The 288,358-nt window shown below is 34.3% G+C and overlaps 20 protein-coding genes and 1 long non-coding RNA gene across 72 annotated transcripts; 14 read left to right on the top strand and 7 right to left on the bottom strand.

The window, feature by feature from the left end:
* Positions 1 to 241: 241 nt before the first annotated feature.
* Positions 242 to 2,794, bottom strand: LOC129895956 (uncharacterized). The gene is made up of 3 exons (XR_008767890.1): positions 2,243 to 2,794; positions 1,337 to 1,378; positions 242 to 500 (listed from the first exon to the last, which is right to left on the bottom strand). It is a non-coding gene; the product is annotated as an uncharacterized LOC129895956 (long non-coding RNA).
* Positions 2,795 to 9,392: 6,598 nt separating this feature from the next.
* On the top strand, positions 9,393 to 16,711 carry LOC129894062 (nuclear pore complex protein NUP96). 3 transcript variants are annotated; one of them, XM_055969571.1, is made up of 6 exons: positions 9,393 to 9,512; positions 9,646 to 12,227; positions 12,535 to 12,658; positions 13,652 to 13,800; positions 14,364 to 14,461; positions 15,783 to 16,079. In XM_055969571.1, exons 2-6 carry the CDS (start codon positions 9,693 to 9,695, stop codon positions 15,796 to 15,798), a joined length of 2,922 nt encoding a protein of 973 aa, XP_055825546.1. In that variant the 5' UTR covers positions 9,393 to 9,512; positions 9,646 to 9,692; the 3' UTR covers positions 15,799 to 16,079. The 3 variants fall into 3 exon arrangements, with proteins under 3 accessions (XP_055825546.1, XP_055825544.1, XP_055825543.1); XM_055969569.1 differs by lacking the exon at positions 15,783 to 16,079 and adding an exon at positions 16,322 to 16,711 and having other exon boundaries at positions 9,402 to 9,512; positions 13,652 to 13,797; XM_055969568.1 differs by lacking the exon at positions 15,783 to 16,079 and adding an exon at positions 16,322 to 16,711 and having other exon boundaries at positions 9,403 to 9,512.
* A 1,365-nt stretch (positions 16,712 to 18,076) lies between these two features.
* Positions 18,077 to 25,759, top strand: LOC129896287 (uncharacterized). 2 transcript variants are annotated; one of them, XM_055972145.1, is made up of 10 exons: positions 18,077 to 18,343; positions 21,405 to 21,489; positions 21,923 to 21,997; positions 22,088 to 22,124; positions 23,998 to 24,081; positions 24,195 to 24,255; positions 24,572 to 24,705; positions 25,095 to 25,160; positions 25,338 to 25,488; positions 25,576 to 25,759. In XM_055972145.1, exons 1-9 carry the CDS (start codon positions 18,265 to 18,267, stop codon positions 25,431 to 25,433), a joined length of 717 nt encoding a protein of 238 aa, XP_055828120.1. In that variant the 5' UTR covers positions 18,077 to 18,264; the 3' UTR covers positions 25,434 to 25,488; positions 25,576 to 25,759. The 2 variants fall into 2 exon arrangements, with proteins under 2 accessions (XP_055828120.1, XP_055828121.1); XM_055972146.1 differs by having other exon boundaries at positions 18,079 to 18,343; positions 24,599 to 24,705.
* Positions 25,760 to 26,336: 577 nt separating this feature from the next.
* Positions 26,337 to 28,563, bottom strand: LOC129895112 (deSI-like protein At4g17486). Its single transcript, XM_055970763.1, has 3 exons — positions 27,980 to 28,563; positions 27,602 to 27,889; positions 26,337 to 26,747 (listed from the first exon to the last, which is right to left on the bottom strand). Exons 1-3 carry the CDS (start codon positions 28,110 to 28,112, stop codon positions 26,497 to 26,499), a joined length of 672 nt encoding a protein of 223 aa, XP_055826738.1. The 5' UTR covers positions 28,113 to 28,563; the 3' UTR covers positions 26,337 to 26,496.
* Positions 28,564 to 49,087: 20,524 nt separating this feature from the next.
* Positions 49,088 to 55,803, top strand: LOC129895151 (uncharacterized). The gene is made up of 4 exons (XM_055970813.1): positions 49,088 to 49,506; positions 51,313 to 51,362; positions 51,454 to 51,506; positions 55,218 to 55,803. The coding sequence occupies exons 1-4, from the start codon at positions 49,253 to 49,255 to the stop codon at positions 55,575 to 55,577; spliced, it is 717 nt and encodes a 238-aa protein (XP_055826788.1). The 5' UTR covers positions 49,088 to 49,252; the 3' UTR covers positions 55,578 to 55,803.
* A 128-nt stretch (positions 55,804 to 55,931) lies between these two features.
* LOC129895152 (uncharacterized protein At2g39795, mitochondrial) lies at positions 55,932 to 59,503 on the top strand. Its single transcript, XM_055970814.1, has 3 exons — positions 55,932 to 56,460; positions 58,202 to 58,530; positions 58,701 to 59,503. Exons 1-3 carry the CDS (start codon positions 56,254 to 56,256, stop codon positions 58,861 to 58,863), a joined length of 699 nt encoding a protein of 232 aa, XP_055826789.1. The 5' UTR covers positions 55,932 to 56,253; the 3' UTR covers positions 58,864 to 59,503.
* Positions 59,504 to 64,043: 4,540 nt separating this feature from the next.
* Positions 64,044 to 65,230, bottom strand: LOC129895510 (zinc finger protein 1). Its single transcript, XM_055971232.1, has one exon. It carries the CDS (start codon positions 64,923 to 64,925, stop codon positions 64,209 to 64,211), a length of 717 nt encoding a protein of 238 aa, XP_055827207.1. The 5' UTR covers positions 64,926 to 65,230; the 3' UTR covers positions 64,044 to 64,208.
* Positions 65,231 to 72,047: 6,817 nt separating this feature from the next.
* On the top strand, positions 72,048 to 76,346 carry LOC129893968 (60S ribosomal protein L7-1). The gene is made up of 6 exons (XM_055969431.1): positions 72,048 to 72,175; positions 72,836 to 73,030; positions 73,810 to 73,910; positions 73,997 to 74,134; positions 75,690 to 75,792; positions 75,916 to 76,346. Exons 2-6 carry the CDS (start codon positions 72,848 to 72,850, stop codon positions 76,129 to 76,131), a joined length of 741 nt encoding a protein of 246 aa, XP_055825406.1. The 5' UTR covers positions 72,048 to 72,175; positions 72,836 to 72,847; the 3' UTR covers positions 76,132 to 76,346.
* Positions 76,347 to 76,449: 103 nt separating this feature from the next.
* On the top strand, positions 76,450 to 78,773 carry LOC129893969 (uncharacterized). The gene is made up of 2 exons (XM_055969432.1): positions 76,450 to 77,022; positions 77,883 to 78,773. Exon 1 carries the CDS (start codon positions 76,644 to 76,646, stop codon positions 76,986 to 76,988), a length of 345 nt encoding a protein of 114 aa, XP_055825407.1. The 5' UTR covers positions 76,450 to 76,643; the 3' UTR covers positions 76,989 to 77,022; positions 77,883 to 78,773.
* LOC129893967 (aquaporin NIP6-1) lies at positions 78,338 to 80,911 on the bottom strand. Of its 2 annotated transcripts, XM_055969430.1 has the most exons (6): positions 80,593 to 80,911; positions 80,246 to 80,484; positions 79,859 to 80,083; positions 79,566 to 79,760; positions 79,117 to 79,178; positions 78,338 to 78,567 (listed from the first exon to the last, which is right to left on the bottom strand). In XM_055969430.1, the coding sequence occupies exons 2-6, from the start codon at positions 80,477 to 80,479 to the stop codon at positions 78,363 to 78,365; spliced, it is 921 nt and encodes a 306-aa protein (XP_055825405.1). In that variant the 5' UTR covers positions 80,480 to 80,484; positions 80,593 to 80,911; the 3' UTR covers positions 78,338 to 78,362. The 2 variants fall into 2 exon arrangements, with proteins under 2 accessions (XP_055825405.1, XP_055825404.1); XM_055969429.1 differs by having other exon boundaries at positions 80,246 to 80,905.
* An 8,115-nt stretch (positions 80,912 to 89,026) lies between these two features.
* On the top strand, positions 89,027 to 95,252 carry LOC129894264 (factor of DNA methylation 1). Of its 2 annotated transcripts, XM_055969872.1 has the most exons (8): positions 89,047 to 89,196; positions 90,725 to 90,770; positions 91,304 to 92,201; positions 92,530 to 92,711; positions 92,911 to 93,000; positions 93,193 to 93,480; positions 93,638 to 93,856; positions 94,822 to 95,252. In XM_055969872.1, exons 3-8 carry the CDS (start codon positions 91,304 to 91,306, stop codon positions 95,050 to 95,052), a joined length of 1,908 nt encoding a protein of 635 aa, XP_055825847.1. In that variant the 5' UTR covers positions 89,047 to 89,196; positions 90,725 to 90,770; the 3' UTR covers positions 95,053 to 95,252. The 2 variants fall into 2 exon arrangements, with proteins under 2 accessions (XP_055825846.1, XP_055825847.1); XM_055969871.1 differs by lacking the exon at positions 90,725 to 90,770 and having other exon boundaries at positions 89,027 to 89,196.
* A 1,975-nt stretch (positions 95,253 to 97,227) lies between these two features.
* Positions 97,228 to 98,724, bottom strand: LOC129896534 (probable CCR4-associated factor 1 homolog 7). The gene is made up of 2 exons (XM_055972460.1): positions 98,423 to 98,724; positions 97,228 to 98,338 (listed from the first exon to the last, which is right to left on the bottom strand). The coding sequence occupies exon 2, from the start codon at positions 98,206 to 98,208 to the stop codon at positions 97,384 to 97,386; it is 825 nt and encodes a 274-aa protein (XP_055828435.1). The 5' UTR covers positions 98,209 to 98,338; positions 98,423 to 98,724; the 3' UTR covers positions 97,228 to 97,383.
* Positions 98,725 to 100,927: 2,203 nt separating this feature from the next.
* LOC129895847 (stromal cell-derived factor 2-like protein) lies at positions 100,928 to 105,384 on the bottom strand. The gene is made up of 6 exons (XM_055971620.1): positions 104,961 to 105,384; positions 104,662 to 104,802; positions 104,433 to 104,567; positions 101,683 to 101,732; positions 101,445 to 101,574; positions 100,928 to 101,339 (listed from the first exon to the last, which is right to left on the bottom strand). The coding sequence occupies exons 1-6, from the start codon at positions 105,057 to 105,059 to the stop codon at positions 101,256 to 101,258; spliced, it is 639 nt and encodes a 212-aa protein (XP_055827595.1). The 5' UTR covers positions 105,060 to 105,384; the 3' UTR covers positions 100,928 to 101,255.
* A 2,852-nt stretch (positions 105,385 to 108,236) lies between these two features.
* Positions 108,237 to 130,564, top strand: LOC129893992 (sister chromatid cohesion protein PDS5 homolog D-like). Of its 3 annotated transcripts, none has more exons than XM_055969467.1 (18): positions 108,238 to 108,549; positions 110,343 to 110,546; positions 110,743 to 110,924; positions 112,780 to 112,906; positions 112,979 to 113,146; positions 114,989 to 115,774; positions 116,162 to 116,254; positions 116,434 to 116,526; positions 116,703 to 116,795; positions 116,971 to 117,063; positions 117,450 to 117,532; positions 121,600 to 121,651; positions 121,893 to 121,979; positions 122,093 to 122,133; positions 123,410 to 123,461; positions 128,724 to 128,810; positions 129,401 to 129,435; positions 129,519 to 130,564. In XM_055969467.1, the coding sequence occupies exons 1-18, from the start codon at positions 108,421 to 108,423 to the stop codon at positions 130,231 to 130,233; spliced, it is 3,120 nt and encodes a 1,039-aa protein (XP_055825442.1). In that variant the 5' UTR covers positions 108,238 to 108,420; the 3' UTR covers positions 130,234 to 130,564. The 3 variants fall into 3 exon arrangements, with proteins under 3 accessions (XP_055825444.1, XP_055825442.1, XP_055825443.1); XM_055969468.1 differs by having other exon boundaries at positions 116,971 to 117,060; XM_055969469.1 differs by lacking the exon at positions 116,971 to 117,063 and having other exon boundaries at positions 108,237 to 108,549.
* Positions 130,565 to 132,323: 1,759 nt separating this feature from the next.
* Positions 132,324 to 168,118, top strand: LOC129894249 (uncharacterized). 14 transcript variants are annotated; one of them, XM_055969844.1, is made up of 16 exons: positions 132,326 to 132,476; positions 132,556 to 132,684; positions 132,787 to 132,834; positions 132,977 to 133,098; positions 133,550 to 133,683; positions 137,235 to 137,527; positions 137,601 to 139,400; positions 149,780 to 150,247; positions 155,537 to 155,619; positions 157,243 to 158,021; positions 161,965 to 162,324; positions 162,939 to 163,131; positions 165,523 to 165,649; positions 166,772 to 166,897; positions 167,183 to 167,217; positions 167,299 to 168,118. In XM_055969844.1, the coding sequence occupies exons 14-16, from the start codon at positions 166,775 to 166,777 to the stop codon at positions 167,915 to 167,917; spliced, it is 777 nt and encodes a 258-aa protein (XP_055825819.1). In that variant the 5' UTR covers positions 132,326 to 132,476; positions 132,556 to 132,684; positions 132,787 to 132,834; positions 132,977 to 133,098; positions 133,550 to 133,683; positions 137,235 to 137,527; positions 137,601 to 139,400; positions 149,780 to 150,247; positions 155,537 to 155,619; positions 157,243 to 158,021; positions 161,965 to 162,324; positions 162,939 to 163,131; positions 165,523 to 165,649; positions 166,772 to 166,774; the 3' UTR covers positions 167,918 to 168,118. The 14 variants fall into 14 exon arrangements, 12 of the variants coding, with proteins under 12 accessions (XP_055825819.1, XP_055825823.1, XP_055825822.1 ...); XM_055969848.1 differs by lacking the exon at positions 149,780 to 150,247 and having other exon boundaries at positions 137,601 to 137,966; positions 139,238 to 139,400; XM_055969847.1 differs by lacking the exon at positions 149,780 to 150,247 and having other exon boundaries at positions 132,544 to 132,684.
* Positions 168,119 to 176,294: 8,176 nt separating this feature from the next.
* On the top strand, positions 176,295 to 188,964 carry LOC129893746 (sister chromatid cohesion protein PDS5 homolog C-like). Of its 19 annotated transcripts, XM_055969105.1 has the most exons (18): positions 176,395 to 176,551; positions 176,635 to 176,658; positions 176,748 to 176,869; positions 177,055 to 177,098; positions 177,990 to 178,135; positions 178,232 to 178,342; positions 178,420 to 178,501; positions 179,485 to 180,464; positions 180,913 to 181,299; positions 182,270 to 182,429; positions 184,178 to 184,381; positions 184,571 to 184,752; positions 185,509 to 185,647; positions 185,721 to 185,888; positions 186,779 to 187,408; positions 187,798 to 187,899; positions 188,334 to 188,368; positions 188,453 to 188,964. In XM_055969105.1, exons 10-18 carry the CDS (start codon positions 182,307 to 182,309, stop codon positions 188,832 to 188,834), a joined length of 1,965 nt encoding a protein of 654 aa, XP_055825080.1. In that variant the 5' UTR covers positions 176,395 to 176,551; positions 176,635 to 176,658; positions 176,748 to 176,869; positions 177,055 to 177,098; positions 177,990 to 178,135; positions 178,232 to 178,342; positions 178,420 to 178,501; positions 179,485 to 180,464; positions 180,913 to 181,299; positions 182,270 to 182,306; the 3' UTR covers positions 188,835 to 188,964. The 19 variants fall into 19 exon arrangements, with proteins under 19 accessions (XP_055825089.1, XP_055825091.1, XP_055825080.1 ...); XM_055969112.1 differs by having other exon boundaries at positions 176,748 to 178,135; positions 180,913 to 181,105; positions 181,173 to 181,299; XM_055969107.1 differs by having other exon boundaries at positions 176,748 to 178,135; positions 180,913 to 181,033; positions 181,139 to 181,299.
* Positions 188,965 to 192,866: 3,902 nt separating this feature from the next.
* LOC129893749 (uncharacterized) lies at positions 192,867 to 201,086 on the top strand. 8 transcript variants are annotated; one of them, XR_008767580.1, is made up of 6 exons: positions 192,867 to 193,110; positions 193,322 to 193,495; positions 194,766 to 194,813; positions 194,929 to 195,157; positions 196,242 to 197,835; positions 198,719 to 199,064. XR_008767580.1 is itself a non-coding variant. In XM_055969129.1 (5 exons), exons 2-5 carry the CDS (start codon positions 194,811 to 194,813, stop codon positions 196,450 to 196,452), a joined length of 345 nt encoding a protein of 114 aa, XP_055825104.1. In that variant the 5' UTR covers positions 193,117 to 193,495; positions 194,766 to 194,810; the 3' UTR covers positions 196,453 to 196,676. The 8 variants fall into 8 exon arrangements, 1 of the variants encoding a protein (XP_055825104.1); XR_008767583.1 differs by lacking the exons at positions 192,867 to 193,110; positions 198,719 to 199,064 and adding exons at positions 199,277 to 199,327; positions 199,832 to 201,086 and having other exon boundaries at positions 193,125 to 193,495; XR_008767579.1 differs by lacking the exon at positions 192,867 to 193,110 and having other exon boundaries at positions 193,128 to 193,495; positions 194,929 to 195,022; positions 195,117 to 195,157.
* A 535-nt stretch (positions 201,087 to 201,621) lies between these two features.
* Positions 201,622 to 210,242, top strand: LOC129893748 (sister chromatid cohesion protein PDS5 homolog D-like). Of its 6 annotated transcripts, XM_055969124.1 has the most exons (10): positions 201,622 to 202,015; positions 202,367 to 202,530; positions 202,879 to 203,065; positions 203,140 to 203,307; positions 204,493 to 204,671; positions 206,335 to 206,538; positions 206,663 to 206,844; positions 208,604 to 208,742; positions 208,813 to 208,980; positions 209,668 to 210,242. In XM_055969124.1, the coding sequence occupies exons 5-10, from the start codon at positions 204,549 to 204,551 to the stop codon at positions 210,022 to 210,024; spliced, it is 1,173 nt and encodes a 390-aa protein (XP_055825099.1). In that variant the 5' UTR covers positions 201,622 to 202,015; positions 202,367 to 202,530; positions 202,879 to 203,065; positions 203,140 to 203,307; positions 204,493 to 204,548; the 3' UTR covers positions 210,025 to 210,242. The 6 variants fall into 6 exon arrangements, with proteins under 6 accessions (XP_055825099.1, XP_055825097.1, XP_055825098.1 ...); XM_055969122.1 differs by having other exon boundaries at positions 202,879 to 203,335; XM_055969123.1 differs by having other exon boundaries at positions 202,367 to 202,484; positions 202,879 to 203,307.
* A 6,827-nt stretch (positions 210,243 to 217,069) lies between these two features.
* Positions 217,070 to 225,919, top strand: LOC129895564 (sister chromatid cohesion protein PDS5 homolog D-like). Of its 2 annotated transcripts, XM_055971289.1 has the most exons (25): positions 217,073 to 217,544; positions 218,122 to 218,325; positions 218,494 to 218,672; positions 219,411 to 219,537; positions 219,614 to 219,781; positions 220,009 to 220,482; positions 220,604 to 220,693; positions 221,033 to 221,118; positions 221,576 to 221,627; positions 222,185 to 222,268; positions 222,360 to 222,403; positions 222,579 to 222,644; positions 222,738 to 222,954; positions 223,058 to 223,101; positions 223,240 to 223,308; positions 223,399 to 223,615; positions 223,712 to 223,755; positions 223,945 to 224,013; positions 224,104 to 224,320; positions 224,429 to 224,472; positions 224,659 to 224,727; positions 224,823 to 224,933; positions 225,029 to 225,139; positions 225,235 to 225,345; positions 225,441 to 225,919. In XM_055971289.1, exons 1-25 carry the CDS (start codon positions 217,437 to 217,439, stop codon positions 225,667 to 225,669), a joined length of 3,234 nt encoding a protein of 1,077 aa, XP_055827264.1. In that variant the 5' UTR covers positions 217,073 to 217,436; the 3' UTR covers positions 225,670 to 225,919. The 2 variants fall into 2 exon arrangements, with proteins under 2 accessions (XP_055827265.1, XP_055827264.1); XM_055971290.1 differs by lacking the exon at positions 224,823 to 224,933 and having other exon boundaries at positions 217,070 to 217,544.
* Positions 225,920 to 235,659: 9,740 nt separating this feature from the next.
* On the top strand, positions 235,660 to 238,668 carry LOC129896469 (cinnamoyl-CoA reductase 1). Its single transcript, XM_055972383.1, has 5 exons — positions 235,660 to 235,882; positions 235,972 to 236,126; positions 236,929 to 237,114; positions 237,236 to 237,588; positions 238,256 to 238,668. The coding sequence occupies exons 1-5, from the start codon at positions 235,762 to 235,764 to the stop codon at positions 238,437 to 238,439; spliced, it is 999 nt and encodes a 332-aa protein (XP_055828358.1). The 5' UTR covers positions 235,660 to 235,761; the 3' UTR covers positions 238,440 to 238,668.
* A 2,756-nt stretch (positions 238,669 to 241,424) lies between these two features.
* On the bottom strand, positions 241,425 to 255,950 carry LOC129895405 (metal transporter Nramp6-like). The gene is made up of 14 exons (XM_055971119.1): positions 255,822 to 255,950; positions 255,507 to 255,644; positions 253,955 to 254,033; positions 253,829 to 253,869; positions 253,655 to 253,733; positions 253,463 to 253,567; positions 247,197 to 247,306; positions 245,998 to 246,179; positions 245,845 to 245,914; positions 245,118 to 245,291; positions 244,886 to 244,990; positions 244,281 to 244,412; positions 242,655 to 242,750; positions 241,425 to 241,978 (listed from the first exon to the last, which is right to left on the bottom strand). The coding sequence occupies exons 2-14, from the start codon at positions 255,618 to 255,620 to the stop codon at positions 241,664 to 241,666; spliced, it is 1,602 nt and encodes a 533-aa protein (XP_055827094.1). The 5' UTR covers positions 255,621 to 255,644; positions 255,822 to 255,950; the 3' UTR covers positions 241,425 to 241,663.
* Positions 255,951 to 288,358: the final 32,408 nt, after the last annotated feature.

A 288,358-nucleotide genomic window follows, 5' to 3' on the forward strand; every position in this document is an offset into this window, starting at 1 on the left:
GCTCTGATACCACTTTTTGTCACGACCTAGCCCCGTAGGCCGTGACTAGTGTCCGAATTGGACACTCGTATACACACATATTATCTATTATCAATCGACAATTAAACACGATATAGAATTTATATGGGTAGCACGTTATCTCAAACGGTCACTTATATATATACCAAAATCAGCTATTTCTTGGGGAGTCTTAATTGTCAAAAATAAGATAACATAATATGTAAGCCGGCAAGGCTTCCATTCTGAATGTAAACGTCCAAAAACATAAGTCATACTAGTACACCGGACAACATCTATATACAACCCACTCATATGTCTACAGACCTCTAAGAGAATTAACAATAGCATATGACGGGACAGGGCCCCGTCGTACCCCTAAATACACAAATATATACATTATAAGGATTAGTACCCAAAGTTTGGGCTCCGAGACAATGGAGCACTTCAAACTCGTTGAGTAGAATCCTAAGTTGGCGGCTCTCCAAAATGAGTATTTGTACCTGCAGGCATGAAATGCAGCCCCCCGAACAAAAGGGGGTTAGTACGAACTATGTACTGAGTATATAAAGCATAAAATACCGTAAAGGAGATCACATCTGAAATAAAGATTCAGGAGTTAAGTATCATAATCAATAAATCACTGTACCTGTGTCTTATAAAATGAAGACATGCATATCATCATATATCGTACCTAGCCCGTTATGGGACTCGGTGTCACAATTATATCAATATATCGTCATATGTATATATATACCATACCCGGCCCTCTAGCAAGGGACTCGGTGAATAGAGTAGTGTACACTGATACCGTACCCGGCCCATTATGGGACTCGGTGCCATAATCATATCGTCATATCATCATAATATCATATTATCATATCACGTACCCGGCCCTCTAGTAAGGGACTCGGTGAATAATGTAGTGGAATCCATACATGATAACATACCCGGCCTATCGTAGGACTCGGTGAATAATACCATAACAATATGCACGAATAAGGTATCATTAGCAACCTTGCGAAATTTGATCATTATCGGAGACTTAATAGAATAAGCAAAATAGTCCATCATTTGAAAACCAAGACAATAGTCATTATGAATCACATCAATTATGGATTATACTAAAATATGAATTATACCACAACATGAGTTATACCAACTAGGATGGCTGGAATCATACACATGAGTCAAGACATAACAATATAAATTTTGAAAATCAAGAACGGTAGCCATCCGAGTATATCTACGAATACGAGTTTCTTTGGAATTTAAGCATACGTCATTCGTTCGTTTCATATGGATCATGCCAAAAGAAGAAGATGTTAACTTTACATACCTTTAGCGTTTATACGTATATGTTGTCCAATATTGTCTCAACCTATATTAAAACGTTAAGCACTATGATTAAGCTATGGACAAGAATAAAACGTAGTCTATCGTTAGTAGGTTATTTCTAAAAAAAATTGGACAGCACCTCCCCTATACCACTCACTTTTCCCACTTTCAAACCAGCCATATAATCATCAACCAACATCAACAATCCAAAATATTGACACAAAATAAGATTTATTATTCATGTTACCAAAGCAGTAAATTCGGAAAGTCAAGTACCTCACGTTGTATCTAAAATTTGAAAATGAAAACGGCAAAACTGGACTTTATAACCTTCATGAAACATTTAGATCTATGTCTTAAGTTTCCAATGCAAAAGAAATCAACTCAAAATTCATTTTATACAAAGAGATATCATCAAAATACGAACAGCTATACATGAAGGAATTTTCAATCCAGAATCTGGACAGAATTTGTCTTAAGATTCATGCTCAGTTTTCGACATCATAACAGCAGATATAGACTAAGACATAAACATAAGAGTTGTAGGTACGTGTATTAGCTTTCCAAAACATGTTTAATATCTAAAATCGAAGGTCTACACAATTAGATATTCCAAAATTACTACCAGCTACTCAATTCCAAAAACGGGTTTGAACATTCACAATCTTCATACACCTTTTTCCTCCAAATTCAAGAACAACAACTCATCAACAACATCAAAACAATATCAAACATTATTATACATCATCACTAAGATAATTCCATCTATTTAATCTACCTAAATCAACCCTTTAACCCATAACTCTCAACAAATCACCAAACTAGTTTATAACACTATTTTCTCCGTTCTAATCCGTTAAAACTCTAACTAAACTTATTAACAATGAAAAGGAGACTTTAATATTACCTTAAATTTGCAGCACCACATAAAATCTTCTCCTTATTGGCTGATTTCTAGCTCAAATTGAAGCCAACGCGACGTACAACAATTTTCTCTTCAAGAGCTTTGAGATTCGGGGCTTTAATTGTGGTGGATGTTGGTGTTTCTCTCTAGCTTTCCCTTATCTTACTCTCTCTGGAAATTTCCAGATATTTCTTGGTCTAAACTATGAAGGAAGACATAGAATTTTGATTAATTTCGTGGGTATTGGGCCTGACCCGAATTAAAATTGGGTTGGGCCGAATTCACTATTTAGTTTGGCCTGTCAGACTTAAAACGTCTATATCTTATTACTCCGATATCACATTTCGTCCCACGACCTATGGTTGGAAAGATATTTCAATTATCTACAACTTTCATGTTGAGAGTTTTCCCAAATTCTCAAATTATAAAGAGGTTATGGCCTCCCGAAGTCAGCTTACCCGAAACGTAACTTTAAGAAAAACATATTTGATGGCTTCTATTTTGATTTGGCTTAAGGGTCCTTCTTGAGATGTATTTTACTACACATAAATTATTCATATAACTTGGCATCTACAACAAATCATGTCCTTTTAAAATTCAAAATTAAAAGTCCTTGAATTTATAATCGTTAGCGTACGAATAATCCAAAATGCAAAAATACGGAATGTAACAATCTATTTCCTGCTGCTTTGCATAGATCCACTGAGGGTCAAGAGCAGCTTCATAATTAGAAGAAGGATTTGAGATAGTTGAGAATGTCTTGATGTAGGAGCTGTAAGAAGGAAACAAGTGTTTGTATCTAACAAAGTCAGATACTGGAAATAGACAAGAGTGACTTTTGGATTGAGTAACAAAATCCTGAAGCCAGATAGGAGGTTTGGTTGATCTGGAGGACTTTCTGGTAGGAACTGCTGTAGGAGATGGAAGTGGAGAATGGTCTTCAGGAGTAAGTGGTAGCTGAGAGTCTTGAGGAGTAACAACAGGTGACAAGCTAGTAGGGGGATGATCATTATCAGGTTGTACTAGAGTTAAGATAGGAAATATGGGATTGGATGAGGTTTGAAAGTCTTTGAAAGGAAACATGTCTTCTTTAAACACAACATGCCTGGTTACAAACAATGACTTAGTATGCAGATCAAATAGGAGGTACCCCTTTTGAGACAAAGAGTATCCCATAAGCACAACAGGTATGGCTCTAGGAGAGAACTTATCTGTGATGGCTGGACAAGTAGCATAAAATAGGCAACCAAAAGTTTTGATATGAGAGAGGGATGGAGGATGTTGATACAGTAGCTCAAAGGGAGACTTATAAGACAAAAGTTTAGATGGAAGTCTATTAAGGATATAGACAGCTGTGGTAACACATTCTCCCCAAAACTGCAAGGGTATTGATACTTGGAACCTCAAGGCTCTTGCCATGTTTAAGATAGTTCTGTGCTTCCTTTCTACCACCCTATTTTGCTGAGGAGTGTATACACATGTGGTTTGATTACATATTCCCAGAGTTAACAGCATGGACTGAAAGGCTGTGCTCATGAATTCAGTCCCATTATCAGTTCTAAGCACTTTGACACAAGTTGAGAACAAATTATGAACTTAAGCAAAAAAATGTCTCATCACAACTATAGTATCAGATTTAGCTGTGAGAAGAAATAACCAAGTGAATCTAGAGTAGTCATCTACTATAGTAACAAAGTATTTCATTCCATTATGAGTAGGTACTCTATATGGACCCTAGACATCACAATGCACCAACTCAAAGAGTGCCTTTGAAGTGTGATTGCTTACAGGAAAAGGAACTTTTATTTGTTTTGCTAATAGACACACTGTACAAGTTGAGTTGTCAGAGATATCTAATCCTGCAAGACTAAAGGACCCTCTTATTACATCAATAGGAGCATGTCCTAACCTGCTATGCCACAGTGTACTGGAATCAGAACTACTACCATATACAACACTAGTAGAAAAAGCTTGAGTAGTAGAAGTACTGCATATCCTTTGAGTAGGATCAGTATGGTTGAAGCCTTCCTTGAGAATATAGAGTCCTTCATCTTCTCTACCAATCCCCTTGACCTGTCCACTGTAGAGATCCTGAAAGACACAAAAATCAGAAAAGAAGACTGCCATACATTGAAGCTCCTTAGTTAGTTGAGACACAGATAAAATGTTGCATTTGAAATTAGGAACAAAGAGGACATTGTCAATAACTTGATCTCCAAAGACTTTTGTGCTGCCAACATGAGACACTAATGCAATATTTCCTGTTGGTAGTAGTACCTGCCTTTTTTCAAGCTGAGATGTCATATGGTTAGTGGCTCATGTGTCAACTATCCACTTTTTATTCACATATTTGGACACTAGTGTTGATAAAACTCTACCTGCTGTGGCTGCTTTGGCTGAATGCTCTCTACCAGTGTCACTGCCTTTGGTTAGTAACTGTATTATCTGCTGATATTGATCTTTTGTGAAGAAAGCTGCAGGTGACTTGTATGCTGCACTAGGTTCTTCATTGTGTGATAAGCTTGCACTTTGAGCAACTATAACTTGGTTAGCAAAGGAACTAGAGCTAGGTGTAGAACTACCAGTTTTCTTCTTGGATCTCCAGCCAATTGAATATCCTTTGACCTTGAAACATTGCTCCTTAGTGTGACCTTTGTAACCACACACCTCACAGGTGATAACAGACTTTTGTGGTTTCTGAGGATTGAACTAAGCTTCATAGTGACTTCTAATTAGATTACCACCACCTCCACCAGGTTAATGACCAGAATTTCCATTACCAACACTATGACTACTCCCTTTTTGGCTAAATAATGCAGTACTTTCCATTAGTTTAGGAAGGCATGATTCATAGTTAGTGTGTGCTATGTTCTTTTGACTTTCATGATCCATGACAAGGAAAAAGGCTTTGTTCAGATTTGGAGTTGGAGACTGCATCAAAATCTGTCCTCTAACTATAGAGTAGGTCTCATTTAGTCCCATTAGGAACTCTAGTAACCTTTGATACTCATAATGATCTTGAAACTTCTTAGACTCAGGATATGAACAACCTGGACAAGGCATAATTGAATCATATTCATTCCACAAGCCTTTGAGTTTTGTATAATAATCTGAAACTGACATGGTTCCCTGAATTAGACCATGAATTTCTTTATGGAGTTGATACACATGAGCTCCATTTATCTTGTCGAATCTTTCTTTTAGATCACACCAGACCTTGTGTGCATCTCCTCCATACACCACAGTCCCCAGCAATCCTGGTCGAACTGCATTCATAATCCAAGAGAGGATTACAACATTACACTTCTCCCAAGCATCAGAAAACTCAGGTCCAAACTTAGACTTAGGATATCTACCATTAATGAATCCAAGTTTACTCTTGCCTATTAATCCAATTCTCATTGATCTACTCCAGATCGCGTAGTTCTCTAAACCAACTAGTTGAAGAGAAATTAATGAGCTACCTGGAGTATCATTTTGATGCAAGAAGAGAGGATGATTGTGGTCAATATTTGGTATTACCAGCTCAAATGCTGCTGTGTTTAAGTTGAAGTTCTCAGCACCTAGTGTTCCAGTTGCAGCTTCACTTAGAATCACCATTGAACTTGCTTCGAAACTGAACCAACTAGTTGAAGAGAAATTAATGAGCTACCTGGAGTATCATTTTGATGCAAGAAGAGAGGATGATTGTGGTCAATATTTGGTATTACCATCTCAGATGCTGCTGTGTTTGAGTTGAAGTTCTCAGCATCTAGTGTTCCAGTTGCAGCTTCACTTAGATTCACCATTGAACTTGCTTCGAAACTGAGAATGCTGAAACTTGACTGCGACTCAAACACCTTTCAGAGATGAGCACCTGCACTTCTCGTCTTCTCAGCACTTAACTGCTTGTTCCAGTTCTAGGATCTTACCAAACGCTCTGATACCATGATAACTTCATTGATGGAGTCTTGTTAGACGACTCTATGAATCAAGACGAGTTAGTCGAGAAGAAAGATGGAAAAAGAAGATGAGAAGCTGCAGTGCAGTAGATGAAGAAGTAGAGGAGAAGTTGCAGAGAAGAGGAGAAAAGGAGAGAAGATTACATTGCTCTCTAAGTCACATTGTACATACACACACTCATCATTCATGTGGTGTGAGTGAGTTGTATTTATAGAGTTTGAGTAGTTAGCTACAAGTCACTATCAACCTACAACTAACATCTAACAAACTTCAATTAACTCTAACAAATTATTAACCATGGTAGCTTGCCTATGGTTAACAATTCTTCTATTTTGGTCCTGCAGTTCCTAAAAGAACTTCAAAGGTAATAGATAAAATTGAAGAATATGTTCAAAACAAATCCGCACATAATACTACTTGATTGATAAAGATGAAAATGTTGCAATAAGAAAATCAGTCTTTCAGGGTCTAACGTGGAACATAAATATGTTAAGAAGACTAACTTCATTCAGATTGGAATTGAACCAAAATTGATAAACCCTTAAATAAATAAAGTGCAAGAACAAACGAAAAAGGGGAGAAAAACATACAAAAGTGATGAATGCAACAAAAATATATATGCCGTTGTTAGTCATCCTTTCTGCTATTCTATAACAAAACAATGGTAAAGTAATATAAGCAATCGTGATGTTTATCAGATTGAAATATAGAATGGTGAAAAAATAATTGAGTATTTTTCCCCTTTGCCTCTACTAGGTATTAGTTGTCAGTTTTTCTTTCATATTTTTAAAAGCTGTGTTAAAGCTTTCTATTGTCATTTTCATATTCGTATTGTCTTAATCAAGCAGAAAAACAACAAAAATGTAAGCAATGAATACTGGAAAAAATATTTTTTTTAAATGGAGATACTTACCAACAATAGTTATTATAATACTATACATTATGGATACAAGACCTTCTTACAACAATATCAGCAATTTCCTTTGCAGAATAAAGTCCCAAAAAAACATTACTACGACGTAAGCATAGACTAAGTGAGATGCATATATTGGTTCTTACCTTCACCAGCATCCAATCACTGCTCATGAATTTACTTCAACGGTGATTCACGCCAAAAGCAAACTGCACTTAAAAAATAACACTAAAACATCATATAGAGGTCCTCTAAGCAAGTCTCTTCAAGCAAAAGGTTGAAATCTAAGAGACGGAAATAAAAAAAACATAATATATACGTATAAGTTATAACCAATAAATACAAACAATACATTAAAAAATCTTAATTGGTTCCCTTTAATCCTTCATGGAAAATAATCAAAAAGGATCAAACCTACACTCAAATTTCTCACGGTACGTACATGGAATAAATTTTGTTGATGAAATTGTGGTGCTTTTCAGATATATCTGATTTGTGTTAAAGCTTTGTATGTACTGCTAATGAGATACTTACATGGGACAGAAGTAAAGTGTGTTCCTACGGGGAATGCATCATGCCTGAATGATCCCTAGCATATATATTTGAAAAAGAAAAGAGTGCCAATGTAAAAGTAGTGATGCGTCTTTCTTTTTAAGCATTTACCGGGCGAATAAATAGGAAGACGGTAGAAATCGTGGTAAAGAAGAATGCTTATTGAAAAGGAAAAGGTGGAAGAGAAGGAGCCCAAGTTGGGGAAGGCGAAAAGAGGCGTCTTTTTCTTCAATTGCGGGAGTGATCAGTTATTTTTTTTCCCCTGTCATTTAATTTAAAAATTAGGAGAAAAAGGCAAGAAAATGAATAAAACAGACAAATAGAAATACTGATTTCTAATGCATGGCACGTAGACGAGTCTAGGATTCTCTTTTATCTCTATATATAAGATGCTTTTGTCTAAGTCCAATTTTTTCTCGCCAAATCTTAATCAAATTGACAGATATGTTACTACCACATTAACAATATTGACCTCCTATGTTCCTTCCAAGTTCCATCAAATTTGATTGCCGTACGACTTCAAAAACATTCTATGTTAAATTGTTAATCACCTTTTTCTGTTTTAACGATCTTTTGGTGAACTTATTTACCCTTATTTATGCTCACATTAACAATTATTTTTTTACTAAAACGAGAAACAACCATCTCATATGCTCCAATCCACCTTTTATTATTAAAGAAAAAAATATATTTGAAGCTACAGAACTTGAAGAATGATATTTCATAGTTGTATTTGGACATGAATTTTATGAGAAATTTTTTTATAAAATTTTGTAATTAAAATTATTATTTCACTCAAAATACCCCCAGCACATGTTTTCCAACTCCAAATTATCAAGTTGAAGTTGAAATAATTAATGATATATATAATTCTTGAATAAAATGTAGCATTATTTTATTTTGTGTTTGATAAATATTTTTTATTTTAGAATAGACAATAATATTTTATACCACGTTCAATGTGGGATAGGATTAACAAAACCAGGATTAGCTAATTCCCGGATAAAATAACCAAATGACAAATATATCCTTCTCTAAGAACATTTCGTAAAAATGTCAATGTTAAAACCGAAGAAAAGGTTTGACCAAATTTATTTTTTCAAACAAAACACATTTTTTAATATTATATACAATATATCCTCATAGTTAATTTAATGAACTAAACAAAACAACAGTACTAATTAAAAAGTCCAAGAATTATTAATCCTAGTAATATAAATAGTGCATTGTATAATCAAATATAATATTATTCACCTTTTGATGAATCTCTTGAAAATGGTATGGTGATCAATATTTATCATGTCTTTCATGAGTCATGACTAATTATTATTATTTTGATATTTAAGAGTTATGAAATTCGAATTCATGAATTTTGTTTTTTTGTTTGTGTTAATATGTTTTATTTTATTTTTTCTGAATTTGATTAATGAATTTCAATTAGCCTGAAATTTGATAAATTCATCAAAATGCGCTATTAATCAAACTTACAAAATATTATTCGCTATAACTAACGTCATTTATTTTATCGGGGTAATGAAACCAAATTCATGAATTTCAATATTTTTATATGTTATAGTATATGATTCTTTTCTTGAATTCGGTTGACGAATTCTGATTTACTTTCAAATTTGATGGTCCATTGCAAACAGCATGGGGACTAAAAAGCTTAAGTTCCCGTTTTACCCTTTGACGGTCACATCACGTGCCCGCACGTGTTACTGACCAGGGTGTTCAGTAGAAGGGTAGGGGCGGGAAATTGAGAAAGCAAAGCTAAAACCCTCCATCTCGTCCACAGTCTCAGCGACATTCATGAAGACGAACTCTGCGAAGTGGTGAAACTAAGAAGCCATAATTGTTGTATCAAAGGTAAGTTCGTCGTTTTCTGTGGTAGATTTTGATTCGAACTTGTTAGGGTTTTGAGAGCTGCTCATAAGTGTTAGTGTTGCGTTAGCCATGTAAGTTTAATATGTGCATTTTTTAATTTGAATTTGATTATCAGGCATTTGTAACGAAACTTGTAGTGGTTTTGGAAGAAGTAACATACTAATGGAGGTTGATTTAGGGGCTCCTGAACAACTTATTGTTTCTCAATCTCAATGTAAAAGAAGAAAAATTTCTGCTTTAGATCCGATTTTGGGCGAGAATGAAGCTGCTTTACCTACCTTGCGATCTCCTGATTATTTTACTGACCCATGCTTGAGTGAATTGGCTATTCGGGAGCTTATGAGCTCAGGGTATTGCAGCAAAGTTGAAAATTTTACTGTTGGGAGGTTTGGTTATGGGTTTGTCAAATTTTCTGGGGAAACAGATGTTAGGGGGTTGGATTTGGATCGAATTGTCAAGTTTAGCAGACATGAGGTGATTGTATATGAAGATGAAAATGACAAGCCTCCAGTTGGCATGGGGCTTAACAAACCTGCTGAAGTAACTTTGCTACTGGAAATACGATCCGCAAAACACTATGACGTGGATTCTTCTGGAGAAATGGTGGAGAGATTAAGACTCAGAACAGAGAGACAAGGAGCGCGTTTTATCTCATTTGATCCATCAAATGGAGAATGGAAATTCTTCGTTCAACACTTCAGCAGATTTGGTTTGAATGAGGAAGAAGACGAAGATATGATAACTGATGATGTGTCTCCGGAAGTTCAAGATCCAGTGGATATCAATGGAGAAGACGTTTCCGACATTGATGAAGAAACCTTCTTAGCCAATACAACTGATCTTTCACATTCTCTTCCCGCTCATCTTGGGTTAGATCCTGTAAAGATGAAAGAAATGAGAATGCTGATGTTTCCAGCAGAAGAAGAGGATATAGATGATTATCACGATGTTCCTTTTGATAGAAAACCACAATTCAGTAAGGAATCTTCAAAATCCCCTTTGCAGCATAAATACCAGAGAGTTAGTCCACCTTTAACTCGCAAGACTCCATTGGCTTTGATTGAATACAAACATGGTAGTTTTGGCTCGGACTCAGCTGGGTCCATTTTGATGACCCAACAAAATAAGGGTGTGCTTCTAAAGACAACAAAGACTGAAGGTTTCAAGCTGGTTGTTAGGCAGCAAACACCTATAAGTGGATCCTACTCTTGTAATGTTGTTGATGCAGGATTGTTCATGGGTAGATCATTTGGAGTTGGCTGGGGGCCTAATGGTGTTCTTATTCATTCTGGCGCTCCAGTTGGTAGTAAAGACAATCAAAGTTTGTCTTCAATAATCAATTTGGAGAAGGTTGCATTTGACCAAGTAGCTAGAGATGAAAATAAAAAGTTTAGGGAGGAACTTGTTGATTTGTGTTTTGATTCAGCCCTCCATCTTCACAAGGAAATTAGTCATGAAACCAAAGAGTTCGGGGAGGGACCCTTTGCGTTAAAGCTTCAAAGACTTGTGTGTGATCGTCAAATGCTTTCAGATGTATGTCGGAGTTATATTGGTGTCATTGAGAGGCAATTGGAGGTTCCTGACTTATCGCCAGCATCCCGTATTTTTCTGATGCACCAAGCAATGATTTGGGAATTAATAAAAGTGCTTTTCTCGTCTAGACAATTGAGTGGGAAATTAAAGTCTCTTGAAGATGAGGATGAGGAAGATATGATACCTGATGCGAGAGAAACTGCTTCAGATGTTGATCCAGAGGCACTTCCATTGATAAGGAGAGCAGAATTCAGCTTTTGGTTGCAAGAGAGTGTTTGTCACAGGGTACAGGAAGAAGTAAGTTCTTTGAATGATTCAAGTGATCTACAACATATGTTTTTACTTCTAACTGGTCGGCAGTTGGATGCTGCTGTGGAACTGGCGGCTTCTAGGGGAGATGTGCGACTTGCAATGCTTCTTAGCCAAGCTGGTGGTTCGATGGTTGATCGTTCTGATGTTGCTAGGCAGCTTGATATTTGGAGAGTAAATGGGTTGGACTTCAATTTCGTTGAGACAGAGAGGATTAGGGTTCTTGAGTTGGTTGCTGGCAACATTCATAGAGCATTACATGATGTAGACATTGACTGGAAAAGGTTTCTGGGGTTGTTGATGTGGTATCAGCTTCCACCGGAAACTGAATTGCCTGTTGTGTTCCGCACATATCAGCGGCTTCTTAATGAAGGAAAAGCTCCATCTCCAGTTCCAGTTTATATTGATGAAGGACCTATAGAACTGTCAATGAATTGGCATGCAGTGAAACATTTTGACCTCAGTTACTATCTTATGCTTCTTCATGCTAATCAAGAAATTGATTTCAGTGCTCTAAAGACGATGTTCTGTGCCTTTGCTTCAACAAACGATCCCCTTGACTACCACATGATCTGGCATCAGCGAGCTGTTTTAGAAGCCATTGGTGCTTTCAGTTCTAATGATCTTCATGTGCTAGACATTAGTTTCATTTCTCAGCTTCTATGTCTTGGTCAATGTCATTGGGCTGTCTATGTGGTGCTTCACATGCCTCACCGTGAAGATTGTCCTTATTTGCAAGCTGCTCTTATAAGGGAAATACTCTTCCAGTACTGTGAAACTTGGAGTTCTCAGGACTTGCAGCGGCAATTTATTGAGGATCTAGGTATTCCATCAGCATGGTTGAACGAGGCTTTGGTGAGTTGGTGGCCTTATTTGATTTCAGTTTTTACATTGATCCATGCTTCTCGCTTTCCACTTTCTGGCAAATCAAAGCCAATCTGTGTTACTGAGATATTTTTGCTTGCTGTTTCTGACAAGATGGTTTTCCATTATGCTGAAAATGTAGAGGGAAGTTTCCAGTGTATATTTTCTTGGAATTGCTTTAGTTGAATGCTAGTACTTTTACTTCAAATTAGTCATTTGCATGCACTTGATTGTCACTGGTGTGGGATCATTTCTATGCTTGCATCTTATTTTTCATCTTTGGCTTACTCTATTGCAGGCAACGTATTTTAATTATTACTTTGAATTCCCCAAAGCCCTAGAACACTTTTTGGAGTGCGGAAAGTGGCAGAAAGCGCACACTATTTTTATGACTTCAGTTGCTCATTCTCTTTTTCTATCAGGTATAGGTTGCTAATCTTTAGATTCATCTTTATATCTTTTTGATCGTTTAGATTCATCTTTATATCTTGCTATTTCATTAATCAGAATATGTACCTAAAGACTTATATGCTTAATATTTGTTATAGTGATGCCTATAACCTCTGTCCTTTTATTCCCAAAAGTTGTATAAATTTAGGATTTGCATTGTGGTGTAAGTTCAGTTCCATTGGGATGCTTTTCTACCTACTTTTGCTCTTCTCTTATCTTCTTCCATCATCAATCTTTTTCTTACGTGAACCTTGTTAAATATTTTGGAATAGGATTAATTAAACACCATAAAAGTTGTCTTTCTATGGCAGTCTGAGTCGCCTTCAAGTCTAAATGTCTCACTACACAATTTGTTTTCTTCTCATATACTGTGATATGCATCACCTATTTGATTTGCAGGCTTGTTACAGATTTATCTTTTATCCCACTGAATATGTTACCACTTTCTTACTTATCAAAGAGAGAGTGTGTGTGTGTGTGTGAGAGAGAGAGAGAGCATGACCATTTTCTTCTACTCAAAATGCGTATTTAAGAAAATCATGGTATATACAATGAAATTATCTATGAGCGAGATAAACCACACACTTCAAGGTAATAACTGCTAATTAGAGAGAGAGAGAGAGAGAGAGAGAGATAATTTTCTCTGATACTTGAAGTGCATATTTAAGATAATCATGGTGTATACAATGAAGTTATCCGAGAGAGAGAGAATGTACTTTGCTCATCTACTCAAAGTGCATATTTAAGAAAATCGTGGTATATATGATGAAGTTATTATGAGAGGGATAAACTACACACTTCACTGTAAAACTGCTAATCAGGTTTGGTAACTTCACGGACAAAATATGATATGTTGATGAAGAACTGTTGACTACATTCCGTTGCTCTTGAAGTTATCTCAATTTCCAACCTTGAATTTTGATAAAAATTGATGTGCTAAATCATTCTAACATTGTTATACACAGAGGAACACTCAGAAATATGGAGGCTAACAGCTTCCATGGAGGATCACAAGTCAGAAATTGAAGATTGGGATCTGGGAGCTGGAATATATATATCTTTTTATTTGTTGAGAAGTTCTTTGCAGGAGGACAATGACGCTATGAATCAAGTAGTATGAAATTTCTCTATAATCTACTTATTTGTGTTCAAATCCTTCTTCTCAAATTTCCTGGAGCTGTTAAACTCATTAGATCAAAATGTGCTAATGTGATGGTTGCATGAATGACATTCTTGCATCCATATTTGCATGCTGAAAGTTTGACCTCCCCCAGTAACCATTACAATTTGGAGGTCACATGCATCTTGGAACAAAATGTTTTTTTTTTCTGGTGGATGTGGAAAGCCCATGTATTTAATGATCGGTAAACTGGACTGGGAATGAGATTTTAGCTGTACAGCTTGATCAATGATCAACTTGTAAATGCACTGGAAGACAGCTTGAGAAAAGGAAGTTCATCCTACTTGGAGCACAGTTCATGAGCTGGATCTAACCTCTATGGTTGCTCAATTGATACTGGTCAATCTTACAGGGAATTGATTACTTGTCTTTTTTCTGCATAGTAATAGGAAGTAGAACGAACACCTGTTCAAGATTATTGGCTGAAGCTTATGGACATATCTCCTAGTTATTCTAATATCTTTTAGGAGATTGAAAAAGCACATTTTTATTGGCAGGACACTCTAGAAAACAAAGACAATGCTTGTGCAGACTTCATCCGTTGGTTAAACAACTCTTTGGCTGTTTGGACTAGCAGATTGCCTGTCAAAGCGAGGTACTGACATAAATTTGTAATACTGAAACATGTGGCTGGAAAAGTTAACTGCTTCCTGCTAGCCCCCCCCCCCCCCCCCCCTCTTCCCACCGTCTCATTGAACCCTTATTTCTCATGTCTTAAATTTGAGAGGTTTGTTACGAAGGATAGTAAAGATGATCACAGATAAGTACTAAATATGGGTTTAATTTTTCTTTTACTTACCAAAAAAAAAAAGAGGACTAATATTCACATGATATTGTTTTTTATGATGAATAAATCCAGAATGTGAGGTAAGAAGTCATTTGTTCTTTATTTTCTTAAAATATTATAGGGATGAGATGAAGTAGCTTCCTGTGTCTGTGACCTACATTTAAATATTTGATGTTTCTACTTCACATATAGTGAACTAAAATGGGACTGGGAATACTATGGACTGGAAATGTTCTTTGTTTTCAGTGTCATTTTATATATTTAATTACACCTTTTATATCTATGCAAAATATACCAGTGTCATCTATACCTTGGAGCTTGAATCTCTCTTTACCCCTCCTAGCTATAAAGAGTAAAGTCCAGACACTTCGATTTGATCAAAACAAGTCTCTCAAATGCCTCTAACCTTGCCAGTTCCACAATCACCTTGACGTGGATAACTTATCATATCCACATCAGACAAAACTCCTGACACATCATCGTCTTCAACTAAAACCAAACGATTCCTTCTCCTTCTTCACTTCCCCTGTACATCTCCCCCTATATTAACATCAGCCAGAAATAAACTAATCATCACAGTTCACAACCAACAAATACCAAAATCTTAAACTAAAACCAACCAAACAAGTTTCCACATCCTAGACCCCCTTGTCCTCCAACTGTTTTCTCCCATTGCTTTTCCTTCAATGTGTCCTTGAATATTTTGCAAAATTTTCCTAATATTTTTCTGTTACTGGAAACACAGAAAAAGTTGCCGCTGGTTGCCAGTTCAGATTTTACTTTCTTAACAAGCTATAATCAGAAAAGTAAAACCAAACAAACCCTTGTGAAAATTCCTTCACTTTTGTTTACCCAGAAATTCTTGCATTTCTGACTTTTTTCCATCTTCATCTAAAAGCTTTGACTCATCTGGGTCTTTGGCTTGCTATCCATCATGCCTTCAAGCCCCAAAGCCTTCACCTTTACAGAAACCTGCTATCCTCTCTTCCTTTCCCTGCACTGCATCATAAACACTTCAAATTTCAAAATCAAACCAAGAATCAAACCTATCTTAGTTGTTCAATGATTCAATCTCCAGCATCAACAACAACCCGACACATAACAGTCACCATCTGGATTTTGAGTGAAGGAAAGAATGGAATTGAAGGACGATAGAGGAGTTGGGCAAAGGAACTGAAGACTTACAATTAGAGAGTTGTACATTCACTTTGTCCCACTCAGCCAAATTAATACCACATAAGCTCCTCAACTTTCAAGAGGACTTATTTTGATCAAGTTGAAGTATTTGGATGAATAATGGGGCTGGGAATAGAGATCAATGCAAGTAAAGGTGTCTATTTTTCTATTCAGCTTTTTTGTAAATTCAAAATAATAGTTTAGTGCATGAATGTTATAAAGGGAGAATTGTTGCATTTAGTAACTAATATTTGCACTGTTTTGTTCTCTAAGTTTCTACTGCCCTTAGAGTGTGTTACATCCCTTGGTCACCTAAAATCTTCTCAGTATGATTAAATCAGTAGAATTTTATGTCAACTGGTTTGTATTGAGGTAAAACATTCCATAAAACATGAAAACTTGACATGATCCTTGAATGCCTTAAGTCCATTTATTGTATTCTTGAGCTCCTAAAGTAACAAGTTTGAGCTAATGGGTGTTTATGGTCTCTAGGGTAGTTTATTCGAAGATGGCTGAGGAGATATGCAATTTGTTGCTTTCTGATAGCGGTGGAAGTTCATCAAATGAGGTTCAGCTAAGCTGCTACGATACCATATTCAAGGCACCCATACCTGAAGATACTCGTGCATACCATTTGCAGGATGCTGTGTCTCTTTTTACATCTTACCTTTCCGAGGTGCTGTCATAGTTCCCTTTTGTCAAGCCCCATATCTCTATTTTAACAACAAAATTTTGTATGTTTATACATCATAACATTCGTGTAATAATAACTCATTTATGTTATAATCCTTCTCCCCGAGGACTTCCTGTTACTTTTAGTAATTTGTGTATTCATTCACAAGTAAATCCTGTACTTGTAAAAGTTTGGGTTTTGTTGGACAAGTTTGCATTGCAGTTTAATGAACCTTCTACAATGTCTCGGAGATCTGATTTGGATTGATTGTACTTGCATGTTATTGCAGTACACAATGAATTGACCTTCTGCAATGTAGTGAAGTCCTGATTTGGAATGATTATAACGTATAATTACATGCTTTTGGACGTTGGTACTTCAGCCCGAAAATTTTGGTTATTTGGCTTAACAAAAGGGGTACGATTGACCACATTTATGTGTTCCCCAAGTTCTCAATAAATCATATAAATTTTTTGCTAATTTGATCTTTCCTTTGGTCAGGTGCGAGATTGTGAGACTGGGATGGTTTGAAACACCATGCATAATGTTAGGGCATGAAATGTTGCCTCATTAGCGCTTTGGGTGTTATATGGAAAGTAAAAAAGAGTTTCTCTTGAGCAAGAGAATTATAATGGGAGATTTGCTTATATACTAGATTTACATTGTCAATTTGATGAATGACCTCTTATTTGTTAGTTTCTTTGGTGCACTATGAGCTTTTTATTTGTATAATAACTAAGTATTTCATTTCCAAAAATTTGTTTGCAATATTAATGAAATCATTTACTTGATTGTCTTAATACATGTTTCAATCTATGTCTCACAGTTGAAAGAAGAAAAAGTTTGATCTTATTTAATGCTCCTCTGTCTTATTTTATGTGATTATATATGATTGAACACATTGAAGAAATGAAAGAAGATTTATAATAAATTATATTTATAGAAAATATCACAAGTACTTTTTTTTAAATCTTGAACAAGGTGATAATGAGAGTCTTAATAGAATTATAGCAATAAAGTTGATACAACTTATTGATATATAAATATTAAAGTTAAATATTTTTGGAGAAATTACACGAATAAGCAAATATATACTAGTTAATTAGTTAATATAACTATAGTTTAGCTAATTTACAATTCATCGCTAACATTTAGCGTTAATTACGGTTCGAGTTTGTATAATTTGCACGTTTGTATAATTCGAAATTTGTATAATATAATTTGTGTAACTTTTGTATAATGTAATTTTGTATAATATAATTTGTATAGCTGTTTAAAGTTCAGATATTTGTGTTTGAATAAATTCATTATTTCGAGTTTTTACAAAAATAGTTCAATCAAACAAATGTACCAATGAATCATACAAACTTATGAATTATACAAATAAAATAGCTTAAAGTATAGCTATAATCCGTAAATATGTTAAATATAGTTAACGAACCTAATTAAATTTATTATAGTGATTATTTAGGAAATTTCTGTAATAATTTTTAATAACAATTATAAAAATAAAAATGTGTACAGAGCAGATGTACTCATTTTTACCTATAAAGATATGTAACAGCAGATGAGGACCTGTTTCAGCTGAAACTTACAATGGTCGATCCCAATCGCCAGCGAAGCTTCCTCTTTTTCTACTGACACACGTACGCCTTCGAATATATATATACAGATTAACCCTTTGCAGTTCCGAGTCCTCTCTCGACCCTTGGACCGTTCACTCCGAGGATCATCATAGATTTTTCTGACGCTCCTACTCAAGATGCCTCGTACCTCTTCCAAGAAGGGTTTAACTGGTTCTGCAGCCTCCACCAATCCTGCCGCAGATTTGTTTCGTTCTGGTAATTCTTCGTCGTCTTCAATTTTAATTTAATCATTGATTCCAATGCATCTTTTCCGGACAATTGGAATTCCCACGTTTGCCTTTCTCTCTAATGCCTTTGTGATTGTTAAGAGTTTTGTAGATCATGTGCAACCCCCCTCTTTCCCTTTAGATCATGTAGACCCCTTTGGAAATTGGAATTTGGATTGGAGATAACTGATAATTAATGATTCAATTTGCATTAGTGGCTTCCGAATTTTGGGACTTTAGGGGGAGTTGAGTCAAGTGGTCATGATAAGAGGGCTTTACTATAATAACTTGTCCATTTATCAGAATCTTCTAAACGACATGTTGGACTTGATTGAGCACTTGATGTGTGTCGTTTGATTATTTTTTTCAAATGTTGTTGATTAGAGATGAGGATTATTGAATTGTTGGTAGTAAGGTGACCCCTAAGAAATTTGGAAATTGGAAATTGGAATTTGGAGTGGAGATAAGTGATCATTAATGATTCAATTCGCATAGGAGGCTTCCGAATTTTGGTAATTTATGGGGAGTTGAGTCAAGTGTTCATGATAAGAGGGTTTTACTGTAATAACTTGTCCATTTATCAGAATCTTGTAAAACGACTTGTTGGACTTGATTGAGTACTTGATGTGTGTTGTTTGATTATTTTTCCGGTTGTTGTTTGATTAGAGATGAGGATTATTAAATTGTTGGTAGTAAGGTGACCCTTAGGAATTTGGAAATTGGAAATTGGAAATTGGAATTTGGAGTGGAGATGACTCTGATCATTAATGATTCAATTCGCATTAGTGGCTTCCGAATTTTGGGAGAGTTGAGTCAAGTGTTCATGATAAGAGGGTTTTACTGTAATAACCTGCCCGTTTATCAGAATCTTGTAAACGACGTGTTGGACTTGATGTGTGTTGTTTGATTATTTTTTTCGAATGTTGTTGATTAGAGATGAGGATTATTGAATTGTTGGTAGTAAGGTGACCCCTAAGAAATTTGGAAATTGGAAATTAGAATTTGGAGTGGAGATAAGTGATCATTAATGAGTCAATTCGCATTGGAGGCTTCCGAATTTTGGGAATTTATGGGGAGTTGAGTCAAGTGTTCATGATAATAGGGTTTTCCTATAATAACTTGTCCATTTATCAGAATCTTGTAGACGACATGGTGGGCTTGATTGAGCACTTGATGTGTGTTGTTTGATTACTTTTTTTGAATGTTGTTTGATTAGAGATGAGAATTATTGAATTGTCGGTAGTAAGGTGACCCCTAGGAATTTGGAAATTGGAAATTAGAATTTGGAGTGGAGATAAGTGATCATTAATGATTCAATTCGCATTAGTGGCTTCTGAATTTGGGAATTTATGGGGGGTTGAGTGAAATGTTCATGATAAGAGGGTTTTACTATAATAACTTGTCCATTTATCAGAATCTTGTAAACGACATGTTGGACTTGATTGAGCACTTGATGTGTGTTGTTTGGTTATTTTTTCGAATGTTGTTTGATTAGAGATGAGAATTATTGAATTGTTGGTAGTAAGGTGACCCCTAAGAATTTGGAAATTGGAAATTAGAATTTGGAGTGGAGATAACTCATCATTAATGATTCAATTCGCATTAGGGGCTTCCGAATTTTGGGAATTTATGGGGAGTTGAGTCAAGTGTTCATGATAAGAGGGTTTTACTGTAATAACTTCGTCCATTTATGAGAATCTTGCAATCGACATGTTGGACTTGATTGAGCTCTTGATGTGTGTTGTTTGATTAGAGATGAGGATTTTTGAATTGCTGGTAGTAAGGTGACCCCTAAGAATTTGGAAATTGGAGTGGAGATACGTGATCATTAATGATTCAATTCACATTAGTGGCTTCCGAATTTTGGGAATTTATGGGGAGTTGAGTCAATCGTTCATGATAAGAGGATTTTACCGTAATAACTTGTCCATTTATCAGAATCTTGTAAACGACATGTTGTACTTGATTGAGCATTTGATGTGTGATGTTCTATTATTTTTTTCGAATGTTGTTTGATTAGAGATGAGGATTATTGAATTGCTGGTAGTAAGGTGACCGTGTAAGTGCTAGTTGCAACCATCTGGTGTGGTGAGCATGCTGCAGAAGTCTGGTTATTGTAACAACCTTGATGCAGCTATGAACCACACAGGCAGAGTAGTGTCACTACCAAGTTTTTCTTTGCATCATAAGGATCCTCATTAACCGAATAAAAAAAAGAGTAGATGAAGAAAATTTCACCAGCTTACCTTTTAACCCCTCTTCCTCCTGAGCTCAAACTAAAAGGGAACACATAATCATTAAGTTCAGCCCAAGATAACATCCGTACTCCATTAATCCGGCTGGTGTAGGCTTTGATGCTAATGTAGTTGGTATTTTTTCGTTTTAGTTTGCTTTTGTTTTTGATTTTTGTGAACGTTTGGATATGATTAATTTGAGTTCCAAATTATAGAGATATTCTCGGTTGAGGGGAAGGCACTTCACAGTTCAAAGTAGAGTGAAGTGTCAGAGTTTTTGTGACATGTCTTAATGGGAATCAAACAAATATAGTCTTGGTATTAATATTTTGACATGCTTATGGCTGGCTCAGTTCAAGTGGCAAAGGTTGAGGGACTTGTGCTTATGTCACGAGCTCAAGCCATGCAAACTAAGTCTGGTTTTTAGTGGAGATGGATAGAGGAGTGGGCTCATTACCCACTAGTCTCGGAAGCTGCGGTTGATCCTAAAGGTTGGACCCCGACAGATTTTTCAGTGATCTAAAAGAAAAAAAAAATGTATAGATGTTGTTTTTATTGTCTTACATCTAGAAGGTTTAGGATTTATTTTTCTGTTGTGCTTAGATCTTCAAGAAAATGAATTGGATGGCCCATTTGATTTGGTGTTTGTCTTGTATCGGCTGAAGCATTTTCATAGTGCTTCAGAACTATTCTACTGAACCTGTCAGACCACTCAGACATCAATCTTCTTTTTTTCATTTATGTTCTATGATTAAAATATAAGGTATGCACTGTAGCTGCATTACACTATCTCACTATGTTTTCAATTTGCTTCAGCTTCAAGTAAAGCAGCAAGTAAGGAACTGGAACGTATCGATCAATTATTTTATACATATGCCACTGCTTCGTCTGGTATGATTGAGTAAGTATGCGTTACCATTTTTATTTCCCAGCAGTGTAGTTCATATCCTATTATTCCGAGCATTACAGGTTATCTTTTGTTGTTTTCATTTGTAGTAATCCGTAGGAAATCTAAGATTTTTAAGCAAGAAAGTTATGCTTGGAAAAAGAAAGAAGAAAAATATGGATATTTTCAGGGGCAAATGTACATTATAAGTTATGGGTTCAGTCGAACCTACTAGCTTTGGCTCAAACCCTGTATATGAGTTAAGAAACTTAATATGGTCAAATATAATTTTTATTTGAACCCAGTAACTCAATGACTTCTGAACCCAATCCTGGATCCCCTCTGAATTTGTCATCCAACTTTTTCCACCTTTAATGCAGTTTCACGAGTTTGTTTAAGTTCCTCAGTTTTGCAATCGATTAATGTGCTTTATCTTTTTCATTGTTAGCCCTGAAGGAATTGAGTTTCTTTGTTCTGATTTGGAAGTCGAACATACTGACGTCAGGATATTGATGCTTGCATGGTAAGATTACTTAAATACTTGATTACTTGTTAGTTTGTATGAAGTATCATGGATCTTCAGAGGTTTAATAACAATAACTTTGAATTTTAGGAAAATGCAGTCTGAAAAACAAGGATACTTTTCCCTGGTATGTATTTGCTTTGGCTATTACTAGTATTACTTTAGCATTTCAGAATGTACTACACTGTTTTTGCTGTTTCTATCATCTTCATCAATCTTTCACGGGCAGCTTTTGTTCCTTCCTTTCACGTATTTCTATTTTGTTTATAGTTGGAAATGGCAAATGTGACTTATCTGTTATGGCTGTTAATTCAATTACAGTAGTTGTCAAATAAGGCTGGTTACCCCACAAGTGGGACTACATTGGGTATGTTGTTGTTGTCAAATAAGGCAGGCATAGCATATGGGTCTGCTTGTTATCTTAAGAAGTTTGTACCAAAGGGTAGGTCCAGTGAGAAGGGTGCTGAAAAGTTGATTCAAGTCTCAAGTTTATTTAATGCTTAACCACTCTTAACCCACGTGCTGATAAGCAGAGTAAAAACATAGGAAATAGGCAATGGTTAGGCAGGATTACAGTCATACAGTTTTTCCCAGGCCGAGCTGTTTCCGAGGAAACTTAGTGAGTTAAATGGAGGAATTGATGTGCGTCTTTTCATATTTTCTCTTAGGATGATTTAGAATTATGCTTTTGCCACCTGTGACATGGATATGCCTATTTGAGCATGTTCAGACTTTTATAGGGAGAGATACTCTTTTGTCTAGTATGGCATGTAATACAATGCAAATGAAAATTTACATGCGCCTAGAGAATCTTCTGTTAAGAACTCATCCCGGAGTTTATGTTTTGGAAGTTTATGATCAGTGAGGTTTAGAAGCTAACATTCATCAAGTAATAGTGTTTTCTGCAACACTTATTAAGTTGAAAATATTGAAATAATAGTTGCCCCCAAGGTCTGGTGGTTAATTAAGTGGGTGGAGAACGATGAGGTCTCAAGTTCAAATCGTATTGGAGGTAGAAATCAAGTACTAGGTCATTTCTTCCCATCTTCTAGTTGGTATATGTCCTTGTGGGAGGTAGCAGGTACCGGTGGAACATCAAAAAGAATTCATTAAATACATTTCTTATGTACCCATAGGTATTAGGTACTCTATTAGATTTGAATCAGATCTTAAGGCGAGTCACATATTGAGCATTTTACCGTTTTTGAACTTTTGGAATGAACTTTTGTATGGTACAGGGCGGACGATCTTACAGCGGACTCCCCCTTGTGAATACTAAAAGAAAACGCCTACTCTGTAAGATTAAGTGAATACCTAAAGAAATCAAGTTTGCTTGTCCCACCCAACTTGATTTAATCCATTATGCATCGCATTTGTAATGCGATGTTCATCTGTTTGATTCCGATAGCCATCTTTTCTTGAGGTGCTCGCAAGTTGGACCAGAAACCAACCTCGTAAAAAAACTGCTTACTGTAGGAAAATCAAGTCGAGATATTAGTTGATCTGTTACACTATTGAAAGTCATGCACTGGTTTGATGTTGTAATGAAGCATCATTCATGGTATGTTAATTGGATCTCTACATTTTACTCCATTTATAAGTATACTTGAATTGTTGTTAGTCCAATTAGTTGTAGTTAGCACACAGATTTACAGAAGGGTCACTTTTGTGCCAAAGTGAGGTTAGGCTATGACATTTTGTACTTCCATTGAGCTAGCATTAGAAGCCCATCACTTATTAAAATGCAAGAAGATACATATGTATCAGCTTTTCATAGGAATGCAACTATTCTGGCTTTTTGGTCATTGTAAAATGCTTGATTTGACATGATAAACAAACATTTCCCCGCTCGTCCTTCTGGAAATCTGAAATAATGATTTGAACCATTAAATTGTTTTTATGTTATGCAGTTGCCTTCTACTTTTCAGCTTGTTATCTATTTTTGCTTATATTTGCTTGTATGCTTCTTGAGGTTAACTCACCATTGCTTTGACTACTAGAATGAGTGGCGGAAGGGCCTCAAAGCATTAAGAGCTGACACAGTACAGAAATTGAAGAAAGCACTTCCAGAACTTGAGAAGGAGGTACTTATCATATTTTAACTTCTGCTCATGCTAAGTGAATTTTTGGGTACCCTTCTGCTGTGGGAAGGATTGTTCTATTCCTACTAAGATCCACTTTTTCCTTTCTTTAAAAGGTTAGAAGGCCATCAAATTTTGTGGATTTTTACTCCTATGCATTTCAGTACTGCTTGACAGGTATGATGCTACCACTGTCACATGTTATGTGACATTAAGTCGAGTTAATTCACAGAGGGGAAGATACATTGATCAGCTTTAGACTGAAAAAGAGAACAAAAATGAAACAGAATAGAATAGCTTCATAATATTCCAAAATATATAATTAAATATAAGGCTTTGGAGCTGAGAAGAACAGCATGTCCTCTTATGCCGGGTTTAGTTTTTTTCCATGTAGCAACTATTTCTTAAATTGTTTTCCCATTTATTGCATGTTCTGGAGGCTGGCTATGAAATTGCATCTTTGAACTGTGTCTTCTTTTCTTCTGATTGCCAGTTTTCTTTTTTCTTCACTCTTTCCTAGAGGAGAAGCAGAAGAGCATAGACATTGAGAGCATTTGTCTCCTGCTGGATCTCGTTTTAGGGTCTCAATTTCGACCCCAAGTTGATGGTCTTATTCAGTATTTGAGGGTGAGTTACACTATTCTCCTCTTGCTATTTTATAGTCCGATTTTTATTTCACTTAAAATGTCCATTTGATCAGCAGGGCACAAGAACAATATAATTGTTAGTTTTTACTTGGGTGAATCTGATAATGCCCTTTAGAATGTTGTTTTTGGAGCTCTTTTTATGGTGAAAGCTATTAGTTTGACTGAAAACTCACAGCTGCAATCTATAGCTCCTTTTATTGTGGATGCTCAATGACCTCCCTGTAAAAGGGGACTGTCCTTGAAAAATCATGCTGCTTTTAGTCATTTTATCATATATTATAACCCAAAGAAGTTGAATGAAGAGCCAGAGTAAATCCTTCTAAATTATAGTAATAAGGACTACACTCACGTGCTTGATTACTGATGCAGACGCAGATTGATTACAAGGTTATAAACATGGATCAGTGGATGGGATTTTTTAGGTTTGTTAACGAGGTAAATCTTCAGTTCACTTTGTTAATTTTTTTGATTACCTATTCGTGTCGTCATCTTATATGAGCAATCTGGTTATTATCTGACAATTGCTTCCATCGGAAGCCTTGTGGTGAGTTTGATGTCTGAATGTTTAAGATCTAAGTCTTATCTCCTGTCTTGATGTTTTTGAGTTAACAGATAAGTTTTCCAGACTTGAACAATTATGACTCGACCCTTGCTTGGCCACTGATCCTGGATAATTTTGTCGAGTCAATGAGAGCGAAGCAAGGCTAACAACACTGCTGTTCGGCATGTTACTGTGTGCACCAAATAATTCATTAATCCGAAAGTATGTTTTCTGTTTCCATATAGTGAATGAATCTTGAAATATGTTCAAGACGGGTTTGCTGATAATATAAGTATTATTCCTGTGCAGGAGTCGGTCAAGTCGCACATCAAGCCTGTGCATACCATTGTTCTGAAAAATGCTATTATCTTTTCCCTCTCCCCCACCCTTCAGCTTGTATGCTAAGATATAGAATGATAAGTGGATCTATTCTTTCAGATAACTATGTGTTTAACATGAATAGTATATAGATCTAAGTTACTGTTATTTGGTATCTTCCTTTCAGTATAAAAGTGTGGAATTTGGTTTTAACTTACGAATTTAATCTACTATATTCGTTGGTAGGTTTAGTTAGATAGTGTTATGACTTTTAAGTACCAATTATGATAAGAAGTCGGTAAGATTGTGGGTCCAATTTCAGGTAAAACATTAGACTTTAAGACTAAAAATAGGCGCGCAAGAATAAAAGATTGGTAGACAAACTGGGGATGGATTTGGTAACACTAAGAAAAAGGAGGCCTGATAATATTGCCGAAAGCTGCAGAAAGGTATATATAATTATTCTGTTCAAGGAAAAGTACAGTAGATTCCTAGTCACCTTCATCGAGTTCTCTCAATCGTGTGCCGCTAGCCCTAGGAACTTCTCAGTTATAAGAAGAAGAAAAAAAAGGTCTTATCAAGTGGATTGTTGAACTATTATTATTGTGAATCGTGATGCACTTATTCTCTAAGACCTGATGACTTATAAACCAAACAATTTCATCAGGATTTTGTTATTTAAGTTGATGAGATGTTGCAGCATTTTATATTGTGTTTACTTCAGTCTAAAATTGGCAGCTATCATAATAAAATACGCAAAGAAGTTTATACCCAATTCATTGAAATCATTCATGCACAGAGTCTTTTCAGGGCTTCCTGAACAGCTTTAGTGTTTATAAAGTAAGGTGCGAAAGAATCAATTGTAAAACAGAACAAAGCATGCAGAGAGGCCTTTCTTCTTCATGAAGAAATCTATATTGAATTGACTATCAATGGTGAAGATGAAGGCACCGGGCTTTTGCCTCGACTTCTGTTGCTTGAGGTTGTGACAAGCGGAGGAGAACATGACGAAGATGGAGATGATGAATCCGACGATGGAGTCAGCCTATTAGAGCGGCTTCTAAGTTTCTTCTTCTCCCCTTCACCTGTCTTGTCTTCGATACGATGGTGGCCAACTTTGGTCGAGTTCAAGCTAGCTGGAATTATGCAATTGCAAAACAAACCTACAACACGGATTAAGACGTGATTAGTTCTGAAATTAACCACATCTTCTCATACAAGTATGGTTGCCAAATTTGAAAGAATCAGAATAATATTGAGTCACTCAAAGCCATATCAATGAAAGTTCTTGGATAAGTTTTTCTAAAGGCACATGCTTTAACCATAACCATCTTTTCAATTGAGAATAGGACGTTTACTACACTCTACTACTACCAGGGTCCAAGGCGCAGATCCTATAAACTCATAGTCGTACTAATTTCCTAACAACAATCAATATACCTGGTATAACCCAACAACTGTGTACAAAAACCTTATCCTATCTTTAAAAAGACATCTTTAAAAAGACAGATTGTTTTCGATAGACACTCGACTCAAGTAAACGCATTACAAAATAATTTGGAAAAAGAAAACAAAGGGAATGAAATCAAGATAAATTACTTAAGAAAGCACGGCAGAACACACTAAAATATTGTTTCCTAGAAACCTTGACTCAAATAAAAGCATTACTAAACAGTTAGAAAAAAAACGGTAATAAAGAGATAAAATACTAAAGAAAGAAGGACAGAACATACTAAAAGAGGAACAGTAACTGCAACAAAATAATAGGAGATACAGAAATGGGATGAAACAATTTCCTATTAAGCTATTTTTCAGAGTGAAAAAACTGATTAATTAACAAAGATAATTGAGCTGCAAAAGAGAACAAGAACCAATGCTGTAAAACTCAGGAAGAAGCTCGAAAACAAGAATCCAACATAAATATAGCCAACTATGGATTCTCTGAACATGAACAGGGCAAAACGGATTCAAATGATGATTCATATAGCTGATTCGTGTAATTAATTAAGAGACTTACCGATTCGAGCAAGTCGATTTACCCAACTGGGGATAGGATTGCCGGAAACTTTAAGACAAGCATCATTGCAGAAATGGTTACAATTCTTCGTTATAAGGTTATACGCATTTCCTCGATACTTTTCAGCAAACTCTTCCATTACTCTTCTCACTTCTCCATGACTCATCTCAGTCCATCCAATCAAAATCGCCTTCCTAAACGTAAATCCCTCGCACTGTTTCGGTTCCCCTTCGAAAATCCCCGTTGTTGGATACTCGTGAGCTCCAAATGCATACTCTACTCCATGAACTAAAACAAAATTTTACCCCAAATTAATTCATCAACCAAAAATATACATAGATCTACGAAAATTCAGGAACAATTCAATTAATTACTAACCTTGAACACCAGAATGGTAAACCCCAAGACCAAGCCAATAAGCATAACCATTAATGGAAGTAAGATCGTACACATTTAGATACACAGGCACCGACCCACGCCCACAACTAACTGAATTCTTTCTGCACAGCATCTTTGAACAAAACCCACCCAAAAAAAATAAAAAAATCCTCCTTCTAACAACACCCTTTTACTCTATAACCATAGCTAAAGAAAAACACTAAACACCCACATTATAGAACAGAAAAATGAATCTTTAATAACAAAATTCAGGTAGAATTATGGGCTTTTTGTTTCTTGGGAGAAGGTGGGGGTTAATAGCGGCGGCGTTATAGTGCAGCGCCGTCTATTTTTGGCGGAGAGTGGGTTGTTTTTATACTACATCAAATGTTCAGAACCGAGGAAAAAAAGAGGCTTTTTATAAATTTGAGAGGGAATTTGGGAAAAACCTTTAAGAAGAAAGGTTGGAAACTTAGGAATCTGAGCTTTAGGTGATCCAGTTTTATTTTTTTCTTATTTAAAATTTGAAAAAATCGATTTTTCTGGGAGAAAGTAACGTACACTCATTATGATATCCACTGCGAAGTCCTGGAGTGTGTTCCTTATAATAATATATTTCCAATGGAGTTTTTGGTGGCACCTCTATTATAATCCGAATAATTATGATTCGTATTTTGTGTAGGAATTATTCGAAGTAAGCATTTTATTTATTAAGAATTTTTTATATCAGGGGTTTTAACGGAATCAGAATTATCACTAAGAGGATTTAAATATTAAAAAAAAATATATATATATATATATATTAATTGAAGGGGTTCGACTTCTATTATATAAACATAAAAAAATATTTTAATTATATATAAATAATATAATTTTTAATCAAAAATAATTCGAGCGAACCTGATTATAAGATTGCATCCCCGCTTGCAGCATTCATTATGGTCTGCAACATATCCTTTTGATGGGGCTTTGGTTACTGTTATGGAATGATTATGGACGCTTTGTCTTCAATTATTCTGGTTTAAAGAAACCTTATTTGCCCTAATAATTAATAAAAATGTAATAAATACTTTGTGCCTTTTGTAATTAGTTTATAATATTATTTTTTGAAAAAAGTAGTCTTTTAAGCATTTATTTGTATTAATAAACTCTTGGAGTGACCTTTTAAAATAACTTTTATAGTATTATGTCATCTGAATAATATGTACTAACGATATAAATATCTACAATATGCTATAGTAAATTACAATACTATTGAATCTAGAAATGACTAAAATGATTTTTTTATATTTAAGGATAGATTTAAAATAATTTCTTGAATAAATTCTCGAACAAATTTTGATCCTTTAAGAACCGATCAAAATCACTTTTTAAAACTTGAAATTCATCTTAAAAAGAAAAAAGAAAATCTGAGAATGAAGAAATACAGCGGAAAGCAAAGTAAAGATTTTCTTAAAGTTTGTTTACATTTTTATTGTAATTTAAGTCAACTGACTTTCTTAATCACTACTCTTAATATATTATTATTTATTTTTCGAAGAGGTCAAGTGAATAGTTGCAAAATTGAATTCATTCTTTAATAAAACAAATAGATAAAAATAATTATTATTATGGTTATCTTGAAATTATTGGATTGACCTATTTGATGATATATTATGGTTTGATGTCTCAAAATGGGGTAACAAAGCAATGTGAAAAATTTACTTTATTAAGAGGAGCAATGATTAATCTGTGCAATTATCTATTGTTACTGCTTCAATCTCCCGTGATCCCCATGTATATAGGTTAATGCAATCTACATGTGGATTGATTTTTAATAATATTAATAAAAAATCATAAAAATATGTATTTTTATTTTCGTATCATAATATCTATAAGTACTATTCGTACACGATTCCAATTTCTAAATAACTTATGTCCCCCTATTTATAAGTTTGATTGCTAAAGAAAAATATTAAGGATTAATCCATTTGAAAAGAAAAAATTAAAGATCAATCAATTTAAAAAGTAAATCATGCAATTTTATGTAGGGTCATTGTCATATCATGAGCCTACACCCTGAAACCGACATTCGATATGTTAATTTGTTCGACCTATGCCCTCTCTACATAGGTAGACAAAAAAACATCTACTACTCTGATCTTATTGCTAAAGTTGTAGCCAGGATAACTGGTTGGCAAGCCAAAATTCTGAGTTATGGAGGAAGAGTTACATTGATTCAACATATCGTTCAAGCCCTCTCTATTCATTTGCTTTCAGCTAGTTCCCCACCTGCAACTACCATCAAACAAATTCAGAGCATCACCGCAAATTTCTTTTAGGGATGGAAAAATGACAAGAGAAAATACCATTGGTCCTCTTGGAAGAATCTAAGTTATCCTCATGATGAAGGAGGTATTGGTGTGAGACAAATCTCAGATATGGCTAAGTCTTTCCAATACAATTAGTGGTGGATCTTCAGAACTAAAAACACCTTATATGGTGAATTCCTCAAAATCAAGTATTGTCAAAGATCTAATCCTATCACCAAAAAATGGTATATTGGACAATCACTGATCTGGAAGCACCTAATGAAGAACAAACACAAAATTGAACCTCATATCCAATGACAAATCTAGTCTGGTTCATGCATGTTTTGGTGGGATAATTGGTTGGGTGTTGGTCCCTTAGCAAATTTCAGATCTGTAAGTAGTAGAGTGGACAATACTAAAATATCTTCTATCCTGATCAATGGCCAATGAAATGTATACTTGATCATTCATGAAGTTCCTCCTCATCTTGTCCCTACCATTCTGGAACTCACATCAACTATCATCCTCACAAGCTTGATCAACCTTCTTAGAAGCCTAATAGCAATGGGGAATTCAGTTGTTCCTTTGCATGGGAGCTCATTAGGGAAAAAAGAAACAAGACTCAGATCAATACTCAAACTTGGCATAGCCTGATTCCTTTTAAATGTTCTTTTCTACTATGAAGAGCTCTTAGAGGCAAGCTACCAACAAATGAAAAGCTCATCAATTTTGGACAGTCTCCAATGCAATGTCACTGCTGCTACAAACTTGGTCAAGACGCTATTGATCATATGTTTGTTAATGGACACTTTGCCAGACACAACTGGAGTATGTTTGCTGACCTTTTAAGTATTAACAAAGTATACACATCTCTAAGATACTTGGTAATGAGGTGGTGGTCTACTAAATACAAAAATGATGTGCAGAAATTTATTCTTCAGTCCATACCCATCTTCATATGTTGGAACTTGTGGAAGAATAGGTGTGCTTCCAAATATGGTGGAAAACAACCAAACCTTTGCAAGAGTGAAATTCTCTAAATTAAGTGGTCAATATGTTAGAAGGAACTGGTCCTTCTGATTGACAAATGCTCCCATGAGATCAAAGTTACTATAGTGTATTGGAGGAAATCATTTGAAGACATGGTGAAACTTAACACTGATGGTAGTGCACTTGATAATTCAGGAAGAATTGGAGAGGGAGGACTTCTCAGAAACTGTCAAGGTGATCTCATCTTTGCATATTCAGCCCCTTTTGGGGAAGGCACCAACAACCAATCAGAGATAATGGCTGCAATCTTTGGCTTGTCTCGGGTCTTCAACTAGGATATACCAATGTAATCCTAAAGGTTGACTCTGAGATGCTCATCAGATGGATCAAACAGCAAGCCAAGGTCCCTTGGTCTGTTAAGGAACACATGTACAAGTTGCAGAGCATCACTCACCATTTCTAGAACTTCAAGTGCAATCACACCTATAGAGAAACTAACTCTACAGCTGATACACTGTCCAAACACAGTCACAAATGGTCCAATCCAAAAATTTACTTCACCAAGCAAGAGATTCCCAAAGAAACAAGAGCCAATCTTGAATTAGACAAAGTTGGAATGCCTAATTTCAGACGAAGATAACTCAAGAGGATCAAGCAACCACTATGAGCTCTCCTTTGCTACTTTCCTATTTTGGTGCTTCACACTGGCTGTCCCTACTTGATAGTTATAGCCTTTTGAAGAATCTTAGCTATGATTATATTGTAAAGGGAAGAGACTCCTTTTTTAACGCTTTCCTAGATACTTTATATTGAGAGGATTCCTCTCATAAGTGCATAGTTAACTAGGGACCATTGTATTGTATTGGGAGATGAGTTGACAAACCATAGTAGGTTAGTCGACTCACGTACCACCATAGGATTGGAGGTAAGGTCTATGCCCCCCTCCTTGTACCTTTGTTGTTTATATTATGTTAAGGCTTGGGGGTGTTCAGCTCAACCCCTGACCGCCACGAGGTGTGAGATCCTTAGGTAAGGTTCGTTTATTTGAAGAAAAAATAATTCTAAAGATAAAGAAATTACAAAAATATAAGTTTCGTATGAATATTCAATTTATTGAATCATAATTATAAGTCTTCGGAGTAAATACTTTTCATAAATCAATTCAACTAATTGTCTAAGTGATATAATAGTTAGGTTAGGTCAAATTGAAATTACTTTTGAGATTTAGAGTTGAATCGTTGTATAAACTTGTTATTAGTTTATGGGTATGTATATATATATACACACTCTATAGAAGTGTGAAGAAGCACACAACTGACGATCAACATGTATGCTTCAGCTGTGTGTTTTCCTCACCTAACTACTATATAGAAATGTGAAGAAGCAAACAACTGGTGGTCAACATGTCTGCTTCAGCTGTGTGCTTCCTGTTGACACCCAATTTTGACCATCCACAACGCAAATTAGCTATCGAGTTTTTTTGAATTCGAACATTTTGAAATAATTAGCTTTTATAAAAATAAAAATAAAAATAATAATAATATATGTATATATATATATTTTTTCATATTATTCTTAACTATTTTTATCTTTATATAAATTTTAGTATAACATACATATTTCTATATAACTATATCTTTGATTACTATTTATGTTATTATTCGAAAATTATCTCAAAAGATTTTTTTTTTACTACTAAATAAATTTTAGTTAGGTTAGTTTAATTATGGTTTGTATTTTTGAAAATTTTAGTTTTTTCTAAATAAATAAATAAATAAATAAAAAATATCCTTTCTTTTCTTTTTCCATTATCAAACAACTATCCATCTCTCTAAACTCACTTCTTCACTATCTCTCTCTCTCTCAAAAAACTCACTTGTTGACTATCTCTCTCTCTATCTCAAAAAACTCACTTCTTCACTATCTCTCTCTCTCTACACTCTCTTCATCTTCTCAAAAAAAAAAAGAAGAGAAAACAAGACAAGTTACCCTCCTCACCATGCTCTCCCATTATCTCTCAATCTCTCTCCTCTTACATACCACCGAATACTTCTCTTTCACTCGTCTCCGGTGAGAGCTCCGACGAAACACGCAGGAAAAGCCACCAAGCCGCCGCTAGACTAACAAGACGAGAGGTTTAAGACGGATCTTTACAAATCCGTCTTGGTATGGTTTCGTTTAACTTTATTTTTCTATATATGTTGTGTGCTTTTAGATCTAAAAGTTCATTCTTTTTTTTATGATTATTGTGTATATGTTGGGTTGATTACATCTTGTGTTTGGTGTTCTTGATAAGTTTTCTTGCTTGGAAGATTTAGATCTTTCTCATGTTAGACTCTTTTTACTGATTTTGTTTTCATAACAAATGTTGGGCTGATTAATTACTCTAACCATTATTGTTATTTTCTTGCTTATAAGATTCATATTGTTCACATGTTACTACATCACTTTAATTCTTTATTTTTTGCTCCAAATGATTTGCTAAACTCGAGATTCGAAGATTTTTTGTTCATTCATAATTGATTAAGATTGCAAAGCATATTTATGTTATTTTTGTTGTTGTTGTTGTTGTTTATGTTTATGTTCATGTTCATGTTCATGTTCATGTTCATGTTCATGTTCATGTTCATGTTCATTTTCATGTTCATGTTTATGTTTATGTTCATGTTCATATTTATGTTCTTACACTTTAATTATGTTCATGTTTATATTCTTGTATTTAATTAAGGTTTCATGTTCTTACATTTTAATTATGTTCATGTTTATATTCTTGTATTTAATTAAGGTTTCATGTTCTTACATTTTAATTATGTTCATGTTTATATTCTTGTATTTAATTAAGGTTTCGTGTTCATATTCATGTTCTTACATTTTAATTATGTTCATATTTATATTCTTGTATTTAATTAAGTTTTTTTTTTTACGGTGAGATTGTTATTATTTGTTATTGTCTAAATGCATATCTTTTAATTTGGGTATCTATTTGATTAGCTAATTGATAACCGATATTTTATTTTCTTGATTTAGATTTGAGAAATGTTTAATATTTTGCTAATCAGGCATAATTTGTTGATTGAAATATTTGACTGTTAGGAAATAATTATAGTATTTTTTTTACAAAATTTGCTAGCATGTAGTAATTATTTTGGCATTTATCACAATTAATTTTGTCTCCCTTTATTAAATTTGAAATAAAGTTATTACCCTACTACTTTAAATAAAGTTATTTCACCACTACTTTAAATAAAGTTATTTCACCACTACTTTAAATAAAATTATTACCCTACTACTTTAAATAAAGTTATTACCCCACTACTTTAAATAAAGCTATTACCCTACTACTTTAAATAAAGTTGTTACCCTACTACTTTAAATAAAGTTATTACCCTACTACTTTAAATAAAGTTGTTACCCTACTACTTTAAATAAAGTTATTACCCTACTACTTTAAATAAAGTTATTTCACCACTACTTTAAATAAAGTCATTACTCTATTACTTTAAATAAAGTCATTACCCTACTACTTTAAATAAAGTTATTTTACTACTACTTTAAATAAAGTTAGTACCCACTTCTTTAAAATAAGTTTTAAATAGTTTTTTTTATTATTTGGAGGGATGATTACATGCCTACTACTTATGTAACAGACTTTATTTTGGCCAATGAAAAATCTCTCCGTCGGGTTTCGAGGCCTCTCCATTTTAAAGACGGAAATTTTAATTTAAGTTTACATTATATATTATATATTACAAGTTGAAATGGCCGATGAAGAAATTACCGTTGCTTTCCAAGGCCTCCCATGTTCATAAGACGGTTTTTTATTTTTGTATTATTATTATTATTATTATTGTTATTATTTTTATTTTTATTATTACTATTTATATTATTTATTATTAACATGTTTACTAAGTATTTCTACAGGCGCTGGAGCAAAATTGACTGATATGCAATTTTATGTATATCTGATATACAAGAAAACTGTTGGTTGTATGCACTAATATACAGTGCATATACAGTTGTGATATACATCAGAATTGGCCCCAAAGCCCAAAACGCAGGTGGCCCAACAGCTTAGTCCAGACGTACAGAAACTAAGTGTCGGGCCATATTTTTATATGTTCATTACTTATTTTTATTTATTATTTTATTGATTCGGTTTGTAACAATTAATTAATTCATGTCGTTCATGATTTTCTTAGCTATTAATTTTAATTTGTTTTAACCTAATTAGATTCCCCTAAAGATAAACCAATTCATGTTAATTTATTCTTAAAATAATTTTCTATATTTACTTAGTCATTGATAAACTTTTACTTCTTTATATATATATATATATATATATATATATATATATATATATATATATATATATATACATGTATATTATAATCAAATATTTAAGTTTTATCAATTTTGTTATTTTTTTTTTTTTTATATAAAAATAATTTCAAAGTCTTCGTTTTCTTTTAAATTAATATTTCCCAAAGTTAGTCAAATAAATTTCAAATCGTTGGATAACCGCATGTTAGCGGCTATTTTAAGTGCTAAAACCTTCTTAAAATAGTAATATGAACCTCGTACCCTTTTTCTCTAAATTTTTAAGACTTAAATCTGTTAGAGTCTTTTAAATTAAGTTTTCTTAATTTCTTTAAAGAATTAAGTGGCGACTCTTTTTTTACTAAAATTGATTTTTTCTTATAAAGATGAAATTAATTTTAAACCGTCTTTTTTCGATATAACAGAAATGGCGACTCCGCTGGGGACTAATTAGGTTCTAACCATTAGATTTGATTGCTTATTTGACTAACTATTTGGGTTTGTAATAATTAGTAATTCTTGTTTTCCTTAATTGTGCAATTATGTGTTTAATTTATATATTAAATTGTTATTTGCATTTCATAGCATTTTTCCTATTTAATGTATAGTATATTAAAGAACGATTTTGCGGTACCGCAGTCGGGCTTTTTATACTTAACCCTTTTCGGAACGATCGACAATTTATTGATACGTCATGCGTCCAATGGTTGTCGTAAGTTCCAGCCTGAGTTGTCCGCTTGGGTTACCAGTTTTGCAAAAGCCACTCTTAGTCAACCTAGCGTAGAGCAAAGCCAAATCCCTAATTTAGTGCATTGGCCTAAGATGACCCAATACCCAAGGCGTATTGGGACCATTAGAAAGACCACCTTGAGTTCAAAACGGCCCTCGGCCTAAATGGACAATCATACCTATATGTTTAAATTTGAAGGTTTTATACGCGGTTTGGCAAACCATTGTCCCTCGGGGTTGGGAGTTGTTTGTTTTTTTTTTGTTTTTTTTTTAATTTTTTTTTGTAGCTTAGTCTAGTCAAAGAAGGACCTTCAGTGAATGACACTTCATCCAAAAGGCGTTGGCGTTCGGAGATGTCAACAAATCAAGAAAGAAGAATTTTCCACGAAGGCTTAGTTAGGATTGTACCCCTGCGTGGGACTGATTATTTATATCCCTTTTTTTCCATTTATGTATCCCCATTCAAATTATTCATAATATTTGTATAAATATAAGTTTTGGGGCAATGGAATGTTTCAAATGACGTAATACATCTTACAAATCGTTAGGCCTACCTTTGGCACAAAAAGGTCACATATCTGTTTAGGATGCGCAATAATTGTTTGTGTGCTATATGCTATAACTGTTTTGTGAATATGTTGCTTTATTTGGAGACATGCTAGTCCACTCTTTTAGATTTTCTTTAGAGCCTCATAAGCATAAATATCATAAATATCGAGTCACTATCGATAGTGCGTCCAAATATTCAATGAGTCTTTAATTTCCTAACAAAATTCGAACTTTGCACTCAAATCATAAACTTTGCTTTCTCATATCCACAAAAAAAAAATCAAGTGGTCGAACTACGTAGGACCTGAATTCTCCTTTGTGAGATACGTAGACAGTCTTTCAAGGCTCGGTCCCTGTTTCTGAAGTTTTCAGTTTTCCTCATTCTTTCAAAGAAATTGAGAACTTTTTCTGCATCTAAGAAAAACAAGGGTACAAAAGTTGAAACGCAAAAAAAAATCTGTGATTCACAAGTCAACTTTTCTCACACATTTATCATAAAATTAATTTTTGTCCGTTTACTCTTTCTTCACCCATAGATTAATTTGTCTTAAAACAAAGCAACATTTATGTGTTTAGAATTATGTGATATTTTGCATTAATTATTACAAGCACAGACTAATACTTTGGCTTTTGAGTTATTTTTCTTTTTCAGGGAAAGACTAATTTATGTCGGAAAACAAACTTGCTTACTTCTCAAAGATCGAGGGTTCAACAAAGTTGTTTCTTTCTTTGTAGGGGCTGTTATCAAAGGACATCATGCGATAAATGAAAGGATCTCAATTTGGAGGTCAATTCCCTCTCCCTAACTAAGAAGTTTTCTTTGTACACAGAAGAGACGACATTATTTCAAGAGAGGGGATCACGGGACAAAGAGTTCATGGGAAATACCGATGACATTAAATTTCACAAGACACCAATACACAGCCTGAAAGATAAATCGGGGGAGTCTTTGACTATGAAATCTTACTCCTATATCTTGTTACTTATTTTTTTATAGAATGGCCCCGCTTTCACACTTTTCTCATATCTTTGCAGGAAAACTATCCCCGACAATAGTCGGGGATGGTTATAACAATGTATGATTCTTTGAATAGTTGGAAGAATTCAAATCATAAGAGACAATCCTCAAGAAAAACACAACAACAATAACCAGAGCTCAAGAAATTGGATTTATTGGAGAAGTATCAATTTGAGGAAGAAAGATATAGGGTGATAAACATCCAACGTCTATATTAGATGAAGAATTAAAGAGATACATATTCCAAGAGTCTCCTAAAAATGATGTAAAAATTCAAGATAAACAAGAAATAGATACTGAGTATGACAGCATAAAATACTGAAAGCAGAGAGCTAAATATTTGGACAAATTATTGGAAACAAGTGTTCAACAGGATGCAAATACTAATTGAGAAATTATAGGAAAGCATAGAAAACATTGAAAGACAATCCTCTCCAGTAGAAGAATTATCCCAGATTCTGAAAAGAACAGATAATTTCGTACAATTTATCCTCCAAAATGCACCCGTTATTACCCGTCACCAGGACAATGAGTTATGTTATCTACAATTGTTTGTCAAGTCTGCATGAAGAGGACATCATCAATAAATAAATGTAAAGATTTTACTAGTACTGATGTAAAGGAATCTCGAGACTTCAAATGAGAGGTTTTGGAAAGGGGAATATCGGCAAAGAAGGGATTATTTGGGTCAAAGAATTCTCTAATATATGTTGAACCTGTGTTCAGTAAGGCAGGAGAGACAATTGGTGTAAATTACATAGGAATGGAGATAACTGATCAGATAAGGAAAAGAGAAAAAAAAAATGGCAAAATTGCAAGAAGAGATAGTTGTACAGAAAGCCAAGGAGACTGAACTTAACAGAGAAAGCTATGCGAGAAAAACAAATGCTTGCAACCATGTCTCATTAGATTAGATCCTTTTGTCAGGAGTGGTCAATATGATCGAGATTTTTTCTACCATAAAATTGGATAAGGAACATCGTCAGCTTGTGAATGTAATATTGTCTTCAGAAGATTTGGTTCTTCAACTAATAAATGACATCATTGACCTTTCCAAAGTCGATTCAGGAGTAATGAAGTTGGAAGCCACAATATTCCGACCAAGGGAGGTTATAAAGCACGCTGCAGCATTTCCACAGAAAATATTAACATTGGAAGACCACACCAAGTTTGTCTAAAGCTCTAAATTATTTTATATATCATATCTGCAAGAACTACGCACACCTGATTCTCATCTCGATGAGATACGTAGGCAGCCCTTCTTGGGTTCGGTATTTCTTTTTTCAAAAAAAAAATGATTAAAAAAATAGAAAATAAATAAAATAATAAATTGTGTACATATGTTAAGTGTCATATCTTCTTGATTGGAACGAATACAGTTAGGAGCATGCGAAATATTTGGTATGATGAAAATGATTGGCTTTGTGGTAAACCATAGCTTCTATTGGTATCTTTCATTCGTACTTTTGTGATGCTTGAAAATTCTCTTGCGGGCATTCAAGGTAAGAATATAACCAACCTCATGGCTTCATGTGCATTGTGTGGTGAGCTTTAGATTAAAATTCAATTGCATCGCACTATTGATCTAGAACTTGGCCTGATATGTTTGTTGAGGCGAAATCCTGAGTTATATTTGGTTTGAGAAAGGATTGTAGGCCTTTTTTGACCCGATTGTGCCTTTCAGAGCCTACCAAATAACATTAATCCCTAGTTTTCCCACTTTGAGCCTAAAACATTTTCTTTGGACAACCACATCTTAGCCCTTTCCCTTCTGAGTGCTTACATGCACTATCCCTCTCTTGGCCCAACCTCCTTGAGCGCACCAAAGACGCACAAATTATAGAAGAAGATCCAACTTTGAAATTGCCAAAGGCAAAAGACGTAAAGTCTCCAAAGTCAAGAAAGCAAAGACGACTTTCTCATAAAAAAAAAAAAAACCTCCTACAAGGTCGATGTAAGACAAAAAGGAAACTACTCCAACAAAAAAGGAGAAATCTCAAAAAGGAACGAAAAGAGAAAAGCTCTAACAACTAAGGACTCAAAGAAGTCAAGACAAAAGAAAGAGGTGAAAAGAGGAAAAACTCTATCAAATAAAGACTTGAAGAAGTTGAGACAAAAGAAAGAGGATTAGACGTCAAAGGCGTATCAATCATCAAAAGCACAAATTCAGTGTGATGCTCAAGGAGAGATTAAGTCACTTTTATCCCAAATTAATATCTCACCCGTTCCCTAAGCCTACATTACAAACCAATAAACAAGCCCTATATGATCTCATTCCAAATATTCTCACATTAGTGGAGACTTACATGCAGGCCAAGCATATGGTATCACAGTTGCATGCGTTGAACTTTCTTGAGAGTGTGAGTGCACTTTGTAAAATGTTCTCAAATCAACTACTTCATATATGTGCGAAATAGAACTTTCTTTGTTGTGAGGGCACTTGAAACATGACGATTGGTATAATTCTAAACCTTTGTTGGAAGCAGGATGAAAAAAATCTTGTCGACACTTAAGTATGTTTAAGGTACTACTTGAAGCTATAGGAATTACCTTGAAGTCAATCTCAGTTATAAGAAAGGAAATGAGAAATATTTCTATGCATTCCTAACTGTTGATACCAATTGTAGTCAAATTTTGACTATCTCTTTGCATTCACTTAAAAAAAAAAAAAAAAAAAACTCTTGCATTTGTCCTTTGAAAGTGGATAGTTTGCTCTAAATAATGTAACATTAGAGTAATCTCATTGATGTGAGATGCCTATTTTACTTCATTGGATCGTCCATATCAAACAGGTGGAATATCTCGTGTTTTTAAGCTGGAAATATTGTAAGTAATACAGTTTTTCATGTCATTATGCTCATATTACACATGTGTCTACTGATTATCTTGTCTCAGATTTTGCAGCATTAATCATCCAGAGAATTGGAACTACATTTGACCTGATTCCTGCACCAACAGGATATGTAGGCGCCACAATGGCTCGGTCATGTTCCCCGTAAGATTTTCATTTCTCCCTTTTAATGAAAACTGGGACAGAATTTTTGAGATCTTCTCAAAAATTCAGAAGAAGATACTATCTCCAGCAAGTCAAGATTGGAGATCATGTTAATATATGCAACTGGGACAGAATTTTTGAGAAGATCTCAAAAATTCCATCAAGAATTGTTAGAAGTTCGAAGTCAACTTCAAATAATCTCCAACATTGCTAGAATGAAGCGAACTCAAATTCAAGTTGCGAGCCACCGAGGCCTCGTATAACTTCTATCAAAGACATGAGTTCCAACGAATACGAGTTGTTCAAAAAAATAATAATAATAATAATAATAATAATAAAAAATTGTCAAATTATCCAAGAAGATGACAATGCATTTCATTTCCATTGCATAATCATTTGCCAAGAGAGTAATTTTCATTTTCATTGCATTTTCATTGCCAAGAGGGCCATTGCATTTTCATTTGCCAAGAGGGCCATTCATATTTTATTTTATTCATATTATATTATCGGAGGTGGTAATATCATTTGCCAAGAAGGCCATTCATATTTTATTGCATTCATATTATATTACCGGAGGTGGTAATATCATTGCCAAGAGGGCCATTGCATTCATCATTGCCAAGAGGGCCATTGCATTTTCATTGCCAAGAGGGCCATTGCATTTTCATTTGCCAAGAGGGCCATTCATATTTTATTTTATTCATATTATATTATCGGAGATGGTAATATCATTTGCCAAGAAGGCCATTCATATTTTATTGCATTCATATTATATTACCGGAGGTGGTAATATCATTGCCAAGAGGGCCATTGCATTTTCATTGCCAAGAGGGCCATTGCATTTTCATTTGCCAAGAGGGCCATTCATATTTTATTTTATTCATATTATATTACCGGAGGTGGTACTATCATTGCCAAGAGGGCCATTGCATTCATCATTGCCAAGAGGGCCATTGCATTTTCATTGCCAAGAGGGCCATTGCATTTTCATTGCCAAGAGGGTCATTCATATTTTATTTCATTCATATTATATTATCGGAGGTGGTAATATCATTTGCCAAGAAGGCCATTCATATTTTATTTTATTCATATTATATTACCGGAGGTGGTAATATCATTGCCAAGAGGGCCATTGCATTCATATTATATTATCGGAGGTGGTAATATCATTGCCGAGAGGGCCATTGCATTCATCATTGCCAAGAGGGCCATTGCATTTTCATTGCCAAGAGGGCCATTGCATTTTCATTGCCAAGAGGGTCATTGCATTTTCATTTGCCAAAAGGGCCATTCATATTTTATTTTATTCATATTATATTATCGGAGGTGGTAATATCATTTGCCAAGAAGGCCATTCATATTTTATTTTATTCATATTATATTACCGGAGGTGGTAATATCATTGCCAAGAGGGCCATTGCATTCATATTATATTACCGGAGGTGGTAATATCATTGCCAAGAGGGCCATTGCATTCATCATTGCCAAGAGGGCCATTGCATTTTCATTTGCCAAAAGGGCCATTCATATTTTATTTTATTCATATTATATTATCGGAGGTGGTAATATCATTTGCCAAGAAGGTCATTCATATTTTATTTTATTCATATTATATTACCGGAGGTGGTAATATCATTGCCAAGAGGGCCATTGCATTCATATTATATTACCGGAGGTGGTAATATCATTGCCAAGAGGGCCATTGCATTCATCATTGCCAAGAGGGCCATTGCATTTTCATTTGCCAAGAGGGCCATTCATATTTTATTTTATTCATATTATATTATCGGAGGTGGTAATATCATTTGCCAAGAAGGCCATTCATATTTTATTGCATTCATATTATATTACCGGAGGTGGTAATATCATTGCCAAGAGGGCCATTGCATTCATTATTGCCAAGAGGGACATTGCATTTTCATCTGCCAAGAGGGCCATTCATATTTTATTTTATTCATATTATATTACCGGAGGTGGTAATATCATTGCTAAGAGGGCCATTGCATTCATCATTGCCATGAGGGCCATTGCATAATCATTGCCAAGAGGGTCATTGCATTCATATTATATTACCGGAGGTGGTAATATCATTGCCAAGAGGGCCATTGCATTCATCATTGCCAAGAGGGCAATTGCATTCATCATTCCCAAGAGAGTCATTGCATATTCATTGTCAAAAGGGTCATTGCATTTTCATTTGCCAAGAGGGTCATTGCATATTCATTGCCAAGAAGGTCATTGCATATATCCTACCAATGGATTTTCATTCGTCCTACCAATGGACATTCAACATATCCTACCAATGGATCTTCATTTGTCCTACCGCTGGACAGATAGTTATTTTTTCAAGCATCCTATCAATGGATCACCATCCTACCGTTAGTGCAGCATTATCCTACCAACGAATCAATGAGGATTTTTCCAACATGCAAAAAGGATGAAAGAAAGTGCGAATGACATCAAAGAGGATGCAGCACAACGTGGAATCCTTTTAGCAGCGAACTGGGACACAATCCAAAGAATAATGTCAAACTCATAGGACACGAGCTAAGGAAATGACTTCCACCACAATAAACTACATTTCTATTGGAAGGCGTGTGGTTATTTCGGGTTCATTCATAATTCAAAACTCGTACCAACCCCTTTTCAGAAAGATGAAAATGAAGTCGGCCAAAATTGGATTTGTCAATTTTCTTTGTCCAGGATCTCTTTTATCGATCATATCCAAAGAAAGGGACAGCTGTTGACACCCAATTTTGACCATCCACAACGCAAATTAGCTATCGAGTTTTTTTGAATTCGAACATTTTGAAATAATTAGCTTTTATAAAAATAAAAATAAAAATAATAATAATATATGTATATATATATATTTTTTCATATTATTCTTAACTATTTTTATCTTTATATAAATTTTAGTATAACATACATATTTCTATATAACTATATCTTTGATTACTATTTATGTTATTATTCGAAAATTATCTCAAAAGATTTTTTTTTTACTACTAAATAAATTTTAGTTAGGTTAGTTTAATTATGGTTTGTATTTTTGAAAATTTTAGTTTTTTCTAAATAAATAAATAAATAAATAAAAAATATCCTTTCTTTTCTTTTTCCATTATCAAACAACTATCCATCTCTCTAAACTCACTTCTTCACTATCTCTCTCTCTCTCAAAAAACTCACTTGTTGACTATCTCTCTCTCTATCTCAAAAAACTCACTTCTTCACTATCTCTCTCTCTCTACACTCTCTTCATCTTCTCAAAAAAAAAAGAAGAGAAAACAAGACAAGTTACCCTCCTCACCATGCTCTCCCATTATCTCTCAATCTCTCTCCTCTTACATACCACCGAATACTTCTCTTTCACTCGTCTCCGGTGAGAGCTCCGACGAAACACGCAGGAAAAGCCACCAAGCCGCCGCTAGACTAACAAGACGAGAGGTTTAAGACGGATCTTTACAAATCCGTCTTGGTATGGTTTCGTTTAACTTTATTTTTCTATATATGTTGTGTGCTTTTAGATCTAAAAGTTCATTCTTTTTTTTATGATTATTGTGTATATGTTGGGTTGATTACATCTTGTGTTTGGTGTTCTTGATAAGTTTTCTTGCTTGGAAGATTTAGATCTTTCTCATGTTAGACTCTTTTTACTGATTTTGTTTTCATAACAAATGTTGGGCTGATTAATTACTCTAACCATTATTGTTATTTTCTTGCTTATAAGATTCATATTGTTCACATGTTACTACATCACTTTAATTCTTTATTTTTTGCTCCAAATGATTTGCTAAACTCGAGATTCGAAGATTTTTTGTTCATTCATAATTGATTAAGATTGCAAAGCATATTTATGTTATTTTTGTTGTTGTTGTTGTTGTTTATGTTTATGTTCATGTTCATGTTCATGTTCATGTTCATGTTCATGTTCATGTTCATGTTCATGTTCATTTTCATGTTCATGTTTATGTTTATGTTCATGTTCATATTTATGTTCTTACACTTTAATTATGTTCATGTTTATATTCTTGTATTTAATTAAGGTTTCATGTTCTTACATTTTAATTATGTTCATGTTTATATTCTTGTATTTAATTAAGGTTTCATGTTCTTACATTTTAATTATGTTCATGTTTATATTCTTGTATTTAATTAAGGTTTCGTGTTCATATTCATGTTCTTACATTTTAATTATGTTCATATTTATATTCTTGTATTTAATTAAGTTTTTTTTTTTACGGTGAGATTGTTATTATTTGTTATTGTCTAAATGCATATCTTTTAATTTGGGTATCTATTTGATTAGCTAATTGATAACCGATATTTTATTTTCTTGATTTAGATTTGAGAAATGTTTAATATTTTGCTAATCAGGCATAATTTGTTGATTGAAATATTTGACTGTTAGGAAATAATTATAGTATTTTTTTTACAAAATTTGCTAGCATGTAGTAATTATTTTGGCATTTATCACAATTAATTTTGTCTCCCTTTATTAAATTTGAAATAAAGTTATTACCCTACTACTTTAAATAAAGTTATTTCACCACTACTTTAAATAAAGTTATTTCACCACTACTTTAAATAAAATTATTACCCTACTACTTTAAATAAAGTTATTACCCCACTACTTTAAATAAAGCTATTACCCTACTACTTTAAATAAAGTTGTTACCCTACTACTTTAAATAAAGTTATTACCCTACTACTTTAAATAAAGTTGTTACCCTACTACTTTAAATAAAGTTATTACCCTACTACTTTAAATAAAGTTATTTCACCACTACTTTAAATAAAGTCATTACTCTATTACTTTAAATAAAGTCATTACCCTACTACTTTAAATAAAGTTATTTTACTACTACTTTAAATAAAGTTAGTACCCACTTCTTTAAAATAAGTTTTAAATAGTTTTTTTTATTATTTGGAGGGATGATTACATGCCTACTACTTATGTAACAGACTTTATTTTGGCCAATGAAAAATCTCTCCGTCGGGTTTCGAGGCCTCTCCATTTTAAAGACGGAAATTTTAATTTAAGTTTACATTATATATTATATATTACAAGTTGAAATGGCCGATGAAGAAATTACCGTTGCTTTCCAAGGCCTCCCATGTTCATAAGACGGTTTTTTATTTTTGTATTATTATTATTATTATTATTGTTATTATTTTTATTTTTATTATTACTATTTATATTATTTATTATTAACATGTTTACTAAGTATTTCTACAGGCGCTGGAGCAAAATTGACTGATATGCAATTTTATGTATATCTGATATACAAGAAAACTGTTGGTTGTATGCACTAATATACAGTGCATATACAGTTGTGATATACATCAGAATTGGCCCCAAAGCCCAAAACGCAGGTGGCCCAACAGCTTAGTCCAGACGTACAGAAACTAAGTGTCGGGCCATATTTTTATATGTTCATTACTTATTTTTATTTATTATTTTATTGATTCGGTTTGTAACAATTAATTAATTCATGTCGTTCATGATTTTCTTAGCTATTAATTTTAATTTGTTTTAACCTAATTAGATTCCCCTAAAGATAAACCAATTCATGTTAATTTATTCTTAAAATAATTTTCTATATTTACTTAGTCATTGATAAACTTTTACTTCTTTATATATATATATATATATATATATATATATATATATATATATATATATATATACATGTATATTATAATCAAATATTTAAGTTTTATCAATTTTGTTATTTTTTTTTTTTTATATAAAAATAATTTCAAAGTCTTCGTTTTCTTTTAAATTAATATTTCCCAAAGTTAGTCAAATAAATTTCAAATCGTTGGATAACCGCATGTTAGCGGCTATTTTAAGTGCTAAAACCTTCTTAAAATAGTAATATGAACCTCGTACCCTTTTTCTCTAAATTTTTAAGACTTAAATCTGTTAGAGTCTTTTAAATTAAGTTTTCTTAATTTCTTTAAAGAATTAAGTGGCGACTCTTTTTTTACTAAAATTGATTTTTTCTTATAAAGATGAAATTAATTTTAAACCGTCTTTTTTCGATATAACACTTCCCTCACATACGAGCAGCTTGGCTTGATGGTTGAAGCTTGACCTTACATGTCAAAGGTTCCTGGTTTGAACCCATGTAACAACATAAATTAATTCTGCTGTTCATTTTGCTTCTATGTGTTTTCATTAATTAAGTTTTCCAAAGTTTATGGCGTTTTTTTCTATATTTTTCTATATTTAATTATTCCCCCCCTCCATTTATATTTAGTGTTTTTTTTCGATTTATTTAAATGTGAGGAGCTTGGGATCAGTCATCCCAAGTTAAATATTTTATTTTGTGTTTTAATGATAAATTATTTGATCATTTTCACTACTTATAATTAGTAATTTTGTTTTAATTTATTTGTCTTGCTTTCATTTTTAGTATGTTATATATTTAAATTACGAAAAAATTATACTATAAATTACAATAATTAACAAGTTAAAATATTTTTTTACTCTATATTATAAGCTTCAATGTGAGGAGCTTGGGGTCAACTTACTTGCTTAGTCACCCTAAGCTGCTCACATATTTAAATGTTTTATTTTGATTTTAACATTACACTATCTGATCATTTTCACTATTTATATTTAGTAATTTTGCTTTAATTTATTTGTCTTACTTTCATTTTTGGTATGTTATATATTTAAATAACGAAAAAATTATACTATAAATTATAATAATTAACAAGTTAATATTTTTAAAACATATTAAATTTTTGATTAACTCTCAAAATTTTATATGTGCAGCATAAATTGGGACAAATGAGGTAACATATATTATTTTTAAATTACATAAAAAAATACTGTAAATCACAATAATTAACAACTTAAATTATATAAAAATGAGAAGATAGCCATAAATTAAGACAAATAGAGTAACATATATTGAGTTGCTTAGGATCAATCAGAAAATTGTCCAATTTGTCCTTCTACATCAATTTCCTCTATTGCAAATTTTATCGTAAGGAGGAAATGAAGGATTTTTTTTTAGAGGTAAAGTGACTTGTGTTAAAATAATATGATGTGGACATTTTCATTTTATTAAAAATAAGGGACCTCATAAGGTCTTTATACAGCATTGATCGAATTTAACTGATGAGGTCTCTAAAATTATTACCTTTTTTAGTCAAGTCGGTGAACAAAATTTCAAATGAGTGGCCTCCTGTGATTTTTCTTGATAATTTTTTAAAATATCGATTGACTTTATGAGGTTGCTATTTTTCTCAAAATTATTTTTCGATATTACGAAATCGCTATTATTGTTTGGCGTTTTATTTTATTTAATTACCTCATGAGGTGTTTTTTTCCCTAAAAAAATTAAAAAAAAAATATTGAGGCAAATAAGCAAGCCCATGAGATCTCTTTTTAGCTATCTAAACTCTTTTAATCCGTTGATTTTATATCTCATCCTATTTTATCTTATATCTATTTATCGTAATTATGTCTTGAACTTTTACGGTGATTTCGTCTGTAAAATTTATTCTCTGAAAATAATTTCAAATCTTTGAGAACTTCCACTTAATCAGAAAAAGACAAATTTCAATTTTTTTAGAATACAAGTATAAAGATGAATATAAGGCTTACATGAATACACTATTTTAAAAAACAATCTAAAATATGAATGTACCACTCAAAAAAATGTATAGATTAACTGAGAATTGATCCAAGTTTTCTAGTTTAGAGCCCGTTTGAATGTGTTTTAAGTTGGTCAAACCAACTTATAAGTCCCTTTTTAGCTTTTGGAGGTGTTTGTCTAATGCTAACTTTAAATCATAAAGTTCTTAAAGTCAGTCAAAAATGAAAAGTTAGGATTGAATTTCTAATTATTTTTTTCTAAGTGCTTAAAGCCATTTTGTTTGACCATAGAAATTACTTTTATATCCCTTATATTTTAACTAAATTTCCAAACTACCCTTTTTATTTTTTTAACCCTAAAATTCAAACACTTATTTTCCAAACACTCAACTACTTATTTATAAAAATAACTTTCAACACTTCAAAGTTCTAAAAGCACTTCATACATAAAAATTACTTTTTTTAAGTCCATCCAAACGGGCTCTTAATATCAATATAATAAAAAGTATATTCTAAAATATTAATTAAAATTCATATTATTTGACTTTTAAGATCAAACTACAACAACTTTAAAAAAAAAAGAGAATGGAGAGTAATATTAGAATGACGTCATCAGCGGAACTGGAAAACGGACCCAGCGAACCGAATAACAGGAACCTGGTCCGGTTGAGTTTCCGGTTCAAGTTCCAAAAGAACTTTCGTGGCCCCTCACGCCGGCTGCTTCTGGCTTCTCTTTTGGTCGGTGAAATGTTGGCGAAGGGTCACTGTGATGTTTAGCGGTCGAAGAATTTTGATCCGTCTTTCGAAGCGATCTACGCTTCTCCAGAGAAGAACAATATCCGGTAACAACAAGTCAATCACCATCTCCAACAACAACGGCAAGGTCAGTTGTAATAGTACTAAGGAAGTTGATAACTCTGTTGCTGTAAGTCGCCAGGATGCCTATAAGCAATTGGAGAACCTTGACTTTATGACTGCTGCCAAGATGCTTTTTACGTACCCGCCGAAGAAGAAGAAATTCGGGTATTTTGCCCTTTCAATGGTTCTGTAGTGGCTTTTTAGAAGGGTTTCTCATTGGCATTTTATCAAACAGTTTGCTTCCTTGTCTTTTCAGTTTACCCGAATGAATATTTATTTCACGTTATATCCCTGTTTTGTCCATTGACATGCTTTGAATTAAGTAAATAGTTGCATTGTTACATTGAGGCACGCTGACATAAGATGGATCATTTCACAATTGACAACTGTGATGGTGTTGAAACTGGACATTAATATATGAGAATCAACTTGAAAAGGAGAATTGTTGTCACAACTTTAACTAATGGCGCCAAGTTATGCTTCCATTCATGCTGTGGCTTAACCTTTTCAGGGAGAAAATGATAGTTAACTGTACCTAATAAAATGTAAGCCAAGATATATTAAGTTGTAAAGTAAAATGTGTGATTGGAGGGGTGCAGTAATATGATGAAAATGAAGATGATGGTAAATTCTTTCAGACATGGGGGACAAGTCAAAATATTTTAAAACTTGAGGGAAATGAATGTATATATTTTCTTTGTACTGGTTCCTGGTTAATTTTTGTCTCTTTTCTTTCTTAATTGAATTCTGTAGTCGCATTCTTCTGTCAGTGACATTGACTCTGTTAATCTTTTTGTTAAGTGCAGAATGTGCAGGTAAGATGTCTTCATCAGAATGTGGAGCAATTAAACAGAGCCAATATATTATATGGGAGGCAACCTGTTTCGTGCTTTCTCTATCCTCAAAACAAACGAATTCTTGTCAATAGACTGAAAAATGGAGTTTTTCTTGACAAATCTAGCTTTCATCTGTCAAAGCAACCTCGTGCCAACGTCTCTGTAAGAGTTAGCTTTCATCAGTATTCATGGTGGCCTTCAGCTGAAAGGCTAATTCTTACAGAGACGTTGGCACGAGGCTGCTTTGACAGATGAAAGCTAGACTTGTCAATAAAGACTCCATTTTTCAGTCTTTCAACAAGAATTTGTTTGGTTTGTGGATAGAGAAAGCATGAAACAAGTTGCCTCTGATATGATATATTGGCTCTGTTTAATTCCTCCACATTCTGATGAAGAAACCTTCCCTGCACATTTTGCAACTTAACAAAAAGATTGACAAAGACAATATCACTAACAGAAGGATTTAAAGAATTCAATCAAGAAAGAATAGAGACAAAAATTAACCAATAAAAAGAAAAAATATACATCCACATATGACTGAGTATGCTGTGGTGGTCTTTGCTGGAGGGGCATTAATCCATTTTATCTCTATTTAGTCTTCACATAGAATTAAGGCAGCTACACATACATTTCTTCTTTAAAAAGTTTAACTACTGGTGCAGTGTCTTCCCTTGTTGCATGTTTTTGATAAAAATCAGTTTGAACCTGCTTATCTACTGTGAATTTGTGACCAAATTTCAACATGCGTATGCCCATTGCCCTAGAGAAACAAGATGGAGGGGATCCATTCCCTTGACAGCTTGTAATCCACATCGCATTTCATTAAATGCTAAAATAATTTATTTATTTTTGTTTTCATTATTGCTGGTTTGCCGATGATGACATATGTTTTGAGGTATAATGTCACCAAAAAATTTGAATGTCAAGTTTGTTTTCTTTGTTCTCTTACAAAAACACGATCACAGCATAACTCATTTCACTTATTTTTTGATGTCCTCAAAGTTGACACGCCTCCTCTCTTCAACCTTTAAGTTGCATCATCATGAATATTGTGAATTTTTCACCTTCTTTGGGGTGGTACTCCCCTCCTTATTTCAGTTGATTGACATCTTTTCTACTCTTCTTCCATGATCAGGCTTGATTTTCATCTGGTACAGTTCTTCTTTGCTTGCTTGCCTTCACTGGGTACCTCTACTTTCTTTTTTATCACATGTTATTTCATCTTTGAAGTACCGTCCCTCTGGCGCTTCTGTCTAAAACAATATTTCTTGTACAGCTGTTTATTTGGTGGCTCAGTATGCTCGCTATGAAATTAGAAGAATGGAGGCGGTAATGGAAACTTCTCCTCCTTTGATTTTTTTTTTGGCGGTCATCTTAAAATGTTTGTGGCTATTAACCAGTTATAGATTTTCATTTATTGATGCCATTTTTCTTTCACAGAATATCTTTCGTATGATCAAAATTATAATTTATGTTCCACATCCTTACATATTCATAGGGTACTTAAATATTCTTTCTTTAGATAATCATATTCATGGCATACTTGTGCTTGAGTGCAAAAAGAGGCTGCAGGGTTCTGCCTCTGAGTATTTGCCAAGAAGGAGTTAGTTTTAGATGAAATGCATCAAGTTACTTTTCAACATGTAGAAAAAGACACTTAATGCTTTTGCATTTAATATTCAGTCAACCATATAGTTATGTTCATCAAGCGATACAAGAAGCTTATATTGAAGCTTTTCATCCTCCAGGCCATTTGTTCTCAAATTTCTTTTTGTCTATAAATTCTTTCAGAGAAGTTATGGGTTGATCTCACCAACATTCTTTTCTTCTGGTTGAACTACATTAGTTCATTCTTGGTTTAAATCTCCAGTATCTCTTTCTTAGTAGGTTCTCAAACGCGATATGGTGTTCCTTTCCAAGAACAAAATCAATTTCATTATTTCCAAAAATAAACAAGAGATCTTGTTTCCAGTTGGAAAACAACACCAAAACCAATGACAACAACAACTACACCTCAATCCCAAGCTAGTTGGATTGACGATATGAATCCTCTCTATCTTTCCTCCATTTAGACCCCTCATCCCAATATTCAATATATTAGGTTCTCTACTCCTAGAACTCTCTACTTTTCTATTGACATAAGAATCCCTGACAAGATTAAAAAGATTCCTAGAAAATATTGGACTTATGTGAGTGTAGTAGCAAAACTAAGCTTAATCTCATCTAGCTGGTATATCCTAAATGAATCTTTTTTTCAAGAGATTGTAGGTCTTTTGAGACAAATTTTAGGCTTACCTCGTCTCCTTTTCACACCTTCAACTATCATAGTTTTATACCTATGGATTTGATGTATCTATATATTTATGTAAGACATGACTAAACCATGTCAAGCATCTCTCATTTTATCATCTATATGTGTCACTTGGACCTTTTGTAGCATGATCATTTCTAATCTTGTCTTATCTTATGACCACTCATCTATGATCATTTCCAATCTTATCTTATGACCGAGTATGTTAACATACTCATTTATGTGACCCTCATTTTGAGGATGCGTTGAGCCATAGAGGCCCAACATTCACTCAATATAAACACCGGCGCTCTTACAACCATTCTATATAGGTTGCCTATCACTTTGGTAGGTACTCAGACGAATTGTAGCAAGTATTTGAAATAATGCTACCAATGGAAAAACAACACCAATAAGAGAAAGAGAAGACAATCCAAATGGTGGTCTTGAATCACAAAAGAGTGGACTCTATCTTGGCCATAGTGTTTAAAGTGACCTCTAAGCACTCCTATGCTATTCAGATTTGCACTCATGATCCATCACTTCTTTCTTACCCAAAATTGTCTCGCTTTTGAACAATCTTCTAATTTTAAAATATGTTTAGTATAATAAATAAGATGTTTAATTGGGTTTTAACACTTTATTCCACTAAAATAAAGATTCAAAAATTGTTTTAGGGATCTAGTGATTTTTCCCCAAAAATTATAATACCAAAACAATTTGTCCCGAAGCCAAACCAAAAACCAAAAGTATCAGAAAGATAAGTGGAATATTGTGGAGGGGAACATAGGATTTTAGAAAGCTATCCAGGATTGTTTTTTTGATAAGGTAATGTAAATATATGTGTTTTGATAAGCTATCCAGGATTGTTAAGGAAAGGAAATCTAGAGGTTCTACCAACTTACAGTAAAAAATAGACAAAAAGAGAGAAGATAGGATGGTATGCAGGGGGTCTGACCCAAGGGTGTTCCCCGTAAAGTCATACTACATTGGATAATTTTAAGTGGGTAGAGTGAAGTTTTGGAAGACAATATGGAATATGATGGTGCCAAAGAAGGTTGCTTTCCTCACATGGTGTGCAGCATTGAAACATAATCTTAACATCTAATAATTTAAGGAGAGAAAGATTCTGATAAGTTGATTGTGTGTGCGAAGTGTGTGTGGAAACAAAGACTATTTTGTTGAACTGCAGAATTACTACCAGTCATGAGATTTCCGTTTCTAGGTAGCTGATGGGATGCTGCTAAGAACTGTAGCTGAAACATTTGCTAGTGGGAATTGCAGAGAGTCGGAAGGAAAGGAAAACAGCTCTGAAAGCAACATCATTGTGCCAATTATGACTCTTTGAAATAGAGGAATAGAAGAATGTTCTGTAACATTTGTAGCCAAAGGTGTTGTGTCTTCCCATCTGCCTAACCTTGGTAGACAGAATTACCCCATACTTTTGTTGGTGGGAGGTGGCAAGTTATAAGTGAAAAAGCTGATGTGCCCGAAAGCTTGCCCTGTCACCTCTGTTTTTTTAAGAAGAGAATGTTCTACAACATAGAGCATGACATAGGATAGGAGTATGAATAGATCACTTTTGGATCACGTATGCTTTTCGTGCAAGGAAAAATTACTGTTATGTAAATGGGTAAGAATGTTAGAGGAATAAGAATACCAGTTTACAGTAGTATTGGAAAAAAAGGGCAGTCCGGTGCACTTAAGCTCCCGCTATGCGCAGGGTCCGGGGAAGGGCCCGACCACAAGGGTCTATTGTACGCAGCCTTACCTTGCATTTCTGCCAGAGGTTGTTTTCAAGGCTTGAACCCGTGACCTCCTGATCACATGGCAGCAACTTTACCAGTTATTCCAAGGAGTAGTATTGGAAATGTTTTTGAAATCATTTCGGCTATTGGAAATGTTTTTGAAATCATTTCGGCACTTATCTAGTGAAGTCTTTGATTCAAAAATAGTGTAGAGTAGTAGTGCTTGTTAGCAGTAATCATGCAACTTTCTTGCAAATTGTATGGGTGAGTCGTGTTTTTTGTCATCAATTCTATGAGTGGAACTAAAAGAGAAAGGACATGCTTTTGGAAGGATAAAAAACAAAGCTGTTGATGGGAGTGGAGTAAGCAAGTGAAAAGCATATTTTCTCGTTGATACCTAGGACTTAGGAATGCGGAAACTCAAAAAAAGAAGTGAACATTGTTCCTTTGCAAGCTAAATTGGTTTTAACTTTTGGGAAAGAGGAAAGATGCAAGTAAATCTCTAAAAACATACACAATCAGCTAATTGTCTGAGTGATATCACAGTTAGGTTAGTGGAAACTGAAATTACTTTGAGATGTGGAATGGAATTGTTCCATAAGACTTGCTTTTAGTGTAGGAGTACAAACTTTTGGATTTTATAGTTTGATATAGTAGTTCAATAAAATGTCTAAAAGAGATAACTAAACCAAAAGCCAGTCTCTTGCAATTTTTTTTGTCTTGTTTCTCTTTACAAAATCTCACTATTATGCTGGTACTTCATATATTTTCTTTTGTTCAGTTAAATCTGGTCTCTTACGCTATGTCTAGGGACTGCTAATTATATTGTTTATTCATTAGTCATCTTTTCCCTTTAGTTACGTGATCAAAGCAAGTACAGAGAATTCTCCTACAACATCCCAATGTGTCTGACTTTACATATCAGAGATTGTCATTCTTTACACTTAGTTGCTTTTTGCTAGTACTAGTCTTCATTGATTATCTTCAAAAAATTCCAATCAGGAAGCTGAATTGAAAAAGAAAGCTGACGAAGATGCAAAAGCAAAAGAGCTGGAATTGATGGCTGAGGAGGAAAAACAACAAGGGACTGATCCACAACTTTCCGAGGTGAAAGCAAGACTAGATAAGTTGGAGGAGACCTTGAAAGAAATTGTGGTCGAGTCCAAGAAACAATCAGGTGATGTTGCAGACAGACCAATCGACAATGCTGTCAAGAAAGAACCTGCAACAACCAAGTCAGGGACTCCTAACTCTCAGGAAAAGACAACTCCCTCTAATGAAAGGAAAACTCAAGCAAAAGCAGCTTTGCCTGATCAAAAGCAGCTAAAATGTGATGATTCCTCTCCTGACGTGAAGAAATGATATCATTAGCATATATAATCTTGCGCAGTCAACCCTTTTGAAGAGTCCGAAGTGCATAGTTTTGCAGAATAGGGAAAAGCCACTGCTTTGAAGAGCTGATGCTTCATTATTATTATTTTCCAAATCCAGGTGTATTAGAAGATAATTGGGAGATGTAATATTTATATGGATTGATTGCTGCCATGTTGTTGCAGGGTTTCTAAGCGGAAAAGCTAATTTTGGACAATTGCATTCTGTTGTTGATAAATTGTTAGCCAAATCAAAAGGCTCCTGAGCAATTTCGCCAGCCAAAAACGAGCACCACCTTGTTAAGGCTGAGACATTGTTTATATGTATTTTAGATAATTCCTCAAAAAGTCAGTACTCGTTGCAATCTTTTTTAACAAATTTCCAAAATGTCCGACCTTATGGTGACCTCAAGAGCATGTATTTGTTTTTGTTTTTTTGGTTTCCCATTTAGTGTTGGGTAAAAGCGTAAAGGCTCTTCCTAATACCTCTTACTAAGACTAAATGAGTACTTTTCTATAAAATGAACACCACCCATTGGGCCATGAAACATTTCCAGGTACAGCCCAATAGAGCAACTAAGATAATAAGAAAAAATGGTTGTAGACCAAAAAGATTGTTAAACCCTCCTTAAGCCTTTCGCTTCCCTCTGTGAATTTGGTATTCATCCATGGCATTGGCAATGGCTCGTCGATTAGTTAGACCTTTAGGAGGAATAGTCAAAAGGGTTTTGCTTCAGCAGCAACCCCAGCCAGTCATCTTCAATTTTACTAGAAATTACATATCGGAGATGCGTAGGGAAGCATTTGAAGAGAACATTCTCAGACTCCTCCGCTACGAGATTCGCTACGAGCTCGAACGTTCTCCTCCCTCTCAGGTACGCAATTTCTCATTCCTTGTTAATTATTGTTTCTTCGTCATTTGCTTGTATTAAAGAGGGATTCGAATTATTTCGAGAAAACACTATTATTTCTGGGCAGGGAAGTGTTAAATCTTTTCTGATGATGCAAATTAAAGTATTAAACTCTACTGTGCAAAATATGGTGAGTAAATTAGGCTCAACTACATCTATGACTCAATGCCTAGCAAGTTGAATCACTCTATGAATGCTGAGAATACATTAGGCTCAGGGAGAAAAGCTAGTAAATAAAAGAGGAGCTTATATGCTGATTCTACGTTCCTCATAAAGGGGTGGTTGCAAAGTTAGCTAGTCTACATTGATGGTCTTGCGTATTAGTTCCTTTCGTTTATTTCAGGTAGTCCCATTTCCCAATGTTTGAGTAGCCAATTCAATTTTACAATAACTAATTTATGACGGTGGCCTAGATTATTAGTTCCTTTTATTTACCTACTTCAGGTACTCCCGTTTGCCAATGTTTGAGTATCCAATTCAATATTACAGTAGCTAATTTACGATGGTGGCCTATCTTATTAGTTCCTTTTATTTACTTCATGTAGTCCCGTTTTGCCAATGTTTGAGCAGGCAATTGAATCTTATCAATTTTGTTAGTGTTTGCTGATTACAATTAGGTGTTCTATATTATAGCCTCTTAACCATGAAAAGAGATGAACCTTGTCAAACCCCATGTTCTTTTTGCTTCTGGGAGTGGTCAGGAAGATGTAGGAATTAGGCTGAAGTTTGATGATCTTTACCATTTTCTGAAGGTGTGACTGGTATTTGGGATGGCCTGATAGATTTTCATTCTTTCCTATGAGTAGGATTGTGCTTTTTGTTGTGCAGCTTGTTGTGAGAAAACTAGTAGGAGGTGGGTGACTTCAACAGAAGAGTGAACTGTATTAATGATCTTTGTCACCAACTATATCTCAACCCAATTTCCTCTTGTCTCAATCAAAAGCAGTTGTCGTCCACATCATTGATATGATGAGCCGATTCTCTGAACCAAAATGAGAATGTTCATTTACTCTTGAAATTAAGACAAGGACAAGAAAATTTTAGATTTCACTTTTTTTTGTTGCTAAAAGTGATAAATGAAGAGTCTTGAACTTTAGCTTTGCATCGGATATGTTCAATAGTAAAGTAATGTCATCATATGATCTGAAGCATTTGAGACATACACGTGTATCAATCAACACAATTGCCCAACAGATTATGTGTAACACTATCCGTGCATTAAAAGATCAGGTCTGAGTGTTGCTCATGCAGCTACCCCACCCTGTTATGTAATGTAATCTACATCCATGTTGCTCAGACTCTTCAATAATGTCAAGAGGTGCATGTTTGATCCTCCAAAAGTAGTGCAATTTTGGAGGATCCGACATGGGTGCGGAGACACTTTTGGAAAGTCCAAGCATCATAGGTCTACATATGTTACAGAATATGCTTTGAGGTAGTTAACTTTGAAAATGCTAAAACAGTGGCTGATACATGTAATCTGGACTGACTTTAACAAGTACTTATCTTGTATCTGCCTCATCCATAAGCTTTGATGTTTGGACGCAACTCATGGTATACCTATTCCAAGTTATTTATGCTGCAAAAGGGAACTCTTGAACTATGTTATTTATTATTTTACAAGCCGTTGCTTATGTTTTCGTACATTGAATAGTGTGAATCAGCAATGTCTCTACTGCTAATCTTTGCAATTACTGAATTGCAGCCTATCACAAAATTTGATTCATTTATCATCGATGAAAGGCCTGGAGAACAATGGATTAAATTAAACAAGAAATTTGGAGAGAATGAAGAAATTAAAGTTGAAGTTACTATGTTTGATGCATCTATTCCTGTTCAAAAAGGTAATGATGTATCTGCAGCAGATGACGTGCAACTTCACATAACTATGATTGTCAATGTTCTCAAAGGAGAAGGCAATGATGTGCTCGAGTTTGTCTGTTCTGCGTGGCCAAACAGCGTTGAGATTCGTAAAGTTTACATGCGTGGGCTGAATGGCATAGTGGATCAGCTTTATGTAGGCCCTCCATTTAAGTATGTATCTCTGATTTAATTCCCTAATTTCCATCTTGCTAGCTTAACTTTCTTATGTAGCGTTTCTCTGCTTAGATTGCTTCTGTGGTCGTTAAGAATTTCAGGATTGGAAATGTGTGAAACTGAACATTCCAAAATTTCCTCAACTCTTGTATTACCATGATTTGCAGGGAATTGGATGATGAACTGCAGAATTCTCTTTATGATTTCCTAGAGACAAGGGGAATAAGCGATGGACTTTGTGTATTCTTACATCAATACATGAAGAACAAAGATAAACTTGAATTTGTTCGCTGGATGGAAAAGGCCAAATCGTTCATAGACAGGAAATAGAGATAGTGCATGCATTTCTCCTGCGAGTATTGTTTTGCTGACTTGCTTGCAGACCATGCTCTGGATGTCATTACTTGTGAAAAGTTATACCTGCAGGTTTAGAATGTGAAAGAAACACTTTTTAGCTCAATTGGAAGTCTGGCCATACTAATTTATTTGTCTTGTCAAGGTTTCCTACTACATCAGAGACAAATCAGCCTTACTGAGAAGACAGACAATAACATTTACTAATTAGTTGATGTATTGCATGAAGTTCAAAAATCAGCATGCATTCTTCAATCACAAAGTTTGTGCTGCATCTTAGCAAAGTGTACACATGGTTTTGCTATGAAGTCAATGCATTTGGCGTAATAGGCTTCTCCTTTTCCTCGGCCTCTCTGCCACACTCTTGTTCCTGAACTTTTTAGATAGCTATGTGTTGATCTTATACACAGATTTTGCTGATGCATAGAGAACTTCCAGTAATGTCATAATTTTTAGGATCAAAACGTTATACTATGTATTTATGATCTACTTCAGTAGCAATTTAGCCAGTTCAATTTTGAGCAGGCTTCTGCTTTCGACTTGAGGAGTTTTCATTGTAACCATGTCCTAGTATGGGCATTGTTCCTTACTGATCCAAAATCAACTATTCCAGGTAGAGGTAAATTATATTTGTCTACAGCATCTTATTTTCTTTGTGTCCTTTTTTTTTAGAACCATTTTGCTGCTATGCCAAATTTCTTGGTGTAGACTGTTTCACATTTTATGCCACAGTTACTGAACATAATCAAATATTTTGTGATGTAGCATGAGTGCTTCCTTCCAGCTGTCTTCTGACTTTACTGTCTATTAGCAACTTAGTATAATCAAAGATACTTTTATCTTTTATTGGTGGTAGATGTCAGCATTAACTGAAGATGCATCAAGATATACTATCTTAATTTTTGCTGATATTTTATCTGGAGCCCGTTTGGATGGGTTTAAAAAAGTAATTTTTATGTATGAAGTGTTTTTAGAACTTTGAAGTGCTGAAAGTTATTTTTATAAATAAGCAGTTGGGTGTTTGGATAAAAGTGCTTAAATGAAGAAAATGATGTGAATTTTAGGGTTAAAAGAATAAAAAGGCTAGTTTGGAAATTTAGTTAAAATATAAGGGATATAAAAGTAATTTCTATGGTCAAAGAAAATGACTTTAAACACTTAGAAAAAAAAAGTTAGAAATCCTAACTTTTCATTTTTTGACTGACTTTAAGAACTTTATGGTTTAAAGTTAGCATTAGGCAAACACGTCAAAAAGTTAAAAAGAAACTTTAAGTTGATTTTGATCAACTTAAAACTCATCCAAACGTGCTCCTAGTCAGATAGACTGTCTTTTCCTTGATTGAGAAGATTAGGTATGTTACAGTACACTTGTCTGCATCTGACCTTGGATGCTTGTTTAATAAGTGGACTCTTGCTCTCATGTTTGTATGCCTATTTGTAAGATAATGTAGTTGGTATTAGTAACTATTTCTGTGTTTGTCAACTCTCTCTCTTTTAGTTTTCTTATTGAAAACAAACACTATTGTGCTCTATTTCTACATGTGAGCCCCTTTTTCATTTGTAAGCTAGTTAAAGTAATTCCTGGAGAATTTAAGAAATGTACTTATAGCTAGGGTGTCAAATGGGTGGGATGGATTGGATTTGAGCAAGTTAAAAATGAGTTGTGCTAAAATTAGCCCAAAAGTTAGTTGGTCTGAAATGGATAGAAATGGGTTGGGTCATGACAAACCCAACATGACCCAACTTTTTTGAATTATCCACCTCCCCCCCCCCCTCCATTGAGGTTCGAGCTTTCAGGTCTGACTTTAAAGACGAGACTTGACCCTAACTAGTGGCCCTGACTCAAAATCTTGACCCAGGACCTAAGCCCCAACCTTCAACCTCGAGTCAGGACACAAGACTAGACCCTTGACCTCAACTTAGGACTCGGGACAGGAGATGATGTGCCCGAGAATCGACCCAAACTCAAGATCTTGACTCGGAACTCGAGTTCGATCCTAACTTGATCTTGACAAGGGACACGATCCAAGACCTGACTCAAGCCTTGAGATCCAAAGATTCGACCTTGACCCAAAATTCGAGATCCAACTCTTAGCCTCGACTTGGCCTTGATACCGAAGAATTGAGACCCGAGCCCAACCTTGGCCCATAACTCAGGTCCCGACCCATAGAAAATATCAAAGTAAATTTCAAGTAGTAACAATAAATCTTAAAATTAGGTTTGAATTAGGCTAAATGCACTTTAAAATGAGTTATGTTGTGCTAAAATCAGCTCAATATAAAATTATCTTGTGTCCAACCCAAAAGATTTTGGGCGGGTTGGATGGGCCATCAATTTTTGGGATATATACAGAAGATGCCTTATTTTGTTTGAAGGCTTGGTTGTGATTGTACTACTTGGGATAGTTCTCACTGTTTAGCCGCGTCCCACTGACTATGACTAGGTCCTACTCACTGATTCAACAGCTGATAAGACTTTTGTTGGTGATCTAATCTATATCCAGCAATGGTTAAGATGGAATTTTGTCGTCTACATCAATACTTTTCCTGTTAGTATGTTGATTCCTACACATCAATTTCTTACCACTACCTACACCTTTATTTGCTGTATTTCATGGTTTAAAATGGTCAAACCCTCGAAAAGGCGGAAACTTGTATTGCATTATGACGAACTGTGAGTCTTGAAAATGACGGAATATCTTTTGGTTGTGCTATATTAGTGGTTGAATTGAGTTGTCCAACGTTGTTGCTTTCCTAGTCTAAATGTTATTATCTTCATGTGTGGGAGTTGCTTTTTATCTTAGACAATTCAATTAGTAAGCATTATCTTATGGGTCATATATACTACATTGTCTGGTTTGTGTTGGATACAACCAACTTATTGATTATTTAAGCCTACAGATAAACTAGCAGTTTCTCCATATGGAAAGGGAAAGTGCGTTTCTCCTATTTCATCAATAGTTTTTTAACCTACCACTAACAGGAAGTAGAGTTGCAGTTTGGTTGTTACTACTTCATGTCCCTTTTTTGATTATTTAGTACTACCACCTCTTTATCTTACCTCTTAGCTTACGTTAATTGAGGAAAGATCCAATGCAATTTCCTTCACTGTTTTCCCTAATAGAGGACAATGTAGGTCCATCTTTGCCATAGAGTGAAAAGTCATTGGTCCAAATCCAAATCAGATTACAGGAGTCCCTTAATTTTCATAGGCTCCGGTTGGGACATGGAGAGTCGGGTTGATCATTTGACAACTGGAATGTCAAAAAATGGCTCTTTGCTCATGCTTAGAGGTGGAAAATAGGTCATCTGATTTGAATTTAAGCGGGTTAAAATTGATTGAATCAACAAATCCATCATTCTTCAGTTCCGTTCAAAAGTTTATTTGGTTGAACGGATTATATAAAATGAGCTAAACAATAGGTTATAATTCCATCTACTTAAACTCTTACCAAATTGAATTTATTTGTTATTATACTAATGTTTTTGATCACTAAATAAGGCAAATGAGAAAAAAAAATTAACAAGATCTTTCACGGATTAATTTAGACGGCACATTTAGCTCAAATTAAATCAACTCAACTTTTTGTACATTGAATTTGGGCAAATCAAAATGGATTGCACTACTTAAAAAATAAAATTTAACCCGACCAAATTTGAAGGAATTGAACGGATCATATTATTATGGACTAAATTTGTCGCCTCTACTCAAGTTTTAGATAAAAGAGGTCGTTTGGTACAAGGGATAAATATAAATAGTCTTGGAATAAAAAATTAATTGAGAGATAAAATTTTGGTGTCTTGTTTGATTGACAAGTTTGGAATAACTTATCTCATCATTTATATCATATTGATGAAATAAGTTATCTTATATACATGATGGAATAAGTTATCTCACTTTATTCCATAATAACTAATTTCAAGATAATTAATTCTAGGATAACTTGTTTCCATCAAACTATCTTTTTGAGTTTAATGAAAGGTGGTTGAGAAGCATCCAAGTGCCAAGCTGTACATATTGCTTTCATTAGCTGAGGAAAAATGAAAGGGAGAAAGTAACCATCAATCAAGCAGCGAAAACACATACATTTTGTCCCTACATTGTCCATTTTTAAGTTTCCCAACTATTTGTCGTTTTTTGTGCCATAAAAACACCAGAGAAACATATTTTCTTGACTTACTGTGCAATATCAGTAATGCCACCAACCCTACACAGACAGACAATTTAGGATGATTTCCTCTTGCACGCGCCAAATGATGGGTAAGTCTTTATATTTCTAATTATGAATGAACGATAAATTATCGTTTCACCACCCTCCTTCTTAGTACCAAATAATGTCTCTCTTCTCCAGCATTATTGATCATCCTCAACTCTCTTTGCATACACATCATGCCTTGTAGTACTAGTAATTAAGTAAGTGGAAGTCAATTGTTCTTGTTTGTTGCTTAGAGTTGGATTACTTTGAGAAAATGACGTAATTAAGTTTAAAATCCATCATAAAAGCCAAATTTTGGTCCCACCATATTATAGTGTGACCCTGTTTAAAAGATATCTTAGGTAAGAAATCAATGCAATCAAGATTTTACAGCATTAAAATATATGAAAGATAATGATGTGATTGAATAGCTTAAAATTGTTTTTTCAGATCACTTTAATTAAAAAGATCTCCTAATGAGGATGGACAAAGGTCATTTACACAACTTAATACTTTCCACATACCTCCTACCAACCTAATGAGAATGACCCCTCAGTAGATAGTCTATTCCATCAACTGCTCACTGCATCTCAGCCGTTGAATCTGTAAGATTATATGGAGCAGTAGTTGTTAATAATTCATCAAACTGTACGAATTTTTGTCGGCATGTGCATTTGTCACGCATTAAACATCAATTCATCCAAGGCCAAACAGCGAGATATGTTTTGTATATCGTACTGTTATTCATTTGTCAACATCAAAATCTCATCCAAGGGCAAACAGCTAGAATTTATTCTCTCTTTTTTTTCTTCATTTGTGGACTTTTTGAAGTGAAAACATACATTTCCAGCTTGTAAAATTTGAACTCAATTATTAAATGACTAGTTATATATTTGAATTGTCCGTCATTGAAGGCAAGATTTGAGCATGATCCTTACTAAAATGTCGGAAATCATATCATAAGAATTAAATTATGTAGTCGTCTGCATAGTCGTACTGCAGAAGGCATAAGAACATTTACAATAGTGGACCTAATAAGTACGAAATTCTGAAAAGAAATATAAATCTGAACGAAATAACTGCAAGAAAAAGGAAAAAAAAAAACTTAGTTCTACTAATAATAATTTAGAGTCTGAGAGACAAGTCAAGCTTCTTCATTTCGTCTGGATTATTAGTAGTCTTTGGATGAGGACCACCACCACTATCCCATCTGTATGGTGAAATACCATCAACTTGCACAACAGGAAATTTTTGAATAATGTTATCAAATCTAGCAGCACCACCACCACCTCCGGATGATGTTGTACCTGCCACGTGGCAATTATTGGTAAAATTACTCTGCCGGCCAATGGCCGGCTGCTGGTCAATGGGCCTTCTCATTGACCATCGAGGATGTCCGTACAAGGCCGGTGCGCTGAAACTAGTATTGCTAGTGGGCTTATGGATCATTGAGTGGACTTGAATCCCGAGAGACCTATTGAATGAACCATGCAGTGGTAAAGAAGCCATGCTCGAATACTTATCGTAACCAAAAGCTCCTGCAGCACTAATTTTTTGCCCTCTTTTTGCTATTGTTCTCTCCCGTTTATGTGCGTTTTGATGCCCGCCTAACGCCTGCGAACTGTAAAATTTCCTCTGGCAATAATTGCAAGAAAAAACCCGAGGCTCGGATTCATTATTATTCTCCTTATTGTTATTATTATTACCTGCGGATCGCGATGCATCGGATGAACTCGTCTGGATATTGGATTTAGGCCCGTGATCGAGGGTTAGATCCAGAATTAGATCGTCGTTTTCTTGTTCATCTGATGTTTGGTTATTATTGGAGGCTTGAACTTCCATTTTCTCAGAGTGGTACTTATTTGGGCAATTGAGACAAGTACATATGGATCAAGGAAAAGTGGGACTAGGAATTGCACTTTCAGTCACTTTGATGATGAATGATGAAAGAGTATTACTGTGGTTTAATAGAAATAAAAAAAGAAGTAGTAGTAAATGGTTATTGATTGAGAATTTAATGCTGTGGTACTATGTAAGGAAGGAGGCATTACAGTTACAATAAGCTTAGTTTAGTTTAAAAAATACTCAAAAAGGGGATTTTATAGTATACTCTCCAATAATAATACAGATGGGTAGAGAAAAAGAAATGCATGTGTTATCAAAGAGTTTTAATAGAAACTGATGAAGAAAACAGAGTCTATCACAACTCACAACACAACCATATATACCCCATTTAATGTTTCTTTAATTTTTTCCTTTGTCTATTCCCACGTTTTCTTCGCTTTTGGCCACCATATATATACACAGTATATTCTTGTCTTCTTTTGTTTTGACTATTTTGGGAAGAGTTTAACTAATATTCATTGACGGTATAAAGATTTTTTTTACATGATTAAATAACTAAATGGGCAATTCTCAGTAGTTTTTAAGAATTTAAAATTTTTTAATATTTAAATTATAGGTAAGAAAATAATGATAAAAGAAAATTAGAACTCTACATTTATTTTTTATCAAATATACAAAGGATTTCATATCTTCTTCGTTTTATTCTATTTTTTTAACATGATTGAAACAATCCACAACACACCATTAAAAAAATCACCAGTTCTATTCTATTATGGCATACGTCAACTTTTTCTCATCAAAATATAGAGATAGAAAAATTTTGTGGTTATTCTATAATTGTTGATTTTAAGAGTAAAAAAAAACTCTTTAAAATAATTACTCCACCACAAAAAAATTAAGAGCGAAAAAACTCTTTTTTTTTAACTTTCACAAAGTTATACTGATGTAATTACTTTGCCTCACCAATTTGTCGCCTCTCAAATTTCAAACTTATTTCTCATACTATAATTGACCAATTAAGTAAATGTACTGAAATTTCTGTATAATGAGTAATTATTTTTCAATTACAAAACTGAAAAATGATTATTTGTATCATGTAATTACAGAATTTTAGCTTTTTTATGGGGATTGATTATTTTTTTCAGAGCCAACCATTGTTAAAGGATATGTTTTAATGAATGAACATATATTACGGATATTTTTCATATCAGTTATACATATTCCTAATTCAAAGATTCAAACTGATGATCTCATGCATGTATAGTTTCTTTAATTTAAATTTGAACTTTCAAAATCAGCTTTTATTACAAGCATGAGGTAGCAGTTAATTTACTCTCCGTTCATTTTTTTTATTATTTTGAACTCTCACGCTTAAGAAATAATAATTGATATGAATATTAATATCAGAATACTCATATTAACTGATATTTAATCTCAGGTCTTAAAATGATTTGGGGAATAAGTAATTAATGCTGAGAGTAAGAAATAGAAAAAAAAAACATGTTTTTCTCTTGATATATATGTTAAAAATGGAATGCTGTTTTAGTGTAGTAGATAAATTAAAAATGAACGGAGGACTTATAATTTATTGGGGCTAAAAACAGTAAAAACTATTTAAGTACAGCTAGAAACCGGATAGTGCTGTTACTGCCATATGTTAATTTAAGCATATAATATAATATGATTTCGACTACAAGCTGAAAATGTTCTCATTATTGTAATTAGCACATTATTAATTATTTTCATTTCTGGTCGTTATTAAAGTATTTTACTTTCATTCATGGGTTTGCTTTCACTTCAATTTTTCACCAAAGGAAGGATACAGCTTTTTGTACAGTCTTCCATAGCTATAATGAGAAGAAAAAGAACATAAGTAACCATAAGTTGATTTCCTCTGGCAAAAGAAAAGATAAAAAAGGTTGAACCTTAAATACAACGCCTTGATTGGTCTAAACAATGATGATCAGGTTATGTATGTTTTGAATTAAAATATGAGGACATGAATTCATTGACTTTTTGATACTAAACTATATACTATATAAAACTATCACAAATATTTATTTAAAGAAGGGTGTCAATAAAGATGATTATTAAGGATATTATTTTACAGATGTAGTAATAGTAGTGCCGCCCAATATGTTTTTGTATACCTACCAACTCCACCCTTATTTGCTCTACCAACTATATACCCTTATGCTTCATCTTTTTAACCGTTTTCAATTATCAAGAGATATTTATAATTAAATTGGAATAGTGTTTATTAATTTTTTAATAGACGTGATTTTTGTCAAATTTTAGAATGGAGGAAGAAAACATATGATATATCTTTTTTGGGGAAAAAAAAACTGGCACATAACATAAGCAATTATCAATAATGAGAAAAAAAGTGGGACAACCTTTTTGTCAATAAAACAAGGAAGCAACGCATGGAGTTTGGCCACTTTATTTGGCCGAAAGAGACCTACATACATTAATAGAAAACTGCTTTCATCAATGAAAACAGATAATTGTTCATCAAACTCCATCATTATTATTATTATTATTATTATTATTATTCTAACACAGCATAGTCCCAGATATTATAGAAACACACCAACACAAGTGTTTGATTTGTTCATTTGTAATTATGAATACCATATATGCACCATTATTATTGTTTGTTTGAAACTGATCATTAAAAGTACTACTAGCTAGCTTAGCCTAGCTAGTGACATTCATGTATTAATTACATGCATACAAATATATCTCAATTCACCAGCATGAATTGTGGTGCAGTGATTAAATGTTTCACTCTTTATCAGAAGTCTTGAATTCGATTCCTGAATATAGCGAGAAAATCATATTGGGAGTAACATCACCGAATGAGCCCTGCAATGTGCGATGCAAATTTAGTCAAAATTTCAATGACTCTGGTCTCTAGATGTGAAATCCAATTAAAAAAATATCTCAATTTGGAAAACATTAATTAATGCACAACATAAGGAATATCATGCACAACTTGCTGTCACAACTCTAATAATGGAAAGTTATAATTAAGTTCACGAATTCCTTGCACATGACCTATATATGCTTCCCTATGTACATGTACCTATAATTTCCAAAATGTTACTAGAACTCTATATTGGATTGATCTAAGAAACAAAGTAAATTGATTCACGTTAATATTTCTAGCTCCTATAAATATAGAGAAAAAAAAGAGAGAGAAAGATAGAAGTAGCTACAGGCTACAAAAGGATAAATACGTCCCACACTTTTTAAATTTTTAGGAATAAGTAGTAATACTAATACATCATAATAATAATAACTACATAATACTCTCGCATTATTTGATGGTTGCTACTTCTCGATCCCATTTTTGCAATTGGCTGTTGTTTTAGCTTCTTTTTCTTTCACGTTCATAAAAAAAAAAACAAATATACACACGTAGTTAACTAATTAAGTTATACTTTTTACTATATGTTTTTTTGAGAATTGAACAATATTAACAAGAACTACATCTTTAATGTAAAGAGTATACCTGGAAACAATATATTGCCAATTGTAATCTTGACTTCCTAAAGTGACAATTATTTAGAACATTTTTTTGTGAGCTAAAGTGGCAGTTAATTTAGGACAAAGGGAGTACTATTTTAAGAAGGATTTTAGATATAAGTGATAAATGTCAAAAACACACTTAAACTATTCTCTTTTTTTGAATTTTATACCTAAACTATTGGGAGTGTGAGTTTCATACCTAAACTATCACTTATTAGTTTGAGAAACACACCCCTCTCTTTTATTCCACCCTCATCAAGGAGATAGTTTAGGTGTGTTTTTGACATTTATCTCTATTTTATTTTAATTATTTGAAATGTGCAATCTTGATCTCTAATTTGCTCGTGAATATTTCACAATTTTCTAGAATTATTAAACTATTTTGGCAATTTAATTATTCATATGTTATGTTAAAGTTGCAATGTTATTCCTATTTTAGGGCAATAAACTTATAAATAGTCCAAGTATAGCATTTTTTTAGAGTACATATCTTAATTTTGAATGTTAGATTAATATGAGTCTATATATATTACAAGGATAAAATCAAATTTACAATAATTGAAAACCCAAAAGCGTTGTTATCCCTAGACTGGATATAATGTTTTTACATTGTTCGTTTAAAATTTGATATCATACTAATTACCATTTTTGTTAAATTGTCAATTAATCTTTGTTATAAAAATTGAGTTTAAATTTTTTTATATGAATTTGTAATTTGGTATTATTAGGTGTTGCTCCACTACTAAGATGACATCAAATGGGGTCATGAGGCTTAGGATTAATGAATCTAGTTCTTGTCAATATCTAATCATCTTTTTATAAGCCTCATTGTAAAATAATTATTGTATTCTAGCATATATTAAATTATAAATTATTTACAATCCCACCCTCGACCCCAACCTTTTGTTTTCTCGTGTCATAGTACACGCAACTATATTAGTCAAATAATTATCCATCTGGCTTGCTCAGGTGGTAATTGAGCACCTTCACCCTCCATCGATAAGTTGGGTTTAAGTCACGCTGAATAATAAGTGAAAACATTGTTGATTTTTTTAATTGAGTAGGATGGGAAAAAAGAGATTATCTGACTTTCACAAGATCAATATTACAATATACATATTATATGCGCACAAGCTTATTAGAATCCAAACTGAATCAATTTAATTACAATATTATACAAACCAAAACTGCAAAAAGAATAATTAAAATTAAAAATAAAGACATGAAAGTAGCTTATACATACTTAGCAAAAAAAAGGCAATAGTTTATACCAAATCTGTTTTTATGGTGTTTCGATTGTTGTACTATTTTATTGTTGTTTTATATATTTTTCGTTGTCATTTTCCCTTTACATACTTATTTTGATTTATTGTACTTAAGCTAAGGGTCTTCTGAAAGCAGTTTCCTTATCTTTACGAGATAATAATAAGATTTGCGTACACTTTATTCTTCTCAAACTCTATTTGTGGGATTTCACGGATACGTTGTTATATTAATAGTTTATACCAAATCTCTAGATAATTTGAATAAAAATCTCAAACAGTACTACTTGTATATTAGACTACTAGTATATGTTGCTTGGTGTGGAAATTGTCTTGATGCATGACAAATGGCCGACAAATAGATAGGAAGCAGATGGAGACATAGGCCCCCTAATATATAATGTGCAGAGGAGTTAGTGCATGTCCTAGGCATACATGCTATATTTAACATGAACCATCTATATTTTTTTATAGAGATAATCAAACAATATAGTTGTTTGAAATCAAAAAAGATATGGTTACTTAGATTGAAGAAATAAAAGAAGAAGAAAAAAGTGAAATGGTCTCTTTAGGACTGATCCAAAAGGAGAGCTTACTATAGTAATGGACATGTTAGTTTTTTTGTCTCAATGCTGAAATGAGAGGATTCTTAAAGATTTTGCGTGTGGTGGAGGAGTTTGCTTTGTCTAATCTAAGTAAAAGAATTGGGACCCAAAGTTCTCTCAACTTATGTGTTAGATTTCTTTGTCTCTGTATCTTTGTACAATCCAAATGTTTTGGGAAACTAAAGAGAGAATGAAAGAAAACATAGTGAAAGAGAAAGCACCTTTTTTTTGCCTTTTTCCCCTACGAAATATAATCATGATGAAGAGCGATTAAGTTAAAAGTTCTCGTTACGAGTTTAACAAAAGTTCTGATCAAAATTTCATATATTTGTATTAATAAATCCACTCATATGTATAAGTACTTTATATAGAACCAAGTTAATTATATATTTTTTAAAATTTAGAACTCATAAAATTTTATTTTAACTTATTCACTTTTAACATATTAAGAGAAAGACATTTTTTCTATTTTATCCTTAGAATTAATTACTCATTCCATCATATATTATTTTTTAAGTTCATTAAATACTATACTTTAAGATATGTGCAAATTTCTTGTGAAGTAGTAAAAGTGAACGGGTAGAGAGAATGCACCAATCTATTTATATCCGTTGTCGTCAGTTAATTTTGGCTTTCGGTCCATTCCAAAAGCTGCTTTCAGTAAAAGTAACACATGTCTATATATATATAGGATTATGATCAATCTAGCTTCATTCATGGGATAAATGCTTTTGATAAAAAGTTAAATCGAAACGCTTAATGACTATTAATTTCATTTGTCTATACATATATATATATATATCTGAGTACGTGTAGTGAAGTATTTGACATTTGAAAATGACCCAAATTTTGGTTACCAATGCATATATGACCCGTCTTCTACACACGTGATTTGGATAACTAGTCATTTCTTGTCATCATAGGGAGAATGACTTTTTTCCCCCTCAAAATGGCCTAGTACATATTTGTTTGTTTGACTAATAAGGCATTGTTCTTATCTTTTGGACATTCAGAGTAAGAATCAGGCCAAATGTGCACCATGGTTAAGACATAGAATTAGACTAAATGAAGGAAAGAACTCAGTGGTGTTTATATAATTAGTAACTTTTTATGCTTTGTTAATTAATACTTATATATTGGACATACCCACGTGTCCATGTGCCCTTCTTCATCAATCTTCAGAAACTTTATGGTGTCTAAAGTTTTGTTGTGATTCCATCTATTTTGTCTGCATGCAATCTATCGTTCCTCTGAAACTTTAGTTACAAATTTTAACATTAATGAATTTTGAGACTATAAATATAGTTACAGTCCCTCTATATAAATAAAAATAGGACCATATTTATCTATAGTAATGATATGTTTCAATTTATCAAAACTAGCGATATTTTGCTATCAAAATATATACAAACTAAGGTACTGCCTTAATAACCATTGTGATTATCACATAGATTTAGGGATTCCTATTTAAAAAATATTCTATGTGATTCACCTCAAAATGATTCTCAAAATTGAGGGTGCTTATCATCCTAACAACTCCCTCTTGTCCCTCAAATGATCCTCTATTTTGTGCAAATTTCCTAATTCTTTCCCGTGTCTAGGTGGGTTGGGTTCTCACTAATTTCGAATTTTTGAAAAGCCCAATTTGTATATCATGAGGTCCAATTTCATATGGATCCGGCCCGTCAATTTAATACTAGGTTGATTTCTCAAATCGCCTAATAATGCTCTTCCTCTTTTCCCGGTCCAAAACCCTAAACCTCCCTCAACACGAACCTCGTCTGTGAGCTTGCTCCTCTCCGGCGAACAACTCGTCGGCGTAACTTTGAAGAGGCATTATCCAATTGTAAGTCTTTTTTTCTCTTTATTTCTCGCGCTATCTGTGTATTTCTTCACTTTTCTCTCCAAAACATAAATTAACCTATAATCTCTACTTTCGTACTGGGTTTTGCTGTTAGAATGTGAACATTGGCTATTGTTGCTGTGTTTTTTACTATTTAATTTGCAATCATGTTTGTTTCCTATAAGATAATCTCTTCGAATGTCAGGTGGTGACTCTAGCTTTGAGTGTTCCTAGAAATCAATTCTATGGACATGTCTGATGTCTGTCAATATAAACATGAAATATATACCTTGATGTTGTGAGTTTGCCTTTCGTGGACTGAAATTCATAAAATTCAAGCCGTTTTCCTATCATTCAATTTAGAAGTACGGTTTCAGTGTGGGGAAAATTTAGTAGCTCAGTTAGTCCCTGAACTGAGTGTTCGATTCATTACCTTGTAGTCCCCTTCCCCTAAGCCCATTTTTTTTTATAAAAAAAACTATGGTTTCAGTGTTGTCTTTTTTTTCAATTTTAACAATTTCTTATGATTTCAAGCTATTGAGATCAACTAATTCACGTCAAACTCCTGAATTGAGTTAACCTTAGTGTTTGTGAAGTTTGATAGTCCATATATCTAATACTGCTGACAAAGTTTTGTCTGCCATTGCACATTTCTTCTCTCAGCTATAGCTAACAATGGCAGAGGAGGTGCCACAGCCTCTAAATTATATACCAGAAGTGATTCTAAAGAAGAGGAAGAACAATGAAGAATGGGCAATCAGACGAAAACTCCAGTTAGAGCAGAGAGTCAAGAAACTTAAATCTGATAATTTTGTTATCAAGAAGCCTGAGCAGTTTATTCGAGAGTATAGGGATAAGGTATGTGTGTCTATTAATTGTCTGAATTGTATCTTTTGCTTAAATTGAACTCCAGCTTTTTACCTTTGTCATATATCAACTGTAAGATTATTTACTTGCACACATCTTCTTTTGAATTATTTTTTTATTTGTGACACATTCCATTTATTTCATCAAGCACTTGTTCAACCTTTCCATTTTTACTTTTGGCTTCCGCATTTTATTTTTGTTTTTGAGTTTCTTTATCGGTTGTAGAATCTTTTATCAGGAATATTGTCGTGCAGTGGCAGTGATATCTGTTAAGTTTTGATGTATATATTAGGTGTGATATTTACTCACGTTCACTTATCTTTTTTTTGGTGTCCTTAAACAAAATGATCTCCAGTTTTTCTTATAATCACTTGCAAGTAACCAGCATCTGTTTGTCTTTGCGAGATATGAAAATCATTGTGGTCAAATCTTCTCACTAGCACTCTCTAGGGGTCCGATAGCCATAACACACAATTAATGATGCTCCAAGACAGAGACAAGATGGTATTGTGCAATTGCTAGAAGAAAGATGGTAAAAGAACTTGTGAAGCAGTATGGACAAAAATCTATTAAGGAGAGATTTATTACATGTTAAAATTTAGGGGATCAGGACTGCACAACACTCTGGAATTACTTTTGCCTTATACTCACTTACTAAAATGATTATTTTCTACCTTCTGACGGATCAACTTGCAATAATCTGATTTATGAATTGTGGTGTATTGTTTGTTCAACATTCTTCTCATCTAAGCTGTTGCAAATATATGTAGGAGATGGACCTTGTCCAAATGAAACAAAGGGGAAAGAAAAGATCCAGGCGAGCATTTGTCACGTCTGATTCCGGTCTCCTTTTTGTCATACGCATTGGAGGGTGGGTTCCTGGTTTTATGATTATACTTTACTTTTTGGCTCAGGTAACTTACTCTTGGGGCCTAATAATTGTGATTCACTTCACAGGAAATCTGACATGCATCCAAGAACACGAAAGCTTTTGTACTCTTTGAGGCTGCGGAAAATCTTCAGTGGCGTCTTTGTGAAGGCAAATGCAAGAACATTGGAAATTCTGCAAAAGGTGGAGCCTTATGTCACATATGGGTAGGTTTAAGTAGCCTTTTCTGCTATTTTAGTGCATGGCATTTGATGAACACATTTTACTGGATATCCGCAATGAACTCAACCTCAAATCAGTAAGAATAGACATTATGCTTGCTGGAAAGCAGTTGATCTCTCCTTTTGTCGTACTGGTTTCTTGATTTTGGTTGATTAATTTTCTCTGTCCCCATCGTTCGTGTCTAGTCCTTGATACATATGACAAGGTGCTTTACCTTCTCTCTCTTGGCTATATCAGTCTTGTCAAGTTAAATGTGCTGTTAAGCATCTAGTTTAACTACAGTATGAAGGTGCTTTAGTGGATGTGTTAGAATAACCAATGCTTACAACTGCATGACAGTCTGATGTCCTGCAGCATTAAACAAGTTTGGACAAGTCCTCGCTTAACATTTCTGTATCATTTTTTTAATGTGTAACTATAGTATGCTGTAATCAAATAGCCACACCTTACTACTGAATGGCCATACCATGCTATTTCCACCTTTTGGGTTAGATCTAGTAGTGCATACCCTAGCTATGGGGGGTACTAACATTAAATGGAGTAAAAGTTGTTAGGCTAAGGCACAAATGAAATTTCCTAAACAGGAGAAAATTTGAATGACTCGTAATAGCAGGTCAATTCTAAGTTTCAGTTGTACAAATGATGCATGACTCCGTTTATTTTAAGTTTAAAGCTATCTTAGCATGATACATTTTTCTTCCATTAATTTTTGATGCTTGCATGGCATGTTAGCATTTAGTGTCTTTCCAGCAAATCTCTAGTTAAACACCTCATTGTACAACATGGACGCCTAAGTAAATGTCTAAGAAGTAAGCAGTATCTGCGTGTTAGCATTCGACGAATCAAGCATACAAATAGTCGTGAGTATTATCTCTTAGGAAGGAGACAATTGTTGCCCCCTTTCCTCAGTGTTATATTGATTGGTGCTGACTTTCTTGTCCCAGCAATTTAATATTACATTCGTATTAGAGCTGCCAAAGGGACCTTTTTTAGAATACATGTAGTATCTCATACTTGATTTTTCCTATTAAAGGGAGCAATTTTCTCCTAATGCCAAAATCTGTGTTTGGCATTGTTGTACGTCCAGAAAGAGGAAAATGAGAACCTTAATTAAGGTATTCCCTTGGCATATTTTATCATACAACCATTTCAGTTTCTGCTATCCCTAAATATTCATCCATCTACAGCCCCACCAATTTGAAGACAATTACACTTGAAGAAAATTTTAACATCACATAACACCAGGAGGTTAATAATAAAATTATATTATACCGGGGTCACATAAGTCTGCTTTTACAGCTAATGGGTCACCATCTCTACTTGGAAACCATGTCCCATAGGTAGAACATCAAAATTGCAGTTATATATTCCTTCCTTAAGCAGGATTTTGTAAGTTTTTAACCATGTAGAACACACTATCTTTAGCAGTTCTCCCCATTTCTTTTCTGTCCTTGTCTAAAAAAAAGTCTCTGTTTTCCTGTGCTTTCATAAACTATGGGCTGTGGAATAGGTCTAATGGTTCTGTCCATGCTTTTAAAGATATCCAAATCTCAAGAGCATCAAGGATCTGATTTACAAGAAAGGTGCTGGAAAAATTGACAATCAGAGGGTTCCTTTAACCAGCAACGAAGTTGTTGAACAGGTACCACAAATTTAATTCCTTTGTTTTCCCTTTTCACAAGTTGCTGTAGGCCACATCTTTCTCTTATCATGTTATTATATAGTTTGTGGGAGTTCCTGTGTAGTAAATATTTACTGTTTGCAGGCATTGGGTCAACATGGTATTTTATGCTTAGAAGACGTAGTGACAGAGATTGCCAATGTTGGTCCACATTTCAAAGAGGTCACTAGTTTTCTGTGTCCCTTTGCTCTCACCAAGCCAGAAAAGGCATTGCAGGGAAAGAAAAAACGATTTTTGGATGGGGGCGATTCAGGCAATCGTGAGGATCACATCAATGAGCTGGTCAGCAAGATGAATTAGCATACTCAAGCGGGTCTATTTGTTGGGTGTAATCATTGTTTGTGATAGTCTCATCTAAGTATGTAACACTTAAAAACTATCTCGTATGATTACACAAGAATTGTAGTTTTAGGCAAAACGGTATTCATTTTTGCTGCGTCCATTGATCGGCATCGATAAGCCTTTTCGTGTGTTGTTTCTTATTTGTGCCTTGAAGCCAAATCCATTTAACCTTAGTCCGGCCTTTTTGTGTACACCAATATTTTACTATGCAACTCTTGAAAGCTTCTGCACAAATACTGTCGCTGAGAAAACAAAATAAGAACAAATTGCAAGTAAGCCGATGGTACTCAGGTCCATCTAAGTAAAATAATCCGATCCCAAGTTGATAAACAAGGTTATTAAAGAAACAAAGTTTGAAATTTGCAACATTATAATAGAGGTTTTATTTTGACAGAAGATCTAATGGCGAGACTCTTATAAACCTCCTCTCTTTAGTTTGAGCAATCCCCGAACAATTTCTAATAAAAGGAATGGAGGAAGGTGATGATTGGATAGCCCCTGATAAGATTTACCACATCCTTTTCTGCTTCTTCATTGCTATCATTTCCTCTTTTCTCGCGGAAAGAACTCGCTACCCTTTCATCCGCCGCAGGAGCATCTGGGTCGGATCCATTGTTTCACTCGCTGCCGGCGCCGCTAAGGAGGTCGCCGACGAATTAGGTTTTTTCAAGTCAGCAGGTGCATCTACCAAGGACGCTGTAGCCGATGTTTTTGGTACTCTTATCGCTGGTCTCACTTTTTCTCTCTGCAAATCATCCTTCATACGCCGGAGGCCCGATCAATCCGTTCAAGCTAAAGCACTCCAGATGGTGTAGTCGGTTATTCGGATTAAATGGATCAGACAATTCGGTACTCTACAACGCTCACTTTCATTGTTTAATCTCTATCATCATATATATGTTTTCAATTTTTCAACTGGGAAAAGTTTTTATTTTTTCTTCTTTTTTGAGGAAAACTTAAAAAGAGTTTATTAATCGACTACATTTGAGAGGTGTAATAGGAGTTCTATTGCAAACAGTGTAGACTGTGTAACCATTTACTCATGAAAAAGTAATTCATAAGATTTATGAAGTAGATAAAATAAATTAGTCCCAGAAAAGACTAAATTGTTTTTGATCTTCTCTGTTAGGATTTTCATGAGTACGTTACTCTTGGGATTAGCTACTATCCTTTGAAGAGATTTTCAACTATTTGTTTTGTAGAGTAAGAGGTTGTGGGTTACGGTGCTCTATCTAGAATCGACCATGTTAGAAGTCTTAAGGTAGAGAGGTTGATTGTGCTTCATGTCTCCCTAGAGCATATTGTTCTGAGTGAGGTTAATGTTTGCTATCGCCGCTTCCTGTTTTGCTTTCTTAGTGAAATGCTTACTTCCGTTCACATCAAACATCATTCCGAATAAGTACATTCGATCTAATAAGTGCCTTGTATTAGAATTGAGAAATTCTAAGTGGTGTTGGTGAAAATTTTAATAGTTAAATCAGTAGTGTACAGAGTTAACAGTTTCATGCCAAGGTTGAACTCAATACAGAGAGGTATATTCCAGTTATGCAGTGCTCTGATTGCACAAAGGAAAACTTTTAATATGATTATAAGCTGGATTCCCCTGTGCCAATTTTGCAGTAGTTTATATATGGACAATACTTCTTTCTATTTTGATAGTCTCATGGATGACAATCCTTTTGTATTCTGTATCTGCTTGACTGTTTCAGTGCAATTTAGCTGGCTTCGTCATTATTCAGAGTGGCTGGAATTTTCAAGAAATGGTGTAGGAGACAAAGCAGGAAATAAGAGTCAAGTCCCTCAGTTGCACTTCATACCCCTCCAAGATTTCAGACAAATGAAAAAGAAAAAGAATTTCCACTCGTGTGGCACTATTTTTGTGAAATGAAGCACGTTATACAGAAGTCCCTATTACAGTAAAAACTCACCAATTCTGCACATTACATAAGTTTTGCCAATAGTAGCTCACCATTGTTCGTTCCTTTTGTTCCTCTCTCCATTGCTATACCTTGCTCTAATCTGTTCTTTGAAAAGAGTAATATCTGGCTCAAAATCTGTACATTTGGAGGAGAGTAAAGATTTTGTTTTATTCAACCCACTCTTGCCTTCCAGATATTTTTACGTTCATAGAAATGCACACCATCTACAAAAATAGGCGATTAACATGATTTGATGATGTTACTGATGAATCACGTTCTGAAACTATGTTCCAGTGAAGGCTTTGCATGATTGTTGTCATCTTCATCAGGCAGTTTGACAGCAGAGTAAACGCCTGCCCCAACTAGAGCGCCAAGAATTGGAGCGGTCAGGTAGATCCAGATGGCTTTATAGTTTCCCACTGCTACTGCTGGTCCGAGGGTTCTCACTGGATTCATTGAAGCCCCAGTTGTCTCCCTAAAACAAAAGAAATACAAATTGTGAGAAAGACCGTGAAATAGACTATTTTTTTCACAAACTATTAAGTGAGAAGCTATCATTATTTCGTTATTGTATATATTTTACTTAGTTGTTCATTCATTTTACGTCACATCATTGCTTGGACAGAGTAATTATATGTTGTATTAGGTGTAAAATATATATTTAAATAATTGTTGAAAAGATATTTTAAGAATTATTTTTGTAAAAAGTTAATATTATTAGAAAATGGTGTTAAGTGGAGATATATTTAAAATAAAAGAAGATGAAGTGTAACATAAATGGAAAAAGAGGTAGTAGTATTTTAGTCAAGTAAGCTGTCTACGTCATGCCCTAAAAGTAACTTCTAAAGCTTCCATTTAGCTGGACAAACAGAAACTTTAACTAATACATGGATCTTCATTTCAGGGCAACTTTTTCCATCAGCTTGAAAAGCACTTTACGAAATAAATAGATGAACACTCCAAGATGCAAAAATGAACACCATATGGCTACAGCTTAAACAGAGCAAGAGTTGCAGATAATTACCCGGCTATTAGTATGTTGAGCATGACAGTGGCTCCTACCGCAATTCCCGCAAGCTCTCCCACCTGTTGTTTGCCAAGAAAAACAACTCTAGCTTAGATAACGGTGTAATATCGGATGCCAGTAAATTTCAAAATTGAATAAATAAACAAACCACTCTTCATATTAGAGTTGCCAAAGAGACCTTATTTTGAATACTTTAATTTGTCATCAGGTCATGTTGAGTCGATAGTTTATTAGAATCAACTTTTCTACCTTCTAAAAGTAGGGATAAGGTTTGCATATATATCCTACCTTCCGCAGACCCCATTTATAGAATTGTACCTATTGTAATAAATAAACAAACCACTATATAACAAGGATCTAGATCCAAATTAAATAGGGGTGTGTAATTTTTGTACAGTTGACAAGTAGCCAATTAGGAGCAGAAAAGGAAGAGTGTAAATGCTTACGGCTCTAGTGTCGGTGGCCACGGCAGTGACAACGAACATGAGGTTAAAGCTGATGATGAACTCCAAAGCAAAAGCTTGAACATAACTACCAGAAGGAACAGTGACTCCACCACCCATTATTGGATGCAAAACCACCTTCAATGTGAATGCAGCACAAAATGATGCTATAATTTGTGCTCCAATGTACACAGGAACCTGTCAAAAAATCAAAAAATTAATGCACATGACAAAATAAACTAGTCCGTTAAGTGCAAACAAATAAGTCCCAAGTAGTACAGAGCGTGTATTCATACATGTTTCCAAGGGAAATGCTTGAGAGCAGCAAAAGCAATGGTTATGGCAGGGTTGAGATGGGCTCCAGAGATGTGGCCAGTTGACAGAATCACAATCATTACAGCGAGGCCCGTCGACGCTGCCAGTCCAATTAATGTTTCAGAGCCTTGTGTCTTCTGGTTCACAATGGCTGTTGCTGTCCCTGCAAATATCAGTATCAGAGTACCTATAAACTCTGCTCCCACCTGATACATATATAAAACCAATCTTCATATCAGCTGTACGTTGTATTCGCCTATAAAAGGCATAAGTAATACTATATAATTAACAGGTTCAACTGAACTCAATATCTTAGACAAAATATCAGTTATGTAATTTAAATCCTGAATCAACGTCTCTGTTTGTACCTTTCTAGCTAATGAGACAGGAGGAGGAGGTAACATGCATGAAACAGCAGGCAAGGTTCCTTCTTCCGAAGCCCATGGTTCGACACTGAAGCATTTACAGCTCTTAAGAAGGGATTTTTTGCCATAGCCTCCGTTTTTCCTCTCATGTTTCATCAATCCACCAAAGAGAGGAGCACCAGGAGTTCCCGGAGTTGCTGGTGTTGAAGGGGCTGACACACCTTCTTCAGGGTCCATCGTGGCTATTGATCAAAATGAATTAAATCAGATGGTTCTATTTCTCAATAACTTGTTCCTACGAAATTAAGGTCTAAAAGCCTCTATATATCTATTATTGTAGGAAGAGTTACCAAGTTAGACAGAGAAGTAAGAGTTTGTAATTGGACTCGGGACTGAATTACAAAAATGCTCCCTACAATTATTAATAGCTAGACAAGCTTGAGTTAATTCTATTTTGTCCTTGTGTATACTGGCAGTTAGACTCCAGTGAATACTATTTATAGTTATATTTTGCATCATTAACCATCAAGAATGTTTGACTTGGAGAAAAAGTTTGTGGATGGAATTGAAAGATTGAAAAGGAAAGTGGGATTTTTGGAAGTGGAAAGTGGGGCACGAATCAAAAACCTTTGTATCTGGAATTTAAAGGAACGAAGCATTTGAACTATAGACATGAGTCATGTGTTTCCATTTCATCTTGTTATTGAACGTTATGAGTCGAGCGGTCAAAGGTTTATCAAAAACAATTTTTCTATTCTTATAAAATAGAGTAAGGTATGTCTATACACTACTCTCTTCATACTCCATTTGTAGGAATGCACTAGATATGTTATTTTTGTTGTTAAAATAAAATCTTTGAATACGCGGGTGTACGTTTAGTTATCCATACTGACATCTTTGGTTTCTTGAAAAAAATAATCAGGAGGGAAGGAATCATGGAAGGTGAATATCTTGAAAGTAGGCAAAAATCAATTTATAATCATTTTCCTTTAATAATCTAAATCATTCTTTGGATTATTGTCATGATTGTTAGGGGAAAAGAAAAAGAAAAACCCAGGTCGACCATGCTTTTTCTACTACCTTCCTTTCATTTACTTAGTATAAATGGATGAGGCCATTTCTCCACTAGCCTTCTATTATTTAGAACTAAAATTTAATTTGCATGCATTGATCAAAGTGCTTCATTAAGCTGTAAGATTCTGGAACAAGCCACTTAGCAATATTCCACTTTTAGAGATCTCTACATTTCAATATTTCATGACTTCTCAGGTGCTGAAGTTACCAGTTCTAATAAAGTGTTTCTCTTTTTAATGGGTATTACAATGCACAAATCTAGGTTAGTCAGGAAGAGCAGAGCTAGAATATACTTCCTACAGCTGTCAAAATAGGATGGTTCAATCTAATCCTAAAGAGCTAACAAGTTAAATGGGTTAGGACGAGCTGACCCTTTTAACTAGAGGACCTATAAATAGCAGCCCAATCCAGTCCTAAGCGGGCTATGGGTTGGGACGGATTGGCCCTTCAATCAAAAGATGCACAACATTGGGTTCTTAGAAAGACTATCGAATATTGATGAACACAACAACAATACGTCAAAAAATTACATATCTATGAGTTGCACACACTTTAGTGAAATACTTACAAAACAATAGTCAACACTTATAGGATTCATCAGAACAACATACATTACATGATCATTTTTTTCATAAACTAGACAAGAAAGGAGAAATGAAAACTTAGGCATAAACATAAAAATAAAAGAGGTCAAAGATTTATAATTATAATAACTTCAATTGCCTAGTTGCTGAAGATTTGACAAAATAAAACACTACTTAAAATATAATAAATATTTTTAAAATTGGGTTGGGCCTATGAGGCTGGCGAGCCAAATTAGGTTAGGCTAAAAAGTCTCATTCTTAAATGGGCTAAAAAAAATTAGTCCAACCCCACTTAATTCAAGGGTTGGGTTGGGCTGGCTTCACAGGTCAAGCCCATTTTGACAACTTTAATACTTCCTATGTTTCAAAATAGTTGTCACGTTTCGCTTCTCGAAAATCAATTTGACTAATTTACAAAGTTAAATTTGACTAAATTAATTTAATATTTTTAAATTAAAATTTGGATATTCAAAAACTATACGAAAAGTACTATAAGCTTCAATTTTTCTTATATCAATAAGATGAATCAATATATTTAATCTATACAAATTATTAAATTAAAATTCTGAATTCATAAATTTCAAATTTAAATTTCTACTCTGTTAGTCCGAACTTAAAGTGAATACCTAATCCTGGGTGGGAACCAAAATAATAAAGTGTAATGTTAGTAATTTGAAGAGTCACATTGGCAATGTAAAGGGAACATGGACTCATGATACTGGACAATCCTCATTTCTTGAGTTAATTTTGAGGTGAAATAAGAATCTGTCGCTGTCTCGGTTGTGCTATCGAAAACTCTGATGAAGTTTAGTTGAATATCCATTTTTATAATATAATATTAGAATTAAGCGCATCCAATTCATGATTTATCAATATTGGGCCTCTATTAAACTGCTCACATTCTAGATATTCAGTCATATATGTATAGAGGAAGGGGGAAGAAGAGTCGCACATCGACAATGGGAAGAAAGTTTGGATTTTTTTTTAATTTTTTTTATTTTATAATCGTAGACAATCTTCACCTCTTAAAAAGTAGGCTAGTAAAAAAGAAAGTAGTAGTCAAATTAGGCGATGAGAACTTAAGGTGAGTGGAATGATAAAAGGCATCCACACGCACATGAGGATTCGTGCTAAATTAAATATACTGCTTTTAGTAAAAAAAAGATTAACTGGGAAACGTATACTAAAAAGTGCATAATGGCAAAGGAATCTTTTTTAAAATATTAATAAATGTCAAAGCTTTTCCCAATTAATCAACAACAACGTAGGCCTATTGTGATCTCAAAGTGTAATACGGTTTGTCCTTTTTCTTTTTCTTCTCCTTCACTTCTTTTTTTCCCTTGTGATTTTGGTGGCTCTCAGTACTTCACAATTAAAGTGCAATCAAAAAGGATGTCCAGGCCAGCATTATTCATTTAATTTCCAAACATAATCATTAAGCTTGAGAAGGATCCCATGATCTGTTAAATCAATGATTTTAGTACGCACTTCATCAATGCTTTATGGCCTTTTCATTTGTTTATAATTAGACGGAATAAGTTCTAAGTTGTGTGCTTCATTAGGTAACAACTTAGGTGGTAAAAATGTGGAAGCATTCGTATAGAATTGTGATCTCTGCATCAGTTTGGGTGTAACTCGACTTATTATCTTTCACCAACACGCATATATATATATATATATATATATATATATATATATAACAAATATGCTCTATGTTTCAATTTGATTGACCATTTTTATTTTTTAGTCCGTTTATAAAAAAATGACTCTTTCCCTTTTTAACAATTCTTTAATTTCAATTTTACATATCTTAATATCCAGACCACAAGATTCAAAAATCTTCTTTATTTCTTAAATTTCGTGTCAAGTTAAAATAAGTCAAACAACTTAAAACCGAACTTTGATCATCAAGATGGCTTCCACACATGCATAGGTAAAATAGATTAAATTTTTATAACAACAGTGTCCGAACCTACTTGCTTGTATCTCGCGGCTAATTAACTTCATGGAATACATGATATCTTTCATCACTACATGTTCACCAAGGCTTTGACAAATATATTTCATCAGTACATATACATGTCACTTGACTAATTAATTTTTGGATACTTATATTTTATCTGCACAAGTAACGAATAAGATAACTTTGTTCACCAAGACTTAGGAAAATGACTAAAAATAGGGAGACCGGGGGATTCTTTCAACTATGGGACAGCGGGGTGCACCAACTTGTCTGCACCTTAATTTTTAATATCATGAAATAACTATTATCTTTTACTATACAGAATAACTTTGTTCATCAAAGTTTTGAACAGTGGCGGACTCAGAAATTTTATGAAGGGGGTTCAAAAAAATTAAACACGCTAATCGAAAAAAAATGTGCTTATTCGAATTCGAACTCGCGAGCTGAGACAAGTTAAAACAAAATATTGAACCCCATTTGCCACTGAGCTAGTCATTTGGCTTATGCTCAGGGGGTTCAATGTTAAATATATACACATAAATTAAAAATTTTATCTTATATATACAGTGTAATTTTTTAACGAAGGGGGTTCGGATGAACCCCCTCAACATGCCTTGGGTCCGCCCCTGGTTTTGAACACATGACTAGTTAGAAATAGAAATTTACAGCAACGGTGAAGAGACAGCTGAGAAAAGAAAAGGATAAGTGAAAGACATTGAAAAGAAATTGAAGAAGGGATAAGAACAAATACTTTTGTTTCATATAAATGTATGTTACTCTCTTAATCCTTGGCGTATTGTTTTTCAAAATCAAAGGCAATAATGGCAACAATATAATAGAGCGCCAATAATGCATGCATTTCAATTATTCAATATTGGTGGGATCTCCACGCCTTCCACTTTAATTTGGCTTTCTTATTTTTACGTGAATAGTAAGTCAAACATATATATATATATATATATATATACAAATTCTCTATAATCAAATATTAGAGAAATTCTTTATTAAAAAAATGACAAGATATGTATGGGTAATAGCTAGTTTTTCCAAATATTTCCTCTAAATCAATATTCCAAGGCTTTTTAAAGTACTGATGTTTATTTATACTTGCATCTTTTCAATATTAAATAAATCACATTTATTTTATTTGTACTAAAATAATATTTCAACAAAAAAAAATTAATCGAATCCCCTTTATTACACGGCGGAAGCATATTCCAGATGAAGGGCTTTATAATAAATATAACAGCTTTAATTTGAGTATAACATTAAGTGGAAACAATATATTAAATTAAACGTTAATAATGCAGTGAATCTTTGTTAATGAATAGTATATCTATAGCTTTCCGCAGTCTACAATGTACGTAGTCACATTAAGCAAGTACTGTAATACGGTTTGTCTTTAGTCTTTCTTAATTATTCTCCTTCTTTATTTTATCATTATTTCTTCTCTTTTTTTCCTACAATTTTGGTGGTTCTCATTTCTCATTGCATCCACCATTTAAAGAGTGACAACTCCAATGAAAAAAGAAAACATTGCCATAATTAATTTCCAGACATACTCATTAAACAAAAGAATATATAAAGAACTGACTTGTCATATTAATATTAATAATATATTAGTGGATCAATGTTTTTTTTGAAAAAAAAAAAAGTTTAATCTTAAGGAATATATCATTTCTCTTCCGCCTAGTTTGGTAAAAAAAATTAATATATATATATACCACTATCATATAGCAAATCCCTAAAGATATGCGGAATCGTATAGGGCTAGTACTAGAAACTTGCATTATGGAGGGGATATATACCAACAAAAACAATAATTACACCCAGGTGGAGATCTATATTGATGGTACGGGTGTCACGCCATCCGTGGTTTCGATTGAAAATTTTTATATATATATATATATTTGTGTATATATTTATAAGGAAAATATAAATATTAAAGGTGATTTTCTTAAAAATAATGAGTCTTGTGGTATTAGTGGTTAAAGTTCAATTTTGACATCATACGAATGCAAGTTCGAGTCCTGCTATGAGGTGTATTTTCTTTAAAAAAAATTATCATGCAAGACATCATTAACTAATTTATTGTAAAAAGAATTGTGAATAAGTAGATTACAACCTAGACCTCTTGTAAGTAAAATCTTAACTAAACCAACAAAACAAGTCTAAGTTTTGTATTCAAATTTTTTAATAAATATTAAGTATTATCTTACTCTATATTAGAGTTTTTGCCATTAGTTACTGTTCAAAACAGTGTGGCACCCAAAAATTCTAAATCCTGAATCCGCTTTTAATTACATCTCAATCTCAATTAAATGAGTTAGGTCGACTATATGAATTTCTACTTTCGTTTAAGCTTATTATATTATATATCTTCATCACATTAGGTATTATGAGAATTCATCATATAGTAAATTTTATGTTGACCGGATCAGCTTGCTTATAGCAATCTTTCTTTCTTTATCCGAACTTGACACTAGTATGCAAGCTCGCACAAACAGAGTTGTATGAAATGACATTGAAAAGACTTATTACTGATTGAGGAATAAAACACAAGGTAAAGAACAAATGCTCGCATGCCTGATGAGATATGAATGGTTCTAATAGCTCTATGTTTCATTGTTTTTTTAGAATCACAGGCTAAAGAATTAAGATGTAACAAAGTTTCTTTATTAAGAGAACTGTCATTTCAAATGCACAGGTCCTTCTAATTAATAATTCTTGTCTGGTTATAGAATTTTAGGGGTAGGAAATATAGAGTATAGACCTGCTTTTTTTCACATGGAAAACAGCAAGAATACTTATCATGAGTTCTTGAAACAAGTTGGATTAGAGTGGCAATAATTCTCCTGAATAATTTATTTTTTTCATTCTCAATGAATTTTTTATTAGACTCAAAATTTGAAATTTATTGTTACGTTCTTTAATAATTATTTCAAGTTAATGTACAATAATAACTCAGTAACTCACAATCAAATATTTAATAAAATTTTTAATGCATATATAATTTAAATAAAAGTTGTTATATCTATTCACGTTGAACTTGTACGTTATGTTCTTTGAATTCACAATTGAATATTACTATTTTTCACTTTTTACAACTTAAACAGTTGATAATTCTTTTATTCTTCTCTGGAGTGAACAATAAAATGAGCATCAATTCTAGCTACAAAGTTGACAAAAATTAGCAGCTCGTAGGACTATAGTAGTGTATGCTATTTTACGATACGTACCTAATATCGGTCCAAAACGTTAGGCTCAAGCTTGTCTTGTTACACCTTTATTCATTTCTTCATCTACTCAGAGTTAGAAGTTCTTTTTGTGTGTGTGAGTGTGATAGGGAGGGGTTCATCGGGTGACCATAATTATATTGGAGTCCAACTAAATTCGAATTTGAGCTGAGAAGTCACACATTGAGAATAAAGTACTCCCTGATAAAAATAATTCTGTATCCAGAAAAACTCGAACCCAAAATTTATTAGTAAGAATGAACGAATATTGAATTACCACTCCACCTCGAAAGATTTAGAAGTTATTCTCATCATCATCATGAAAAGAATGAAAAGGACAAACACAAAACTGCAAGGGTAGGCACCAAGTCTCAAACTGGCTAGTTCACTTATAGTGATGCCAATCCCACTAATCAACAATTAGAAGCCCATCATTTTTGTTGGGCTGCCATATTAAAGGCCCAATTTTTCGTCAACTCAACTCCAATGCAATATTTCCAATTTCCTCTAATAATTTTTTAGAGGGAAATAAACTTGAGATTAAATATTTCAAGTCGGATTTCATATAAATTTGAACTTTGATGCTACATTATAGAAGATTATGTTGGGAATTCACTAGTGAACAATAAATTAAATATAACACATATAATGCATCAAAAGTTAGCTAAATTTTTAAAAAAATCAAACACTCCTTCCCCCTTCTTTATTGGATTTGAAATATCAAAATCTAACTTACAAATTTTGAGATATGAACTTTAGACGTCGATAATTCAACTATCAAATTATATTAATCATTGATTCAATTATAAATTAAGACAATAACATGTAGTATTGCTTAATTATAATTTAATAACAGGAATATTAAGTATAAAAGACACATGTCAGTGGATGATCAATCATCCCTTTCGGTACTCAAGTATCCAATATTTCTCAATACGCTTCTTGCTTTATACCACATATGCACTAAAAATTTGAAGACCCAATGAAAATCACGTATAAACCTTCTCCCCTCTTCCAATTTATCTCAGATTAATTAATCAAAGTCATGTGTCATATTTTAATTGGTTATTTTGTGGAATTAATATGAATAAACTCTACGCACTATGTTTTATTCACTCTAGTTAAAATGTGCCAAATAATATATTTTGATATGGGCTAAAGATTCTTGTCAAAAAAAAAAGAAAAAAATACACCTAATAGATCAATTATAAAACTATTTATTCAATTTGGACTCAATCTAAATTATTTATCCTTAATAGACTCATGACTCAAAATAATTACCCTCTTACCCTTTTTTTTTAATTTTGCGTATGACGTCATGTTGATGTCAGCATCATTGCTCCTCTTTGATACCATCAGAATATATTATACTCTAGTGGTATCAAATAGTTTCTTTTTGATACCATCAATATATAATATACTCTGATGGTATCAAGCAGCTTCGCTGAAACACTGTCTCTTCCTTCTTGATACCATCAGAGTATATATATATATATATATACATACTCTCATAGTATCAAACGTGTATTTATATTAGTGCTCCTTTCCTTATTCCTCTTTGATACCATCAGGATATGTTATACTTTGATGGTATCAAGCAATTTATCAAACAGTTTTTTCTTGATACCATCAGAATATAATATACTCTGATGGTATAAAAAAGGAAGAGACAATGTTTTAGCTAAACTACTTGATATCATCAGAATATATTATATACTCTCATGGTATTAAATACGCGAATAATTAAAACTAAGGGGTATGAAAATAATAAAGTATCTAATGATAAATAATTTTTTTTGGGTATAACAATAATTATCCCAAAAAATATAGGTTAAAGATCTAACCGAAATAAAGTCGAGTTAAAGTGCGTGAAAAAAATGAAGCCTTTATTCTTGTCTTGTACACGTGGCATCCATACGCTTACTCCATCCGAAGGAATACTGAGAAGAGACCTCTTCTTTTAACCCTTAGGTTTTTCCTTTTTACTCATAAAATTGGAATCCGATCGAAATTTTTCTAACATCGCCGGCGTCGCCTGCATTTTGTTGTTAGAGCTCAGAAATTTCTGATTCAAGTTCATAATTCCTTTTCGTAGAGGTATCAGAACGCAGAAAATAGCCTAATTTTTCTCCAATTTTGTTGTTATAATGTCGATTATATCTCTTTTTTTTCCCGCTGAAATGTGTTATTTTGTTGTCTACAAGCTATTTTCTGCCTTCGTTGTCCACAGTTATGTGGGTGTAGGGTTAGGGTTTTGCAGTATTAGCAATTGGTTTTATGAAATTTAGGCTTAATCGGAGCTGCATTGATACTCGGCTGTTATGTCTGAATGTTGTTTTTCTTCCATTTTTTTTTGTGTGTGTGTTTGGAACTCTGGATTTCCTTGCATTGTCTTTTAGAATGTGACCACCTCATAGCTCAAACATTTTGTTGTTGTACCCGGATCCCACTTGTGCGATTATACTATGTTGTTGTTGTATGGTATTCAAATGTTAGTAATCTATTTCGTGGTAGAGACTTGAAATCTGTATTTATAGACTGATTTTTCAGCTGTAAGAATGTACAGAGGCCAATGGGCTCCGAGTCGGTAGTTAGTAATGTTCTCCTTACCATATTCTTAAGTATTTAAAATCAAGTGCACGCAATGTTGTCAAAGGCGAGGTTAAGCCCTGAAGCGAGGCTCAAAACGTATTTCGCTTTATTGTAAATCTTTTTTCCAATTTGTTGGTTCATATATTTGTCATTCATACTTATAATTATTTGTTTTGATCTAAACATATATATTTGTGCTTTTTCACTTTGCACCTTTTTTCAGTAATGCCCACGCTTTATTTGTGCTTATAGCCCCAATGGACCATAGAGCTTTTTGCATTTGATAACACCGAGTGCACAAAGAACTTATACCCTCTCCAAAAGGCTTATGGTTGTGTTTAGTTCATGCTGTCTGTTAAGGTTATGCATTAGTTTATCAAGTAACCATGAACCACCCTTGATATTTTGACAAGATTTTACACTTCTGATAAAACTCTTATTTTACTTTATTTTGAGATATATTTCTCCAAATGGAATTTTAATCTACTTGTGTTACTTCCTTTTCATTTTCAAGTTCTAAACTTCTAGTTTAGAGTTGTTTCAAATCCTATTATGCATCATCAAAGTGCTAATTGGACGGCTTTCACTGATAGCGTTGGTAGTTTTGAGTTTCAGCTTCTATAACATGTGTAGAGCTACATAGATCACTAAATAAATTTGTTGATTCATCCTCTAAAATAATTCTGACTACTACTAGGAATTTTAAATCAGAGTAATTGGAAATAGTGTACTTTAATTGTTCCGAGATAGTACATTTAGGAAATTGGTTCTAACCAACATAGATTCACAGAATCTACTTCTTACACTAAATTTTTAGAACTAATCACCACATAAAAATTATTTAGATCTAAATGTTAATGCCCTTGCACACCTAAGGAAACAAGGGTCTTTCAGAAACAACCTCTCTACCTCCATGAGTTGGGTTTATAGTCTACGTACACTCTATCCTTCTCTTGTTGTTTTGCCTCGGTATCTTATTATCTTGTTGTTGCTTATATTTGTTGATATTACCTCTTTTAAACTGTTTTTTCAGCCGAGTGTCTTTTGGAAATCACCTCCCTATCTTCTCTAAGATAGGGGTAAGTTCTGCGTACACTCTACTATGTCATTCAAAATACCCTTTTATATTCAACTAGTAGTATCTATTGTCCATAATTTAATGATGTATTTCGGTGGTGTTGTTTCATTTAAAGTTAGTGTTTTGTCTCTTTCAGTTTACTGGCAACACTTTAATTTTGTACTTTGTTGCGGACAGTTTCAGTATATTAGCTGATTTCTACCTGTGCTGTAGGCTACTTATAACATCTTCAGCTACAATTCAAGTCCTTTAAGCTGCTTGTTCTAAAGCTTCTACATATTAACTGATTAAAGCATGCTATTTGTACCATATTCAGCTATGATTCAAGTCCTCTTAGTTGCTTGTGCCATTGTTTCTGCATATTAACTGCCTTTTACATGCGCTGTAGGCAATTTTTAACATCTTCAGCTATGATTCTATTCCTCTAAGTTGCTTTTTTAAGATTTAGCTTGATTTGCCTTGATATTTGTTTGTATTATCAATTATGTACATTCCTTAGAATTAACTCTTGTTTTTTTAAAAAAAATAATCCAGATGAGCAGCAGCTCAGGCGAAGAATCAGATTTGAGTGACTCTGAGATTTATGAGTTCAAAGAGAAACCTTATGAAGAATTAAGAACTGGAAAACTGAAAGTGAAGGGTCCAAATGGGTCCCTTAGATGTCCCTTCTGTGCAGGGAAGAAAAAGCAAGACTACAAGTACAAAGACCTTCTTCAACATGCTACAGGGGTTGGCAAGGGTTCTGCTAACCGAAGTGCTAAACAGAAGGCAAACCATTTAGCACTTGCAAAGTATCTGGAAACAGACCTAGGGAATGAGGCTGAGCCAACAGTTAAACGTGCTGTGACACCAGAGCGTTCAGAACCTGAAAAAGATGAACTGTTTTTTTGGCCTTGGACTGGAGTTGTCGTTAATGTATCAAAGGAAACAGCAAATGGAAGATCTCTAGATGACAAGGAGTCTTGGCTAAAAAGGTTTTCCATGTATATGCCTTTGGAAGTTAAGCTTTTCTGTGATGACCAAGCAAGAGTCTCCGAAGCTGTTTTGAGATTTAATAGTGATTGGACTGGTTTTAAGGGTGCAATGGAGTTTGAGAAGTCCTTCGAAGCCTCTCACTGCAGCAAACAAGAATGGAAATCCCATAGAAGTTGCCCTGGTCCAAATTTATATGGATGGGTTGCTCGAGAAGATGATTATATAGCAGAAGGGGCTGTAGGAGAATATCTGCGAGAGAAGGGGGAGCTGAAGACTATCTCGGACCTTATTAAAGAAGAAACACAGGGTAGAAAGGAAGTTGTAGCGAATCTAGCCAATGAAATTGACATGAAAAATGAAAATCTGGATGAGCTGCAGACAAAATTCAACTTGAATACACTGTCTCTTCGTCAGATGCTTGAGGAGAAAGACATGCTACACCGTTCTTTTTTTGAAGGTTTTTAGTTGCAAACTTTTCTTTTTTTATTATATGGTCTGCAGATGATGTATGAAATTTATGTTTTTTATTTTATGTCCCTGCCATGTATCTGATAGGTAGAATGCTTAGATGTGACATTATAAAGTTCCTTTTCTGTTTCATTTACTCTAAAATTAGCTTATTTCATTTGTTACGACGAAAGGGATTTGCTAGAGCTTGTCTCTTGAAAATGGTTCTCTTTAATATGTAAGTAACTTTAAGCATCCTTGATTTGACAAAGATCACAAGCTAAAGAGAGGAAAGTGCCACTAGTTTCTTAAGTATAACTAGAGTGTACTTGGTGCAGAATCAAGGAAGATGCAACGCCTTGCACGTGAGCATGTACAGAAGGTCCTGATGGAGCAAGAAATGTTAAGCTTAGAGTTGGAGAGCAAGAAGAAGAAGCTTGATTCTTGGGGCAGAGAACTGAATAAACGTGAAGCCTTGACTGAGCGAGAAAAGCAAAAGCTTGACGAGGAGAAGAAACAGGTATTAAATTCCAGCATGAGTTATAATTATATATAAATACTTCTATTTATCATGATAGAGCAGCAATGGTTTACATTATTTTGGCGTTCAGCTCGCTTGTGGCTATATTATGTGGGTAGAATGTAACTTTGGAGCTTCTGGTCCCCTAAAGCCAACTCTTTCGAACTATAATGTGTTGAATTTTATTTTGTTGATTCAGAATGATGTGAGAAATTCAGCACTTCAAATGGCCTCTGTGGAACAAAGAAAAGCTGATGAAAATGTCTTGAGACTGGTTGAAGAACAAAAGGTATCATTCATAATCATGTTTCTTCCCCTCTGCCTCTCTGACTCTCTTTCATGTGTTTGCGTGTGTGTATTTATTTTTTAAGCAAGGATATTTCTGCATATTGTTCTTGCAAAACCTGCAAGTTGGGGTTTCTGCTATTGTTGTTGGCACCAAGTAAGCAGAGCTTTACTCATGTTGATGTTGAATATCCAGAGGGAAAAGGAGGAAGCCTTGAAAAAGATTCTTGAACTAGAGAGGGACATTGATGCCAAGCAAAAACTGGAAATGGAAATAGCAGAACTTAAAGGAAAACTAGAGGTTATGAAGCACCTTGGAGGCAATGACGATGCAGCTGTACAGAATAAGATTAAAGAGATGAATGAGGAGCTGAAAGATAAAATGGAGGAGATGGATGGTATGGAGTCCCTAAACCAGACTCTCCTGTTGAAGGAGCGCCAAAGTAATGATGAGTTGCAAGATGCACGGCGCACATTGAAAGAGGTATGATATTTGGTATCAATTGTATCAAGATTTTCAATTACTTTTATGTAGTCAAAACCTTGTTGGATCCATACAACCATCTGTTGGTGATGTAGTTTCTTGTTGTAACATTCTATTACTTATCATGCTGAGTTGTTTGCGATAATCCTCTCTTTAGGGATTCCTTGAGGTATTGACCAGTGCACGAGCCCATATTGGGGTAAAAAGAATGGGGGAAATTGATTCAAAGGCCTTCCAGAATGCATTAAAGCAGAAGTTTCCAGCTCAGGAAGCTGAAATCAAGGCCGTAGAACTTCTCTCTCTCTGGCAGGAAAAAATAAAAGACCCTGACTGGCATCCCTTTAAAACAATCATGATTGATGAGTCGAATGTGGAGGTTTGTTCTTTGATTTGGCTATTTCAGTTTCTCTCTTTTTCTGCCAATTTAGTTCCTTCTGTTACGAGTTATATATGGTAAGAAGAGTTTTGAGGTCAAGGACTCAGGAGTCGGGACACTTCTCTTTCTCTTAGCTTCCAAGGTCGTCCATATTTGTTTCTTTTTTATTTGCATCTGGTCAATGTGGAAGAGCTTCAGTAAAGGGCAAAGTGTGCTGCTACTGCTTAAATGTTAGATAGTAAGCAATTTTAACCTTTTGCTATTTACGAGCGAAGTACACCCTGCAAACCCCTCTGCACAAGGGCCACAGTGGATCTCTCCCACATTTTCTGCTGTGACCTGATACCCTAACCTTATGGTTGGAGATGGAGGTTCTGTCACACTTGGTCAACCCTACTTAGTAGAAATGGAAAAGGTTGTTTCTTTCATTTTGGAATTGTCAACTCTATTTCAACTTTTCTTCTCCCCTATTCCATGTTTAAAGACTAGGAATCCCCAAGTAGAATTGTATTATGAAATCTTAGATCTGCTTCTTTTTTCTTTTATAATATTTTGGAAAGAAATCAAGAATAATGTTGGGAATTCTCCTCTCAAGTTTTCGCTCTTCAAAATAGCTAAATTGCCCCTTGCAAATTTACATTTGCAGTCATCAATATGATTTTGTTACAAAAATAACATTTGTGTAATCTAATAGAAATGTTACGAGTACAATTTTGAATAGTTTAGGGTCATCTTCACTGCTCAAAACAAATATAGGGTTAAATTGCTTACACACTTGAAGTTTACTACTTGGTAACTTTTACGAAAAGTATTTTTATACTAGCAGAAAGAAAAAAATCTTGCACTTTTGTCCTCATAATTTACTATCCATGCTGCTTTACAACAATTAAAAAGCAAGAGGGAGAAAAACATATTCATGTCATATTGACAGCTTGGAGTGTGACCATTTTTGGCTGCAAATGCAGAGAGTGATAGATGAGAATGATGAAGAACTGGGAAAGCTAAAGCAGGAATTGGGGGATGAGATTTACGATTCAGTGACCGCAGCTCTGATGGAGATAGAGGAATATAATCCTAGTGGTAGGTACGCGATTCCTGAGCTATGGAATTTCAAGGAAGGAAGGAAGGCCACACTGAAGGAAGTAATCAGTTTCCTTTTCAGGCAATTGAAGACGCAAAAACGAAAGAGGGGATGACGATAGCTGTGTGTTTTTATATATAACTAGTCCAGGCAGTCCCTATATGTTTTTAAAGATGCCTGTAAAACCATGTATGTCAGACTCTGTAGATTATCCTTTTCTCCTTTTCTGGTGCGACTGTTTGCATTCGAAAATATGATTATTAACTCTGATATGCCACTGAGAATTGTACTATATTCAATTGCCTTTTCATCTTATTTGAAACTGTGTTCCCCAACCAGAAATCCTGCCTTTCTCCTTCGAGAGAATACATAATCCAATACCAAGTATCCATAACTAGGACAGCTTTGAATCCAGTGTACAGCAGGGCTTGTTGAGATGAAATTCTGTGCAGCTTTCACCGAAGGAATATTTGAAGTGTGCGGCCTACTTCATGAATGCCAACGGAGAAAAAGAAGAAAGCCAGTTATTTTATTGGGAGAAAGATGTCTTATAACCAAGAGTGTGCAGTTCCAAATCCCAAGTAAGTCTTCAAAGGACAATCCCGCCCTGTTGTACATGAGATGAGAGCATCTGCATGCGGATTCAAGTTTTTTTTTTAATGGATTAGCTTCATCGCCTGTATAAGCCAAGGATGGTGCTCTCTATTTGTAAGACATCACTAATCTTGGTCTCTTGGCTAGTTGGAAGTACAAGAAGATGCATATATGGCTTTTTAGAACTATACTCATTAACTAATTCGGCCAGTACTACATCCAAGTTATAAAATCCGGTGAAAGAAAACAACACATCCATAAGAGGAACGTCTTAATCAGAGTATTCTTTGATAGAACCGGACAACCTTTGACTATGTTGGCAGTATTTTACTGTACATGCTCCTCACAGAGAAGTCATCAATACTCACAACTGCAACGCCTATCAAAACACCACCAAGCTTGGGGGCTACATGAAAAAAGTGATATTCATTGAAAAAATAATAGGAGGGTCTGACCTTCCAGAGTGAACCCTCTGTTAGGCAAATTGTAATTGTTCCAGTCAATAAAATTACTAATTGGACCTTGAGCCCCATGCGTCATCAACTTAACAGAAATTATGCCATGACCAAACAAGCCAACAGTATCTTGCCCTCAAATCATTAAGTCTGTTGTTCAGCATACACCTATGTTTATATGACGCAAACAGAAGCTCCAATCCCTGGGATGGGGGAAGGGACTTATTTCCAAGAAGTTCCTACGCTTATGCAGGCACCATATGAACTATGAAGTGTCCACTTTCAATACTTATCTGTCTATAAAACCAAAAATTGAGCACTGCATATTTGCTTATGAATGGACCGTCATTTGTAGGTTAGCAAACGGAATACGACAATACGTATTCACCATTCTGTTTTGAAGCAGACGCTATTCATAACAAGGTTAACAGAACCATGCATCCCCAAACGTGTCATAAGAAGGTTTTCTAGCCTCCTGATCATCACTCTACTAGTTAATATATAATGTTTACAGTCTAAACAAAGCATGAAAGCCCACATGAAAAATTTTGAGACATTGGCTCTTCGAGTATCGAATCCTTCTTCAAATAGTTACTTCAACTATACCCCAAGAAGTTCTTCAACAGTGGATCAGCTCCAAACATGCTATCAGTAAACCAACTTTCTGGATTTGAGGCAAATATCTTACATCATGAAGGTAATAAGCATTTGCCCTTCCGTTAATCAAAGCAAGTTGGAAGTTGGAACATTCAGAAATAAATTTCAATCATGAGATTTCCAGTTTACAAAGACTTGAATAACAAGCTTGCGCAGAAGTAGATCAAAAACACATGGCAGCAAGTATCCATCTTTTGGATTCACAAGATCAGACCTGTCAGTGACATGCTATAATACTAAACTAGAAAACCATTTTTTTACCACTATGCGTTTTCAAATCAGCAACATATATTAGGTCATAGACAGCACCATCTGTTTACAACTCCAATCAAACTTGTCAAAACAGCACAAAAGTATTTCTTGATGTACAAAAATCCCGTCCCTTGCATATGCTTAACCCCATAGCTCAATGGAAAAGCGGAGGAAAAGAATCAGAACAAACCTGGAAGTTACCAGCTAATGCGGTAAAGCCACATATGAAAGCTTCAGCGTTATACCTTTCTTATCCTGGAGTAAAACAATGAGCAGTAACACAGAAACAATAACATTGACAATAACATTGAAGAAAGGAGAGAAGAAAAGAGTTTTATCAAACCAAAATAAGGTGGATATTATAAATTACCACAATTTTTTCACCAAAAGTATACATTGGAAGTGTGGCATCATACATCACACACAAGTAATAAACATCTATCCTTTTTAATTTTATTTTTTTTCATTTTTTCATTTTTATTTTTTGTTCAATGGATACTCTGCCCATTTTCAACACCTAGACCATACAACACACCGGCATACTTTTCCAGTGAACCGCTAAAAAAGTTTTCTTTCAACTTCCTAAACGTACAAGCAGTCAGCAAGCTATCTGAACCCGCCTGATGACAAATACCAACCCTCTCAACCTCCAACAGCTCCGCAAGCTTGTTCAATCCACCATGAAGACTGTTGCAGAACTTCATCAAATGCTTGATGTCGAAAATGACAGGAAAGTACACATTGATCAAGGTAAAAAAACCTGCTTGTGTATCAGGCAAATCCCGGCAAGTCAACAGCTTCAACAGGTATCCAAAATCATACCCACTATGAAAAGTAACCCAGTAAACACTATCGTTCAGCACAATCCCTGACGACATCAAAAGCTCCGCAAAGTGCTTGGCATCAATACCTTTTTCATTGTTCATCTTGAAATCAATGCCACTTTGGCGCAACAACTCAATTGAATCATTCGCGAAAACATCCTCGTTAGGGTTGAATTCACGGAAATTGAATTGCCAAATACAGTATTTGTCGGTTCCACATTTGGGCAAGTTGCCGTTTTCATCCGAAAATGTCAGCCCTAATTGAATCAACTTCAACATATCCACGTTATCCTTGAGCGTTTGGTAATGGTAATCGTTGCTATTCTTAAAATTCCCGACCGGCCGGATTACCACTCCGGGAAACTCCGTATCCATGGCAACAAACGGAAATTCATCGACGATTTCGCGCATTAACGCGAATTCTTCCTCCAGATTGTCAATCCAAACCTCTCGAATGTGGATCGAATCAGTTTTTAGCAAAATCGACATTTTCGCTTTTGCCGAAAAAAAGTAAGTTCAATCAAATAACAAAATAATCTTCACCAATTCCGACCAAACAAATTTTGATTCGCCGGAATAAAAAAAAGATCTCTTTGAATCCCTCAAATCAAAATCAGATCTGCAAAATAAGGTGAATATGAACTAAATTAGACAACAAAATCACATAAAACAACCATATAACCAACAGATCTTCGAAACTTACCTTTCAATATAAATAAAAATTCAAACTTTCAACCATGAATCGATGATTGAAACAAATCCAACAATTCCGACACATGTATAAATAAATTTATCTGTGGAGAGAGAGCGATCTGAAAGATTAGGGTTTGAACAGAAACAATATGAGGCGGCGAAGAAGGATAAGAAAATGAACTTCTAGGGCAAAATCGAAAAAGCTTTTTTTGTTTTTTTTGTTTTTTGTTTTTTTTTTGTTTTTTTTTAATGCTACACTCTAGAGGGAGAAAAAGAGATGGGCCCCTCCCTTCCTGTCCACCTCTTCACAACTCCAAAACTACAAATATATAGTTGAAAAATGTTTTTCGAACTAATTTTTTGTTTTTTTAAAAAGAATTCTGGAATATTCTGTGGGAATAAAAAAATGAAGGAATTTCGTTTGTTAGTAATTAACAAATGAGAATTTGTTGGGGTGGTGGTTGTGTTAATGGTTCTTTTTTTTTTTAGTAAATATTTTTGGGGGGATTGAAGGGTTTTTATTTTTTTATTTTTTTATTTTTTTTATTTTTTTTTAAGAACTTTTTTCGACTTTTGATTGTTTTGGTTTTTTTTGAGGGATGGAGTCTGGAATGTGGTTTTATGTAGGAGGAAGAGGATAAGGGTGAAATGTGGGAATTTACTAAATATAAACACACATTCTAATAATAATAATTAACCACGTAATGGAGCAAATCGAAAATCGATAAGTTTAGTAAAAAGAATTTCAAAATCTTATTGCATTCTTCACCATATACTATCGTCTATCAAGTGTTATTTAATCAATCTTTTGACAAAAATAATTTACTCCCATAATATTTCTCACGCAATAAAGTAGTATGTTCTTGTTCTTCCTCTTTACAACTCATAATGACCAATGAACTTTATAAATCCAAAATCATTAAAAGGAGAGACTAAAAAGTGTTTGTTTTATTTTAAAATAAATATTTTTATTTTTTAAAAATAATTATTGTTTCATGTAATCGTGAAGGTATTAATAATGGTCTTTCAATTTTATTCTTTTTAAAATAAAGGAGTTTATATAATTAAGAAATTATTAAAGATCTATATCTTTTTCAAATTAAATATTAAGAATAAGTTAGTCAAAATACATTTTACTTTATAAGAATGAGTAAATTTTTTTTAAGGATAGATTTGAACTAAAAACACTATTTATTTTAAAACGAAACGAGTAAAGAAAAGGTTGGTCAGTGGTTATTGAGGAACATGTAACGCACCTCTTCTAGTAGACAACATCATAGACTGCACATGAAGTGTCGACGTGATTAGAATAAATAATTTAGGAGTAAGAAACAGGAATGGAAATTATTAAGAAATATCTCCTAGAATTAGCAATTTTGGAAATTTAATTAGTAGGCAAGACGAATCAGTCAATTGTGATTTGTGACTCATGGACAATAATAGTAAGGCAGAACACGTTATAATCATTTTAAACTTTGACATGTTTTATTCGGGATGAATTATATAATAACAATAATATATTTAGTGTAGTCCAATAAAATTTGAAAAAGATAGATTGTATGCATACATTATCGATCCCTACCTTACGGATACAAATATTGTTTCCGATAAAATCTTAATTGAAGATAAATTATATATATATATATATATATATTTATATGTGTATCTTGGTAGCACAACACCAATGGAATCTTTGGTCCTAGATGGCCCAAAGCTGAGTTCTAATACTAAGTGACGTTTATGAAGTAAGAATCGATATTCTGATAATTCTAATGACTCATGCTTAGCCCGGATGTTTTCTGCAAATTAGAATTTAATGGAAACATTGCCAAGAGCTGTTCTCCAATCAAACAAGTTGACTCAACAGCAGTTTGTGCACTATAAGAACTAATCAAAGCCGTTTGGCCATCAAAATTATTCAATTATTTTCGGAATAATTTTTCACTTTATTTCAAAATCAGTGTTATAAAAAATTTAAATCCAACTGGGAGTGCAAGATTTGGGAGTTGTAACAATCAAACTTTGGACATGTTTTTACTCAGATCTAGAAGACTAGAACACTCAGTACACCCTCAAAATTGACACTTTTGGACCCTTACAGACCAAACCGGACACTTCGGCCATTTGTATTATAAAATTAACTTCCATTAGTTCACCCAAAACTCAAAAAAATCTATTACAAAAATTTTAAACATAGTTCGCCTCGCCCACAAATGGGCAAAGTGTCCATTTTGATCTTTGTTTTTAGGGAGGGTCCCTTTTGGTCTGTAGCGTCCAAAAAAATGTCTGTTTTGGTACCGGACTCCTAGAACATTGATGGACATTGTTTGAGATACAATAATTTCTCCTATTGCATCTTAAAATCCCAGTTATCAAAATTATATTCCATGACAAAAGTAATGCAGACTTTATTCTTAACTTGAAACTATGTATCCTTCCTTACTACTTCCAACACTAGATTAATAACCACAAATATAATACTGATTCAGAAGAGCCATCAAATAGAAGACGAGGCTAACGTTTAACTCTTTCTAATAATTGATCCAGAATCATCCTCGACTGAGAGAAGTAACAAGGAAACCGAGCAGTGAAGAATTATCACCCAATTGTTACCATTTGCAACAGTGAAAATGCTAACAACAGCTGAAAGCACTAGTAAAGGTTTGGTACACTAGTAATTAGTCTGTCTCTACAGATAAAATTCAGCTAACATGCTCTTAGAAAATACTTCTATTAGTTGATGATGACCACGAAGAAAGATGTACTAGGAGCCATCTCCAATATGAGGCGAAAGCAAAAGAAAATTGTATGCAATCCAAAGAACTCAACGGCATCAACAATCTTTACTTGCTTTCAGTAACTGGGAAGTAGACACCCTCCGCTGCCAACCAAACATTATCTGGACGTTTTTCTTTAACACTGCAAACCTGCAACATGCATACATGGAGATTTTAAGGCTATCAAGGTAGCAGAAGATAGGATAACTATTGCATTTGGAACTATCACAATGTCTTGTACAATCTTAAGCTCACCTCTTGCTGACCTCCAGCAATTCGGGTGTATTTCTTGTCATGACTGTGGAGATAACCACCAGTGTCCACATGTTGAAGCCTGATTCTTTGGTCTTGCCTCCAAGTTTTCCCACTGCCCTCAATTTCAAGTCTATCAAGGGGAGAAAGAAGAAACAGATCAAACAAAGAGGTGGTGGTTACTAAACGGCTAAGAAGGCAGCACATGTCAGATTGTGTCCAAAGACAAATCCAGCCTTACCTCCAATAGTCCCCAGTATCAGATTCATTCTCATCACCGAAGCAGCTGACCTGCAACATTGTCCACCAATTAATTCAGCAGGAAAACATCAGAAAAACCAACATTCAATAGCAGTTGAAATCATAACATACCACCAAAACGATGTAATTGAGACATCAAAAACTACAGTTTAATGTGACTACATTGCAAGCATGGAAAGAGCAATCTAAAATCATATGCCAACTCCACTCCCACCCAAAAGAATAAGAGCATATAAACATATTTTCTTTTGCTTATAGCTATCATCCACCGCTTGTGTGAACAAAAATTCCTCATTTCAATTGTCATGTACTCTTGCTACTTTTTTATGCTTTTTATTGGATCCACTTATTTCATCAAAAATAATTCCTCATTTCATTGGAAAATTATAACATGGTGTGTCCTAACATTGTGGCCTCCAATGATATTAATCAGGTGAACCTAAAACTGTTAGCATTCTTCAAACTAACATTGTAATTTTTATTGAACTCAACCATGAGAGGAAATTTTGTTTTACCGTGAACCAGTGGCTGAGCTAGGAATCTGATTAAGGGTGTTCAAACTTAGATAGTAAAAAAACCTCAATGAAAGGAGTCAAGCTACACAATATTTAGTTGTCATTTTTCACATAGTTAGTCCTACATATCCAAATGCTATATTTGAAATGTGTTGTTTCACTGAAAATTTTAATTGAACAAAGAAAGTCGCTTTAAAAAGTTCAGCAAAGAAAATCACCGCACATCAGTAGAACAAAAGGTTGGAAGGTAACAGAAGAGAAAAAAAACCAAGAATCTTTAGTGATATTTGACAGGTGGACACGACAAAATTTTAAACAAAAGTCAAGCGTAGTTTATTTTTAAATAAAACAAGTAAAATTATTTGTATTTCATGCGGTATGAGAAATATGGATAAATTTTAAAATAATATTTTAATAAATTTTGTCAAGCACTTTCAGATATATACATATAAATATTAATAATATATTGTTGAAATCACAAACATAAACATCTTTAATATAATTAAATTTATATTGAACTATACTTTTCATTATCAAATGTTCCTATAAGAAGAAAAATAACTAAAGGAAACTTTCACTTATAAATATATATGTTTGGTAGATTTATGCATAATTATATTTCTAATTGTATAAGTAATTAATGTATTTATATATTTAATCTTCTTACTTTCTCTTTTTCTGACTTCGATTTGTAATCTTGATTACTAAAATTTCAAATTTTCAAAAAGAAAGATATATCTTATATCTCATTCAAATTTCACGTTGAGTTATATGTGGGCAGGAAAGAAATATTTATAAGATTAAATGTTTAGATGGTACTTCTATAGTTTGAAATTTTATAAAATATATGAATAAAATCTTTCTAATTTACTTCTTTAATATTATGTCGAGACAAATATTTAGAAAGAATCAAAAGTAATAAAGTAATTAAGAGCTTGTCAATCAAGCTTTGTTTTGAAATTGAAAAAAAAAACACCTATTTAACTGCTTCTGCGAGGATTCGAACCCAAAACACCTAACCCACTCGAAGCACCCTTGACCACTGATCCATGGAACACAATTGTTCCAAGGGTGTTCATTCTGTAATATATAAACCTAAATTACAGAACTTATAATTTTCCAAACCACCCTTGGTATAGTGTAGCTCTGCCCCTGAGATGCCAATATTTTTTCTTTTTGATAAGCAATTAAGCTGCCAATTGGCTTTCCAACAATAATAAACTACGACTATTTATTACCAAAATTCATATGTAATTTTAGAAAGTTAATAGTTATAATCATATATATATATTATGAACACATTTCCAAAAGAAAACCTATATTCGGTGTTAGACACCAACTGAATGTAATGTATTGACTTGGTTATTCATCAACCAGAAAATGTAACACATCGATTTGGTGATGTTACGAAGACGCCGACAACAACAACAAACCCAGTGTAAATTCCACAAGTAGGGTCTTGGGAGGGTATCATCAACCAGAAAATGTAACACATCGATTTGGTGATGTTACGAAGACGCCGACAACAACAACAAACCCAGTGTAAATTCCACAAGTAGGTTCTTGGGAGGGTAGTGTGTATGCAAACCTTATCCCTACTTTAAAAAGGTGTAGAGGTTGTTTCCTATAGAGGTGATGTTTACTAAGAATGGAAGAAAAATGCATATTTTACAATATTTGTTAGGGACCAACGTAGGGAAACTAATTGTCACCTTTTGTTGTTCAATAGAGAATGATGTACCTAGTGTCATAATTCACAAAGTTGAACCCACACAACTGTTTGCACAAAACAATACATGTACATTATCTCACCAAAGGAACAAAGAAAAGACTGACTCTGATAAATGAAAACATGCAATACTCAAGTCATGGGGAAATATTTCTTTCAGAAACTCGATGTTCACGTAATCATGAACGCGTAATCATAATTATACTGCATTAAAAATGAGAATTCATCTAGAGCAAAGTATGGCAAAAGATGGTAGCAGTCGAGGTCAATTCGATTACTCCTTGGTCAGACAATATCTGCCATAGGATAGTATCTGTCTCACAATTTTCAAGTGAAAATACAATACTATTTCAATCCAAAATTTACGAAAGTTCAAGGATTAACTGAGATGCATAAACATACCATCTACTATCAAGATGGAAAAATAAATAAAAAACATGAGAATCATCATATCACTGAGAAAGAGAAATAAACCAGCCTACGAACCTCCATATTCCCTGATATGGGAGATGCATGCAAATGGCTATGCAACCATCTTCTGGTCTTCATATGTTGCAGCCTGATGATGCTTCCACTCTTAATAGGATCGCCTTGCTTGGACGAGTCGGTGCTCCTAACAGCCTGGTGAGAAATCACAGATCAATCAGCTAATGAATTTAACACATTTAGAAGTGAGTGAAAGAAGGTAACACTTCAAGACAATCATCTAACATACCCAGTAGCTGTTAGCATCATCAACGCCGGGAAATCCAGTGACTGATTGCTGCCCACTGCCAGAACCATATGGCACATCATGGGAATGCAACCGAAACTTTGTCCTCTCATGCATCAACTTAATCGCGGATCCATATGTAATCTACGAAAACATAAACAGATTGGTGTCCTTAGGGTTATAGCAGAACTACTGCGAATTATCATTGGATTCTATTAAACTTTAGATCCCAGAGCACATATTTTAACAAATTTCAATTCCAATTAAGCAGATAACAGTTACAGGGGAGTATATTTCATTACCTGGACGCCTTCGGATGCAGCGGAGACAGGCGTCGATGTGTAATCAGAGTCAAGGGTGAGAAAAAGAAAGAGGGCGAGGCCGAAGAAGGAAATTGCCATGAGAAGTAATAGCACTATGAACCAGGTTCTTTGCCAAAATGGAAGATCAAGGTCCGATTCAGATGAGGATTCTTTCAGCACTATTCGCTTCGAGCCCGATGCTCCGGCTTGATTCAATGTCGACGGCGGTGCTGATTTCCTTCTAGTAAGAGTTTGATGTTGTTGTTGCCCTGAGGGAGCCACGATGAAGCTCTTTGCGGATGCCCGGTGGAGCCCCGACGATATTTCGATTCTGAAGGTGAATTCAAGCGATTTGTACTTTCCTAATCTCCGACGATGTTAATGATCCTTGTGGGCTTTTTTGGCTTGGGCTTGGATGCAGGAGGCATTTAGCTTCCTGATTCCACGTTGTAGGAGCAGCCTCGGCAAATCATTTTTCTCCACGTGGAGTTTTGGTGACTTGGCCGGTTCTGATTGGAAGAGGATGGCTGTTCTCTACGTGTCCATGATGACTAAACCGGTCGATACGGACTTAGTATAGCATTTGGCTCTTTGGTCGACAATAAGTTATTTTAAAATTAATTATTTTTGGATAAATTATTTTATTATATATATGACATAATTTATTTATCATACTAAGGTATAAATGATGAATAAATAATCAGAAAAAAAAATCATAAATATCCTTTATTTATGGAAAAAGGCTCATAAATACCTTTTTTTATTTTTTGATCTAAAAATACCTTCAATCTATTTTTTTGGCTCAAGAATATCCATAACATATTGGAAATGACTCAAAAATACCATCTCTTTATCTTTTAATCTAAAAATACCCTCAACCTTTACTTTTAGTTCAAAAACACCCCTCCTTTCATTTCAACTATAGTTAAAATGAAAAATAAATTATTTATGTTATCAAACTTTTTAGTTACCGAGATTAAAGGAAAAAGAATAAAATTTGGCTAATTAATATATTTATAGACTTAACGATTCATCCTCAACACTAAAGAAAATAATTATATATTGATTCAAATTATAAGTAGAAGATTTTCTAATAAGATATCTATTTACTAATTTTTTTAGTTGAGTAAAAATTATATTGGAGATTACACATTTTAATCGATATTTCATAGAGTTAACGATTTATCCTCAATACTAAAAATAAATATGTAACTATTTATTGATTCAAATTTTAAGTAGAAGTTCTCTAATTGATTTTAATCTTTTAGTCCGGTAAAATTTACTATTTAAAAAAAATTAATTTAGTTCAAATAATAAAATTACAGATTTTTATATGGTAAAAGTTTAAACGACATTAAAATCATAAATGTTAGATATACAAATATAAAGACATAACAAAAGTTGATGATATTTTTAGACTAAGAGGTGGAGGGGGGGGGGGGTATTCTTGAACCAATAACAAACGTTGAAGGTATTTTTAGACCAAAAGATGGAAGAAAGATATTTTTGAATCATTCCCAATAGGTTGGGGGTATTCTTGAGCCAAAAAATAGATTAGGAATATTTTTAGACAAAAAGGTGAAAAAAGGATATTTACGAGCCTTTTCTCATAGATGAGGGGTATTTATGAGCTTTTTCCCTAAATAATTACATGATTACCTAATACCCTAACCAAACACAAGATAAAAATAATCCTATTTTATATTCTGAGATTATTGTATTTTATACCTCACTCACACATGACTCTTTATTGTTAAGGCCCACAAAATAGTTGGCTTCGAGTCACGCAATTTTTTAGGTAAAAAATACAAATTTTACTATTTTAGTAGTTAGTTACTTAAATTCATGTTAGTTTGAAATATTATGAATCTTATCAAATTTTAAATTTTGAATACATATATTTTATGTGTGCAGATACATCCAAATACATGTATCTTAAATACATAAATCAAAATTCAAAACTAGATCTAATTTATGTTGGATATACTATATCTATATGCATGAAGTCTAAACTGAATCGGTCGACCTTCTGTATATAGCCTTTAAGGTTAAGGCCCAGAAAACACATGGCTTCTTACCCAAATTTTACATGTCAAACAAACATTTTACAAAATTAGTATATAATTCAATAATTTTTTACATTTAAAATTGCCAAATTATTGAAAAGTATTGTTTTTTTTTCATTTCTTTCTACTGTACTTTTACATTTACATTTTTCAAAGTTGTATGCACATAGTTTTTGCGTCTTTAATATAGATATATTACTATGTTTTAACACATTATATACATTGTTATGCATTAATTATACCTGTATGCATAAAATAAATATTGCTTATATATTGAGGGATCGTTTGATTGAGAACAAATTATCTTAAAATTAATTATTTTGAGATTAGCTATTTTGGGATAAGATGGGATAATTTATCCCACCATGTATATGGGATAACTTATTCCATCACAATGATATGAATGGTGAAATAAGTTATCCCAAACTTGTCAACCAAACAAGCCAAAATTTTATCTCTGAACTATTTTTTTATCTTAAGACTATTTATGTTTACCCGTTACACTAAACAACCCCTGAAAGTACAAACCTTGGAAGTGAAAAATCAAAATATAATTATACTTAAAGGCAGTCTATAAGCATCAGTGCTGCAAAATCTCTTAAATTAAATTATTCTCTAGATTTTAAAACTTCTTCATACCTAGATTAATTGGTTAATTCAACATGGAACAAAGGAATATGATTTAATTTCCTTAATATGCAAATTGAAAAAAAAATCAATAACAAACAATTAGATTTTCACCTTATAATTTCTTCGACACCTAAATTAATCGGACGTGTTTAAATCGATAAATTTATCAAACTTCTCTATTTATTCAATTTATTTTATTGTAAACTTTCCCACGCCTAATTTTTTCTCCTATCCCAATCTGTTTACAAGAAAAGCAACTCATGTGTACCTGCACGTGAGTATTAAATTTGCAATCTCTATCAGAAAAAGTTTATTATATGTGCGTGTGTACATTAAAAATAATTTTGTAGATTTATACATGCTCCAAACTCTAAGCAGTGGGTTCTGTTTTGGTTAAATCCGCCTAACTAATTTTGTCTCTTAACAAAGAGCAAGGCTTTGTTCCTTTTAGCATTTTTTTTGACCTTTTAATACGTTGATTCGTTGGATTAATTTATTTTAAATTAAAATAACAAAAATAAGCGAAGAACCGAAATCTTAACATACTCAATTTTTCCTTTTTTTGGAAAAAAATATATTTTGACAGATGTCCTCTGCCTCTGCTGCATGCGTTCCCATCTTTTTTCTATCTCTCTTGCTTGTCCTTTGTTCACTAATACTGGCGTCACTTTTTGGGTCTTTTTGCACTTTGTGTGTCCGTTTCCTTCTTTAATTTTTGTTTTGGGTTTGCAGTGCTCTTCTTTGTTCTTCGTTTGCTGTGAAAAATGGGTGCCCTGGCTCGTGCTTCTGTTTCGGAGGAGGACGACGAACGCAACAAAAGACTTCTTGAAGCTGGGAATGAGCTGCTACAACAGCCTCCTCCTTCTAAAGAGGAGCTTCTGGAGAAACTTGATGTGAGAGCCTTTTCTTTTCTCTTTCCATCTGTTTATTAGCTTTAACCTACGAAGCTAAAAGTACATAACGACTAATGGGCCTCAATTTTTGTACTTTTTTCGCCCACTGAGATTAAAGCTTCAATGCAAATGTGCGTTGCTTCGACGCTGTTGTTTGTAACTTGTCTAATGAATTCCTAAACTGGTTTGAAATTTGTTTCAGGTCAGCAATTCTTTAATTAATCCCAGGATGATATGATCCCTAACTGGTTACCCTTCTTTGGAAAATTTAGTAGTTTAGTTTGTTTACTACCTGAATTTTCACCTTATATTAGTAGTGAGGGTTTGATTCCCACATTGTGTATGTAATGTAGATTGATCATGGTTTGCATCAGGTGAGATTCTGATAAGCATCCCTAGTGAAAGATCATCTCCTATAAGAGGTCTATTTCTTTTTAAAGACATTCCAGTAATTAAAAGCTCTGTCTATGTCCTCTTAGCATAGAGGGGTCAAAGTCCAGATAAGGGATGTGGTAGGTTGATCCATTGAATCTCTGAATTGGGCCGAAATAGCGGAATGGATACATAGGTTTCATACACTTGATGCCTTCTAGTTTGGGATTGAGTTGCAGTTGATTGATTTTCTAGGAATTATGTGATTGCTTTGAGAAGACCATGTCCAAGAAGTCCTTATGAGAGAAAAAAGGTGCAAACACCTAAGTTTTGTGATTGCCTCTCAGCTCTAGAACCATTTTTGTGCAACATACCTCTGATTCTTATTTTCCTCCAGCCATAGGTCATCCATTTCTTGACATGTGTGGGTATATATTCTCTTCTTTGAGTTAAAGGGTAAGTGGAGTTTTGCCATGTTTAACAGAATCTCTGAACTATCTTATGGTTTCCCTAAAGTATTTATGAAATCAGTAATATTAAGAAGGCTGAAATCTCTACCACCTAATAATATATGCTTGAATTGTTTGGCGAACCAAGATAGCCAAAACAGCTGTCACCTTGGCTTCTCAAAATAATACAGGAACATCCTTTTACTTCTAATTTTAATCCCACGTTTGTGTAGATTTGGGGCAAGGATGCGTATACGCTACCCTCCCCAAACCCCACTTGTGGGATTACACCGAGTATGTTGTTGTTATTTGTCTGTGTAGATTTGGGGTTGTGGGGGTTAGATGTTCACACTTAGGATGTTACGAGGCTTGCACAGGAGATGGATGTGATACGTTATCCTTCAATGAATATTATGCCATGTTCAATGATTCTTAAGTCTTGAGCTTTGTTGTTTGTTCATTGGGTATTACTTTCTGATGTAGTAAAGGAAAAAAGTTATTATCTAGCCTAGCAGCTGGACCTAGATTGTGATATCTACTGTTATCAACATGTTCCTTGCACATAACTAGGGAAGAAGGATCGCTCAACATGATCCATCTTGAATCATGTTTGTTCTGAAGGAACTTGGCCTAACTTTCCCTTCTTGTTCTTGAACTTAAGTTTTCTCTATCATAGATTATGATTTCCATTTGGCATTGCTTATTCACTTGACATGGTAGTGGAATTATCTATATATGTTCTTTTACTTCTTGATGTGTAAAGGACATAATCAGAGTTCCTGATGGATGAGAGGACATAAAACTGTGGAGAGAGAGAGAGAGAGATGTTTGACCTTGTGACGTAGTTTAGAACTTTATTTATTCTTTATTTTCTATAAGATCTCATGATCTAGACTTCATGTATTATCCAGAGAAGCGTTTCCAATGTATTTGACATGGTTCAATCATTTCTTTTTGGTATGCAATTTTCAGAATTTAGAGCATCTTTTGTCTATGGTAAAGCAAGTTCCCCCTGCATCGGCGCGAGATGCTTTTCGGCCTGCAATGGAAGCACTAGTTGCAGATGGACTTCTACGGCATCCTGACATAGATGTGAAGGTGTCAGTTGCATCTTGCATTAGTGAGATCATGAGAATTACAGCTCCAGATCAACCATATGATGATAGCAAACTTAAGGCAAATACAATTCATATAACCTTCTTTGTGCAAATTGGAAGTCAGATTGGTTTCCAGTCTCGCTTCTAACTAAGCTGTTTTGCTTTGTAATTGATGGTTCATATTCTGTAGTAGTTATGCATCTATGATTTTCTTGGATGCATGAATAGTAATTATACATACTCACAGTTTGTTTTGTTGCTCAATTGGCGGACAGGAATTTTTTGAGCTTGCAGTGTTGGCGTTTGAGAAATTGTCTTGCTTGGATGGTCGCTGTTATTCAAAAGCTGTCTCTATTATTGAAGTTCTCGCAAAGTACCGAACTTGCGTGCTGATGTGGGATCTCGAGTTAGATGCATTGGTTGTTCAGATGTTTCAACATTTTCTGAATAGTATAAGGTACATCTCCAATTATATTTGTTATTCATTCATAACTTTTCTAAAGGAAGAGGGATTGAACCGGGTGTAACTTTGCTGGTATTTTATCTTTTGTTGTTCGTTTGTTTCTGGTAATATAATGTGTATGCCCTCTCCTTGCCACAAGTTAAAGTATTGCTTTTCCCCTTTTCTCATTTTCGTTTATTTATTTGTGCACTGGGACAAGAAAAGAACTAAACTGCAAACTTTCACCCTTAAAGAGCATAAAGTTCATGAATAAGATGAGTGATTGCTTGTGACTATTGCTATCTTGTGGTTCAGTATATTTTAGTTGGCTACTTGGCTTAGTTTTGTCTTGGTCAATTTCTGTCGTAGGATAACTTTTATAGGGGTGCTTAGTGCTTCAGCAGTTGCATGTCCTTGAAAGATTGCCTCAGCTGAGAACAAGCAATTCAGTGAGTCCTTTTTTTTGGAATACAAATTAATTCTATTTGAATTGATTTGGGCTTTGAAGGTGATTAATTGATTATGCCCATTTCAGAAAATAGAGCTAGTAAAATTAGAGTGAAAACGTGGAAAAGTACAGCGGTGATTTACAGTGTTGCTTTTCCTCTTGTCTATTTTTGCAACATGAAGAAAGTTGAGATGTTGGTAGTTGTGGATCAGATTGGTAGACTTAAGCCCCCAGGGATTAGCTCAATAGGTACCGGTTGAGGGACTTTTGTCTTAGGTCACAAGTTATAGCCCTGCCCCAAGCGAACTAAATCCAGTATTTAAGTGGAGAAGGGTAGAGGAGCGGGTCCATCATCCCCGAGTTTCAAAGGTTACGTTAGGCCCAAAGGGTTGGCTCCAGATGGATTTTTCGATCCTATAAGAAAGATTGGTAGACTTGAAAAGTAAAAAGGAAAGGAAGTAAAGGCTGAAAGATCAGGAGGATTGGGAGAAACTATGTCTCGTTGCTGGCACTAATCAATTATTAGGTGCAGTTTCAGAAGCTTCACGCAGTCTTACGATGAAGAGAAGTCTCTTCCAACTGAATTTACCCCGCTCAGCAGAAAACTAAATCACCATACTATTCCATATTTAGTCGATATAACCTCTCTTCATGAAGCATGAGCATTTCTGCCCGGAGAAAATCTCCAGAACTTACCATAAAAGCGTTGTATTATAGGTGGATAGCCTACTAATTCCTGCCCCCTCCATGTAGGAACTATAATCTTTGTTCACTCTACTAGGTGAAGGTCCTGTTACCATTCTTACCCTTCCAATAAAAAATCTCTAATGATCTTCTCCAAATTGTTGAAACACTTACAAGCATGCAAAGTATAGACAATAGATATAAACATGTGGGTGTATTAAGTAGAGTTGATATTAATACGGTTATCTTCCCTCCCTTAATATATAGTCTTTTCGTCCACTCAATTTTTTCTGGGATCTCAACAATCGGCTGCCGAATAAAATACTATTCTAAGCAACTTTTACAACTTCTAAAACTTCAATGTCTGTGGCTATACAAATTTGAAATCTGATAAGTATGATATTTTCTTATCAACTAACTCTTTGACTATTAATTAGATATTTTTCCAATATAACTAATTAATCGTAATTCAATTATACATGTTAAAATTTGTACCAATCAAACACTTTTATAGCAAATGGGTGGAAGGAGTATATGACTGTTTTAGCAGAATACTCACCGTTGTACCTTCATATATTGAATGCCGCATAAATGAAGTTATATGCTAATGTACATAGCATGTCAAAGTCTACCGGGTTCTTTTTTCATTCATAAAGTTCAAAGACTACCAGTTTCTCAGTCTGCCATTTTTTTCTTCTGGGAAATGGCTGACATCTCTTGTCTCTTGCCCATTTTAAGGCCTGAGCACCCTGATCAAGTATTCATGGACATCGAAGAAACAATGAGCATTATAATAAAAGAGAGTGAAGAAATTCCAATGCAGCTTCTGAACATCCTCATAAGTAGTGTTAAGAAGGAAAACCAGGTATTGCTTTTCCTCATCAAATTTATTCATTTATCTTTCTCATTATTTTAATGACGTCTTCTTTTGGTTTAGAATGTTTCACCTCGTTCTTATGTACTGGGAGAAAGAGTTCTTAAAGAAAGTGCTGTCAAACTTCATCCATATCTTCCAAAAGCAGTGAGGTCCCTCGGCATTTCCATTAACAACTATTCGGAAGTTGTTGAATTAATATGGAGTGAGGCAATTAAAAGTAAAAATACGGTGAGTCTATCAGATATTCAAAGTAATTGCTGCAATTATTTGTAAAAAACATGATTGTTTAGTTGTAGAATTCTCAACTTCTCCTTCTCCTTTCTAACTTACAAATAATCCAGTTCCTACCCCTACCAAAGAAATGGAAGCATACAAACATGCAATGTTCATTTTGTGGTAGACCATCTTTGCTATGACTTTCAGGTTCTGTATTCTGTCAATCTTATCTTCTTTTCTTGGTTATGTTTGATTTCTCAACTTAGGTGTTCTGGAGGAGACGAGGAGTAATAGAAAACTGACATATGTTGTGACCCTTTGAAAAGGAATGTTGATAAATGTAGGAAATATGTCTAGGATCAGTGCTTAATCAGCCGATCTTGAGAAACGAAAATCAAATAATCTTAGGAAAAAGTGTGTTGCAAATTTGTTTAGTTGGTCCAACTTGTATCCTGCTGTTAATGCAGAACAACTTCAGGACTTTATTAACTCACTAGTTCTGGCTTAGATATTTTGTATAGCTAGCCAGACATTTTTTGTAATCTCAAATGACATATCTTGTAATTCTTAACCCTCTTGATGCTGTTATTAATACCACTTTATCAAAAAAAAAATTAAAAAATCTTAGGAAAAAGTGGTGGGTAAAGAAAGAAATACGAAATTAAATATAAAAAAAAGAGGAAAGCAAAATGTAGTCATTGGTGTCAACAGTGACAGTTCTGAAGAAAGAAATAATGAGATGTTTGACCATTCAAATAAGATGACTTGGATTCTCCTTGTTTATGCCTTGAAGGCAGTCTATAGCATCAGCTGCGAGTATTTATCACGGATCATGCTACTATACAATGTGTTACAGAGTTTTTATAACTTTGATTGCATGTTTCTTGTTACATTTAAAGCACTGACACTGTGATTAGGTGTTGGAATTCTCCTACATCATCGAACCGTGATAAATACTCGCAGCTGATGCTATAGACTGCCTTCAAGGCATACACAAGGAGAATCCAAGTCATCTTATTTAAATGGTCAAACATCTCATTATTTCTTTCATCGGAACTGTCATGGTTGACACCAATGACTACATTTTTCTTTGCTCTTTTTTTTTTAATAGTTAATTTCGTATTTAGGTGTTGAAATTCTCCTACATCATCTATCCGGTTGCTGCTGAACTCACCCTACTTATCTTCACAGTTGACTTTGTTAGATAGGTCATGTGTATAGTATTAGATTAGTTTCTCACATTGAACAATGTGTAATAATCACTGTGTAGAGTATAGGTATAAATAGGGCTCGGTTTAATACAATAGTAATATTTTCCCATGCATTTATTTCACAACTTTAAAGGAACTTGGACTGCTTGAAATCCATGTCCTTAATATGTAAGTAGACTAGAGAATAGTGTAACAAGAAAGAATATGGTTGTGACATCTAGATCATGAGCTTTGGCATATTACTACTATGTAAGAGTAGCTAAATCACCTTCACCGCCATTTAATATCACCTATAATTTGTGAAGTAACATTTACTGCATCAGAAGATGTTAACAAGAACTTGTCAGGTGATGTTCCTCTTAAGTTCTTCTACTATTATAAACTCAGGAATGTGTACACATGTTGTCTTCCACCAAGATGTCCTCAATTTTGGACTGGCTTGAGAAAGAAAACTTAAGCTCCTTTATGAGATAGTCAGAAGCTCTTCTCGTTTTGCTGATTAATTGTTGATCTAAAGGTGAAAGTAAAGGTAGCTTCATAGATTATAGATGATATTTGTTCTGGATCTATAGTAATGATGTGAATTCTTCCTTTGCTACATACTTGTCAGAATGCTATAAAATTTCTTCTAAAATCTGGGCAGGGAAAAAGCGATCAATTTGCGAATGGATCATCAACATCACCGGTGGAAAATGCTCCCGAAGAGATTGCACCTCATGCTGCACCTGAGAGAGTTGCTCCGTTCTTAGATCAACCACCTAATTTGCTAGGGAAAGATGATCCCAAGCATGATGACGATGATGTCGTTCTGGAGATGGATACAACATTGAAGGAATCAGAAAGTGGAGATGCAATGAAGCAGCAGAAAAGTACCGATTCAAGGACCACTTCGCAACCTGAAAACTTGGGTTTCATAAATGCAGCCAAAATAGAACTAGATCCAGAAGCTACTCAAGCTTCAAAGAAAAGAGGTTGGAAACCCAATTTTCTGAATAAACCAGAGGAAGGATATGATCATGCTTGGTTAACTGGAGAAAGGAGATCAAAAACCCGTATTCTCTTTAAGGGTTGTGGGAAAGATACTAAAAAGAGAAGTAGCTGTTCACCTAAATGTGCAATCTCCAAAGGATTGGATTTTTCATCTCGTGAGGAGAAGACTCCAATAATGACTTCTATAAAGAGATGCCAAAAGGAGAAAAATGACAAAATAGGTCCTAGTGATGGTGCACAAGTTTCATCAATTTCAGCAAGAGATGCACCAGGAGCAATAACCAAGAAGAAAGTCTCACAACCTACATTGGTTGCTTCAGAAGAAATTGCTGTTGTAGAGGCATTAGAGGGAAAACATGAAAAAGACGACAAGAAAAATGTACCTGCCAAATATCGTGATAAAAGACAGAGGTTGTCAGTTGATGAATCAGGAGCTGAGGTAAATTTAACAGTTAAGGTCAATTGGCTGAATTCATTTAGGAAGTTGTGTATTTAAGTAAAGTATATATTCTGCCCCTTAGTTCTGGACTATTTTTTTAATCAAGTAAAAGTATTTTCATTCATAAATATGGCCAAACTGTCCATATACAAGAGATATACCAAACAGTAAAGAATCTACATACTGTGATTCTCTACAGGCTCCATCCAATCCTCTATACAACAAGGAATTTTCTGATTATGACAAAAGAAAATAAGGGAATGGAGACTATTTCTCAACTGAGAGAAACTTGACTACTCTACACCTTCAAAAGCTCTCCTATTTCTCTGTATCTCCACCACCCACAATAGTTCTGGACTTATTGTATACATAAATTGAATTGTGCAGGCATTGGACTTTGTCTTCACAATCACCAAAGAAAGCAATGCGAAAACCTCTAAGGATCAACGTAAAAGGAAGAATTCGCCATCACAAGAAAAGGTAAACATTTATTACAGTATCGTTAATTAGATCTGGCATATTTTATGATATTAGACAACCTTCAAGAAGTGATAACACTAAAATGAATGTTCTTGTTTTGAAATTTATGTTGATTCAAGTGAAGTATTTAATATACCCCTTAGTTTGGACTTATTATGTACATAAATTGATCTATGCAGGCATTAGGTTCTGTCTCAAACACCAAAGAAAGGAACTCCTCCAAAACCTCTAAAGAACAACGTAAAAGGAAGAACTCGCCATCACAAGAAGAGGTAAACATCTGTTATCATTAATTAGAGCTGGCTTATAGTTAATGATATTAGACAACCTTCAGTAAGTGATTACTAAAGTGAACGTACTCATTTTGGAATATTATATGGATTCAAGTAAGGTGTTTGTTCTACACCTTAGTTTTGGACTTATCATGTACATAAATTGAGTTTTGCAGGTATTGGGTTCTATTTCAATCACCAAGAAAAGCAACTTCCCCAAAACCTCTAAGAAACAACGCAAAGGGAAGAACTCCCTATTACAAGAAGAGGTAACCATTTATTATTACTAATAATTAGAGTTGGCTTACAGTTAAGAACATCGGACGTTCTTCAATAAGTGATAGTAAAGTGAATGTTTTTGTTCGTAAGTTTTGTGGATTGAGGTATAGTATTTGTTCTACCCTTAGTTTTGGGCTTATTATGTACAAAAATTGAGTGGTACAGGCATTGGGTTCTGTCTCAATCACCCAGCAAAGCAACTTCTCCAAAACCTCTGAAGAACAACGTAAAAGGAAGAACTCACCAGCACAAGAGGTGGTAAATGTTTATTATCATTGATAGAGTTAACTTAGACTTAATGAGATTAGACAACCTTCATTAAGTGATTACTAAAGCGAATTCCCATAAAATTTGCCAATTAGGTTATGCATGTGATGAAACTAGTTTTGCTTTTGTCTATTTAGCTTAAGAGTAGAGGATATTTTCTTTATATTTTCTTTTTTCTATCCTCGACATCTGTTCTCTACATGTGCTACAGTCCTGATGTCATAAAACTTTATAAAGAAGTTACCAGTTGTAATTGAAGAGCAAAGGCTTTTGACCAATAAAGAATCTGACATGCATACTTTTTTATGCTTCGACCTCGTCTCTGCATGTGTTAGTGTTTGCTATCTAGATTTACATCTCGATCATCTTTTCCTTAGGATTCTGCAGATAAGCTCATCAGAGAGCATGGCAAGGAGCTGGTTGGATGCAGAGTAAGGGTTTGGTGGCCACTTGATGAAGCGTATGTGATTTCACTGAATATATATATATATATATATATATATATATATATATATATTTCTTTTTTTTGCCGAGGGTCTTTCGGAAACAGCCTCTCTATCTCCATGAGGTAGTGGTAAGGTCTGCGTACATCCTACCCTCCCCGACCCCACTTGTGCGAGTTCACTTTTTTTTTTTTTTTTTGAGAACGAATTGTGGACCCGATGTTGATGGGGTATATTATGCAGCCATGTTTCAGCTATTCCTGTTAAAGTTTAAATGTTGACTTGCTCTTTCACTGAGTGAATCAATTTTTTTTCATCTGAATAACTCTGAATGAATTGCTTTGTCATAATTTTTTGAATATGAATAATGCACATGCATCAGCCTCAGTTATGATGTCTATACAGAAGTAGGTAAGCATTTTGTCAATGGTAGGAAGTAGTTACTAGAATATTGTATAAAGAAATACTGAGCTCTGTTTGAATCATGAAGACAATACTGGCTTATATTGGACCCCAGTTAACTGGACGGTGCAAAGAAGAGGGAATAGTCTGGTCAACTATAATCTTGAAGTTTCTTGCTTTAAAAAATAAATACAAGTACTACAATTATAACCTTCAAGTTTCTTGCTCTAAAAGTAAAATACAAGCACTTGTTGTAGTCCAGCCATAATAAGGACTCAAGGGCATTCAAACTCTGGGTTGACGACTTGTCGTAGAGAAGGGGGAGCTGGTACACCTGCATGTTAACAATGTTTGACTAAAAGCTGAGAAAGGTAGATCTGATGAATCGAACTATGCAAGTAGTGGTTTCTGGTTTCCACTTTCAAGCTTTACTCCACTCATTGAATGCTCACATTCTCAAAAAAACAGAGATTTTTGAGGGCCTAATAATATTTGTTATATTTGAGAAAGATAATGTTGCAGCTGATTCTCTATGCCTTAATGGAAAATGGGGGTTCTTTTCTCTTCTCTCCTGAAAAGAAAAGGTTTTTCATATGGGAATATATATCTTGATCAAAGAAAAAAATATGGGAATATATGTTTCAAATCTGATGTTCAACCAATAGAGGGGCCTTTCTTAAGGTAAAATAAGTTAAAGGACATCATTAAGCAGATGTATATTTTTTTTTGACACTGGTAAGGTTGTATTCTTCAGCAGTAAGGGTATGCTGGCTACCTCCAAAAAGGGATAATTACAGGTTTCCTATCAAATCTATAATCTGATCTATATCATCTATACAAAGTTGTTTACACCAAAAAAATAAAGATACTATACAATTCCATTTAACTTTGTGGATGGAATTGGATCTATCTTCAAAACATCTTCCATTTCTTTCTTTCCAGACTGACCACCATACACATGATGGTATTAGATTCCACCATCTCTTTTGCCTCTTACTGCCTCCCCTCCTAATCCAGCAGCTCAACAGATCTGATGTATGTTCTGGCATTGTCCAGTTCATGCTTGTGATGTTGAGAAACAGGTTCCAAATTTGAGCAGTAAACTTACAGTGCAGGAAGAGATGGTTATTTGTTTACCCTCGTCAAGTTGCACAAAAAACACCTAGGGACCAGCTGCCTGCCTTTCTTCTGTAGAACTTCTTGTGTTAAACATGCTCTCTTTATCACTAACCAGGTGAAACACTTTATTTTTGTAGGAATGTCACTCTTCCAAAAGTAATTCCAATTATATTTTGGGCACTCAGCCATCCCCTGTAGTCCTCTTTTGTAGGCATTGTTGACTGAAAGGACTCCATCCTTACTATGTTTCCACAGGATCTTGTCTGTGACTGTTGTGGTTATAATCATTCCAGCTAGTTTTCCTAGTAGCACTGCCACCCTCTCTACCTCCCAGTCATTTAAGTAGTCTTCTAAAAGATATGTCCCATCCCTGTTCTGTCCAACATTCACTCACTTTAGCATCAGGTTCTCACAGATTAGAAACAAATCTGATTAAAGTTCCCTAAGAGAGGTTTGATCTATCCAGCCATCTTCCCAAAATTTAGTTTTGTTTCCATTACCCACCTTGATACACATATTTCCTTCCATTTGTGACCATAGGTTCCTGATTGTCCTCCATAACCCCACCTTGATATACATATTTCCTTCCATTTGTGACCATAGGTTTCTGATTGTCCTCCATACCCCCACCCCATATGGTTCAGAGGTGATTTTTGTACAACAGGGGTTTAGTTCTCCATATTTTGCTACTATAACCTCCTTCCAAAGTGCTGCATTTTCCTCAGTGTATCTCCACAACCATTTCATCAAAAGGCTTTCATTTTGCAGTCTAAAATTTCTGATCCCTAAACCCCCTTTGTCTTTGCTAAGAAGTACATTCTTCCAGTTGACTAAGTTATAACCCTTTCCCTCCTTATTAACTTTCCATAGGAAGTTCCTTCTAAGCTTGTCGAGTTTTTTCACCACCTTTGCTGGGATTGGGAACAAGGACATCACATAGGTTGGCAAAGAGTCTAGAACAGAGTTAAAAATGAGGATAAATCTACCCCCTAGGGATAGGTATTGTGCCTTCCGTCTAGCAAGTTTCTTTTCAGTTTTCTCCAGAATACCATTCCATATCTCCATTGTTTTGTGTTTGCTACCCAGGGGCATGCCCAGATATATGGTAGGCCAATGCTCGACTCTGCATACCAATATACTTGCTAGTTGCTGTATCTGGGGACGACCTCATTTACAGGAAAGAGACTACTTTTTCCCCAGTTTACTTTCAACCCTGAAACTGCTTCAAACAAAACCAATATCACTCTGATGCAGCTAATCTGTTCTGCTGTAGGATCACAAAAGAAGATAGTGTCATCTGCATAGAGCATATGACACACTTCTTTTTGCATATGACACACTTCTTTTTCTTCCCCCACTCTATCTCCAACCTGAAAGCCTCTAATCCATCTGTTTTGTGCTGCTCCTCATCGTACTATCAAAGCCTTCCATTGCCAAAATGAATAAGAAAGGGGAGAGAGGGTCACCCTATCTCATCCCTCTTTCTGATTCAAAAATGCCCACAAGTTCCCCATTCAAAAGGACAGAAAACTTGACTGCTTTTATACACACCTCAATCCACTTCATCCATTTGCTACCAAATCCCATTTGTCTGAGAGTATTCAGAAGGAAAGACCAATTCACATGGTCATAGGCTTTCTGAATATCCAATTTGCACATTAGACCAGGGGCTTCTCCTTTCATTCTTGAGTCAATTCATTCACTAGCAATGAGTGTTGCGTCCATGATTTGCCTGACCTTTACAAAAGCCATTTGATGTTTGTTGATCAATTTAGACACCACCTTTTTTAGCCTTTCAACCAACAATCTAGCAATGATCTTGTAGACTCCCCCCACCTGGCTGATTGGCCTAAAATCCTTCAACTCAGATGCTGCAGGTTTCTTTGGAATTAAAGCAATAAAAGTTGCATTAAAGCTCTTCTCAAAAATCTGATTAGAATGAAAAAAATTGAATAGTATTGATGATGTCTTCCTTCAACAGAGCCCAGAAAGTCTGGAAGAACACCATTGGATGGCCATCACGGCCAGGGGCTTTCTCCATTGCACACAACTTTAAACATTCCCTTATCTGTTCTTCCTAAAAAGGTCTCTGCAGTCATACTTTTTCTTCTTCAGTGATCGTTGTAGCCTCTTGCAGTCTCAACTCAGGTCTCCATTGTTCTGCTTCCTTGTATAGGTTTTTATAGAAATTATCTACTGCCTCTTTGATCACAACTCGATCCTTAGTTACAACTCCATTCACTTCCAATTGGTCCATATAGTTGAATCTTTTATGAGAAGTTGCAATTATGTGAATTTTTTTTGTGTTCTTGTCACATTAAGCAGATGTATATTGATGGTGCTTGGTTTAGTCATTGCATCATTTTAGAGATTTGGTATTATCTTCGCAAAAAGATTTGGTGGTTACATTTCTCAAAAAAAAAATTTAGGTCCATACAAGCAGACTTTTGTGTATTTAGCTGCTTATTATCCTTTTTGTTTTAGAATTTTGGCACATTATTTTTTTTGAATGAAGTCTATTTTTTAGTTCAAATGTTATATCACGTAGCATTCACATTTGTAGGTTCTATGAAGGACATATCGCTTATTATGACCGTTCACGGAAGAAGCACATGGTAAAGATTTAGTATGGCTATATAAACATTATTTTTCTTGTATATTAATTGAGTTCAACTGCTATATGGAATCATACATTCATACTCCCTTAATTGCTGGTTGATGCTCCTCATATGCTAATAGTATGGTATCAGTCTACAGTTTCACAGGTTGTCAGAGTCTAAATTGGAGTTAATTTGTCAAGCAGTTTTCTAAGTCCTGGTAATGTTTTATCACTTACGTTTTTCATGATATTCTAAGGTATATTATAGAGATGGCGAGCAAGAAATGCTAAATCTTGCAAAGGAACGCTGGGAACTAGTTGACAATGACAATGCATCAGATCCTGTGAGTTCCTGCCAGTCTTTTCTTTTCCCTTCTCTTCTCTTCTCTTCTCTTCTCTTCTCGTCTGTTCTATACTTTTCTTTATTTGCATGATTTATTGGATTGATGTATTTCAGATACAAGAGGTTGTTCCTGGTTCAAGTGATTTGTCTGACATGTAAGCTTCATTCACCTAACTTCTCATTCATGGCAAGTAATTTGATGGTTTAGAATGCTTCTTGAGAGTTAAATATTAGCATCAGAATTAGAACTTAGATCATTGTGACATGCTGGAGATACTACAGATGGAATGAACCCACAACCTCAGGGTTGGAGATGGAGGGTGCTTACCCATCCGAGTAGCCCCCTCTTGTCAACCACCTTCATTAAATTTTTCCTAGGTGGTGTTTCTTTTGCGTCCTTTAATTTTTCTTTTGGTGCATCAAATCTAATTCAAAACTATCCAATTTCAATTTTGCTCTCACATAGACATGCATATACCTGCAAGTCTCTCCTTGACCCCCCCCCCCCCAACCCCATTTATTTTTTTTAGCCTTCAGTAAAACTTCTCGATAGATTAGGTGTCCAAACTTTAATACTTTTGCATTCCCTATTTCACTAGTTTGCTTTTCTGTCTGTGTTATTTGGTGTTCGCATCTTCAGATAAGCTACCCTTACACATCTGTCTTCACCTATAGTTGGAAGTTTATATTATATGTATGCATCAGAGAAGTGATACGTGTATCCAATCAGATATTATTCAAAATCTTCTTGCAAAGATGGGAGTTAAAATCTTCCTTTTCGTCTCCTGCCGTAGTTAATCTGCTTACATAATTACTGATAAACAACCTCCCTCATTTTTTTTTTGAAGAAAATAGCAGGCATGTAGCTATACTTCATTTTCCAGATATTTACAGTTACTTTCTAGCATTTATGTTGATAGGCGATTTCTTTATAGTATATTTGGGATGTAAACAAAATATAAAACACTATTTTAGAGTATATGCTAAAATGAAAAGACAACTAAAAGTCAAGCACTGATGTATGTGAACAATAAATCAACAAATAGTGTTATGTTTGTACTGAAGTTTTTTTTTTCGTTTTGAAATATTGATGAACTTCTGAAATAAATCCTAGTAAAAGAATGTCAATGAAATTTTGGTGGGTGTTCAATATGTTTACTGATTGCATTCCATATTAATTGTACAGTGGTGCAGATGATTTAAGTAAATCTTTTTAATGCATCGGCAGGACTACTGGGACACTTTAGTAATGCAAAAACATAGTAATCAGAAGTACTATGTTCTCTGATGACCTTTAGGATAAGACACTGTGTCACATTTCAATGTTTATAAATTTTATGTTATACTTCGAAGCTATTGCTTGATTTCTCAAATATTTTTGTGAAACAATTTTAGTAGTTGATAAGTATTACACGAGTTGTTAATGTGCAGGCGCCTTGGTTGCATTATTGATTCATATCGCCATACAAGGAAAAAGAAGAAGGTGAGAGTACTGTGGAAGCTTTCTGCCTATAAACTACACATCTTAGTGCAGATCGTTTTTTAAGATCACATGGAAAGAATTAGATTGAAACAGGAAACACTATATGTTTATACTGCAAAGTTACTACGTTTCCTCTCAGGAAATTCACATGATAAAGTTTGAAGATATTCCATTGACATTCCCTTGTTTGGTGCTGTTGGTATAATCCCATAGCTGAATTTTTGATGAGTCATTGATGGTGTGGAATGCTCTCTGTGTTAGGAGTTTTTCTGTTTTCTTTTTTGGAGGTCAGCAAGCGCCTGCTAGGCTTTACCCAATTACCACGTGAAACTTTTTTTTGGAGCTTGAGCTATTCCATAGAAAGTCCCTCTAAAAATTTTCCAACTCCCCTGTAAGTTGTAACACTTATTGGGGCGTGAAGCAAAGACATGAAGTATGTGGGAATGCTCGACAATGTAATTGACACTTTCTTCCCTCCTTAAGTTAAATATCTCTTTTGCCAACCTGTGAGTCTCTTTTCTACCCTTTCTATCACCGTATTCCAGGCTGTAGGTCCTTATTAGCGTCTCCTTGAGGTAAACCAAGACAATTAGTAGGAAGAGCCCCAACCTTGCAATGCAGCACCTGTGCTAAGACCTCAATGTTCTCCACCTCACCAACTTGGATGATCTCACATTTTCTAAGGTTGATTTCTAAACTTGACATCACCTGGAACTATATCAACATTTGGCTCAAAAGTACTCCATTTTAACCCTATCAGCATCACAAAACACTAAAGTGTCAGTCAACAAACAGAAGGTGCGACACCCTCACAATACCTAGGCCACCAAACACAGAAAAAAAGCTCTCAAGTAACCTCCTATCACAATTTTATCCATCATCCTGCTCAATGCTTCCATCACTAAATATGAACAACATAGGGGATAACTGGTCTCCCTCTCTCACTCCTCTTGAACTAACGAAGAAACTACACTGATTTCCGTTCCAAGGACGGAAACCTCACAGTTGAAATGCAATATTTGATCCACTTCCTCCATCTTGCACCAAAACCCATCTTCAACATAATGAAATCAAGATATTACCAATTAACATGATCATGTGCTTTATCTAGATCTAATTTGCAAAAAATCCCCGGCTCTCGTTGTTTTCTTCTAGAGTCAACCACATTATTTTCCACTGGCGCTACATCTAAAATTTGCACGTCTTCCACAAAAGCATTATGTGAGGTACATATTGTCTTATCTAAGACTTTCTTTAGTCTATTGGAATTACTAAGTTGCGCGGATTCTTCACTTTCCATGCCGTATCTGTGTCGGATTCTCCAAAAATACACTACTTTTGGAGAATCCGACACGCACACGCCAACATTTTTGAAGAGTCCGAGCAACATAGATTGGATACACCTTAGAAATAATCTTATATATGTTTTCCACTAGACTAATAGGCTTATAGTCCTCGATACTCGCCGCACCCTTTTTTGGGATAATGACAATGAAAGAAGCAATATGGTTTTTTTCAAATTCATTCAACAAGAACAACAACATCAACAAAACAAGTGGGATCTCTGGAGGGTAGAGTGTATGCAAACTTTACCCTACCATTTTGAGAAGGTAGAGAGATTGTTTGTGAGAGATCCTTGGCTGAACAAACAACGGGAAAGAGGCAATAGCAACCTATAACAAGAAGAAGATAGTAAGATATCGAGGTGAAACGTGATCTCTCTAAAAATAAGGGAAAGAAATGAATAATAACTAAACTTTGGGAAAGGGAATGAAATAAACATGACTACTACTAACCTTCTACCCTAATCCTTGACCTTCACACCCAAGGGTCATTTCTTCGGTGAGCTAAAGTTACGTCATATCCTGCCTAATCACCTCATCCAATAATTCTTAGGCTTACCTCTATCCCTCTTCATGCCTACTACGACCAACATATTACACCTCCTAATTGTGGAATCTGCACCTTTTCTCTTTATATATTCTAACCATCTCAGTCTCATTTTTCGCATCTTATCTTCCACGCGAGTCATTCCTATCTTTTCCTAAATATCTTCATTCCTAATCTTATCTCTCATGGTATTTCCACACATCCACCTCAGCATCTTCGTCTCCACCACTCGAATACTTTGGACATGAGAGCTCTTGACTGACCAACACTCTGCCCCATATAACATAGTCGGTTTAACAGCCACTCGGTAGAACTTACCTTTAAGTTTAAGTGACACATTCTTATCACACAAAACACTGGATGCTAGCCTCCAATTCATCCGCCCCGCTCTTATATGATGAGCGACATCCTCATCAATCTCCCCATTACCTTGGATCATTGTCCCCAGGTACTTGAAACAACTTCTCTTAGGGATAACCTATGTGTCAAGCCTCACACCCACTTCCGCAAGCTGGACATTGAAAGGCCTAATTTCATGTTTAATTGGCCTTATTTGCTGAAAATCCTCAGAGACATGGGCTTTGGTGAGAAATGGATCAACTGGATTCATTTTTGTATCTCTAACTGACAAATTCTCAGTTTTAGTCAATGGCAGTCTTGTGGGATATGCACTTAAAGAGGGGTCTCAGGTAGGGGATCCTCTCTCCCCTTTCCTTTTTGTTCTTGCTATGGAAGGTCTGAACAATATGCTTAGAACAATCAATTTTAATAACTAGATAAGAGGTTTTGTGTCATGATCCAAGCTAGACCCAAGACGTGACACGTCGAATAGGATCCCGGGAGATCCTAAACAAGCCTCTTAACATAACATAACATGACTTACGATAACATAAAAATCAACATAAGAGAAATACGGAAGATAAGTCTTAAAATAATCTTATCATAGCAACTCAAATAAGAGAATCTAGGAATAAGATCTGAAATGCGGAAGAAACCATACTAGTCTAACATAGTCTCTAACTACCATAGATTGGTGCATAGGACAAACCCTAGCTTACCCAAACAATCTGAAACAAGTCATGAAAGGAAAGACATCACAAGCAGTTGTGCCCTCGAAGCATGAGGACTCACCAACAATAATGCCGACTGGAGTAAATACTAACCGCAAGCCGGATTGGGAGCGTCATTACCTATATTATAAAACAATATAGGCAAAAGAAGTATGCGATCAGTACTATAGAATGTACTCAGTATGGAGAATATGCAATGCATGACATAAACATGATAATGCAATGAACGTGCTAAATCATAAGAAAGCCTTTAAAACATCATAAAAAGCATAAGACAGGGTCAATGCAAAAATTCGTAAAGAAAGCATAGTAAAACATAACATAGTGAAAGATACCATTAACCGACAATAAACCATGTGAGCTATAACATGGAGTCCAGTGTCATTCCTCTCACACCGAAAAGAGATTGTCTTACTTGCCGAGGTAAGGACCATAAACAAGAGCTATTGTGGATCCACTACTTAAGGCCAATTAAGGCACTCCTACGGGGCATGTAGTTCTAGGACCTGAGTAATCGCCACTAGTCCAACTCGGTGCTAGGTGATACTCTCAACGGAATAGTCATAACCACATCACAATATCATCATAGCATACTTGAAAATCATAAGAATAGCTCCTTTAGCAAATCATGATATCATAACATTTTCATAGAGATACTTATCTAAGCATCAAAATCACGATAAGCTAGAAAAATCATGGAAAACCTTCATGATTAGACTACTTCCCTTTCGAAGTTAATCTTAGTTTCTTAAAATTCATGATAGAATACTTTACATTGAAGCAACCTTTGTCTTCATCAAAATAGTAATTGATTTTTTCCATAAAAACGTCCTTGAAATCATAGTCATAAATTCATGACGTATGTATAATTCTTAACCATAGGTCAAATTTATGAAAAAAGGCATAATACATGGGTTCATGTAACTCATCAAAAACATGTAATTAAGATCCATTCATACATAATAAGATTATCGAAATGGAATAAAATCATAATTAATTGAATCCAATGCAAGATTATCAAATTACCTAGGGTTTATGAAGAAATCATAAGAGGAATTAAAAATACTTTGGGACTCTATGGATGAAAGAGGATCCATGGATGAAATTCCCACGTACCTTGATGAATCAAAACCTTAGAAAGTCTTGCAATAGAGACTTTAGCTTGAAACCTTAGCTTGACTTGAAGAAGAAAACTTGAGAGATTTTTGAGTGGGAGAGTTTGAGAGAGAATGGGGAAATTTGGAGGGTTGGGTACTTACAGGTCGTGGGAAAGTAGTTCAAAATGACATAGCTTTAATATTAAAAAATGGAAAATGTCCAAAATAGCCAGGTCTATGGGTGCCTCTACGGACCATAGAAGCCTATACGGCCCGTAGAAATTACCTTGAGTTTCTGAATCCAAGGTCTACGGGTCCCTTATATGGCCCGTAGAAACTTATATGACCAGTTTCAATCGTCCGTAGACCCAAAGCACTAAATGTCAAATTTCTGAAGTCTTCTTCTACGATCCACTTGTAAGGTTCGTAGAACGTTACACGCCCTCTTGTCTGCGAACTTCCAAAACTCCAAGTCTCTGAATCTTCATCTACGGCCTCTTCTACGGACCATAAGACCTTATACGGTCCGTAGATGGTCCCGTCCAAAGAATCAATGACCAAAATTTTCTTCCAAGTTTTGGCCTCGTTTCCACGACTGCCTCCTACGGTCCGTAAGTCCTTGTATGGACTGTACGAGGGCTCGTACAAACTGACACCAATAGATTTCTGCAACTTTTCTTCAAGTCTTAACTTTCCAACTTCCGTGGGGTTACTTTTTGGTGCTACAGACAACTATGGGGAAATCATGGCGCGATTACAGACCTCCTATATGTTGATAACTCTCTTATTATTTGTGTTTTTAGTTACTTGTTCTTGCATTACATGTATAGTTTTCATTGTTCCCATAGCACTTTTCTTACTAAGGCTTGCCGCTTGTGCTTTAAGCCCCAATAGAGTTGGTGCTTTTCTGTGCTCCTTGTTTTTGACTACTCTGTTAGATACTTTTAATGGATATCATCTTTTTCCTTGCTTCTGCTGAGCATTTTCATTTGATGAAAGTATATCTAACCTTTTTCATGGTATCCTGATTTAAGATTTGCTGAAGAACTTCCTCTGCTGTTATATCCTATTTTTACCTATTTTACGGAGTTGATAATGTTTTGGGTAGAACTTGCATGAGTTAATTCCATTCTCCATGGACTGAAATGTGTTTCACTTTATGAGACCTATTTTCTCTGCATTCTTAATGTCAATTTCTTGAGCAGGGTTTGAATGTTGATAATGATGTGCCGGTGCTAACTCCTGGTACTGAAAGCAAGAAGAATGTTTGCAGCAAAGCAAAGTTATATAATGTAAGTTGGTCATACTTTAATTACAGCCCGGTACACTAACCCTTGACTCTTTCTCTTCTGTAGTCATCTTATTTCATAGGGTTAGTCACTTTGCTATCAAAGTGCTGCTACATTGTACGTTGTCATCTCCTTCTAACTAAACATTAGACTTTGCATCTCTAAGCACTAAGATCCAATCACATTATCTGAAAGAAAATAATGACTTCTGAAAGAATGAAATAGTCCTTCCTTGTAATTTAAACCTTCAAAAGAGAAGTTATAAGCGGAGACGCATATTCACGTGAATTTATTTTTCCTTAACCTTCTTTGACGCTCAAACTGATTCTAATTGTAAGTTCTCCTAGGCATTAATTTATGATGGTCCTTGTTATATCCTCTACTTTTGCCTTTGCTAAATTAGTCCTTTTCACCTTGCACGACAACTATTTTGGTCTCTAAAAGTGTTCAGAGTGTCATTGTGAATGGCAAACTGCAGCAGAAGTTTAGAACAAAGTAACCCAGAAGGCATGCATGGCGAAGTGATAGAAATCTGAAAAACTTAATCTTAGTATTTATTTCACAACACCTGACTATGCTCAAAATTTTGGCAGGGGAAAGCAACTGATGATCCGACGACTCCAACAATGTAAGTTATTTTTATCGCAGTTAGACCCCCTTTGCATAATAATAAATGGAATTCGAGCTGAACGAAGTATTTTTTTTATGAAGGACCGTGCAGCATAATTTAACTCCAAAAGGAGTGCACCAAAATAAAGGGATCAAGGTTGAAGGTTCAGAATCTGGAGTAGAGGGAAATCCAATGAGTTTGACAACACCTATAAAGGTGTCGCCCGAAGATGCTGATATATGCAGTGAGCTGGTGAATGTGCATGGCTATAAAGTAAAAGTGAGTAGTGCTCCTATACTTACTGCCATTTTTGCCAAGTATGGTGACATTACAGTCAACTGTCACTATAAATCACCAGCTGCCAGAGCTTCCCTTCTTGATGTGGTTAGTGATGTTGTCAGGCGGCTGAAAACCAGTGATGTTAGTGTTTCTTCCATTAAAGCTATGAAATCTCTAGTCTCTGATGCCGCAGATGCCAAGCTTGATGTAACTTGGTTGCAGCAGTATCTGGATGAGATTTCCGAAGAGGAAGATATGGAGAAAAAGTCTTCCTTTTTAATGGCGTTAAGAGAGACTACCATGCTCGTCTCTAAAGCAGCTAAAAAGGACTTGGTAGAAAGGAACAGGGAGGTCTTATCAGCAGAGAAACGGCTCAAAAAGGCTGAAAGGCGGTTGCAAGAGGCCCAAAGCCGAGCAGTAGAGGTGCAAAGGTCTGTCAAAGCATTTGAAATACTGGGTGAAAAAGTTCAGCAGGACATCAAGGAGGTTAAGAATCAAGCACAATATTGGCTGAGTAGGTTGGCTGAGCTTTTATAGCTCACAACTGTTTTACCCCTACTAATTTTTCTGAACACTGACGGTTATCTTGACATGGCTTATTTATATCTCGACATTTTGAAAATTGTGAAGGATCATCATGAAGCTGGCAAGGTTGCACATGGTTGAAATTTGTTTTGTACATGATGGTAAATTTAACTCTTTTTGTAAACACTCACATTTTGTGTAGTATCGAGTTTATCATACAGCAAAAACTAAACTGGGGTGTTTGTATTTAATGCTACAACACCTTGAACAGTTGCTGTGTCTAGTGTATTCTGCCTTCTGCTGCTTAAGGTAATTTTGAATTAATCCCTTGTAAGTTCGATAACCTTTTGTTCCAGAACCCGACCCCCTTCTTCAACAATACCCCCCCACCCCCCAAACTAGGGGTGTAGATGCAGCTATTGCATAGTGAATTCATCGGAATCTGGTATTTTTATGCGGTATAAATTTATGTGTAAGAATATATTAAAATTGCAATAAATAGCATCCATGAAGCCATAGCTTTAGAAATACAACACTTACATTTCATGTCTGGGTAGAATATCAGTCATATAGGTAAAAGAAAATATGTCCTTCACGTTTTTCAAAATTCATCATTAGAATTGTTTCAGTTTGTTTAAATATTATTCTTGACTAGTAATTGCTTACATTTACTAATTAATACTGTGTATTTTTCAACTAAATTTCAAAAAGCTTGCGCATTTTTTTACGATCATAAGCATGTGTAAGTGAATCTTAATTCTGGTGATATAATGTGTGTTGGATCAATTTTTCAACTTTAATTTCTGTACTGTTATATATGTTTTTTTAAAATCTTATAACATTTGATACACAAGTAATTTAAAAACACAACAAAGAATTTATACAAATCAATACCGTGTTCATTCTTAATCTTAATCTTAAATTATTTTGCTTTCTACGGCCAAACATCTTAAAAATCAAAACATTAACTTCACTCGAAACCTTACTTTGTGCCCCAATTTCTATGGCTTAACGCCTACCATGTAAAAGATATTACCAAATGAGCCAAAAACCTCAATCCAAAATTAATGGTAGTTATTATGGGTGACCGTTTAGTATTTACTGTGGTATTTTTAAAGTTTGATAATCATTAATTGAAAGTAGATATTAAATATCGATTTTTCAAAGTTTGATCCATAGGACTAATCAAACTTCAATATAATAAATTCTGGTATGGTAATTCTGTCTTTTTTCTCATCATATTGAAGAAATAAAATTTATTAACAAAATATGTTCATAATTTGTCAAACATTTGACATGTTAACTTTTAAAGAAATCACATATAGATGTTAGAGCATCTCCAACGCTTCTCTATTTTACTCTCTATTCTCGGTATTTGAAGAGTAAAACAGAGAATGCGCTCTCCAACCACTCTCTATTTTACCTAATTTTGGAGAACTACTATTCACACTTTTTATTTTACTTTTAATTACTTTTTATTATTATATTATATTATATTATATTATATTTCTATACAACATTTGCAATTAACATATTATAAATCATATAAGGTCATTAATTAAATCTCTAATATTCTTAATTTCTTTTTAATACAATATAACATTTTAAAAATAATATCATTTAATATATACTACTTTCCTGAATGAATAATATTTCTAATATTTTTTGTAATTTTCATTACTTTAGTTTTTGTCAAATATTTCTAATAAAGCACTTATGGAAGCAACGTAATAATCTGAAAGTTGAGTATTTATGTAATATTTATGTAATTGTATTTCATTAATGATTTCACTTTTATTTGAATTGTCTATTAATATGTATATTATATAATATTTCCTTACAATTTATTTTATTTAGAAATTTAAAAAGAATAAAATGTTATATTACATGAAAATTATATATGGTGATTATTTTGAAAAAATAAAAAAAAGATGTATATTTTATAAAAAATAAAAAAATAATATTAAGAAGAGAAAAAAAAATTCATTAACAATTTTTAGAAAGTAAAACAGAGAGTTGTATTGCCGCCTAAAAAAAAATTAGAGAACTCTATAAAGACCCGATATTATGATTTTGACATCATTGATCAATTGACATTTAAATTCTTTGGGAAAGTTTTCCATATATAAAGAGCCACTCACCAAAGTTGTTATTACTTTCACTCTAAAAATTTGTCTCTCCTCACTCATCTCATGGATAAGTATATTTGCAACTGCGTCAATTCATTGCTAGGGCACTCTACGCAGAATCGATTTGTAAGTATCATGTTGGGATCATATTTCTTGAAATTTCAAGAAGGGGAAGGTAACTGAAGATCTCCAGTTGATATTGCAGATACAATACAACTTCTAGTGGGCGTTATTGGTTCTGCTATGAATATGTACCTAGGGTTCAAGATACCAAGACGAGCTTCAATAATTACATGTTGCCATCATATTTCTTGAAATTTAAACAACGGGGAAGGTAACTGAGAGGATTTCCAGTTGATACATACAACTTTTAGTGGGCTCATTTGGTTACTTTGATGGGATTATTTCTTTTAGTAACTGTTTCTAAGTTGTGCAGTGATAAAGATCATCATGGTCACAGAAATTATTATTCTGCAAGCACAGAGTAAGTTTGTACATTAATAGGTTATATGGTCTTATCTTCCATATGGTAGTTATTAAGCCGGAGAAGAATTATTTTGGGTAAAGTATGTTATCCAGTTATCCTACTTTAGGAAAACATATTGACACCTCCTGAACTTTTGTAGGGGACAACTTAAATTGGACGACGACTCTAGCCCAGCTCTTTGGGCATATGGTGCAGGGGTGCGATTATGGTGGATGATTCTCCCTTATTATCACATTTGTCATAGGTCAAGCTTCCTCTTAGGTTTGTATATGTGCTTTAGCGGTCTTTAAGTACTATCCTTCAATCGTTGAACTCATATATATTCTGAACGTTAAATCATCCAAGGTTTCTGCACTATTACATCTGAGCCTTTGAAGTTTGAAGCTTTACAGTAAAGGTTCAATGTTTGAGTGCTTTGAGTATCTGCCCTGTTACTTGTTATTACAGTGTGCATTAAGAGCTTTAATATCATATGCATGCCAGTGAATATCTCTGGCCTAGACATTTAACCCTATATAGGGATGCTAATGAAGATAGAGGAATCGGCCTTGATTTAAATGTAAATTGAAATGATAAATCAACCAATCAATAAATTTTGTACAAATATTGCATGATACCATGACCACACACAAATGTTGAACTTATATTATTTATGTAAATGTGACTTACTCGTGCTCTATATCTTCCATTGATTTCCTATGTCTAACTTCAGGAAAGGAATCCCTACTTTTCTGCTCTGAATTTAAAGAAGAAGTGATCTAGAGTGCAGAACGCGATTTTCTGCAGTGGGCTTCTCCAAGCTTTTTGATTCTTCTCATCCATACAAGTGTGTCTTTTGTACAGAAGGTTAAAGCTTTTTCCAGCTTAAGGTCTCCTTTATTGTCTTTGTAGGAAAAGGATTTATTGTGCTGAAAAGTATAGGAATTGCGATCAATATTAGCAGAAGAGTTGATTTAGTTACACCAGTGACATGACTGGAACAAATATTAATATTCTGTTAAATAGAAAAGCTATCAAGCAATGATATGTATCCATTTAGAATGGAACTGCTCCAAGGAGGCTCAGCTAGTTTAAGAACCAAATCTGTGGAGATAATGCTTATCGACCTTGTATAGCTCAAGGATGTAAAATTAAAAGTTCCATAGAGCTAGTGAAGAGTCTTAAGAGGAGAAAGATTAGTATAGCCTGTGTTCAGGAGACTAGATGGATAGGTTCCAAAGCTCGGGATGTGGACGGATTTAAATTATGGTACTCAGGAGACTCAAGATATAGGAATGGAGTAGGTATTCTAGTCGACGTGGATCTTAGGGTAGGTATTCTAGTCGACGTGAATCTTAGGGAGTGTGTGGTGGAGGTAAAGAGGATCAGTGATAGGATGATGTTATAGGCAGGCTTATTGTGAACGTTGTTAGTGTGTATGCACCCCATGTGGGCCTGGATGAAAAAGTCAAAAGGCTCTTTTGGGAGGATTTGAATGAGGTAGTGAGAGGTATACCAAGTACTGAAAAGATTTTTATTGGTGGAGATTTCAATGGTCATATTGGTACAACTTCTGATGGTTTTGATGATGTCCATGGAGGCTTTGGTTTTGGGGAAAGAAATGGTGGTGGGGTATCTCTTTTGGAATTTGCTAAAGATTTTGAGTTGGTTATTACGAACTCATGTTTTCTGAAGAGGGATAATCAATTCGTCACCTTTAGTAGCACGGTAGCTAGGACTCAGATTGACTATTTATTCCTCTGGAAAGGTGATAGAGGCCTTTGTAAGGATTACAAGGTTATTCCGAGTGAAAATATTACTACCCAACATAAGCTTTTGTTGATGGACTTGGAGGTTAAGAGGGATAGGAGAAAGAAGACCCTTTATGACCGATCGAGGATTAGGTGGGGGGCCTAACTCCCGCCCTTTCTCGAGAGATGAGGGAGAAGTTGACTTGTTTAGGGGCCTGGCGTAGTAGCGTGGATGTGAACAACATGTGGGACATGACAGCTGGTTGCATTAGAAAAGCAGCTATCGAGGTTCTAGGAGTATCGAGAGGAATATTTGGTGGTCGTCAAGAAGATTGGTGGTGGAATGAAGAAGTACAAGGCAAAGTGAAACCCAAGAAGTTGCCTATACGGAGTGGTTGGAGTGCGTGGATGAGGAGGAGACGAGTAGGCTTAAAGATATCTATAAGAAAGCGAAGACGGAAGCGAAGTCCGAGGTCACTAGTGCTAAGACGATAGCTTTTGAACGCATGTATGTCGAGTTAGGGGAAAAAGTGGGGATAAGCGATTGTATAGGTTCGCCAAAGAGAGAGAGAGAAAAGCCCGCAACCTGGATCTAGTAAATTGCATTAAGAACGAGGAAGGTGAAGTGTTAGTGGATTAGACCTCTGTCAAGCAAAGGTGGCAAGCTTACTTCTACAGACTCTTAAATGAAAAAGGAGACAGAGATATTGTACTAGGTGATTTGGCATACTCTCATAGTCTTCGAGACTTTGGATACTGCAGGTGTTTTAGGGTTGAGGAGGTTAGACGTGCTATTAGCAGGATGAGGAGGGGGAGAGCGATCGGGTCCGATGAGATTCCGATGGACTTTTGGAAGTGCACTGACAAGGCAGGTTTGGAGTGGTTGACTAATCTATTTAATGTTTTTTTGAAGACTGCTAAGATGCCCGATGAATGGAGGTGAATACTATGGTTCCATTGTACAAGAACAAGGGTGATATCCAAAACTGCAATAATTACAGGGGTATCAAACTGTTAAGCCACACTATGAAGATTTGGGAGAAAGTAGTGGAGATGAGAGTGAGGAGATGAGGGTGAGGAGAGGAGTGTTAATCTCAGAGAACCAGTTCGAATTCATGCCGGGGCGGTCGACTGCTGAAGCAATTCATCTTATGCGGAGACTAGTGGAGAAATTTAGAGAGAGAAAAAGGGATTTTCATATGGTGTTCATTGACCTTGGAAAGACTTATGACAAAGTTCCGAGGGATATTCTCTAGAGGTGTCTGGAGGCTAAAGTTGTTCCGATGGTGTATATTAGGGCGATAAAGGACATGTATGCTGGAGTCAAGACTCGGGTTAGGACGGTGGGAGGTGACTCAGAGTATTTTCCTGTTGAGATGGGACTACATCAGGGATCTGTGTTGAGTTCTTTTTTTTTGCCTTGGTGATGGATGAGCTGACACGGTCTATTTAGGAGGAGGTTCCATGGTGTATGCTATTTGCGGAAGACATAGTTTTGATTGATGAGACTCGGGACAAAGTTAACAATAGGTTGGAGGTTTGGAGACAAACACTGGAGTCCAAAGGGTTTAGATTGAGCAGGACCAAAACAGAATACTTGGAGTGCAAATTTAGTGCTACGATGGAGGAAGAGGGCATGGAAGTGAGGCTTGCCACTCAACCTATCCCCAAGACAGAAAGCTTTAAATATCTTGAATCTATCATCTAGAGTAGTGGGGACATCGATGATGATGTCACGTACTGCCTTGGGCTAGCATGGATGAAATGGAGGCTTGCCTCTGCAGTCCTATGTGATAAGAAAGTACCACCTAAACTTAAAGGTAAGTTTTACAGAACGTTGGTTAGACCAGTGTTGATATTTGGAGTGGATTGCTGGCCAGTAAAGAACTCTCATGTTCAGAAGATGCATGTGGTGGAGATGAGGATGCTGAGATGGATGTGTGGACACACTAGGAGTGATAAGATCAGGAATAAGGTTATTCGGGAGAAGGTGAGAGTGACATCTGAGGCAGATAGATGAGAGAAGCGAGATTGAGATGGTTTGGGCATGTGCAGAGGAGGGGTGTCGATGCTCCCGTTAGGAGGTGCGAACGGTTGGATTTGGGGTTTATGCGGAGGACATGACCTTAGATAGAAAGGAGTGGAGGTCGCAGATTAGGGTAGAAGGCTAGTAGGGATAGAATGGTGTCTGGCCGTGGGCCGATTTAGGGTGGTCGTAGGTCTAGGCATGCCTTTATAATTGTGTTATTATTGTCTTTGATTATCGCATTACTTTGCTATCGTATTGTTCTTGTTCTGTAAAATTTGCATCGCTTTTCGTTTTTTGTGCCATTATGCTATATATGTTGTTTTTCTCTTTTACGGGGGACTGTGATTTTTGAGCCGAGGGTCTTTCGGAAACAATCTCACTATCTCGTGATAGTGGTAAAGTCTGCGTACATCCCACCCTCCCCAGACCCTACTTGTGGGATTTCACTGGGTATGTTGTTGTTGTTAACTACCTTTCTCAAAGTACAGTATATTCTAGATTTGATATAAAGAGGTCCTTGCCATCAACACTCATTCTCTGCCTATTAGGTCTAACCTATTTACTTATCTCACTACATTCATAGTTCAGTATAGGACATTTCTAGTAATTTGCTGATCTGCAGATGGATAATATGTCAGGGATTCTCTGAACCGGATACCGTTCGGATGCTACGTCTACACTAGGTAGCTACAAGATTAAGGCCCGTACTGTATGGCACTGCACCTGTGTTTGAAGCCATGTTTGCAAAATATAGTGATCTTACAGCCAACTGTCTATTCAAGTCCAAATCCACGAGGGCTCAAGGTCATATGTAATACTGTTAAGTGACTACAACAGTATGACCTTCTGAGCTTTAAACTAATAGAGGAGTAGATCTCGGGCGCAGAATCCTGGATATATGCTGATAAAGCGAAATATTCAAAATCATCTGGTTAGTTTCATTGGCTTCATAAGAGGATGCACCTCATACTTTTGTTTGAAAGTTGTATGCTTTTAACTACTAGGAATGCTAAAACTCTACAAGGATCTGAAGGAACTAAACTTGGTGTGATTTCTTTGAGTTATGGTAAAATGCAGCCATCATGTTGCATCTACAATGCTTCAGAAAGAATTAAATGCAGATAAGAAAGCTCAAGCTATGTTCATTAAGATTTTCAGCAATGTCATGTATGATGACCTCGTTGAAGTTTATGGGGCTTTACTTGTGCAGTTTCTAGTGTGAACAAGCGTTTATGTTGTTGAACAAAAACCTTGAAGGCTTCAGGATGGGAAGAGAACTTTGGCGTGAGACATCACCTGTGAAAATCACTCTATTCTAGCTGTGCTTGTACTAGGATTAGTTTTTGGCTGGACTATTGGGCCTTCGACTGGTACAGTCAACCGAGAGGGGCAATATCCGTTTCTCTTTGTCTGAACCTCCTTTTAAGTACCTAATTAGGTTCAGACAGAAGCAAAGACGGGCACCCTATGTTACTGATGGTTATTGTGCATCCGGATAATTTTTTTTTTTTTTAATTGGTAACTTTGTGTTTTTCTATAAATGATTAAGATCAAACAGTACATTCGTTGAACTTGCACCATATTTACATCTGGATATTTGACATTGCTTTAATTACTGATTCATTACTTACTTGTCCCTGTACTTTGAGAAATGACATTAGTTTGATTACCTTTGACATCTTTATCAGTAAGTTTATTATATGTGCGTGTCTACTTTAACTTAATTTTGCAGATTTATACATATTCCAAACTCAAATCAGTGTTTTTGGTTAAACTGGCCTAATTAAATTTGTCTTTAAACAGCAGCCGAGGCTTTGTTCCTTAACCCTTTTAGACCTTTTAATGCGTGGGACCCCCTAGGTTCTAGGTGGCAACAGAATTGATTTACTCAGTTTTTCCTTTCTTCTTTTTTTAGAAATAAATATTTTATTCACATACTAGGATTTTATTTCCAGTCTATAATAGTTCTGATGACATGGACTAACAGTGCATTCCACTACATAATCTATTGCAAGACCTGCTGCAAACGCATGTCTATTTCTGATACCCAGAGATAGATTATAGTGCAAAATCTAATTTTCTTCTTTGATTACTATTCCTATTATAAGTCCTAATGTTGATATTGTTGCTAGCATAAAGCCATAAACATTACTTATCCTAATTTCAAAATAAAAACGAATAAAGTCTAAGACTGAGAGCATCTTATTGGTTGTATTCGTTCATAGTGGAAGTGCAAAAAAAGGGCAGAGAAGAATTAAATAGGTACAGATTACAGTAATGCAAGCAGAGTATTTATTAGCATGCCCTCGGGAGCAAATTCCTTTAATTGAAACCCAATTTTAAGAGGGCAAACCTGAAATTTACGCAGTTAAGACAACCTCGGTCCTACTCACACACAATTCAGAAGTGAATTTTGTTTTGAAACGTTGGTGATGTAGTCAATGGGTTTTGAAAGACTCATTGACAGATGTGTTCTGCCTCTGCTGCATGCGTTACATTCGTCATACAACCCCTCTTTTCTTTCTCTCTCTCTCTCTCTTACTTGTCCTTTGTACTGGCGTCACCTTTTAGGTCTTTCTGTACTTCCATTTTCGTCTTTGATTTCTTCTAGGTTTTAGAGACTTAAAAGCTTGGTTTGCAGTGCTCTTCTTGTTCTCTGTGTGCTATGAGAAAAGGAAATGGATGCCCCGGCTCGTGCTTCTGTGTCTGAGGAGGAGGAACACAACAGAGGACTTTTTGAAGCTGGGAATGAGCTGCATCAGACGCCCCCTTCTTCTAAAGAGGAGCTTCTGGAGAAACTTGATGTGAGAGCCTTTTCTTTTCTCTTTCCATCTGTTTATCCGCTTAAACCTATGAAATAAAAAGTACATAGCGACCAAGGGGCCTCAATTTTTCTATGAGATTCTGAAACATTTTTGTGCTTTTCCCCCTTTACTGCGATTAAAGCTTCTATGTGAATGTGTGTTGCTTCCTAAACAGGTTTGAAATTTGTTTCCTTTTTTTGGTTACCGTTTTTAGGAAAATTTTAGTTGTTTAATTGGTTTACTACCTGGATATTCAACTTATCAGTGGGGGTTTGATTCCTACCTTGTAAAAAATGATCCTTTTCTGTCAATGTAAGGTAGATTGATCATGATTTGTATCAGGTGAGATTCTGATAAGCACCCCTTGTGAAAGATCATCTCCTATAAGAGGTCTATTTGATTTTAAAGAAATTTTAGTAATTAAAACTTCTGTGTCAACCTTAAAGAGCAAAACGCTCATGAATGAGATGAGTAATTGCTTGTGACTAGTGCTATCTTGTTGGTCAGTATAGTTTCATTGGCTTCTGGTCTTAGAGTTTTGTCTTGGTCAATTTCTGTCTTAGGAGAACTTATATGTGGGTGCCTCAGCAGTTGCATGTCCTTGAAAGATTGCCCCAGCTGAGATTCAGTGTGCCTTTTTTGGGAATATAAATTGTTCTATTTTGAATTGTTTTGGGCTTTGAAGGTGATCAATTGATTATGTCCAATTCGGAACATGTAGAGCCAGTAAAATGGGGATGGAAACATGGAAAAGGACGGCAGTGATTTGTAGTGTCGCTTTTCCTCTTCTCTGTTTTGGCAACATGAAGAAGGCTGAGATGTTGGTAGTTGTAGATCAGATTGTTATGGTTAAGCCTTCAGGGATTAGCTCAATAGGCACAAGTTGATGGACTTATGTATTAGGTCACAATTTCGAGCCTTTCACCAGGCAAACTCAATCAGGTATTTAAGTGGAGAAGGGTAGAGGAGCGGGCCCATCATCCCCAAGTTCCAAAGGTTGCGGTTGGCCCAAAGGGTTGGCTCCAGATGGATTTCTCGAACTTAAAAGAAAGATTGGTAGACTTGAAAAGTAAAAAGGAAAGGAAGTAAAGGCCGAAAGACCAGGAGGTATGGGAGAAAATATGTCTGATTGCCGGCACCAATCAACTATTAGGTACAGTTTCAGCAGCTTCAATCGGTCTCATGAATGGAGGTATACCTTATACTATTCAAAAAATGTTGAAACATCTGAACAATCACAACATCTGACTTGAGATCCAACATCAGCACGCACGTTCGGTACTTTGCAAGAACTTCAATAGTTGAGACAACCTTTGAATAACAGCGACCATCCAAGCAAGACAACTTCCCAAACTCCAACACTGCAAGCTCAAAAAAGTCCTGTCCTCAAATTGAACAAGAAACCAAACAATGAGTATGTATAAATGTTATTCATGTATCCAAGAAAATCATAGATGCATAACTACTACAGAATCTGAACCATCAATTACAAAGCAAAAAAGCTTCGCTACAAGAAAGACTGGCAACCAGTCTGGCTTCCAATTTGGGTAAAGAAAGCTGCATGAGTTGTACTTGCCTTAATTCTGCTATCATCATATGGTTGATCTGGAGCTGTAATTCTCATGACCTCACTGATGCAAGATGCAACTGACACCTTTACATCTATGTCAGGATGTCGTGAAGGTGTCAGATGCATCTTCCGTCAGTGAGATCATGAGAAATGCAGCTCCAGTTCAACCATATGATGATAGCAGACTTGAGGCAAGTACAACTCGTACAGCCTTCTTTGCTCAAATTGGAATAAATATCGATTGCCAGTCTCTCTTCTACCTAAGTTGTTTAGCTTTTTAATTGATGGTTTAGATTTTGTAGTAGTTATGCATATATGATTTTCTTGGATGCAAGAATAATATTTATATATACTCATAGTTTGGTTTCTTGCTCAATTGGCGGACAAGACTTTTTTGAGCTTGCAGTGTTGGAGTTTGGGAAGTTGTCCTGCTTAGATGGTCGCTGTTATTCCAAGGCTGTCTAACCTATTGAAGTTCTTGATAGTATCGAACGTGCGTGCTGATGTTGGATCTCAAGTTAGATTCTGTGATTGTTCAGATGTTTCAACATTTTTTGAACAGTTTAAGGTATACCTCCCTCCAATTGTGTTATACATTCATAATTTTTATAAAGGAAAGAGGGATGGAAACCAACCACATGGGTGTAACTTTGCTGGTATTTTATCTCTTATTGGTCATTTATTTCTGGTAATATAATGTATGCTCTGTCCTTGCCACAAGTTAAAGTATTACTTTTCCCTTTTCTACATTTTCATTTAGTTATTTGTGTACTAGGACAAGAAAAGAACTGAACTGCAAACTGTCAACCTTAAAGAGCAAAACGCTCATGAATGAGATGAGTAATTGCTTGTGACTAGTGCTATCTTGCTGTTCAGTATAGTTTCGTTGGTTGTTGCGCCTAGAGTTTTGTCTTGGTCAATTTCTGTCTTAGGAGAACTTATATGTGGGTGCCTCAGCAGTTGCATGTCCTTGAAAGATTGCCCCAGCTGAGATTCAGTGTGCCTTTTTTGGGAATATAAATTGTTCTATTTTGAATTGTTTTGGGCTTTGAAGGTGATCAATTGATTATGTCCAATTCGGAACATGTAGAGCCAGTAAAATGGGGATGGAAACATGGAAAAGGACGGCAGTGATTTGTAGTGTCGCTTTTCCTCTTCTCTGTTTTGGCAACATGAAGAAGGTTGAGATGTTGGTAGTTGTAGATCAGATTGTTATGGTTAAGCCTTCAGGGATTAGCTCAATAGGCACAGGTTGATGGACTTATGTATTAGGTCACAATTTCGAGCCTTTCACCAGGCAAACTCAATCAGGTATTTAAGTGGAGAAGGGTAGAGGAGCGGGCCCATCATCCCCAAGTTCCAAAGGTTGCGGTTGGCCCAAAGGGTTGGCTCCAGATGGATTTCTCGAACTTAAAAGAAAGATTGGTAGACTTGAAAAGTAAAAAGGAAAGGAAGTAAAGGCCGAAAGACCAGGAGGTATGGGAGAAAATATGTCTGATTGCCGGCACCAATCAACTATTAGGTACAGTTTCAGCAGCTTCAATCGGTCTCATGAATGGAGGTATACCTTATACTATTCAAAAAATGTTGAAACATCTGAACAATCACAACATCTGACTTGAGATCCAACATCAGCACGCACGTTCGGTACTTTGCAAGAACTTCAATAGTTGAGACAACCTTTGAATAACAGCGACCATCCAAGCAAGACAACTTCCCAAACTCCAACACTGCAAGCTCAAAAAAGTCCTGTCCTCAAATTGAACAAGAAACCAAACAATGAGTATGTATAAATGTTATTCATGTATCCAAGAAAATCATAGATGCATAACTACTACAGAATCTGAACCATCAATTACAAAGCAAAAAAGCTTCGCTACAAGAAAGACTGGCAACCAGTCTGGCTTCCAATTTGGGTAAAGAAAGCTGCATGAGTTGTACTTGCCTTAATTCTGCTATCATCATATGGTTGATCTGGAGCTGTAATTCTCATGACCTCACTGATGCAAGATGCAACTGACACCTTTACATCTATGTCAGGATGTCGTGAAGGTGTCAGATGCATCTTCCGTCAGTGAGATCATGAGAAATGCAGCTCCAGTTCAACCATATGATGATAGCAGACTTGAGGCAAGTACAACTCGTACAGCCTTCTTTGCTCAAATTGGAATAAATATCGATTGCCAGTCTCTCTTCTACCTAAGTTGTTTAGCTTTTTAATTGATGGTTTAGATTTTGTAGTAGTTATGCATATATGATTTTCTTGGATGCAAGAATAATATTTATATATACTCATAGTTTGGTTTCTTGCTCAATTGGCGGACAAGACTTTTTTGAGCTTGCAGTGTTGGAGTTTGGGAAGTTGTCCTGCTTAGATGGTCGCTGTTATTCCAAGGCTGTCTAACCTATTGAAGTTCTTGATAGTATCGAACGTGCGTGCTGATGTTGGATCTCAAGTTAGATTCTGTGATTGTTCAGATGTTTCAACATTTTTTGAACAGTTTAAGGTATACCTCCCTCCAATTGTGTTATACATTCATAATTTTTATAAAGGAAAGAGGGATGGAAACCAACCACATGGGTGTAACTTTGCTGGTATTTTATCTCTTATTGGTCATTTATTTCTGGTAATATAATGTATGCTCTGTCCTTGCCACAAGTTAAGGTATTACTTTTCCCTTTTCTACATTTTCATTTAGTTATTTGTGTACTAGGACAAGAAAAGAACTGAACTGCAAACTGTCAACCTTAAAGAGCAAAACGCTCATGAATGAGATGAGTAATTGCTTGTGACTAGTGCTATCTTGCTGTTCAGTGTAGTTTCGTTGGTTGTTGCGCCTAGAGTTTTGTCTTGGTCAATTTCTGTCTTAGGAGAACTTATATGTGGGTGCCTCAGCAGTTGCATGTCCTTGAAAGATTGCCCCAGCTGAGATTCAGTGTGCCTTTTTTGGGAATATAAATTGTTCTATTTTGAATTGTTTTGGGCTTTGAAGGTGATCAATTGATTATGTCCAATTCGGAACATGTAGAGCCAGTAAAATGGGGATGGAAACATGGAAAAGGACGGCAGTGATTTGTAGTGTCGCTTTTCCTCTTCTCTGTTTTGGCAACATGAAGAAGGCTGAGATGTTGGTAGTTGTAGATCAGATTGTTATGGTTAAGCCTTCAGGGATTAGCTCAATAGGCACAAGTTGATGGACTTATGTATTAGGTCACAATTTCGAGCCTTTCACCAGGCAAACTCAATCAGGTATTTAAGTGGAGAAGGGTAGAGGAGCGGGCCCATCATCCCCAAGTTCCAAAGGTTGCGGTTGGCCCAAAGGGTTGGCTCCAGATGGATTTCTCGAACTTAAAAGAAAGATTGGTAGACTTGAAAAGTAAAAAGGAAAGGAAGTAAAGGCCGAAAGACCAGGAGGTATGGGAGAAAATATGTCTGATTGCCGGCACCAATCAACTATTAGGTACAGTTTCAGCAGCTTCAATCGGTCTCATGAATGGAGGTATACCTTATACTATTCAAAAAATGTTGAAACATCTGAACAATCACAACATCTGACTTGAGATCCAACATCAGCACGCACGTTCGGTACTTTGCAAGAACTTCAATAGTTGAGACAACCTTTGAATAACAGCGACCATCCAAGCAAGACAACTTCCCAAACTCCAACACTGCAAGCTCAAAAAAGTCCTGTCCTCAAATTGAACAAGAAACCAAACAATGAGTATGTATAAATGTTATTCATGTATCCAAGAAAATCATAGATGCATAACTACTACAGAATCTGAACCATCAATTACAAAGCAAAAAAGCTTCGCTACAAGAAAGACTGGCAACCAGTCTGGCTTCCAATTTGGGTAAAGAAAGCTGCATGAGTTGTACTTGCCTTAATTCTGCTATCATCATATGGTTGATCTGGAGCTGTAATTCTCATGACCTCACTGATGCAAGATGCAACTGACACCTTTACATCTATGTCAGGATGTCGTGAAGGTGTCAGATGCATCTTCCGTCAGTGAGATCATGAGAAATGCAGCTCCAGTTCAACCATATGATGATAGCAGACTTGAGGCAAGTACAACTCGTACAGCCTTCTTTGCTCAAATTGGAATAAATATCGATTGCCAGTCTCTCTTCTACCTAAGTTGTTTAGCTTTTTAATTGATGGTTTAGATTTTGTAGTAGTTATGCATATATGATTTTCTTGGATGCAAGAATAATATTTATATATACTCATAGTTTGGTTTCTTGCTCAATTGGCGGACAAGACTTTTTTGAGCTTGCAGTGTTGGAGTTTGGGAAGTTGTCCTGCTTAGATGGTCGCTGTTATTCCAAGGCTGTCTAACCTATTGAAGTTCTTGATAGTATCGAACGTGCGTGCTGATGTTGGATCTCAAGTTAGATTCTGTGATTGTTCAGATGTTTCAACATTTTTTGAACAGTTTAAGGTATACCTCCCTCCAATTGTGTTATACATTCATAATTTTTATAAAGGAAAGAGGGATGGAAACCAACCACATGGGTGTAACTTTGCTGGTATTTTATCTCTTATTGGTCATTTATTTCTGGTAATATAATGTATGCTCTGTCCTTGCCACAAGTTAAAGTATTACTTTTCCCTTTTCTACATTTTCATTTAGTTATTTGTGTACTAGGACAAGAAAAGAACTGAACTGCAAACTGTCAACCTTAAAGAGCAAAACGCTCATGAATGAGATGAGTAATTGCTTGTGACTAGTGCTATCTTGCTGTTCAGTATAGTTTCGTTGGTTGTTGCGCCTAGAGTTTTGTCTTGGTCAATTTCTGTCTTAGGAGAACTTATATGTGGGTGCCTCAGCAGTTGCATGTCCTTGAAAGATTGCCCCAGCTGAGATTCAGTGTGCCTTTTTTGGGAATATAAATTGTTCTATTTTGAATTGTTTTGGGCTTTGAAGGTGATCAATTGATTATGTCCAATTCGGAACATGTAGAGCCAGTAAAATGGGGATGGAAACATGGAAAAGGACGGCAGTGATTTGTAGTGTCGCTTTTCCTCTTCTCTGTTTTGGCAACATGAAGAAGGTTGAGATGTTGGTAGTTGTAGATCAGATTGTTATGGTTAAGCCTTCAGGGATTAGCTCAATAGGCACAGGTTGATGGACTTATGTATTAGGTCACAATTTCGAGCCTTTCACCAGGCAAACTCAATCAGGTATTTAAGTGGAGAAGGGTAGAGGAGCGGGCCCATCATCCCCAAGTTCCAAAGGTTGCGGTTGGCCCAAAGGGTTGGCTCCAGATGGATTTCTCGAACTTAAAAGAAAGATTGGTAGACTTGAAAAGTAAAAAGGAAAGGAAGTAAAGGCCGAAAGACCAGGAGGTATGGGAGAAAATATGTCTGATTGCCGGCACCAATCAACTATTAGGTACAGTTTCAGCAGCTTCAATCGGTCTCATGAATGGAGGTATACCTTATACTATTCAAAAAATGTTGAAACATCTGAACAATCACAACATCTGACTTGAGATCCAACATCAGCACGCACGTTCGGTACTTTGCAAGAACTTCAATAGTTGAGACAACCTTTGAATAACAGCGACCATCCAAGCAAGACAACTTCCCAAACTCCAACACTGCAAGCTCAAAAAAGTCCTGTCCTCAAATTGAACAAGAAACCAAACAATGAGTATGTATAAATGTTATTCATGTATCCAAGAAAATCATAGATGCATAACTACTACAGAATCTGAACCATCAATTACAAAGCAAAAAAGCTTCGCTACAAGAAAGACTGGCAACCAGTCTGGCTTCCAATTTGGGTAAAGAAAGCTGCATGAGTTGTACTTGCCTTAATTCTGCTATCATCATATGGTTGATCTGGAGCTGTAATTCTCATGACCTCACTGATGCAAGATGCAACTGACACCTTTACATCTATGTCAGGATGTCGTGAAGGTGTCAGATGCATCTTCCGTCAGTGAGATCATGAGAAATGCAGCTCCAGTTCAACCATATGATGATAGCAGACTTGAGGCAAGTACAACTCGTACAGCCTTCTTTGCTCAAATTGGAATAAATATCGATTGCCAGTCTCTCTTCTACCTAAGTTGTTTAGCTTTTTAATTGATGGTTTAGATTTTGTAGTAGTTATGCATATATGATTTTCTTGGATGCAAGAATAATATTTATATATACTCATAGTTTGGTTTCTTGCTCAATTGGCGGACAAGACTTTTTTGAGCTTGCAGTGTTGGAGTTTGGGAAGTTGTCCTGCTTAGATGGTCGCTGTTATTCCAAGGCTGTCTAACCTATTGAAGTTCTTGATAGTATCGAACGTGCGTGCTGATGTTGGATCTCAAGTTAGATTCTGTGATTGTTCAGATGTTTCAACATTTTTTGAACAGTTTAAGGTATACCTCCCTCCAATTGTGTTATACATTCATAATTTTTATAAAGGAAAGAGGGATGGAAACCAACCACATGGGTGTAACTTTGCTGGTATTTTATCTCTTATTGGTCATTTATTTCTGGTAATATAATGTATGCTCTGTCCTTGCCACAAGTTAAGGTATTACTTTTCCCTTTTCTACATTTTCATTTAGTTATTTGTGTACTAGGACAAGAAAAGAACTGAACTGCAAACTGTCAACCTTAAAGAGCAAAACGCTCATGAATGAGATGAGTAATTGCTTGTGACTAGTGCTATCTTGCTGTTCAGTATAGTTTCGTTGGTTGTTGCGCCTAGAGTTTTGTCTTGGTCAATTTCTGTCTTAGGAGAACTTATATGTGGGTGCCTCAGCAGTTGCATGTCCTTGAAAGATTGCCCCAGCTGAGATTCAGTGTGCCTTTTTTGGGAATATAAATTGTTCTATTTTGAATTGTTTTGGGCTTTGAAGGTGATCAATTGATTATGTCCAATTCGGAACATGTAGAGCCAGTAAAATGGGGATGGAAACATGGAAAAGGACGGCAGTGATTTGTAGTGTCGCTTTTCCTCTTCTCTGTTTTGGCAACATGAAGAAGGCTGAGATGTTGGTAGTTGTAGATCAGATTGTTATGGTTAAGCCTTCAGGGATTAGCTCAATAGGCACAGGTTGATGGACTTATGTATTAGGTCACAATTTCGAGCCTTTCACCAGGCAAACTCAATCAGGTATTTAAGTGGAGAAGGGTAGAGGAGCGGGCCCATCATCCCCAAGTTCCAAAGGTTGCGGTTGGCCCAAAGGGTTGGCTCCAGATGGATTTCTCGAACTTAAAAGAAAGATTGGTAGACTTGAAAAGTAAAAAGGAAAGGAAGTAAAGGCCGAAAGACCAGGAGGTATGGGAGAAAATATGTCTGATTGCCGGCACCAATCAACTATTAGGTACAGTTTCAGCAGCTTCAATCGGTCTCATGAATGGAGGTATACCTTATACTATTCAAAAAATGTTGAAATATCTGAACAATCACAGCATCTGACTTGAGATCCAACATCAGCACGCACGTTCGGTACTTTGCAAGAACTTCAATAGTTGAGACAACCTTTGAATAACAGCGACCATCCAAGCAAGACAACTTCCCAAACTCCAACACTGCAAGCTCAAAAAAGTCCTGTCCTCAAATTGAACAAGAAACCAAACAATGAGTATGTATAAATGTTATTCATGTATCCAAGAAAATCATAGATGCATAACTACTACAGAATCTGAACCATCAATTACAAAGCAAAAAAGCTTCGCTACAAGAAAGACTGGCAACCAGTCTGGCTTCCAATTTGGGTAAAGAAAGCTGCATGAGTTGTACTTGCCTTAATTCTGCTATCATCATATGGTTGATCTGGAGCTGTAATTCTCATGACCTCACTGATGCAAGATGCAACTGACACCTTTACATCTATGTCAGGATGTCGTGAAGGTGTCAGATGCATCTTCCGTCAGTGAGATCATGAGAAATGCAGCTCCAGTTCAACCATATGATGATAGCAGACTTGAGGCAAGTACAACTCGTACAGCCTTCTTTGCTCAAATTGGAATAAATATCGATTGCCAGTCTCTCTTCTACCTAAGTTGTTTAGCTTTTTAATTGATGGTTTAGATTCTGTAGTAGTTATGCATATATGATTTTCTTGGATGCAAGAATAATATTTATATATACTCATAGTTTGGTTTCTTGCTCAATTGGCGGACAAGACTTTTTTGAGCTTGCAGTGTTGGAGTTTGGGAAGTTGTCCTTCTTAGATGGTCTCTGTTATTCAAAGGCTGCTAACCTATTGAAGTTCTTGCAAGTATCGAACGTGCGTGCTGATGTTGGATCTCAAGTTAGATTCTGTGATTGTTCAGATGTTTCAACATTTTATGAACAGTTTAAGGTATACCTCCCTCCAATTGTGTTATACATTCATAATTTTTATAAAGGAAAGAGGGATGGAAACCAACCACATGGGTGTAACTTTGCTGGTATTTTATCTCTTATTGGTCATTTATTTCTGGTAATATAATGTATGCTCTGTCCTTGCCACAAGTTAAAGTATTACTTTTCCCTTTTCTACATTTTCATTTAGTTATTTGTGTACTAGGACAAGAAAAGAACTGAACTGCAAACTGTCAACCTTAAAGAGCAAAACGCTCATGAATGAGATGAGTAATTGCTTGTGACTAGTGCTATCTTGCTGTTCAGTATAGTTTCGTTGGTTGTTGCGCCTAGAGTTTTGTCTTGGTCAATTTCTGTCTTAGGAGAACTTATATGTGGGTGCCTCAGCAGTTGCATGTCCTTGAAAGATTGCCCCAGCTGAGATTCAGTGTGCCTTTTTTGGGAATATAAATTGTTCTATTTTGAATTGTTTTGGGCTTTGAAGGTGATCAATTGATTATGTCCAATTCAGAACATGTAGAGCCAGTAAAATGGGGATGGAAACATGGAAAAGGACGGCAGTGATTTGTAGTGTCGCTTTTCCTCTTCTCTGTTTTGGCAACATGAAGAAGGCTGAGATGTTGGTAGTTGTAGATCAGATTGTTATGGTTAAGCCTTCAGGGATTAGCTCAATAGGCACAGGTTGATGGACTTATGTATTAGGTCACAATTTCGAGCCTTTCACCAGGCAAACTCAATCAGGTATTTAAGTGGAGAAGGGTAGAGGAGCGGGCCCATCATCCCCAAGTTCCAAAGGTTGCGGTTGGCCCAAAGGGTTGGCTCCAGATGGATTTCTCGAACTTAAAAGAAAGATTGGTAGACTTGGAAAGTATAAAGGAAAGGAAGTAAAGGCCGAAAGACCAGGAGGTATGGGAGAAACTATGTCTGAATGCCGGCACCAATCAACTACTAGGTACAGTTTCAACAGCTTCAATCAGTCTCATGAATGGAGGTATACCTTATACTATTTAAAAAAAGTTGAAACATCTGAAGAATCACAGCATCTAAGTTGAGATCCAACATCAGCACGCATGTTCGGTACTTTGCAAGAACTTCAATAATTGAGACAACCTTTGAATAACAGCGACCATCCAAGCAAGGCGATTTCTCAATCTCCAACACTGCAAGCTCAAAAAAGTCTATGTCCTCAAATTGAGCAAGAAACCAATCAATGAGTATGTATAAATGTTATTCATGTATCCAAGAAAATCATAGATGCATAACTACTCCCGAATCTGAACCATCAATTCCAAAGCAAAACAGCTTTGCTAGAAGGAAGACTGGCAACCAATCTGACTTTCAATTTGGGTAAAGCTAGCAGCATGAGTTGTACTTGCCTTAATTCTGCTATCATATGGTTGATCTGGCGCTGTAATTCTCATGATCTCACTGATGCAAGATACGACTGACACCTTCACATCTGTGTCAGGATGTTGTGAAGGTGTCAGTTGCATCTTCCGTCAATAAGATCATGATAATTACAGCTCCAGATCAACCATATGATGGTAGCAGACTTGAGGCAAGTACAACTCATACAGCCTTCTTTGCTCAAATTGGAATAAAGATCGATTGCCAGTCTTTCTTCTACCCTATGTTGCTCGGACTCTTCTAAAGTGTCAGCAGATGCGTGTCGGATTCTCCAAAAGTTGTGTATTTTAGGAGAATCCGACATTGGTGCGGCATCAAAAGTAAAGAGTCCGCGCAACTTATCTTCTACCTAAGTTGTTGTGCTTTTTAATTGATGGTTCAGATTCTGTAGTAGTTATGCATATATGATTTTTTTGGATGCAAGAATAATATTTATATATACTCATAGTTTGGTTTCTTGCTCAATTGGCGGACAAGACTTTTTTGAGCTTGCAGTGTTGGAGTTTGGGAAGTTGTCCTGCTTAGATGGTCGCTGTTATTCCAAGGCTGTCTAACCTATTGAAGTTCTTGATAGTATCGAACGTGCGTGCTGATGTTGGATCTCAAGTTAGATTCTGTGATTGTTCAGATGTTTCAACATTTTTTGAACAGTTTAAGGTATACCTCCCTCCAATTGTGTTATACATTCATAATTTTTATAAAGGAAAGAGGGATGGAAACCAACCACATGGGTGTAACTTTGCTGGTATTTTATCTCTTATTGGTCATTTATTTCTGGTAATATAATGTATGCTCTGTCCTTGCCACAAGTTAAAGTATTACTTTTCCCTTTTCTACATTTTCATTTAGTTATTTGTGTACTAGGACAAGAAAAGAACTGAACTGCAAACTGTCAACCTTAAAGAGCAAAACGCTCATGAATGAGATGAGTAATTGCTTGTGACTAGTGCTATCTTGTTGGTCAGTATAGTTTCATTGGCTTCTGGGCTTAGAGTTTTGTCTTGGTCAATTTCTGTCTTAGGAGAACTTATATGTGGGTGCCTCAGCAGTTGCATGTCCTTGAAAGATTGCCCCAGCTGAGATTCAGTGTGCCTTTTTTGGGAATATAAATTGTTCTATTTTGAATTGATTTGGGCTTTGAAGGTGATCAATTGATTATATGCCCAATTCAGAAAATGTAGAGCTAGTAAAATGGGGGTGGAAATATGGAATAGGACAGCAGTGATTTGTAGTGTCGCTTTTCCTCTTCTCTGTGTTGGCAACATGAAGAAGGTTGAGATGTTGGTAGTTGTAGATCAGATTGTTATGGTTAAGCCTTCAGGGATTAGCTCAATAGGCACAGGTTGATGGACTTATGTATTAGGTCACAATTTCGAGCCTTTCCCCAGGCAAACTCAATCAGGTATTTAAGTGGAGAAGGGTAGAGGAGCGGGCCCATCATCCCCAAGTTCCAAAGGTTGCGGTTGGCCCAAAGGGTTGGCTCCAGATGGATTTCTCGAACTTAAAAGAAAGATTGGTAGACTTGAAAAGTAAAAAGGAAAGGAAGTAAAGGCCGAAAGACCAGGAGGTATGGGAGAAAATATTTCTGATTGCCGGCACCAATCAACTATTAGGTACAGTTTCAGCAGCTTCAATCGGTCTCATGAATGGAGGTATACCTTATACTATTCAAAAAATGTTGAAACATCTGAACAATCACAGCATCTGACTTGAGATCCAACATCAGCACGCACGTTCGGTACTTTGCAAGAACTTCAATAGTTGAGACAACCTTTGAATAACAGCGACCATCCAAGCAAGATAATTTCCCAAACTCCAACACTGCAAGCTCAAAAAAGTCCTGTCCTCAAATTGAACAAGAAACTAAACAATGAGTATGTATAAATGTTATTCATGTATCCAAGAAAATCATAGATGCATAACTACTACAGAATCTGAACCATCAATTACAAAGCAAAACAGCTTCACTACAAGAAAGACTGGCAACCAGTCTGGCTTCCAATTTGGGTAAAGAAAGCTGCATGAGTTGTACTTGCCTTAATTCTGCTATCATCATATGGTTGATCTGGAGCTGTAATTCTCATGACCTCACTGATGCAAGATGCAACTGACACCTTTACATCTATGGCAGGATGTCTTGAAGGTGTCAGATGCATCTTCCGTCAGTGAGATCAAGAGAATTACAGCTCCAGATCAACCATATGATGATAGCAGACTTGAGGCAAGTACAACTCGTACAGCCTTCTTTGCTCAAATTGGAATAAATATCGATTGCCAATCTCTCTTCTACCTAAGTTGTTTAGCCTTTTAATTGATGGTTTAGATTCTGTAGTAGTTATGCATATATGATTTTCTTGGATGCAAGAATAATATTTATATATACTCATAGTTTGGTTTCTTGTTCAATTGGCGGACAAGACTTTTTTGAGCTTGCAGTGTTGGAGTTTGGGAAGTTGTCCTGCTTAGATGGTCGCTGTTATTCAAAGGCTGTCTAACCTATTGAAGTTCTTGAAAGTATCGAACGTGTGTGCTGATGTTGGATCTCAAGTTAGATGCTGTGATTGTTCAGATGTTTCAACATTTTTTGAACAGTATAAGGTATACCTCCCTCCAATTGTGTTATACATTCATAATTTTTATAAAGGAAAGAGGGATGGAAACCAACCACATGGGTGTAACTTTGCTGGTATTTTATCTCTTATTGGTCATTTATATCTGGTAATATACGGTATGCTTTGTCCTTGCCACAAGTTAAAGTATTACTTTTCCCTTTTCTACATTTTCATTTAGTTATTTGTGTACTAGGACAAGAAAAGAACTGAACTGCAAACTTGCTGTTCAGTATAGTTTCGTTGGCTACTGGGCTTAGAGTTTTGTCTTGGCCAATTTCTTTCTTAGGAGAACTTTTATTTGGGTTCTAGAGCAGTTGCATGTCCTCGAACGATTGCTCCAGCTGAGAACAAGCAATTCCGTGAGCCTTTTTTTGAATTTAAATTGTTCTATTTGAATTTACTTGGGCTTTGAAGGTGATCAATTGCTTATGTCCAATTCAGAACACAGAGATAGTAAAATGGGAGTGGAAACGTGGATAAGAATAGCTGTAATTTACAGTGTTGCTTTTCCTCTTTTCACTTTTGGCGACATGATGTAAGTTGGGATGTTGGTATTCTTAAACGATTGGCTGACTTATGCCCACAGTCACCGGTTGAGGGACTTGGGTATTAGGTCACAAGTTTGAGTCCTTCCCCAAGTGAACTAAATCCAGTATTTAAGTGGAGATGGGTAGAGGAGAGGGACCATCAGCCCCGAGTTCCGATGCTTGCAGTTGGCCCAAAGGGTTGGCTGCAGACGGATTTCTCGATCTTAAAAAAGATTGGTTGACTTTAAAAGTAAAAAAGAAAGGACGCAGAGGCTGAAAGACCAGAGGGAGTGGTAGAAACTTAGTCTCATTGCTGGCACCAATCAACTACTAGGTACAGTTTCAGCAGCTTCAATCAGTCTCATGATGAAGAGAAGTCACTTCCAAATGAATATACCCGCTCACCAATAAACTATTCACAATTCTAATTTATATTTAGTTGATATAACCTTGTCCATGAAGCATGCACAGTTTTTGTCCGCAGAAAATCTCCACAACTTATGCTAAGAGCGTTGTATTATAGGTGGATAGTGTCCTAATTCTTGCTCACTCCATTTGGGAACCATAATCTTCTTCCTCTCTCTAGTCCCTACTAGGTGAAGTTCGTATGGCCCCTTCTTTCCCTTCCAATAACAAATCACCAAGTTGTTGAAACACTTACAAGCATGCAAAGACAATAGATTTTAAGCATGTGGGTATATTAAAGAGAGTTGATGTAAATACTGTTAGCTTCCCTCCCTTGGTATATAGTCTTTTCATCCACTAATTTTTTCCTGAAATTTCTCTACAACTGGCTGCTAAATAAAATATTTCTCCATGCAACTTTACAACTTCTAAAAATTCAATGTTTTTGACTATTCAAATTTGAAATCTGATAAATATGATATTTTCTTTATCAAACTAATTCTTTGACTATTAATTAGATAGTTTTCCGCTATCACTGGTTAATCACAAGTCAATTATACATCCTTAATTTGGACCCCAATCAAACACTGTTATAGCAAATGGGATGGAGGGAGTATATGACAGTTTTAGCAGTATATTCATCGTGGTACCTTCATATCTTGAATGCAGCATAAATGAACTTACTAAGGTACATTGCGTGTCAAAGTCTACCAGATTATTTTTTCCTTCATAAAATTCAAAGACTACCAGTTTCTCAGTATGCCATTTTTTTCTTCTGGGGAATGGCTGACAATTTATTTTTTTAAGGTGAGAGGGAGATCTTTTTTTTTCTCCAAATGAGTTATTATTTATTTATTAAAAAATAAAATCAATCCATAATACAAATCAGGCCTAAAAGATCAGCTCAAAATGAAAAAAAAAACAAAAAGGAAACTAAGGAAAACAACTAAACAGAAGCCAGATAAAATCTGGACCAACAAACGCCTCTTCATCTTTGTCGGACTTTCACTCGCCTGAAAGGCTGCCATGGCGATCTCGGAGAAGGGAAGAGACACTAAAATCCAATCAAGAACAACCAGAGAAACTGAACAAGCTTGGATAGAATCCACATTAGACATTTCGAACTCTCACAAATGTCATGAATTCTGACTCCAATGAAATAGAAAATTTCAGCTCAAACTGTGTCTAGTAAGTTTCTTTTAGTATCCCCAATCACATTGCTGAAGAGAATGAACCTTGAGTCGATTTCTATATCAGTGATAATCCATCCTTAACATTTCTTCCCCACAGATTGAGCTTTTGCTGATACCACTGCATAGGAGTAAATATCAAGGACGGCCATTCACTGACAAGAAATCTGTTCTGAAACAGAGGTAAGCTGCTAGCGTAGTTTCTGATTACTAGCTATATGAATTAATTTGTTTCCCTAAAATCTCTATTTTGAAATCTTCTAATTCGTAGATTAGGGATTTGGGCCTTCTACATTTCCAGTATAGCTTTAGCTTCCGTTGTAGATCTTGTCTTGAATTATATATGATATGATTAGTACCTGCAAAACAGAAAAATTGATTAGTTATAAATTCAGCAAGTCGATTGCCTTCCCTGAATGTGTGTTTTACTCTTACTGCATTAGCTAAAGGCAACATTATATGTTTTATCCTTTGTAACAACTGTTTTGTCTCTTGCCCTATTTTAAGGCCGGACCACCCTGATCAAATATTCATGAACATCAAAGAAATAATGACCATGATAATAAAAGAGAGTGAAGAAAGTCGAATGCAGCTTCTGAACATCCTTGTGAACTTCTTCATAAGTAGTTTTAGGAAGGAAAATCAGATGTTGCTTTTCCTCTATAAGTATATTCATTTGTCTTTCTCATTGTTTTCAATGACATCTTATTTTGGTTTAGAATGTTTCACCTCATTCCTACGTTCTGGGAGAGAATTTTCTTCAAGAAAATGCTGTCAAACTTTATCCATATCTTCCAAAAGTAGTGACAGACCTCGGCATTTCCTTTAACAACTATTCAGAAGTTGTTAAATTGATATGGAGAGACTCAATTTTAAGTAAAGCAACAGTGGGTTTATCTGATATTCTATGTAATTGCTGCATTTATTTGTAAAATACATTATTATTCTCCGCTTCTCCTTTTCCTATCTAATTTACAAAGAAATGGAAGCAGATAAACATGCAATGTTCTTTTTGTGGTAGACCATCTTTGCTATGACTTTCAAGTTGTGTATTCTGTCAAACTAATCCTCTTTTCTTGATTATGTTCTGATTTCTCAGCTTTGGTGTCCCGGAGGAGTAATAGAAAACTGACATATTTTGTGACCCTTGGAATACGAATGCTAAAATGTAGGAAATATGTCTAGGGATCAGTGCTTAATCAGCCGATCGTGAAAAATGGATTATACGGATTATCTAATAATCTTAGGAAAAAGAGGTGGGAAAAGAAAGGAATATGAAATTAACTATCAAAAAAGAAAAGAGGAAAGAAAAATGTAATCCTTGATGTCAAGTGACAGTTCCGATGAAGGAAATAATGTCATGTTTGACCATTCAAATAAGATGACTAGGATCCTCCTTGTTTATGCCTTGAAGGCAATCTATAGCATCAGCTGCTAGTATTTGTTATGGATCATGCTACTACACAATGTGCTACAGAGTTTTTATAACTTTGATCCCATGTTCCTTGTTAAATTTAAAGCGCTGTGATCATAACTTGTCTGGTGATGTTTCTCTTTAGTTCTTTTTACTTTTATAAACTCAGGAACGTGTACACATGTTGTTTTCCACCAAGCCGTCCTCATTTTTAGACTAGCTTGAGAAAGATAAAACTTAAGCTCCTTTACGAGATAGTCAGAAGCTCTTGTTTTGCTGATTAATTGTTGATCTAACGGTGATAAGTAAAGGTAACTTCACAGATTATAGGTGATATTTGTTCTGGATTTATAGTAATGATGTGAATTCTTCCTTTGCAACACAATTGTCAGGTGGAAAATGCTCCCACAGAGCTTGCACCAAATGCTGCACCTGAGAGAGTTGCTCCGTTCTTAGATCAACCACCTATGTTGCGAAAGAAAGCTGATCCCAAGCATAAGGACGGTGATGTCGTTATAAAGATGGATACAACTTTAAAGGAATCAGAACATGGAGATGCAATGAAGCAGCAGAAAAGCACCGATTCAAGGACCACTTTGCGATCTGAAAACTTGGGTTTCATAAATGCAGCCAAAAAAGCACTAGATCCAGAAGCTACTCAAATTTCAAAGTAAAGAGGTTGGAAACCTACTTTTTTGAATAAACCAGAGGAAGGATATGATGATGCTTGGATAAGTGGAGAACGGAGATCAAAATCCCATATTCTCTTGAAGGGTTGTGGGAAAGATACTTAAAAGAGGAGTAGCAGTTCACCTAAATGTGCAGTCTCCAATGATTTGTATTTTTCATCTGGTGAAGATAATACTCCAAATAATGACTTCTACAAAGAGACTCCAAAAGGAGAAAAATGACAAAATATCTGTGAATGATGGTGCACAATTTTCATCAATTTCAGCGAGATTCACCGGAAGCTATAACCAAGAAGAAAGTCTCACAGCCTACATCATTTGCTTCAGAAGAATTTGCTGTTGTGCAATCATTAGAGAAACATGAAAACAACAAGAAGAAAACTCTACCTTCCAGATATCGTGAAAAATGACGGCGGTCATCAGTTGGTGAATCAGGAGCTGTGGTAAATCAAACAGTTTTCCGTCTTTTGTTAGCCAAACAGGTACGCATTGTTGTTTCTCCTTTACCACACTTGTAACCTTTTTAGGATAGTTATTTTTTCGGAGAAGGGTCAAATATACTCATGTACTATTGAAAATAGTTTAAATATACCATTTATTATACTTTCGGGCTAAATATACCCTTCCTATTATTCTTTGGCACTGATTTGCCCTTATAACTGACAGATGAACATGTGGACGGTCAGGATTAAAAGAATCCATCCAAATTAAACTATACCCAACAGTAGGCTAATCCATACAATGGGGTATAGCTTAAAAGACTAGAAAACTGCGTTCTTCTATAGATGGGTTAGCCTACAATGGGGTATAGCTTAAATTGGATGGGTTCTTTTAATTCTGACGGTCCATCTGTTAGTGATAAGGGCAAATTAGTGTCAAAGTATAACGGGAGGGGTACATTTAGCCCGAAAATATAACGAGGGGTATATTTAAACTATTTCCAATAGTACAAGGGTATATTTGGCCCTTTTCTGTATTTTTTTCCTCAAACAATTTATCAATTATAATTTACTAATTTATGATCTGATTTCTGTCATTATATATAATCCTTCCATCTAATCTCATTGTTAAATGTCAGACAGAAAATCGTCGCCTAAATCGTCCACTTCCAAATAGGAGAGTTAATTATCTAAGAATAAGTTAGTAATAGGAGTGTTTTGGTAAAAAAAATTTCCTTTCTAAAAACTTAAACACTTTATTTATACCAAAAAAAAAACTTTATTTAAAGGGATGCGATCTTCTGAACTTTTAAAAGTGGCGACTTATTCGCAATTTTGAAATTCAAATACAAACATTTTGGATAGATATATCAATTAAAATCACAAAATAAGAAAACAAATATAAAGCTTAAATCTAGAAAAGGCCACAAACTAAAAAATAAATTCAATGATTTTTATTCACATTTCCTTGTGATACTACAAACCTTCTTCTAAGATACGTATCCATGAGCTTTTCCTTCTTTTTGTTGCACTTGAAGATAATAATAGAAGTATTAAAAATTGAACTTATCCGAATATTAGATTTACTTGATGATTACGTTTATTTTCAATTCATGAATTTAACTGGAATCATCAATTGTAAAGGATAATCAATCAAGCATGTTAAGTAGAACGATAATCTTAAAGGCCATTAGTGAGATAATAGTTTGCCGTTCATGGAATAGGTAAGAGTACATATGCTTAGTATTTTACTACCATTCCGTATTTATGTAAAAAATAAATTAGGTGAATACCCTTCTAAATAATCTAAATTCAATTATTAAAATTAACGCCTACAAAATTGAATTAATGGTTTAGACTCCTTGGTGAACAACAATCACAACTGTTGCTACCCCATATATAATTGGACTTTAAACAATTATTTCGTTCAAAAAACGTTCATTTTATATTGAGTTTTAGAGTCATTCGAAAACAATTTCGAATAACAACAAAACAAACATAAGTTCAATATTGCGATTTCATATGGAAGTTTAATCATTCCAATTGTAAGCATAATAGTCAATATCTTTTTTAACATGATAATATACATATAATAGCATATTATTGTTGGTAGCGACAATTTTTTCATTTCTTAACTTTGAAATTTGTTGGTTGTTACCTTGCTAACAATTTTTTTTTGGGTGAAAGTTAAAGTATGAACTTTAATCCAATGGGGTTGATGAGAAAATGAGAAAATCAATATTCTTTTGTAAAAAATAAAAATCTAGTGCTTTGTATTTGAGATTTCGAAAATGATGGCGGCAATATTTGGTGGTGGGTGACGCAGAAGAAGAAGAAGAATTGAAGGTGATATAATGATGATGAAGAACAAAGAATCGATAGTAAAGGCAGCCGGACATGATTTTCCTGGTGAGATCAGAGATGAAGTGGGTGAGATTTAGTGATGAAGAAGATAAAATTATTAGAGAATTTTAATAATTAATTAAAAATTAATTAGTATAAAATATAGTTAATTAATAAAGAAAAGAAAACAAAAAGAATATAAAAATTTATAATTTCTGATATGGCGCTGACGTAGCGTTGATGTGACAGCGAGTGTAATATATCATATACTGTGAGAGTGGTGTTACACGTCTAAGGGTGATATTAAATTAACTTTTAAATAGTAAAGGTATGTAATAAATCGTCGTGATAGTTTAAACATTCTAAAGCAGTTTATAAGCTGAAAACAACTTATAAGTCAAAAAAAAAAAGTTGAGGTCCAACTTATTTTTTCCCCAACTTATTTTTTTTGACTCATAAGTTATTTTCAGCTTATAAGCTGTTTAAAATAAGTTAAGCCAAATAGACTATAAGAAAGAAGAATGTAATTCATGAGGATTTCCAGTTACTTCTGTTACTCATGTGATTATTTATCTCTACTAGTTAAGTGTACGTGTTTTGCACCTATGTTTTGCGCTAATTGATAATAAATATATAAACTAATAATGAATTGTTGTATGAACACTATATTATTAAGTACAATAGATAGATAGATAAAACATGAAAATAGTTCAAATATAATAACAAAATTTATAATATAAAAAATAATAAATGTATGATGTTGATAAACATATAGCATCTAAGTTATAAAGATTCTTTTTAAATTTTTTGGAAATTTAAAAAATTAAGTCAAATTTTAATTTGTCAATATCCAAAACAAGCTCTCAAAGTGTATAGAAAAGTGAATGTATGTGAGGTCAAACAATGAAAATTATATATAGAAGTGTAAATTATGTAAAATATATATATACGTTAAAATAGAAGCATAATATTTGAGAATTTTTTTTTAGGGAAGAAATATTTTTTTCTCAATTTCAAACTGACTAAAGTTAGGCAATGTCAATATTGTATACTCATTCCATGATTAGATAATAATAATAATAATAATAATAATAATAATAATAATAATAAAATTATTATTATATCAATTTACTATCAAAATATTTCATTATGAATCTCAGAATATTAAAAGTTACAAATTGAGTTTGCGAGTTACCTTGAATATTAGTAATTGTGGTTTGCTGCATTTATTGGTGCGTTTGTTGCCACAGTGCACTGAAAGCAACTATAGTTATTGTGTTCTTTTTTAGCAAACATGACAGAAAAAGAAACATGAAAAATTATCAATTCAATATTAATTGTTGATTATGTATGATTAATGTGCAAAGCAAACTATAAGTACTATAACATAAAATAGAGTAGGTAGCTTTCCATATATCATCAATTTACAATCACACTACGAAAACACGTTCCAAGCTAAAAGAAGAAACAAAATTGAAAGAGAAAAAAAAACTTACATAGTCCAATTTAGGGTTGGGACTAATTACTAAGTGTGTTTATATAGAACTCTAATAAATTATTATACTATAAAAAAAAAAGAAACCCAAAAATAAAGAAAATATTATTAGTATATTTAAAGTCCTATGTAATATAGAGTTACTGCAATTAAAAAAAAAGAAAATTGAACTCCACCTAAAAGGACACTGACAACTCCTAAAATACTTCTATATGATAAAAAGAAAAAAAAAACTCCTACATGAGTTTTTCTTTTTTCCCACAAATTTGTTAGGACATATATGATACATAAACTAAAAAGGACTCCAAAAATATTTTAGGAATTAATATTATAATCAATGTTATAAAAATAATTAAATAGTAATTTGAGAAAAAGGGTGAACAAACGATATTGTCTGTTTTTTAATGAAGGGCAAAAAGTTCAATCAACATTTTAAGGGTCTTTATGCTTTTAGTATAGTATAGATTAGTAACTGTTTCTATATTGTGCAGGGACAAACTTGACCCCAACTTATTTCTTCTTAAGTTTATAAATTGTTTTCAGCTTATAAACTGCTTAAAATAAGTTAAGTCAGTATAAGAAGGAGAATGTAATCTGTTACTCATGTGATTATTTATCTCTATTAGTAACTATTTCTATACTGTGCAGGGACAAACTTGACTATGGGAACTTGTACTAATACTCTCAGTTGAAGGGGTCACAAATATTGTCTCCATATCACTTTCGCTTTCATCCTTCAAATATGCACTGTCTCAATTCATTGCTAAGATTCCACGACACCATACCCAGACCTTAAGTATCATTATGGCAGCGACTAACAGAGTTCCTAAAGCATTTTGGGTAAAGTATGTCATGCAGTTTTCCTGAAATTGGACGACTGCGTTTTGGGCATATGGTAAAGGTCAAGAAGATTGCTAAGTATACAAAAGAGATACTGTCAGCTTCATTACAATTGTCTATGCTATAGCAAGGAGGCAAAAAACTAGTCTATGGGCAACTTCCTCTTAGGTTTGTACATGTGCTTTAATATCCTTCAATAACTGAACCCATTGTCTTGATTTGATCAGTAGATATCTCAAAAACTTTTGCCTGGGGCCTCTAATATTGAAGATGTTGGTAAACATTTGCTCCGTGTAGTTCTTGTTTGATATATATATATATATATATATATATTTAATCAGATAAAACTCTTCGTAGCTTAAGGTTTCCTTGATTGTCTTTGTAGGGTAGGGATTTATTATGCTGACAACTGTAGGAATTGTGATTAATTTAGCAGAAGAGTTGATTTAGTTTCACCTATGACGAGAAAATCTTATTGTTGTGTTAAATGGAAGAAGTATAAAGAAATGTTATCTATCTATTTAGAACGGAATTGCGCCAAGGAGGCAACCCGTACCAAATCTGTGGAGATAATGCCTATAAACGTATAGCTGAGGGATGTAAATTAAAAGTTAACTTTCTTTCTCTCTTACCTTACTGAGTTCAGTATATTCTGAATTTGATATAAACACTTATTTGCCGCTTATTAGGTATAACCTATTTGCTTAGCTTGCTGCCTTCATATTTCAGTTAGGATCTTATATGTTTGGAATTATCATTTCTAATAATTTGCTGATCTTCAGGGCCGTTGATATGGCCTAGGGACTCTCTGAACCAGATATGGAGATGCTATGTCTATGCTATATTCAGTAGCTACAAGATTAGGGCCGGCACTGCACCTGTGTCTGATGCCATCTTTACAAAGCATAGTGATTGTACAGCCAACTGTATGTCTATTCAAGTGCAAATCGACGAGAGCTTAATTCCTCCCTTAAGGTAATATGCAATACTGTTGAGTTTCTACAACAGTATTCCCTTAAAGCCAATGTATAACCAGTGTTATCAAAGGCGCGCTTGGGCCCTGAAGTGAGGCTCAAAATGTGTTGAGCGCTTCACCTCGCTTAGTGTGTGCTTCAGTGTCGTCATCAAGGTTCTAAGACATACTTTTCCTCGCCGATGAACATCTTCTGAAGAGACGACACTAAACAATTGTTATTTCACTTTATCATAATTATTTTTCAATTTCTTGGTTCATATATTTGTCATTCATGCTTATAAATTATTAATCTTGGACTAAACATATATATTTGTATTTTTTTCTCCCTTTGCTCCTCTTTTCATTAAATCCCACACTTTTATTTGTGTTTTGCGCTTAAAGCCCCAAGGGACTGATAAGCCATGTATATTCCATATTTATTCAAGGAGGAAGAGGCAAAGAAATGTAGAAGATCTGGAGGATTGAGCAGTTTCTAATAAGTTACTGGAAGTTATCTGCTAGGCAGTTTCTTACAGTTACCAGAAGTCATTTGTTCTTATCATAAATGTTGTTAAGTATTTATGGATCATCCTATTATATATATAAGTCATCTTAGTAATATGGATCATCCTATTATATATATAAGGCATCTTAGTAATATAGAGAGTAGTAGTAATCATCTATTATATGTAGACAGATTGTTCTAAGAGATATGAGATGCTTATGTCCTTCTATTATTAGTATAACTTCTATCTATTGATCCATTTTCTGAACCACTGTTTCTATTATTGGTATCAGAGCAGTAAGATCTGCCATGGTTAACACACGGACCAACGCTTCCCACAGTGAACCCATCATGTCGAATCATGATCAGATCGGCCAACAATTGACCACTATAGCAGCAAAATTGGAAGTCATAGACGCTTTGGCTGCTGATGTGGCAGCATTAAAAGCACTAAATAGTAGGAATCATCAAGGAAAATCTAAAGTTTTATTAGAGGAGGGCGAGGTTGATAGCACTTGGAGGCATCAAGAAACTTCTCGGCATTCGCACACAAAGACGGAGTTTCCTAAGTATGAGGGAGGAAATCCTCGAGGGTGGATCGAGGGTGGATTCTGAAAGCAGAGAAGTATTTTCAATTTTATCAAACACCTGATGATTGTAAGGTTGTCTTTGGATACATTGGATCTTTTTTCTTGGATCAACAATGAAAGAACCATTTATTACTGGGATGAGTTGGTGAATGTGCTGCAAGAAAATTACAGATCTGCTGAGTTTCAAAATCCAGATGAACATTTGTGTAGCATCCAATAGACTGGATCAGTGTTCGAATATAGGCAGGAATTTGCAAATCGAGCATCGCCTGTGCAAAATTGGCCAGAGCACTGTTTGCTTGGAGTTTTCCTTAGTGCTTTTTGGTAGGAGCTCTTTCGCCTCAATAATACTCATCTTCGCAAGGGCACGTCCTATCATCCTCAATCTGATGGCCAAACAGAGGCTGTTAAGTGTTGTTTAGAGGCATACTTGCGCTGATTTGCTCACACCAAAGGGATATTAAATGAATGGAATTGGAATATGGCTCGGGAGTTCCTCTATTCAATCCTTTTCCTTCTTCTTGTTGCTGGATATCTTGGCTCTATTTCATTATATTCCATCCATATCCCAATTCCATTCATTTAATATCCCTTTGGTGTCATTGACATAACAGATGTCGTGATAAAGTGGAAAACAACCGAGATGTATGATGAATCCATCCTATCTTCCATGTTTCTCTCTTAAGGCCTGCGCTTGGTTCTGACATTCCTTCCCAGACGCCGGAACTACCATTAAATAATGAGGGCGAGTTCATTCTTTCACCTTCACATGTTTTAGATCATCGTTGGATACCACCAACGGCCAAACCTCAACTTGAGTTGTTGATTCAATGGGTTGGTCGACCTCTCGAAGAAGCTAGCTGGAAAAAGTATGAATTGTTAGCTACTCAATTTTCAGATTTTCTCCTTGAGGACAAGTCGTCTTTCCAGGAAGGGTGCACTCATAAGCCACGTATATTCTATCTATTGATCCATTAATAATAGAAACAGCGGTTCAGAAAATGGATCAATAGATAGAAGTTATACTAATAATAGAGAGACATAAGCATCTCATATCTCTTAGAACAATCTGTCTACATATAATAGGATGATCCATAACTACTTAACAACATTTATGATAAGAACAAATAACTTCTGGTAACTGTAAGAAACTGCCTAGCAGATAACTTCTAGTAACTTGTTAGAAACTGCTCAATCCTCCAGATCTTCTGCATTTCTTTGCCTCCTCCTTCTTGAATAAGTATGGAATATACGTGGCTTATCAAGGACCTTAGAGTTTTTTTGCTTTTGATAACACTGTGTATAACACGATCTAGGATGCAGAGTCTGCCATTCTTGAGATATCAAGGAAGCATAGGATGATAACAACACGATCATTGAGTGTGAAGCTGCTAAGGAGATGAAAACACTGTTTACAAGAATGGCAACTTGTGTGTACTGCACGTGAGTAATATATTTGCAATTTTTGTCAGTAAGATTATTATATGCATGTCTTAAATTTGTATATTTATACATGCTCCAAACTCAAAGCAGTGAATTTTGGTTAAACCAGCCTAACTAGATTTGTCTCTGAACAGGACCCGAGACTTTGTTCCTTAACCTCTTTAGACCTTTTAATACGTGGGACCCCATAGGTTCTTGGTGGCAACAGATTTTATTTATTCAGTTTTTCCTTTCCTGTTATGTTTTTAGAAAAACAAATCTGTATTTCTTTTTTGAGAAGGAAAAAAGAAGAAGAAATAAAGATTTGTATACTCGGATATTATTTCAGTAGGCTGAAACAGTTTTGAGTGTCATGGACCAACATTGCATTCCACTACATAATCTATTGCAAGACCAGCTGCAATTTATTTCTATTTCTGATACCCGAGATAGATTACAATACCAAGTATAATTTTCTTCTTTGATTACTTCCCTATTATATCCTAAAGTTGATATAGTTACTAGCATAAACATTACTCATCCGAGTTTCAACATAAAAATGAATAAAGTCCGATACTGAGAGCTTCTTATTGTTATTATCATCTTTATATTTCTTTTGATCTTTAGATGTTGGCGATATTGTTCATAGCAGAAACACACAAAAAGGGCAGAGAAGAAGTGAATCTGTATAGATTACTGTAATCTAAGCAGGGCATTTATTAGTATACCCTTTTTGGCAAATTCCTTTAATTGAAACACATTTTTAAGAGGGCAAACCTGAAAATTCACGCAGTTATGGCAACCTCAGTCCTACTCACACACATTGAAAATTGTTCCTTAACAGCACAAAAAGTTAATTTGGTTTTGAAACGCTGGCGATATAGTTTGTGGGTTTTGAAAGACTCATTGACAGAGTGCGCTGCCTGTGCTGCATGCGCTCCATTTTTCATATAACCCCTCTTTTTTTATCTCTGTCTCTCTCTTACTTGTCCTTTGTAAACTAGTACTGGTGTTACCTTTTAGGTCTTTCTGCACTTCCGTTTTTCCCTTTGCTCTCTGGTGATTTCTTTTGGGTTTTTGAGATTTAAAACCTGGTTTCAAAATTGTGGTTCTCTTCTTGTTCTTTGTGTGCTGTGAAAAAAGGAAATGGTTTCCCTGGCTCGTGCTTCTGTTTCTGAGGAGGAATGCAACAAAAGACTTCTTGACGTTGGGAATGAGCTGCTTCAGCAGCCCCCATCTTCTAAAGAGGAGCTTCTGGAGAAACTTGATGTGAGAGCCTTTTCTTTTCTTTCCTCAATGTCATAAGCGAAAAGTACATAACGATCAGGGGGCCTCAATTTAACTATGGGATTCTGAAACTAGTCTTTTTCACTCTGCACAACAATCATTTTGGTCTCTAAAAGTGTTCAGTGTGTCATTGTGAATAGCAAACTGCAGCAGAAGTTTAGATGAGAAAGTAAACCTAGAAAGCATGCATGGTGTAGTGATAGAATTCTAAAAACTTAATCTCAGTATTTATTTCATAACACCTTTCTATGCTCGAAAATTTGGCAGGGGGAAGCAACTGATGATCCGACTCCTCCAACAATGTAAGTTATTTATATCGCATTTAGACCCCCTTTGCATAATAATGAATGTAATTCGAGCTGAACGAAGTTTTTTTTTTGTAGGATCATGCAACATAATACAACTCCAAAAGGAGTGCACGAAAATGAAAGGGTCATGGTTGATGTGCATGGCTATAGAGTAAAAGTGAGCAGTGGTCCCATACTCGCTGCCTTTTTTGCCACGTATGGTGACATTGTAGTCAACTGTCACTATAAATCACTGGCATCCAGAGCTTCCCGTCTTGATCTAGTTTGTGATATTGTAAGGAAGCTGCAAACCGGTGATGTTAGCTCTTCTTCCATCAAATATATGAAATCTCTTGTCTCTGCTGCTGCGGATGTCAAGCTTGAAGTAACTTGGCTGCAGCAGTATCTGGATGAGATTTCAGAAGTGGAAGATATGGAGAAAAAGTTTTCCGATCTGATGGAGTTGAGCAAGACTACCATGCTTGTGTCTATAGCAGCTAAAAAGGACTTGGTAGAAAGGAATAGGAAGGTCTTAGCAGCAGAGGAACGGCTCAAAAAGGCTGAAAAGCGCTTGCAAGAGGTCCGAAGCCGAGCAGGAGAGGTGGAAAGGTCTGTCAAAGTATTTGAAACAGTGCGTGAAAAAGTTCAGCAGGACATCAAGGAGGTTGAGGATCAAGCACAGTATCAGCTGAGTAGGTTGAATGAGCTTCTGTAGCCCGAAGCTGTTTTAGCCTTAACACTTTTCCTGAACACTATTGCCGAGTAAATCTAAAATATGTGTTAAATCAACTTTTTAAATTTGGTTTCTGGAATGGTGTATATACAAAGTAAGTCTGTACCGTGTGGATATCAATATTGTGGAGCAACACATTGATTTCTCAGTAAAATGAGTTCATCAACATTCTTTTTACCAGCACATTATGTTTTTGTTGACGATCCTCTTCTCCAACGATATTTAGGATTCCTCGAACAATGTGTCTTGAGTGAATTGAAATACACGTAAATTGCATAGCGTTACACATAAAATCGTTTGAACACATTCATCACTAGAAATTTTTCTACATCAATGCGAGTTAACCTGGTAGAATTTTTTTTATATCTATATAAAAAGGCAAAAAATAGATAAATAAAAGGGATAATTATTGTTATATCCCAAAAAAGAAAACTATTTACCATTGGATACCCATTACTTTCATACACTTTATTTTTAATTATTTCGCGCATTTGATACCATGAGAGTATATTATATATTCTGATGGTATCAAGCAGTTTTGTTGAAGCACTGTCTTTTTCTTCTTGATACCATTAGAGTATATATACTCTGATGGTATCAAGAAGAAACTACTTGATAAATTGTTTGATATCATCAGAGTATAATATACTCTGATGATATCAAAGAGGAACAAAGAAAGTGACACTGGCATAAATACACGTTTGATACCATGAGAGTATATATATATATTCTGATGGTATCAAGAAGAAAGAGACAGTACTTCAGTCAAACTGCTTGATATTATACTCTGATGGTATATGGTGATGTCAGCATAACGTGATGCGCGAAATTAAAAGGGAAAAAGTGGGTAAGAGGGTAAATAGTTTGGTTCATTAGTCTATTAAGGATAAATAATTTGGGTTGGGTCCAATTCGGATAAATAATTTCACAATTAGTCTATTAGGTGTAATTTTTCCTAAATAAAATGTATACGGGTAATTATTGGATGACTTAAAAATTTGAAAAAATATATCTTTGTTAAGAATTAATGGACATCATTTTCTCCCCTTTACTTTTCCCCTACCCCCTTTTTTTTTGTCAATTGTGGCAACTAATCTTTGCCTATAAATTGTCAGATTTGACAATGAAAATGTTCACAATTCTCTCAAACTCTCTCCGCTTTGTTTTTTTCCCTTAGTCTTTTGTTTACTTTTCTTATAATTTTATTATTTTATAACACGTCATCAGCGCGAAGCTCTAATTTTCTTCAGAAAAATTAACTTCTATATCAGGTATATCTACTGAAGAAATTTTATTTTAGTTGTCCTTGTTATTTCTAAATTAATTTCTATATCAGTTGTCATCATGTCAAATTTATCAAAACTTGAGTTTGTGGCACTTGACATTTTCGAAAAAAATTATTTATCATGGATCTTTGATGCTGAAATTTACCTTGACACTAAAGGTCTTGGTGATACTATTAAACAAGAAAATAAAGCATCAAGCCAAGATAAAGCAAAGGTCATGATTTTTCTCCGTCATCATATTCATGAAAGATTAAAAACTGAATATTTAACTGTGAAAGACCCCCTTGAATTATGGACTAATTTGAAGGATCGATATCACCACCTTAAACTTACGGTGTTACCAAAAGCCCGATATGACTGGATACACCTTCGATTTCAAAATTTTAAAACTGTGACAGAGTATAATTTTGTTATCCACAAGGTAAGTTTCATATTAAAATTATGTGTAGATACTATCACTGATGATGACTTACTTGAGAAAATTATTTCCACTTTTCACGCTTCAAATGTGTTGCTACAACAACAATATCGTGAAAAGGGGTTTAAGAAGTATTCTGAATTAATTACATGCCTACTTGTGGCTGAGCAAAATAATACTTTGCTGATAAAAAATTATGAAGCCCGTCCTACTGGGTCTGCTCCATTCTCTGAAGCGAATGTTGTAACAGCAAATAATCAGTCTGAATCAAGACGAAATAATTATCCCGGCTGCGACTGTGGTCGTGGGTCATGGACGTGGGCGAGGCCATAGAAGAGGATGAAACAATTATCGTCATCATGATGGAAATAAACATGAGAACAATAAAGTTCCTCAAAATAATTCTTCTAGAGGTAAATCCAATATTTACCACTGGTGTGGTATGAAGGGTCATTGGGCACGTGAATGTCGTACGCCCGATCATTTTGTGAAAATTTATCAATCTTCTCTCAAAAGAAGAGATAATAATGTAGAGGCACACTTGAATTTTTGGAATGATGATAATGAAGCAACTCCATCAAATAAATATGAAGATATTGAGGCGAACCTTCCTTATAAAGATGATGCTTTCGAAGATCTACCAAATATTACTTATTGGGAAGCTGAAGATTTTATGAATGTTGATTGAAGATTTTAATCATCTAGCTAGAGATAAAAATAGTTATTATTTTTTTATTATGTTTGATATTATGTTGTCCTTCGTAAAATATTTCTTAAGGCAGTACAGTTTCTTAAAGTTTCTTATGATATTAGTTTTTCATGTTCTTAGAATGTATCTTTTATTTATGAAGAATATGGAAATTCCAGTCATCAATTGGATACAAAAATAATTATGATGATATATGTCTTATTGATAGTGTCACGACACACACTATTTTAAGAGATAAAAAATGTTTCTCTTATTTGATTATGAAAGAAGCTAATGTTAAAACAATATCTGATAGTACAAGATAAATTGAAAGATCCAGAAAAGCTAAAGTTGTACTTGTCGGAGGAATAAATTTAAGAATTAATGAAGCATTATATTGTAGTAAATCTCAAAGAAACTTATTAAGTTTCAAAGACATTCGTCAAAATGGTTATCATATTAAGACTACAAATGATGAAAAAATGAATATTTTTACATTACTACAATGACGTCGGGCAAAAAGTTTATACTTGAAAAGTTATCCGCTCTTTCATCTGGCTTATATTTCACAAATATTAGCATGGTTGAAACACATGTCATAGTTTGGTTTACTAACTCAAATAATTTTATTTGGCATGATCGATTGGGCCATACCGATTCTAATATGATGTGCAAAATAATTGAGAGATCATATGGGCACTCTTTGAAGAACCAAAAGATTCTTCAATTTAAAGAATTCTCTTGTGCTGCATGTCCTCAAGGCAAATTGATTACTAGACCATCAGTAATCAAAGTGGAAAATGAATCTCCAGCATTTCTGGAACGTATACATGGTGATATATGTGGGCTCATTTACTCATCATGTGGACCATTTAAATATTATTTGGTTTTAATAGATGCATCTATAAGATGGTCACATGTGTGCTTATTATCAACTCGTAATATGGCATTTGCGAGATTACTTGCTCAAATAATCAAGTGAAGAGCACAATTTCCAAATTATGCAATAAAGACAATTCGTCTTGATACTGCTGGCGAGTTCATATCTCAAGCATTTAATGATTATTATTTGTCCAATGGGATAACAGTTGAGCATCTGATTGCTCATGTTCATACTCAAAATGGTTTAGCAGAATCATTGATTAAACGTCTTCAATTAATTGCTAGACCAATGCTTATAGAACAAAACTTCTCATTTCATTATGGGGTCATGCTATTTTGCATGCGACAAGTCTTGTGCGGATCAGACCCACAAGTTATCATAAAGTCTCCTCATTACAATTGACTTTTGGTCAAAAGCCGAACATTTTCCATCTTAGAATATTTGGATGTGCAGTATATGTTCCAATTGCTCCACCACAACGCACAAAAATGGGACCCCAAAGAAGATTGGAGATATATGTTGGGTATGAATCTCCTTCTATCATAAAATATTTGGAACCTATGACTGAAGATTTATTGATTGCCTTTTGATGAATCAATATGTCCAGCATTAGAGGGAGAAAATAAACAGCTAAAAAAGAAAATAGATTGGAATGCATTATCACTATCTCATTTAGATCCTTGTACAAATAAATGTGAACTGAAAGTTCAAAAGATAATTCATTTGCAAAATATTGCAAAACAACTGTCAGATGCATTCACTGACCTATCAAAAGTTACTAAATCTCATATTTCAGCTATTAATGCTCCAATTCGAGTTGATTCCCAGTAGGAAAATTAATTAATGCAAATGAGTCTAAACCACATTTAAAACATGGTATACCGATCGATTTCAAAGATAAAAATCCTCAAAAAAGAAAAGGAGCAAACAATCAAGATGGTCATAATATAAAAGAACCTGCTCAAGAAGAGCAAGAAGACATAACAATTGATAAGACCTTGGAAGAGGTTAAGGCGTCTGAAAATGATAAAGAAATTTCAATAAATTATGTCTCATCAGGAAAAATATGAAATCGAAATAATGTAATTGTCGATAATAGTTTTGCTTATAATGTTGCTATTGAAATAATGCAACAAAATGGAGATCTTGAACCAAAATCTCTCGATGAATATAGACAGAGGAATGATTGGTCAAAATGGAAAGATGGAATTCAAGTTGAATTAGCTTCACTTGAAAAACTCGAAGTTTTCGGACCGATAGTCCGAACACCCGAAGGTATAAAAATCAGTGGGGTACAAATAGGTCTTTGTGCGAAAAAGAAATGAGAAAAATAAAGTTGTAAGATATAAAGCACGACTTGTAGCACAAGAATTTTTGCGAAGACCCGGCATTGATTATATGGAAACATATTCTCCTGTGGTGGATGCAGTCACTTTCAGGTATCTTATAAATCTGACAGTTCATGAAAAACTCGGCATGCATCTGATGGATGTCGTTATAGTCTATTTATATGGTTCTCTGGATAACGTTTTTTTATGAAAATTCCTGAAGAATTTAAAATGCCTGAAATATATAAAGATTCCTTGGGAACTTGTTTAATAAAACTTCAAAAAAAAATTATATGGGATGAAACAATCAGGGCGAATGTGGTACAATCGTCTAATGAATATTTGCTAAAAATGATCCAATTTGCCCTTGTGTCTTTATGAAAAAGTCTAGATCTGAATTTGTCATAATAGCTGTATATGTTGATGATTTAAATATCATCGGAATTCCTGAAGAACTTCAAAGGTTGTAAAATGTCTAAAAAAAGGAATTCAAAATGAAAGACCTCAGAAAGATAAAATTTTGTCTTGGTCTACAAATTGAACATTTTGCAAATGAGATATTTATCCATCAATCAACATATACAGAAAATATTTTAAGGAGATTTTACATGGATAAAGCACACCCACTGAGTACCTCAATGGTTGTGAGATCTCTTGATATTAATAAAGGTCCATTTCGACCTCATGAAAATGATAAAGAGCTTGTTGGTGCTGAAATACCATATCTTTGTACAATTGGTGCATTAATGTATCTTGCCAACAATTCTAGACGAGATATAACTTTATCAGTAAACTTGTTAGCAAGATTTAGTTCTTCCCCAATGCGAAGACACTGAATAGAATTAAACATATATTCAGATACCTCCGAGGGACCATAGATATGGGATTGTTTACTCAAATGAATCCACGTCAGAATTGATTGGTTATGCAGATGCAGGATATTTGTCTGATCCCCATAAAATCGATCGCAGACGGGCTACTTATTTACATGTGGAGGTATAACTATATCATGACGTTCAACAAAGCAAACTATAGTTGCCACTTCTTCAAATCATGCAGAAATAATAGTCATTTATGAAGCAAGTCGAGAATGTGTTTGGTTAAGATTAATAACTCAACACATTCAAGAAATATGTGGCCTTTCTTTGATAAGAGACACTCCAACAATATTGTATGAAGACAATGCTGCATATATAACTCAATTAAAGGGAGGATACATCAAAGGAGACAGAACAAAACATATTTCACCAAAATTCTTCTTTACCGATGACGTTCAAAAGAAAGGTTAAATAGATGTTCAACAAGTTTGTTCAAGTGATAATTTAGCAGATATGTTCACCAAGGCCTTGCCAACTTCAACCTTTGAGAAATTGAGATACAATATTGGAATGCATCATTTTTGAGATAATAAATAATGTCTTCATCAGGAGGAGTATAATACGCGCTGCACTCTTTTTTCCTTAGTCTAGGTTTTGTCCTACCGGATTTTCCTAATAAGATTTTTTAATGAGACAACACTCAAGGCGTATTATCAGATGTGTGTACTCTTGTTCCTTCATTAGGATTTTTTCTACTGAATTTTTCCTAGTAAGGCTTTAACGAGGCACAACATATATGGGCGTTCAGGATAGCTGTATATATTTATTCTTTCATTAGAATTTGTTTTTTTATGGACATTCAAGAGAGAGTGTTAGGAATTAATGGATGTCATTTTCTCCCATTTACTTTTCCCTTGCCCCCTTTTTCTTTTGTCAATTGTGGCAACTAATCTTTGCCTATAAATTATTAGATTTGATAATAAAAATGTACACAATTCTCTCAAACTCTCTCCGCTTTATTTTTTCCTTTAATCTTTTGTTTACTTTTATTATAATTTTATTATTTTATAACAGTCTTTAACGCATTAGCAATAATAAATGGGAAAACTAAACCCATGCCCCATAAAAACAAAATAATTATAAACAAATACCCCTTTACAATTCATACTCCCTAAAGCATGAGACTCGCGACCTTGATACCAATATACTGATATGGTATCATTGAGGTTTGCTTCATTCATTAATGATATCACCACAGTATATCTATGTACGGTCATGGTATTATTGATGTCTGCTTCAATCCTTCAGTGACATCTCCATGATACCATCATATACTAACATGATATCATTAAAGATTGTTTCATATAATCAGTAACATTCCTCGAATCATGTATGATACTATCGCGGTATGTGAATATCAATGATGCCATCACATAATATCACATATAATAGCATAACATCATTCACCAATGAGTAGTCCTTTAAGTATATATCATATACGGACATGATACCATCACAAATATTGAATAATACCATCATAGTATATATATACTGTGATGATATCATAAAAAATTTTCTAAGTCATTCGATATTACATGACTGATACTATCACATTATATTTGTATATTATCATGATATTGAGACACTTTTAAAATCCTCAATGATACCATAACAATATATTGGATATGTAATGGTATCATTAAGGAATCAAACATTTAGGGAAAATTGCACAAATAGTGAATGATACCATCATAGTATATATATACTGTGATAGTACTAAATAATACTATCATAGTATATATATATTGTGATGGTATCATAAAAGGGCCCAGACTAAAGGAGTACAAAGGGTAATTAGTTTGGGCCGAATGGATACAGAAAGAAATTAGGAAAAATTACCAAATTACATACCTTATATTCATATATATTTCAACTATTCCCTATCATTTGTAAAAAATTTAAAAATCCCTCTTCTGATATATAGGAATGATGCCGATACATCGCGATTTGATATATAAGTCATTTTCATGATATATCGCTAGTTGATACAACCCAAACACAAAATGTATCAGTAAAACATAAGTTTTACTGTTATTTTTGTTGTGTTCATGATATATTAGGTGTTATAAGTTGATTCATAAGTTTTATTGATATTACAATATTTGGTTTGTATTAACTAGCGATGTATCATGAAAATGACTTATGTATCAAATCGTGATGTATCAGCGTCATTCGTATATATCAGAAATCTGGAAAAAAAAGAAGAGAAAATTCGAGTAATTACCAAAAAAGTCGGGATAAATTGTAATTGGGCTTTTTCATTATGAGATTTAAATAAATATTTAGGGTTGGGATATGGGCTGGTAAATAGTTTGTTTAAAGAGTCCATTGGATAAATACATGGAGAACAATAATCCACGACATCCATAATCAATCTATTAATTCATCACTCAAGTACTAAAGTTATTTCAGCCTTTGCAACTAAATAAGGAATTAAAGAACACTCAAAATTATCCCGGAATTAACCTTTTTTTATCCATCATACTAAATGACCCCTAATTCTATAGCTCTAATCCCACCCTAACATCATTGTACATCAAATAAAGTTGCATGAGACTTAATTCTAACTGGTTAGGGGAATTAAGTAATTTTTGGATTATTTATCTCACTATTTATGCCTTAGTGATGGAATAAGTTATTTCATATATAGGTAAAATAACTTATCTCGAAATAATTAATCACGAGATAACTTGCTCCCAACTAACCGACCCTTATCCTAAGAGGTCATTTTAGTGTCTTGTTTAATTGCCAAGTTTAAAATAATTTATTTCATCATTTATGTCATACTGATGGGATAATTACCCCGTATAGGTGATAGAATAAGTTATATTAACATAGCTAATCTCATGACTTGTTTCCAATCAAAAGGCTAGTCCTCCGGAACAAAACTAAAGCGTTCCCGCCATTCAATTTTTTTCCCAACCTGTGAGTGGAGACAAAGCTTTCTATATAAAGTAGTAGTTCCGAAAGGTCTATCGTCTATTCATCTTCATATCGCATTACTCTCAAATCGTTCTCTCCTTAGTCATCTCATGAATATGTTTGTTTGCAACTGCGTCAATTCCATTGCTAGGGTTCAAGATACAAACACTCACTTCAATTCTTGAAATTTCTTGAAATTTAAAGAAAGAGAAGGTAACACTCATGAGGATTTCCAGTTATTTCTGTTACTCATGTGATTATTTATTTCTATTTGTAACTGTTTCTATATTGTGCAGGGAAAAACTTGACTATGGAAACTTGTAATATTCATCTCCATAGCACTTTCGCTCTAAATCATTCTCACTTCTTCTTCATCTCATAAATATGTACTGCGTCAATTCATTGTCAGGGTTCCACGCCACCATCCCCAGAGTAGCAGCTTCAACATCTTGGAAGTACCATTATGGCAGCGACTAACAGAGTGCCACACCATCATGGTCACAAATACTCTCATTTGATTTTTGGAAACTTGTAATACATCTCACAAATATTCATTATATTTCTTGAAATTTAAAGAACGAGAAGATAACTCTAGTTTGGTTCTGTTACTTTTGTAGATGTAGTCCGGCGATCATGTGATTATTTAGTTGTGATCTGTTACTTTTGATGGAATTATTTCTATTAGTAGCAGCATTAACTGTTTCTAAATTGTGCAGCAACAAAGATCATGGTCACAAAATTATTATTCTGCAAGCATAGAGTAAGTTTGTTATGCGACCTTTGTACATTAATAGGCTATGGTCTTATCTGCATATGGTAGTTATGAAGCCTGGAATTGTTCTTTTATGATGAAGAGAATCAGTCGACAGTTGAAATAAAGATGTTCATGTGATTTATGAGGTCGGGGTAGAAATACTCTCAGTTGAGGATGTGTATTCTAAAAAACTTAAGTTTTTATCTTTCTAAATTGATCGTTCAGTTGACATTGGAAACTTGCAATGGCTTCAGATACGGTCAAGAGAATCAGTGGACCGTTGAAATAATAGTATCACTTGTGATTTGTGAGGTAGGTTAGGTTAGTACTCTCAGTTGGAGAAGAATCATTTTGGGTAAAGTATGTTATGCAGTTTTCCTATTTTAGGAAAAAAAATATTGATATCTCCTGAAATATTTTAGGGGACAGCTTAAATTGGACCCTCGCATAGCACTTTCGGCATATGGTACATGGGTGCTACTATGTATGTGGTGAATGGTTCTCTTAGTTTGTCAAAGGTCAAGGATCCTCTTAGTTTTTTTATTTTGTTTATTTTATTTTATGAAGTAAGTAGATTCATTGTTGGCATCAAGAAGATGCTACCTGTACAAAAGAGATGCTGTCAGATTCATTACAATTGTCTATGCTACAAAAAGGCTATACCAAAACCATTTAGAATGTTAGCCCAAGTCCCAAGGAGGCAAAAAACTAGTTTATGTGCAACTTCCTCTTAGGCTTGTATATGTTCTTTGGTATCCTTCAATAACTGAACCCGTTGTCTTGGATTTGATCAGTAGATATCTCAAACAGTTCTCATTATCTATTCATCTTCCTATCAGTTACACTACAAATCATTCTTCCCCCTTATGAATATGTACTGTGTCAATGCATTGCTAGGGTTTAAGATACCAAGACTCGCTTCAATATGGCGGTGCCTAACAGAGTCGAATAATTCCATGTTGCCATCATTTTTCTTGAAATTTAAAGAACGAGAAGATAAATCATGAGGATTTCCTGTTGATACATACAACTTCTTGTGGGAGGTATTTGTTATGTTACTTTTGTAGATCATGTGATTATTAGTTACTTTGATGGGATTATTTCTATTAGTAGTTGCATTAATTGTTTCTAAATGGCAGGGACAAAGATCATGGTTACAAATACTCTCAGTTGTGCAGGGACAAATATTTCTATTATGCGACTGGTTCTCGTGTATTATCACATTTGTCAAAGGTCAAGCTTCCTCTTAGGTTTGTATATGTGCTTTAGTGGTCTTTAACTATTATCCTTCAATAGCCTAACCTGTTGTCTTGGATTTGATCACTAGATATCTCAAAAACTGCTGCCTGGCCCTTCTAATATTGAAGATGTTGTGGGGAAACATTTCTTTATCTGGTTCTTGTTTGATGGTAATGCCTAGCTCCCTCAGGCATATATTTTCCTTAAGATTATGTTCTTCAGTCTGCATGTTAAATCATTTGATGTTTCTGCGCTTAGGGTGTGTTTGGTACATGGGAAAATGTTTTCCTAGAAAAGATTTTATTGGAAAATAAGTGGGTTTCTAGTAAGCAAAATAATATTATTCCAAGAGCATTTATATGTAATCTAGCAAAACACTATGTGGTGGGATGAGGTGTAGGGAGTTAGGGGTTCAGGGGTTGAATGATTAATGAGATGGAGATTGGGGATGTTTGGTTGGTGGGAAGGACACAAACAACTTGAAATGTCATTTATGGAACTTGTTTTCTATACTTTCATTAGAGAAGTCTAGACAAAAAAATATCCAAAATATTTTAACCAGCCACACATGAGAAAATAAGACAACATTTGAAAAATGTTTTCCTCCACATGAAACACACTCTCAGTGAAGTTCGAAGCTTTTGAGTAAAGGTGCAGTGTCTGAGTGCTTTGAATATCTGCCCTGTTACTTGTTACCACTATGTTCTGTAAGAGCTTTACCACTGAAATTACCATTATAGGATTTGCCAGTGAATGGCTCCGTCATAGATATTTAACCTTAGAAATGCTAAGAAAGATAGATAAATTGGCCTTGGTTTAAATGTAAATTGAAATGATAAATAACCAATCTATGACTTCTGTACAGATATTGCATGATACCATGTCCGTACACAAATGTTGAGCTAATATCATTTATGTAAAGGAGGCTTGCTCGTGCTTTCCATTGATTTTCTATGTCTAACTTCAAGAAAGGAATCCTTACTTTTCTGCTATGCATTTAAAGAAGAAGTGATCTAGAGTGTGGTATTTTATGTGATTTTCTGCAGTGGCCTTCTCCAAGCATTTTGATTGATCTTATATCCATACAAGTTTGTCTTTTGTACAGAAGGTTAAAGCTTTTCTCAGCTTAAGGTTTCCTTGATTGTCTTTGTAGGGTAAGGATTTATTATTCTGAGAACCGTAGGAATTGTGATAATACAGCTGAAGGGTTGATTCTGTTACACCAATGATGAGAAAACATCCTGCTATAAAGAAATGAAATTTATCTATTTAGAACGGAATTGCACCAGGGAGGCAACACAGGACCAAATCTGTGGAGAAAATTATGCTTATCAACCTTGAATAGCTGAGGGATGTAAAACCAAAAGTTAACTAGATTTCTTCTCTTTTACTTTACTGAGTTCAGTATACTCTAGATTTGAAAACGCTCATTTGATGCCTATTAGGTCTAACCTATTTGCTTAGATCGCTGCCTTCGTATTTCAGTATAGGATCTTATATGTTTGGAGTAATCATTTCTACTAATTTACTAATCTTCAGGTCTGATGATATGACCTAGGGACTCTCTAAGCCAGATACGGAATGTTATGTCCATACTCAGTAGCTACAAGATTAAAGCCGGCACAGCACCTGTGTCTGATGCTCTCTTTACAAAGTACAGAGATTTTACAACCAACTGTATGTCTGTTCTAGTGCAAATCCACGAGAGTTTAATTCCTTGCTCAGGGTCATATGCAATACTGTTGAGTTTCTACAACTGAAATAGCATATGCATGCCAGTGAATATCTCCCCCTTTGACATTTATCCTTATGGGGATGCTCATGTAGATAGATGAATCAGCCTTGATTTAAATGTTAATTGAAATGATAAATTAACCAATCTATAACTTTTATTAAAATATTGATTGATCCATGACCATATACGTCGAGCTAATATCATTTATGTAAAGGTGACTTACTCGTGCTTTCCATTGATTTTCTATATCCGACTTCAGGAAAGGAATCCCTTCTTTTCTGCTCTGCATTTAAAGAAGAAGTGATCTAAAGTGTGGTACTCTATGTGATTTTATGCAGTGGGCTTCTCCAAGCATTTTGATTGATCTTATCCATACAAGTTTGTCTTTTGTACAGAAGGTTAAAGCTTTTCCCAGCTTAATGTTTCCTTGATTGTCTTTGTAGGGGTGAGGATTTATTATGCTGAGAACTGTAGGATTGTGATTAATATAGCAGAAGAGTTGATTTAGTTTCACCAATGAGTCAATGACGAGAAAATCTTACTATTGTGTTAAATGGAAGAAGCTATAAAGAAATGTTATCTATCTATTTATAACGGAATTGCACCAAGGAGGCAACCTGTACCAAATCTGTGGAGATAATGCCTATTAACGTATAGCTGAGTGGTGTAATTAAAAGTTAACTTTCTTTCTCTCTTACCTTACTGAGTTTAGTATAGCTGGATTTGATATAAACACTCATTTGCCACCTATTAGGTGTTACTATTTGCTTAGCTCGCTGCCTTCACATTTCAGTTAGGATCTTTTATGTTTGGATTAATCATTTCTAATAATTTGCTGATCTTCAGGGCCAATTATATGTCCTTGGGACTCTCTGAACCAGATATGGAGATGCTATGTCTATGCTACACCAAGTAGCTACAAGATTAGGGCCGGCATTGCACCTGTGTCTGATAGCATCTTTACAAGGTATAGTGATTTTACAGCCAACTGTATGTCTATTCAAGTGCAAATCCACGAGAGCTTAATTCCTTCCTCAAGGTAATATGCAATACTGTTGAGTTTCTACAACAGTATGCCCTTAAAGCCAATGTATACCACGATCTAGGATTCAGAGTCTGCCGTTCTTGAGATATCAAGGAAGCATAGGATGATAACAACACAGTCATTGAGTGGGCAGTCGCTAAGGAGATGAAAACATTGTTTACAAGAAAGGCAACTTGTGTGTACTGCAAGTGAGTAATATATTTGCAATCCTTATCAGTAAGTTTATTATATCTGCATCTCTTAATTTTATAATTTATACATGATCCAAACTCAAAGCAGTGATTTTGGTTACCAGCCAAACTAGATTTGTCTCTGAACAGGACCCAAGACTTTGTTCCTTATCCTTTTTAGACCTTTCAATACGTGGGAACCCCTAGGTTCTTGGTGGCAAGAGATTTGATTTATTCAGCTTTTCCTTTCCTGTTATGTTTTTAGATAAAGAAATCTTTATTTCACATACTCGGATATATTTCAATAGGCTTGTAACAGTTCTAATGTCTAACACTGCATTCCACTACATAATCTATTGCAAGACCCGCTGCAAATGTATTTATATATCCTAAAGTTGATATAGTTGCTAGCATAAACATTAGTCATCCCAGTTTCAAGATAAAAACGAATAAAGTCCAAGACTGAGCTTCTTATTTTATTATCATCTTTATGTTTCTTTTGATCTTTGGATGTTGGTGGTATTCGTTCATAGCAGAAGCACACAAAAAGGGGAGAGAAGAAGTAAATCTGTACAGATTACTGTAATCTAAGCAAGGCATTTATTAGTATACCCTTTTTGGCAAATTCCTTTAATTGATACTCAATTTTAAGAGGGCAAACCTGAAAATTCACGCAGTTAAGCCAACCTCAGTCCTACTCACACACATTAAAATTGTTCCTTGACAGCACAAAATGTTAATTTGTTTTTGAACCGCTGGTGATTTTAGTGGATTTTGAAAGACTCATTGACAGATGTGCGCTGCCGGTGCTGCATGTGCTCCATTTTTCATATAACCCCTCTTCTTCTCTCTCTGCCTCTCTTACTTGTCCATTGTATACTAGTACTGGCGTTACCTTTGAGGTCTTTCTGCACTTTCGTTTTTCCCTTTTATCTCTGGTGATTTCTTTTGGTTTTTTGAGACTTAAAACCTAGTTTCAAAATTGCAGTGCTTTTCTTGTTCTTTGTGTGCTGTGAAAAAAGGAAATGGCTTCCCTGGCTCGTGCTTCTGTTTCTGAGGAGGAATGCAACAAAGGACTTCTTGAAGTTGGGAATGAGCTTCTTCGGCAGCCCCCATCTTCTAAAGAGGAGCTTCTGGAGAAACTTGATGTGAGTCTTTTCTTTTCTCTTTCTTCAATGTCATAAGCAAAAAGTACATAACGACCAAGGGTCCTCAATTTATCTATGAGATTCTGAAACATTTTTGTACCTTCCCCTCCCCCCCCCTCCCACACACACACTGAGATTAGAGCTTCTATGCTAACGGGCCGCTGCTTCAACGCTGTTGTTTGTAACTTGTTTGATTTCTTTATAACTGACTTCCTTGACTGGTTTGAAATTTGTTTCTGGACAACAAATGTTAATTAATCCTAGGATGAAATGATTACCTTATTGGCTACCCTTCTTTGAAAAATTTTTAGTAGGTTGGTTTGTTTACTGCCGGAATTTTCACCTTATTAGTGAGGGTTTGGTTCCCATCTTGTAAAAATGATCCTTTTTTTGTATATGTAATACAGATTGGTCATGGTTTGCATAAGGTGAAATTCTTTTTAACACCCCTAGTGAAAGATCATCTCCTATAACAGATCTATTTTTTTAAGGATATTCTAGTAATTAAAAGCTCTGTCTATGCTTGCTTCACTTGGCATAGAGGGGCAAACTCCAGATAAGGGATGCGGTAGGTAGTTTCACTGAATCTCTGAATAGGGCTGGAATTGCGGAATGGATACATAGGTTTCATACAGCCGACCCCCTCTAGGTTGGGATTGAATTGCAGATGATTGATATTCTAGGAATTATATGATTGCTTGGAGAAGACCATGGCCAAAAAGTGCTTATGAGAAAGAGAAGTTGCAAACACTTAAGTTTTGTAATTGTCTCTCAGCCCTCGAACTAGTTTGTGATACATACGTCTGATTATTATTATCCTCCAGCTATAGATAATCCATTTCGTGCCATGTGTGGGTATATATCCTCTTTGAGCAAGAGGGTAAGTGGAATTTTGCCATGTTTAACACAATCTTTAATTATCTTATGGTTTCTTTAGATATTTATTTATGAAATCATTAAATGGCTGAGATCTCTACCACCTAATAACATATTCTTGAAATTTTTGATGAATCATGATAGCCAAAAAAGCTGTCACCTTGACTTCTCAAAATAATACAAGAACATTCTTTCACTTTTATGTTTGATCCCATGTCTATGTAGAACTGTAGATATGGGATTGTGGGGGTTTAACTGTTCACCCTAAGAATGTTTTTAGGCTTGTACAGGAGATGAATGTGATACCTCATCCTTCAATGATATTATACCACATTGCACGGTTCTTAAGTTTTTGAACTTTGTTGATTGTTCATTGCGTTTTATTTTCTGATCTATTAAGGGTAGAAAGTTATTATCTAACCTAGAAGCTGGACCTAGATTGTGATATCTACTATTATCAACATGTTCCTTGCACATAACTAGGGAAGAAGGATCAGTATAACACCAGAATCATGTTTATTCTAAACGAACTTGGCCTAGCTTTCCTTCTTGTGCTTCAACATAGGTTTTATCATAGATTAGGATTTCCATGTGGCATTGCTTATTTTTTTGACCTGGCAGTCAATTATCTCGCCGTGTTCGTTTACTTCTTGTTGTGTAAAGGACATAATCAGGCTTCCTGGTGGATGAAAGAACATAAAACTGTGGAGAGAGAGATTTGTTTGACCTTGTGATTGAGTTTAGAACTTTATTATTCTTTAGTTTCTACAAGATCTCATGAATCATGATCTAGATATCATATGTTATCCAGAGAAGCGTTTCCAATGTATTTGACATAGTTCAATCACTTCTTTTTGGTATGCAATTTTCAGAACTTAGAACATCTTTTGTCAGTGGTGAAGCAAGTTCCCCCTGCTTCAGTGCGAGATGCTTTTCGGCCTGCAATGGAAGCACTAGTTACAGATGGACTTCTACGGCATCCTGACATAGATGTGAAGGTGTCAGTTGCATCTTGCATCAGTGAGATCATGAGAATTACAGCTCCAGATCAACCATATGATGATAGCAGACTTGAGGCAAGTACAACTCATACAACCTTCTTTATTCAAATTGGAAGTCAGACTGGTTGCCAGTCTCTCTTCTAACTATGCCGTTTGCATTTTAAATGATGGTTCAGATTCTGTAGTAGTTATGCATGTATAATTTTCTTGGATGCGTGATTTGTATGTACTCTTAGTTTTGTTTCTTGCTCTTTTGGTGGACAGGACTTTTTTGAGCTTGCAGTTTTGATGTTTGGGAAATTGTATTGCTTGGAGGGTCGCTGTTATTCAAAGTCTGTGTCAATTATTGAAGTTCTTGCAAAGTACCGAACGTGTGTGCTGATGTTGGATCTCCAGTTAGATTCATTGATTGTTCAGATGTTTCAACATTTTTTGAATAGTATAAGGTATACCTCTAATCACGTTATACATTCATAATTTTCCTAAAGGTAAGAGGGATTGAAACCGACCACATTGTTGTAACTTTGCTGGTATTTTATCCTTTATTGTTCATTTATTTCTGGTAATATAATGTATGCTCTGTCCTTGACACAAGTTTAAGTATTGTTTTTCCCTTTTTCTCATTTTCATTTAGTTATTTGTGCACTAAGGACAAGAAAGAACTAAACTGCAAACTGTCAACTTTAAAGAGCTGAACGCTCCTGGATGAGATGAGATGTAAATACTGTTATCTTCCCTCCTTTGGTATATAGTCTTTTTGTCCAATCTATTTTTTTCTGAAATTTTCTAAACAACCGGCTGCCAAAATCTAAAAATTCAATGTTTGTGACTATTCTAATTTGAAATCTGATAAGTATGGTATTTTCTTTATGAAACTAGCTCTTTGACTATTATTTAGATAGTTTTACACTATCACTAATTCATCACAAGTCAATTATACACCCTTAATTTGGATTGATCAAACACTGTTATAGCAAATGGGATGGAGGGAGTATATGACAGTTTTAGCAGTATATTCACCGTGGTACCTTCATATATTGGATGCAGAATAAATGAACTTATATGCTAAGGTGCATAGCATTTCAAAGTCTACCAGATTCTTTTTAACTTCATAACATTCCAAGACTACCAGTTTCTCAGTATGTCATCTTTTTCTTCTGGGGAATGGCTGACAACTGTTTTGTCTCTTGCCGTATTCTAAGGCCAGACCACCCTGATCAAGTATTCATGAACATCGAAGAAATAATGACCATGATAATAGAAGAGAGTGAAGAAATTCCAATGCAGCTTCTGAACGTCCTTGTGAGAATCCTCCTAATTAGTGTTAAGAAGGAAAATCAGGTATTGCTTTTCCTCTATAAGTTGATTCATTTATCTTTCTCATTGTTTTTAATGATGTCTTATTTTTGTTTAGAATGTTTCACCTCGTTCCTATGTGCTGGGAGAGAAAGTTCTTCAAGAAAGTGCTGTCAAACTTCATCCATATCTTCCAAAAGCAGTGACGGACCTCGGCATTTCCTTTAACAAATATTCAGAAGTTGTTGAATTAATGTGGAGAGAGGCGATTAAAAGTAAAGCTATGGTGGGTCTATCTGATAATCAAAGTAATTGCTGCATTTATTTAAAAAATTCATGATTGTTTAGGTGTATAATTCTTCGCTTCTCCTTTTCCTGTCTAATTTACAAAAAAAGTGGAAGCAGATAAACTTTTTGTGGTAGGCCATCTTTGCTATGACTATCAAGTTATGTGTTCTGTCTGACTTATCCTCTTTTCTTGGTTATGTTCTGATTTCTCAGCTTTGGTGTTCCGGAGGAATAATAGAAAACTGACATATGTTGGACCCTTGGAATACGAATGCTAAAATGTAGGAAATATGTCTAGGGATCAGTGCTTAATCAGCCGATCATGAAAAATGGAAGATCTAAGAATCTTAGGAAAATGAGGTGGGAAAAGAAAGAAATATGAAATTAACTATCAAAAAATAAAAGAGGAAAGAAAAATGTAATCCTTGATGTCAACAGTGACAGTTCCGAATAATGACATGTTTGACCATTCTCCTTGTTAATGCCTTGAAGGCAATCTGTAGCATCAGCTGCGAGCATTTATCATGGATCATGCTACTACACAATGTGCTACAGAGTTTTTATAACTTTGATGCCATGTTCCTTGTTATATATAAAGCGCTGTGATCATAACTTGTCAGGTGATGTTTCTCTTAAGTTCTTTTTACTTTTCCAAACTCAGGAATGTGTACACATGTAGTTTTCTTCCAAGCTGTCCTCATTTTTAGACTAGCTTGAGAAAGATAAAACTTAAGCTCCTTTATGAGATAGTCAGAAGCCCTTGTTTTTCTGATTAATTGTTGATATAAAGGTGATAAGTAAAGGTAACTTCACAGATTATAAGTGATATTTGTTTGTTCTGGATTTATATTAATGATGTGAATTCTACCTTTGCTACACACTTGTCAGGTGGAAAATGTTCCCGAAGAGCTTGCACCACATGCTGCACCTGAGAGAGTTGCTCTGTTCTTAGAACAACCTCTTGTTTTGCTAGGGACAGATGATCCCAAGCATAAGAGCGACGATGTCATTCTAGAAACGGATACAACTATAAAGGAATCAGAATGTGGATATGCAATGAAGCAGCAGAAAAGTACCGATTCAAGGACCACTACGCAATCTGAAGACTTGGGTTTCATAAATGAAGCCAAAAAAGCACTAGATCCGGAAGCTACTCAAACTTCAAAAAAAAGAGGTTGGAAACCTACTTTTTTGAATAAACCAGAGGAAGGATATGATGATACTTGGATAAGTGGAGAAAGGAGATCAAAAGCCCATATTCTCTTGAAGAGTCGTGGGAAAGATACTAAAAAGAGGAGTAGCAGTTCACCTAAATGTGCACAGTTTTCATCAATTTCAGTAAGAGATTCATCAGAAGCTATAACCAAGAAGGAAGTCTCAAAACCTACGTCGTTAGCTTCTGAAGAATTTTCTGTTGTGGAGCCATCAGAGAAACATGAAAAAGATGACAAGAAAACTGTACCTTCCAGATATTGTGATAAAAGACGGCTGTCATCAGTTGGAGAATCAGGAGCTGAGGTAAATCAAACAGTTAACATTAATTGACTGAATTCGTTTAGGAAGTTGTGTATTTAAGTATAGCATTTATTTCTGCCTCTTAGTTCTAGTCTTAATATATACATAAATTAAATTGTGTGGGCATTGTGCTCTGTCTTTTCAATCACCAAGAAATCAATTTTGCCAGAACCTCTAAAGAACAATGTAAAAGGAAGAATTCGCCATCAGAAGAAAAGGTCTACATTTATTGCAGTATCATTAATTAGAGCTGGCTTATTTAATTAATATTAGATAGCCTTCAATAAATGATTACACGAAAGTGAATGTTCTCATTCTAAAGTTATGTCGACTCAAGTATTTAATTTACCCCTTAATTTAGACTTATTATGTACATAAATTGATCTCTGCAGGCTCTGGATTCTGTCTCAAACACCAAAGAAAGCAATTTCCCCAAAGCCTGTAAAAAACAACGTAAACAATGTAAAAGGAAGAACTCGCCATCACAAGAAGAGGTAAACGCCTGTTATCATTAGTTTGATCTGGCTTTTAGTTATTAATATTAGCCAACGTTGAGTAAGTGCTACTAAAGTGAATGAATGTAGTTGTTTTGGAATATTATGTCTGTTCAAGTAAAGTGTTTGTTCTACCCCTTATTTTTCCTCAACCTTCTTTGAAGCTCAAACTGAATCTAAATGTAAGATCTCCTGGGCATTAATTTATGATAATTGGTTCTTGTTATATCCTCTTAAATTAGTCCTTTTCACCCTGCACGACAACCATTTTGGTCTCTAAAAGTGTTCAGTGTGTCATTGTGAATGTCAAACTGCTGCAGAAGTTTAGATGAGAAAGTGAACCTAGAAAGCATGCATGGCGAAGTGATAGAAATCTAAAAACTTAATCTCAGTATTTGTTTCATAACACCTTTCTATGCTCGAAACTTCGGCAGGGAAAAGCAACTGATGATCCGACTCCTCCAACAGCGTAAGTTACTTATATCACATTTAGGCCCCCTTTGCATAATAATGAATGTAATTCGAGCTGAACAACATAATTTTTTTTATGTAGGACCATGCAGCATAATTTAACTTCACAAGGAGTGCACCAAAATAAAGGGGTCGAGGTGGATGTGCATGGCTATAAAGTAAAAGTGAGCAGTGCTCCTATACTTGCTGCCATTTTTGCCAAATATGGTGACATTGCAGTCAACTGTCACTATAAATCACTGGCTTCCAGAGCTTCCCTTCTTGATCTAGTTTGTGATGTTGTAAAGAGGCTGAAAACCGGTGATGTTGGCTCTTATTCCATCAAATATATGAAATCTTTTGTCTCTGCTGCCGCAGATGTCAAGCTTGATGTAACTTGGCTGCAGCAGTATCTGGATGAGATTTCAAAAGAGGAGGATATGGAGAAAAAGTTATGTATGGATATCAATGTCCTTCTTCGTTGAATTGTGGACCAAGACATCAATTTCTCTGTAAAATGAGTTTATTAACATTCTTTTTATCAACACATAATGTTTTTGTTGGCTATCCTTTGCTCCAACAATATTTTGGATTCCTCAAACCATCTGATTGATATTTTTTTGTGTCAGAGTGAATTGACATACTTGTAAATTGCGTAGTCCAGTCCCTTTTGATTTTCCCTTTTTTTTTTTTTTGGCTAAGACGAGCATTTTATAGATAGATATAGTTACAACAGGAGGAACATGGACTACTTTCCATATAATACTCAACACAATGAAAAGTATACTTAACACAGCCTTTTTCCTAGGTACAAAGTTATATTTTCATATCATAAAATTTTACAAGTCATGCATTAATGCATAACAAGTTACTCGTATGTTAGGACTAGGAAGGCCAAAATATATATTCGAGAAAAAAAAAAGAAGAGACCCACACATACTCTACCATTCCCACATAGCTATTAACTTCTTTTTTAAAAAAAATATATTCCCAAAAAGCATGACTTTTTTTTTTTAAGGGAATAGACCCTACACGAGGCTCCTACCTCTAGTGCGCGGCTAGGGGTTAAGCCGCTCACCCCCAAGCTGTATTATACATAAAACAAAAAAATTACAGGGAGGGGGCATAGACCTAACCTCCAATCCTATGGTGGTTCATAAGCCGGCCATCCTACTAAGGTCAGCCAACTCATCCCCGATACATGCACACGAAAAGAAAACCTAAAAACTATGCACCTAAAGGAGAGGACTCCTCTCGACACAAAGAAACTAGGAAAGCATAAATAGGGGAGAACACTGTAATTGGGTGCTCAATCCAAGGATGCAAAACGAAATAGTAGATCATGGAGGCTTTTTAATCCGTTTGGTCTTCCTCCGTCTGAAGCTGGGCAGGCCGACTCTATCTAGCATGTAGTATCCTCGAGTACCAGGAGGTAGCTGCTGGAGGGTGGTGTAGTGGTAAGAATGTGACTGTGCTTGGAGAGAGCATCCGCAGTGAAGTTTGCCTCCCTATATACATGCCTGCAAGAAAAGGAAGCAAATAATTTGGAAATAACAACAAGGTCATGAGTTACCTGGTGAAGGCTCCACGGAGGTTTCGTTTGATGATTGATCCATTTAGTGAGCAACTCCGAGTCAACTTCTAGGATAACGTGCTGAAAGCCCTTTTGAATGCACCATTTAAGCCCATAAACTGCCGCCTCTAGTTCGGCTTGATTGTTGGTTCCCTCCCCTAACGGTATGGCGTAGGCGAAGATGAGTTTACCCATGTGATTTCTTAAGATTCCACCCCCCCCCCAGTTGCCCCCAGATTACCCAACGCACTGCCGTCAGTGTTCAGCTTGACGAAACCTAGTTGTGGCTTAATCCACGAGACTTGGGTGATCTTCATCTCATGAGTACACTTATCTATACAGGAGATGGTGTGGATCCAGTTCGAAGGCCAATGGATATAGGGGTACGCGACTCTAAGGAGATTTGAGATGTCCTTGAAAATTGCAAATTTCACTCTCGCCAAACTAGAACTCTTCCCCCCGTATTTGCTCGCGCACCTATTCTTCCATAAATTCCAACATATAAATATTGGGGTGGAGTGGAGGATAAGTTTGTGAGCTTCTGTGCGGTACTTGCGAAGCCACCAACTCATAACAAGAGGTTTGAGGAGTGTGGCTTCATGCCTTATGCCTAGGGAATCAGAGAAGTAGCGCCAAATATTCCTAGCGAATTGGCCAGTGTTGAAAATGTGCTCTATGGTATCCGGACCTGGAATGTGGCAGCAACAACATGGAGTGGAATCATAGCCGAATGCAGTTAGCTTTTCCTCCGTTGGCAGCTTGCCTCTAAAAGCCCTCCACAACAAAAAGGAGCATTTAAAGAGGATGTTTTTGTGCCAAGTGTAATAGTCGGAAAATGTCTTGGTCCGGTGTTCCCTGACAACCTGCCATGCCGAGGAACATGTGAAGTTCCCATTGGTATTAGGCTTCCAAATGGCCTGATCGGGTGTGTTTCCTTGCAGCTGAATTGTGGAAGAAGTAATGAGAGGGACGAGTTGCGCTGGTCCCAACTGATTTAGCATATCGATGTTCCATTGCCCATTTATAAGAAAATCAGCCACCCTCGCATTGCTTGCGTTTCCCAATTCCTGTCTATAGTTGGTTAAGGGGCCGATACCTAACCAATCGTCCCACCAAAAATAACACGAACCCGAGTGAAGCCTCCATTGAATGTGAGGTTCAGCAATGTGTTTGTTGTGCATCATGTGTTTCCATACAAGCGACTGGCCAGAATGAAATTTTTTTCTGATGGGATTGGCTCTCTGACAGTATTTGGCTCTAAGGAACTCACCCCAAAAAGCATGACTTCAGTTTCTAAGTACTACAACAACTTGCGAGAATACTATAGAAATTATGTTGCATAGCTTAATTTCTATATAATATATGTTTGAATAAACAAGGATACTTCAATCCACGATTTTATTTTCAAAGAACTGCAGGGACAAAAATCGGAACATTTGAAAAGTAGGGAGGAAAACTAAAATACTAGTTAATTGTTAAGGACAATTTGTGCAAACACTTCATAGTTTAGCTAAATGCAATCCAAATTAACCCATAAAAGATCTTGTCAATTTTTTTAAAAGGGTGTATTTTTAATTTAATATAAACTTATGTCGCATAAAAATTATTTGTTATTTTATGTGTCAAAGATATTTTTAGCCACTTAATTTTTACTTAAAGTAAACACTATTAAAAAACGAATCACTATTTTCTACTGAAAAATATTCAGTGCCTATTTCCACAAAGATTTGAATTAAATTTATGAGAAAAAGAGTAGCAATATTTTTATAGGGAAAGATTTTTAAAAAATCCACATTTTGACAAAAAGATATTTTTCAGTAAATTAATGAGAAATAAATGAAAAAAATCATATCAGAATGACACATATCTCTGGAATGGCACATATAGTACTATTAAGCTACTTGAGAGGAGACTGGAAAGTTTTCCATATAAAGAACTTTTAATCTTCTATATATCACTTTGGCTCTAAATTGTTGTCTCTCATGAATATGTATATTTGCAATTCATTACTAGGTTCCCCACCCTACCCCAGACTCGCTTCAACATCTTTTAAGTATCATGCTTTTCTGCAGTGGGCTTCTCCATGCTTTTTAATTTAGTTCATTCACAACTTTACTCAGCTTTTCCTTTCTTGTAGATGTCCATTTTATTTGAAAATGTCATTTTCTTCTATTCAATTTGTAATTGAACTAGAGATCTCATTTCCTTGGAACAAAAGGTTGATATAGTTGCTATCATAAACATTACTCTTCTCAGCTTAAAAATAAAAACGAATAAAGTCTAAGTAAGCGTTTGACCCAAGTAGTTTTTGGAAAGAATTTGAAAAATTCTTCGAAACTAGTGTTTGTTCATATAATTTGTCATTACTTAGCAAATATATTTAGCAAAAATTCCAAGTTCTCAAAATTTAAAAATTCACCCAAACTTTTATATTTGGAAACTTGGAAAGTTTTAAAAATTTAAAAATTATCTCAAACTTTTATATTTTATAAAAACACCCGTCATTTATTAATTTCAACTAAATATTTATCTATCAACTTACTTCATTAATATAATTAACCAACACCATTAGATAAAACTTATCTATAAAAATATTTGGTGAGTGAAAAGGTGGATTCAGAATATTATGACAAGGCATGAATAAGTATAACTTAGACATGCAGCCGTATTACATATTTTTTTGCTTGAAAATCAAAACATGAAAGATTCACTGAATATGAAAGTGATGATATGATCATTGATGAAAATAATGAACAATCGAGTTAGAGTGACAATATTGTTTTGTGGACAAACGCATGGTGAAATTTCATCAAAAAATAACTTGCCCAAAAATATTTGGCAACTTAGGCCAAACGACTAAGAGCATCTCATTGTTATCATCATCATCTTTATATTTCTTTTGATCTTTGGGTGTAGCTGTATTCGTTCATAGAAGAAGCGCCCAAAAAAAAGGTAGGGAGGAAAGATGAAATTAAACAACCAAAAGGGCAGAGAAAAAGTGAATCTGTACAGATTGCTGTAATCTAAGAAGAACATTTTTTAGTATACCCTAGGAAGCAAACTCCTTTAATTGAAACCCAATTTTAAGAGGGGTTAAGACAACCTCAGTCCTACTCATACACAGAGAATTTTTTTTCCTTAACAGAAGAAAAAGTTAATTTGGTTTCGAAACGTTAGTCGTGTAGTTGGTGAGTTTCGAAAGACTGACTCATTGACAGATGTATTCTGCCTCGGCTGCATGCTTTACATTTTTCATATAACCCCTCTTTTCTCTCTCTCTTGTCCTTTGTATATTATTACTGGCGTTACCTTTTGGGTCTTTTTGCACTTCCGTTCCCCTTTGCTCTCTGGCGATTTCTTTGGGTTCTTAAGACTTGAAGCCTGGTTTCGAAATTGCAGTGCTCTTCTTCTTGTTCTTTGTGTACTCGGAGCTGTGAGAAAAGGAGATGGATGCCCTGGATCGTGCTTCTGTTTCTAAGGAGGAGGAGCTCCACAAAAAGAGTTGTTGAAATTGGGAATGAGCTGCTTCAGCATCCCCCATCTTCTGAAGAGGAGCTTCTGGGGAAACTTGATGTGAGACCCTTTTCTTTTCTCTTTCCATCTGTTTACCCGCTTAACCCTACAAAACCAAGAGTACAAGGGGCCTCAATTTGTCTATGAGATTCTGAGACATTTTTGTACTTCTTTTCCTTATTAAAGCTTCTATGCAAATGTGCGTTTCTTCAACGCTGTTGTTTGTAAATTGTTTAATTTTCTCTATAACTGAATTTCTAAACTGGTTTGAAATTTGTTTCAGGTCAACAATTGTTGATTAATCCTAGGATAAAAAGATCGCCTTTTGGGTTACCCTTCTTTGGCAAATTTTAGTAGTTAAATTGGTTTACTACCTGAATTTTGACCTTATTAGTGAGGGTTTGATTCCCACCTTGTAAAAACTAATCCTTTTCCATGTATGCAACGTAGACTGATTATGGTTTGCATCAGATGAAATTCTGGCTAAGCACCCCCAGTGAAAGATCATTTCCTTTAAGAGGTCTATTTCTTAGATCATTTCCTTTAAGAGGTTTAGTAAAATGATCATATCTCCTTGTATAAAAGTCCAAATGACGAACGGTTTGATGTGTTGGAAGCTAGACTCAAAGAGCTTTGCTTTAATAGGTAGCACACCACATAGTTCTTCCTAGAGTGGGGGATATATTCATTTAAAGTTGACTCTAGTGCGTAAACTAAACCCACGACTTGTGAAACCACCCGTAGGTGACATGCCCTTCACTTACGGCCAAAATGGCCGTAAATGTCATCTATGGCTCGTGACTGGCCTTGGCCACCGTAACTTGTCCCTTCCACTTCAAAGCTCACCCACGACTGAAGGGACGGCCCGTAAGGGAAACCTAAAGCGGTACTTCACGCCATATCTTGCACAACAACTTCTCACTTAATCTTTCCAATCTAAATTCAACTCCAAACTTATGAATCACTTCACCAAGCATACTTAGGTCTTCCCAACATCTATGAACCACCAAAAAATTTTGGGTCGGGTTAAATGACATACGTTGAATGGTTCAAATCTCAGCACGGAGGTACGAGGTGCTACATTGGTGCTTGCTTTAGTCATTGCATCATATTAGAGATTTGGTATCTGTGCAAAAAGATTTGGTTGTAATTTCTGGATTGTTTTTTTTCTTTTTCAAAAAAAATCTTAGGCCATACAGGCAGAGTTTTGAGCATTTAGCTGCTTATTGTTCTCTTTTTAGAATTTCGACACATCATTTTTGTTAAATTCTAATGAAGTATATTTTTTAGTTCAAATGTTATATCACGTAGCATCATTCACATTCTGTAGGTTCTATGAAGGGGACATATCATATCATTTTCAGAGAAGAAGCACATGGTAAAGATTTAGTATGGCTGTATAAACATTACTTTTTTTGTATATTAATTGACTTCAATTGCTTATGTAATAATACATTCATCCTCCCTTAATTGCTGGTTCATGATATTCTAAGGTGATCTATGAAGATGGTGATCAGGAAACATTAAATCTAACAAAGGAACCCTGGGAACTAGTTGAAGAAGAAGACAATGCATCAGATCCTGTGGGTTTGTGCCAGGCTTTTCTTTTCCATTCTCTTCTCTACTCGTCTGTTCTGTACTTGTCTTTCTTTGCATGACTTATTGGATGGATGTATTTCAGATACAAGAGATTGTTCCTGGTCCAAGTGATTTGTCTGACATGTAAGCTTCATTCACCTAGCTTCTCATTCATGGCAAGTAATTTGATGATTTAGAATGCTGCTTGTAAAGTTTACATGATGAATGATTGTTTCTCTGCTTCCTGTTGTTTCTAGATTAAGATAGTGAGTAACAAATTTCAATTGAGGGTGCAGCCTTTACAGTTGGCATCTCATTTGTCACAATTATGTCTGATTGAGAGTGAAATATTAGCATCAGAATTAGAACTTAATTGTGACATGCTGGATAGCTGTAGATACTAGAAAGAATCACCTTCATTTAGCTTTTCCTGTCTGGTGTCTCTTTCTTTCGGTGCATCGAATCTAATCCCTACTATCCAATTTTAATCTCATTCTCTCACAGACATGCATATACGACAAGTCTCTTACTGAAAATGTCACCCCTTCTATTTCTTTTCTTTATTGGGGGCATTTGGTAAAACTTGTCGATAGATTAGGTGTCCAAACTTTAATACTTTTCATTCCCTTTTTCACTAGTTTGCTTTTCTTGCTGTGCTATTTGGTGTCCGCATTTTCAGATAAGCTACCCTTACACATTTGTCTTCACCTTTTGTTGGAAGTTTATGTTATATGCATTTAATATTAAATGTTAAATGCATGGATCAGAAAAGTGATACTTGTATCCAATCAGATATTATGCAAAACCTTCTTGGAAAGGTTGATTCTTAAGTGATTCATCCATGACTGAAAGTATTCTAGCAAGCTTCCCATCTAAAAATGATGCCCTAAAACTCCAACCTATTATATTAGAGCCTAAAGCTTGTTACTTATCGGATCATATAAAACCTTTTTTTTAATCCTCCCTTTCAATAAAATGCGACATAGTATCTTATCCTAAAGGTCATAAGAAAACATAGTACTTCTAGTGACTTTGTTTTTGCATTACGCTAAGTGTCCCAGTAGCCTGCTGATGCATTAAAAAGATTTACGGAAATCTGCACCACTGTACAATTAACATGGGATGCAATCAGCAAACATGTTAAACACACACCGAAATTGCATTGATATTCTTCTTTTACTGGATTTTATTCCAGAAGTTCATTCTTCTCTCCTTGCTACACGTCCAGGTTCATTGTTGTTCTTGCTGCTGTTGGAAGATGTCTCACTCTAAAAGAATGTGATGATGGACCTCCATCCATAAAAACATCATTTTTTAGATGTAAAAGTAATCATTTGAAGAGCTATAAAAATATAAAAAGTACTAAATGTTTCTCTCTTACTATTACGATGAGATTGTTCCAATTTTACAACTGTATTATAGAGAATATCATTTCTTAGATTCTTTTCTGCAGAATTAATTTCCTATAAATCTTAAACTCATCATAAAGTTTAAAATTTAGTCTAATGCACAAAATATCAAATATTCAATAGCTTAAACTGTCTCCCCCCAACCACATCTCCTTTTTTTTGTTTTTGTTAAACTGTTCTAGGCTGCTTGCATGTGTTTATCAACTATACTTGTTGAGAGTTGAAATATCAAGGATCTAGAAAGGCATAAAACATAGGTACTTCATAAGCTTCATCGTTCGTTTCTCCTCCCTCCTTGTTATACGTCCAAGTTCATTGCTACTGTTGTTGTTGCTGGTGGAAGATGTTGTCGCTCTACAAGAATGTGATGGACCTTCATCTATACGCTCAGCCTTCAGCCTCTTAGCAGCCTGATCTGGGGATGGCTCACTTGGAGATTTGGATTTGTTATTATCAGGAGCTAGTTGAGTTTCTTTGGCTGCAACATCGTCACTCCCTCTAACAAGAAACCAAGCAATGTCGATACACAGATTTCAGAGAAATCACATAATTGGATGTGTGCAATACACTATTCGTAAGCAAATTGCTTTCAGAATGTGGTTGGGAGTTAAAACTTATATTGCACGCATTTTATTTCTCTGAAATTTGTATATTAGCATTGCTTCACAGGGTTTCTTGTTAAAGGGAGCGACGGTGCTGCAGCCAAAGAAACTCAATTAGCTCCTAATAATAACAAATCCAAATCTCCCAGTGAGCCATCCCCAGATCAGGATGCTTAGAGGTTAAAGGCTGAGCGTACGGATGAAGGTCCATCACATTCTTGTAGAGCGGCAACATCTTCCAGTACCAGCAACAACATCAGCGATGAACCTGAACGTGTAGCAAGGAGGGAGGAGAAACGAACGAAGAAGCTTATGAAGTACCTCTATTTTATGCCTTTCTAGATCCTTGCTATTTCAACTCTCAACAAGTATAGTTGATAAATGCAACCAACCTAGAACAATTTAACAAAAAAAAAAGAGATGGTTTGGGAGGGGGGGAGTTTAAGCTATTGAATATTTGATATTTTGTGCAATAGACTAAATTTCAAACTTTATGATGAGTTTAAGATTTAGGAAAGGAATTTTGCGGAAAAGAATCTAAGAGATGATTTTCTCTTTAATATAGTTGTAAAATTGGAACAACTTCATTGTAATATTAAGAGAGAAACATTTAGTACTTTTTATAGCTCTTCAAGTGATTACTTTTATATCTAAAAAATGATGTTTCTCCTTGCTACACATCGCTGTTGTTGGAAGATGTCGTTGCTCCACAAGAATGTGATGGACATTCATCATTTTACATAAATTGTTAATGTGCAGGCGCCTTGGTTGCGTTATTGATTCATATCGCCATATAAGGAAAAAGAAGAAGGTGAGAGTACTTGTTCTTTCCTTACGAAGTCATTCCCATGAAGTGTTTGATTAAATGTTTCTTAAGGTTAATGTGAGTTTAATTGGAACGAGTAAGCTCCCATTTACTTATCGTGAGTCTAGCCACGTGACCCAGCCATAATGTCCCACTTCTCCAGACAAATGCGATGCTTAATTTTGGATGCGGTCAATGCTCTTCAGTAGTGTTCCTTGAAATACCACATATATCAGCTCCAACCACTGGAGTTCTACACAATCCAAAGTTTAAGATAGTAGGAATGGAGTATGCCAAATTGTTCCAGGTAGCACCATTGTCTCCGGTCCAATGTGACGTGTATTTGTCAGAGTCGAGAAAAGTTGAGCTTGCAATAATAAATGGCCTTTTTCCATTGTTGTCAACTAGCTAATGTTAAATAGTGCTTCAGTGATTTTAAATTCTAAAGTATTGTAACATAATTGTACAAAATGTGTAGCTGCTATGACGATGATAAAGTTAAAATGTTGAAACTGTAATGCAAACTCTGATAAATGGTAATCGTATAAAGGGTTACTAATCTTGTTTTAATGAGGCATAACATAGTAACTATACAGAGGGTTACGAGTAACCTTGGTTACTAATTGCCACAACTTGGCATAATTAATAAAAGTTCAATCGACTGAAACAACTTAAAGAAAGTGAAAAGAATGAATTAAGCTATAAGTTTTAGCTGATTGTTTCCTGCTTCATTGTTGTGACATGTTTCCTCTCTTATCCCTTCATTACCCTCATGTTTTTATTCAAGGTCTCCTTCTAACTTTAGTGAGGAGAATGTTGAGACTCACTGAGTACCGCTAGTGGTGTACTGATGTTCTCTTTGTGAAACCTACATTGTATGTCAATGTAGACACAGGTGTCATATATGAGCAAATTACGGGATAGGTTGCTTTATTCAAGAAGTTGATTTGGTGAGCTCCGCCATTGACCGTGGAGCTTCTTCTCTTTCAGTTAGACAATTGTAATCATTTATCCAATATTTGTTTTGGGGATTAGCCATGAAATCTATGTCTTGTGCTTTCCTCTTGGCACTTCAGTAGAGGCTTCATAAACATATTTTTAGTTGGGTTATGGTTGAATACTTTACTTTGGATTATTTTAAGTACATTTTAGTATTTATAGATTTTGATCCTTATTTGAATTATTTTAAGAATTGTTGAATTGAAGTTTCTAACAAAGAGATTAGTTTGTTTTTTTATGTGCAAGTGGGGTATGTTATATGAGGATACAGGTTAGAACAGTCAAGTAAGGCACCGGGTGCAGGTCACGGCTTTATTTAGAAAACGGATCGTGTCAAGTGCTGCCCTTGTATGGTAGCCAAGAGATGTAAAAGAATGCCTAAATTTTCACACTTCCCCTGTTCCTCATTCCTTGGCTGCTTGATCCCCAAATAACATTCCATTTGTAGGTGATTCCTGGATCTTTATGCATGGAATATCCCGGATCCCCAAATTGCTCGGTTAGTTGATAGTGCCATTAATGCATTCCACAGTCTACTGCATTTTTCTGTGTGGAGTTCATGTGCCTTTTTTTACTAATAAAGTTGAACGCATGCCATGTTGCTGAGCGGTACAATTGGATGAATCTTTATTTTCATAAATCATTAGACTTCCTTGGGGAAGTCGTCATTACCTTTCAAATGCATCAATATGTTCCTGTAACAAGGCTGCCTTTCATCATGCATATCCAACAAGATTTACCTTCAATTTCTTCAACCCTCTATTTTGGAAAAGCATCCAACTTTTTCATCTTTAGCGACATCAGTGAAATCATGGGAGAATGCTTGTGGTTGTGGCTGTTGCTGTCAAATGTATTAGTATCTTACCATCTGATTAGACTATTGTTCATCACTTGATATTCAAACTGTTGTCCCTCCTTTTGTAGTTTTTTTTTTGGAAAATTTTCGCATATAGCAACTCAGAAGTACCTTAATTATGTTCCTCCTTTTGTAATTTTTTTTCAGGGTTAGGCTGGGGGGTTGTAAACAGGCCCCAATTTTGTAGTTTTCTTTATGCTGCAGGATTAATGAAGTGGTTGATCTTTAATCTTTTGAGTTCAAGTAAGAGAGCTGATACTAAGTAAACCATGGAGCGAGTTCACATTGCTACTAAATAATGTTGAATTCTTCTTATGGCAAATTTATGGAAAAGAAGCAGAAAAGCTTATATATGTAATGTCCAGGCAGAGGCAGAATAAGTCCCGCATCTTCTCCTGAATCTTTGCCCTTGTAATACAAAATAACACAAGTAATCTTTCTTTTCTGCAGATTCTCCACCATCTGGATCACTCCCCTCGTGGTTAGCCAAGTGAAAAAATACACCTCTCTGTACTCTAGGAATTCATACGGAATATTATACTCCTCCCAATTTAGAAGCTTCTCATAATATGACTTCACTGAAAACCATGGCTCTGCACATCTCCATACACCATGGCTATCCATAGTAGTTTTTTGTTGGTTAAGCATACAATCAAGTTTTGAAATTCTTCGAACTTCCTCTTGCAAATTTCTTCTAAGCCTCAAATCCCAGTGCACTTCTCCCCCTTGTATACTCCATAACCATTGAATCAACATCTCTTTTTTGTTTTTGGGCAAGAAGCTCTAATACATGTTAGGAAATGTGATTCTCAAGATGTTGTTTTCACACCTCCTATGTTTTTAAAACTCTCTCAAGTTTTGAAATTCTTCAAACTTCCTCTTGCAAATTTCTTCTAAGCCTCAAATCCCAGTGCACTTCTCCCCCTTGTATACTCCATAACCATTGAATCAACATCTCTTTTTTGATTTTGGGCAAGAAGCTCTAATACATGTTAGGAAATGTGATTCTCAAGATGTTGTTTTCACACCACCTATGTTTTTAAAACTCTCTCAAGTAACCTCTTATCACTATTTTATCCATCATCCTGCTCAATACGTTCATCTCTGATATGAATAACATAGGGGATAATCAAAGATTTATCATCACTAGATTCAAAATTGAATATGAGGGCACCTCCAATAACATATCCAATTAGGGCACAACTCCATTCTGTGGATGGTTCATTCACTTCAACTGGGTTGAGCTTCACCACTTTCTGTTCATCCCTAACATGCTTCAAGATCTTTTAAGTATCAGTATAAGTATAATGTAGTATCATTATGGAGGTTCCTAGAATTTCTTTTAAAGTTTGGTAATCAATATTTTCAAAGTTTGGTCTATAAAATAAATCAAACTTCAGTACGTTTAATTTCAATAGGACAATTTGATAATACTGTATCGAAGGGAAAAAAAAGTTGACAATACATGCTCATAATTTATCCACATTTGATATGTTAGCTTTTAGAGAAATCACTTCACTCTCAAGTCCTAACATTATGAATTTAGCATCATTGCCCACTGATCAATCAAGATATCCAAATCACTATTAATGTTAACCATATATATGAATTATGACAATACAATTCATACCCATAATCACTATTAATGTTAACCATATATATGAATTATGATAATACAATTCATACCCATAAGCTTAAGCACATGCTTGAAAAGTCACCTAGTAATTGAATTTAGGTATAATTACATAGTTTGATATGTTTGTTTGGCCAAGTAATTACTTGATTGATAGAGAATTGAGTGTAATTGGGAGGAGTAATTACATTCTCCAATACTCATGAGTTCGAGAATTGAACATAAATGTTACTTTTTTCAAATATCCTTTGGTATGCCAAGTTCGGTATTTGATAATTCATAATGGAAAGTAAATATCAAATTTTTAAAATTTGGTTCAATACAAAGTAGCCCCTCCTCCTTGGTTAGCAAAAAATGGTTAGCGGTTCAAGCAACTTTCTTTCAAATCCTCACCACCGATCGAGTAGAAAAAGAAAGGCCAGTGGTCAACCGGTGGATTAAATCAAACTCCAATTCAATTTTTATGGCCGCCAGAGATTGAAATGGGCACACATTACTTAACGTGCCCCAGAGTGAACTACTAAAATATTACCTTAACGCGAATTTAAAGAAGAGGAAGTTTTCCATATAAAAAACTGGTGCTTCCGAAAGTCGTCCTCATCTATTGATCTTCCTATCAGTTACGCACCAAATCGTTCATATGTACTAATTGCTAGGGTTCAAGATACCTCAATATGGCGGCAGTTTCCATCAATAAGGTAACTCACGAGGATTATTTCTATTATTATGTGACTGGTTCTCCGGTATTATCACATTTGTCAAAGGTCAAGCTTCCTCTTAGGTTTGTATATGTGCTTTAGTAAGGACTTTACCGTTGAAAGTGCCATTACAGGATATAGCAGTGAATGGCTCCAGCTTATATATTTAAGCTGAGGAAGATGGATGAATTGTCCTTGGTTTATATATAAATTGAAATGATAAATTAACCAACCTATAACTTTTGGTTAAATATTGCATGATACCATGTCCATACACAATATTGAGCTGATATCATTTATGTAAAGGTGACGTACTCATGCTTTCCATTGATTTTCTATGTCTAACTTCAGGAAAGGAATCCCTACGTTTCTGCTATGCATTTAAACAAGTGATCTAGAGTGTGTTATTCTATGCAATTTTCTGCAGTGGACTTCTACAAGCATTTTGTGATTGTCTTTGGTACAGAAGGTTAAAGCTTTGCTCAGCTTAAGGTTTCCTTAATTGTCTTTGTAGGGTAAGGATTTAATATGCTGAAAACTGTAGGAATTGTGATTAATATAACATAGAGTTCATTTAGTTACACCAATGATAGCTATCTATTTAGAACGGAATTGCGCATGCCGGACCAAATCTGTGGAGATAAGTATGCTTATCGACCTTGTATAGCCGAGGGATGTAAAAATAAAAGTTAACTAGCTTTCTTCTTTCTTACCTTACTGAGTTCAGCATATTCCAGATTTGATATAAACACTCATTTGTCGTCTATTAGGTCTAACCTATTTGCTTAGCTCGCTGCCTTCATATTTCAGTATTGGATCTTATATGTTTGGACTAATCATTTCTAGTAATTTGCTGATTTCAGGGCCGATGATATGGCCTACGGACTCTCTGAACCAGATACGGAATGCTATGTCTATACTCAGTAGCTACAAGATTAAAGTCGGCTCTGCATCTGTGTCTGATGCCATCTCTACAAAGTACAGTGATTTTACAGCCAACTGTATGTCTATTCAAGTGCAAAACCACAAGAGCTTAATTCCTTGCTCAAGGTCCTATGCAATACTGTTGAGTTGCTACAATAGTATGACCTTAAAGCCAATGCATAATACGATCTCGGATGCAGAGTCTTCCATTCTTGAGATATCGAGGAAGCATGGGATGATAACAACATGATCATTAAGTGGGCAACCGCTAAGGAGATGGAACACAGGCAACGCAAGACGCTACGTGGTCTTTCCACCTGTTCGTGATAACTGTTTACAAGTAAAGCAACTTATGTGTACATATGCACGTGAGTAATATATTTGCTATCTTTATCAGTAAGTATATTATATATGCATGTCTACTTTAAAAATAATTTTGTAGATTTATACATACTTCAAACTCAAAGCAATTGTTTTGGTTAAACCCATCTAACTAAATTTGTCTCTGAACAGGAGCCGAGGCTTTGTTCCTTGACCTTTTTATACCTTTTAATAGGGGGGACCCCCTCGGTTCTAGGAAGCGACAGAATTGATTTACTCAGTTTTTCCTTTCATGTTCACTTTTTAGAATAAAATCTTTAATTCACATACTCAGATTTTATTTCAATGGGCTGTAACAGTTTTGATGACAACCCGCTGCAAATGTATTTCTATTTCTGATACCCAGAGATAGATTATAGTACAAAGTCTTGTTTTCTTCTTTAATTACATTTCCTATTATAAGTCCTGAAGTTGAGGGAGAATTAGTTTTGTAAGTGACTTACAATTTTTTTAAGTTTTATTGTCTTTCTATAAGAGATCTTCATTTTTAAACATAAAGAGATATGAAAAGGCCATTTTCTTCTATTCAATTTGTAAGTAGCCAAGAGATCTCATTTCCTCTTTAAAAAAAAAGTTGATATAGTTACTGGCATAAACATTACTCTTCCCAGTTTCAAAATAAAAACGAATGGTCTAAGACTGATTTATTGTTATCATAATCTTTATATTTCTGATGATCTTTGGGTGTGGCTGTATTCGTTCATAGCATAAGCACCCAAGAAAAATAGGGAGGAAAGAAGGAATTAAACAACAAAAAGGGCAAAAAAGAAGTGAATCTGTTCAGATTACTGTAATCTAAGCAGAACATTTATTACTATACCCTTGGAAGCAAATTCGTTTTTTTGAAACCCAATTTTAAGAGGGAAAACGTGAAAATTTACACAGTAAAGACAACCTCAATCCTACTCACACTCTTTGAATTTTTTTCCTTAACTGCACAAAAAGTTAATTTGGTTTTGAAACGTTGATGATGTGGTTAGTGGGTTTTGAAAGACTCATTGACAGATATGCTCTGACTCTGCTGCATGCGTTACATTTTTCATATAATCCCCCTTTTCTCTCTTTTACTTGTCCTTTGTATACTAGTACTGGCGTCAACTTTTAGGTCTTCTTGCACTTCCATTTTTCCCTCTGCTCTCTGGTGATTACTTTTGGGTTTTTGAAACTTAAAGCCTGGTTTCAAAATTGCCGTGCTCTTCTTGTTCTCTGTGTGCTGTGAGAAAAGGAAATGGTTTCCCTGTCTCGTGCTTCTGTTTCTGAGGAGAAACGCAACAAAACCCTTCTTGAAGTTGGGATTGAGTTACTTCAGCAACCCCCATCTTCTAAAGAGGAGCTTCTGGAGAAACTTGATGTGAGAGCCTTATCTTTTCTATTTCCATCTGTTTACCTGCTTAAACCTACGAAGCGAAACGTACATAACGACCAAGGAGCCTCAATTTTATCTATGAGATTCTGAAAAATTATAACTGACTTCCTAAAATGGTTTGAAATTTGCTTTTGGTTCTGGTCAACAATTGTTAATTAATCCTAGGATGAAATGATCGCCTTATTGGACATTAGTTACCCTTCTTTGGAAAATTCTATTAGTTTAGTTGGTTTACTACCTGAACTTTCACCTTATTAGTGAGGGTTTGATTCCCGTCTTGTAAAAAATGATCCTTTTTTGTGTATGTAATGTAGATTGATCATGGTTTGCATCAGGTGAAATTCATATAAGTAGTGAAAGATCATCTCCTGTAAGAGGTCTATTTCTTTTTAAGGACATTCTAGTAATTAAAAGATCTGTCTATGATTGCTTCGCTTAGCATAGAGGGGTCAACGTCCAGATAAGGGATGGGGTAGGTTGATTCACTGAATCTCTGAATAGGGTTGGAATAGCGGAATGGATACATGGGTTTCATACAGCTGACCCCCTCTAGTTTGGGATTGAGTTGCAGTTGATTGATATTCTAGAAATTATATGATTGCTTGGAGAAGATCATGGCCGAAAAGTCCTCATGAGGAAAAGAAGTTGCAAACTCTTAAGTTTTGTGATTGCCTCTCAGCCCTTGAACCAGTTTGTGATACATACCTCTGATTCTTATTATCCTCCGGCTATAGGTCATCCATTTCGTTCCATGTGTGGGTATATATCCTCTTTGACCAAGAGGGTAAGTGGAATTTTGCCATGTTTAACACAATCTTTTAATCATCTTATGGTTTCCTTAAAGTATGTATGAAATCAGTAATGGCTGAGATCTCTACCACCTAGTAATATATGGTTGAATGTTTTAATGAACCATGATAGCCAATAAAGCTGTCACCTTGGCTTCTCAAAATAATACAAGAACATTCTTTCACTTGTAATTTTGATCCCACGTCTATGTAGATATGGGATTATGGGGGTTAGATGTTCGCCCTACGGAAGTTTTTAGGTTTGTAGAGGAGACAAATGTGATACCTTATCCTTCAATGAATATTATACCACATTGCATGGTTCTTAAGTTTCTGAACTTTGTTGTTTGTTCATTGGATTTTACTTTCTGATCTATTAAGAGAAAAAAGTTATTATCTAACCTAGCAGGTGGACCTAGATTGTGATATCTACTATTATCAACATGTTCCTCCCACATAATTAGGGAAGAAGGATCAGTCAACACGATCAATCTTGAATCATGTTTATTCTGAAGGAACTTGGTCTAGCTTTCCTTCTTGTGCTTCAACCTAAGTTTTATCATAGATTAGGATTTCCATGTGCCATTGCTTATTCACTTGACCTGGAAGTCAATTATCTATGTGTTCGTTTACTTTTTGTTGTGTAAAGGACATAATCAGGCTTCCTGATGGATGAAAGGACATAAAACTGTGGAGATAGATATAGAGAGATGTTTGACCTTGTGACGTAGTTTCGAACTTTATTTATTCTTTATTTTCTACAAGATCTCATGATCTAAACTTCATGTGTTATCTAGAGAAGCGTTTCCAATGTATTTGAGATCGTTCAATCACTTCTTTTTGGTATATGCAATTTTCAGAAGTTAGAGCATCTTTTGTCAATGGTAGAGCAAATTCCCCCTGCATCGACGCGAGATGCTTTTCGGCCTGCAATGGAAGCACTAGTTGCAGATGGACTTCTACGGCATCTTGACATAGATGTAAAGGTGTCAGTTGCATCTTGCATCAGTGAGATCATGAGAATTACAGCTCCAGATCAACCATATGATGATAGCAGAATTAAGGCAAGTACAACTCATACAACTTTCTTTGCCCAAATTGGAAGTCTATGCTTCTATGATTTTCTTGTATACATGAATAGCATTTATACATACTCATTGTTTGGTTTCTTGCTCAATTTGTTGACAGGACTTTTTTGAGCTTGCAATGTTAGCGTTTGGGAAATTGTCTCGCTTGGATGGTCACTGTTATTCAAAGGCTGTCTCAATTATTGAAGTTCTGGCGAAGTACCGAACATGCGTGCTGATGTTGGATCTCAAGTTAGATGCATTGATTGTTCAGATGTTTCAACTTTTTCTGAATAGTATAAGGTATATTTCTGATTATGTTATGCATATTCATAATTTTCCTAAAGGAAAGGGGGATTGAACCCGGCCACATGGGGTATTTTATCTTTTATTGTTCATTTGTTTCAAGTAATATAATGTATGCTCTGTTCTTGCCACAAGTTAAAATATTACTTTTCCCTTTTTGTCATTTTCATTTACTTATTTGTGCATTGGGACGAAAAAAGAACTAAACTACAAACTGTCAACCTTAAAGAGAAAAACGCTCACGAATGAGATGAGTAATTGCTTGGGACTTCTGCTTAGAGTTTTGTCTTGGTCAATTTCTGTTTTAGGAGAACTTTTATATGGGTGCCTCAGCAGTTGCGTGTCCTTGAACAATTGCTCCAGCTGAGAACAAACAATTCAGTGAGCTCTTTTTTGAATATAAATTGTTCTAGTTTGAATTGATTTGGGATTTGAAGGTGATTAATTGAGTATGTCCAATTCAGAACATGTAGAGCTAGTAAAATGGGAGTGGGAACGTGGAAAAGAACAATGGTGATTTACAGTGTTGCTTTTCTTCCTTTCTGTTTTGGCAACATGAAGTAAGTTGGGATGTTGGTATTTGTGGATAAAATGATTGGTTGACTTAAGCCTCCAGGGATTAGCTCAATAGGCACCGGTTGAGGGATTTGTGTCGTAGGTCACAAGTTTGAGTCTTGCCCCAAGCGAACTACATCCAGTATTTAAGTGGAGAAGGGTAGAGGAGCGGGCCCATCATCCTCTAGTTTCGAAGGTTGCAGTTGGCCCAAAGGGTTGGCTCCAAACGGATTTCTTGATCTTAAAAAAGATTGGTATACTTGAAAAGTAAAAAAGAAAGGAAGCAAAGGCTGAAAGACCAGGGGGAGTGGTAGAAACTGTCTCATTGGTGGTACCAATCAACTACTAGGTACAGTTTCAGCAGCCTCAGCCTCATGATGAAGAGAAGTCACTTCCAAATGAATTGAATTTACCCCGCTCACCAAAAAACTTATCACCGTAATAATCCATATTTAGCTGATATAACCCTATCTATGAAGCCTGCACATTTTTGTCCGTAGAAAATCTCCACAACTTACTCTAAAAGCATTGTATATAGGTGGATAGTGTCCTATTCCTGCTTACTCCATTTGGGAACCATAATCTTCTTCCCTTCTCTAGTCTCTACTAGGTGAAGTTTGTATGACCCTTTTTTTCCCTCCCAATAAAAAATCTCCAAATTGTTGAAACACTTACAAGCATATTGCAAAGACAATAGATTTAAAACATGTGGGTACATTAAAGAGAGTTGATATAAATACTGTTATCTTCCCTCCCTTGGTATATAGTCTTTTCGTCCACTCTATTTTTTCCTGAAATTTCTCTACAACCAGCTGCTAAATAAAATATTGTTCTATGCAACTTTACAACTCTTAAATATTCAATTTTCTTTATCAAACTACCTCTTTGACTATTAATTAGATATTTTTCCACTATCACTAATTAATTACAAGTCAATTATACATCCTTAATTTGTACTAATCAAACACTGTAGCAAATGAGATGGAGGGAGTATATGACAGTTTTAGCAGTATATTCACCATTGTACCTTCATATATTGAATGAAGCATAAATGAACTTATATGCTAAGGTACATAGCTTGTCTAAGTCTACCGGATTCTTTTTTCCTTCATAGAATTCAAAGACTACCAGTTTCTCAGTATGCCATTTTTTCCTTCCGGGGAATGGCTGACAACTGTTTTGTCTCTTCTCCTATTTTAAGGCCGGACCACCCTGATAAAGTATTCATGGACATCGAGGAAGTAATGACCATGATAATAAAAGAGAGTGAAGACATTCCAATGCAGTTTCTGAACATCCTTGTGAACATCCTCATAAATAGTGTTAAGAAGGAAAATCAGGTATTGCTTTTCTACAACTATAGTCATTTATCTTTCTTATTGTTTTTAATTACGTCTTATTTTGGTTTAGAATGTTTCACCTCGTTCGTATGTGCTGGGAGAGAAAGTTCTTCAAGAAAGTGCTGTCAAACTCCATCCATATCTTCCAAAAGCAGTGAAGGCCCTCGACATTTCCTTTAACAACTATTCTGAAGTTGTTGAACTGATATGGAGAGAGGCAACTAAAAGTAAAGCTAAGGTGTGTCTATCTGATTGTCAAAGTAGTTGCTGCATTTATTTGTAAAATACATGACTGTTTAGTTGTATAATTCTCCGCTTCTGCTTTTCCTGTCTATTTCACAAAGAAATGGAAGCAGATAAACATGCAATGTTTATTTTGTGGTACATCATCTGTGCTATGGCTTTCAAGTTCTGTGTTCTGTCAAACTTATCCTCTTTTGTTGGTTATGTTCTGATTTCTCAGCTTTGGTGTTCTGGGGAAGTTATAAAAAACTGACTTATGTTGTGACCCTTGGAAAGAGAATGCTAAAATGTAGGAAATATGTCTAGGATCAGTGCTTTAATCAGCCGATCATGAAAAATGGAAGATCTAATGTTCCTTAAATTTAAAAGCTCTGTGATTATAACTTGTCAGGTGATTTTTCTCTTAAGTTCTTTTTACTATTATAAACTCAGGAATATGTACACATGTTTTCCACCCAGCTGTCCTCATTTTTAAACTAGCTTGAGAATGATAAAACTTAAGCTCCTTTATGTGATAGTCAGAAGCTCTTGTTTTGCTGACTGATTGATCTAAAGGTGATAAGTAAAGGTAACTTCACAGATTATAGGTGATATTTGTTCTGGATTTATAGTAAGGTTGTGAATTCTTCATTTGCTACATACTTGTCAGAATGCTATAAAGTTTCTTACAAAATCTGGGCAGGTAAAAAGCTTTCAATTTTGGAATGGATCATCAACATCACAGGTAGAAAATGCTCCCGAAGCTCCTGCACCTGATTCAGAACGTGGAGATGCAAAGAAGCAGCAGAAAAGTAGTACTGATTCAAGGACCCCTGAAAACATGGGTTTTATAAATGCAGCCAAAAAAGAAGTATATCCAGAATTTACTCAAACATCAAAGAAGAGAGGTTGGAAACCTACTTTTTTGAATAAACCAGATGAAGGATATGATGAGGCTTGGTTGAGTGGAGAAAGGGGATCAAAAGCTCATATTCTCTTTAAGGGTCACTGGAAAAATACTAGAAAGAGAAGTAGTCGTTCACCAAGACTCCAATATTAACTACTAAGTAAATCACAATACCATGTCAATATTGATGAACTGTTTGGCAGCTACAATGTGATGCCCTCAAAATTGTAGAGCTAGACATCGATTTGTCAGCAATATAAATTTTTAACATTCTTTTCATCAGTACATAATGCTTTTGTTAAACTATCCTTTTACTCCAACGATATTGTGGGTTTCTCGATGGATATCTTACAAGTGTCAGGGTGAATTGACATACATGTAAATTGCATAGCGTTACGCATAAAATCATTGTAGTATACATTCATCACATGAAAATTCTCCTACAATCAATGCGAGTTAATGTGATGAATCTTTCTTATGTCTAAATAGAAAGACGTATAACATAGATTATTTAAGAGTATACGTAAAGGGGCAAACTCAATTGATCCTAAAATAGATGATTGTGTGTTTGAGAGGGGGATTATAGCAATGAATTCTACCATGAACCAGGAGCAAGTGAAGGAACTCTCATTTTTTAGATACTAGTAAAAATTCACTTTAGAATTTGAGTATGAAAATGAGTAACTTGTAAAAAAATAATATATATATATATATCCCAAATCTGGAAATCCTAACCAGGTAGCTGTAAAAAAATATATATATAATGTGACGGATAATTATTTAATTAAGTAGAGAGTATTTTAGTCTATTTATCTTGTATCGAACAATTCATCAAAGAAAGTGGATTTATTTCTCTTTTTAGTCTCGCGCTTCAAGTTATTCATATTGCTTCTACATTAATGAGGTAGAATTGAAAATGAAAAATTTTGGTAATTTTCAGTCTTATAAACTCCTTTTAAAGTGATTCACTCTTTTATTTATAATTGAAGGCCTACTCATGGTCCCAGATTCCAATATTTATTTGTTTTTATTTTGTAAAATAAATAATTAAAAATTCTCGTATTGCAGGCTATCCTTATTTCTTTAACGCTATTCAAAGTAAGTGTAAATTATTTCTAAAATATGTCCCTTTTCAAATATGAAATATGTTAATTTTGCAAATTGCCCTTCTTTATTTGAATGTTTAATTTGGATTAAGAAAAGGGTGGAAATCATTTTCACCCCAACTTTGCTTTTAAAATCAAATTCTTCCCTCAACTTTAAACAATAATCAAACTCCCCCCTTTATCCTAATTAAATTTTTAAAATGCCTATTATACTCTTTCATTATCAATTTTTTTTACTTCTTCTATAAATCATGATTTTTTTATTTTTTTTATTTAATGTAACAAATTTTTCATAAAAGCATAAACATTAGTTTTTGGACAAAAAAGTAAAAAATACTAATTAAGTATAAGTTAATGATGTTCTATAATGAAGTAAATTAGCATAATGAGAAAATTAATTTTATTAATAATAATCAAAACTCTAATATTTATTTATGCCAGTGAAAATAACAGAGAATAATAACTATACAAATATATTTTAACGTAGGAAATACAAATAATTAATTTAATTAAGGACAAATTTTTAAAGATTGTATTATTTAGATTTTAAATTATTTTAGATTATAATTTATGTAATACTTCATCAATGTCAATCAAAACTTGTTTATTTATATAGAAAAGAATATCCACCGCCATTTATATTACTTGACTTTCATTCTAAAAATAGTTATTTTAATTTACTTGTCCAATTTATGAAATTTAAGAAATTTTTAATATCTTTTTATTTTTACCCTTAGAATTAAATAACTGCATAAACTAGTAATAGTCAAATTTAAGGTTTCAAAATATTATTAATAGTGTTAGTTTAGTAAAATACACCTCTAATTAATTTTTTTAAGGGGTGTCATATATATCAAGAAGAGTCAAGTAATATGAAACAACAACAACAACAACCCATGGAATCCCACAAGTGGGGTCTAGGAGAGTAGGATGTACGCAGACCTTACCACTACCTCATGAAGATAGAGAAGTTGTTTCCGAAAGACCCTCGACTCGAAAGTTACAGTATCAAGTACGAGAGAAAAAAATATATATAGCATAAAGAAAAAATAAAAAAATACAACAACAACAACAACAACAACCTAGTGAAATCCCACATCGTGGGGTCTGGGGAGGGTAAAGTGTACGCAGACCTAACTCCTACCAATGTAGGACGATTGTTTCCGAAAGACCCTCGGCTCAATAGAAGCATAGAAAAAGGTCAGATAATGATATTAGAGTAAATAAGTAGATAACGAAAACGGTTCAAACAATAGTATAATCAAAGCACAAAAAACAGTAGATATTATTAGATAATAACATAAATACCATAAATAACATAAATCAGAGTACAAGTAATCATAGTGCGTTAATACGCCTACGAATAAGGGGGAATAAAGCCACTATGTACTAGCCTTCTACCCTAATGTGTGTCCTCCACACCCTCCTATCTAAGGTCATGTCATCGGTAAGTCGTAAATGCGTCATGTCCTGTCTGATCATCTCTCCCCAATATTTTTTGGCCTACCCCTACCTCTTCTGAAATCATCCATGGCCAACCTCTCACATCTCCGCACTAGTGCATCTGGGACTCTGCTCTTCACATGTCCAAACCATCTCAGTCGCGTTTTCCGCATCTTATCTTCCACCGAGGTCACTCCTACCTTGTCTCGAATAGCCTCATTTCTAATCTTGTCGCTCTTGGTATGCCCACACATCCATCTCAACATTCTCATCTCGGCAACCTTCAACTTTTGCACGTGGAAGACCTTAACTGGCCAACACTCCGCCCCATATAACATAACTGGTCTAACGACCACTTTGTAGAACTTGCCCTTAAGTTATGGTGGCACCTTCTTGTCACATAACACACCGGAGGCGAGCCTCCATTTCATCCATCCTACCCCAATAAGATTAAATAAAAAGTAAAAATAAAAATATATAGCAAAGTATTGCAATAATCAAAGACAATAGCAACACAACTATAAAGACACTCCTAGACTTACGACCACCCTAAATCGACACACGGTAAGACATCATTCTATCCCTACTAGCCTTCTACTATAATCCGCGACCTCCATTCTTTTCTATCTAAGGTCATGTCATCGGTGATATGGAGTACCAACATATCTTGTCTAATCACCTCTCTCTAATATATTTTTGGTCTACCTCTACCCCTCCGCATAGCCCCCAAATCCAACCGCTCGCACCTCCTAACTGGGGCGTCGACACCCCTCCTCTGCAAATACCCAAACCATCTCAATCTCGTTTCTCTCATCTTGTCGACCATGGATGTCACTCTCATCTTCTCCCAAATAACCTCATTCCTGATCTTATCACTCCTAGTGTGTCCACATATCCATCTCAGCATCCTCATCTCTGCAACATGCATCTTTTGAACATGAGAGTTCTTTACTGACTAGCACTTCACTCTATGTAACAACGTTGGTCTAACAGCCATTCTGTAGAACTTACCTTTAAGTTTAGGCGGTACCTTCTTATCACATAGGACTTTAGAGGCTAGCCTCCATTTCAACCATGCTGCCTCAATGCGGTGCGTGACATCATCATCGATGTCCGCACTACTCTGGATGATGAATCCAAGATATTTAAAGCTTTCTATCTTGGGGATAGGTTGGGTGGCAAGCCTCACTTCCCTTCCATCTTCATCCATCGCAACACTAAATTTGCACTCCAAGTATTCTGTTTTGGTCCTACTCAATCTGAACCCTTTGGACTCCAATGTTTGTCTCCAAACCTCCAATCTATCATTAACTCTGTCCAGAGTCTCATCAATCAAAACTATATCATTCACAAATAGCATACACCATAGAACCTCCTCCTGAATAGACCGTGTCAGCTCATCCATCATCAAGGCAAAAAGAAAATGGCTCAGCACCGATTCCTGGTGTAATCCCACCCAACAGGAAAATGCTTTGAGTCACCTCCCACCGTCCTAACCCGAGTCTTGGCTCCAGCATACATGTCCTTTATCGCTCTAATATACATCATCGAGAGACCTTTAGCCTCTAGACACCTTTAGAGAACATCCCTCAAAACTTTGTCATAAGCCTTTTCAAGGTCAATGAACACCATATGGAGATCCCATTTTCTTTCTCAAGTAATATAAAACGCACGGAGTAAAATAGTAGAGAAAAAAAATATACATATACACACACTTAATGCATATTATATTGAAATAAAGGTCATAAGGATAATATTAAATTTTGTGATAAATTCTTAAAAATATTATTCTACTTATAATGTTAAAGAACTTAAAGAAAAAGTAATATAGTAAAACCTCTATAAATGCATATGTTTGGGATCAGAAAAAAATATTTATTTATCAAGATTATTAGTTTATCGATAAATGTATAAAATATTTATTTATCGATAAATACATATTTATTATTTTAGAGAGTATTTTGCAGTATGTGCCATAAGAAAGAAAAAAAAAATTTGAATTAAGAATTTCAAAAGTTTAAATCTTGGAAACTAAAAAGTGTAGTCTTTGCATATTTATTATTTAAATCTAGGAAATCTAAACGAATTTAGTGAAGTTTAATATTTCTAATTGTATTCATGTATATAGAATATGAGGAGATTTTATGTTAACTAGTATATATAAATTCTTGATGTATTCTAGTAATTATTACTTTATATTTTTTCTGGGCCTTTGATATTTTATTTTTAATTATTATCTAATGCATTTAGCGAGAATATTACTTTAATATAACTGGTCCAAGTAAGGACCGGAGAAAAATATTCATTTAGTAAGATTATTACTTTATCGAATATTACTTTATCGAGGTTTTACTGTAAATATCTATGTTAAAAAGTAAATTATATATAATATAAAGAAATATTAAATAGATGAAATATAACAAGGATAAAATGGATAATGCATAGAATAAAGGGAGAGTTTGACTATTATTCAATGTTGAAGGGGGAGTTTGATTTTAAAAATAAAGTTGAGGGTCAAGAAAAATACTCAACAAGTGGGGATTCATGTAATATTTAGGCAATTTCTTTCTTGAGTGCAAAAATAGTACTATATTTATTCTCTCAATGATATAAAATTCTAACTTTTCTTTAGCATATTTAACCAATAAGCTCTACTTTCTCTTGTCACAACTTTGATATCTTCAATAGTTTCAAGAATATGCACAACCTAATAGGTGCCTGAATGAACCCAACTTTGAAAAAATAACCTACAGTTATCCACACTCTTTATCTTTCTTTCCAACGAGCATTTTTTTCAATTTAAACAACGGATATTGCATTCAATTTGATAGACATAATTTTCATTAGTATATCTCCAGATAGGGGCCCCACTTGTTTAGCTAGTTAGCCGGTAAGCAATTTTTTTAGACAGAAAAGACATGCATTTTCCACAACGTAAAAAAACCTATCACAAAAGAAATAATTATAAGAGGTTTCTTTAGTACGAAAATAACCTATTACTCATGATCATAAAAAAAATCTATTATACGAGGTTTAACGCTCACTAATTAATTAAAAATAATTATATTCTCAAAGCTTCGAGTCGAAACTTTCATTCAAATCGAAAGAAATTTTACCATTCTACCAGTTGCTACCTTCATAAGTCCATCATAATAAGGTTGATTTAGAATAGTTAGTCTGGAAAGATCACTAATATAAGATGCAATGAAAATTTTGACATCCATATGAACATGCTTTAAAAGTTCAGTTTTGACCATATCTTTCATTACTGGTTGAAAGATATCTTTTCCTTCCTTCCAATTTTGATTCAATGTGATGTCATTTAATAGGTTAAGAACACAAATTTTATTTGGAGGCAAGAAATTATTCTGATATATCACAAAAAGAACTAGTCATTAAATTTATCTAATAGAAAAATAATCATTCACTCAAAAAGTTTAATCATTATCAATATCAAATGAATCTAAATTTATAACATATAAAAAAAGGAAATGAAATATACATAAAGCTTATACTTTATAGGTAGAGAACACAAAAACGGATAAAAAATGAATCTTTACATCAAGGAGATTGAGAGGTTCTTCACCGAAAGACGGAGGATAAGCTTAATCCCATAATCTTTGAGCTCATCCTCAAAATCCTTTTTGGGAAGTGTTTTAATTCCAGAAGTACAACAAGAAGTTGTTTCTTTTCTCACTTAGTGTACAATATTTTTATTGGGGCTCAAATGAATTTGGACTATGAAAAGTTTTAATTTGAGAGTAAAACACTTCTTAATAAAGGCGAGTCCTGCTCAAGACTCGAACTTGTCATTTCCAATTAAGGATGAAGAAATTCTAACTTCTATCCATCACAAACCTTATTAACAAAAAAATAACTTCCACTAACAGTAAAAAAATTCAACATATCACCAAATATATAAGAGAAAGTAAAAACCTACTTAGATAATTACATGACTGATATCAAACAAAGCTACCATGTCATAATAAGCCCAGCATATCATCGAAGAGGAATAAAAATTTGCATTCACACCAATATCTATAGAAAAGCTAAATATTAGGTTATCTAAGTAAATTAAGTTAATATTAGGTTATGTGGAAGAAATACAAGATAAAGTTACGTACAATATGCTCTTACGGTTGTGCCCTTTCTCAAACCCTGCTTTAATGCATCAAGTTGCATTTTTTTTAGTACCTATATGAATTGTGATGGGATATATATGATTCATCTATTGTTAACTAGAGGTCCCAAATTTGAGCCTAGGTATGAATTTGTTGATTTGCTAGAAGTGATTTTCTACGTGAATCTAAATTAGTCGAAAATTCAATACGAAATATCATACATTGAATGAAAACAAAATCAATTACAACTTATAATTTATTCTAAATTTTATTAGAATTGTTTTAATTAGAAGAATGATAAATTTCTATAATAACGAATAATCACGTTTAATATGCCATTGAAATGTATTGATTTAATACTCTTTCAATATTAGACTACACTTTATGCAATGAAAGTAAAAAATTTCCCGCTAATGTAAGACATTAAATACTCTTCCAATATTAGACATTTCAAAAATAGAAAAAGACGTCTACTCAAGTGCTCCAAGTTCAATGTTTCAGGGACAAAACAGTCCAATCAGTGTCTCAAAAAGATCCATTGAACTTTTTGAAACAAAATTTTGATGTCTTTCTGCACTTCTGCACAGAAATAGCATTACCATATTAAGCAACACTACACGAGAAAAGCACAAACACCCTAAAAAAAAGTCGTGAATTTCAAACCCAAAATTTGAGAAAAAACGCAATTAATGTGAGTGAATCCAGTGGAGATTACAAGTTTTGGATGGTTCTTGACGTCAGTCAAACACAAACCCCACTTATATATAGTCAGCATTTGCTGTGTCTGAGGTTGCATTTTCTTCCTAGAGTGTTATTTATTTTTGGGGTTCTTGAAAGGGCAAATTGATACAAGCTTCTTGGGGTTTTGAGACTGAGAGGGAATGCTGTTGTGAAAATGACTGATTCTTCTTCACAGAAAGAAATTGAGGATGGGCTAAAAGATTGTGGGATTAGCCTCAGCAACCTTCCTCCTTCTACTGAAGAGCTCATCAGTCTTCTTGATGTAAAGATTCAATTTTTATCTTTCTCATGTTCTTTACATATAAATCACTAGTTTTATCTGTTTGTATTTTTGCCTCTTTTTCTGCCCTATTATTTTAGATTGATTTTATCTTGATAACAATAAGAACTTTTTAGAGGAAGGGTTGTTTGTTACAGGAATCTGATGCATAGTTTTCCTTATGTATCAGGATGATTTTTTATCTCCAGATAGAAGCTTTTTGTTCTTAACCTTGTAAATGACATGTTGTTGAATCAGAATTGGAGGAATGGAAGTAGCAAATGTAGTTATGTATCAGGATGATTCTTTTATCTCCAAATAGAAGCTTTTTGTTCTTAACCTAGTAAATGACATTGTGTTGAATCAGAATTGGAAGAATGGAAGTGGAAAATATAGTTTTGGTGTAATGATTTTGGAATTAAAATGAAAAGGACTATACATGAATTCCACCATAGAGCAATTTCTCCATGTTCGCAAATTAAATCTTTATTGACTGGGTTTGTAATTTCTTGAAGCTGTTTGCTCGTTTTCAGTAATTTATGCTGCAAGCTGACTCCCTTACATTTCTTGTGTCTTTTAGAAAGTAGAATATCTGTTGATAAAGGTAGATCAAGCCCCTACCGATTCAATGAAAGATGCCCTTCTACCAGTAATGAAAGCTGTGGTCAGAAGTGAACTTTTAAAGCACACTGATGCGGATGTCAAAGTTTCTGTCGTATCCTGTCTCAATGAGATTTCTAGAATATCTGCTCCGCAGCAGCCTTATGACGATGAACTAATGAAGGTATCCAAGATATAACATTCTAGTTCGTTGTTCTATTTTCCTAATACACACACACACACAAGAGAGAGAGAGAGAGAGAGCCACACGAACTAGATTGCTAATGCCACTTGCTCAAACTTTATATCCATTACCATTTGTTTTTCACACACTTGTATTGAAAAATCTCAGGAAATCTTCCAGCTTACTGTAAGGGTATTTGAAGAGCTGTCTCATTCAGGCCGCCGTTATCATAAGGCTGTGAATATACTTGAAACTGTGGCAGAAGTCAAGGCCTGTATGATGTTGCTGGACCTTGAATGTGATGCATTAGTTATAGAGATATTCCAGATGTTTCTCAGGATCATCAGGTAACTTAGCAAATATCCTTCTGGCAACAAGTTTCTTGGTTTTTCCCATCTTTCTTGGCTGCTATATAGAGTGGTTTTATTCTTTCAAGCAATGAATTTAATGTCCTTCAGAATAACTTAGCAAATGTTCCTCAGGATCATCGTTAAGCTTATATTTGGTTAGTGTTCGTCAGGAGTGTTTTTGCTCTGGTTTCAAATTTGTATGTTTGTGTAAGGATACGCGAGATGTTGAGAACTTCTGCTGTTAGAGAAACATTAATTCCCTTACAAAAATATGATTTAGTATTGAAATGACAATAACCTGAATAAAGTGGAATAGATACAAAATTATATAGTCGACTCCAGCTAATACGGGATTGAGGTGCAGGTGATTAGTTAATATTATGATGGGACACTGAAGTGTGCTGCTTCTGTGTCAAGAGTGAGCAGCAGGCTCGTTGATGTAATTCAAGTGGTTCTGGTTTATCTTATCTATTTATGCACAATGCAATTACCATTTGGTATTCATTTCGGTGTTGACTAGCTCAAAGGTGTGGTGCACGGACATAAACTTTAAATTGTCCACTTAGCTATTCTTGATACTTAAGTTCTTGTACATATTTGTTTGACACATTTATGCGTGTTGGATTGTTTGACATCATACAACCATGCCATTTTCCCCTGGCAAATGATTATAAGGTTATCATGTATAAGTTTCCTCTGATGAATGCTTATGTTTGATGCTGTATTTTTTTCAAGGCTCGACCATCCTAATGTTGTATTCACAAGCATGGAAGTAATCATGACTCTGCTCATTGAAGAAAGTGATGAAATCAATATGGAGCTTCTTCAGCCCCTTCTTGATAGTCTCAGAAAGAAAAATCAGGCAAGAGACCTCATCCTATTGATCTTCTGTTAATCATGTTTCTTTAGTTCTTTACTTTATCTTATATACTGTACAGATCTGGTCACCTATCTCGTCAAAGTTGGGAGAGAAGGTCCTGAAAGAATGTGCTTCCACCGTTAGACCTTGTATTCTAGAAGCCCTCAAGTCAAGAAGCATGAATCTTGATGATTATGCTGAAATTGTAGCCTCAATATGCAATAAAAAGCCTGAGGGAGAACAAATGGTGTGTCCTACTCATGACATCTTTTTGTATGCAACTGTTCTTTGCTTTCTCTTGAGGTGTTGAATGAAACGTTTTTAAAATGATCCTTTTTGCTAAATAATGTAGCTTCAGTGTCATGTCTTTTTTACTACTAATTGAGTTGCTACTGATTATAAAAGTGCTCCTTATAAGTAAAAGAATATATTGGATTACTTTTCCTGTTTTGCTAACATTAGTTTTATGGTCAGACGGAAAATGAAAATGTGACTGATGCTGTGTACCCTGAAAAAGTTGGTCCATCTGCTGCTGTTATCTGTGAGACACTGCTGGAGGATGGGCCGCCTTCAAATAATAATGGCACCTCTTCAAAAACATTACAGCATTGCAGTCAGATGGAGCAGCTAAAGAATACTGGTGTTAGCAGTGGCAGTCATGGCTGCCGGTATAGGGCTAAGAAGAAAGATAGCAGGGAAAATAAGGATGTTCTGCAATCTCATGATAATAGAAATGAATGTAAGGTCACATCATGTAGCAAAAGAAAACCACGTCAGAGCTCAAGGAAGAGAGGGTCTGATTCGAAAGGTGATGTGGACACCACTTCTGGTCTTAACATTGTAAAAAGAGAAGGAAACCTTACTGATGCTGAGGAGTCATCAGTGCAACAAATTGATGAAAAGAAACAGAAGAAAGAGATTCAAGATATAGAAGAATCAGGAGATGAGGTTAACAGGAGAACTTCTTGGAAGTTGTATCTCTATATCTGTGCTTATAATTTTTTTCAAGAACAAATTTGACAATCACTTTTCTTTTTTACTTCTCCCTTTGTGCTTGTGGGTTTTATAGGAGATTAAACTATCATTTGGGGATGAAAATCTCTCCAGCCAACTTGCCAAGACAAAGCGCCGGAGGAAGGTTACCATGAGAAAGGATCAGGTACTAATATAGCACTTTTTGAAGTAAACTGTAACCCTTGTTTCCATATCTGCAAAATTTGCAGAGTTTTCTTGTATTCACGTAGTATTGTTGAAATGTAGTGTGTTTCCAAATTCTATGACTTCATTGCTTTTTCAAAGGAATCATATCACAGTATGAATAAGTTATAAGTTGCTTTATCCTCCTTGAATTCGGAGAAAACGCTATGCTTACCTCTTTTTAATAGAGTTCAAAGGACTGAATCTAGTTTTGGTTTAGGCCCTATTGCTTTCAATTTATCTGTTGTCTAAGGGTGTTTTCATGTCTGAAGAGCTTATGGTTCTTAATTGTTTCATTCAGGATTCTAAAAGGCGTCGCTTCACCAAAAATCATGGAGATGAAATAGTTGGTTCCAGAATAAGAGTTTGGTGGCCATTGGACGAAACGTAAGTTCTACAGAATGATGTGTCAGGACTGTCACACTATTGTAAATTTGTTGTACTAATTACAGATCCACTCTCATCCCGGCACTTTTCATCCTTGATTACTTCTATTGTTAAGTTTATCATCTATAAAATTGGCTTGCCTGCTAGGCTGTCAGCCAATAGTCTGCTTCATTCCTTTGACTTGTGGAGTATCAGATCACATCTTCAATTCCTTTTACTAAATTGACTTTTATCGTGTCTTCAATATGGAAGAAAGAAGTCTAGCTAAAAAAGTGATAGATCTCGTAGAATCCCTCTAAGAATAGCAAGGGATTTCTTTTGGTATCCTGTTAATACTTTTGCCTGCACCTTCTTGGTACTATATTAATAGTACACTTACCATCTCTCTGTCCAAAAAAACAAAAAAAAAAAGAAAGAAGTCTAGCTAAAGTTTTTGATTTTAAATTTCCCTTTGCAGGTTCTATGAGGGTGCAATTTCTACATTTGATCCTGTGAAAAAGATGCATGAGGTAGTGACGTTATTATCAAGCTTCGTGTGCTGTTTTAAAATTAATCTCTCTACAGTTTTCTTCCCAGTATATTATATAAGTTTCACTTTGCAATGCTCTGATATTTGCACTTAATGATGACAAGAACATATACACCATTTCCAAGTCTCAAAAAGTTCTTCATCAGTAGTCAGTGTGAATCCATTTTCCTTCTCAACATAACTTGAGACAAACTCCAAATATTATATTTGTTAATTAATCTCCTACAATTTCCAAAATATCTGCAAGTCCAGTTGATTCCATCTTCCTGCTAAGTAATGTTGAGGTTAACTATTTACCAAGGTTGGCTCCATCTTCCTGTTAAGTAGAGGCAAAGCTATTTTCCAAACCAATATTATCACTGCAACAAAAGTCCCTTTTACCTATTGGTATGACCTTACACAGCCTAAAAGACCTCTTTCTCGAAGACTGTCGTCGTGTTAAAACTGCAGAAAAGGGAAATATATCCTGAGAGTACAGTAGTGATTTTAGCTGAAGTTTTTAGTTGACTGATGCTATTTGCTGTTTTTCCTTTTGAGATCGCATATGATGATGGTGAAACGGAAACCTTGAATCTGAACGAGGAGGTGTTTGAGATTCTTGAAGACAATCCATCTGACAAGGTACTTTGCCCATTTGATACTGTGTTATCTTAACAATTTCAAGTTATCGTTGGCATACATCTTTGTGATATGATTTTGGATGCATGTGCAGAAACATGAAGCAGATCTTCAATGCAATGCTGTTTCATCTGTTCCGTAAGTATTGATTTCCAATTATTTTTTTTGTACATATCCTACAACTCTACAGTCTTGACTGTCGTGTTTGCTTCTACCTGCTACTTTTATGTAAGAGATTGTATTTTGCATCACCTTGATACGCCAATACTATTGTCGGGATATGATATGGTTGTTGGTTGATGAACTTGAGCAGATCCATGAAGAAGAAAGCAAAAAGAACCTCAATAAAAAAGGAACCCCGAGTCTCGTCATCCAAAAGGTTGTTCTTTTGTTGTTGTACACTTTTCCCTGTAATACTGCTCTCTGAACTGAATGTTCCGAGGGTTTTGACAAGCATGTTTTCTGTTTTCAGGTCTAAAAAAAATCCCCAAAAGTGTGACATTGGGTCCATGGATATTCCAATTCCAGATAAGATGAGTGCTGCTGCTGATGTTGGTTGTGAAACAAGCAGTGGGAAAAAAGACCTTGTGGACAAGGAAGATAAAGATATGACACCGAAGCAGAGATCCAAGACTTGCAAAGTTGCCTTACAGAGCTCACTGACACCTGAAGACCATCCATCTGACAAGGTCCTTTCCGCATCTGATATTGTGTGATCTCTTAACATGTTTTGAAATTATAATTGGCATTATATATCTTTGTGAAACAATTCTTTTGGTGCAATATGTACAGAAGCATGAGACAGATCTTCAAAGCAATGATGTTTCAGCTGTTCTGTAAGTATTGATTTCTAAATTTCCTTGTAACCTTGGACTTAATCCTAATTCTTTACATGTTCTTGACTGTTCATCTTTCGTGTTTTTCACTACTATTGTTTTGACATGATATGGTTATTGATTAATGAACTTGAGCAGATCCATTAAGAAGAAAGGAAAACGAACCTCCACAATAAAAAGGGAACCTGGAGTCTCCTCATGCAAAAGGTTGTTCTTTTGTTGTTGCCACTTTTCTCTGTAGTATTGCTCTTTAACTGAATGTTCTGAAGGTTTTGACAAGCAGGTTTTCTAATTCAGGTCCAAAAAAAATCCCCAAAAGAGTGACATTGGCTCCATGGATATTCCAATTCCAGATATTATGAATGATACTGATGACGTTGGTTGTGAAACGAGCGGTGAGAAAAAAGAACTTGTGCACAAGGAAGATAACGATATCACACAGAAACAGAGATCCAAGACTTCCAAAGTTGCATTAGAGAGGTCATTGACTCTTGAAGTCCATCCATCTGACAAGGTCCTTTCTCCATCTGATACTGTGTTATCTTTTTAAAATATTTCAAATTATCTTTGCCATTATATATCTTTATTCTTTTGGATGCAATATGTACAGAAGCATGAAGAAAATCTTCAAAGCAATGATGCTTCATCTGTTCCGTAAGTATTGATTTCTATATTCCTTGTAACCTTGGACATAATCCTAGATCTTTACATGTTCTTGAATGTCATCTTTTGTGTTTACTTCGACCTACTAGTTTTATGTTAAAGATTGTTTTTCACATCACCTTGATATGTCACTACTATTGTTTTGACATGATATGGTTTTTTGTTGATGAACTTGAGCAGATGCATGAAAAAGAAAGCAAAAAGAGCCCCCTCAACAAAAAAGGAACCTGGAGTCTCGTCATCCAAAAGGTTCTTTTGTTGTTGTACATTTTTGCCTGTAGTGTTGCTTTCTGAACTGAATGTTCTGGCAGTTTTGACAAGATGGTTTTCTATCTTCAGGTCTAAAAGAAAACCCCAAAAGAGTGGCGTTGAATCCCTGGATATTCCAATTCCAGATAAGATGAATGATGCTGCTGGTGTTGGTTGCGAAACAAGCAGTGGGATAAAAGAACTTGTGGACAAGGAAGATAACGATATCATACAGAAGCAGAGATCCAAGACTTGCAAGGTTGCCTTAGGGAGCTCATTGACGCTTGAAGTGCACCCATCTGACAAGGTCCTTTTCTCCATCTGATACTGTGTTATCTCTTAACATATTTTCAAATTATCATTGATATTATGTACCATTCTGATATGGTTCATTTTTTGGATGCAATATGTACAGAAGCATGAAACAGATCTTCAAAGCAATGATGTTTCATCTTCTCTGTAAGTATTGATTTCTAAATTTCCTTGTTACCTTGGACATATCCTAGTTCTTTACATGTTCTTGACTGTTGTTTTTCATGTTTATTTCTACCTACTACTTTTATGTTGGATATTGTATTTCTCATCACCTTGATATGCCACTACTATTGTTTTTATATGGTATGGTTATTCGTTGAACTTGAGCAGATCCACGAAGAAGAAAGCAACAAGAACCTCCTCAGTAAAAAAGGAGCACAGAGTATCTTCATCCAAAAGGTTATTTTTTTGGTTGTTGTACACTTTTACCCCGCAGTAGTGCTCTCTGAACTGAATGTTCTAAGAGTTTTGACGAGTAAGTTTTCTGTCTTCAGGTCTAAAAGAAAAGCCGAAAAGAGTGACAATGAGTCCCTGTATATTCCAATTCCAGATAAGATGACTGATGCATCTGATGTTGGTTGTGAAATGAGCTCTTCATCCAAAAGGTTATTTTTTTGGTTGTTGTACACTTTTACCCCGCAGTAGTGCTCTCTGAACTGAATGTTCTAAGAGTTTTGACGAGTAAGTTTTCTGTCTTCAGGTCTAAAAGAAAAGCCGAAAAGAGTGACAATGAGTCCCTGGATATTCCAATTCCAGATAAGATGACTGATGCATCTGATGTTGGTTGTGAAATGAGCTCTTCATCCAAAAGGTTATTTTTTTGGTTGTTGTACACTTTTACCCCGCAGTAGTGCTCTCTGAACTGAATGTTCTAAGAGTTTTGACGAGTAAGTTTTCTGTCTTCAGGTCTAAAAGAAAAGCCGAAAAGAGTGACAATGAGTCCCTGGATATTCCAATTCCAGATAAGATGACTGATGCATCTGATGTTGGTTGTGAAATGAGCTCTTCATCCAAAAGGTTATTTTTTTGGTTGTTGTACACTTTTACCCCGCAGTAGTGCTCTCTGAACTGAATGTTCTAAGAGTTTTGACGAGTAAGTTTTCTGTCTTCAGGTCTAAAAGAAAAGCCGAAAAGAGTGACAATGAGTCCCTGGATATTCCAATTCCAGATAAGATGACTGATGCATCTGATGTTGGTTGTGAAATGAGCAGTGGGAAAAAACAACTTGTGGACAATGAAGATGAAATGATCACAGAAGCAGAGTCCAAGACCTTAGAAGTTGCCTTAGAGAGCTCATTGACACCAGTGCACTCGCAACATTGTCAAAACAATGGAAGCTAAAATATGAAGATGTTAAAAGTTTTGTTTGGGAAAAAGTTAGTAGTCATTATTGTTACTAGTTCAAATTTGAAAGCTTTGTATCATTATTGAATCCCATAGTTCTTCTAACTTTGAAAGCTATAAGATCCTTAGTTGGTCAAAGCAGTTTATTTGAATGTACTGCTGGAGGATTCCATCTCAACTAAGCTCATGGTGTTGCATTCGCCTTTTAAGGGCTTGAGAATGAATATCCAACTGCTTCTTGCTGCTATTTATTTGTTTTCCCTTATGCAATTTTGATTTGTTTTGAGAGTTGTTTTCATTTCTCTCTTTGTTGTGTTGTGAACTTTTTGAGTTCATAACAAAGCAACTGTATTAATGTCACTTGATATGTGAACAAGGATTCAAGTCCTTTGCTTGATAAAATGGATCTCCATGAAGCAAGGAGATGTGAATTTTTCAATATGGTGAGTAGAGCAGTGGAATTCTTTGGCCCAAAAGTTGTATCTAGTAAGTGGAGTGTAGTATGTACGTGCTAAAGGTTGCAGCTAGTAAGTGGAGTGAAGTATGTATATCAGGCTGAGGTCAGACTCAAGTCATACATACGTAATAGTTTCTTTTTTCAATGAAATTTTTTGATGTGGCGCCTTTAGGAAACTTCTATAAACCAACCCCATCTAGAATGATTCTAGAACTTGTCAAATTAATTAAACTAGGAAGCTCTGCAAGTTAAAAAGAAAAGACAAAATGAAAGAGTTGTCATTTGTCAGTTGTAGGTTGAGAGCTATGCTTTCCCATACAAATTATTATACTCCCCCATTTCAATTTATTCATCTTGCTTTTTTTTAATGTGTTTAGTACGAAAGAAAATAATTTTCTAAAAAATATTTTCTTGAAAAATAAGTGGATTTTTTTATTTATTTTTTAGTGTGGTAAGTAAGCAAGAAAATACTATCTCTAAAAGCATATATATGTTATCTAGCAAAACACTATGAGGCGAGATGTGATCAAAGTAGGTGTTCAAGGATTGCGGTGGGGGGGGGGGGAGGAGGGAGAATTGAGTGGGTGGAGGAAACAATAAACCCTGAATGCCACTTATACAATTTGTTTTCCCTACTTCCATTGAGAAAGTAATTTTTCTCATTTTTAAGTAATTTATTTTTCTAGAGAAAGAATTTTCCAAACATTTTGACCAACCATAGAAAAATTGAAAAACATTTTCCTCCATACTAAACACAATATTTTCCTAAAAGAACACTATCTCCTTTTTTTGGGCAACTCGTTAATTCTAACTTTCTACGTAACATATTTAAGAGACCACAAGATTAAAAGACATTTTGGTACATTAATTAATTTAAGATCATAAAATTTTAAAGCCTTTTTTATTTTTTAAACTTTGTGGCAAGTTAAAATTAGACAACTAAATTAAAACGTAGAGAGTAGTAAGTAATTTGTAGCCTCATTATAGGTTGTGCTACTGCTAAGAGGACAAAAGGCTTTGCAATTGGATAAAATATAAAGAAGTAAATACATGAAAAAGTTAACAAGAACTCAACATTATATATATATATATATAAAATCATTTTTTGCCAAAAAGAATTTAGATAAATTCCTTGACTTTATCTAACTACGCCCCGTATTTAATCGTTGCGGCATTTTAATTTGATGATGTTATTTCTGGTTGAGGCGTAGTGCTCACCTACTGAAAATCTCAAGTATACTTCTGCTAAAACTCCTAGCCTGCAATAAATAAGTAAAGACTTAAATTACTTTATTAATTTATTTATTTTTGCGGATTTGGTATTCGATTGAAACTCAACTAAATTTGGATATCTATGTGAAAGTTTTATATTAATGGTAAAACGTTTGTTAATAAATATGACTCCGTATATAGAGATGCTCAAATCTAACCTTTGATTAATGTTGAAGAAATAGTTACCACTCCGTCACAGATCTGATTGGTTATATTACCTTATTTATAAACTACTACATTTTTTTTAAAAAAATAATCATAAATGTTAATATATGTCGGGCACATCACCCTATACCTAATTTATTTAATTAGATTATAAATAAGAGAAAACCTTTTAAATTTGTGCAATTCATTAATCTGTCTTTGCGTCTTCGACTTTTCTATGCCAAACTCTTACCACATTGTTATAAACAAATAATGATAATCGGTTGAGGTTTATAATAACAATAACAATATAATTAGAAAACAGAAGTATGGTTTCTATTTTAAGTTCAAACTGGACCAAACAACATCTGCTTGCTGATGTTTATTTTTGCTATTGTTTCTTGACAATTTGCATTGACTATAAATATGTCAATGATCGAATATTTTAGACTTAAATATAATGAAATTATAATGTCGAGGATGCATACTGTAGTAATTAATTACTTTTTTTTAATAGCCAGTATCCATCTAGACCAACTTTGATATTGATAATTACTCCAAGAAGTTCAACTTGCACCTTATAATTATCGACGAGTAAATATTAGGTTTTCAAATTTAAATTAATTCTAATTAGCTATATATACACATACAACTGTATTCTCACAAAGTGGATCTGAAAGGAATAAAATGTAAGCAAATCTTATATCTATTTTAAAGGTAAGATAAGATACACATTAAATAACGATATTCAAATAATCTAAAATAACACATTAAATAACGATATTCAAATAATCTAAAATACTTACTCCGAAAATTTTACCTAATATATATAGTGTTATGGATCTAACACCTGAAAAGCAAAGGAGGCTAATGATTTTACGTTAGTTGTTATCGTTAAAAAACTGATCTGTTAAGGTATGAAATTAATGAGTCTAAAAGACTCATAAAGTATGAGGTCTTATGTGTAGATATTGAATTGTAATTTATAGTTTAATAATAGACTAAATTAGAAATATGTAGATATTCAATTGATAATTTTTAGTTTAATAATAGACTAAATTAGAAATATAAACTTTTTCTATTATAAATGATAATGTTACGATAGTCAAATCAGATGTAGGTTTTGTTTTTGATATCCAATCGTTAGAACGAAAAAGTGGCTTGTCAAAGACTATGATTTTCGTCTTTAAAATTTTGATTCCAACTTGGGATACATCTCACCTAGGACCAACATATTATAAAAAATAGAAAATAATTATCTTAATTAATTTGTCCACAAAACGACATAAATAACTTTTATAAGAATCGAACGTTCTTTTACTAACCACTTGAGATATCATTGTTTTTAGAATTGGGATACTAAGGTTATTATATTCATATGAGAGTTGCATGATTCTATCATATAATATGGATCATAATAAATTGTTTTGTATAAAAGGATAACTACTATGCATCTATACTTGATTATACATTTATACTTGATTAATTAAAACCTCTAAATTAGTTCAAACTTAATTGTCAGATCCCATAACTTATGATGCGTCTACAACTAAATTCCTCAATATTTTAGAGAACGATATCCCCATTCGATCCTAATAACTGATCTCTAATTAGAAAGAGAAGTTTTTTTTGTGTTTTCTTTATAACTAGTAAGAGAAGTGAAACCTAAACACATAAGTTTTTATTTGAGGAACTTACTTTTAACCTTCCGAACTCAAAATATTGATTCTATAGTCAAATCTCTCTATATAACAAATATTTTTCATAATAGTAATATTTAATTATAGTGATTAAAGTTTTTTTTGAAATTAATTTTTATATTATATGTTATATATTTATATGATATGTTCTATGTAATAGCATTTCATTATAATAGTTAAAAAAGTGTCATTATAGAGAGATTATTTGACTGTAATAGAAATTAAATAAATACAAAGAAACACGATTCTTCTTCTTCTTCTTTTCCACATTTCAAAGAGTATTATTATTGTGTATTATTTCTTTATCGTACATTCTTTTACTATTTATGCTATTTATGTTTTTCAGTGTTTACTATTTCAATGTGACGAAAAAGGCACAATTGATCATTTGAATTATTTTTTTTCTTTAATTGAAAGGTCTATACTTTTATATGATAATTAATCAGTATATATTTATCAAAAACTAAAATTCCTAAATAGATTTCAAAATATTAAATAATCTAAACAAAAATAACCAAAATAATTATAAAAAACACAGACATTTTGTACTTGATATTTTATTTCCAAATATTTCTTCAATTAAGAAAATGAAAAGAAAAAAATAGGATTATATTACCTCATTCACTTGCTTTCTCTAAATTTAGCTTGAAAGATGAATTACGCATACAAAGACAAGTGTCAAAACCGTAAAGGGTATAGGTTTGAATATATTGTTGTTAACTTGTTATGATAGTGTTTCGATACTCTTTAATTGTGATGATTATTAAAAAAATAATGAGTTAAAAAATTATTATTATTTTAAAAAATCAAAATCTTTAGCGTTACTCTAATGAATGTGAAGAAAGACTACTTTGGTAAAACTAATATAGACCAGTACTGACTACTTTGGTAAAACTAATATAGAGCAGTACTAAATTAAGATTAAAAAGTAAATATGGATAATCACATTATCTTTTAAATTAATATTTTTTTAAAGCATACAAAAGCAACTTTTTTTTGTTAAAAAAAATGGTGTAGGGAAAGGAGAAATGACAAGGAGATTACAATGTAGGAAATCGAATCCTCACTAATGAGGCGGAAGTTTAGATAGTCACTAAAATATCCGTACAAGGTCCGGCAATTTAGTTTTAAGATGTTAGGTTAAGAAACAACGATGGATTGTATAAATGGACACAAAATACAAACTAATTTGAGCAACTAGTTGAAAGTACCGATAAAGGAGGAAATTTTTTATCTAAAGATCTAATGAGATAATTGAGATATCTAAAAGAAGTAATGAATTCCTTAATTCCCTATTTGATGGAAATATAGAACATAAAAGAAACCTTAAACTTAGATAGTATATAAGAGTTTTGTTATAAAATAAACAAACTTAACAAATTAATAAGAAGGAAAGATAGTAAGAGAAAGAAAGAGAGTTGAGAGATTTCAGTGTATCACATTTTATTGCAGATTCAATACCTTTTATAGGCAAACTTTGTTGAAAAAATGATTAAGGTATAGTACAAAACACATGAGCTACAGTGAGAATACCATTCATCTACAGTGAAAGTGGGTCCCATGGACATCCACTTTTTGACTTGTTTTACAAACTCCCCCTTGGATGTTCATGTACAAAAGAAAAATATGTACATAATTATTTATAATACACATTGTTTTCTCCCTCATTACTTTAATGATGAAGACCATAATTACATCCTCTCTGCTTGAGTTACTTGCAAGGTGCCTTCTTGATTGGAGTTCATCAAAAGATAACGTGTCTTGTTAAAACATTATTAGGAAAAATCCTGTGAAAAAAAGCCTAATGAAGGAAAAAAAGTATATACATTTTATAATACGCCTTGAGTGTTGCCTCATTAAAAACCTTACCAGAAAAATTCAGTAGGACAAAACCTTGATTAAGGGAAAAAGAGTACTGCGCATATTTTATCCCCCCTGATGAAAACTTCATTTGATATTTTGGAGACGATGCATTCCAATCTTATATCTTAGTTTTCAAAAGTTGATGTTGGTAATGCCTTTGTGAATAAATCTGCAAGATTATCACTCGAACGAACTTGTTATACATCAATATCACCATTCTTCTAGAGATCATGTGTGAAGAATAATTTTGGTGAAATATGTTTCGTTCTGTCTCCTTTTATGAAGTCACCTTTCAATTGAGTTATGCACGCGGCATTGTCTTCGAATATAACTGTGGATACTTTGACATCATTTTTCAGACCGCATTTTCTTTGATAAAGTGTATCATCGATCTCAATCACACACATTCTCTACTTACTTCATGAATTGTTATTATTTCAGCATGATTTGAAGAAGTAGCAACAATAGACTTCTTTGTAGATCGTCATGATATAGCAATTCCTCCGTATGTAAGTAGATAGCCTGTTTGAGATCGAGCTTTATGTGGGTCTGATAAATAACCTGCATCTGCATAACCAATAAGGTCTGCACAACCTTTATTAGTATAAAACAAACTCATATCAATGGTACCCTGTAAGTATCGCAAAATATGCTTGATACCGTTCCAATGTCTTTGCATTGGGGATGAACTATATCTTGCCAACAAATTAATAGAAAATGTTATATTGCTTTACCAAGATACATAAGTGCACCAATAGCACTGAGATATGGTACTTCAGGATCAAGAAGTTCTTTATTCTCTTCTAGAGTCGAAATAGATCTTTGTCCACTTCAAGTGAATGAACAACCATTGGAGTACTTAATGAATGTGTTTTATCCATGTAAAATCGTTTTAAGATTTTCTCAGTGTAGGCTAATTGGTGGACAAAGACCCCATCTGCTAAATGTTCAATTTGCAAACCTAGATAAAGTTTTGTCTTTCCAAGATCCTTCATCTCAAATTCTTTCTTTAGATATTCAATTGTCTTTGGACCTCTTCAGGGGTTCCAATGAGATTTATGTCATCAACATAAACAGCAAGTATAACAAACTCTGATTTCATTTTCTTAATAAAAATACATGGACAAATGACATCATTTATATAACCTTCATTTATCAAGTACTCACTAAGGCGATTATACCACATACGCCCTGATCATTTCAGACCATATAATGATCTTTGCAATTTGATTGAGTATATCTCTTGAAACTTAGTACATGCTTCAGACAATTTTAATCCTTCTAAGATTTTCATGTAAATTTCATTATCAAGTGAAGCTGTAACTACATCCATTAAATGTATTTCAAGATTTTTATATACAACTAAACTAATGAGATATCGAAAAGTTATTCCATCCATAACAGGTGAATATGTTTCTTCATAATAAATGACTCTGCAAGGTCATTTTGAGTATGAACATGAGCAACAGGATGTTCAATTTTTATCCCAACTGATAAGCAATAATTATCAAAAACTTGGGATGTAAATTCTCCAGCATTATCAAGGTGAATAGCTTTAATTGGATAATCTAAAAATTGTGCCCTTAATTTTATTATTTATGTTAATAACTTCGCAAACGCTAGGTTGTAAGATGATAAGAGGCACACATGAGACCATCTTGATTATGCATCTATTATGACCATAAAATATCTAAACAATCCAATAAATGGATGAATAGGTCCATATTTATCCTCATGTATACACTCTAAAAAGCCAGGAGATTCGATGCCAACCGTCAGGGTTGATGGTCTGGCAATTAATTTGCCTTGATAACAAGCAGCACATGAAAATTCATCATTCGTAAGAATCTTCAGGTTCTTTAATGGATGTCCAGTTTAATTTTCAAGAATTCGTCTCATCATTGATGACCTATTCGATCATGTCATAACACAAATGTATTTAGATCAGTAAACTTCTAGTTTACGATCAAATGTGCTTCAATTGCACTAATTTCTGCATAATATAGGCCAGATGACAAAGTTGGTAATTTTTTCAAAATATATTTCTGGCCTAAAACACTCTTGGTTATACCAAGGTATTCAATATTCATTTCAATATCTATTTCTGCGGATATCTTTAAAATTTAACAAGTTTCTTGGGGATTTAGAAGAGAATAGTGCATCTTCTATAATAATCTTTGTCCCCTTAGACAGAAATATAGTAGCTCTTCCGGAGCCTTCAATAATTTTTGAATTACCAGAAATTGTAGTAACATTTGATTTTTTTTTTAAGCAAGTAGAAAAAATATTTCCCGTCTTTAAAAATGGCATGAATTGTTCCACTTTAAATTACATAAATATCCTCGTGATTGATTATTGATCCAAACAAAATTTGAGGCATATCCATATTTTTCTTCAAAAAGAAATAAGGTAAACGTTATAATTAAATTATGGCTCATTATACAAATTTTATTTATTTACATAAATTAAAAAAATATAAATATATTATTCAGTACAAACAAATGAACAGAAAATTATTTAAATATTATCAGACTTATCAATATTCATATTTTCTTCTGGGAAATTGAAGAAATCAGTTACATTCAGATGCATATGCTCAATATTATCTTCAAAGATAAAGTTTGTCTCTAGATTATTTTCTTCTCTCTTCAAGGATGCCTCATATAGCTGAACCAGATGTTTTGATGACCGGCAGGTCCATGACTAGTGTCTCATACCTCCACATCTATGACATATACTTTTTGAATTTTTCTTTGGTATAGATTCTTGCTTTTCACTCTTCTTTTTATATTGCTGATTATTTTTCAGTGTCAGTCGAGCATCATGATTATAATTTCTTTTTCGACCACAACCACGACTGGGGCCATGACCTCTTTCTCGTTGGTTATACTTTGTCTGATTCACTTTAAGGAGTGGCAAAGAACCAATGGACCGACTATCTTGATTTTTCATTAACATTTCATTATGGCGTTCAGCAATAAGAAGGTGAGAAAATAATTTAGAATATTTCTTAAAACCCTTTTCGTGATATTGCTGCTGCAGGAGCATATTCGCGGATGAAAATGTGGAGTATGTTTTTTCAAGTTTGTCTTGCTCAGTTCTTTCTTCTCCGCATAAATTTAAGTGTGCTATAATTCTAAACAAGGCAGAATTATATTCAGTTATATTTTTAAAATCCATTAACCTCAAATTGAGTCAATCATGACGTGCCTATGGAAGGATGACCAACTTCAGGTGATCATATCTTTCTTTCAGATTCTTCCATAGTTTAAGGGAGTCTTTTAATGTGAGGTACTGTAATTTTAACCCCTCGTTAAGATGGTGGCGGAGAAATATCATGGCTTTGGCACGGTCTTGACTAGATGGCATATTGTCATCTTTAATTATATCTGTCAGACCTATCAATTCTAGGTGTATTTCGGCATCTAATGTCCATGATGGGTAGCCTTTTTCAGATATATCAAGAGCATTAAATTCAAATTTAGAGATATTAAATATTTTAAATAAATAAAATTCTTACCATTTTTACCTTTTTAAAATAGCTCAAAGTGATGGAGGCTAGTGTTGTTAACATGTTATAAAACAAACTAACTTAACAAATTAATAAGAAGGAGAGATAGTAAGAGAAAGAAAGATAGTTGAGAGATTTCAGTGTGTCACAATTCATTGCAGATTCAATGACATTTCTAGGCAAACTTTGTTGAAAAAAATGACTGAGCTACAATACAAAACGCGTGAGCTACAGTGAAAATACTATGCATCTACAGTAAAAATACTATTTTCTACTATAAAAGTGGATCTCATAAACATGCAGACTTGTTTTACAACAAGTTTAAAATTAAATTATATTTGTTGTTCTAGTTACGGAACTATTCAAAGCTTTTGTAACAGCTTTTCTGCCAAGAATTGGTGGAATTTCAGGACTACAAGGTCCATTTTTTAATAATTTTCTTAGCGAAAGTATTGTAATGGACTTACGGTGACTCACACACGTGGACAGAGGCGGACCCACGTGTAGCTGAGGGGTTCATCCGAATCTTCTTTGTTAAAAAATTACACTGTATATATAAGATAAATTTTTTAATTTATGTGTATATATTTAACGTTGAACCTCTTGAGCATAAGCCAAAAGACTAGCTCAATGGCCAATGGGATTTAATATTTCGTCTTGGCTTGTAATTCCTGGATCCACCACTGCAGGTGGAGACTGATTGTTAGTAGGAACCTTTGTAAGAAAAATAAACTTATGGTGACTCTCATACATGGAGGAGACTGATTGTTAACAGAAGCCTTTGGAAGCCTCATATTCTTTGGAAATTTGGTAAAATGGGATCTATCGTTATTGAAGAGTCCCACAAAGAAGAATATGTGGTCTTCTAGCATGAACTTAGTCAATTCTCCTCTTATTAATTAGTTTTTTGAAGTTACCTCTGTACCTGTGTAGACAAGAAAGTAACTTTCTAGTGCAAGAAAAGAAATATTTACTGTCCCGTAGTAGGTAATATAAGTTGGTGAATATTTGGCTTTTGCTTTTCTAACTCTATATAAACTCTCCCCTTTCCCTCTTTCCATTAACTTGAACTCACTAGCTCCTTTTTTATTCCCCTCTTATTTTCCCTTTTTAATTCCTTCTATCCGGCAATAAAAGTAAGCATGCCATCAGAATCCGGCAAAGTCGTTTGTGTTACCGGCGCCGGAGGTTTCATTGCCTCTTGGCTCGTTAAACTCCTTCTAGAAAAAGGCTACACTGTCAGAGGAACCGTTAGGAATCCTGGTAATATTAACATTCAATTTTTGTACAAAATTCATGATACATTCCCAGTTGATTCAATTTTTTTTAATTGAAAATGTGCGTGTGTTCAGATGATCCCAAAAATGGTCACTTGAAGGAACTTGAAGGTGCAAAGGAGAGACTGATTCTGTTGAGAGCCGATCTTCTGGACTATCAGAGTTTGAGAGAAGCAATTTATGGCTGTGATGGAGTTTTCCACACCGCCTCCCCTGTCACTGATGATCCAGTAAGCATTCATGTTTTGTTTTTTTCTCTTAAAAGTAAGCCTTTGAGCCGACTGAAACACTCTTTAACTCCGACGTAGTAATATTAAAGTTAAAATCTGCATATACTTTATTTTTTTTAAACCCGATCGGATCTGTTGCTGTTGTTAAAAGTAACCATTCATGTTGATTCTCTATAAATTCCAGAAAATAAATAACAATATATTTCAATTATTTTGCAAAGATAGTAGTTAGAATTAAAGCCATTAGAATTGCTTCATTAGATTGTTTACAGCCAATCAGCTCTAGTGGTTCTGGATACTCTTTTCATATTCTGATAGCGGTTGGTTGAGATATATGGGAAGAAACAGGGGACGGGAGAGACTGAAATATAGAGTATAATTTTTTTTTTTAAAAAGGATCACTTACGTAAATTGTGGGCCTTACCATAATTGAAATTAGCTAACACGTCGAAGATGCACTAGCAAAGTTGTTTTAGCTTTTAGTTACACTAATACATGCATCAGCGGTCGAGTTAGATTTTTCTAAAAAAAATTGAATTTTTTTTGGAAATTTATATTATTTATATATGGTTAAAATTAATTTTTAGATTTAAAGAATAGATATTAAATTCATTTTTAACTTTTTTTGTGTATTTACTTATTCATAGTTTGAACCCCTTAATCTTGACTCCGCCACTAATTCAGATACTCCCCTTCCACTAGCTTGGCTCCGTCTCTGCATGCAAGTTGAAATATGTTCCTTTTACACTGTTTTGTTTTTTTTTGTTCGTTTATACTTATTTTTGGTTGATAATTGGTGTAGGAACAAATGGTGGAGCCAGCAGTAATTGGGACTAAGAATGTGATTACAGCCGCAGCAGAAGGCAAGGTTCGAAGAGTTGTGTTTACTTCGTCAATTGGTACTGTATACATGGACCCCAACCGGGCCCCTGATAAAGTTGTGGACGAGACTTGCTGGAGTGATCTTGACTTCTGCAAGAATACTAAGGTCCGCTAAAAAAAAACATAGTAATTTTGACAAACTATAGAAGACTTCAAATTGGAAATTGATAGTGACAGTTCATGATATAATCGATTTCAATTTGTTTTGACGTGTTTTGGCTTTGCAGAATTGGTACTGCTACGGGAAGACGGTGGCGGAAAAAACAGCGTGGGATGAGTCAAGGGAAAAAGGAGTGGATTTGGTAGTGATCAATCCAGTGTTGGTGCTTGGACCACTGCTCCAACCAACAGTGAATGCCAGTGTTCTTCACATATTAAAGTACCTAACTGGCTCTGCTAAAACATATGCCAATTCAATTCAGGCGTATGTTCATGTTAAGGATGTAGCACTAGCCCACATTCTTCTCTACGAGACTCCTTCTGCATCTGGCCGCTATATCTGTGCTGAGAGTGTGCTTCATCGCGGCGACGTCGTCGAAATTCTCGCTAAATTCTTCCCGGAGTACCCAATCCCCACCAAGTAATTTTACTTGCCAAATCTTTCAGCAAAATTTAACTATTATTTGAACTAACCTTAGTACCTAGAGTTCACACGCTACAAAAAGAAAGAGTAATAGTGACAAATAACTGCTAAACAGTAGAATTGAAACTTTGGTACCAATATAATAATGCGCTATGATAATGTGCTCCATATCTAATACTATTCTTTGTGCCTAAAAAAGGTGAACTTTCTTATCTTTGAAGTGATGAGGTGTACCCGACAAACAAAATCGTATAATATATATTTTATGAAAGAATTTGAGTAAGTATTGACGCTATAAATAAAAGCAAAAGTACCCACTACCCATTAACAAACATCCAACTTGGTTTCAAGCAACATTTTTGGACCTGAATTTGCCTAACCTACAAAGTACAAAACATCAAAATCTTGTCTGGCCCCAGCCACTTCTTACTTTCACTTTAACCGATATCATCATCTAGAGACATCTTTAGTGTCAACGTACAATAGTGGGAGGGGACATCTTTTTTTTAGTAATTTAAATAATCATCCCTAACGATTATTAAACTGAATTAGATAATGTCATTATTAACAATGATTAGATATTAATCTAGTTTCTAGAACGTTTACGTAGAACAGATAATCATAATTATTATTATTATTATTATTATTATTATTATATGTTCAGGTGCTCGGATGAAACGAGGCCAAGGACAAAACCGTACAAATTCACGAACCAAAAGATGAAGGACTTAGGTTTGGAGTTCACGCCGGTGAAACAGTGCTTATATGAGACAGTGAAGAGTCTGCAGGAGAAGGGTCACCTTCCAGTTCCTACTCAAAATGATGAAACTATTCGAATTAACTCTTAGTTAACTGGTATTAAGGGGAGATTATCAATATTGAAAGTTGACCGTTGCTTTTCCCTTTTTTTATGTCCTAAAAAAAAGAGCTACATAATTACTTGTTTTGCTCCGTTTTACTATATGCCCTAATGAAATGTCTTTCGAAAAATAAATGTTGCTTTAGTAAAAAATAAAAATAAAAATTGTCCCACTATATATTTCCTTAAACAACGTAAACTTACGTTTTAGAGTTTAATTTTGTTTATGTTGTCAACGTATATTATTCTGAAGTCTACCTAGGTACTTATTGCGGTATATATATTTCTTCTCCCTATGCATACAGTACCAACTAATTGAGATTATTTAATGTTCAATTGGCATTGTTAGTTGGCATTGTTGCATTAATATTGTATCATACCTGCATGCAGTTACCAACTTTTATATTGGACAAAACGGATTTATATAACCTACCCCAACAAATTTGATTTTGACACTTATGTATAGTCTATCTATTGGTTGATTGATTGATATCCTTCTAGGCTTAGAGCCCATTTGGATTGGCTTATAAGTTGTTGAAAACAGATTTTTGAGTGTTTGATTGGTCAACGTAAAATTATTTTGTGCTTAAATTAAGTCCAAAAAAATAATTGAATTTGTTTGGCTTAGCTTATTTAAAGTAGCTTATAAACTGAAAGCAGCTTATAAGCCAAAAATAAATAAGTTGGGTAGCCCAACTTATTTTTTTTGATTTATAAATTGTTTTCAGTTTATAAGTTGTTTTAAATAAGTTAAGTCAAACATGCTCTTAATTTACAAAACTCTCCCACATTTAAGGTTAATTTACAGTTTGCACACCTAAACTATATGTTAAGTTCCTATTAACACCCCAAGTACAATGTTTGTTGTTTATCACCACCTCGAACCAAAATTTAATCGGAGATGTTTTTCCAATACTCAAAGTGCATTGATTCGAGAACGAGCTCAGCAGCAGGCCAAACACTAGTCTTTCTATCTTCTGGCTATTTCAGAAAGAATTTCCGAGCTTTGTAATAAGTTTGGCCAAAACTATTTTTTTTATTTTTGTTAAAATTTCTGCCAAATCTAATGTTCTAAACAAAAAGAAGAAAAATTAATAAAGAATAAAGGTTACCAGAAACTGAAATTATTTTCACTTTTTCTTTGCTCTTATATGCTAACAAGAAACGGAAATCAGTTTCACATCAGGATCGTTAAGAGATTAATGCCGGAAATATTATAGTTTTGGGGGGAAAAAAACTTAACAAAGTTTAGATGTACAAGTTACATAAAAGACTATAAAAGTTGAGGTAAATAATGGCTAAATGTGTGCAATAGAAGTTAAACATAGAAAGCTTAATTCGAAAGACGAGAATAGGCTCGAGCCTTGAGGAGGATCAAAAACTAATTTTAGTCCCCTAAAATTAGAAAGCTGGTTAAATCGTAATTTACATTTCTAAAAAGAAAAGTCACAAAAAGCGATTGATACGATAATAAAGAAAGGGTTTGTCAATACACCTTTCTAGCTTAAACATGGTTTCTTTCAATTGGAGCCTGTTGCTATGTGGATTAATCAGTCTATTCTAGTTCGTCATGTCTACATTCGGAAGACTTTAGGCATCATTTAATTACCACACAAAAAAAAGACTTTTAGGCATCAGCTGTATGAAGTCCCAATCACTTAAATTAGAACATCAAGAGTAAGTCAAGTAGAAAGAGCAACATGAGGACGAGATGAGTATAGATTTTGGCCAATTAATTGTTAGAAAAATGAAAGATGAGCAAATTTTTGTGTACTTACAGATAATCCAAACAAGGGAATTAGGACTTTTCTATCTCTTATGTTGTTTTTACAATCATCATCATTATTAGTCAACAAAAGAGGTGAATGCATATGGGAGAATAGGGGTGGCAATTGGGCGGGTTGGATCAAGTTTGGATAGATCATAATGAGTTAAGATAATAATTGGGACAAGATCCAACCCAATCCAAATTAGTTTGGATCAAAACGAGCTGAATCAAAATGGATTAGGTAATGGATTATATAATGGGTCAAGATTCAACTCAACCCAATTTTTATTACACTTAATTGTTTTATTTGTTTTTTAAAACTATTTTAGTACGTAATGAAATTATTTTTTTCTTTATTATGGCTATATATAACATATCAAATTGAAACAAAAGTTTTTTAAAAATATTTTAACAAGATTTCTCATTAGACAATTCGGATTACATATCAACCCATTTTTTTATGGGTTGAAATGGGTTAGATTGAAATGGATTGAGCTAATAAAAGATAGGTCAATAACCAATCCAAACTTAAATGGATTGAGTTGGGTTGAACGAATTGAGTTTGATTTTATCACCCCTATAAATTAAACGAATTGAATTTGATTTTGCCACCCTTATGATTGAAGCAAAATGTCAGGCAATCACGTCTAAGCTGAAATAGCGTACCAAAGATTTATGTGGGGAAAATGACTTCCTCAGCCATCTTTTGGATCCAACTAAATTTTCGTACACGACTCGAATCTGAATTAACCAAGTTATTGAAGAGAAAATAGGAATATCAAATAATACAAGACTCAAATAAATTATGTTGGTCATGTGATACATAACAGAAAATTTATGATCACAAGACATACATAACAGCGACAGGAAACTAACTATAATAAAATTCGAGATTAAGATCACCAAATAAATCCAAGATTAAGGAAATACGTAGATGATAAAGCTAATTTTTAATCTCATATTTGGCCTTTTACGAGTCGTCAGCAACTATATGTAAACTCCTTAAACAAGACATTAACATTCACATTTTGTCATATTTGGCCTCAACATTAAATTTCTCACCAGAAGACATCCCTTAAACATGATTAACAATGAAATCAAACCAAAGGTAGCCGGTGCACTAAAGCTCCCTTTATGCACAGGGTCCGAGAAAAGGTCACACCACAAGAAAACGTAGATTCAAGATTAAGGAAATACAGACAAAACTCAAGATCAAGGAAACGTAGATGACAGAGCTAATTTTATTTTCATATTTGGCCTGTCAGGAGGCATCAGCAGTTCTCTCAATATAAAAAAGTCTATATGGGACTCTCCTCATTTCAAACTAGTTCTAACACACAACTCTGGATCATTGGTAATAATGCCTATGAAAACAGGTTAAGACGAAACGAGTTCTAACTGAATTGTACACAGCATCAGTTATTTTTAACTCTTACGTAAACATGTCAATTTGTGGTCCTCTGCTGAGGCAACTGCATGCGTAAAATGTCTTCTCTAGGTAGATTGGTCGATTCAGAAACTTGTAAACCTTCTTGCCCTGTAAGCGCCAGAAGATGTGTGCATTCCTTATTTTTCCGGATAGCCAAGTATAAGATACTGCTCAGATAAACTAACAAACACGAGCCGCCTAATATTCCACAAAGAACTTTAGCGGCCTTTCCTAAATGGCTATCCTTGAGAGAGGTAACTAACTTTTCTGCTAAATAATATATATTTATTCCCATGATTAGTGTACCAATAACCCAGGTAGCTGCTGAAACCTGTAAAAAGTTTAAGCGCAAATATTTGTTAAGTCAATGTGGAGCAAAGGTTGGACAGCATTAGAGATAAGAAAACAAACCAAGAATGCAGTGAGAACTATTTGGCCAAGCCATAGGCATAGTAACATATTATGGAATATACCCCATAGTCGACTTTCAAACTACTAACAAGAAAGGTGATTGGGAACTATGGCCTAAGTTAGTTATAAAAAGAAGGAGAGCCCGTTGTCCTAGTTTTGAACTCCCAAACTCCTTTATTGTTACCCAATGTGTTTCAGTTTGATGCTATGCAACTTCTGATCAAATGAACCTAACTTTTTGCATTTGTCATTCATATTTGCAGATTTTGTATCAGAAGTTGACTATCCTGATCAAGAAAGCAAGAGTTCTATAATAATAGAGACTCATGATCTGCTACAGTTGACCCAACCTTGTCGCTGCAAAATCAGGTGCTCTTGCAACGCTATTAGAATTAGTTGTTATCCATTAAGCTACATTCTTTTATCAACAGGGGAAGGTCAAGGTCGAGTCCGTATCGCCGCGGAGCAACAGGACCCCACTTTCCCGCATCCCTCTCCCCACGAGCAGAACACCAGTATTTTTACACAGGTAACTCTTGTAGTTTGTCATTGGTAGAGTGCAGAAAATAAATAAGAGCATCTAGAAGATCTCTCACCGCAACTGGATTTGCATGTGAACCCATCTTGGTCTTACTGCTTGTGAATTTGAGCAATGGAATCAGAGCAAAGGGGAGCTCAAAAGATAAGATCATCTGCAGAATACAGATAAGATATTTAGATTAATATTAACAATTTAGAATTAGAAGTTATCATGAACATTTTGCCAACTATGTTAAAACCGAGACCTCAGTTATGTAACATGTTTGGATTATTAGCAATAAACTTTTAATGTTCATGTTCTAAACCGAGTTGTGTACGTAGTGTACCCTGATATAGCAATTGTGTCTCTGTAAAAGGTTCGTCTAAATGAACCAATCAAAAGCCTCATTATGCGACCAGGAAAATGAGTTTGGCTAAATAGGGAGAAATAACTTGGAGCAACCAGGAAAATGAATTGAAAGGAGCAAGACCTATGAAATATTATTATGAAATCTTGAAAAGTTATAGCATGGTGCAAGGAAGGTCAGAATCAACTCCAGCAAAAACATACTTTAATTACTCTGTTGGTCAGAATTAACTCCCTGGGAAAATCCTGAACACCCTCTAAATAATTGGGGTGAACTAAAAACAGACACAAAGATGCGTACCAAGAATCTGGACTTGTTTAACAGCAACATACCCAGAGTAACCCCACAAGTGGGATATGGGATGGGTAGGATGTATGCAGACCTTACCCCTACCTTTGTGGGGTAGGGAGGTTGCTTCTGATAGTCCCTGGGCTCAAAAGAGATGTTTCTGAAGCAGGATTGCAAAAAATTATGACAGCAAAATAGCAAGAAACAAAGCAAATGAAGTAACAAATGTAATACACATTGAAGAATAAGAGACTACTCGACTACTAAATAATACTACTAATAAGGAGAAGCGGAGAGGAGGGTAGTCCCCTACCTCTCCCACATAAAGTGCGACAACACTCAGCTATCTACTAACCTTCTACCCTAATCCTCAACTTCCAAACCTTCCTATCTAGGGCAATGTCCTCAGTAAGCTGAAGTTATATCATGTCCTATCAAGGTCAACCTCGACCTCTACCTCTCCTAACTCATGCAACAATCAACCTCTCATACCTCCTTACTGAGCGTCCGCGCACTTCCTCTTCACATGTCCGAACCATTCACAATAATTATGTCTTGATTCTTAATCTCAAGAACAGTACATCCTCAGTTTTTTCATCTTCCCAAATAAGTTTCTACACCTATATTTGTATGGTAAGAATAAAAATATCTAGAAAATGACAACCGGGTTGTGCCAGTTCAAAAATGCATGTGTTTTATGTTCCACTCCGCTAAGCCAGCCTATGGTCAGTCCAATCCATGGTCCTTTTAAGGAGATCAATTATAATTTTAATTATCACTCTTATGCATAGTCCACATAATAAGGTCAATTTATATTTAAGTGTTGTTACATATAAGCAAAGAACTCAGCACAAATGCTGGAGGATTCAAACTACCTCTTAACATTTTTGGGGGTAAAGAATATGTAGGCCTAGATCACGCAAGTGGAAGATCCCAACAGTCCAATTGTCAAGTTTACTTTATCCAATTTCATACCACAAAAGAAAATTCCACAGGATGGCCAGTTTTCTAATAACGGTACGAAAAGCTCAAGTACAGATACTTTACCGAAGCAATAATGATCAAGTTTCCAGCCCCACCAGCGCCTCCAATGAGTGAAACAACTAAACTTGGAACTATGGCTAAGCATCGAGTTAAGAAGTTCCTAATCCATGGCTTCAGTCGCAAATCAAGAAAACCCTACAGAACAATAAAATAGGACATGTAAATTAAAGAAACAAATATTAGTTGCACTACTTTGAATAGTTTAACTTTACGTTCAACATAACTGATCGTTGATATCGTGCCATTTTTGGCATTCATTGGGGCTCTCTTGCACCAAATAAAGGAGGAGTTTTGGTTTTACATTTTACCTAAACTAATCATGAAGGTCCACCAATCCAGCACCAACTTTGGATAAACCTACACAGATTATCATAACAGAGCTCTAATTCGATTTTACCCAACAGTAACCTCATTCCGCCCCTAGTTTTAGGGTACAGTAAGAAGTACAACCTGCACAGAGCAATTTCTCAAGTTTTTTGATAAATTAAGAAATTGATCTCTCTATAAAACAAGTTAATCCCAAATGTTTGTCTTAGATCTTCACAAAGTTGAATACGGGTGATCATGTTATGCTTTTTATTAGACAAAATGATATAGCATTTGATTACCTGCATAACGTATTGCCCAGCATATGTCCCAGTTATTGTCGAACTCTGCCCTGATGCTAGTAAAGCAATTGCAAATAGCTTGGAACTCCAGTTGCCTAAAACATTCTGTGAGTAGTAAAGTAAAAAAGGAACATTGTCATTAAGTCTTAAAATTTAAAACATTATAAAATGGATGAAAAAGCTTAGCTTTGAGTAATTGAATAGCAATGACGTTGCAGTGTGTATCACCTACTTTGAGTAAGAAAGAGGCTTTGTTCAAGTCTAAGTCCTCACACTTCTCCTGATCATCTGGGCTCATAGAAGGGGAATTGCAGACAGCACCAGTTACTGAGATAACTGATATGTTAATAAGAAATGCCACCATCAAAGCCAGGCCACTTTCGATCAGATAATATCTGCATGCCTCCTGAAAAATAACGTATGTCATTAATTATGTCAAACTAGCACACCTGTAACAGAATCCTATACAGAATTTCAAAATAAAAAGAAGGATTAGAACGTCAAAACAGTTTAGGGTATTCCAATGTGAACCCAAATAAGTCTGTCTTGAATTTTACAGGAACTAAAGAAAAAGGAGAACAAGAAATGAGCTATCTTTTAAGTCAACCAAAGGTTGCTGACCATCTTACTCAGGATTAACTTGCCTAACCATTCAATGATTGAACTAATAAATTATTGAGGTAAATTTGGGTGCGAGAAGATACTCCAGACAAAATGACATCATGAGTTTATAGTAACATAGTATGACCCATAAGCATCAATGATAGAACGATGCTACTTGATTCGCAACTAACATCAACAAGCATAGGATAGTCAAATTTTCTCTTTGTTTTCTTTTCTTAGGTTGATGTGCATGCGTGAGGAGGTTTTTCATTACTAAACATACTTTGATGCCATTGACAGATCAAGGGATTTTCCTGGAAAGCACCAGGGTGAATGGAGGAAAAGATTAAACATACTTTGATGCCATTGAAAGAACGAGGGATTTTCCTGGAAAGCACCAGGGCTGAATGGAGGAAAAGATTGTGGCTGCAGAAAGTGAAAATTATCAGTATGACAATAGTAGAATGATTATCCAAAAAATAATATAGAGAACATCCATATACACTTACGGCATAACCATAGCACCAAGAAGGGAAATAGCAAGCTTAGTAGCACCAGTCCCTTTGAGTTGAGGAACGAAAAGCCCGTGGAGAACTTCTGAGGAGTCCGGTTTTGCATATCCAAGCTCCACAAAGAAGCATACAGCTACGGTAAGTACAAGGAACGCAATAAAGAATTCAAGTGTCCGAACCTGTAATGTAACTTCACTGTCAGCTGAATAAGAGACAGAAGTATAGATACAGAGACATTTGCTTTAAACTAGTTTTAGTGTACGTGCGTTGCACGTGTGTACCACGTTAATCAATAAAAACTAGATATACAAAACAAACTGATTTTTGGAATAGCTGACGTTAAAATAAATGCAAAAAAAAATTAAATGATGAAAATAAATGTCACTATATTGCCACATTAGCTAAATTCAATATGTTTAATTTGAACATAGTGATGACTTGAATTAGTTGTATAGTAATAAATAGAATATAAAAGCTTTTTTAATTATCGCGTAAGAAATCAATAGATCACTTTCAACTTAATTCGAGTGGTTCCATTTTAGGAGAATAAAAAATAAAATAAAATCTTAATCTGTCAAATTCTAAACAAATGTTTTATGTAGAAAAATGAAGTTAAAATATTTCTCATAAACTAAACTTATCCAAGTATCACACAAAAGATTGGTAAAAATTAGAAAGACTGTTTTTTCTTTCTTTCTTTCTTTTTTTAAGGTAGCTTGTTATTTTAATTTATTTTATTTTTGTGATCTTTGATATCTGTAGATCTGCTTTCAACATGGTGATGACTGATGAGATTTGTTCATTGTAACTTTATTGAGTAAATAGCTGAAATTTTTTTAGAAATGAATGCTAGATCAGACTAACTTTTATATCTCTTATTGAACTAAGATGAGGAAAAATCTTTCCACAAAACTGAACATATGATTTTGTGTGAGAAGAGGCATAAATCTTGCTTAAATTGTTGCTTGGCTTAAATTATTCAGAAAGAAAAAATGATTTGAAGTACTAAATATTAAGAATCCATACCTAGTTCAATAAGAAAAGATTGTTTTTGACAAGGTAAGAAAGGGGAACGGCATTCTGCTAAGGGGCGAGACTCTCTGTTCCAGTAATTGTTGACCATTCACAACCAATTTAATGTTGTTCATGCCTGACATGTCAAGCATAGGTTTTCGAAATGAATGATATAAACATACCCCATATTGTTGCAATAGAAGTAGACTCAAGGTACTCAGCCCTGTGATAAGCACGCCACACCATATTGGTATTTTGAAGAGCATGTTTAAAGCAAAAGCTGTCCCAACAACTGCACAATTGAAAGAACACTGGAATTAAGAAAAAATTCAACAGAAATCCAACTTCAACATGAAAACCCAGCTATTCGGTCCTAACTAACTTTTGATAATCTATAGCTGATTTTGCAGCACAAGTAGTCAAGAATTGAAAATAGTTTTTCATCAAACTTTTTTCTGTCAAAATGTTTATCGCATGGACAGTGCATAATGCTACTTTCCAGTTGCAATAGAATAGAGGATGTCGAATATAAAGTAGAATGTAAAATAAAAGGGAACTGCAAAGAGAGATTATCCCATGTGTTAAAATTGACAAGATTCTAGATAGTCTTAAATGTAGCAACTTGGTAGGTGAAAGTTTGGTAAATTTGGTAGGTGAAAGTTTGGTAAACTTTGACGTCTTAAAAAAAATGTGATGTCATGGATGACATCAAGAGCAAAAATTTATTCCTATAAATAGATAGCTCTTGATTCATTTGAAACACACCTCAAAAACATTTCTCTCTTGTCTTCTCATATTCTAAGGTATTTGCAAAATACATTAGAAGAGTAGAGAATTGATAGAGCAATTCTCTTAGTTGTATTTGGGATCTCTCCCCTTTTTTTGTTAATATAAAGACAGTTATTCTCTGGTGGACGTAGGATCATTCTGATCAGAACCACATTAAATATTGTTGTTGTTCCTTGTTCTTTATATTTTCAAGTTTCCGCTAACAATTGTTATCAAAGCCAAGGTTATGTCTGAGTATGCTCTGTGGTTGCAGCACAGTCTGAACTTCCACATCAGAAAAGAATTACTTTAGTTTTCTGTATTTTCAAATACTTTGTAGTAAAAGAGGAAGAACAAGTAAAAAAGAGTTCCATGAAGTTTGAAATTGATAGATTTAGTGGACACAACAACTTCAATATCTGGAAAATCCAGATGATGGCGTTACTGCGGAGGGAAGGTTCAATCCACGCTATTGACAGAAAGTACCCCGATAACACATCGATTTCCGACAAGGCAAAGATTGAAGGAGATGTATTGAGTGTAATCCAACTATCCCTTGCACCTAACATGCTTTGTGAAGTGAGTACAAGTACCGAGGAGACGGCCAAACAGTTATGGGAAGGGCTTTACTAGGATCGGTTGGTTATAACAAGGATGTTGTTACAACGGCGTCTTCACACATTTAAGATGGAGTCGAGTACTTTGTTGCAAGACCATCTAGATGCATTCAATAAACTTGTGATGGACTTACAGATTGCCGAAATTAAGAAGGATGAGGAGACGCTTGCATGTGCTTTGTTATTTTCATTGACTTCAAAATATCGTGATATTGAAAATTCAATGATGTATAGCAAGACGCCTATCACTCTTGAGCAAGTGCGGCAAGCACTTAACTCTTGTGATGTGCGAAGGCATTTTGAAGGAGACAAAGATGATGAAGCTAGTGGGCTCTTTGTACGAGGTCGTACTAGCCAACAGGAAAAGAGCAAATCAAAGCGCAGATCAAAATCTCGTGTGAACAAGAAGAATGCAAAGTGTTGGGGCTGTCACAAGAAGGGACACTTTGAACAAGATTGTCCTATGTCAAAGTCCAAAGAAAAGGCGAGTGCATCCATTGTTGAGCAGGTACATAATTCTGATGATTAATATGTACTAACAACATCATGCAATAGTGGAGTCTATGACAACAAATGGGTGTTAGAGTCTGGTTGTACTCTGCATATGACATTCCGAAGAGATTGGTTCAGCAACTATGAGAAAAGTGGAGGAAATGTAGTAATGGGCAATAATGCAACTTGTAAAATAGTTGGCGTTGGTTCAATTCGAGTTCGCTAGCATGATGGAATCATGAAGACTATTACAAAAGTCCGTCATGTTCCTGATCTGAAGAAGAATTTGATATCCCTAGGTACTCTAGATAATCAAGGCTACAAGTACATGAACGAGGGAGGTACAATGAAGGTGGCTAAAGGTTCTTTAGTCATGCTGAAGGCCAAGCTGGAGGATGGCCTCTACACACTAACAAGAAGCACCATTGTTGGCTCTGTTAATGCATCTACAGTGTAGTAGTTATCTAATGATGACAAGGCAAGATTATGGCACATGAGACTGGGCCATATGAGCGCACGAGGACTGGAGATACTGAGCAAACGCAACCTTTTGAACAGTGAGAAGATCAACACACTTAAATTTTGTGAGCATTGCGTCCTAGGGAAGCAGAAGAAGGTCAATTTCAGCACTGGCAAGCACAAGACGGGAAGAGTCCTAGACTATGTCCATTCAGATTTATGGGGTCCCTTTCAGCTTCCATCGAAGGAAGAAAAGAGGTATCTTCTCACATTCACTGACGATTTTCCACGAAAGGTTTAGGTGCGTTTTTTGAAGGCAAAAAGTGATGCTTTTGAAGCATTTAAAGAATGGAAGATTTTGGTTGAGAATCAAATAGAGACAAAAATCTAGTATCTTCGCACAGATAACGGCTTGGAGTTTTACAGTGAAGAGTTCAATAATTTCTGTTCATAGAATCGCAAGACATAAGATGGTCAGGCACACACCACAGCAGAATGGAGTTGCCAAGAGAATGAACAAAACTCTTCTTGAGAAGGCTCGTTATATGCTCTTACAAGCCAAAATGTCCAAAGTGTTTTGGGCTGAAGCAGTTCACACTGCTTCTCATAGTGTCAATTGATCTCCAGCATCAGCAATTGACTTTAAGACTCCGAATGAGGTATGGTCAGGTGAACCCTCTAACTATTCATAAAAAAAAGGGCAGCCCGGTGCACTTAAGCTCCCGCTATGCGCAGGGTCCGGGTGTCCAGCTTATTATCATGTTAATGAAGGAAAGCTTGAACCAAGGGCTAAAAAGGCTATATTCGTAGGGTATGTAGATGGAGTAAAAGGGTACAAACTTTGGTGTTTATCTTTACTCAAATTTGTAGTTAGTAGAGATGTTACCTTTGATGAATCCTCTATATACTTGATCCTCGTAAAGTTTCTGTGGAGTTATCAAGAAAAAAGAACAACGAGCAGGTGGAGCTACCGGTGGAGCATAACAAGGAAAAGGATCGAGAGACTCAAGTTGATGAGTCAAAAAATGCAGATCTTGAAGAACATGCTGTCAATGAGCCATACACAATTGTGAAGGGAAGGGACAAAAGGCAGATACGAAAATCAAAACGTCTCATAGAGCAAGCAAATCTGATTGTATACGCGTTCGTAGCTGCAGAAGAAGAGATTAAAGACCTCGAGCCCTCTTCTTATGTTGAAGCAACTTCTTCCAAAAATGTTGCACAATAGCGGTTAACCATGAGGGAAGAGATGGAGTCTCTTCACAAAAATGAGACATAGGTCTTAGTTGAAAAGCCAAAGGGGAAGAAAACAGTTGGATGCAAATGAATCTACAGAAATAAAGAAGATATTCCAGAAGTGAAAGATGCTACGTTAAAGGCGAGATTGGACTATTGGTTGGAAAGGGTTTCAATCAGAAGGAGGGAATTGACTATAATGAGATCTTCTCTCCAATCATGAAACATAGCTCAATTTGCGTGCTACTAGCATTGGTTGCACAATTTGATTTGGAGCTTCAACAGCTTGATGTCAAAACTGCTTTCTTACACGGTGATCTAGAAGAGAATCTATATGGAACAGCCTGAAGGTTTCCTAGCTGAGGGAAAAGAAGATAATGTATGCCAACTGAAGAAGTCTTTGTATGGTTTGAAGCAATCCCCTAGACAGTGGTACAAAAGGTTTGATGCATTCATGACTACACATGGATTCTTGAGGAGTGCATTTAATAGTTGTGTGTATCACAAGAAAATGTCTAGTAACTCTATGATTTATTTACTGTTGTATATTGATGATATGCTTATTGCTGCTAACAACATCACAGAGATAAATATTTTGAAAAAACTGTTGTGCAAGGAATTTGACATGAAGGATTTGAGAGCTATAAAGAAAATTCTTGGAATGGAGATTTCAAGAGAAGATGGTGTTGTACATCTTTCTCAGTAGAGGTACATTGAAAAGGTTCTTAAGAGATTCAATATGTAGACGAGCAAGCCTGTAAGTATACAGTTAGCTTCTCATTTTAAGCTTTCAGAGTTACAAACGCCTCAATCTGGGGATGAGATAGAGCATATGTCAAAAGTTCTTTATGCTAGCGTAGTTGGTAGCATTATGTATGTTATGGTGTGCACACATCCAGATATTGATCAATCTGTAAGTGTGATAAGTAGGTACATGGTCAATTCAGAAAAAAGGCATTGGGAAGCTGTCAAGTGGACATTGAGATATCTCAAAGGAGCTTCTGATGTTGGCCTAACCTTTCGAAAAAGTGAAGGTATTTCAGCTCTCGGTTATGTGGATTCTGATAATGCAGGGATCTTGATAGAAGAAGGTCCACAACTGGATACATCTTTACTCTCGTTGGCAGTGCCGTTAGTTGGAAATCAACTTTACAATTGATTATCGCTTTGTCAACAACAGAGGCAGAATATATGGCAGCAACAGAGGCATTGAAAGAAGCTACCTAGTTGAAAGGTTTGGTGGCAGAATTGAGTTTGGTTCAAGTGGAATCAACTCTAAGATGTGATAGTCAAAGTGCTATTCATTTGATTAAAAATCAAAAATTTCATGAGCGCACCAAACATATTGATGTCAGATTTCATTTCATTCGAGATGTCGTTGAAGAGGGAGCTATCAAGGTCGAGAAGGTTATCATAGACGATAACGTTGCAGATATGCTGACCAAGATAGTCCCGCTTGCCAAGTTTGCATACTGCAAGGACTTGGCGGGAGTATGCATCAACTGATGCAAGCTTTGGGAGAACAACTGCTAGGTGGAGTTAGTGTGTTCAACAAAGGTTTGATTCTTCTTATTTCTTACAACAGGATTGCCTAGGGTTAACCAAAAGAAAAATAGGTTAATTACATGAGTTTCAAACTTAAATTTGGATGAATAATCCGTTTATTTAGTTTTATCTTTTTTGAAGTTTTGACCGGGGTTGTTCATACGCATGCTCGGAACGCAAATCATGGTGGAGATTGAAAGAGTTGAGGTTGAAGACACAATCAAAAGTTGCTAAAAGAAAGTTGAAAATAGGAATCTTGCCAAGATGGAGATTTGTTAAAATTGACAAGATTCTAGATAGTCTTAATGTAGCAACTTGGTAGGTGAAAGTTTGGTAAATTTTGACATCTTGACAAAATGTGCTGTCATGGATGACATCAAGAGCAAGAATTTATTCCTATAAATAGGTAGCTCTTGATTCATTTGAAACACACCTCAAAAATATTTCTCTCTTGTCTTCTCATATTCTAAGGCATTTGCAAAATACATTAGAAGAGTAGAGAATTGATCGAGCAATTCTCTTAGCTGTATTTGGGATCTCTCCCCTTTCTTTGTTATTATAAAGGCAGATGTTCTCTGGTGGACGTAGGATCATTCTGATCTGAACCACGTTAAATATTGTTGTTCTTTTTTTATATATTTTCACGTTTCCGCTAACACCATGAATGGACATAATTATTCCCATTAAATTTATCATAATTTATTTCTTTATGTTGGATTGGCCATCCCCATTGACATAAGCTTGCTAGACACTTAAAACTTAACTCCTAAGTGAGGAAGTTTAAATAATTACTTTAGCAAGAGAGAGGAGTTTTCTCTTTCCTTGAAAATATGCTTATATTGACCCTCCAGCTAGCAGGAGTTCTAGGAAACACTCTTTTCTCATACAACCACATGCATACTTGTAATGACAAAAGAGATAACATTAAAGAGGGTTGACCAACAAAAGATCGTCATGACTTCATATTTTTCTGGTCATATTTTATTTCTTTAAGTTGGACTGGGCATTCACACAACTGATAAATACATAAACTAAAGGTATTGGCCCTTTGTGACATGAATGAGCTTAATTTAACTTCAGCATGAGAGATGTGGATTTTTGTCCTTGAATATTCAAAGTTTGCACATTCTAATTACACATTTTCCATGCATGCTGCATAATTAGTGACGAGCAAACTTGTTATAAAACAAGGTGGAGCCGACAAGACTATCACTAAGCTTGCTACGAAATGACAGCTGTCTCTAAGTTTGCTACGAAATGACAACTGTCTCTTATGAGATAGTATTAAGAAAGATTTGAAGGTATCATTATGTCGATTTGGGAACACTTACCCTCAGGAATGTCACACGCCACAATAGCAATTTCAGCTATGACCCATAAGATGAAATTTGGCACCTTTGCGTACTCCTTTCTACAATGCTCTGCTAGATGCTTTCCTGTAATAAAGTCAGGAGTACACCCGCTATCATCCCTCTTATGCTTCTTAGAATGATAAGAAGATCAAATAATCAAAAATAATGAACCTGTAACAACCCCAAGATTTGCTGCCAGGGATTGGATCACAAGAGCTGCAAAGGACGCCAGTAAAATTATCCAAAGCAACTGCAGAACATGTACAAGTTTTGTTAGATAATTGTAAATTTACGCTAGACATATGCATACTAGATTAAGAAGAACAGAGCAAAGCAGATACACACTCCATATTTGTACTGAGCTCCGGCTTGTAAATCAGTTTGAACTGCAAGACACATTGTGCAGAGAAAAAACCGTTACATGCAGAAGTAAATGTGATCAGTAAGTCCAAATTCATTACCAAGACTTACAATTTCCAGGATCTATATAGGCAATAGAAACAAGGAAACCAGGACCGATATATGAGAATATGTTCTTCCAGCTTTTCTTCTGCAAATATAAGATCATACATTACTCAATTCACACCAGGAATTTTACATAAAAAACTTACTCCAACAAAAATGAAATTCCAGCTGTAACTAATGGATAATAGCTACACATGATATGAGTGGAGACAATGTGTTACAGAAGTTAGTATTACCAGCGTTCATTCTCCGCTATATAAGAAACAAAATCACTCAATTGATTACTCATTAAATTGGCGGGTAGTAAAGTCTGAAGTACAACTTTTTAAACCAGCTAGACGTAGAATTATGACGGAGAATTCACATAATTTCAAGATCCAGAAAGAACTCCAGTAAAATATCTAGTCACATACTGTCACACTGAACCAGATTTTGCACGTGTTAGTCTTCGAATTGAGAGGTCTTTTATCAGTGGGTTCAGTAACAGGGGTGGATCAACCCCAGCGGTACTGGATTCATCTGGACCCAATACTTTTGAAGCTGAGCATAATTTATGTGTAAAATTCAATAAAACTAGTAACAAATAACAGATATGAACCCAAAACTTTAACCATACAGTTCAAATATTCAATCCGTCTTTCAGTACTAAGTGTGAGAAGCTACAAAATAAAACATGGACTATGGGGGAAACATACTTCAGCTTTAATAACTTTAAAATGATATAGGAGAGAGAAGTCAGAAAAGTAACAATCAGATAACTATAAAACCTTTTGGAGCTGTAATTGACTAATATCTTAAATGATGAAAATGGCTCACTCAGAAATAGTAAAAATAAAGTGAAAATCTTCCATATACACGAAAAGTAGTTGCGTTAGGCACGGACCACAAAGGCACGGACCACAAAGGCACGAACCTAGTAGTTGGATCCATGAGGAGACAGATATTTAAAAGAAAATCAAGAAATCCAAACTTTCCAACTTAAAATTTGATGTAAATTTTCATCTACCAGTCCTACAAATTTTCCCAAAACTAGGCAAACTAAAAGTATGGAAATACCCAACATCAGAAATCAAAATTAACCTCACAATAAAAAAACAAAAAGTCTGTAAAATTAAAAGTAAGATATAAAAACAAAGTAATGACAACTCGACTGTCTCTAATAAACATTCTGTTCATAGCTCTAATTGACAGTACTTTGGATGAGTATGACAGATTTATTAATTTGAAGAGTAAAACATATTAAGTTCGCCATAGATTTAGATTTTGATGTTAAAATTTAAAATTTGAATTTTTGAAGTCGTAACTTTTTAAATTTAAAGTTGTATTTTAACATGCATTTTGCTTCTAAGTGAAGCTGTTTTTGGAACTTGAAAAAAATTGTAAAGACAGATTTTCAAAATCTAACGCCAAACAGATATTTAAAAATATTTTTTAAAAATTTATATCAAATAAAATATATTTTTTAGATTTTTGTTAAAAAGGTAAAGTTAACATAAGACAAAAAATAAAAAAACACAAAAAGTGAGAAAAGATGATGCACGAGTAAGAGAAAACTGACATCGGGTACAACAATCTGATCATATTCGATATCATCAATTAGAGGCTGATTCGAAAGGGTCTTATTTCCGGTACTTGTCATGAACTGCGGTTGTGGGGACGAGCTCGCCGCCATCTTCTCAGCCTCGGCAAAAACCCTCTGTTACAAAATACTTTATTCAACAATGGACTGCTAAAAAACATTTTAAAAGAAAAAACTAATTTACATCAACAAGTTTTCTGTAAATAGGGAAAATCCAGATCAATACAAAATCGAAAATTAACTATGAATACTAAGAATGAGCAACAACACCAAGTGTAAGAGATTAAAAAATACCTTCAGAGAATGCGAGGAGAAATTGAAAGAGACAAAGGAGACGCGAGCATTCAGTTTCTTTGCAGGTTTAGTTGTTGTCCCAAATTCTCCGCCATCTTTATAGAGAAAGTGAAAAGTCTTTTAATACTTTTTTTCAATTTTTAATAGGTAGTATTATTTAGTCCCGTTATTTATTTCTATCACGCTAACTAAACAATCCTTTTGATTCATTTTACTTGTCAATATTATAAAAATAATTCATCCAAAATATCTATTATTTTATAATAGTATAATAATATTATTATTATTTTCACCTTGCCTTTACTCTAATAAAAGATTAATGCAATAAAAGATATGATATATAGTATTTTAAATTGAAATTAAAAAACATCATTAAGTTATCTTGTTAATTAGTCGTACAAATGACAAACCTGAAAATAAAATGGATCGATGAAGTAGTATATTGGAGGATCTGTTACCATTACTTTATATTGGAAAATAAAATAACAAAAGATTCTAGATTGATGTAAATATGCGGTGAAAACTGATTGGTTGATATACTCCCGTCCATTTTTATTTTATTATATTAAAAATCGATATATATATCTACTTGTTATTAAATATATATATATATATATAATTTTATTTTTTATTAAATATTTTTTAAAATATTTGAATAATTTATAATAATAAAAAAGAATGCAAAAAAATAATTATTTTATTTATTATTTTTAAGAGGTGACCTAAATTAAATTGGACAAATAAACATATTGAGTAATAATCAAAAGAATAATATGTTTGACTAAAACCGTTAAATGTATTATGTCCTCAAATTGTGGGTTATCTAATATTCAGATGAGGCCAAAATTATGGTGCAAAGGGAGTAATACAGACACGTGACAAGTTTGGGGTACATAATCTTGAAACCAATTACGGGTTTAATAAACTAATTTATTCGTGATTCATATGAGCATTCAAAAAGATTGACTCATTAGTTGACTCAATTTCATGCAATCAATAATCAATAGGTATACACAACATGAATGAAAAATCGACATTTTAATGTATGAGATTATTAATACATGGTGTGACTCGATAAAACACACATCAAATAGGGGCCGATTTAAAAGTTTCTATACAAATTCAGGAAGCTCAAAAGCTTATATTCATAATTTTTATATCTTTATTAAAAAATATTAAATATCTATAAATATCGACTATAAATCAAATGATTATAATATTAATTTGAATTGATGTAAAAAGTTATAAACATAAGTTTTGAATCTGTCTTTTAGATGAAATTAAGAAACTATAATAATACGCTCCTTCCGCTGATATATTCATAATTGTCATGATCTCATCAGAAGCTATATAAGTGAGGGTAGGAAGGATGGATATATGAGACTTCACTCTTAATTTTGTGAAAATGGTAGGAGGAAGAGGAGGGTGAGTTAGTTCTAATAAATCTTTGACCTAAAAAAAAAGAAAATAAGTTTTCAAAACATATTTAAATTATTTTATTTTTTGAGTTACATATCTAAACTATTGGAAGTATGAGTTTCATATCTAAACTATTATTTAATAGTTTGAGAAACACACTTCAGTAATGTGTGTAATGCACTCTCTTTACTCTCTCTATTTTTTTAAAAATCCTTTGCCACGTGACATTTCATACTGATAAAATATTACACCTTCACAAAAATTAGATAAACTATTAATATTAGTTAAAAGTTAATGATTAAAATATTTCTATCTCCAAAAAAATATATATTTTATAAAAGAAATTACTTTTTTAAAAAAATAAATTATTTTTAAAAAAAATAAAAATATTTTGTTCATTCACTCCACCACCTCACCTCCTCCCCCACAATCCTCGTCCTTTTATTATTTTTTAAATTTTTTTAATTTTTTTGATAAAATATTTTTAAAAAATTCATACTTCACCCCCTCTCCCAAGTTCTTCATAAAAAATGTTATTATTTTTATTTTTAAAAAAAATAAAATTATACTCACCCCATTTAACCCTCCCTTCTTTTATATATATATATATATATATATATATATATATATATATATATATATATATATATATATATATATATATATATATATATATATATTTCTCATTTTGTGTTAGATATTTACATATATTTTTAGGAAAATATTTTTTCATGCGTACCAAATATAACAAAAAAAAAATTATTTTAAGAAAAGTCTTGCGGCAAGTAAAAAAATACTTTCCTAAAATCATATATATATATATAACACAAAAGGAGGAAAAAAAATTGAAAACGGAGGGTAAGGTAGGGCGGGGTAGAATTATTTTTTTTAAAATATAAAAGTATCTAAATTATTATTTGAATTGGGGGAGGGGGGGAATATGAAGTGAGAATTTTTTTACAAACTTTTATAAAAAATAATAAATAAAAATAAAACTAAAAAATGGGGGTGGGGGAAGGGTTATTTTTATATTTTATTTTATAGTTTATTTATTTATTGGAGGGGGATAGTAATATTTTAATCTTAATTTTAACTAATTCTAATAATTTATTTAATTTTTGTTAGATGAAATATTTTGTCCCTATGGAGTGTAATGTGATAAAAAAATTTAAATAAAAGAGAGAGTGTAGTACACACACACCATGATGAAAGTGGAATAAAAGGGAGAGGTGTGTTTATCAAACTAATAAGTGATAGTTTAAGTATGAAATTCATACTCTCAATAGCTTAGATATGAAATTCAAAAAAGAGGAATAATTTATTATTTTTGACACTTATCTCAAAAAAAAAATTCATAAGATGAAGCTAAGAAAGTGAAAGTTGTCTGACCCTACTTATATTGAGGGGCAAAACTATGCATTTTCCATCTAATTTGAGAAGACTATAATTTTCTTATTTTGGTACCACTTATCTTTGACAAAGTAGTCTAGAAATGGTGGATAATTAACTTTGCTTTAATCTGATTAAATGCTAAAAAACATTCGATGGATGTGGAAGGATAATATAATTTCTCCTCAACTAAAAGTTTATACTAAGATATATTTTTAAAAAAAACAATAACATATCATCTATAGTTTTTTAACGAAAATTCAGATTAATTAGCCTTCTAAATGAAGTAAATTATAAATGAAGTAATTTATGAATTGTACTAATAAAATGGTTATTTTGAGTACTTCACCACTGAATTATAAAATATTATAAGCCCTAGAAAACTATTTTGCTTTTCTATTTTTAAGATCAAAATAGTACTAACTTTTTACTTGATATTGAGGAAGAGTAAAAAATTATATATTCCTCGTTTATTAATATCAATAGTCCATCCTTTTTTTTGTGGTTTTAGTTTTTCAATTATATATATATATATGTATGCGTGTATATATATGTAAATTGAAGGTTTACGAAATAAAAAAAGATTTAAATAAAATGACATTTGAATGATTGTAAATTATATCACTAAAAGTAAAAAAATAATAATTAATTAACTATAATAAAAGTATGATAGATATTTTTAAAACAAATTAAGAGAAAAATATGTCATTTAAAATCGAGACTGACAAATATGACGTTAGGAGTTACTTCCTCGGTACCATTTTAATTGTGTCACTCAAGCTCTTTTCACGTTTGTTGAAATGAAAAAAAATTATATATAATTCATTAAATTATTCGTACTTAATAAAGTAGATTGTTTTTTTCTTAATATTTATGTAAAAAACTATTGATGAATATTAACAAGGCATAATACATAAATGTACACTTTAATTTGACCATAATTTATATTTATGTTCTTCATTTTATTTTTGTATAACTAGAAACTTAAACTTGTATAAAATTAAATAAGTAAACACATATATTTTACATGACAATTCATATCTTACATAACGTACTGCTACGTATATATGTCATGCTGAATACATGTACCTATTTAATTTTATACAAATTTTAATTTTCACTTATATAAATTTAAAATTGAAAAATATAAATATTAATTAAATCTAAATTAAAAAATACATTTATATATTAGGCCTATTTTCGATAAATGAGTGGGAACATGCTTCCGCATCACGCAAAGCATTTGGAATCAGGAGACCCTGTGATTCCACGTCATTATAAAGGTCAAAGGTGAGGGACCCACTTTGCCTTATGTGGCAATTCGTCCACAAAAAGGCTGCTGTTTCAGAATGGATCCTTGTTCGCAGTTGATTATTCCAAGCCCACATTGAATGGTCCATTTCCTTCTTTATGGGCGGACCCCATCTCCTTGACTTTATAGGGCCTAACTTTTTGCCTTTTTGTACATAGGGGATATAAGAGAACCCAAATTGGGTTGGACGTAAATGAAGCCCAATAAAACTTGGGACTATTCAATTATTGTCTACTTCCTTTTGTGGTGGCACAAATGAGATACCTAGGTCCCCACCGATCGACAGATAAATATTATCAAGTAAACAATATAAATCTCATTAGTTTATTAATTATGTATTTTTTTAAATTTTTTTAAATTATTATTCATGTCAAATTTCGATCTACAGATACATATCTCTCGAATATGTGAGGTTAAAATTAAGTGTAATTTGTTATAAATATATTGTATTTAAGTGAATTTGTATGTATCTGATTCTCTCACTTGTCTTTTTCTCTGTGTATCTATATTTCAGAATATATCTAGTATCCTAAATACTATATCTAGTGTGATTTGCATGTATCCATGATCGATACACAAACTCTCTCGCTCGCCTTCCTTATATCTACCTCACCTCTCTTCTCTTCGCGTGCCTCTTTCCCTAAAATTTTCAGAGTATATTTGGTAGCAAAAATATACATATCTAAATGTATCTAACTTGAAATCTGATATAAAATTATTAATTAATGAGATAATATGTAATATGTCAAGCTATAGAGAGAATTAACAAATATAATAAAAATGTTGTCTAACTGAGGAGTTTTTTTATATTTAATTGCATGATTTGACATTTAAATAAACTAATTTTTAGTTTTTACCCTTACTATATATGTCTAGTGAGACGCAAGTTCTTTAAGTGTGTGGGGCATGATTTGTGAAATTTTATAATCCGAAATATAAACATATGCTCTGTGAAAAAAGTTACTTACATTGAGGGGAAAACAATTTAAAACCAAACAAAAAAATTGAGCAAAAGTGCAAACGACCCATAATATTTATAAATTACTTATTATTTTTAACATATCAAGAAAAAATAATATTTTTTCTCATCTTCTACGTTTAACATTAACTGCTTGTTCCTCAAATTATTTTTCAAAATTTAAGATTATTTATCAGTTTATATGAATATTGTGATAAAATATTCACATTAATCATTGTTTATACGTAAAATTCAAAATGGAGAAATAAAAAAAAATGTAAAGTGTCAATTAGGTGGCGTTCAATTAAGCAGTTTACCTGATAAGGACATCAGTCTTTAAAACTAAAAAGAAATCAAAGGTGGATTAGTTAATTGCACATTTAGTTCTATTTTTATTTAAATCGATATGTGGCTTTTGATCATTGCATGAGATAATCATATTCACAGCTACTATAAACAAGCATAAACGATAAGTATTCCCCCCCAAGATAATCAAAACCATTCATGATGGAATTTTATGTCCTTTTTAAAAAGATATGTTGAGAAAATGAGAGCCACTTACTGTGGGGAATGACAGGCGAATTTTAAATTTAATTAAACAATTAATTAACGGACCACGACAAAAGCTTACTTTGAGAAATAAACAAATAAAAACTTAAGTGGAGTGATACCAATACTCAAATTGATATTAATTATTAATAGAGAAAAATAACATAAACTAATGATATAGTGGACGTAGGAATTTCGTCTAGAATTATTATATTATAAATGGAAAATTATTATCAACCCAGTAATATCAACCAAGTAAAATGGTTGTCCACTTAAAATGGTGGATAATCCATTTACTTTTTAAGTGGGTAAAATGTCCATTAATATTTTCCTCCACTTGTAAATATGGCTATAAATATAGCCTTAAACTTCAATGTAAAAACACACAAACACATAACAAAAGAATTACTATTACTCTCTCTATATTACTACTCTCTCTATTAATACTTTCTATATACATATTCTCTTGTTTTTCTTCCTTTATAAAATTGTCAAGTTAGTTAATTTATAACACGTTATCAGCACGAAGCTCTAATTTTTCAGAAAATTAACTTCTATATCAGGTATATCTACTAAAGAAATTTAATTTTTAAGTTATCTTTGTTACTTTCAAATTAATTTTCATCATGTCAAACTTGTCAAAATTGGAATTTGTGGCACTTGATATTTCTGGTAAAAATTATTTGTCATGGGTACTTGATGCTGAAATTCACCTTACCGCTAAGGGTCTTGGTGATGCTATAATTGAAGGAAATACAGCATCAAGTCAGGATAAAGCAAAGGCTATTATTTTCCTTCGTCATCATCTAGATGAAAGCCTAAAAATGGAATACTTGACAGTGAAAGATCCACTTGAATTGTGGAAAGACTTAAAAGGGAGGTATGACCACCTCAGGGCAACGGTATTGCCAAGGGCTCGTTATGAGTGGATGCACTTACGATTTCAAGATTTTAAAACCGTAATTGAGTATAATTCTGCTGTATTTAGAATAACTTCCCAATTAAAATTATGTGGGGGAAATATAAATGATGAGGACATGTTAGAAAAGACACTAACTACTTTTCATGCCTCTAATGTAATATTACAGCAGCAATACCGTGAAAAGGGTTTTAAAAAACACTCTGAATTGATATCATGCCTTTTGGTGGCTGAACAACATAATGTCCTTTTAATGAAAAATCATGAAGCCCGTCCCACTGGAACTGCTCCGTTACCGGAGGCAAATATGGTAAAAGCACATGGCCAGTCTGAAAGAAGACATAATAAATATCAAGGTCATAATAATGTGCGTGGGCGTGGCAATGGCAGAGGACGATATAATAATCGTCGTGGTGGTGGTCAACATAAAAGGGAGAACAATATCAGTTCTCAAAATGGCCCTTCAAAAAGTAACTGTCATCGTTGTGGCATGAAAGGCCACTGGAAAAATGAATGTCGGACGCCTGAGCATTTTGTAAGACTTTATCAAAATTCTTTTAAAAGAAAGGCAAATAGAGGTGGTGCCTCTTCTTCTAATGCTCGGATAGAGTCACACTTGGCGTTCGAAAATAATGTTGAGGCAAGGCCTTTGAATAATGATAATATTGAAGCAAATATGGCCTTAAGGGATAATGATTTTAATGACCTCAATGATATTACTCATTTGGAGGTTGAAGATTTTTTTAAGGATCTTAATTGATGTTTAATTTCATGTTTTTCAATATGTTATCATGTACTTTGAATTATTGTGTTTTTACGTTTATGTATTTGAAGAAAAAAAAATAATAATCAAGGTTACATTTTTATGATAATTGTATATTATTTATTACATTGTGCTATTTTACAATGTTGTAATTAATTACTATTAGTGTGCTATTATTTAATCTTAATATCATATTGTTACTAAAAATAATATTCGCTTTATTTAATGTCATTATAATAACTATTTATTCTTGTTAATGTTTTAGACATTAATAATATATAATGATTGTATTATTTTTGTTAATAAACAAATTATCTATACATGATGAATAATATTATATTAATGTTTTATAATATTTTATATTTGTTTTTAATACTTGTGTATAATATTTATTTAAGGTTAATAAGTATACAATTCCATAAACTAAATTATTGTAACATTCATCATAATTGAATCATATAATTTTTTAAATTCTAAATTACCATAATTTAACTTTTAAAAAAAAAAGGACTTATGTTTTTCTAGCAAAATTGTTACTTATTTTATTTCTTACAATGCATTTTTATTTTATGAAGATAAATAAATTTATCAGTGTTCAATTGGATTCAAGATGAATAATGGAGATATGTGCATTTTGGATAGTGCCACAACTCATACGATATTAAAAGAAAAGAAATATTTTTGTCATTTGATTATGAAAAAGGCCTATGTCAATACAATATCTGGTAGTACAAAATTAATTGAAGGCTCTGGAAAAGCAGTCTTATTACTACCTGGAGGAACGATATTGATATTTGATAATGCATTATATTGTAGTAAGTCTCAAAGAAACTTGTTAAGTTTCAAGGTTATTCGCCAAAATGGCTATCATATTGAGACTGCAAATGAAGAAAAGGTTGAATACCTTTATATTACTACAATAAATATGGAGAAGAAAATTGTGCACGAAAAATTACCTACACTTTCTTCTGGGTTGTACCATACAAATATTGGTACTGTTGAATCACATGCCATTGTAAACAAAAGGTTTACTGATTCTAATGATTTTATCATTTGGCATGATCGGTTGGGCCATCCCGGTTATAATATGATGCGCAGAATTATTGAGAATTCACATGGACACACTTTGAAGAATCAGAAAATTCTTCAATCTAAAGAATTCTCTTGTGTTGCTTGTTCCCAAGGAAAACTGATTATCAAACCATCAGCAACTAAGGTTGGGATTGAATCCCCTGCGTTTCTGGAACGTATACAAGGTGATATATGTGGGCCAATTCACCCTTCATGTGGACCATTTAAATATTATATGGTCTTGATAGATGCATCTACAAGATGGTCACATGTGTGCTTATTATCAACTCGCAACATGTCTTTTGCGAGATCGTTAGCTCAAATTATAAGGTTAAGAGCACAATTTCCAGATTATGCAATAAAGACAATTCGTCTTGATAATGCTGGTGAATTCACATCTCAATCATTTAATGATTATTGTATGTCGATTGGAATAAAAGTTGAGCATCCGGTCGCTCATGTACATACACAAAATGGTCTAGCGGAATCATTGATTAAACGCCTCCAATGGATAGCTAGACCATTGCTAATGAGGACAAAACTTCCTATTTCAGTATGGGGGCATGCTATTTTGCATGCAACAGCACTTGTGCGCGTAAGGCCAACAAATTATCATGAATTTTCCCCATTACAGTTGGCGTTTGGAAGGGAGCCAAATATATCCCATCTTAGAATATTTGGGTGTGCGGTATATGTCCCAATTGCTCCACCGCATCGCACAAAGATGGGTCCCCAAAGAAGGTTGGGAATATATGTTGGGTATGAATCTCCTTCTATTATAAAGTATCTGGAACCTATGACTGGAGATTTATTTACGGCAAGATTCGCTGATTGTCATTTTGATGAATCAGTATACCCAACATTAGGGGGAGAACATAAGCAGATGAAAAATGAGATAGATTGGAATTCATTGTCACTATCTCATTTAGATCCTCGAACAAATCAATGTGAGCAAGAAGTTCAAAAGATGATTTATTTGCAGAATATTGCAAATCAACTGCCGGATGCATTTACTAACCTTCCACGGGTTACTAAATCGCATATCCCAGCTGCTAATGCTCAAGTTCGAGTTGATGTCCCGGTAGGACAACTTGTTCAGGCAAATGAGTCTAGACCACGCTTAAAACGTGGAAGACCATTTGGTTCCAAAGATAAAAATCCTCGGAAAAGGAAAGGAATAAATGATCAAGAAGATCATAATTTGGAGGCGAGTGCTCAAGAAGAGCCCAGAGACACAACAAATGGTGATACCACCGAGGAGGTCCAAGTACTTGAAAATAATGAGAATGAAGAAATCTCAATAAGTTATGTCTCGACAGGAAAACGGTGGAGCCGAAATAATATTGTGGTCGATAATATTTTTGCTTATAATGTTGCCATTGAAATAATGCAACAAGATAAGGATCTTGAACCAAAATCTGTCGATGAATGCAGACAGAGAAATGATTGGCCAAGATGGAAGGATGCAATTCAAGCAGAGTTAACTTCACTTGAAAAACGTGAAGTTTTCGGATCAATAGTTCGAACACCTGAAGGTGTCAAGCCAGTAGGGCACAAATGGGTTTTTGTGCGTAAACGAAATGAAAAGGGTGAAGTCGTAAGATATAAAGCACGACTTGTAGCCCAAGGTTTTTCGCAAAGACCTGGCATTGACTATATGGAAACATATTCCCCTGTGGTGGATGCAATTACTTTCAGGTATCTAATGAATTTGGCAGTTCATGAAAAGCTTGAAATGCAGTTAATGGACGTGGTTACTGCCTATTTATATGGCTCATTGGACCACGACATTTTTATGAAAATTCCCGAAGGGTTCAAAGTGCCTGAAGCATACAAGGATTCTCGAGAAAATTGCTCAATAAAACTTCAAAAATCCTTGTACGGGTTGAAACAATCAGGGCGAATGTGGTACAATCGTCTTAGCGAATATTTGCTAAAAGAAGGATATAAAAATGATCCAATTTGCCCTTGTGTCTTTATGAGAAGGTCTGGATCTGAATTTGTCATAATAGCAGTATATGTTGATGATTTAAATATTATTGGAACTCCAGAAGAACTTTCAAAGGCAGTAAAATGCCTGAAAAAGGAGTTTGAAATGAAAGATCTTGGAAAGACAAAATTTTGTCTTGGTCTACAAATTGAACATTTTACAAATGGGATATTTGTCCATCAGTCAACATATACTGAAAATATTTTAAAGAGATTTTATATGGATAAAGCACACCCATTGAGTACTCCAATGGTTGTGAGATCTCTTGATATTAATACAGATCCGTTTCGGCCTTATGAAAATGATGAAGAACTTATTGGTGCTGAAATACCATACCTTAGTGCAATTGGTGCATTAATGTATCTTGCCAACAATTCTAGACCAGATATAGCTTTCTCAGTAAACTTGTTGGCAAGATTTAGTTCTTCACCAACACGCAGACACTGGAATGGAATTAAGCATATATTCAGATACCTTCGAGGTACCATTGATATGGGATTGTTTTACTCAAATGATTTCACGTCACAATTGATTGGTTATGCAGATGCGGGATATTTATCTGATCCCCATAAAGGTCGATCGCAAACAGGCTATTTATTTACATGTGGTGGTACAGCTATATCATGGCGTTCAACAAAGCAAACTATGGTTGCCACTTCCTCAAATCATGCAGAGATAATAGCCATTCATGAAGCAAGTCGAGAATGTGTTTGGTTAAGATCAATAACTGAACACATTCAAGAAACATGTGGTCTTTCTTTGACAAAAGACGCTCCAACAATATTGTATGAAGACAATGCTGCATGTATAGCTCAACTGAAGGGAGGATACATCAAAGGAGACAGAACAAAACATATTTCACCAAAATTCTTTTTCACTCATGATCTTCAAAAGAAGGGTGAAATAGATGTCCAACAAATTCGTTCAAGTGACAATTTGGCGGATATGTTCACCAAAGCATTGCCAACATCAACCTTTGAGAAAATGAGATACAAAATTGGAATGCGTCGTCTTCGAGATATTAAGTGATATTTTCATCAGGGGGAGCAAAATACGCGCTGTACTCTTTTTCCCTTAGTCAAGGTTTTGTCCCACTGGGTTTTCCTGATAAGGTTTTTAATGAGGCAGCACTCAAGGCGTATTATCAGATATGTGTACTCTTTTTCCTTCATTAGGCTTTTTCCCACTGGGTTTTTCCTAATAAGGTTTTAACGAGGCACATTTCTCGTGGACATCCAAGGGGGAGTATTATCAACCAAGTAATATCAACCAAGTAAAATGGTTGTCCACTTAAAATGGTGGATAATCCATTTACTTTTTAAGTGGGTAAAATGTCCATTAATATTTTCCTCCACTTGTAAATATGGCTATAAATATAGCCTTAAACTTCAATGTAAAAACACACAAACACATAACAAAAGAATTACTATTACTCTCTCTATATTACTACTCTCTCTATTAATACTTTCTATATACATATTCTCTTGTTTTTCTTCCTTTATAAAATTGTCAAGTTAGTTAATTCATAACAAAAATATAATTTTGCATATCAAGCGGGGTATTTTAACGATCTATAATATTTTTTATACTTCATTTTACTTTGTCAAATTGGGATTACTTTTGAATGATAAAGGCGAGACGAGAAGTTAAAAGCTTCATTATTTTATAGTGTATTAGATATCTCCCCATTAAGTGTGTGCAGGATTCCTTGAGAACTTCTAATTTGATAGAAAAAATGAGAATGTTTTTTTAATTCTTTCAACTCCGTTTTTTAATTCTTTCAACACAAATGTTTCAAATATATATGCCATTATTGCTTACTTCGATAGGATAAATATCTAAATTAATGTAGTTTTAGAATAGTAGCGGCAACTATCAAACAAATGGCTTTTTGAAAATTCTCAATTCAAATATAAAAGCGGAGCCATAATAATAGTTGTGGAGGGGACAAAATATAATATTTTATATCAAACCTTGCGCATGTGCGGAGCAACAAAAATTATAATTTAAGACTTACAAACAAAAAATTCTTAATTCTTCTCTTCTCTAAGATAATAACCCCCTAATTAAAGTTCTAAGTTCATCTAAATTTCATCATCACGTATCAAGAAATAATAGTATTTTTTTCATGTGCAACCCAGGGTTGGAATAGAGGGGGATTTGATTTTATAGTCTTTTAATTATAAATTTACTTTTAATTTTATATTTTCTTTTTTACAAAAGATATGCATTTTAGGTAAATATATTTTATTTTTTACACATATTTTTTTTAAAAAAAAAACATTTTTTCTTATTCAATTTGCAAGCAATCATAATAGACCATTAAATTTCTTCTAGAATAGTTGCTTATTAGCGTGAGCAAATTTATAGGTAAGAAATGAGGCATGTGAATCCGTAGTCTCACCATAAAATTATGTATTTTGTGTATATAGTTTTTTAAAATTATGATATTATATGTTAGACATTTATGACCAAAAAAAAATTAATGGCGTACTTGATTGAATGTTGAATTATTTTACTTAAAAAATTAAATATCAAATCCCATTTAATATATTTTATTTTTTTTTCTTTTACATATCTTAGATATTCTAGATTTAGAGCCATGACAGGATAGAAATTGCGATAGCCATTCAAATTTGATGGAACCGTGCCCTAATATGCCCAACGCGTGCTGAGAACAATATCGAAATCCAAGTGCATGCTCACTGCCTCACAAAGTGGGCTTGACTTGACCCTTGGACGTGGACCATACTGGTGCACTACCCCCATCCCTACCCACACCACCAATTAGGAATATGCAATTTAATTATTTTACTATTTACTCTATCATTATACTTTATAATATACATAATTTCTAGGTCATTCATTTACTCAATTTACTATCCATAATCTTCTTATTCATTGCATGAAAAAAATTCTTATCTATAAATAGCGATGATCTTACTTTTGAGTACAAGAGAAATAATGTAAGAAAATATGAGAAGCTTATACTGAGATAAGAATCGTGAAATAGAGTGTAGAGACAAAGAAAAATATTTTTGAGTCTTCAACTAATTCACTATACAAAAGAGAGTAATTATATATTGAAGGAATGTGTTTTAATGGTGGAGTTTTGGACTCTTCAATCAATTCGGAGTTGTTTGAATCATGCGATGTTGTTGGGTTATTGTATTTTGGAGTGGATAAGTCGAGAGATATACTGTTGGATCGATGCAAATTATGTCAAATTGGATTTGAATTTACTTAAAGAGAGCGAGATATCTGCGCCTTAGCCTGAATATATTTTTTAATTTATTTTTTATCATTTTATTTTTCAACTATAATTTATTATACTTTGTGGTATATACACCAACATGGAGTGATACCATATTGATTTCTTAGATGTTATTATCTCAATAATCACCATTTTTAAAATTCTAATTTCTTCAATAAAGAAGAAAATTACAAATAAAACATTAGAATGTCATCTAATATTAGAATAAACTTACACGATCTTAACATTTTCTCATATGAATTTCAGTTTACTTGAAAGAAATCTTTATCGTGACGGTCTATAAGGTCCTTAAATTGCAAGAAAAATTAAAAAAAGACAATTTATTAATTAACCAGGTGTCCAAAAAGGTGAGAATTTCTCAAAAAGCCCACGAACTATAGCTGCTGATAAAGACAGGCCCACAGAGCATGGGTTCTGAGTTTACGCCCATCATAAATTTTGGGTCAAAACCCAGCCAGTCTCTTTGCATGTGTCTGAAGGGCCCATATATTTCCTCAAAATGAGAAACAAAGACTCCAGAATCAATGTGAATATGTGGCAATTAAAAAAAGTAGAGTTCAATGAACAACGACAGAATATCATCACATTATATTTATACAACTAGTAAAGAGTTTATTTAATAAAAGTCGTTTCCAAAATAAAATAAAATGCTCATAGATTGATCTGTTGTATGATCAAATTAGTTTTGGCTAATTTAAGTGTACTTTTTTTCCAATTGACTTTAAGTTTAGGCTGGTTTAATGAGTCAATTAACATATAAGGGAATTTGTGTTATCCACTTACTATTTTTATAAAAGAAAAAGAAATGTTATTTTAGTGTGCTTTTACTAATCACGCAAATAAATTTTTTAGACAAATTGAGTTATATATATATATATATATATTATCATATTTGCTAAAAGTTCTAACTATTTAAAAAAATTATCAAAATTTCTACTTTTCTTTCTCTCTCTTCACTAACCTGATACATAATCCAAAACCCTTCTTACTCGTCCAAAATCTCTTTTTCTCGTCTTTCTATCACACTTTTTACGGATTCACAAATTTAAGAGGAATCAAATTTCCAAAATTTTGCCTCAAATCACGCACACATGCCTTCAGGTAAGCTTTCATTTTGGAGTTTCAGTTGCATTTTTCCAAAGAAGTGGAAATATTTCTTCATCAGTTTTTTTCAATTTAGTAATTTAATGTTAAACTACTTCCTATAAAATATGTTTGGAAAAGACCGTTTTCATTAAATTTCAAAGTTTGCCCCTCTATTTATTTTGTAATGACTATCCACATCGATAACGTGCAAACCATATCACGTTGATTAATTTTTAAGGGATCAATAATAAACCACGTGGTATTGGCCCACTTCTTTTCTGTACTTCTATTATTATATTTTGTTTGTATAGAATCCCCAAAACTCAATCCTGCTGATGTCTAAAATATTCAAAATGTACTTTTAATTAATAAACTTTAATTAACAAACATGTCAAAAAAAGTTCCGTCATCGACATCAACAGCTAGAATATAATTTTAGCTCTACAAATAAAGAATAAAGAAGTGCGTTAAAACTGTATTAAATTGAGTAGGCTTAACTCACACATCAAAATGTAGCTCAAACAAAAAGAATTGCCCAAGCCTCGTAAATACAAATAAAAGGCGTAAATACAAATAAAAGGCAACAAATTAAAGGGACTTGCTTTTCATCATTAACCAATCAATCTATAATATAAATAAAATAGGAAGAAGAGAAGAAGAAGAAGCTAAGAAAGAGAAAAGAGAGACTCTCTATGAGAGAAAAGTAAAAAAGTTTATATGGTTTTTTTTTTTGTTGCTTTCCAAAGGTATGGACCAACAGTAATTTTATATATGCTGCCCAGCTATATATCTCCTTTTAATGATGTGAAGTGACTTTTTATATTTTGACAATTACTATTATTACTAAAAAAAAATTCCACAATTATTTTAATAGACTTTATCTAAATCTCATAGTGAAAAAACCTAATTATAATTTATTAATTTTTTTTTAAAATTACCCGATATTCTTGATTTTTGCCATATTTCCAATACATTACTGGTTCTTCTGATAAATTACATTTTGGGGTATAAAATAATTAATGTTGTTGAGTTATTTATGGATAGTAAAGTAATTTAAGTTAGGATTCCTTGTAGGGCTGAACACGAAAAATCAAAAAACCGAACCAAACCGATAACCAAACCAAATCGGAAAAAACCCCGACATTTATTTGGTTTGATTTGGTTTGATTTTTGAATTTAAAAACCGACTATATTTGATTTGGTTTTGGTTTTAAGTCTAAAAAAAACCAAAAAAACCGAACCAAACCGACTTTATATATACATATTTTAAAAATTAAATTTGTATATATGTGTGTGTGTTTAAATTTTTTTATGAAAAAAATACAATTTATATTGAATTTTTATATTTTTGATCTTGGGCCATTCTTTTGAATTATACTAAATAAAGTAAAAATAAATAAAATATAGACTTCATACGCAGAAAAGCTACTCACAATTACAAATAGTAAAACTTTAGGTGAGTCATTCTCTATTATTAAACATGTATGCGTCAATCTTGGCTAGTAGCTACTAGCTACAATGAAATTTATAATAAGAAAATACTTTTGAAATTTATTTTTTGTTTATTCAAATAGTGACTACAAGGTATTTTAAAAACCGACAAAAACCGAAAAAAACGATAAAAACCGACAAAAACCGAATAGTAAAAACCGATATAGTTTGGTTTGGTTTGATTTGACAATTTGAAAAACCGACTCAATTGGTTTGGTTATTTTTTAAATAAAAACCGATCCAAACCGAACCGTGAGCACCCCTAATTCCTTGTTTCAATCAACTACTTTGCTAAACAAGGGAAATAATCCATACAAAGCGTAACAGTTACAAAGGACATGCAAAACTAAAAAAACAGAGCATAACATCGAACAAAAACTTCAATCCAAAATTCAAATTTCATCAATCGAATCGAGATGAATAACTGATACATAACCATAGTAAATTGTATAAGGACAATAGTGTTCCCAGATATACTTTCATAGTAAATTCGAGTTTGATACATGAGAACAACTGATACATAACCATTCGACAGATTCGACAGATTAAAGGTTGATACATTGAAGATTGTTGTATTAGTTTTCAACTAAATTTAAATCAATGCCTAGTACCGATATTCCTGAAGGCCAGTGGTACAGGAACATCGAGTATTTTGGGGAATCGGGTGGCCATTTGCATCTTATTGAGATTCATAAACCTCAAGATATAGAGTTTGATGTTTTGGAATAGAAGAGTGATTATTTTTCTTGGTTTGTGAAGTATCGTGTGAATCTTGAACTTTTGACCAATTTGTATCCAGTTATGGTGAATCAAGAACTGTATCCTCCTAAAGATTATAAATTTCCATATACATTCAGTACCCTCTGTTTTTAACAGATAAGAAAAACAGAGCAAGGTTATTAATATCAATTCCAGGGAAAATTGTTGTATAAGGACAATAATGTTTCCAGATATATTTTCATAGTAAATTCGAGTTTGATACATGAGAATAACTGATACATAACCATTCGACATATTCAACAGATTAAAGGTTGATACATTGAAGATTGTTGTATTAGTTTTCAACTGAATCGTGGTTGATACATAACATCTTGTATTGATATAGATTGTAGATGTATCAAAAGAAATAAAGTTTGATACATGAGAATCTGATACATAAACTTTTACAGTAAATTCGAGTTTGATACATGAGAATAACTGATACATAACCATTCGACAGATTAAGAGTTGATACATATATCAGATTCTCATGTTATTAGAAGCAGTAAAGCTACTTATGTATCAGATTCATAAGCAGTAAAGCTTGATGTATGTATCAGATTCTTATGTATTTGATACATAAATAGGAAAGCTTGATACATATATCAGATTTTCATGTTATCAGAAGCAGTAAAGTTGCTTATGTATCAGATTCATAAGTAGTAAAGCTTGATATATGTATCAAATTCTTATGTATCTGATACATAAGCAGTAAAGCTTGATACATGTATCAGATTCTCATGTTATCAGAAGCAGTAAAGTTGTTTATGTATCAGATTCTTATGTATCTGATATAAGCAGTAAAGCTTGATACATGAAGATTATTGTATTAACTTTCAACTGATTTATGGTTGATACATAACATCTCATATTAATATAAGTTGTAAATGTATCATAAGCAGTAAAGTTTGATACATGAGAATATGATACATAAATTTTCATCTTAAATTTGAGTTTGATACATTGATAACTGATACATGACCATTTGACAGAGTTAGGGTTGATACATAAGCATTGTTACAATGCACCACTATTCGAAAGTTATGTATCATGAACAAAAATTGATATTCATTTACACTTAATATGTACAATACACCACAATTTTAAATTTTCCCAGAGATATGTAACTAATACAAAGAATTATGATACGAACAATGAAATTTATATTCAACAACATCTGCTAAATTGTTGAATAGCCAAAAAAAATATTTATTGATGGTGCAAAAACAAAATTATGCATTCTACTACTACAAAATTCAAAAAAAAGCTACTCGACGTCTATCGGTTCTCCTTGACCAGAATGACGTACTTCAATCCCTGCATTGACAGAGAAAATAATTAAATACAATTTGAACTTGATACATTGTACATCTGATATGATACATTAGAATAGATGATACAAAAGTGACCTTATGAATCAGATGAATGGCTAATCATTATACATATAGAACTTATATATATTAATATGAGACACTTTGTTTTTCCTTTAGGTTTCAAAAACAGTAGAAAAAACAGAAATTAATGTATCGTAAACAATGCAAAAGTCAGAAACGCCTTATGTATCTTGATTAGTACTTGATGTATCAGAAAATTATAAAAAAAACATTAGACCTTATGTATTAGAACAACAATAACAAAACCATATCAGAAGCTTAAGTATCAAAATAGGAACATTAAGAAAAGTACATTGAAATGTATCAGAGAAATCTAGATTTAAAAAAAAAACAGAACACACCTTGACATAATTATGTATCAAATATGTAACTATGAATATGATAAAAAGAGAAAGATTTTGTGAACTTCTGTATCAAACAGAAAAATAATTGACATGACACATAATAACAAGTTTATGTATCATGATATATGATAAATTAACCCCAATTCAAAATAAGACATTCACCCAGCCATAAAAAATACAATAACATGATACATAGAAAATAGACTAATATTTTGACTTTTTTCTCTTTTTGTGGAATCTTTTAAAACTAGAGATTTTGAACTTGAGACTATTAGAACTGGAGATTTCGAATTGGAATAAGCATCCTTTCCCAATTTTTTCATAATTAAAGGCCTTATTACGGTGTTTGAATTTATTTTCATCAAAACCACCACTACTAGAAGAGTCAGAATCATGAGTGAGAAATTAGGGATATGCTCAGTAAAATCTATGAAAATAGAGAGAGAATGCAGTTGAGAATCAAAAGGAGATGATAGATTGTAACATCTAACTCGTGTGAGTGATTTTAGACGAGAAATTAAGGATATGCTTAGTAAATTTCTTAAATTTTTGGATCTTAAAAATGGAGAGAACGAGAAAAAAGGATTTAGAGGAAAGAGAATATTTTTTGAGTAATGTATCCGGAAGATGAGGGAGAAAACTAAAAATAAGGGATTTTGGTATTTTTTTAAAGTGTTGAGACTTTTAGCAAATCTAATAATAAAAGGTGTGTAGTTTGGTAATTTTTCCTTCATTTATTCACCAATCTGTGACATTCTATTCTTCCTCCATCCCTTCAAGCCCAAATCAAAAGATTATTCTTTATTTAGGGTTTTGGTTCAATGTATGCACATTTGATAACTTCATTGATGGAGTTTTGTTAGACGACTATATAAATTAAGACGAGTAAGTCGAGAAGAAAGAAGAAAGAAGAAAATGAGAAGCTGCAGTGCAGCAGATGAAGAACATAGGAGATGTAGCAGAGGAGAAGAGAAGAGAAGATTACATTACTCTTTAAGTCACATTGTACATATTCACACACTCAATTCATGTGGTGTGAGTGAGGTGTATTTATAGAGTGTAACTAGTTAGTTACAAGTCACTATCAACCTACAACTAATATCTAACAAACTTCAACTAACTCTAACAAATTATTAACCATGGTAGCTTACCTATGGTTAACACTCCCCCTCAAGCTCATGGTTTGAACAAGTTCATGACTCCAAGTTCATGACTCCAAGCTCATTCACCAGCAGATGATGTTGTGCCTTGCCAAGGCTCTTTGTGAGCAAGTCAGCTAGTTGATCCTTGGTGTGTGTAAATTTTGTTTTCAGCATTCCTTGGTTGATTTTTTCTCTTACAAAGTGACAATCAATGTCTATGTGTTTGGTTCTTTCATGGAAGATAGGGTTAGCAGCAATCTGAATAACTGCTTTGCTGTCACACACCATTGTTATAGACAGCTCCATGTATACTCCAAGTTCTTCAAACAACCCTACAAGCCATGTAACTTCAGCAGCACAGTGAGCCATACTTCTAAACTCAGCGTCAACTGAACTTCTGGATACAGTCTCCTGTTTCTTAGATTTCCAAGATATCAAGGCTCCACCAAGCTTGACTAAGTAGCCAGTTACAGACCTTCTTGTTTCCAGGCAGCTTCCCCAATTTGAGTCATAGTAGGCTAGAATCTTGTTGGTGTCTTCTGCTAGCATTAGTAGTCCAAGACCAAGGGCTTCTTTTATGTACCTAACTACTTTCAATGCAGCTTCCATGTGAGACTCTTTAGGGCAGTGCATGAACTGACTCAGAACCTGAACTGAGAAGGCTAAGTCAGGTCTAGTCATGGCCAGATATAAAAGTCTTCCTACTAGTCTTTGGTACCTGCTAGGATCCTGCAGTTTGTGATCTTCATGTCCCTCATTACCTGTACCTCTAATACACTCATCATATTGTGCAGATGTGAGCTTCTGATTCTGTTCTAGGGGAGTTGCTGAAGGTTTAGCTCCCCCTAGACCACACTCAACTATCAGTTCAAGAGCATATTTCCTTTGAGACATATGGATCCCTTTGCTTGATCTGGCACATTCAATCCCTAGGAAGAATTTGAGCTCTCCTAGATCCTTCATCTTGAACTCCTTCTGTAAATCTTTCCTGGTGTCACTGATGATATCCTGGTTACTACCAGTCATCAAAAAGTCATCTACATATACCAGCACAATGAGTATATCATGTTTATCATGTCTAGTGAAAAGTGAGTAGTCATAGTAACTTTGATGAAATCTCAGCTGAAGCAAAGACTGTGTTAGCTTGAAGTTCTACTGCCTTGGTGCTTGTTTGAGACCATATAGAGACTTGTAGAGTTTGTAGACTTTAGTAGTCTTCCTCTATCTAGCAAACCCAGGAGGAATGATCATGTAAACATCCTCTAACAGATCACCATTAAGGAAGGCATTGTGAACATCCATTTGATGGAGGAGCCAACCCTTTGAAGTAGCAAGAGCTATGATGGATCTCATAGTAACTATTTTGGCCACAGGGTTGAAAGTTTCTCCATAATCTATCCCCTCATATTGGCTATAACCCTTAGCAACTAGCCTGGTCTTGTACCTCTCCACTTCACCTATAGACTTGTATTTTACTTTGTAAATCCATCTGCAGCCAATAGGCTTCTTACCAGGAGAGAGATCTACCAAACTCCAAGTTTTGTTGTCCATCTAGGCATTTTTTTTCTGTTGCATTGCATGAATCCACTGAGGGTCAAGAGCAGCTTTATAATAAGAAAAGGGCTCTGAGATAGCTGAGAATGTCTTGATGCAGGAGCTGTAAAAAGAAGAAAGGTGTTTGTAGCTAACAAAGTCAGATACTAGAAACAGACAAGAGTGACTTGTGGATTGAGTAACAAAATCCTGAAGCCACATAGAATGTTTGGTTGATCTGGAGGACCTTCTGGTAGAAACTACTGCAAATGATACACTAGGAGATGGGAGAGGAAAATGTTCTTCAGGATTAAGTGGTAGCTGAGAGTCTTGAGGAGCAGCAGCAGGTGACAAGCTAGTAGGAAGATGATCATTATCAGGTTGTACTAGAGTTAAGATAGGAAATATGGGATTGGAGGAGGTTTGAAAGTCTCTGAAAGAAAACATGTCTTCTTTAAACACAACATGCTTGTTCACAAACAAGGACTCAGTATGCAGATCATATAGGAGGTACCCTTTTTGAGACAAAGAGTATCCCATAAGCACAACAGGTATGGCTCTAGGAGAGAACTTATCTGTGATAGCTGGACAAGTAGCATAACATAGGCAACCAAAAGTTTTGATATGAGAGAGGGGTGGAGGATGTTGATACAGTAGTTCAAAGGGAGACTTATAAGACAAAAGTTTAGATGGAAGTCTATTAAGGATATAGACAGCTGTGGTAACATATTCTCCCCAAAACTGCAAGGGTACTGATGCTTGGAACCTCAAGGCTCTTGCCATGTTTAAGATAGTCCTGTGCTTCCTTTCCACCACACTATTTTGCTGAGGAGTGTATACACATGTGGTTTGATGACATATTCCTAGAGTTGACAGCATGGACTGAAATGTTGTGCTCATGAAATCTGTCCAATTATCAGTTCTAAGAACTTTGACACAAGTTGAGAACATATTATGAACTTGAGTAAAAAAATATCTCATCACAACTATAGTATCAGATTTAGCTGTGAGAAGAAATAGCCAAGTAAATCTGGAGTAGTCATCTACTACAGTAATAAAGTATTTCATTCCATTATGAGTAGGTACTCTCTATGGACCCCAGATATCACAATGCACTAAGTCAAAGAGTGTCTTTGAAGTGTGATTGCTTACAGAAAACATAACTTTTATTTGTTTTGCTAATGGACACACTGTACATGTTGAACTGTCTGAGATATCTACTCCTACAAGACTAAAGGACCTTCTTATTACATCAATAGGAGCATGTCCTAACCTTCTGTGCCATTGTGTACTGGAATCAGAACTACTACCACATACAACACTAGTAAAAGAAACTTGAGTAGTAGAAGTACTACATAACCTCTGAGTAGGATCAGTATGGTTGAAGCCTTCCTTGAGAATGTAGAGTCCTTCATCTTCTCTACCAATCCCCTTGACCTGTCTACTGTAGAGATCCTGAAAGACACAAAAATTAGGAAAGAAGGCTGTCATACATTGAAGTTCCTTAGTTAGTTGAGACACAGATAAGAGGTTGCATTTGAAATCAGGAACAAAAAGGACATTGTCAATAACTTGATCTCCAAAGACTTTTGTGCTGCCAACATAAGACACTAATGCAATATTTCCTATTGGTAGTAGTACCTGCCTTCTTTCAGACTTAGATACTAAGGTACATTTATCTAGTGAGGACAGCTGAGATGTCATATGGTTAGTGGCTCATGTGTCAACTATCCACTTCTTATTCACATATTTGGACACTAATGTAGATAAAACTCTACCTGCATTGGCTGAATGCTCTCCACCAGTGTCACTGCCTTTGATTAGCAACTGTATTATCTGCTGATATTGATCTTTTATGAAGAAAGCTGCAGGTGACTTGTTTGCTGCACTAGGTTCTTCATTGTGTGATGAGCCTGCACTTTGAGCAATTGCAACTTGGTTAGCAAAGGAACTAGAGCTAGGTGTAGAACTACCAGTTTTCTTCTTAGATCTCCAGCCAACTGGATATCCTTTGACCTTGAAACATTGCTCCTTAGTGTGACCTCTGTAACCACAAACCTCACAGGTGATAACAGATTTTTGTGGTTTATGAGGATTGAACTGAGTTTCATAGTGACTTCTAATTTGATTACCACCATCTCCACCAGGTTGATGACCAGAATTCCCATTACCAACACTATGACCACTCCCCCTTTGGCTAAACAATGCAGTACTTTCCATCAGTTTATAAAGGCATGACTTATAGTTAGTGTGTGCTATGTTCCTTTGACTTTCATGATCCATGACAAGGGAAAAGGCTTTGTTCAGATTTGGAGTTGGAGACTGCATCAGAATTTGTCCTCTAACTGCAGAGTAGGTCTCATTTAGTCCCATTAGGAACTCTAGTAACCTTTGATACTCATAATAATCTTGAAACTTCTTAGACTCAGGACATGAACAGCCTGGACAAGGCATAATTGAATCATATTCATTCCACAAGCCTTTGAGTTTTGTATAATAATCTGTAAGTGACATGGTACCCTGACTTAGACCATGAATTTCTTTATGGAGTTGATACATATGAGCTCCATTAATCTTGTCGAACCTTTCCTTTAGATTACACCACACCTTGTGTGCATCTCCTCCATACACCACAGTCCCAGCAATCTTGGTCAAACAACATTCATAATCCAAGAGAGGATTACAGCATTACACTTCTCCTAAGTATCAGAAAACTCAGGTCCAAACTTAGACATAGAATATCTACCATCAATGAATCCAAGTTTACTCTTACCTATCAATCCAATTATCATGGATCTACTCCAGATGGCGTAGTTCTCTGAACCAACTAGTTGAAGAGAAATTAATGAGCTACCTGGAGTATCATTTTGATGCAAGAAGAGAGGATGATTGTGGTCAATATTCGGAATTACAAGCTCAGATACTGCTGTGTTTGAGTTGAAGTTCTCAGCACCTAGTGTTCCAGTTGCAGCTTCACCTAGGTTCACCATTGAACTTGCTTCAAAACTGAGTATGCTGAAACTTGATTGCGACTCAAACACTTTTCAGAGATGAGCACCTGCACTCTGGGTCTTCTCAGCACTTAACTGCTTGTTACAGTTCTAGGATCTTACCAAACGTTGTGATACCATGATAACTTCATTGATGGAGTTTTGTTAGACGACTATATGAATTAAGATGAGTTAGTCGAGAAGAAAGAAGGAAGAAGAAGATGAGAAGCTGCAGTGCAACAGATGAAGAACAGAAGAGATGTAGCAAAGGAGAAGAGAAGAGAAGATTACATTGCTCTCTAAGTCACATTGTACATATTCACACACTCAATTCATGTGGTGTGAGTGAGGTGTATTTATAGAGTGTAACTAGTTAGTTACAAGTCACTATCAACCTACAACTAACATCTAACAAACTTGAACTAACTCTAACAAATTATTAACCATGGTAGCTTGCCTATGGTTAACAACATTCATGGATCGAGGTATTTTTATTCCCGCAACTCCAATTTTCTAGAGGCACATATCATATCTAAACCTTAAAAAAAATCCAAGATTTCATTTATTCATCGGTATGTGAGACTTTCATTCATCAAACCCCTTCACAAAAATAAGTCCTATAGAATTTAAAAAAAAGGGTAAGGAGGGTTAAATTCTCTAAATTTTGTTTGTTAATTAATTTGGTGACGAGGAGTTGTAATCAACAGAATGCATGAAGATAATTATATTGGAAGTTTTATAATAAATTAACGTAGAGATAATCCTTTAACCTTTTCCTTTATAGTAATAAATTAAACTAATCGATCTTCACTTGATCGAATTAGGTATCAAATGATTAAGAGTTGTTGCAATCAATATAAATAAAAAAGACAAGGCACCTCACAATTCACACAATTATATATATAGAAAAGCAAATCCCCTAAAGCAACATATAAAGTTCACTAATTCATCAAAAGTAAGTTGCTACAAACACTCAAAAAATGTGTTTTTAATAAAAGCTTTCATAATCACCCAACAGCTCGACCCAAAAACAAATAATCATGTGCTAAAGAATCCTTCAGTAAAAACGTGCACAAAACCACATGTATTCTATCTAATTATTTTTGTCTAGTTAGGTGCCAACTCCAAATCAACAATCTTTATGGGGGGGGGGGCTATGGCTATGGCTATTTTTCCATGTGTTGAAAATGACCATATATTAATACTACTATATTTTATTATTATGACCAGGCCACTTGTAAGTTTGTAATTGACTTAGTCTAGTAGGACTATTGATAATGAGGAAACGTGGGCATATCGATGTGGTTCCACGTGTACACACCATGACCAAAAGTGTTATTGACAAAGTTGCTTTCTTCCTTTACGTCAACGCTTTACAGTGTATATTTTGTGTTTTTCTTTCGATTCAAGCGTGACCCGTCTGCTACTGTTCCAAATTCTGCTCTATTATTCATTTTACGTTTTAAAATATTTATCATATTTCATTTTTTAAATTATATTGATGTGATATAGTTATTTAAATATATAAATTTTAATTTTAAAGTTTTAAAAATGATATAATTTAATTTAATTTTAAATATTTATTAAAATTAAACGTGATAATTATTTTGAACGGAGGCATATTAAGCAATTGAATCTATGCATTGAAAAAGTGACATAAGAGGCAGCTTGAAAATATTTTATGTAGCCCACAACGACATTTTTCCGACATATGAAAAAGGAGATTCATTGTCGTGTCCACTATTGGGGAGATGTATCACCGCAAAGTCAAATCTTGCTACGTATCTACAATTTTTTATAATGTTTTTGTGTTATGAATGCAAGGTATAAAATATTTTATCAAAAAAACTTCACTCACTCATTAAAGTTTGGTACATCTTATAGCGCAAGTTTTATGATCGATTTTTTATTATCCATAAGAGAATAAAATATTGAGTTATTTTGCCAAACTATTTTTGATCTCTATTTTAATATGCCTCGGTGTAATTTGCAAGACCAACTTACAACTTACAAGATCGAACTATTTTTGATCCCTACCTCAATATACCTTGGTATGTTGCTGCTTCATTTAGAGCAGAACAACCCCAATTTTTAACATCTTACAGATTACCCATTTCTATTTATACATAAATATTGAATCTTTCTATACGTATCAGTGTGCATCATGCTATTTATTCACTTAATATACATTTCAATATTACAAAAATTGTGGTGTGTTTGTAGCTACGTTTGCTGAGTTCCTTAGCGATGAAATTTCGATCCATCTACTGCAATCCAAGTTGATTACCTTCGATCAAGATATGCAACACTCTTACGAAAATATGATAGTGAAAAAAGGTCAAGAAAGGCTATGTTAGTGAAAACGGCGATCCACCAAATCCTAAGGATGATTTCGTATCTCCTACTGGTTAAGAATTGATTGTTGTAGAGTAGTTGTGTATCAACTATTCAACTTTAAATTTCACCTTTAATTTTTAAGATACTTTTGCTAATGTTTTTAGAGAATTACTCTTGTAAACCTGTATCTCTGTCTAACGTTCTTAAATTTGATTATTTTATGTTAATTACTCTATGTTATTGAATTAAGGAATTTTTTTCGTACTGTCATTTTTAATAAATTAGTTGATACATAAAAACATGTATTTTATCTAATAAGTTGCATATTTATACATTGTTATATAATTGATACATAACAGTGTCATGTTAAAACACAAGTTGCATATTTCATACTATCTTTTTTATCATCAGAAAAACATCCTAATACATAGCTACATCATATGTATCAGATACATTACAAATTAGCAATGTCCCATGTATCATTACGAAATAAGCTACAACAATTCACAAAAAAATAATGATACAATAGGTATTAATGTATCATGCTCATTTTCTTGATCAGAAATTTCACTTTCAAATTAATATAGTTTATATCAAATAAAAATTAATCGACACTCTTTAATATATGTATCAGATATAATTTATTAGCCATGATACATTGATCATGATACACTGTAGGTTTTTGTACATTGCCTAGCGGCATCAACGATTGAGCCACCATGTTGCTGCCATCTTTTTTGAGTCCCTCAAAACACTTCTGCTGGTTCATTACCATAGCACTAAGCAATGACTAGATTTCAATTCACTAAATTTTTTTGAAATAACAATATATCATTATTTATGTATCTCTACATCACAAATCAAAAATTATAATGCCCAGCACAAAACAACTAATTACATACCTCTTATCATCAGATCTCAATAGTCTGCCCAACAACTAATCCATCACTTTTGTATCTTTCATATCGTTCGTACAAAACTTTCTCTAAATCAGGGTATTTTGCTGGCTTATGTCTATTGACATCGCTATTTTTCATCTCATTTAACAAATACTTTGCCGACATTTTCAGAGTGTGCGATATTATTGATTGACTAATAGTCAAATCAAACTTTTGTTTCACCATGCTTGCAAATCTTTTTGGCTAATAGTTGGATTCTATTTCTTATGCTCACATATTGCGTTTCTTATTTTATTGGTTAAAAATAATTTGTGTACGCCTTTCAAATGATGAGAAGACATTATACTTGGATTATGATTTTAAACATCTAGCTTTTTCCTTTTATAGTTAACATAAAATCTCTTCATATTCTATATACATGAATACAATTAGAAACATTAAACTTTACTAAATCCGTTTAGCTATCCTAGATTTAAATAACAAATATGCAAAGACTACACTTTTCAATTTTCTAGATTTAAACTTTTGAAATTCTTAATTCAATTTTTCTTTCTTTCTTATAACACATACTGCAAAATACTCTCTAAAAATAATAAATATTTATTTATCGATAAATAAATATTTTATGCATTTGTCAATAAACTAATAATTTCGATAAATAATATATTTTTTTCGATTTCAAGCATATACATTTCTACAAATATATTGCTCATATTAAGATCAGATATTTGTCAGGTCCAAAAATATTTAGTCAATCTAGACGACTTTGAGAAAAAATAAAACCACAACCGACGTACATTGTTAATTGTTTGAGTTGACGACCTTTGACAATAGAAAAAAATGGGAGGAGACTATATATATTATTATAATATGATATCATCCATGCCATCACAGCCAACCAACAGCAAGTGGATTAATTTCTCCAGTCTCTTTGGCACTATGTTTATAAATAAAAATTGAATAAATAAATAAATATATTAACTTTATAAGCATATTAAAAATGTCAAAAACACACATAAACTATTTATGATTTTTGAATTTCATATCTGAATTATTAGAAGTTTGAGTTTCATACTTAAACTATTAATTATTAATTTGAAAAACACACCTCAATAGTGTGTGTAATACACTCTCTCTATTTTCTGAAAAAAAATCTTGTCACATAACATTCCATATGGATAAAATATTTCACCTTGACAAAATTTAAATAAACTATTAATATTAATAAAATCAAAGACAAAAGTATTTCTATCCTCAAAAAAGGAAGTTATTTTTTAAAAAGAGAAATTATTTTTAAAAATAAAATTTAAAATATTTTTCTTACCCACTCCACCACCTCCCCTCCCCCTCCCAACTATGCCCTGTACTTTTATTTTTTTTACATTTCTTTTATAAAATATTTTTAAAAATGCATACTTCACCTCCTCCCCTACTCCTTTCTAAAAAAATGTCATTATTTTTATTTATTTTTTAAATGTTATTTTTTGTATTTTTATTTTATAAAAATTATACCCACCCCATCTAACCTTCCGCTCTTAATTTATTTTTATTTTTTATTAGATATGTACATATATTTGTAGAATTTTTTTCTACTTGCGTACAGAATATAACAACAATAAAAACTTTTCGGCATGTAAAAAATACTTTCTTAAAATCATATGTATATAACTAACACAAAACGAGAATTTTTTTTGAGGCGAAGGGTTAGGTGGGCGGGGTAGAATTTTTTTAAAAATCAAATAATATTCAAATTATTATTTGAAGGAGGAGGGGTGGTGGTGGGTGGGTGGGGGGGAGATGAAGTAAGATTTTTTTTTAAAAAGAATTTTATAAAAGTAATTTAAAAAATAAAAATCAAAATAAAACTAAAATTTTGGAAGGGCGTGGGGTATGGTGAGAGAAAGTGATAGAGTGGGAGAAGAAAAATACTTTACATTTGTTTTTATAATTTTTTTTTGAGGGGTTGGGGGGATAATAATACTTTAATCTATAATTTTAACTAATTATAATAATTTATTTAATTTTTATTTTTATCCATATAGAGTGTGATGTCACAAATATTTTTACATGAAAGAAAGAGTGTAGTACATGCATCATAATGAGAGTGAAAAAAAAGAAAGAAGTGCTCTTCTCAAACTAATAAATAATAGTTTAGATATGAAAGTCACACTCCTAATAATTTAGACATAAAATTAAAAAAAATAATTTAAATATATTTTTCATACTTATCTCTTTATTTTTCTAAAAAAATGGAATTAATGCTTATTAGGTAGTACGGACTGCGGTGGCAAATGTAGACAAAATCCAAAATTTGGAATCTTCTATAGTATTATCCCGTTGCAATTTTATTTGTCCAAACTTTTTTTTTAGTCAATTTTTGATAATTTTTTAATTTTAACTTTTTATAAGATATGTATAAGACAATAAAGTTGAAAAATATTTTGGTACAATCACATAGTGTTAAGAACTAATTACATCACATTCCTAATCTTTCTCAAATTATAAATATCTCTTAAATTTGGTGAAATTCGTATACATCCCAACACGTCCTGAAGTGATGTATCCGATCAATGCATTCCATAAAGTGATAGATACATCGCGTAAAGTGATGTATCCGACGTCCCGATACATCACGTAAAGTGATGTATCAGATCGATATATTGAGTAAATTGATGTATCCGGTGTCCCAATATTACGTGATGTATCCGGCCGATACATCGCGTAAAGTGATGTATTTGACGTCCCGATATTACGTGATTTATCCGATAATAGAAGAGAGTAGGAATTTTTATAATTTTTTCAAATGATAAGGAATTTTAAAGAATATAATAAAATAAGTTGTGTATTTAGATAATTTTTTCCATGATCGGATAATTTCGTGTTTGTGTTCAAGATCGCACCAGCTTAATTATTGGAAACTCTCTCATAAATTGGATATATAGGTTAAACATTTGAGTTTTCCACCAAACTTATAAACTCATGTATTATTTCGACTTCCATTACTTAATTAATTTATGGTTTTTATAATCTGATTAAATCACTTAATCGTGTTAATTAAGCTGAATAGCTTATCCACTTTAGAGTTTATTCTACCTAGTGACATGTTTCAACAAGATTGGACAGTACGTACAAGAATTTTAAAAAAATCTAATTTATTTATGTTAATGGTGACATAATTCCTCATGAATATTTAGGAAATAATATACACATTTAGAAATTTTATAAAAATCTTCATCAAAGAAAAACGATTTAATGAGAAAACTGAAGTAGTAATACACTTTACTTTGGACAAATGGAAGAACTCACTTTAGAGCCCTTAATTTGCCCCACATGTTTCCTTACGTACGTGTGCTAAACATCTCAAAAAGTTTTAAATCATCTCTATGTGTCTTTTATTATTATTATTATTATTATTATTATTATTATTATTATTATTATTATTGAATTGCAAAATAAAACTAAAATATTGATGTCTATAGTTGAAAAAAGGTGGAAAAAAAAGAAAAAGGTGGGAACCTTTAGAATGTTGGGATGTAACTGGTGAAGGAGAAGACTGTAATCAGTGAACACCCAAAAGTTAATTGAAGGTCCTGCACGACTCTCGACCTCATAAATAGTACATATTACTATATTATACGATTTTTTTTAGAAATATATTTTTTAAATTTTATAATATTAAATTAAAAATATGTTAATTGTAATAAATTATTTTTTAATTTTTTGATTTTAAATATGTTTCATGAGAAGTTAGAATTAAAAATATTACTAAAATTTATTTTTCTTTAAAGATAAATTTAAAAAATAATAAGATAAATAAATTAAGATGACGACGAAAGTAAATAAATGCCGGAGAAGCGTGTCAAACTTGTGCTGCTGCTTTCGGTGCACAAGTTTCCAACTTTTGTCGACTATGCAGAACAAACAATGTCTTGCCACTATTTTGACTTAAAACATTCTTCGTACAACTAATTTAGATACTCAAGATTTTCCGTCGACTATTTTAGAAATTAGCCGCATAAAGATGAATTTAGATTTTATTTATTTTTAAATTTTTTTTATAAAAAGAGCATGATAAAAACTTTACCAGTTACTTTAAGGCTCTTCTTCTTTTAAAAAGAATTATATTAGCATCTAATATTGGTGTACAGAAAAACGCATTTGATGAATATTTTACTAAATATATCACTAATATATACTTAAGATAATAATCAAAATCTCAATTACGAAATATATCTATAATTGTCGATAATCAAGAACATAAAATATTGAAAAAGAACTACTGATATAGTGAGTGGAGTTAGGTAGGACTAAGTGATTTTATAGATGTTGAACCTCCTTTGACTTCTTCTACTAATTATTTCTTGAATCTTTTAGTGAAAATTCTGTAGAGAAGTCCAAGATCGTTAATTAAGATCGGAAGATTCAACTAAAGAAGAGAAAGCTAGAAAGGAGAAGGAATATTTCGAAAAGTAGAACTTGGTTATAAAAGAAGACTACTTGAATTGGATTGATTTTGAATTTGGGTTGGGTTGATTACAAATGTACACGACCATCCTATTTATACTTATCTATGGATGGTTCTAGATGCTATAAGATCTAAACTATTCTATGATTTACTACAAATATCTAATTTTCTAGAATATCTACAAGAAAAATCTAGTAACGTTATTTTCTACTCTTCTAGATATTTTTATAAGATGATTATCCTAGATACTACACCAGATTATTCTAGAAACTTTATTAAAATAATCTATCATATTACAAAAAATCATCTTCATAGGCGCACTAGCACATTACAATTCCTTGTACTCTCATTTCTGCTATTTCTGTTACTATTTATTGCTTTCAGTACTTTTGATTACTCTATTTTATCTGTGATGCCTTCGTTATTTATTTTTCTATAGCGCTTTGAATTTCT

This window comes from Solanum dulcamara, chromosome 7 (assembly GCF_947179165.1).
Source record: "Solanum dulcamara chromosome 7, daSolDulc1.2, whole genome shotgun sequence".
NCBI classification, from domain to species: Eukaryota; Viridiplantae; Streptophyta; class Magnoliopsida; order Solanales; family Solanaceae; genus Solanum; species Solanum dulcamara.

Coding starts and splice junctions, on each gene's coding strand:
- LOC129894062 (XM_055969568.1), top strand. CDS start 9,693: ATGGAGGTTGATTTAGGGGCTCCTGAACAACTTATTGTTTCTCAATCT. Junction 13,801..14,363: donor ATGACGCTATGAATCAAGTA/GTATGAAATTTC, acceptor TTTTATTGGCAG/GACACTCTAGAAAACAAAGA. Junction 14,462..16,321: donor AGATTGCCTGTCAAAGCGAG/GTACTGACATAA, acceptor TATGGTCTCTAG/GGTAGTTTATTCGAAGATGG.
- LOC129896287 (XM_055972145.1), top strand. CDS start 18,265: ATGCCTCGTACCTCTTCCAAGAAGGGTTTAACTGGTTCTGCAGCCTCC. Junction 24,082..24,194: donor TTCCAGAACTTGAGAAGGAG/GTACTTATCATA, acceptor TTTCTTTAAAAG/GTTAGAAGGCCATCAAATTT. Junction 24,706..25,094: donor GTCTTATTCAGTATTTGAGG/GTGAGTTACACT, acceptor TTACTGATGCAG/ACGCAGATTGATTACAAGGT.
- LOC129895112 (XM_055970763.1), bottom strand. CDS start 28,112: ATGCTGTGCAGAAAGAATTCAGTTAGTTGTGGGCGTGGGTCGGTGCCT. Junction 27,890..27,979: donor TTACCATTCTGGTGTTCAAG/GTTAGTAATTAA, acceptor ATTTTGTTTTAG/TTCATGGAGTAGAGTATGCA. Junction 26,748..27,601: donor AAATCGACTTGCTCGAATCG/GTAAGTCTCTTA, acceptor TCCGTGTTGTAG/GTTTGTTTTGCAATTGCATA.
- LOC129895151 (XM_055970813.1), top strand. CDS start 49,253: ATGTTTAGCGGTCGAAGAATTTTGATCCGTCTTTCGAAGCGATCTACG. Junction 51,363..51,453: donor TGCTTGCTTGCCTTCACTGG/GTACCTCTACTT, acceptor TTTCTTGTACAG/CTGTTTATTTGGTGGCTCAG. Junction 51,507..55,217: donor AAATTAGAAGAATGGAGGCG/GTAATGGAAACT, acceptor AATTCCAATCAG/GAAGCTGAATTGAAAAAGAA.
- LOC129895152 (XM_055970814.1), top strand. CDS start 56,254: ATGGCATTGGCAATGGCTCGTCGATTAGTTAGACCTTTAGGAGGAATA. Junction 56,461..58,201: donor AACGTTCTCCTCCCTCTCAG/GTACGCAATTTC, acceptor ACTGAATTGCAG/CCTATCACAAAATTTGATTC. Junction 58,531..58,700: donor TATGTAGGCCCTCCATTTAA/GTATGTATCTCT, acceptor CATGATTTGCAG/GGAATTGGATGATGAACTGC.
- LOC129895510 (XM_055971232.1), bottom strand. CDS start 64,925: ATGGAAGTTCAAGCCTCCAATAATAACCAAACATCAGATGAACAAGAA.
- LOC129893968 (XM_055969431.1), top strand. CDS start 72,848: ATGGCAGAGGAGGTGCCACAGCCTCTAAATTATATACCAGAAGTGATT. Junction 73,031..73,809: donor TTCGAGAGTATAGGGATAAG/GTATGTGTGTCT, acceptor AAATATATGTAG/GAGATGGACCTTGTCCAAAT. Junction 75,793..75,915: donor GCAACGAAGTTGTTGAACAG/GTACCACAAATT, acceptor TACTGTTTGCAG/GCATTGGGTCAACATGGTAT.
- LOC129893969 (XM_055969432.1), top strand. CDS start 76,644: ATGGAGGAAGGTGATGATTGGATAGCCCCTGATAAGATTTACCACATC.
- LOC129893967 (XM_055969430.1), bottom strand. CDS start 80,479: ATGGACCCTGAAGAAGGTGTGTCAGCCCCTTCAACACCAGCAACTCCG. Junction 80,084..80,245: donor CTGTCTCATTAGCTAGAAAG/GTACAAACAGAG, acceptor TATATGTATCAG/GTGGGAGCAGAGTTTATAGG. Junction 79,761..79,858: donor AGCATTTCCCTTGGAAACAT/GTATGAATACAC, acceptor ATTTTTTGACAG/GTTCCTGTGTACATTGGAGC.
- LOC129894264 (XM_055969871.1), top strand. CDS start 91,304: ATGAGCAGCAGCTCAGGCGAAGAATCAGATTTGAGTGACTCTGAGATT. Junction 92,202..92,529: donor ACACCGTTCTTTTTTTGAAG/GTTTTTAGTTGC, acceptor TACTTGGTGCAG/AATCAAGGAAGATGCAACGC. Junction 92,712..92,910: donor TTGACGAGGAGAAGAAACAG/GTATTAAATTCC, acceptor TTGTTGATTCAG/AATGATGTGAGAAATTCAGC.
- LOC129896534 (XM_055972460.1), bottom strand. CDS start 98,208: ATGTCGATTTTGCTAAAAACTGATTCGATCCACATTCGAGAGGTTTGG.
- LOC129895847 (XM_055971620.1), bottom strand. CDS start 105,059: ATGGCAATTTCCTTCTTCGGCCTCGCCCTCTTTCTTTTTCTCACCCTT. Junction 104,568..104,661: donor ATGATGCTAACAGCTACTGG/GTATGTTAGATG, acceptor ATTTCTCACCAG/GCTGTTAGGAGCACCGACTC. Junction 101,340..101,444: donor TTGCTGGAGGTCAGCAAGAG/GTGAGCTTAAGA, acceptor TGCATGTTGCAG/GTTTGCAGTGTTAAAGAAAA.
- LOC129893992 (XM_055969467.1), top strand. CDS start 108,421: ATGGGTGCCCTGGCTCGTGCTTCTGTTTCGGAGGAGGACGACGAACGC. Junction 115,775..116,161: donor TTGATGAATCAGGAGCTGAG/GTAAATTTAACA, acceptor TGAATTGTGCAG/GCATTGGACTTTGTCTTCAC. Junction 117,533..121,599: donor TGGTGGCCACTTGATGAAGC/GTATGTGATTTC, acceptor TCACATTTGTAG/GTTCTATGAAGGACATATCG.
- LOC129894249 (XM_055969847.1), top strand. CDS start 166,775: ATGGTTTCCCTGGCTCGTGCTTCTGTTTCTGAGGAGGAATGCAACAAA. Junction 166,898..167,182: donor AGCTTCTGGAGAAACTTGAT/GTGAGAGCCTTT, acceptor AAAATTTGGCAG/GGGGAAGCAACTGATGATCC. Junction 167,218..167,298: donor GATCCGACTCCTCCAACAAT/GTAAGTTATTTA, acceptor TTTTTTTTGTAG/GATCATGCAACATAATACAA.
- LOC129893746 (XM_055969114.1), top strand. CDS start 182,307: ATGGCTTCCCTGGCTCGTGCTTCTGTTTCTGAGGAGGAATGCAACAAA. Junction 185,889..186,778: donor CGATTAAAAGTAAAGCTATG/GTGGGTCTATCT, acceptor CACACTTGTCAG/GTGGAAAATGTTCCCGAAGA. Junction 188,369..188,452: donor GATCCGACTCCTCCAACAGC/GTAAGTTACTTA, acceptor TTTTTTATGTAG/GACCATGCAGCATAATTTAA.
- LOC129893749 (XM_055969129.1), top strand. Junction 195,019..195,116: donor AAGACAATGCATCAGATCCT/GTGGGTTTGTGC, acceptor GATGTATTTCAG/ATACAAGAGATTGTTCCTGG. Junction 195,158..196,241: donor CCAAGTGATTTGTCTGACAT/GTAAGCTTCATT, acceptor CTACACGTCCAG/GTTCATTGTTGTTCTTGCTG.
- LOC129893748 (XM_055969122.1), top strand. CDS start 204,549: ATGGTTTCCCTGTCTCGTGCTTCTGTTTCTGAGGAGAAACGCAACAAA. Junction 204,672..206,334: donor AGCTTCTGGAGAAACTTGAT/GTGAGAGCCTTA, acceptor TGCAATTTTCAG/AAGTTAGAGCATCTTTTGTC. Junction 206,539..206,662: donor ATGATGATAGCAGAATTAAG/GCAAGTACAACT, acceptor ATTTGTTGACAG/GACTTTTTTGAGCTTGCAAT.
- LOC129895564 (XM_055971289.1), top strand. CDS start 217,437: ATGACTGATTCTTCTTCACAGAAAGAAATTGAGGATGGGCTAAAAGAT. Junction 217,545..218,121: donor AGCTCATCAGTCTTCTTGAT/GTAAAGATTCAA, acceptor TGTGTCTTTTAG/AAAGTAGAATATCTGTTGAT. Junction 224,014..224,103: donor GGAGTCTCGTCATCCAAAAG/GTTCTTTTGTTG, acceptor TTCTATCTTCAG/GTCTAAAAGAAAACCCCAAA.
- LOC129896469 (XM_055972383.1), top strand. CDS start 235,762: ATGCCATCAGAATCCGGCAAAGTCGTTTGTGTTACCGGCGCCGGAGGT. Junction 235,883..235,971: donor AGGAACCGTTAGGAATCCTG/GTAATATTAACA, acceptor GCGTGTGTTCAG/ATGATCCCAAAAATGGTCAC. Junction 237,589..238,255: donor GAGTACCCAATCCCCACCAA/GTAATTTTACTT, acceptor TTATATGTTCAG/GTGCTCGGATGAAACGAGGC.
- LOC129895405 (XM_055971119.1), bottom strand. CDS start 255,620: ATGGCGGCGAGCTCGTCCCCACAACCGCAGTTCATGACAAGTACCGGA. Junction 247,307..253,462: donor GGCGTGTGACATTCCTGAGG/GTAAGTGTTCCC, acceptor TCAATTGTGCAG/TTGTTGGGACAGCTTTTGCT. Junction 241,979..242,654: donor CACATGCAAATCCAGTTGCG/GTGAGAGATCTT, acceptor AACTTTTTACAG/GTTTCAGCAGCTACCTGGGT.